The sequence below is a fragment of the Rhipicephalus sanguineus genome, chromosome 1 (genome assembly GCF_013339695.2).
Source record: "Rhipicephalus sanguineus isolate Rsan-2018 chromosome 1, BIME_Rsan_1.4, whole genome shotgun sequence".
Classification (NCBI taxonomy): Eukaryota; Metazoa; Arthropoda; class Arachnida; order Ixodida; family Ixodidae; genus Rhipicephalus; species Rhipicephalus sanguineus.
Genome location: NC_051176.1, coordinates 285,062,601 through 285,350,958, shown reverse-complemented (window position 1 = coordinate 285,350,958; position 288,358 = coordinate 285,062,601). Strand labels below are relative to the sequence as shown.

The window sequence follows — 288,358 nt, the reverse complement described above, 5'->3', positions numbered from 1 at the left end:
AAAATCGAAAGCCGAAGCTTTTTAGCATCCAAAATTTCAGATGTTCTTATATATCGACGTCTACGAGGCAGATTTGGAGCTCGGGACATGAAGGGAGCACACCCTTGTCCACCACATCAGTTGGGCTTCCAAAGCAGTTGAAAGAGGAGGAGAGGCTGAGGAAATGGCATCTTTGCGTATCACGTGTAAAGTGTTGTCGGCAACACTTTGGTTGCACCAAATCATGTATGTAAATGCAATTCGGCCTCTACATTGCCTTATTCTTGATAAGACCACTATGAAACACCACCCCGCTTGTGCTTCATCAACCTAGCGAAAAGAAACACTTTTATGTTGCTATATCATAAGAATATGCTTAGGAATCCTCTCTAACCTTTTTACTGCAATTTCGCTTCGAAGTATTCGAAAAACATTCTCGAAATATTCGAAAAATATTCGATTCGATTCGCACGCACAGCTCTACTAAATACAAGCAGAAAACGGACACTATGATATTCCCACCTCACGCAAGTGTGTCGTTTGAGACGGTTCATGTTGACTTCGCTGAGCTAAAGAAAAAAAGCGAAGGCGTGAGGAAAACTCGGTCTTTCTTAGTATGCATTGACGAATGCTCAAGGATTGTTGCGGCCAAGCCAGGAAAGGAGAATGCGCAAACCGTCATAGCGCTACTGAACAGAGACATGTTTAAGGGACTGAAATGCATTGTATCTGACAATGGATCGGCATTAAGAGCCAGGAACTTGCAATGTGGGCACAGGAAAAAAACATCACTCTGAAGTTCACAGCCCCATACCACCTGTCAGCCAACGGGCTCGCAGAACGGGTCATACGAGACATAAAACAATACGTAAGCATGTACCCGGAATTCCCAGGAGGGTGGAAATGTTGCCTACAAGCAGCAGTGTCGCATCATAATAGATCCCATACAAGTGCTCTGGGATGCAGTCCCCAGTATGCGGCCTTCGGTGAACCGGCGCATCTGCCTGCAAACGACACGCTGGAAATCAAGACAAAACTACACCTTGAGGAGACCAAGAAGACTGCAGAGAGCCAAAGAAAACACAGGGAGTCGCTTAAACGAGCGTTTGACAAGCGTCATAACAACAAGATCCCCAATATTACTCTAGGTGATCTAGTTTTGATACGGAAAGGCTATGACAGTCATAGTACAAAACTGTTGGGACCATTTAAGGTGACCAAAACGGCTACGTAACGGAAGACGGTGGCATGGAAATAGCTGCAATCAGCAATGTGATTCCCTATATCCAGCCGAGGGACAAACGCAAAGCGAGGGAGAGTGTAGCGACTCAAAGACAATGAAGGACTCCTTTGGCGGGGGAACGGGGGAAAGAGAAAGAAGAAGAAAAAAGCCTCCTGTCTCTGTCAGTGTTGGAATGTTACACCTTATCTTGCCGTGTTTCTGAATAACTGGAATGTTTTAAAAACCGAGCTTTTCTATTGTTATGTATGAATATGTATCAGTGGAGTTTATATAATTGCCAAATTTCGGTTCTTAGCACATGCTTAGAAGTAAATGGGTATGTTTTCTAGCAAGGTGGAGCTGCTTAGTGCTCATTATGCAAATTTTTGGTCCGATTTCCAGGCTAAAACAACCGACTCAACTGGACCAACGCGCCGGTCAGTGCGAGCAGCCAAGAATGCAAGCAAGAATTGAAGCCTTCCGTCCTTCAAAGGCACCTTTGCACCATCCAAGTGTGGCTGCTGAAGCAGATAACTGTGTGATTATTGCTGCAGTCAAAGTGTGCCTTCTTTTTTATTACAGAAAAGGTGAAAAAAGAAATCTTTTTTCTTTGTGAGCGGTACTGTGCTGCAGCAAACCTTGTGAGGTTGTGTGGTTTGTAGAATGTTTTTGGGCCTAGTTTGACTTAACTTGTTACTGCTGCATTACACTAATTGTGTGCATTTCCAATGTCTATGGATTCTGATTGTGCCCATTTTGCTAATAGATATTAGCATATGGTGGGACATTAGCACAGCTGGCAGCATTATTTGCTATTCTTATACCAATACCATGTATAGTAGGCTTTTCTCTCCCCCACATTTCTTCCTTTTCCTACCTTTTCAAATATAGGCCGTAACTCAAGAAAGATGTGTTGCTTTGTAGGCTGGCCTAAAAAGATTGACACTCCGAGTGCACTTGCCACTATTTCCTTGTTCGCTACGTTTTAGTGCCATAAATTCAGCTTTTGTTGTGCAGATCGTAGCCTACACTATGCAGTTCTTGTCAGTGGAATGCATAAGTAACAATAAACTTACTGTGATATATTTTTTTTTAGAGAAGGGGCACATTTGTAGCTGCAGTGTGAACGTGTGGTGCTTGCAGTTATTAGGACACCTATGTAATCTCATCTTGAGTCACCTACGTTGCTTTGAGTGCATACATACTAGTTGAAGTCACACAAGCTAAACACAGTTATGTGCATTATTGATATTACAGCAGTTGAATTCACTTGTTACTAATCAAGTTGTTGCCATGATTTTTTTGCTGCCACAGCAGTTGTTGGTGAGACACTTGTTTGGCATGCTGCCACACTCAAAGGCAACATTGAGGGGTAATGGTTGTGGTTAGAATGCAGTGTTTGTGACTGTGTTTCCATAGTGTGTTTACAGTGTAAATGTTTGTACTCAGTGCTGCTAAAAGCATAATGTGGAACATGCTCAGTAGGAGCCCAGGTGACTGATATTTTTCCCCAATTTTGACTGCATTACTTGTGCCTACAGTCTTATGTGTTCATTAGTGCCACATCTGTGTGTTCTTGAACACCTTTGGCCGAGCCATTTGCAAAGAATTGTGGCAGTGAAGAGGAAGTGTAGTGCATGTAGCTAACTGCACGTGCTACAAGATAGAGCAAAATTTATATTTTTATTCATATTGCCTTGTCAACTGATTGTATGGAAGTGTATGTATTGTAATGAAAACGATGTATATGCCCTACTACTAGCCCATGAGTGCTATATGCCAGGAGTGGTCAGGGACCACTCATGGGTGTACCACTCGTGAGAGATTGCAGACTGGCTGTGAAAGCAGTTTACTAGAGTACAGTGAACTCTAGTCAGCGAAAATTCCTCATGGGTATTACACCATACGACGACGTATTTTGCGTTTAGCCAAAGAATATCTCTTGACAACGGCATAAAGACACAAGTGTAAATTTACTCTTATATTGTAGGACCACAAATGCTTTTTTTTTTCGACTTTCCCATTTTCAATTTTTTTCACCTCGTGAAAAATACTGTGTTCTGTTTTTGTGGTGTGCAGTTTACCCAACTGTTTTTGAGAATAAATTTTGTATTATGTTACTTTTGTGTTGTGTGCATTGTTTTTTTTTTCGTATTTGATTAGCTTATAACAACACTCAGCTGTGTGTTCGTTCTAAGAACCATGATTTCTGCTATATTACACCTCTTTTCATTATTACAACATAATACTGGAACATTGCCATCATAGGCCATTTGTACAGAATGAGGTCAACCACACTGCCCAAAAGTGCCTTACAGTTCGTTTGCTACTAGAAATTAAATATACAAATTTCAGGATGCTGGTATATATAAAAAAGAACATGTTAATAGCCTATCTTTTCGAGGCTGAAACTGTGCAATGACTGAATTTAAAGTGGCTTTTTGTTACTGTTACCGTCTTGGTAAGTTGAATTTTATGATAAGTTTGATGTAGTGGCACCTTCAATACTACACACTACGCCCAGGTGCCATCCATGTATTGCATAGACTTGGTTTCAACATTTCTTTGATATTTGCACAAGACGTGGGGATCACAGGAAGACAGAGATTTGAAATGATCAACAGTGGACAAAAAAACTGAAAGCCTTGGACTGGAGCCAAATTAGCAACACCTACTATTGATGAATGCAAATAGCGCGAAAAAACGTAAGACTAGACGAAGAAGGCTACACCACAAGCGCATTTGGCCGCTAGTCTTAACGTTTTTTCGCGCTATTTGCATTCATCATGAATTACCAACTCGCCCAACAATCAATCCTTCTAACCTACTATTGGGCTAGTTGGTCTTGAGTTATTCAAAACGTATTTTCAGCAGACACCAAAGCACTTTTTCCTTGTCTGCTCATTGCTTTATGTTCTTTTCCAAGGTTTTGCTGTTACATTTGAATTCAGGCCTGTTATTTTGACTACGGGAAATCATCTGTGTCAGTGCAGCAACCACTTTCCTTGGGAGGGCCTATGTGTCTACCTCTCGTCACAAGGCTCCACAGCTCAAGTTTACTCGGAGATGCCAGCTTTGCCTTGCCCCTATCGAAGCAAGGCAAAGTCACACAGCTGTACAGACCCAACTCCCGCTCCCCACACACACCTAGCTGCTGCTGCAAAGTGCTCGCACTGCATGTGGTGGCTTTTTTATTTTTTTCATTCACCTGAAGTGTTCTGCAGTGCTTGAATAATAGATGTCTCTCAGTGTGGCAATAATGGGACTTGTATTCAGCCGCTCAGTAGAAAATCGTGGCCATGAAGTAGGTTTTCTTCGCGTTATTTAGCTTATTCTCCCACACTCGCATTGATATATTGGAATAAATGGGTGCATATAGACGGATGACGAAAGTCTATAGTTGAAAAATTTAAGGCATTTAGTGGTGTTAGCAATAGAATGGAGAGGGGTGTGAGTGCTACAGATTCTTTCAAGTGGTAGCAAAAATAGAAATATTCGCCTGCAAGCACTGGCTATCAACCCTAGTGGCATATTCTTCCTAGGGTGTGTCCAGATAAGATCGAACACGAGGTCCCGGTCGCCATTCCCGATATTGATGAAATTTACTGTAGGCCTAGGCATTACACCCAGAACAATGGTTTCGCAGTTAGTTTTGCGAAAAAAAAATTTGTTCGCCTGAAAAAAAATATACAAATTTGGCCGCAAGAAAACGCTTTTCCGTCAATTTCGCGATTTCTGAATTTTGAGCGCACCTAGGGAAAAAACGGTGCATTTCTTCGTCATAATATTTATTCCCCTTAAAGAACAAGTGAAATGCAATCTTATGAGTCTATTATGTCCCTTGCTTGTCGAAGCATTTTTGACGAAAAAAATCACAATCTTTGCAAATTGCAGAAAATACCTGCATTTCAGGAATTTATTGCTGCAAGCAAGTTAAAGTGAGGATGATAAAAATCGGTACATATTAACTTTGATACTTTCGCTTTGTAAAATAATTTGCGTGGTTTTATCGCGTTGTGTTTTATTCGATAAGTGGGCTGAAATGTAAGTGACTTACCAAAAACGCCGAAATTTGAAAAGGATTTTCTCAAAAAGGCCATTTTTAATTTTTTTTTAAAATCCCTCTGATTGAAGTCAAGGACGTCGTCTACCATTCTGCAGAAAAAAACGTTGCATTATTTTTGTTGCTAACAAGTTATAGTGCGTCAAATGTGACCATGCCAGCCTAGCGTCCGCGTCGTTCGTTATGTGCTGAAACTAAAATACTTGTACGTGACATAATCACAAATCAGAAGCTCCACACCAACAAATGCGCAGCCAGGTGTCATGGTTCAGCAAGCTATGTTTTGCGATCAGCCGCTTGACAAACCCGCAGCAGCGGCCGCTCGATGCTGCGGGCTCTCACTTTACATGAGTGCCGCTTCGACTGCGGATGAGCTCCGCTTGTGCGCCAAACTACGCTCAGAGGACAAACGAGAGAAGGAATGCATCACTCTGAAAGTTAAACGCTGTTAAGTGCTAACAAATGTCATAGTCTGCAACGAAAACTCTGCCGGCAATTTCCCAGTGAGCGCCTGCAGTAGTGCGCTCATGTTTTGCTTTCTCTCTTCTGATGGCCTAAAGATAATTACGTTCATTCTATGAGCAACATATGACACAAAAGAAAGCCATTGACATCTGAAGAAAGCTGTCATACGTGCTTCCGATGGTCGAACAACTCAAACTGCAGTTGTTCATCTCGTGCCAGAACACTTGTGTCAGCCGGCTGTAAAAGAAGTGTGTCCAAGTCCTTTGCTTCATTAAAGAACCGCTTTTACAATACTGTGTTGCTGTGCGTCCGCAGATAGAATATTCAACGCAAGTCGAGCGTTTATCACGATATTTTGCGGCTGCGGGCATAACGGGAGGGAAAGAAATACATGCATGCTGTATTGAAGGCGCACACTGCGAAATTGCCGGCAGAGTGTCCTTGCTATATTATGACATTTGTTGGCACATAACAGCCTTTATATTTCACAGTGGTGTATTCCTTCTCTCTTTCGTCCTCTGAGCGTAGTTTGGCGCGCAAGCGGAGCTCATCCGCAGTCGAAGCGGCACTCATGTAATGTGAGCGCCCGCAGCATCGAGCGGCCGCTACTGCGGGTTTGTCAAGCTGCTGATCGCAAGACAAAGCTTATGTCACGTACAAGTATGTCACGTACAAGTATTTTTAGCAATTTATATCCGAGTTTCAGCACATAACGAACGACGCGCACGCTAGGCAGGCATGGTCACATTTGACCCACTATAACTTGTTAGCAACCAAAATAATGCAACGTTTTTTTCTGCAGAATGGTAGACTACGTCCTTGACTTCAATCAGAGGGATTTAAAAAAAATTAAAAATGGCCTTTTTGAGAAAATCATTTTCAAAGTTCGGCGTTTTTGGTAAATTACTTACATTTCAGCCCACTTATCGAGTAAAACGGAACGCGATAAAACCACGCAAATTATTTTACAAGAAAGCGAAAGTATCAAAGTTAATATGTACCGGTTTTCATTATCCTCACTTTAACTTGCTTGCAGCAATAAATTCCTGAAATACAGGTATTTTGTGCAATTTGCCAAGTTTGTGATTTTTTTCGTCAAAAGTGCTTCGACAAGCAAGGGAAATAATAGACTCATAAGATTGTATTTCACTTGTTCTTTAAGGGGAATAAATATTATGACGAAGAAGTGCACCGTTTTTTCCCTAGGTGCGCTCAAAATTCAGAAATCGCGAAATTGGCGGAAAAGCGTTTTTTGCGGCCAAAATTTGTATATTTTTTTTCAGGCGAACAAATTTTTTTTCCGCAAAACTAACTGCGAAACCACTGTTCTGGGTGTAATGCCTAGACCTACAGTAAATTTCATCAGAATCGGGAATGGTGACCGGGACCTCGTGTTCGATCTTATCTGGACACATCCCCTAGAAAACAAGGCAAAGTGTTGAAAACCAAACAAAAAAATTTGAAAAAAAGGAGGCAACCAATTGAATCGCATCAATAGATGTATTCAAACTCATTGCTTTCTTGCTCTTCTATATGCAATACACTAGGTGGCTCTGTGGCTACGGTTTTGACTCCTGACCACTTCGGCTGCCCTTCGAGAGAGATTGAATGCAATGTCCATCTGCATCATGCTTTGCACGCATGGTCAAGAACACAAGGTGGTCAAAATTAATACAAAGCGCCCAAAAAATAATATGGAGCCTTCATAGTCTACTTTGCAGCTTCAGAAGGTTGGACCCCACAATTTAATATTAACACACACTTTTTAAATTTCTTAGATAAAATACCCATAAAGTGTAGCAATACATTTCATAACATGTGGGTACAATGGACAGCCTAACAAAGAAAGTAGTAATTTTCCATTGAGACATAGGATATCGTAAAGAGAAACGTGGTATAGAGTAGTGATACAGTTGAAACTCGATCTAACAACGCGATTAGGACGCTTGAATTATTTCGTTAAATCAAAAAGATAGTAAAATCGAGAAAGGGATTTTTTCGCCCTTCAAAATCTAAAACTGTAATGTAGTGACAACCAAGAGCTACCAGGCAATTGTTCTTGCCACCAATCTACTCCTGCGCATGTGAAAGTCCGTGAGGGTGGCGTGAGGGCAGCCATGACATGGAGCTTCCCATTTCGCCCGGACATAGGGGGCACCTGGGCGATGCATGCCAGAAAGAGGGTTACGTGAAGCAATGACGGGCAAATGATATGCGGAGGCACAGAGAACAAATGAAGTGATTGTGCGAGCAAGCGAGCCAGAAAGTTGCAAGGAGACATTTAGTGCCATGAAATCGCGAAACCAACCAGTGCCACCCGTGGCACCATCTAGTACGTAAGAGCGCTACCGACTGCAGAGTCCATTGCCCCATGCATGGGCGCAGCGTGCAGCCTCGTCAAACTAAAGCTAGGGCCGCGAATAGTGCGCTGAGATGTTTTAATCCGATAACATTAGAGTACACGCTCGAAGAAAAACCCCCTTTGCAAAATTGGAAGGAAGTCGCCGCTTTTTTACTCGGTTATTTCCAGAAAAGCTCCGTTAAATTGGGTTTGGTGGCCAAGCTAGTTTGTTAATTCAGGTTGATTATAACGCTGAGCCTTGTGGGTATTGGCAGGGGGATCGAAATTCCTTCGTTAGATCGGAAACTTCGTAAAATTGGGTTTCGTTAGATCGAGTTTTAACTGTATTTCAATTTGAGCTTCTGAGATAACCTTCAACAGGCTGCACTCCATGGTAGACTTGCATTCAACAGTCTACAATGGAGCCAATGGACTTCATTTTAAGCAAGAACTACAACTAATTTTAATCATTTAATTAGGTGAAAGAAAAACTCGCTTCATACTGCTAATTGTTTAGAAAAACTGCTGTACGAAATCACCTTTTGCATTGCAGACATTTTGAAATTGACGGAGACTAGAAAAAGCTCAGCGCAGATACTCATTTTCTGATGCTGGAACGACGCTTATATGCCATCTGAACAATGGAGATAATTGCTTGCGCATGATGGAAATCTGAGGGTGCACATGTCTGTAAAAGGAATTATTCGTGACATAATCACTGTCATAAAGTTAACACATGCAGTCTGGCGTGTGCACTGAGAATCCTGCTTGAACAGAATTGAATGGAACTTTATTGAATGAAATACGGTCAAACAAAAACATGTTACAAGCATCTGGATCCTTAGCAGAATGCTAGTATGGATCCATGCAACTATAACATACATAAATGTACAGGCAGGAGACAGAGTAATACAATCTTTTAGTGACATGTTAGCTTAGCATACAGAACATATTGAAAACATCCAAGTTATACACAACAGTTTAACAGTTTTAGGTCTGCATACTAAACATGGTTAAAACATCTAATATTTTTATACATCCGCTTAATAGCACTTCTGGTTAGCATCATAGGCGTGTGCACGGGGGGGGGGGCAAAGTCAGCCCCACAGATTGACATTTTGGGGGGGGGGGGGGCAATGTCAGTGCCATACATTGACATACTTGGGAGGGGGGGACCTTCAACGAACCTTCGCTCTCCCCTGAAGAGGTACCCTGCGCATGCCATGGTTAGCATACAAAACATAAGTTTGTTTATCATTGTGTCAGGTTATAATATAAAAGATAAATTTTCTAATACAGTTCCTTGTAGTGACGTTGCAGCATCAAAATGAAAGCACTGTGTTGTTTTACTTGAACTGGTAAGTTATTCCACAATGACGTGCCAAAACTAGAAAATCGCCTTTTCCCGTATACATTTTTAACCAGTGGTTTTAGGAAGTTACCACAGTGATGTGCTCGAGGAGCAGTTAGAGACTTATACACCAGTGTTTTGTAATTTATAAAGTTGTTGTAGGGGCATGATTTGGTCTTGACTAAAGAGTGTTAGTTGAGGCCTTTGAGTTTGACATAAAAGGGTAGCATGTTTCTGCAGGACTATTAGTGGCTTTGTGTATGAATCGTGTGTATGTCCCCAAGTTTCAATACAATATGACAGTCGACTGTGAAATATGGCAAAATAAATTGTTCTCAATGTTGCTACATAGAAGTACTGGCAACATTTGAAAAGAGCAAAGAAGGCTGTCGCGAGTTTTTTGCAGAGGGAGTCAATATGCATTTTCCAGTTGAAATGATGATCTAGTACAACACCAAGGTATGCTAGGTTACTCACTCTTTCTATGGTTTCACTCTCAGTCCCAAGCACATGAGTCCAGAGTGATAACATTGTATGGTGAATGAATCACCATATTTTTTGTTTTCATAACGTTTCAGTTTATTGGCTTGAAACCAATCACAAATTTCCTTAATTTCTTCGTTAGCCGTGCTTAAAGCTCCATCTATGGACTCGTGTGCGCAAACGAGAGCAGTGGAGCAGCGTCGTCAGCATACATGGCAGGAGTGCAGTTATGTAATATTAACGGGAGGTCATTCATATATGGAGAAAATAAAAGAGGTCTCAATACCGATCCCTGGGGTACTCCTGATGTAACTGGCAAAAATGAACCGTTCGTTGTCTGTTCGTAAGGGAGCTTCAAAAAAATTCTAGACATCCTCCTTGGAAGCCATAACGTTCTAATTTGTTAAGTAGTATACCGTGATGAACGGTGTCGAAGGCTTTTCTGGCATCAATGAAGATGCCAATTACTATCATGTTGTTTAGGTATGAATTAACCATATCTGTAAGAAATATCACTGCAGTGGAAGTTGATCTATTGGTCCGAAAACCATGTTGGCTATTTGTTAACAAAGATTCTCGATCGAGAATATTTAGTAACAGTTTCGCAACAAGTTTTTCGAACAGTATGTTAATGGCACTTAATACAGATATGGGGCAAAACGGGGAGGACAGTTGCTGTACACGCAATTGTTTAAAATTCTTTGCTGTACGTGACTCCGCAACTGGCACCACGGTGCCCCTCGAGTGGCACTGTGTGGGTCTCTATGTGGTAAGGAGCGTCATATGGTATGAAATAATTAAAATTCAGGAGCTTTTGCCCTCTTGGGAAAATGGAGGCAAGCGAAGCTTGGCATGTGCATGCCTGACGTACTACTTTTCTTTCTTTCTTTCAATCGTATAGCACAATACTCCTTTTCTTTCCTCCATGCCGGGAATTTGACTGTCATCCACGTGCTTAGCAGCTCAACACTTAAGTTGCTACAGGCAACAATGACGGTCATGCATTCATATCCAGGCAATAATGAAATTTGGCAATGGGAAATGACAAGTCACCTCGATAACCTTGATAAAAGATCAGACTGCCGTATCAGAAACGGCAGATTGCCGACAAACCACAATTGAGAGAGCATCACTTAATGTAAAATGGTGCATACAAGTAGTACGCATGTGACCGGCACACCTTCAAGGGCTGCATTTCTTTGTGCTTGTGGGCACCGGGTTTTTTAACGGTCTTACCCACTAAGCTAACAACACTTGTGAGGCAATACAAGCTTCGTTTCAAAAAGAGTACAGGTCAAGAAATTAGAACTGCTCAAAATACATACGGGTTGGAGGAATGGGGGTGCTACAATTTTAGGGGAAGAAAAAACAATCTTGCCAGGCATTTTCAATGCACTGGTTTGTTTTTTCAGAAAAAATCGATGTCGGTTTTGGACAGTTCGAAAAGAAAAAAAAACAGTATTTTGTGATCCTGCTTTTGCTTTTCTTCAAGTAGCCACCAACTCAATAATCAAAGCACCAAGCCTCAGTTCCTTGAGAATGCTGCAAAGAATTACAGTACCTTTGGCCTGTTCAAAATGTGCAAGAATATTCACACCACTGAAAGCAAGAGGTTGTAGCCATGTGATACTGCAAAACCACAAAATGACTAATCGAAAGCTGCCAAGCTGGTCCCCACAACTGTGCACTTGGAAAAGTGTGGAAACCCACTCTCTGCTTTTGAATCAAATAGCAATGAATGGACTGATTTGAGCAGCACAGTCATAGTACATATGTGTATGCATCACTAGCATCTTGCACCACAGTTAGGGCTGGCACATTACGGTTCTTTGACGTGAATACTAGTCCCATTTTTCATGTGCACTCTGCACGTGTTCTGAACTGGTGCATTTAAATGGTCAAACTAATTATTTATAGCTCTCAAGGAATTGAGGCTACATAGTGTAATTACTGGGTAATTTAATAAAGAAGCTAAGAAAAAGAGGAAAAGGCCCGTCAAATAGATGAGTTTACTGGTTACAAAACACGCACTATACAGTCGACTTGCAATAACTCAAACATTGGCCCAGTTTTCTTTTTTTTTTCAATCTATTTTAAAGTCGCTTAACTCAAACCGCTCCACTGCGTTAATTTGGTTAATTCACACCTTTTGCTTGTCGGTGCCAGAAAATATCTGCACAAACAATCCTGTGTTGAGCGGGGAAGAAAGGCGAAGGAAAAAAACAAGACGGTCTGGCCTTGGTCTATTGCATGCAGAACGCTTAAGTCACTTTTGCAGCAGTACACTAATATCATGCAGAAAAGTGTACTAAGATTGGGAAGAGGCTTTTAGCTGTCACGGGACACGCACCACACAACAAGAACCAATATATCACCAACGTCTAAAAACATTCCTGGCAATCATTCAGAGGTGTCTATGATGTTGCTGCAGCCTTGAGAAACAATGAATAAAAACACATGCCAGTTTTCTATTTATACGTAACTCCTCCTCCCCACACTTCATGAATCTCCCGAATTTCGAGGTCCCCAGGTTGGCACATATGTATATGTGAATGTTTCATTACAACACAAGTTGGTATGTTGCCCCGAGTCATTTATGAGAACTTCTAATAATTCAAAGTTCTGAAAACTGAAAAAAAAAAAATCCTGGGGTCCCCTTGACTTTCAATTATTGAGAGCCTACTGTATATACACAAGATAATAGGCAGTTATAGAATAGGGTACCCAATGCTTTGCATTAGCATTTCTCACCGCCTGTGCATAGATGAAAAATTCGTGAACACAGGGTGTCGCTAAAGCCGACGTCTCGACAAGCGGACTTGTCTTCTTCAAGGCTGCAACTATTCTCTTGGGATACACACACACTATCCTCTTGGGTACCCATGTTATTTTACAAAAATAGCATATTATACCCAACAAACGCTAATGCTACGAAACTTATTCTAAAACCGCCTAATGTCTATCAAACATTGCATCTGAAACATGACTCGCATCTATATAGCGCGAGATTATCTGTCCGTTAAACACTGTGTCAGAAACACCAGTTTACAACATGAACTTAAACCGACTCTCCCGCGTAGCTATTCTTATTTAGGTTTACTTCACAAGGTTGAAAATTCTGTTAAATGTACTGTGTTGCTATATGTTCTGGGGATTGAGTTGTAGTAGTTATTGGGACTTTTAAGTGTGCAGATGTACTTTGGGTAGAGAATGGTTCCTTTTTCCTAATACCTGGCATTTAATGAGCTGCAGTGCCATAGATCATGTAATGCCATCATAGGTCGGCAAACTCACTCATGAGTCGACTCACTCAGACTCAGATCGGGCCGTGAGTCTGAGTCTGAATGAGTCCACGTGAGTAATATTTTGGTGAGTCTGAGTCCGAGTGAGTCCGGTTGAAGAAACTTTTTCGTGAGTCTGAGTCCGAGTAAGCCCGGTTGTGAAAAATATTGGCGAGTCTGAGTGAGTCCTGAGCACAAAATATATTTCTTGAGTGAGTCCGAGTGAGCTCCACTGTTTCTTGCCGACCTATGGTCCTATCTACTCATCTTCAGAATTACCATCAGCCTTATATTGGCTTACATTTGTAGTCAAGTGTATTCACACATCTCGGCACACTAGCGTTCATGCACTACCTCAATATTTATTGATCATACGCGTCACTTAGGGGAACAGGTGCCATGACCTGCCCCTGCAAACTTTTTCGTGGGAAATATTCTCGATAAAGATATGTTGTGTGGGTCACGAATTTCATAAAAATGTCCTTACTGGATTGAAACCACTGATAACGCGTATTTGACGGTACAAGATCAAAATGTATATCATAGAGCACCTGATTATGTGCTATTGGTGTTAAAGAACACTGACACCATGATCGAAAAAGTTAATTTTACACTAACGGACTCATGAGTTGACTCACTCAGACTCAAACTCATGGCTTCACCTGAGTCAGAGTCTGAGGCTCACTCAGACTCAGGTGAAGCCGTGAGTTTGAGTCTGAGTGAGTCCGGCTCAGTAATGTGCTGGTGAGTTTGAGTCCGAGTGAGTACAGTTGAGAAAAAGTTGGTGAGTGTGAGTCCGAGTGAGTCCGGTTGAAGAAAATTTTGGTGAGTCCGAGTCCGAGTGAGCCCACAGAGCGAAATATATTTCTTGAGTGAGTGTGAGTGAGCTCCAATTTTTTTGCCGACCTATGAATGCCATATGCTTAACCTTATAAATCAAGCTGCCAGAGCAATGCAATGCACTTCAAGTATTTTATGCTACCTAAAGCCAAATGCTAGTCCAGTTCACAAATGTTAGTCATCAGCTCTATATAACAATCCCAGCAAATATGCCAGGACCAATGTTTATGCACTATGCATTAGGAAGAAGTTTTCACGTATGTAATAGGGCCACAAGAACATATTTTTCACAATTGATGGCACATATTCCAGCACAGCAGAAAGTTAGAACTGTTTGCATTGGTCAAGGTACTTTTCCAATGCAGCTGCAGTCAACGATTTCACAGCAAAATGTAAGCTTAGTGGAGTACAGGTGCATATTTTTGAAGTTGTCGAAACTCTGCCACACACATCTCGCATGTACAAGAATTATACATAGCAAGTATATTTTGATACTACAGTTACCTTGAAATGGTGGACCTGGCATCATCATCGTGGTGTCAAAAAGGCTAAATTTTCACACATTGTTGTAATAAGGCTAGTTATGATGGTGCTGATCATAAGATTAGCAAGAGTACTGCGTGTTTCTTCTCACGATGCGTACATGTGGCAGCTGTACCTATCACAGAAACAGAGCAAAGCAGTGGCATCATGACATGCAGGGGCGTAGCCAGAAATTTTTTTCGGACGGAGGGGGGGGGGGGGGGGGGGGAGGGGTTCAACCATATTTTATGTTCATGCGTGTGTTTGTATGTGTGCATCTATATATACGCAAGCAAAACTGAAAAACTTCGGGGGGGGGGGGGGGGTTGAACCCCCCAACCCCCCTTGGCTACGCCCCTGATGACATGTCTACCTCCCGAGCACTGAAATCAAGCTGGTTTGTAGAAAGAAGTATTGCAGTAAATTATTTAGCGTGCTCTAGTGCTTCCTAGTATCTTTTTAAAAGCTAAAGGAGCTTTGACCTTCATGTAATACAAAGAAGAATGAGCTTGAAAGTTTATATCAGTAATCCTTTATGAAGAAATTTATATCAATACGTATGAAAGTCTTTGTACAAGCACAGCACACTTCAACAAATCATCCATGCACTTGATGCTTATGTTGCAACAGCTGCAGCTTATCACCCACAAGATATAAAACAAAAAATTCCTAATTGACAGTTGCTGAACAGCTGTACACCATGTCTGTGACATAGTCCTGTATTCAGCTCAGCATGCACCTATGCAAAGATTAGAGGTCTCAAAATGCATCAAAGTACTGAAGGTGTTGATGTGCTGCGACTGTGAAATATCATAGTTCAATTTAAAGACCTCGCATCCACTCTTGCCAAACCCTCTGATAGTCTTTCAGAACTTCCTCTGCACTGGGGCGCTCCTCTGGCTGATGCAGTTTGCACCGACGATGAATTGAAAACAGATGAAACTTAAAGCTTTCAGCTTCGCTATTCTTTCCCAGAAACCACAAACAGACATCTGGAATTTTCCAAATGTCGCATGCTGTTGTGCAGAGCGATTCGTGTAGCAAAGCTCCTCGCTGTTCTGGTGCCAGCAGTTCCCCTTGCAATGGTGGTGAACCACAGGCAGCCATTTCAGTAAGAGTGGCATATGGCAGGGCGTCCATGTCATTGAGTCGTAAAGTCAAGTCAGGGTAAATCAAATATTGTGACAGGGTCTTCAACAAGGTGTTTGAGTCACACATAATACGATTGTGAGCATGGAGATACTTCAGGATGGCAACGTAGCTGAGGCATAGGGAAAAGCGTCGTGACAGGGTGTTGTACCTGTGGAGAGGGCATTCACAGTGCAGTGAGAAAGCAGAAAAGGAGGGGGAGAACAACAAAAATGACTGAACCCAGCTTTAGAAAAATGTCAATTTCATTTAAGTGCACTCCTGCTGCTATTTACCAGTGGACTTGCTTTGTAAATACGTGTGCCCAACAGCAATGGCAGCCGTTTGTAAGTGCTTTAACTGGAAATGCATTTAGCACCTATGATGCTGTGAACTATGCGGGTTTTATTACACGAATAGTTCACACCATCACACAGAAATCTAACACACCTCTCAAAGGTGAAGTCGGACCACTTACCTAATAAGTTTTGTGTTGAAAAGGCTGTGCAGCTCTGCTGCAGAACCAAGAGTAAAGTACTCTGTGACAAGTGTGTCGTTACAGGATCCAATATATTGAGCTGTATAATCAGCGTTGCCCAAAAGTTGGTACATCTGTATATTGTGCTGAAAGTCCGACGCAAGCCGAGTTTCAGTCAAATTTGACAGGGCCACAATGTGATGCTTCCATTTCGCAACGTATACCTGCAAGGACATCAAAACCAATGAAGTACAGTGTCTTGCTGTTTCACTCGGAGCGTCGTTAAGTTTTGTAGTTGGAAGCTGAAAATGAAAACGCACATTTTTTACAGTGCCGGATGCTAGCAAGTCGAGTACATGGACTTCATGTTTTATATCCTTGCAAGACAAAAGATCTTGACAGTCAGACATCCCGCGCAGTGCAAAGGTGCCGTTGGGACACACAAGCCTGCACGACAACCTCTCCGCATTCGTCACGTCCTCCCAACATACTGAAGCACGTTCGCCGTTTTTTCTAGAATAGCGCCAAATAAACGCCAGCACGACGACGCAGAGCAGCCAAAGCTTGACACATAGAATACTACGCCTACACATGTAAAACTTCTTCGCATTAAAATGAACTTCTCAGGCACACGCAAGTACACACCGTACCGCAACTTCGCAACTCGCGCCTGCGGCAATAGTGCAGAGCGGCAGAGCATTGGTAGCATTGGGCAGAGTGCCGCCAAGGTGCCGCCATTCCCGTTTATCAAAAAGTCAAAAATCTGTTTCGAGTGTGCGCGCTGATAAATACGTCAGTATAGTAAAATGTTAAAATAAACCCTGCGCATATTTGACCATTGCATTTTTCAATCCAGGGTACACACATGGTACAAACACATCCTGCATCGCGTTTTCGTTGGCGCGCGTTCAGGCGGGTTTCAGCCTGTTTTGGTTTGGTTTGGCGGATTTGGCGCGCACTTCATTTCGGTGCAGATGTTCTGCTCCTGTAGTGGCTTGGTTAATCTGCTCAACTGTACTGCGCACACAAAGCTGCTGCAGTGCAGGTTTAGGTGTGAAAACTAATTTCTGATGTGTTGAAGAAAACGTTCGAAAGCTGCGACGTCGCATAGCAGCTTTGACGAGCCGGCGATGGACAACGAGGCGATTCGCGGGAAGATCAGAAAGTGTATCACGAACAAGAATTTAAAGCCAGTAAGTCCTTACAATTGGCTATATTTATGTGATTTGTTCCACAACTTGTGTAACCCTGTCCTGGTTCTTTCGAGGTGCACCAATTTTTGCTGAACAATGCGGCCAAAGGTGGATCGGATGTATCTGCAATTGCAAAAAAAGTTATCGAAGGTAAATCGTGCGCTTATTTTGAGCAAGTAGTGCGAAAGTAAAGCAGATACCGTAACGTTTCATGATCGTATGTTGTCTTTCCTGCAGAACTTCCCGACAATGACTTCGGACGAGAACAGCATAAGGAGATGTTTGACATCATCCTTTCTATGTTGAAGAAGTTCGACCTCTCACCTGAAGTGTCCTCTTCACTTATAGGGGTTCTTAATTCTGAGGTAAGTACGCAAATATGACCGTGCACTTCGATTATGGTCCACTGAAGAACTCCAGATTATCAAAATCGATCGTGAATCCCTCACTGCGGCGTACCTCATAGTCACATCGTGGTTTTAGCCCGTGAATACCCTACTCCCATAAGCGTCATCTACGGGAAAAAGGGGTTGGTGTGGCTCGTGCCCCCCACCCGCCCGGACGGCATCATGCCGAGTTGTTATTTAAGAGCTTGGCTTGGGTCCGCGCCCACCAAAGTTGGACTGTCTGGCAGCTTTTTCACATAGGCTTGTTTATTCCCGCTTCTTTTCCTTTCAAGCTTTTAAAATTTCGACCTTGGGCCAGTGGCAGGTCGAACATTCAGTGGAAAATGCTCCTCAAATGGCTAGGCGATGCGCTTATGATAGGGAAACGCTACAAAGAACGCAGGACACAGTTTAACAGAATGAATGCAAACTTCAACTGGTTTATTTTTTATGTGCAGCCGACATAAATAAAATTCAAAGAGCACGTGCAAAGAGATAATTCACTTGACCCCGCCTATGGGACGTCCATCACGAAATCGATTTCAGCAGGAGATAATTTTATTGATGGCTCACTGACGCATGTTTCAGTGCCCAGAGATGCGATGAATGCGGCTTCGTAAACTTCTCTCCCTGTCGTCTTTTATCTGCTTCATAATTGTTGTTTTGTCAAACTGAGGTACGCATGTGCATTGGTTACAGTAGGTAGCCAAATTTCTGGGGTGGGTTACTTGTTGACAATTATGCCTGTGTTCTCTAATAGGCCTTGTGTTAACGCATCTTGAGGCCTGCCCGATATATTTTCTTTCACATGTTCATGGCACACTATATACAACTGCTACATCACACTGAACAGAGCTTGGTTTCTGGCTTATTTTACGTTTCTTTTCCTCTTGCTTCCCTTTTGTGTTATTAACTTTCTTACACAACCCTAACAATTTTTGGGGTGCTGAAAATAGAACTGGCATGTCATGTTTGTTGGCAATCTTCGTAGTCTGTGTGATATCTTGTGGATGTAGGGAATAACCAGGGGTCATTGCATGTTTTTTTGGTTTTCTTCTTTCTTGCTGACATATTACGAAGCAATTTTTCAGCAATAGTCACAATTATTGAATCAGGGAAGCCGCTAGCTCTTAACCTATCAACCCGTGCGTTCAAACTTTGAAATCATATGATTGCATGATTGCTGAATTGATTGGGAAAGACATGTATGCGCAACACTTCTTTTAACGAGTTTTTAATGGCCATTGTGGTGGCTCAGAAGGAATTCTCACCTTTAGTCATATAGGCCCAACATGTGTGGTGGGGATTCAGGTATATTTCTATGTCAAGGAATTTCATAACGTTCTTGTTCGGTAGTTCTATTGTAAATTCTAATCCTTTGAACACATCGTGGAAGGTGTCCAAGACACATCCCGCAGTTGTTTGTAAATGATATGCATCATTGGAACATACTTGTTTATGGCAAAAGGGGACTGTTCACTCAAGCAAAGATTAGAAGAATTAAGTGTCATTGTTTGCTTTCAGTATGTGGACGATTTTCTGATATGTTTCGATGCTGAGTGTCATTTACAAACAACTGAAGGAAAGAAGATGACTCTGAAACCTTTAAGATGACTCTTAAGGGCTCATTTTTGTTTGTTAAACACAATATTAATGTTAAACACACTTTCCCTGGCATTATTGTCTGTTAGTTCTCATTAATATTGATTTACAAACAACTGTGTGATGTGCCTTGAACATCTTCCATACCAAGAGGACCTGAGACCGCCCTTGATAGAATTTAGAGTTGTGTGTTGCAAACTGTACAGGCTGCCATGCGCGCTATGGACCAATGTTAAGGTCTTCCCATGCAAAAATGCGTGCACTGTTTGCTCGCCTTTACTCCGTGTGGAGGGTTTCCTGCCCAATGTGTCTTGCGCTCCTGAGATTGGCACTGACATTGCCTGCGAGGGCACCGTCTGAAAACCCTTGGGACCCCTGCATTTGCACCCGAATCACTCTGCACATGTTTGTCACACCAGACCGTTGAGACTCTTCAGAAGCTACCTTTGTCCTTGATGTCACGATTACTATAAAACAAAGTCACAGATTCGCTGCAATGGCAAAGGAATGAATGCGATAGCATTGAATTGTATTGGTATAAGAAGAAAGGCTAGCATCTCACTCCTTTAGCAAACACGATCGCTGCACGGTCTATGGCTTCAACGCAAACATTGGGATGAAAGCGCAACACGTAGAAAGCTTTGAGCCATCTGTTGAACCCTCCTCAAGAGATAAGCACACGAGTACATGCGACTATGCCCTGTAGATTAAAGTATGGAGCTGAAGGCCCACAGCCCCACTCCGGCAAAACACGGGCGGGGCAATGCCATAAGTGCGCCCGTTGGCCCTTTGCACCATCTTCGGGTGACAGTGAATAAGCCTCTGCCACGCTGAAGCACCTCAGAGATGGGTGTACGACCAATGGTAAACGGTTTATATAAATAGGTTGTCATTAGTATGATGGAGGATCTATGCGTTGTGGACAAGTGGTTAAATGCGTCACACCGCAGAGCGACGGGTCGCGGGTTTGAATCCCTGGTTATCCCTGGGTTATATCTGGGTTATATCCCTGGGTTGAATCCCTGGGTTATATATATATATATATATATATATATATATATATATATAACCCAGGGAGCGTTGACGTGCCGTGTGTGTGTGTGTATATATATATATATATATATATATATATATATACACACACACGGCACGTCAACGCCGATGGCAGTATGATTCATATAATTGCTATCCCAATAATAGTGCTTTCACGAATCATACTACGTGCGCTAGAAGTGCCAATGGTTTGTTTGAATTTGAGCTCTTTATTGTCGTATACCGCAGAGCACCATCACAGAGCTTGGGGCTCGCTTGTTTCAGGTCTGCATCATAAATTAAGCAAAAGAAAATGGAGTTTTAAAAAATTGGCATAGCTTGAACTGGAGGCGCAATGCTAAAGAGACAGTGGAACTGATGGGCACCTAGGTAGTCCTGGCTGTTGCTGTTTCGATAATTTTTGAAAATATTTTCTTTCTTTCTTCCTCTATTTCTTTCTTTTTCTCTCTTCTCACTGTTTTTTTACATGTCTTTTTTTCCCTGTTTCTTTCTAGTTCTCTCTCTCTCTATCTATTTTGTTCTCTTTCTAGGTCTTTCTCCCTCTCTGTAGTTCTTGCTTCCTGTTTAGTCTATCTCTTTCTCTCGCTCTCTGTTTCTTTCTCTTTCCATCTTCCTCTTTCTGCCTTTCGTTCCCTCTCTTTCTAGGCTGTGCTTTTCTGTCTCCCCTCCTTTTTTCCTCCTCCTCACCCTCTCCCCTTTTCCACCCCCTGTCTTTACTATATAAGGCTGTGCTATGCTCTGCTAGCGTGCCTGGATAGCTGATCAAATAAGTCAAATTGTCACCTCTCAAAGCCTGTGTCTATTCACTCTTCTGGAAGCAAGGCTGTCCGTCGTCGCCGTTGCTTTTTGCTCTTTACTTGGAACCACTATGCTTAAGCATGATTCAATCTTGCACTGTTCATGGTTTCTGTGTTTATGGAAATGAGATAAAAGTATTAGCATATGCACATGACCTGGCGTTCTTTTGTACAGATATTTCTGGTATAAAACAGCGGTGTCCATAAATGGGGAATTCAGAACCATTTCTGATGCACAAATGAACTTTTCTAAAAGTTTGGGACTAGTTTGTCCCATGGACTTATAAACCAATGCATTTCGAGGGTATTGCATGGTCCTTTGTGCCACCAAAATACATACCTTGGCATTCTATTGGATGCCTATAAGTCAGGTGCACATTACTGGAAAGAATGTGTACCCAGCTTAAAGTGTTATGCCCAGACATTTATTTCCCTATAGCCTCTCAATTTTTCCCAGAGCTAAAACATGCAATCTATTTCTGGCAACAAAAAGATTTTACGTACTGCAAATGCTCCATTGTTCCAGGGTTTATAATCAGAAGTTTCATCGAATATTTGCTGCCTTTATTTGGTCATCAACCTATGAGCCAGTGACGCATCAGTCAGTCAGTCAAGAACATTTATTCATCGGTCCTGAGGAGTTTAAGCCGCCGGGGGATCCAGGGGGGACACTCTTGTAGCCGCTACCGTAGGCGACGCCCGAGTCGGCGCGGGAACGTGATGGCGTTCCGCCAGTTCTTGAGGCATGGCAATGTTTTTAGACCAGTTCTATTTTCAGGACTGTGCCCATCCACTGCTTCGAACATTATTACAAGTGAATCTCACCGATGTTTTACCAAGTTTAATGGTGTCTGCTAATTGTGCCTCGCCTACCTATTTGCAAGGATTCAAGCGTGAAGTGTATGAAATCAGCTAAAATCATGTGATAATACATGCTTATCAAGTGTCAGCTTGCAGGTAGCAGTCCTCTTCTCTCTCTCCCAATTTTAAAATTATTGTTGGGGTTTAAGTCCCAAAACCACGATATAGTTATGAAGGACGCTGTAGTGGAGGGCTCCGGAAATTTTGATCATCTGGCGTTCTTTAACAGGCACCTATATCCAAGTACACGGGCCTCAAGCATTTCGCCTCCTTCGAAATGCAGCTGCCACGGCTGGGATTCAATCCCGCGACCTTCGGGTCATCAGTCAAGGCGACTCTATATAATACTTTTTTTTGTCATTTACAAAGCCCCATATGTACTGTGAGTGTCACTTTTATGATAACTGCAATGTTTTAGGTAAAGTAAGCATTGAAGCCAGTGCTGAAGGGGTCATCTCAAGAAAAACAGGGTATCTATAGTTACCATTGTCAAGTATGAAACTTTCCTACAGGTGAACAACTTGTCCATCAGCACACGTGCAGCTATTGTGTATGATCTTCTTGATTCCCTGAAGGAAGGAACACCTTTGGACAGAAGGCAAGTGAGAGGCAACTACTTCTGTATCAGATCTTGCAAAAATGGCTTATTGAAAGTTCGTTATTTTCATTTGCTCTGCATTTAGATGGCTTGAGGTGCTCCCGGACTTATTGACAAGTATTTCTCAGAGTGATACTGTTTCTGCAAGGGGCGATAGGCTGTCTGGTGGGCAGTTTAAGAAATTGGTCATCGACAACCTCTGCTCCTGTCCGTGGGAGCCTAAATGGGCCACACCATTGGCACGCATTCTCAGGTTTGTTATGGTTACTCTTTATAGCTTGCAGCTCATCAGAAACATCAACTGCTATCTGAGGAAGCACAAAGCTTGACTGAACACAAATACTTTGAGTACGTTGCAGTATTAGGAGTGGTCGAGCTTTGTCATTTTCTCTTGTAATCCTTGCTATAGATGCTTCGATTCAGGAAAGGAAGCACTTCCTTTGTGAACTGGTGCACAGTAGTACAAAGCCAGGCATCGCTGCTTATAAAATGCATTTTTAGGGGCCACACTCATACTTGCAACAGTCCAGAAGTATCTATTCTGAAAAGACAGGGCGTGCAAACACGGACACAAGAAAGTTGGTAGTTAGAGAACGTGCTGTCGACCTTTTGTTCAGACATGATCTTGAGAGAATAGCTTGTAATGTCAAGAAGGCTAAATCACTTACTTTAGAATTGTTTTTTTCAGCCAAAACACATAAGAACGAGATTCCGTTTCGAGCAATCGTTTCAGAGCACGGCACCTGGCAAGTCGCTGTATCTAGTTATTTGCAGAACTGCTTAACCTCTTTGAGTTTTTCAGACCCTTTTCGTATGCGTAATTCTCCGGCGCTAGTTCAGTTCCTCTCAGAGGAGAACCGTGGCTGTTGTAAGGCTTTTAGTATGGATATTGAAGACCTGTATTATTCTTTGCCGCATGAGGACTTGTTAAGATGTGTTAATGAATGTATTAACGAACAAGGGCACCAGACGGTTTTCACCGATAAATGTGGTGTTTCTACCGGGGCATTTCTAGAAATCCTTTTTATGTATTTAAAGTCTACGTTGGTAGGTTGGAAGGAAGGCGTTTATGTGCAGAAATCAGGGATATGTATTGGTTCTAAAGTTGCTCCGGTTCTTAGTGATTTATACCTTAGCAAGATTGACAGTCTTTTGGAAGGCGCCTTAGGTAATTCGGTTATTAAAGTTTTTCGTTATGTGGACGATTACTTGATTTTTTGTAGTGGTGAGGACTTTGAAAAGGTGGTAACTTCCGTGAGCGAAAAATTTGAATTAAATGGAGGAGGGCTGAGCTTTACTAAAGAGGTGCCTCAGAATAATGGAATACAATTTCTAGACATTTCCTTAACGTTCCAGAAGAACCACGTGTGCTGGCAGTATTCTCCTAGATCTTTGAAACCACTGTCAAATTTTTCTCGAAGCACTCGAAGGTTGTAAAAAACGGCATCGCCATGTCTTGCCTTAAAGGACCCCTGACAGCAAAATTTTTGTTGGTGACTTTTTTACTGTAATTTGTAGCTTTGGGTCTGGTAATCCCTAAGTTAAATCGTAAATGCTCTAGCGTATCGTATAACTAATTCTAGCGTAGTTAATTGTGACCATTTTAGCGTCACTTCAAAACGCCCGCCTAAAAACCACAAGAAACTAGCGACCCATGCGGGGAGCGTCAAAGACCACGTGCACTCAAGGTGTGGTGACGTAGAAAGCGCGGTTTTCAAATCGGGGGCCCCGCGCGCGGTAGAGATTGAAAGTATGTGGGTGCCTCGGTATGGGTTAAACCTGTTAAGCGCGTGACCCCTCACGAAAACTACCTCGAGCAGCCCGACAACAAAGCGAGAGGGGTGCGGAACAATAGGCCTCGCCGGGTGCCAGTCGTCGTATTGTGCATGTGCGCCCCGCAAACGCACGCCGCACGCTTCGACACAGCAAAGAGAGTGAAAGCATGGCTGGCAGTCGGCTCCAAACACACTCAGAGATCGTCGACGTCATTGTTACTAGCGTATCGTCACTCAGGGTGATTTTTGTGCAATGTATCACACCGAACACGTAGCACTAGTGTCGATGTTGCAGGGCAGCCGATTTTTTGTTTTTTCTCCTACGCTGTTTGACATCGAATTAAAATAACTTCCACGCGACGGATGCCGTTCAAATTTGGCCAAGAAGACCTATGCATACCAAGCGATCGAATGATGGGCACATCTCGATCTTGAAATTTGATGTCAGTGCTCCTTTAAGTCAGCCCTCACCAAGTCGTGTGAGCACAAAATGAGTGATAGCTTTAACGCACAGGTTACACGTCTTTTAGATATAGGGTATCCTCGTGATGCAGTGGCCACGGTCGCTGAACGTTTAAAGAAGTCTATTGTGTTAAGTCCGAGCATGGTTGCAGAAAGCGATAGGAAGAAACGTGTCGTAGGTATACCGTACATTCATCGCGTATCTCACAGGCTAAAGAAAGTAGGAACTAGATACGGCGTTAATGTTGTTTTCACAGCTGCCAATAAGCTAGGTAAGATTTGTGCCGCTGTGCAGAGGAAGAATGAGTGAGTAAAAGACAAGAAGCGGACCGATATTTGTTTCGTAAAACACACCAACAAATTCACTGATTGCCGTACGAGTGTGGTGTATAAGGTCCCTTTCAGCTGCGGCCGCTTCTACGTAGGACAGACGGGCAGATGCATTAACCAGAGATTGTTGGAACATAAGAGATCGCTAACAGGAGGCTCACCTTCTAATCTATCTTTACATTGTCGAGATTGTAAGTGCACGCCAAAATTCGATGAATGCGCACTGTTGTACCGGCATAGAAATGAAGAAACGCGCCTGATGATTGAAGCATGGCATATCGAGAATAGTGGTAGCGCATGCGTGAGCCAACCGTCGATTAACTTGCATAAAGATTAAATCAAATGCCTTAACAGTTATCTTCCACGTAGACCGCCACGCGTGCCGGATTGATAGGTTCGCCTGTTGCATGGGCATGCGCAGATAAGTTTTCGTGCCTTCTTTCTTTTCAGCCGTTGTGCGTCTCTTCAGTTGTTAGTCAGCGTTTGTGGTGTCCTGACTTCTTTCTTGTGTCTGTGTTTGCACGCCCTGTCTTTTCAGAATGTATACTTACCAACTAGCTCAGCTCTCTGTTATTCCAAAAGTATCTATGGGATTGTCCAGGCAACTCTCATTAGAAAGGGCTATAGTGATGACCTCCTCATAATTCATGCTCTCATACTCAAGCGTCAGCTGGTCGTGTATTGCATGTTAGTATTTTTGTGTCGTGCTTTTGTTTTTAAATGTGCATTTTTTTGGTTATGCATGCATTGACAATATCTTTTTTTATGTTGCTTTCTCCATATCTTAACTGTATGAAATATTTAACATTTATAAAAATGTTTAATTCCTTATTACTAGTTGGTATGCAAGCAGCTGATCATGTTACATAGTTTCACTTGTATGGCAATTTCACACAAATGCGAAATGCTTAAGTTAACTTGCTGATATCAGGAATATAGTAAGTGGTTCACATAGTACAATTAGGAACTTATTTCTCAGTTTTGTTTTTAGCTATATGGTAAAGTGGCCATACCATAAAAGAAAGGCAGCAGAAGAATATTATTTTAGAAATGACATGTATAGGATGGTTGTTTTCGTCTCGTGCATTACATTACTGTGAAATGACCATGTTAGAATACCACGAATAAATATCTGAAGGTGAGGCTTGTGTTATTTTGTGCCCGCTTTCAGTGAGATTCCACTTGATGCATCTGAACTGGAATTGGCCATTCCAAAGATGATGAGGGTTCTGCCAAACCTCGAATTGCCTGAAGTTCCTCCCCTGGTGTATCAACTACTACTGTTCTCCAACCAAGTGCGTTTTTTACATATTTTATTCTACCATTTCTTATTGTCACTGTAGTTTCTGAAATGTGCTATCAAATGTCTGTTCTATCTTGCAGGAATGCACTGAAATCTTGATAGAGTCGGTAGTTAAATTCTTCAGAGAAAAGGACTTGGAGCTGGAAGAGCTACGGTATATATTGCAGTCATTTGTAACATTGTGCAACATTGTTCAAGTTTCTAAATGATAAGCATTTTTTTCTCCAGGGCAACTGCATTGAACGGAAAGGAAAACCTTGAACAGACAGAGGCTACTGTCGTTCTTCACATTGTTTTTGCTGCACGTCAGAACCCTACCATCATAAATTTTTTTATTAAAATGCTGAAGGTGAGCTTACTTTTTTTTTTTTTGTAGTATAGTAAAACGAAAACTATAAAAAAAGTGTTGTGTGTGTGAGAAGAGTGGAAACCAAGGTGCCTGAGCTTTTTTAGTCGCAATGTTAATGAAACCAACAGAGACTATATATTTCATTATCTAGGAATTACATTTGTTTTTAAGCTGCATTACAACAAACTGTAACCCCGGCATGATGTAGGTCTCTGTACTTTCCTATGATTTTTTCCCAAGTCTAACGATGAGCAGTATTTTCTGAGCTGGTTTATTGGACACGGAACCTGTAATGAACGCTGGTTTCTTGCATTGATTTGTTTTCAAAAATTGCAAGCTCAGTTGCTGTCACAAGGACATTGTTTCATAGTTGCAAAGTCCTTTTCCTGTGTGTGTGTGTGGGATGAAGGGGGGGGGGCTGCGCTTGGCACAAACTGATGCCAAGTAATAAATGCAGCTATTATGAGCTTCAGGCTGGTATTTCCCACCCCCTTGTTCGAAAGAAAATAAAAGGTGTGGTGCTGCATTTTAGGATTCAGTCTTGCCTTGTGTCGACCGAGTGTTGATTAAGTGCTGTACTGCACACTGCTGCATGGCGTTAGCAAAACGCACTGAAGTAAGGTAAGTGGGACATGTGTCTTTCCTAAACTGGGACACCTGGTCACTTTTTCAATGGCAGTTCCTTGTCATGTGTAGATCTTACTCTGCTCTTTGATATACTCGCTGTTCTGTTTTCACAAATAGGCGAGGCAGATGAAAGCAGAGTTCATCTTTGGCCAGTTCACGCTTACACTTGCACTGGCTCTTGCTAAAACACGACACTTCACTGAGCAGGTGAGGGAACACTTTGTTTGTTGAAGTCTTTATTGCACTTTTTGTAATCATGATAATACCTGGCCAGGTACTTGATGTCCTGAAATCGGCCGCATCATTTCACATTCAAAGGCAAGCCAAATATAGAGAGTATATGTGGATTCGAGAAATGATTCCTGTGCCAAAGGACATCAAGCAGCTGATTGTGAATATGATCAAGCACAGGTTGGTCTGCTTTGTTCTCAGTTTTTCTCTCTTCCAAGTGTCTGTTTTTTTTTTTAAAGAGTGTGCATATGCACCTTAAAAGCATATATTTAGTATTAATAGTTATGTGATTATAAAATCTGAGGCAGTGCTAGAATTTTGTTTGCCGTTTCAAATTTTTGTATGGGCATGTACACCTAATCACACATTCATCATACAGTAGCTCTTTTGCTACTGCTATCATACAGTAGCTCTTTTTCCGTGGGGACAAGACTGAATTTCAATTTTGGATGTTATTGACCATGTTGTCACCACTTCCCCACTATCTGGGGTTCAATGGCTTTGATTTTGAATATGTAAAAAGTAGAGGGAAGCAACAGTTTGTAGCTGTGAATTGCAGCCACACTAAGCAAATAACACAAGCTGTGATTGGTTTGTACTTTCAAAAATATACACTTGTGTTTTATTTTGTTTTCAGAGGTGTCCATGTTCTGGATTTATATCTATGGTGCTTTAATTGATGTAGAAGGAAATAAAGTACAGTCCAGCATGTACTCGGCTTAAGCTATCTGCTTCATGTGCTGAATAATGTGAGCTGTTGCAACCTTGCAATCGGTGATAAAGGCCTGTCTGTTCTTCGTTCAATAAATTGCATTTATTGTGCTCATGTTGGAGAAACATGCTTACATTGCCATTTCGTGTTACTTATTTCAGAACCTATGTGTGCTACTTTGCAACTTACTGTTTAACTTGATTAAGTGTACGAAAGAAGGGGAATTTTTTTGAGGGGCTCATTTCTTTGTTAGACACAACCAAATGATTCCAACAGACAATTAGGCCAGGGAAAGCATAGGGGACAATAATTGTTGTCTTTAACTGTAGTGTAATACTAATTACATAAATTGAAATTAGTTAAAGTGGACGAAAAGTCACCCTTTCCATTGGCGGGATTCCAACCCACAGCCTTCCAATTCGAATTACATGAATGTGACACTTCGTCCTTGAAGTGTCACATTCATGTAGGAACCAAACCCCAACTTCACTGTTCAAAATAAATAACGAAGCTTGGGAAAAAAAGCTTGTCTACTCTTTTACTGTGGGCGCATATTATACAGTGTATTCAGACATTATTGTGAAAATTTTTAAGGTCGTGCACACCTGACACAATGAATAGCACGGAGGACTATCCACATGTGCTTTCAAACTGAGCATGACCATCATTTTCAGTGTGAATAGTAAGGACTAGAGAGGTAAACGGTGCATGATGTGCAGGCATTAACAGGTGAACACGCTATAAAACTAATAGTATTTACTCTTTTGGTACAAGTGCATCTTGTACAGCGGGAAAAAATTTTACCAAAATGGCCCACCTATGAGTAAGGGCATTGCCTTGACAAGATCACAATAAATGTGCTTACATGAGTGTATATCATATTCTAAAGTTGCACTTTTTATAGATACTTGGACCTAAAGGATGAATATGTTTGAATGTAAAGGTGTATCAGGCGCATAAATTTTAGCTTGAATTTTCGTTATCGTTTTGCAGGACTTTACAAGTTCAGAGGAATACGTGTTCAGTAGACATTGAGCTACTGAAATGTGGAAAATGCAAGAGCTTATTACTTCTTTTGTTCTGTGACTTTTAAATAACCTCTTGAACTATGTAGAGGTATCATGACATGGTCAACATTGGGCCATCTTAGTTTTGTTGAAAAATTCATAGCAAGCTAAATTGACTATCTGGCTAAAAAGCTAACCGACGAAATGGCTAAAAGACTAGCTTTTTTGTGATACCCATTGAAAGTGTACAAGGTCAGCAACGTTTAGGGGAAATACCTTGTTAGCGTTCAAGCTCGTATAACTACGGCACTAGACTTCTTCCACTTCACCGGGGAAATGTGCCTTTCAAAATACCTAATGTCAGTAAATGTAGTAGTTTTCCTAATTTTATGTTAAACTGTACAGGGTCCGTACAGGTCCTTGAAAACCCTTGAACTTGAAAAGTACATTTTCAAGGCCCTTGAAGGTCCTGGAATTATATTCTATCCTCGAAAACCCTTGAATTTCAGGACCAGTGCTGTCTAAAGTCCACAGTGCAACCTGCTTTCTGTTGTAAATTAGCATCGATGCGGCAAACTTTCCATTTCACAAACAATACACCACACGAATTTGCATGTATTCTGCTTGTTCATGCCTTGTCCTATCATTCATTTCACTCCTTACCCATCGGTGCATCTTGTCTCCTGTATTTATGCTGCTTTTTTACCTGTCAAGTGAGCGATGCATGTGGTTAGCACACTGTAACAGTGTCAAGCCTTGCTTATGCTAGAGAAGTCTCAGCATCTGTCCTGAACATTTGTTGTGTGTCGCAGGGATTCCACACCTGCGCCAAATTGCGTTTACTGTGCCATCCTGATAAAGTTGACTTAAATTGCACCAAACTGCACCAGAGCCTTGGGTTTGACTGTGTCTATCACCTGCAGTCGCTCTGCCGGCATGTCAAAATATGTGAAGCATGATCTTGAGGTCACCAGTGTTACAACCACGGACCAAAGGTTATTCCGCAAATGAAACAGTGCTTGCATGTGCGTCCTGATTAATTAAGACATGCACGGGGCCAATGCAGCTTCTGTTACACAGTTGGCTCGACAACAAAACGCGCTCTCCGCAAAGCCTCGCGACTTCTAGGCCAATCGGTGACGATCATTTGTGGCGGCGGTTCAACGGCTGACGTTTTCTGTTCCAGAAACGCTGCTCGTAGCTCATTTCAAGCAGCGCATGTTATGTAATTGATATGGATTATTGTTCCTGTCAATGCTTTTGTTATTTCATGATTTATGCGACAGATGACACTGATTGTCTCCTTACAACTTTCTGGCTCACCCTGCTCACATTGGCACTGCATTCATTCATCCTGTCTTTGCATTTCGGCTGCATGCCATATTTCACATGACTGTCTACCTGGCCTGCATCGCCTGGACCACATATGTGAGGCTGAATGTTTGGGAAATAGACTTTGCACACGAGCACACGTGATTTAGCAGCAAATACAATGACGTGGTCGATTTTTGGTGTCTCGATGTCACAATTTTAGGTTTTGAAGAGCTGAAAGACCCCTTTTTCGATTTTACAAACTTCCCGATTTAACACTGTAATTTGAGTGTGCTGATGATTTCGTTAAAGGAGTCCGACACAAAAGTTTTCGCCCCGCGTTTTTTTGCTGCAATGTGTTGCTGGGGGCCTGTTAGTCATAACACGGCACATTGTTTGCTGCAGCGCGCGACAGATAATTAATTACAAGCTCCTCATTACCGACACAGCCTCAGTTTCAGTTTGACAGAGCTCAAAAAACGACAAGCTGCCGGGTGCAACTATCACCACCTAGCGAGTGAAACGCTCGGTCACGTGAGCACACAGAACAGTGACGCATTTCCGCGCGGTCTGTCGTCGCCGGGCTCATTGTCGTCTGATGGCGACGATTTTTTTGCGGCGGGGATGGAAGGAATTTTCGACGTGGCGAATCACTTCAGGTTTGACCCGCTGGCGAGGAGCGATTCGTCGGGAAGCGCGTCAAAACAGAAATGGCGGCTACGACGTCATCATAACTTGTACCGGCTGCAACTGTTACGTAGGGGAAGTAGGGGGGTCACCTCGGGTCACCTCCGAGGGTGTCAATGCACTAGGTGCGGCCTATAATGCTGGATCGCGCTCGCGAACTTCAAAATTCATATAAAATACCTTCCAAGCTTTATTCGCTGTCGATATTTTGCAGATGGTACACGCACGTACACGGGAATCGATCCAGCAGGCTATCTCGGCCGCGAAATTTTGTGTCAGTACCCCTTTAAAGCGAGTTCCAGCTATATTTATAGATGCGATAAGTTTAGTCAGAATTTGAAACATTGTTATAGCAAAAAAAAAACTCCTCATATGGATGCCGTTTTTTAGTCCTTGAAAAGCGTAAGACAGGCCCTTGAAATTCCTTGAATTTGCTTGAATTTTCTCCTTTAAAACCTGTATGAACCCTGTAAACATCAACTGTGAGGTCTTGAATACTAATGAGGTGTTACCTCTAAGTGTGACTCTGTGCATTATTTTAATTAAATCAGTCATTTATGCACTAATGTGTACATTTCCGTCTATTGAATTCTTTGACTGTTCCACTTAAATGTTCTCGTACCGTATACACTCGTGTAAGGGCCGCACTTTTTCTTTCCGCGATTGAGATGGGGTGCGGCCCTTCCGCGGAAGTGTGAAATTTTTGTTCAATTTTCGATCCACGTATGAAAAAGCCTATTTAATCGTGCCATATACACCTAACGATAGGATATCTGCCGTCTCGATGGGATATCTGGTGTATAGGCAGTCGTCAAAATGAACGGTGGCACAAAGGATCAATGGCGCTGGCGAGAAAAGCGACAAGATCTCCCAGATAGGTGCCGCGCGCCCGAAGATCACAGATAGTGCTACGTGATGAAGCCGCATGACAGCTATTGCCATCTGGTGGCTCCCGCGAAATGCGCTGTACGCGAGACGCGACGACGCTGCCGTTTGCTGGTGAGATTTTTTTTATTTTTTATTTATTTATTTTTATTTTATTTTTATTTTTTTCGAAATTTGGACTGCCAAGTTGGGGGGAGCGGCCCTTACACGAGTGCGGCCCTTAGTCAAGTGTATGCGGTGTTTTTTTGCCTAACTGCTTTAGATGTGTTAGTGAAAATAGCACCTACTGCTTTCTTTTTTTTTTTCAATTTCATTTTTCTTTCCTCTACAGCAAGTGTGGCTGGGAAGAATCATCACAAAGCCTTGTTGAGTTTGGTTTTTTGCTTATGGACATGTACAATCCTCGGGCCGGATTTGGAAGAACAGGGCACAGCACTGCTTTTGACTGCTGCCAACTTGGACAAGCAATTATTCTTGAGACATTCATAGTCAACAGGGATGCCTGTGGCAACATTATGGACCTTGTTGTTGATCGCTTTCTGTCCAAGCCGTGTGCACCAACAGATCATTATTTCGGTATGTCTGCACTAGCCAGTTTGATATCTGCTTGCTTTACTACTTCTAACAATACCTGCGGCACATAAAAATTATCCACAGTTAAAGCTGGAGCAGCATATTGGCAGCCTGAGCGTTTTTATGTTATGAAGAATGCATAACATACTTCTATTTCCAGTGGGAAAAATGTTACCAGGAGGAATCTGGCACTTAGTAAAGACAAGTGTTTTTCTGACCTCTTGTACAATCATGTTTACAACTCTACTAAATTCTGGTGCATTACTTGGTAAACCAGTCAGCTCATCATCCAGCTTTATCTATTCAAAACATGATTTGTAATTGCAGCTGGGTAGTTTGGTATCTGGCAACAGCAGAGTTGACAGTTCTTTGAGCACTTTTTTCTACAGCTTATAGAACCTCGGCTGTTTGTATTCGAAACTGTGTAGTGTAGAGGTTGCTAAGCTGGAAACCTGTGGGCTTTGCATTGATCGTCTGTTGGTTTTATGAATACCCAGATTGAAATATTTCTCTTGTCCCCTTCACTTTGTTCCTTCTCTTCTAAATTTGGCATTGTGCTGAAAATTGCCTTCTTTGACACAACCCTTTCAGCAGGCTTTCTCAAGCTAACCACTTAAGTTCATGGAAAGGAAAGTTGACTTATACACTATACCCAAGACTAGTGTGGATCTATAGAGGAAACCCGTGCAAGTTCCTTTGAAAGAAAACCACGAGGTTAAAGGAAAATTTGCTCTGGTCCAAGGATTGAACATAACCCCAGAAAGAGGCGGTGCTAGGAGCAATCAATGGACTAGGAAAATAATTCCCCTACTTTAATGTTTCCTTTCCACAACACAAACAACATGCTGTGATGTTTCTCCAGTCTGCAGTTCTGTCTGATCAAATAATCTTGCTTTTGGCGTTAGTACAAGGCCTTTTACATTCTTCCAGAACTTCTGGCCCAAATGATTCAGGCATCACCTCAGCTCCTAGTTCAGTGCCAGTCACAGATGCAGAAGTTATTGGGCCACCTGCCTAACATGCCCTGCCAGAGCACTGTAAAGCTCCTACGTGCGTCAACACCACTCATCAAAGCATCTTCAACACTTCGTGACTGGCTTATGATCGTGCTGCGTAAGCTGCTTTTTTACCGGTGAGTGTCACTGGTTTCTGTAATGGAACCTTCACTCAGGCTTTTCTTGCATGTATGGCAAAGTCTTGAGTAGTTCTCCTCTTAAAATGGGAGCATTCAGAGGTGCCAAGAATATTTAGTAAGTCGATGCCTTGCTATGTAAGGCAGTGTGGAGAGTTAAAACACAGTTCTAAGTATGCTAGAATGATGTAAACTGCTCTTGCATATTTAAACGAACAGATTGCCAGTCTGCATGTTTTATTCTTACTTTTTTGTCTATTTTTAATGTGCTCCACTTTTCATCATCAATTTTCAATAATACGACTTTAGTGCAAGACTGTTACGGCTGTGTAGATGTTTTCTACTGTCTGTCTTGGTATAATTTGAAGTTGCTCATAATTCAGGGAAGAATAAGCAGTTAATTTAACTTTATTTTCTCTTTTTTTTGTCACACCACTCATACAGCGTAAGCATATCCGGCCAAAAAAAGAAATCTGAGTTACAATCGCTCTCGCACCACTGTATGATAGCCAGCCTTGGTCTTTTGCATAAGTTTTTCTACAGTTCACTTAATAGCATGCCATACATCACCCTACCCGCAAGAATATCACAACGCACTGGTCACCCGCTCCAAGTTGTAAAACCACGCTCACACACAGCTACCTTCTTTGCTTCATTTTTCTTTCGAACAGCATCAGATTGGAATGCCCTTGCCCACCATGTTGTAGCTACAAAAAGTCACCATATGTTTATTGCTGAAGTTTATTTTGTTTAGCCAACTTAATTACCCTTTCTTGTACAAATTCACCATTTAAGGTGTGTTTTTATTTGCACAGTGTATTAGCCTTTTCTAAAAGTTCAATTGGTTATTACATTGAATTGTCCACTGCACGATGTACCCCACCACTTATGTAATACACCTGATAAAGGGACCTTGAAGAATAAACTGACCTGACCCAATCTTTAAAACCATCTAGGTGTACTTGCTGTTGGGCACTATAACCTTTACCATTAGCTACGTATTGTTCGTGCAATCTTGACTTATTGTTCATACATTATGTCAGCCTTCTATGTTTGTTTGTACAGTACATGTTTTGTGCCTCTTGCTCATTTACACAGTGAGTTGGAATGCCGGAAGGTGGCAGTGTCTGGTATCCTCGTTCTACTTCGCAACCTCAAGCCTCGAGGACCTGTTGGTGGCTTTGGTCGCGAGGTTGACTTTACCTTAAGTCAGGTATGAATTAAGAAGTCTACATGATTTTAAGTTCCTTTAAGCAGCATATGAACAACACACTCAACATTGCACTCTTTTATTGACAGCATTAGAAGCGCACAGCAAACAAAACACAGAAGAGCATGTCTGTTTTTGCTGTGTTGAAACAATGTGTAATACGCCGCATCAATCTGTCCAGTAGCAAGTGCTTTTGAAAACACTTAAATCGGGTACAGGTTCAAGCATCTTAAGCAAAGTGCTTGTATCGGTGTCTTCCACAAAATGTCAAACAGAATTTTTTGTTCATTCCTGTTCAGCAAAAAATGTCTTAGTTTGAATTCAACTCTGGAAAGGAAAAAAGAAAGTCCAGGCTGTTCACGCTTACGGAGTCATTTCCGTAACCTCAGTACTAATTACAGGAAAACAGCATAGGCTTATTTTGTACAGAAATGCAACGCTGCTCCTGAAGGTGTATTCATGTGATGGACGGGATTACAGATGAATCAGTCACATGACATGATATGATTCGGGTAGCTTCGCAGCCAGCATTCATATGACAGGGAAAAGAATTTCGGTACTTCTTCAGAGAAGAATTTCGGTATTTCTCGTCAAAGCTCCCACCTGTGGTTTTGATCACCATCATTGCACGAATTGCTTTGTGCAGATCTAAGAAGCACTGTGGGAATTTGAAATATGGTCACGTGATGCGCAGTCCACGAGCTTGGATCATGATTTTGTCCATCGTGTGAACACAGCTTGAGCTGTAAGGAAGAAATTCAAAATATAGTTACATGTGTGGTTCATTATTATTTTTAGCAACATTAATTTTTTAATTCATTAATTATTTATTAAAGATACTTTCTGGGCCCGAAGACTCTACAGAAAAAAGTAAGAGGAACATAGCAAAACATGCAGTTAGCAAAAAATATATATATGTATTACAAGGTATTTTGTAAGCCGACTTGGTATTAGTGGTCATCAGTTATGCTAGCGATTATAGCGGGAAGGTAGTTCCAGGTGACACTTGTTCTAGGAACAAAAGAGTCATTGCATAGTTTTTGTGCGACACAATGGTAGGCCCACCTTGTAGAAATGATCGGTCCTTAAAGGGACACTAAAAGGAAGTCCAGCTTTAATAGAAGGTTATCCTGTTAGGATCATCGTAGTGCCATTCTTACTGTGATCAGAAGTTTAATAAGCGAGAAAACAGTGGAAAACTGAAAGATGAGTGCTGATTCCTTTTCGAGTTTCGCGCACTAGGCGTTGCTGATGTCGGAGATCACAAACGCAGTCTGTTCGCGATGGTCAAGGCAACTGGATGCCTTGCCTTCCGTCAAGGAAAACAAGGCTTCGCATTCCGTCCATGCCGGCCCACCATCAGAAATAGATGCCGCACAATGACGGAGAATCAATTCGCACTCCGTTTGACTGAAGTCGCTGAAATGCAATCCTGCTTCCCTGGCGAGTTCTTTGTTACATGGCCATTTACTCACGCGGTGACATATCATTGCACCTCTGATTTGATGGGGGAAATGACACGACTTCAACACCAATTCTGGGGTAAGAGCAATTGAGGAGGTGATAGTTGGTCCTTGATTACGAATTTCTCCACTGATACGTCATCTTTTTGCACCGAATAAAAACTACAAGCATTCCTGAAGGCTCCTCTTTCATTCTGACTCAACTTCAATGCTTTCTTTAGTGTCCCTTTAATGTGTCATTTGTATTTCACCTACCTCAATGTGATCAAAAACAGCACCAAACTAAGAAGCACTTCTTCATTTTCATGATGGTACTTAGGCCTCCATTTGGCAGAGGATAACTTTCATTGTCTCTCAAATTGTGGCTCCCTCCTTGGAAAGGGCGTGCAGCGTTCTGTTTTAAATTTTGATCGTTCTTGCGTAATGATGCTATTTAATACTTTGTGTGCACTACTGCCACTGAATGATCTATGCCCTGCACTTGTTTATTTGCGATGCTCAAACCTGGTGAGGGGATCTTTAAGATAATTTTAATTCTATATATTTTTAGCATGGAAATTTAGCACTGGCGTATGATTGGTTCCCCATCAATGAAATAGTTATGCCTTGCACTCACTTTCTTTTGTATTGCCTTCTATACTGAACAGACATCAAAATCTTGATAATAATTTTAGCACTTGCATAGAAACGCAAATGCAGGATTTCTTTGTAGTAACTCATTAGCATTACTTAATATGTACTGGTGGGCTAGTTGGTGAGCCATGATATTTGATGAAGCAGTGCAAAGAAGGACACACTCACGCACACACTCACACTCACGACACACTCGTGGCACACTCACGCAAACAGCGCTTGTGTTTGCATCATTTTATGTGTGCGTGAGTGTGACCTTATGTGCACTGCTTCATCAAATATCGTTAACGTTATCTTTTTCTTTTGTTCGTCCATTTTTCTTTTGCATTGCAAACTGTTCAGTACCCTTTGCTGCATACACTTTTTTTGCATTGTTGCCCAAATATATTGGTGTCGCAAAAGCTTAATGTTCTTAAAGCACAGTACTTGGCAATGAAGACATGACAGTGTAACCACATGGCAGCTGGTGCATGTTGCTGTAGGGGTGAGTGGACAAATGCTGCTGACTGGGAAAAATACAGTCAGCACTTGGCACACTCTTATCCTTACATATCAAAATAGATCAACTTTGTTTCCCCAGCACCCACAAGTACCAGGAGCGATGCACTTTGAGGGTCAAGTTTGAATTGCTGAGAACTTTACATACTGAAGTAAAATCTCGTAACAAGAGACACTCGGTAATGAGAGACGTGTAGAAATGCATGACGAAGTGGAACAGTGCGTGAAACGTAGACACAGTAAAAGGAACGTAGAAAAAACAGGACAAGCGCTGTCTTAAGAACCCTTTATTGCATAGAACAGAGCCCGATGTACTAGAAGTATACTGCAGAAGGATGGAAAGTTGGGCAAGTTGGTACACTTGCATGATGAAATGGAACGGCACGAAAAACGTAAACACAGCAGAATGAATGTACATGTCAGTGCTTGTCCTGTTTTTTCTACGTTCCTTTTCCTGTGTCTACCTTTTTCGTACTGTTCCATTTCATCAAGTATACCAACTTGCCCAACTTTCCATCCTTTTGATGTAAAAATGGTTTGGTAGGTTGTCCTATGTTTGCCATGTTAACAACATTGCATACAAGAGACATGGTTACATGAGACACACGGCTTCTAAGGTCAACTTTTTTAGACTCCCAGAGTAAATTCTTCCATGTTTAGAAGGGACACAACCCAGGCATCCTCACACAATGTAGCCGACATTATATTACCAACCACTATGCGCTACATTTTTCATTCCCTTGGCTCTATTCTGTTCTGTTCCAAAGCTGGATGTCATTCCTTGCATGGTTGTGACTACAAATTGTACCGAACTTTTCGTCATTATGCTTTTATAATTAGTGTCGCTTTCCTGCACCAACTTTGTGACAAAATACCATCGAGTTGGATTTCCAGTGCAGCGTCCATGGCACTGGTCACTTTGGATTCCAGTAGCACCTAAGAGCGCTTCAAAGGCACTGTGAGGAACACGAAGGCTTGTAAAGTGAAGTGTTTTACCCCCAGAAGTTGAGAACTAAGATAACACTATTTGTTGTCACTAAAAAACCCACTACCAACTACTATGAATGACGTCTTTAAGCTATCCTGAGCAATTTACTGCAGATGTGTTTAAGCATAGCTTGATGCCAACATATAATAAAGGGATATAGTCTTTTTTTAGAATTTTTGGTTATGAGAGACATGTTTCCCAGATCCCTTGAGTGGCTCTTGTAATGAATTTTTACTATATTTTATTAAATAGTGTTCTCCTTTGTCTGCATATAGAAATTATGATATAGTCACTAGCGTACATCTCTGCATTCTGTTTCACCTGAAGTTCTCTAATGGCTTTTAGCTGCATCAGTGACGGTTTAATATTCAAGCAAAAGTAACCACTGCCCACTCTGGCCCATGTACACTTCAAAGGCTGTAACTGCATTTTTTATTTTTTTTAGCCTGTTGGAGGCACCCTGTCATAGTTAGAATTATGGACATGATTTTAAAAAAATTTCAGTAGATCCAAGGGGATTTGAGCTGTTTCGACAGTATTATCTTTAAAAAAATGGGAAAACTGGCATTTACAACAATTAAAAAGATTTTGTAGTCTTTCTAACTCACAAAATGCCCAACATTCAAAGGTCATGAAGCAGAATATGGTAAATAAGTTCTGCAGAATCCCACAAGGTGGAGGAAGGGTTGTGAAAAAGAAAATTGGTGCCTACCCGTTTGTAGCACAAAGCTACAAGGAAATCCATAAAGACTTTTCAGAATGTCAAGCTTCTTAGTTGGCGGAAAATTTGACCTAGTGTGCAGGGTTCATACCTGGCGTCAACATCTATCCAGGATGGTCACCCTACCACTTGAGCTGACCATGTGGCTAGCAGTTGGCAGTGCGAAGGCGACTTAATTGACAACTCGAGGCACCTTTTCAAACCTTGACATTGCCATCTCACGAAAACTCAAGGTTCGCCCCCCACAGATTTTCTGTTGCTCCTAAGTATAATTTTTTTGCATTTTAAGTACACTCCTTCTCATGAAACAACCAGTGCCCAAAAAGACATTGCAGACCCATTTTGCCAGCCATGGAGATGTCATTTAAGGATGAGAACTTATAAATAATTTTTAGAAATCACTGGAGCAAATGTTTTCGTTCTCTATTGCTTCATCTTGGCAGTGTGGCCATGCTTTGACAGATGAAGGAATTTATAAAATGTCAATGAATTCTGACTCAAGCAGCAAAAGCAGTAATGAGCATTACAGTGATGTTGCATATCATCACTTTGAACAAGAAGCACCTTAGACATTCATATATTATAATCACTTTAATTACAATCATTTACATGTGTTGTAGTGCTAACTGATTCAGCGTGACAAAGCCTTGAATTTTCTTGCAGTTTTGTCGACGGACTGATGTATCAATTTTCTATGTAAACTTGTCGCCTTTGATGATAGAGAATGGCTTTGCCTGTTTTTGAAGCTTTCCGTGCAAGTGCCTCAGCCAAGTGACCCTGGCTCACACCACTCAGTTTGCATGGAGCTGCTTGGTCTACTTGGTAAGAGCCTCACGCAGCAGGGCGCCTTACGTCAATTGCTATACCAGGTGTGTATGTGCAACATTGCTCGTTATAATCAAGCCCTCATAGGAACTTTATGTCACGGTGTGATGAAGGCTATTTTGTCTTCAGGGATTTAGTGTGAAACAGAGCTGATAACCAAAACTTCATAGTCTAAAAGGATTGTGTACCAATCCTGGTACACAATCCTTCCCTGGATTGTGTACCAATCAGTGCTTTTACAGCAGAGCTGTTATACTCAAGGTTTTCCGTGTTGCATAGAAACAGCGCCTCCTCTATTTTTCAGTGCCTGGGCGAACGCTTTCCTCGGGCCGTCGAGCGCGCGCTCCGCGTCCGCTCGCCGCTGCCGCGTGGTGGCGCTGTGCAAGTAGACTACGGGAAGCTGGTGCTGAACGGCCGCCTGATCACGAAGCTCACGAATTCGTGTTTGCATCCGAGTTTAATTGCATTTGCGCTTCTTGCAGGCTTTCACAGGTACAGGGGGATTGAAAGAAATGCGAACATAGCGGCGCGCTGTTTCCATCACGCTCTAACCGTGGTGGCAATAAAAAATGCTAGATGGTCTTTTATTGTGTCATGGATGACGTCGTGTTCTCATCAATCATCGAGGCTATAACCACTTGAAAATAGATACGAAACAGCAAAGAATGCAGATGCCGCATGTTCGCGTGTCTTTCCATCCACGCTGTAAGTATTCCGCAGGCAGACTGTCAGGCCGTGCTGCCGGTTCGATACTTGCACTCGAGTTTGATAGTATTCGCGTTTTATTTTCTATTTCAGTCTAATGCAACCGCCCCAATGTCTTAGCATGTCATACCGTTGTGTTCCACTCTGCAAATGGAATTGAAAGAAATCACGATTGTCTTTTCTTTATTTCCCTTTATTGATAAAGAAAAAAAATCTCACAGGGTTCCTTATGCATTCATCTAAGACGACTAAAAGGCGAAAGCCACCTTCTTCTTTTTCTTCTAGTCAATGTAATGAAGATTTCCTGCCTCCCTCCGAGATATTCCTGCGCGCCTAACGTGGTTTTCTTACAGCCTCAAGGATCGGAGGCAGTGCAAGCTTTCTGCACATCAGCGAAGGCATGCACTGCCTCCATGATCGGCCCATTTTGACCAAGCGAATATGTAATATGACGACGTCACGTTATGTGACGTCACGACGATGCCACAAAATTTTATGATCTGTGACGTCATATGATGACGTCATCACGTAATTATTTTTTTCATTGCTCGTGCTGACGCCGCCGACGGTCAATTTTCGCGTTTGATGAGGCATCTAAGGCTTTCGCCTTAATACACTGTTCGGCTGTCGTTCCATGAAATTCTAGCTGCCGTTGGTGTTCGGTAGAGGTGGCTTGCAGTAATTAGGCATGATAATTGGTCACCTAATACATCTTCAAACTACACTAGAATATGCAGCCGTCGTTTACGACGCGAAGATTTCATAGAATATAAGAAGCGGCGGCTTACGAAGGATGCAGTAGTGTCAATCTTTGCAGACTACCCTTCACGTTTGCAGACCAAGGTAACAACCGAATCAAGCATGGCAAGTATCTCCAAACGTTACCGTGTTGCGTCCGAACAGTCAACGAATGCATGTAGTACCAGTAGCAACGCTGCCTCGCGATCGCCGTCATGTGCATGCAGCGCTGACATTAGGTCCCGAAGCTGAAGAATCGGAGCCCATGGACACTACATGCGCTACCGGCGAAGCAGCCAACAATCATTATGTACATTGTCACTGGAAGCAGCTTAGTGACATTTCACGCTATTTAGCGCATGAACTCATGGCTTGCGTATAGTGTGCTACACCAGTAGACGGGAGCACGCATCGGGGAACTTTAAGCGCCCAAGTTTGCAGTATTAGCTCATGGCAAATGCTGCTTTCGAAAATCGACTTTCAAACAGTCAATAACCAACTCTCAGTCAAGCGAACGTAACGATGACAAAACAATTATCCGCGCATCACTGGCATGCGCTCTCTGGAATCGGGCCAGCAGACGACGCGCGAGCGTCTCGATCAAATAGCCGCGAAAGACACTTGCCTTCAAAATGGGCTGGTTGCCCAGAACGACAAGTGCTTCATGATTCCAGTTTACAAGTTTTCATTATACTTTAAACAACGCGAATACAGCCGAAAAGTGAACCATATAGCAGCTTCCAATGCAGCCACGGCATTCGTTTCCGCGAGCGACGACGCGACGGCTTGTCTACTACGGTGGCGGCGCCCGGCGGCTAAAAGCCGCACTAACGCCGACGGTCGGTTCCCATTGCGCTCCGCTCCTTCGCCCAGGCACAGAAAAATAGAGGAGGCGCTGATAGAAATAAAACTATCATCATCATGAACTGGCACACGCTCCTTTCGTCCTCTTCTTCCCTTATGCTTTGTTCTCAGAACACGTGCGCCGATTTCTTCGGTGTGGGATACAATAACTCTGATGTACGAGAGAATACAGAGAGAGAAATAAAGAGAAAGGGAAGAAAGAGAGAAAAAGATAGAAGGCGAGAGAATGACTACAGAGAGAGAGAAAAAAAAATAGAAAGATGAAACAGACACAAAAAAGAGATAGAAGAAAAAAAAGAGCAAGCATAGCCATGAGAGAAAAAAAGCCGCCATGCTGGGCTGCGCGCGAGAGTACAAAGGGTCACGCCTATTTAGCGCAGCCCAGAGAGGATTATGGCGGCGTCCAGGGAGTCGTCTGTGAAAAGGTCAGTAGGAAGGGGTCAGAAAGAGAGATGTGAGAGGGTAAAAGCCTAGCCAAGTCAGGACCAGCTAGGTGCCCACCAGCTTTGCTGCGACCCAGCCTTGCACGACTTAGTGCATGCTGCGCTAATTTTTCTTTTTCGTTATAGTGGTTTGTAGCCTTTAGTAGTTTCTGCAGGTCTGCTCTGCGAAAATGTGGGTGAGGATGTTGCAGGGGTGCTACAGCTGTGCCAATTTGATGCAATTCCTTATTTTTTGCGCCAAGCTGAGCCAAAGCCATGAAATTTGTGGAAATTGCACCATGCTGCGCCAAAATGCCCGACCAGCCTCAAAATGTTCTCACTTGCGTTAATTTTAGCAAGAAATCGAGGCCACGTTGCCCACCTGCAGTTTGAACACCATCATCCAATCCAATCCATACACGCAGAAAAGGCACAGGCGTGCTTTGTGTTTGGCGCCCGAAAACTTTCTTTTTCTGTTGGATACAATGCTGCTCTGCATGGACACTTGAAAATCAAAGTGAAAGCTCCGTGTAAAGAATGTTAACAACATGCCGCTGTTATATTCGATGGAAAGATTTGCCATTTGCCTGCCTGCCAACTCTCCTGATTTGCCCAGGACACTCCCAAATTTTGAGAAAATCTCCCAATTGTGTGGATATGGCCATAAATCACCCGATAAATAACCCTAACCTACCACGAAAGAAAATGCAAAAAGACAGCGGTTCTAAAGTTTCCTGGCCTTGCCCTATCGCGTGTAACACTGTTTTTTTTTTGTGTGTGTGTGTGTGAAAGCCACGTTCTCCGCAATACATCAGTGCCTTGCGAAAAAGCTTACTAAGATTTAGAAGGGGTATTATTATTAGCTGTTACCGGACGTACCACATTGAGTTTCCTAATTACTCACGCATGTATGCGCCGTATAATTACGAGTACCAGTATGATTGCTGACATCTAAAAAAATTACCGGCAATCATTCAGAGCTGTGTATGACGTTTCTGTGGCCGTGAGAAACAATAAACAAAACCATACTCCAGTTTTCTTTTTGCACCACCCCCACTCGCTCCTGCTTTACGAATCTCCCGAATTTTGATGTCGCCATGTTGGCAGGTCCACATTAGCGTGTGGACCTGCCAACATTGCAGCACCTGTCAAATGATTTGGCAAGTGCTGCAAATGCTAATATGGACTTCATGATTGTTTACACTGTGGTGTGGTTCAACACACTGATTTTTTGAAATAGCAGTGCTAACATGCACTGTGCATGAGTTTAGCTGATGTTGGACGGTTTGTGCATATTTTTCTTCCTTTTCTAAAAGTAAGCTTTCTTTGTTATACTGCTCCAAATTAGGGATTTGGTGTTAAAAAAATGAGTTTTTTTTTCCCATAACCTGCTCCAAATTTGGATTTTCATGCTCCAAAAGCAACATATTGCTGCTCCAAAAATTTCTCCAAATCCTGTATCGGGTTTGCACCTCTGTTGTTGTGTTGTATCAAGATGAAAACACCCTAAATAGGCACAATGCCAGCTACCAAATTCAGAAATGCTTATAAATTCAGTATAGTACAGGGTGGGGTCTTTTTTTTCCCCCTCTTAAACAATTAGATTTTTATGAAAATGCAACCACAGCAAGTCATCTGTTTTCTTCACACACAAACTTTACATTGCTGTGGAAGTACCTTGCTGCACCTAAAATTACGTTGAAACGACTTAATTACTGAAAACTTGTTGATTATTTCTTTTATTATCAACTTGAACGCAGTTGTTTATATTGGATAGCAGGGACCACAGAAAATCTTCAAAGTAAGCGAGAATCAAAATAACTGAGTTTAAAGATTGAGGTTTTACTGTAGGATGTTGTTGTTGTTGTTATTTGAAAGAGCGTGTGCATTTTCCAAGTGTGCTCATGCTCAGCTAAGACATTCTACTTTCAGGGGTTTCCTGAAGTCATAGATCAAAATATCAACCTGACTGAAGCTGTCCTGGAGTTGCTTCTCTTACAAGTAAGATGAGCACTTTAGCGATTAAATTTTTAATTTCTTTTAGATATTCATTGGCATTAGTAAAATGCATGTTGGAGCTTGCATGAAAATGGATGGGGCCTTTTTTCGAAATGATGTGCCTGTGCACTAGTGCCTGTGCTTCTTTCATTTTAAAAGCATATATATTCAGTATTGTTCAATTACCAATCAAAATGCACACAAAAAAGTTAGTTTCAAATAAAAAGTGAGTCAAATCTTGGACCTGTTTGAATGGAAGTGAGCCAGATGCACTTTTAACCAATAGGTGTGCTGAATGAACTCCTAGTGACCAAAACAACAGACACATCCACCTTCAGTCTGTTTCACCAGTTACTTTACTATTGTGCCTTTCTTTCAAATTGCTGCATTAACATGACAATGGCACAAATGAAGAGGTTGAAGTTCGTTTAAAGAAGAAGAAATTATAGTAATCCGCATCGGATAAACCCAGAATAAATGTGCAACCTCCCACGTACACGCCCGAGAAAAAATGCCTGTAATGTGCTATTGGGATTGCAACATGAGCACACTGTTGACTCCATATCATATCAACTACCTACTTTCTTCAGTATGGGCTACGTTTGCAGGAAATGAATTACTATGTATAAGGTATTCCCACAACTACTCTTATTGTTTGTGCACTCTGCTGCCATGTGCAAACTAAAAAATTATGTGTACCTTTTGAAGCGTTTTGAGTCAATCGTCTTAACTAGAGGGAAACCTACTTTTCCCAAAGGCCTGACTACCCTATTAAAACTGAAATCCATCTTATGAGCACATGACTTGCTGAGAAAATGTTTGAGACTTTAATGTCAGAGGAACAGCAGCTCAGTAACAGAGTCGACCATCCTCGGAACTTTGTACTATTACCAACATGTGATAGTCCAGAAAAATTCATGTATTATTTAGAAACAGTACACTTGTTAAGAGGGAGCAAATGATGAGGCATTCTTTAGACTGAAGCGAAAGAGAGCGTGAAACCATTGACTAGATACTTTCCTGGTGGCCATAAAACGATTGCTGTTTTTGGCCTTCTAAAATTCAATATAGCCTGCTCCCTCATTCTTTCTTACTCTCCTTTAATGTGATGTTGTGCTATCTTGCAAAAGCTATTAGATTCATGCCACTTGCTTTCTTTTTTTAAACTTTTCCAGCTTCAGAAGTACTATGATGGAGATGACAGTTCATATCCGCCGTTGAAGTTGTCAGGAGTTGTCCAGATCAACATGGACAAGGCAGTTTTGCAAGAACCTCTGGTTTGTTCTTTTCTGATGTTTGCCAGTTCCAGAACCTCACAAGTTCAAAACAAAATGTTTATTATTTTAACTCAAAACATTCATTGTCTATAAAACAAAATTTACTTCTCAAAACATTGATACTTTCTTACTATTTATTGCGGTGGCAGCGACCATACAGCGAAGTGAAAAATTAGTCTTGGCAAAAACCAAGGTGGCAGCTCATTAAGAGTTGCTTCTAGAACTCGCAGTAAGTATCAGGACCTCTGGAGCTATGTTAGGCAGTGCTTCATTCTGAAAGGCTTTTCTTTTTTTCTTTCTCTCAGTTTCCTGTCACCCATGTACTATCATGAGCGCTGTAGTGTGCACGTATCTCACAGGAGTACGGCCACTAGCGTGGGTTCGGACTTAGCGAGCCACAGGGCCGCGTCTGCCGTCGCCTCGCGTGAACTAGCGCACCGCTGCACACGTACGTTCGAGTGCAAACAAGGCGCCGAGCGTAGCGCGGCAAGTACACAGTACTGCTCTCGAGATCCGCAACACTTTATTGCCTGCGGCAACACCACAATACGCAGCACAACGCCCGCTCCCAAAGGCGGCGGGAGAAGCAAAAACAGGCTTAACCACGCCACGGGCGAAAGTACAACAAAAAGGGTGCCGCTAGCACGTCTCCGCGGGCAAAAAGGGCTCACGGCGACACGCCGCTGAGGGAAACGGTCCCTCGCGACTATGCTGCATACTCTTACGATCTGCGACCACAGGGCCCGATCGCTCGAGCAAGGGCAAACTCCACTCGCGTTGGCTTCGATAGGTACGGTTTCGGCGTAGTATGACCACGCACGAAAGCACCGCACCGCTCTTCAGCCTAGCGTTCGGAAAAGGACAACGTAAGGTAAGCGCTCGCCGCTGGCGCAAGGCACCGTTGGCGAACTCCGTCCGAGCGAGCCCAAACAAAGGAGCCGACGGACGGGAAAGAAAAGACGTGCTCACCTTACGAGGTCCAGAGAGAGTCTGACGAGTCTGACTCCTGCCGCGCAAAACGTCTCGCAAGACGCGAGCACGCGAGACTCGCACGCGGCGCCACCGTCGAGATCCGGCGCCGGGGTGAGGGGGTTTAACGTCACCCCCGCTCGCCCAGCGCCGTAGGACGGCGGAGGAGGGGAGCGGCAAAGGCAGCCGGCGGTCACCCATGCAGTTAAAATAACACTGCTATGAGCAACCACTAGCCTCAATCCAGCCCTGGAGCTGTTACTAAAAAAAAATGCATTATAATGCGACGAAAATTAACAAAAGACAATACGCTTGAAACACATAATACAATAAAATGGCGCTGCGGAATGAAGGTAAAGAAAATTAAGGCCAATGTTCGTGATGCTTGCGCGAAAGAGCGTCCACAGCGCGGAGGGGAGGCGGAGGCAGGAGGCTTCATTGAAGTCCTCACACCGTGAGCGGGCTCATCGATGGCACGTCGCTCTTGACGACGATTAGCCTGTGATTCCGACGAACGCCGCTTAGGTGGTGGTGTGAAGGTCCCGAATTTTTGGCTGGAGACCAGAAGACCTCGCTGGGACAGCCGGCCCTTCCTTGGAATCAGTAAGGCCGACCCGAACTGGCTGCGAGGCGTCCTGACGTCGGCAGAGAGCAGGCATACCTGCTATGTCAGCTGGCCTAGCGCAGGAGCCATGATGGAGAGGGCAGCCCGGCTTCTCGACGACGGCCGAGAGCAGGGCACCGCTGGTCTGTCCGGCGTCAGCGGGTCATTGACCCGAGTGTCCACATAGATGAGATGAAGTCACCACGCGCACTCTTTCCAGGCACGCACCAATGCACCGCGTACGTATGCACGCACACACGTCACATAGCAGCGCTTTCGCCAAGCGCGGCCCAAGTTCGCCGTCCAAGGCCACTGCGCCTCACTTTTCACGGTGTCATGTCGCCAACCACGCGCGCTCGCGTGGGAAGGCGCAAAGCGTCCTTTGTTCCTCTCCCCCCCGCACATGCACCAGTATTCACGAATGCTTCCACAGGCACAATAAATAAAACACAGAAAAAAGTAAACAGAACAAAATGACAGTCAATATGCGGCAAACACAACCAAACAAAAGTATTAAATACACATGAGTATTCAGATAAAACAAAAAAAAAACTAGCAGCAAACTGGGCGGGCCGACCTCTTTACGAGCACTGGTTGTAAAGAAGCTAGCATACTGAGGCTAGAAAGTAACTGAGGGCCTTCGGTTGCGGAAAACAGAGTCCGCCGTCCGGCGCGAAATCACAACGGTGACCGCTTCCTCAGATTATACCGATGCGGGGTCCGAATGCGGTCCGCCGCACCGGGTGTGCCCCGTTGCTTGCGCGAAATGCCACAGGGCGCTGGCGCGAGCTCGTCAGACCGTGATGCAAAGGCTTTCAGGTCTGCGATATGGGCACGGCTGAGTTTTCCCGAAATGGGATCTTTCAGCAAGTACGCGAGTGGAGTCCAAGCTTTCTCCACTCGGTACGGACCAAGCCACTCAGGAGCGAGCGAGGCTGAGAACCCCTTACTCGCATCGCTAAGGGCGTGGTTGCGCTTCAGGACAAGATCGCCCACCTCAAATGCTAGGTCGCGATGCTTGCGGTCATATTGGGCCTTCTGCTGAGCCCTAGACGACGCCAAACTTTGCCTTGCTTTACAGAAAGCTCGACAAAGCCGGTCCCGAAGCTGTGATGCGTAAGCAGAACAATCTGCCTGCTTCTTGTCCTCGAGCTGGCACTGAATGACGCTAGTCACCGGATTTGCCAACTCCCTTCCAAAATTTAAGAAGGCAGGCGAGAAACCAGTCGAGCGACTCTCGGATGTTCGGATGGCGAACGCGAGCTCGCTCAAATGGTCTGCCCAGTCCCTTTGACTTTCGGCAAAGGCCGCCAACATTGGTTTGAGCGTACGATTGACGCGCTCCGTCAAATTGGACTGGGGATGGTAGGGTGAAGTGGTGCAGTGATCAATTCCAAGGGAGCGGCACGTGACACCAAACACCCGAGCGGTGAAATACGAAGCGTTGTCAGTGATGAGCCTTTCCGGAAAGCCGAACTGGCAAAACACTTCCGGCAGCTTCTCGAGCACCGCTCTCGCTGTCACGTTTCGAAGAGGGAACAATTCCACCCACTTCGAAAAGTGATCCACGACTACCATGAGGTGAATGAACCCCTGCTTACTTCTGGGAAAAGGTCCCATTAGATCGCAGGTGGCCACTTGCCACGGACGCTCATTGACAATCGGTTTCATCAGACCAGGTGGCTTGCCACCCCTAGACTTCACCGTTTGACAGACGTGGCAGGAACGGCAATAGCGATAAACGTCACGCTTCATGCCGGGCCAGGTCACCGTCTTGCTCAGTTTTGCGAAAACTTTGGAGCCACTCAGGTGACCGGCCATGGGTTCGTCGTGAGAGGATCGCAACAGTGCGGCTCTCAGACTTTTGGGCATAACCACCTTAAACGGATCAATGGACTCGTCATCGGTGGCTACGTATTTCAGCAGGAGCCCGTCATGGTCCAGCAAATATGAATCCGCGGGGGACTCAGCGACACACGCTGGTTCCAGCCCCCCTTCCGCGCCCGCTGCAGGGCAAGCAGTGTAACGGCGCTCCGTCTCCCTGAGACCGTCGCACATTTCGCGACAAAACGGATCACTTTGCTGAGCCTTCAGTAGCTCTTGTCTGCTGAAAGCGATTCCCATTCTCCCAAAGGGGAACCTGGTATCGCGCCCACTCAGGACCGCAGCAACCACCGCTTGCGTCGGCGTCACGGGCTCGCTCTCGGCATCGTGGCCTTTGGAGAGCTCACCCGCGGGCCGGCTTCGCGGAGCGCTGTTTGCCTGGATAGCAGCCAGGGTTCGTCCGAATGCGGACTCGCCCTTTTCGCCGAACGGCGGCAAAGCCGCTGTTTCGCCCCCAACGCTTGCTTGTGCAAAGGCACCGCTAGCGGTTGTCGCACCGGAATCAAGGTTCTCGGCAGACAATGGGGCACGAGATAGCGCGTCAGCTACCACGTTGGTGCTCCCCTTTCGATACTGCACTGCAAAGTCATAGTGCTCTATCAGGAGAGCCCAGCGCGCCAGCCTGCCCGCAGGCTCACGGAGCCGCATCAGCCAGCTGAGCGCACTGTGATCCGTTTGCACAACGAATTTCGTCCCATCAAGGTAGACGTCAAATTTCCGCAGTGCAAACACGATGGCGAGGCACTCCTTTTCGGTAACGGAATAATTTTTCTCCACGGGTACCAAGGAGCGGCTGGCAAAGGCCAACGGCTGCAACACGCCATCGTATTCCTGTAGGAGAACGGCTCCTAATCCCAGATCGCTCGCATCAGTCTGAACAACGAATGGTCTGGTCAGGTCGGGGAGTCTGAGCTGCGCTGTCTCCGCAATGGCGCTAGACAGTCAGCAAAACGCCTCTTGCTGCTCAGGTCCCCATTGCCAAACAGCAGACTTACCCAAGAGCTTGGTCAAGGGCGCCTGCAGTCGGGCACAGGACGGAATGAAAGAACGGTAAAAGTTAACCATTCTCAAAAAGCGGCGAAGGCCACGTACGTCCTTGGGCACGGGGAAATCGAGGATTGCTCGAAGTTTCTCCCGATCCGGCTCAATGGAGCCTTCGCCCAGCGTAAACCCGAGTAACTGAATACGGGTCTGCGCTAATTGGGCTTTCGCAGGATTTAACGTCATCCCGGTAGCCCGCACCCTCTCGAGCACATCGGCAACATGGGCCAAGTGCTCTTCGAAGGTTCGTGAATAAATCACGATGTCGTCGAGGTAGCACAAGCAGTAAGACCACTTTGCTTCCCCGAGGACGCGGTCCATGAGTCTTTGAAACGTCGCAGGAGCATTGCAAAGACCAAAGGGCATCCGAGTGAACTCGAACAACCCTCTGTGGGACGTGAAAGCAGTTTTGCACTGATCACGCTTACCCATCCGGACCTGTAGGTAACCTTTTGAGGCGTCAAGCGTGGTAAAGTACCGTGCCTCGCCCAGGTTTTCTACGATGGAGCTTATCGTAGGGAGAGGATAGGCATCCTTACGAGTCACTCCGTTCAGACGACGATAGTCGACGCACAGGCGATGACTGCCGTCTTTCTTAGGCACCAACACAATTGGAGACGCCCAGGAGCTAGACGAACGGCGAATAATGCCTGCCGATAGCATGTCGTCTAGCAAGCCGTCGATAATCTGCCTTTTGGCGAGACTGACGGGCCTGGGGTTACACTTCAAAGGAAGCGCGTCGCCAGTTTCGATCACGTGGCTGACAAAATCGGTACAGCCCGGTTGATCGGTGAAGAGCTCATCGTACTGGCGTAAAAGTGCCGACAGACGAGCCTTCTGTGTATCATCCAAATGAGTCGCACAGGCGATCAAAGGATGTGGTGCCTCTTCGTGTTGTGTCGGTCGATCCAAAAGGGGGTTTCGAGCCAACGAGCGCGTACTGCCGGAGTATGACCCCGAAGTTTGCGCGCGACACGGTTCGTGCCGTGCCTCTCGTTCCCAAAGAAGACTGTGAGAGGAGGAATGCGTTGAGCAGGGGTATGACCCCGAAGTCTCCGCGTGGCACGGTTCCGACGTTTCTGCGGCAAAGGCAACAGTAAGCGCCGGCGGGCTGATGAACGGCTTCAGTTGGGAAAAGGGCCCATCACGATAGCCGCCATTCGCAATGTCCACAACGATCCCGGTCTTCAAAAGAAAGTCCCGACCGAGAATCACAGGAACATTGAGCCCTGGGAGATGAACAAAACGCGCGCGTCTCATTCGATCTCCCCATCTGACAGTCAACCTTGCGGCGCCAGCCGAATGGGCCACGCCTGTCGCAAGAGTGAATGTCGTTTGGCAGTCCCGCAAGCGCACCGAATGCTTCTGCAAGTGGGACAATACCTGTTCGCCGAACAACGAAGCGCTAGCGCCCGTGTCCAGCAACGCCGAAAATTCACGGCCAGCAATAATGACCGGAATGAACGGCGCGTGCGTACCAGCAAGACAGCTTGCCCTGTACGCAGAGGGGATAAGCAAAGGTTGGGTCGCCCGTGCCTTCACGAACGACCCGCAAATCCGTTTCCCTGCCTCACAGGAGGCCTAGATACGGTGCACTCCCTTGCTATGTGCCCTCTTTCACGGCAGCGAAAACAGCGCACTCCATCTCGGTCTCGTTCACGAGACGGAGCAGCCTCGAGCTGCTGTGATCGGCTCGCCACGTTATCACAGGATACGTATCCACGAGTGTCACCCACACTGCGTTGGGTCGAATGGCGTCCCTTCGTGTGGGTTTCAGGTGGTGCAGCACAGGCTGCCCGCCTGTCGTGCGTATAGGGATCAAGAGCGCGAGCGCTCAACTCCCACGCGCAGCCACTGGCGGCCGCAAAGGCAGCGCCGTGGGGCTGCTGTTGGGGCACGTCCCCTCGCCATGCGCAGCGCGGCTCAAGGGCCTCGCTGGCTGGCGGCGGCGGGCAATAGGCACGCGCGGCGAGAAGGTCGCTTTGAATGCGCTTTGCCTCCAAATCGCGGAAGCGACCGCCGCGCAGGTACGCCGAAAAGGTCGGATGTGCCCTCCGAATCACCCGTTCGACGCGTTCCTCGTTCGAGGCCCTGAGCTCACCGATAGAGAAAAGGTCATCCATCGCGCGTACGTACTCCTGAAGCGGCTCATCAGGAGCTTGTGTACGGAGCTCGAGCTCTCGCCGCATCCTACTTTCGTAGTCAGCGGGTAGGAATTCGCGCCGAAAGGCCGCGCGGAACTCCTCGAGGGTTGCTGCTCGGTAACCGGAAAGCCGATACCACCTCGCCGCCGTATCAGTCAGTGCAGCCGGGACAACGTGCCCGAGCACCTCCTGATCGTCCAAACCCATTGCTCTCTGATAACGTGACAGAGAGTCAAGGTAATCTCGGGCGCTGAGGAGATCACCGTATCCGCTGTAAGTTGGCACAGGCAACATAACAGCGGGGTGAGCGCGTTTCGGAACGGCCGAAAGCGCTTGTACAGCTCCCGAGAGCGCTTGGATCAACTGGACGGCGTTTTGCAGCAGCGTCTGCGTCGCACCTGCTTCACAGGAAGCCGTTGGTGCGTTAGCGGCGCGGTCGAGCGAAGGTGAATAGTCTCCCAGCTCGATCACTGGAGCGGTTTCAAAAGGACTACCGCCCTGCGTGCCATTCCCAGAGCAAAAGAGGCTCCTAGCGGGATCTGCCTGTTGTCGAACATAATTGCCACTTGGGGCGGCTACCGTCGACAATGCAGGCGCCTGCTCAGCGTGCGTTCGAACTGTCGGTTGCACGGCTGATGGCGGGCAAAAGTCTGCAACGGCCAAAGCCTGCGCCCCGTCAATTCCACAGGGAACCGACTGAAAGCGCTGTGCCGTCGAACTGCCACGCATTTCGGAGGGTACTGCAGCAGTCGAAGGCGCCTGAGCGCACCGTTCGGATAGGGCAAAGGGCCCAGTCCGCAACGACGCACCATCTCCAAAGGGAGCTGGCAGGCGCTTTGTGTCGTCCCCACAGGGGGTTGCGACACGTATGGGTGCACAAAGGTGCCCCTCGACAGAGGCACTGGCCTCGTTCTCGTGCAACGCGGCGTCCGCCAGAAAAGTCAACGTACAAAAATCCCGCAAAGCAGACATGTTGCGGCAAGCCTGAGGCGCACAGGCGTACTGACTCGCTAAGAGCAGTCAAAAGCTTAATGAGCTTTTGATACCGCATTGGGCGCTAGTGTAGTGTGCACGTATCTCACAGGAGTACGGCCACTAGCGTGGGTTCGGACTTAGCGAGCCACAGGGCCGCGTCTGCCGTCGCCTCGCGTGAACTAGCGCGCCGCTGCACACGTACGTTCGAGCGCAAACAAGGCGCCGAGCGTAGCGCGGCAAGTACACAGTACTGCTCTCGAGATCCGCAACACTTTATTGCCTGTGGCAACACCACAAAACGCAGCACAACGCCCGCTCCCAAAGGCGGCGGGAGAAGCAAAAACAGGCTTAACCACGCCACGGGCGAAAGTACAATAAAAAGGGTGCCGCTAGCACGTCTCCGCGGGCAAAAAGGGCTCACGGCGACACACCGCTGAGGGAAACGATCCCTCGCGACTATGCTGCGTACTCTTACGATCTGCAACCACAGGGCCCGATCGCTCGAGCAAGGGCAAACTCCGCTCGCGTTGGCTTCGATAGGTACGGTTTCGGCGTAGTATGACCACGCACGAAAGCACCGCACCGCTCTTCAGCCTAGCGTTCGGAAAAGGACAACGTAAGGTAAGCGCTCGCCGCTGGCGCAAGGCACCGTTGGCGAACTCCGTCCGAGCGAGCCCAAACAAAGGAGCCAACGGTCGGGAAAGAAAAGACGTGCTCACCTTACGAGGTCCAGAGAGAGTCTGACGAGTCTGACTCCTGCCGCGCAAAACGTCTCGCGAGACTCGCACGCGGCGCCACCGTCGAGATCCGGCGCCAGGGTGAGGGGGTTTAACGTCACCCCCGCTCGCCCAGCGCCGTAGGACGGCGGAGGAGGGGAGCGGCATGATCGGACATGAGGATGGCAGAAATAGGCGAAAAACCCGCGCAATGGCGACGGGCAAGCCTCAATCCCCACAGTGCATGAGGCTTCTATCTACTACCGTGCAAAAATTGTAATTACTTTAGAGGGTGAATGCTCCGTCACTAGTGCCTGTGTGTTCTGGTTAGAGCTCATGTCATAACTAATAGAATGCAAAAACTTGGAGGACACTTGAGCTTCGCTTTCAAGAGTTTCTCGGTGGATGCCTCAACCGTGCTGCAGGGAAACCGAACGACTGTGTACATAACATTGGCTGTTTCAAACTATCCTAGAATGCCTACTGCAAGTACAGTTGCAAATTCGCACTACGCCATGATTCTTCCTTTTGCTACACAGCGAAGGGCCCACTATGCGTCCGTAAGGCAACACGTAAGCCTACGCAGCTGCTCGCTTTCTTGATGCTTTTGCTGATGATGATTAAGTATGTTTAACGCTTTATAATGGGTGGACCTTTTGAAACACCCGCTCGTAGCACACTTCACATGCTTTGATGCCTGGCGCGATTCTACGCTTCTGCCACGCAATATTACATGCTTTGGAGACTTTCCACTACATGACATTCATACAGTGTTTTTTTCTGAAGCAGTTTCAAGCAGTGGCGTGGCTCTGTGGTAGAACACCTGCTTGCAGGGGTGAAACAGCTGCGCCAGTTCGATACAATTCCTTAATTTTGCGCCAAGCTGAGCCAAAACCATGAAATTTGGTAAAATTGCGCCACGCTGCACGAAACTGCCCGACCAGCTTCAAAATTTTCTCAATTGCGCTAATCTTAGCAAGAAATGGAGGCCGCGTTGGCCACCTGCAGTTTAAGCATCATCGTCCAATCCAATCTAGATGTGCAGACACTAATCCTAACCCCACTGTGAAAGGTAATAAAAAAAGTACAGCGGTTCTAAAGTTTTCTGGCCTTGTTCTATCATGGGCAGAACACTCTTAAGCCACTTTCGCCGCTGAATACCGGTGCCTTGCGGCGGAAAAGCATACTAAGATTTAGAAGGGGCTATTAGTACTAGCTGCCACAGGACACAACAGAATTTTTTTCTTAAAGGGCCCCTCACCAGGTTTGACAATTTTGAGCTGACGAGCGCAATGCATACACTGGGCGTTCACGATCACATCTGCCAAGATTTGCAATGCTACGAGCCGCAGAAACGGGTCAAACTTCAAGCTGAACGCTGCTTGCCCTTCTTCTCGCGGCCGTGCGCCCAGAGAATGAGGGGATGACGTACATGAGGGAATGGCCCTACGTAGATGGTAGTGCTGTGACGTCGGTCCTCTTCGTAGACGACTGTGCTCTGATGTCGCCAACAGTAGCACATGACCCGGCGATAAATATTTGACACGACGTGTAGTTTGGGTAATTTATTGCTTCAGTAGATGAATAAAACTTGAGAGTAATACACACACAAACGGAATGTGTGCGTTGTCTTTTAATTTTTACTGCGAATCGCAGCGAGATTCGAGACTAATCTACCTCCGTTTCGCACGCATCTGTGCTCTTGCGCTTTGCGCATCGTGCAGACACCACCCCTTACAACGAACCTAATTTTCCACCGCGTTCCAGCGCTCAATAGGCTCATTTATCCTCCCGCGTTTAACTAGATGTTCATGCGGCACACCGCTAGTCTCGCGTCCGTGCAAATGTCGCAGCTTTCATGCTCAGTAATAGGTTAAAAGCCAAGTGATCGGCGAGGGCGCATTCGGCATAACTTGCAGAGACGAAGCGCAAAGAACGCCGCCACAACACCGCTCGCGTCTGGGGGGCTCGGGCTGGTTCGGGGACGTCATACGCTCGTGACATTGTGTGCGCATGACGTGTTCATGCTTATGCGTTATGTGATCCTTCCGCTCGTGTGCCGAAGAGGGCAGGGAACGGATTTGGCTTGCGGAGGTTACACAGTGTGAGCGGCAAGGGTTCGCAGCTTGCCTCCTCGCATCATGGTTTCGCGCCGCTACAAATGTTGTTTTTCTCTGCTTCCAACGGACCGATTAGAAAAATTCTTGTGGCATAATGCTCCTTATTGGGCTCACAACAACTTCCAATGTCTAGCTAAAATTCGTTATGTCACCTGGTGAGGGGCCCTTTAATTACTAATGCGTGCGCACGTCGTATAATTACGAGTACTAGCGTGATCGCTGACATCTAACAAATTACTTTACTGGCAGTCATTCAGAGTTCTGTGCGATGTGTGAGAAACAATAAACAAAAAGTATGCCAGTTTTTTTTTTTTCTTCGCCACCTCCACTTGCTACTCCTTTATCGATCTCCTGAATTTCGAGGTTGCCAGGTTAAAAGGTCTACATTAGCAATTGCAGCGCCTGTCAATTCATTAGACAGGCGCTGCAGATGCATATGTGGACTTCATCATTGTTTGCACTGCAGGACGGTTCAACACACCTCTTTTATTGAAGTAGCAGTGCTCATGTGCACTGCACGCGAGTTAGCTGATGTTGAATGGTTTGTACATATTTTAGGAGCTGCCTCGCCAGGTTCTTAAGCTGGGGCGAAGTCCCATGCTGTAACCTGCATCCATCCATTCAAAGCGTCGTGGAACGCGAAGAGGAATGCTACGCGCATCGTGTCTTCCCTCTAGCCTGGCCGTTTATTCTCACAGGGCAAGCGGGGAACGCGTTCAACAGCCAGGCGAGACTCGGACAGCTATTTTTAAGGCCACTTTGTCGTGCGCGTCTCGAGGGCAGTTTTCAAATTGAAAGAACATTAGGAGCTTTGCGTCTGCAATTGTTGACAATGGAGAATCAGACGCTCTTGGATATTTCTTGTATATATACTTCATCAATGTGTATATATTGTAAATTGTGTATATAGTTCATCAAAATTGTAAATTAACAAGACATTGTGTATATATGTATATATAACAACGTGTGTCATGTCTTCATATGATGGTAGAGGACTTGTACGTAAGATTCACGGGTTTTCCCGATCTTCTCTGAGCCTACTCCTCAATCATCATTCACTTCGTTAATATGGTGTGATTTTTTTGCTTTCTTTTCTAAAAATAAGCCTTCTTTGTTATACTGCTTCAAATTTTAATTGAGTTCTCCAAAAATTGAGTTTCTTTTTATCTCGTCACCTGCTCCAAATTTGGATTTTTGTGCTCCAAAAGCAACATTTTGCTGCTCCGAAAATTGCTCCAAATCCTATTTCAGCTGTTGCACCCCTGTGCTCGCCACACAGATGGCCTGGGTTCGATTCTCACTCAAACCTAAGATTTTTATTATTTATTTTATTTGCATCTTTCTCGATTTTTCACTCATGGACAACGCCGATTTTTTTGCTCGCACCAGCAACACCAACACCAGAATTTCTGCAAAATGAGCTCTTTAACACTATCGCATTAATTTGAACTGGTGGTGTGGGGTTATTAATGACATCGGCTGGAATGGCTTGTCTTCTGAGCATTTCTGGGAACTTGCATTGGTCTCATTGACATAAATGTAATGTTGCGGCACTCAGCGGTGAACTGCTATGTTAGATGACTTTCTAATGTAATATTAATACATATGTCTCAGTGGAGTCGGTCTTAACGACTCCAAAAAAAAGCAATGAAAGCAGTTATAGTGCAGTTTTACTTTGAGTATTGGTGCCTGATTTGCTCTCATTGTGATAGATATCCTCATGCTTCACGCAGCCAAATGTTATTCCTTTTGACGGCATAAAGTTCAGTTCATGGTCAGGGATGTAGAGTCAGCTTAGTTTACAGTTTACGATCATGATGAGGCGTATTTGTGTAATTTGCTTTGTAACATTTCCCCATTATACTATTTAATACCTGATTTTCTGAGAAGGTGGATTTTATTTATTTCAGTAATTATGTAAATGATCGTAGAATAAGGATTATCTCTGGAGAAAACATTTTGATGAGGGAACTCGCCTTCATGTATTGACAACAGTATCGGCGGTAACGCGTTACAAGTCACGGCATTACCGGTAACGCGTTACTTTTTTCAGTAACTTCGTAACGTACTCGTTACTATTTCAGAACTGTAAGGATTAATGTCCTTTCGTTACCATTTTTCAGTAACTTGAGGTGTCATGTTACTCTTTACTTTTCATTCCAATTATCCTTGCAGTCTTACACAAAATTCATTCACCTTGTAGGAGTGCCTTTCTCGGAGCTCGCCCCGACGTTATTTTGTCGCTGCGGGAGACTGCTGTCGGACCGATTAGAAAAACGGACCCGCCTAGCGTTGACAAAGCGACCCCGCACGGGGTCCTTTTTTGCGCGGGGAAATGGCAATGGGGAGCAAATCGCTGAAATTGATTAAATGGATATGCTACAGTTTCGGCTACCTTGCTGTCGAGATTCAAGTTGTTCATTGTCAATGAAGCAAAGTGTAATGCGGTCCTCATAACTGTCAAAAGTGAGCTGTCGAGATCTGCTTGGCTTGTGCACATCAAGACTCGGTGTGAGCTCCAGCGCAAAAGAGGATGACTTCTTCGGAAATGCCTTCTGAACGTAATCGCCAACTGAAGATGAACGACTGTCTCAGTTCTTTTGATGCTGCATGGCATTGTGACGGGCTGAAGGAAAACTTTCCGCACGTTCACCAGCTTTACCTGAAAGTGAATACAGGAGTACCATATTAGTGCATCTGTTAAGATCCTATTTAGCGTAGGTGCGGACGTATTCACTAATAAGCGAGTCAAGCTGTCCGAATAAAGCTTCGAAACGCAGCTGTTGCTTATATTCAGCGGTTTGTAGTTACATTAAAAAACTGTTCCTGCACTACTCTAGCACTCTTTATAAACTTCGTATTCGAAATTAGTTTTGCTTCTTGCTGTTTGTAACTGCGGCTACGTTTCTGGTTATTGAACTCCTAAGCAAGGGGGGGCCCACCTTGAACACTTTCTCATACACAGTCGCAATATCTGCGGCAATTATAGAGGCCAAATTGAAAAAAACAAACTTGTTGATGCGCGCAGATAATTTTCCCCAGATTTATGCCATTTAAAGGGGTACTAACACCATTTTTCGAAGGCGAGTTTACTCTGTCATACAAATCTCCTGTATGCAGAGACGGCTCTGAGCAAGTGTGAAGCTCGGTAAATGCTGATAAGATATTTTATTTTGATATTAAAGTCAATTTTTCCATGGTGCACCTACCGACATCGACACTAGCTTGATGTCAGGCTACAGCACTAATTCTGGTGACTTCACACCAGTCATGGGCACGTTACCAGTAAAAAGTAACAGTGTTACAGTTATAGTTACCTAAGCGAAAAAAGTAACTCTGTTACAGTTACAGAGTTTCCAAAATAACCTGTTACAGTTACTGTGAAAAAGTAACGTCGTTACTTTTCCGTTACAGTAAAAAATAAGTAGTCGATCACAAAAGAAATGCTAGAATTTATTTAATAAAAACGTACAAAGGCATGCGGGTAGTCAAAACTGCATGTGGTAAAACCCTAAGACGAAGGAAACTTAAAAGAGGGCCCAACAGGAGCAATGGTTGTGTACACCTCATTTTGTCGCAGCAATAAAAGCCCTAGGATACTAGAACTGGAAAACGTGGTTGATGCACTGGAAAGACTGCAGTATCCTAGGACGTTTATTAACGATACCCAAAAATGCATGCGAAGAGGAACAGGGAGTGCGTCACGGGTGAAGACGACGTCGATTGTGCCTATTCCCTTTGTTCAAGGTTTATCAGACCCTGTTTGGAGAGCTTTGCGTCCGCTGGGCATGCAAACCGTTTTTAAACCCTGTTTTACCTTGGGACATGTGTTGAAGAAACCCAAGGACCACACACCTGCGGACGATCAGAGCAGGATCATCTACAAGTACAATGCGGGGATTGCGCCGCATACATCGCCAAAACAGGCAGGAAAAACGAAATGTTGCTAAAGCAGCCCATGCAACACATTCTGAGAAAGGCGGGGGCTTGTTCGACGCTGCTGGACAATAGCGCATAGCTTTGACCTAAAGAATGGGACAACACTGGCTAGTGGACGGGGGGGGGGGAGACTCCTGGAATAGAGGTTCGCTAGCCACGACGCATCGGCTTGCAACGACATGAGGATGCCGCCTGCATAGGAGGCGAAACGTCTATGTCATTTTTTTAATAACTGCCGAGTTAAGCCGAAGTAAACCTTTTGAAATCAATTCCTGTCTGCCGCGGGCAAGCCTGCGCCAGACAGAAGCGAGCTCAAGAGGGAAGGTGGTTGTCACTGGCGGCCAATGAGGACAGGCGTTGCGCAATGACATAAGCTAGCTTGGTGGCGTGAGCATTGTTCAGGCATGTTCGGATGCGTGGCTCGTGCGGGGAAGACCAACGCATGGCTCGCACCTAGCAAAAAGGCCTGGCAGCGTAGCCACGGTAGCCATGTCGCCTATTAACGGCGGTTCCCGGCGCTCGAGCCGCGCGGGGCCAGCACACGCACTAGCTGGGGAACGAGGCGCCACAGGGGAGGCCGCGCTCGATTCCCACAGCAGGCAGTTTGAGGCCACTATAGTTTTGAGACGATATGGCGGATTTGTGCAAACTCTTCTCATTTAATCAGTATTGCGGGTCAAATTTTTGTTTGGGCACATTTATGTGACGCATAAATATAGGTTTTATAAAGTTGCTATTGTAGGTTCTTGAGGTGAGGACGCGCTGATTAAGATTTCGGACTATGGGGTAACGGCAGAACTCTTTTCGGTAACGGTAACGGTAATGCATTAACTTTTTTTTATTGGTAACGCATTCCTTTTTCTTTAGCGTAACGAGTAATGTGTTTAGTTGCTTTTTTTTCGGTAATGCATAGAACATTGACAAAGACAAGTCCCTTTATCGAAGCATTGACTCCAGAGACATTCCTTTTTCTGCCACTGTTCATGACTTCATGCCTCCTCCTTCACAAACTTCTCTCTTTTTTACTTTTCTGAGGGAAGGGATTTGACTGTTTATACATTAAGTTAGAATAATGGCCTTGTATTCAATTTATTTTTACATTGGTTTAATACAAAAATAGGTAGCACTAAAGCAGCTGGTCAGTGTAAGTTACACATTACTACCATATGTATTGAGATTATAATACCCCTGTCACATGGACAGCCTTAACTGCAGTTAAGCTAACTACGGTTTCGGTTAACCACGGTTAGAGATACCTATATGGCAGACGTGACCGCAGTTAAGCTCCTAATCGTGGTTATCGCAAACCGAGCTAGGCAAGCACGGTTTACCCTCATAAACCGAGAAGCTGACAAGATGGTGGAGCTGCGAGTGCACCAGCCATGAACTGGCGCAAGTTAATCGGCAGCTTTGCGGAGGATTTTCACAAAACGCATCTCCAGTCGGCGAACAATATTATCGCTACAGGTTTCTTAAGGGGAAGTTCTTTTTGCATTGTTCGCGTCTAGCCACCTCACAGAGCTGCGAACACTGAATATGTAGTCAAAGGTGGAATGATTCAATACACTGTCGTGGAGGTTAGTGGAGGTTTAGAAGTGCTGTATCGTACCACAAAACTTGCCAAAGGTGTGCCCGAACTTCTTGCTGACCACATGACCAGCATGTGATTTCATCGATTTGCTCAACTGAGCTAACTGAGTCCGTGGAGCAATGGCAAACCCCCGTTCACGTTAACTGTGGTTAATCCTGTAAACCACGGTTAAGCATAAACGCAGTTAAAGCTGCCAGTGTGACAGAGGTATAAGTGGATTACAAGCTATGCTACTACTGCTACTGCTGCTACAACTTGCTAATGTAGCAGATCAGTTCTGTGGAAGCCCACAAGGTGTAGGAAGGTTTAGGAAAGGGAAAAATTGTACAAGGAAATTCATACAGATTTCTCGGGGGGGGGGGGGGGGGGGAAGCTTCCCAGTTGACCAAAAGTTAGTCCTTGTTTGGGATTTCATCAGTTGGGAAGCTTTTCTTTGCATTTCCTTTGTGTGCTACAGATAGGTGGTTAACAACTCTTGCCTTCCATACTTGCTAATTTATGTACATTGCACTACACTCCTCTTCTGTTGATGCTACATTGGAATGACATCAAATTACTTTAATTTATTCAAAAGTAATTGTAAAGTGTCATTGAAAAAGTTACACCAACCAACGAATTATAAAAGTAAAAACTCTGTTGCTCTCTGGCCCCCACAGTCACCCCTGAGGAAGGATCCGAGTTGGATCCGAAACGTCGGGTTTTTAAAGTAAAAGAAGTTTTTACTTTTATAATTCGTTGGTTGGTGTAACTTTTTCAATGATATTTTCTTCCCAACCAGACAGAACGCTGTCAAATGTTCACCTTTAAATTGTAAAGTGTGCCTTTGGAGCTTCAAGGGCTGTCAAATCAAAATGATAATATAATTTAGGGAAATGATTTATTTAAAAAAAATATTAGCTCTCTTCCAATACACTCGTGCCATGGTTCTTTCTTTCACATTCAGAGCCAGCTTGTCCTTGGTGCCCATCGGTGCCTCATGATTGCAAAGAAACATTCTCAAGGTTCCACTGATGATGGGCAAGGAAGTGGTGTTCAACAGACTCTCCAGAAACTCCTGGGGAGCTTAACAAATGTCATGGTGGATGCTGAATTGGAGGCTTTTTCATTGGTAATATCTTGAAACATTTGAGCGCATATGAACTTCCCTGTGTGTGTGTGTGTTTTTTTTGTGTGTGTGTGTGTTTTATGTGGAAATTATGTACAGGGCTTAAAGTCGGGGAGGAGCTCGGGGAGGCCTGGCTCCCCCCCCTTCCATTTCTTGAGGGGCTGTATGTACATGTGTATATAGGTCATCGCCTTCTTAGGGCCCCTCCTCCAATGAAAGGAGACTTTAAGCCCTGCCTATGTAACATTAGTGCATTGCATTCTGATTTCAGGACAAGATGTCCGACTTCAGCACGAGTAGTGTTGGTCAAAAGAACAGACTCATTGCAACAGAGCTAAGAAATATTTGTGAAGCGCTTATTGAGCACACCCTGTCATGTGGCAGTTGGAGGTAGGTGTGAAAGATAAAGATGGAAATTATTTGAATGTTTCTTACTTTGGGTACTTGTTTACAGTGCCAGCAGTGCACAAGTCTCCCTCAAGCTTTTTGAGCAGCTGAATGACATTGAGCAATTGCTTCAAAATGGTTCCAACAAAAAGAAGGACAGCAAGGCCAGTGCTTCAAGCAAGAAGAAGGATGCCAAAGCAAAACCAGCACCACGAAAAAGTTTACCTTCACTTCTTACCACAAGGTTTCTGGGGAAGTTCTTGGAGAACCTTTTCTGGTAGGTAGCGGAATATATATAGTATATATATATATATATATATATATATATATATATATATATATATATATATATATATATATATATATATATATATATATCCTCCTGAGACCTGAGCAAATTTGTGGCCACACAGGTGAAATCAAAACACATTTTTGGAATGCACACACATGCTGTATTAAATCAGAGAAAAATTGCGCCTGTACGGAAAACAGTTTTTGCACAGCAGTGTGTGCATTATAATGCACACTGGGTCTCAATGCATGGAAAACGAACGACACTCGCCTACAACGAAATTTTACATTTGCTCGCGATAAGCACGCATATTTGTTGTGAAACTGCCTGCAGAAGTTTCGCGCGGATATGACGCAAAGAACAATGTTGCACGTGATGCACCGGAGCTTTGTGCGCTGAGCATAGGCGTGCGCAGGGTTCCTCATCAGGGGGGGTGAAGGTTCATCGCAGCGCCCCCCCTACTAATCAATGTACGAGGCAGATTTTGCGCACCCCCCTCTTAGGTGACTAGGGGGGTCAACGTATGGGGCAGGTTTGCCCCCCCTTTTAGGTGACTAGGGGGAGCAGCCGACACCCCCCCCCTGTGCGCACACCTATTGCGCTGAGAATATCCTGGGTTTTGACACCAGGAGGAGGATCCCTAGTTCCCAAGCTCTGAAATGTGGCTTGCTTGCGCAGTTCTTGGCTCAGCAGGCATGGGCCCAACCTTGGCTTTCAGCAGCTTCTGTGGTGACTCATTAGGGAGCTTTCAAGTAGCGTATGCAAAGCTTAGCGTTGGCTTTTCGCGCAACTGCGCATGCGTCGTACGCTACCGCTTGCGGGCTCCCGTTAAGTGATGGAAATAGCGGGCCGCAAACGCTAACGCTAACTTAGCGTACACTATTCGAAAACTGCCTATTGTCAAATTCTGCACCACAACTGTTTTCCGGCAACAGGTAATAGGGAAGGGACAGCCTCGTCGTATGAGAATTCTAGGTCCGAGGCGTCGTTGCTGGTAATTGACTCAAGAACACGTTTCTTTATCACTGATTCCTAGGTAAAACAAACGCCAAAGCTTAATGCCACAGAGTAATGAACCGCATCAGATTGGCAAACATACGCAGGAAAAAGTACCCATTGAGACCGAGTGTGCATTATAATGCACGTTTGAAGAAAACAGCTCGTGATAACAAATATACTCGCCCTTAGAGTTACATGACGTGTGGAAATTATCCCTAAACCCTTCCTAAGTAGATTTAAACAACAATTAAGAAATATGACACGAGGATTATTGAGCAATTTGTGAATTACTTGGACGCCGTGAGCAGAACGTCGAAGACGAGAATGACGCCATGTTTCAAAGCGGGAAAACGGGGCTTCCACTGTAGTATGCTTCCTGTATTGCTGACCAGATGGCACCACATGATAGAGCATGCGATTGCACCAAGAATGTGGGCTCTAATAGTGGCGCGAATTTCGAAAACCGGGAAAAAACAAATGTGCATTTTAATGCACGCGGGGTCTGAAGAGGATATATATATTTGCTTTAGCTGTTTTTAGACTCCCTCCTCACTTGTTACTTGTTCCCTGCAGCTCTTCGTCTGAATACAGTGGTCTCTCAGAACTGTCAGAAAATTTAAGCTTCATGCAACACATTGTTAGTGCAGCACGGCATGAACTTGTGAAAGTCCAGGAACCTGGGACTTTTGAGGCCCTTTACAATGAACGCCTCCTCCAGTCACACTTCAGAATTTCCAGGTGAGTCTATGCAAGCGTCAGTAGCGGGAATGCGTTGCTGAGTCATCAGCAGATTTGTTGTGCTGGTGTGATTAATAAAAAAGCTTCAGGAACAGTTATACTATTATTTACTGTGTATTGCATGTTTTAATGTTTTAGTAGTAGCTCATTTAGTTCGCATCAGGAGCTGCAAAGCTTATGTTCAATTTATGTTTTTGTATATTAACGTCTTCAGGCGCTTTGTACATGTTTGTTTACCCAACTTGTTTTTGCTTTTGGATCGACTAGTGGATAAGAGCAAGATATATTGTGCTTTGGAAGAATTGAAACTCTTGTGTAATCAATGAGTTGGTAATGAACAGCACGAAAAAAAAACACAGGGACGAAAAGCGGACTTTTCATCCTCTCTCTCCTTTTTTTTTTTTTTTTTGCACTGTTTATTATCGGTGTGAATAACCAACTAGCCCAGTCAGCTTCCTTACTAACAATTGTGTCCTCATTTAACTCTATTTTGCTGTGTATTGCTGCATATGTTCACTTTGCTGAAGGCAGTACCATGTTCGACGTGCCACTTTCCCGGAGCCATGTCATACGTATAATTTTTTGTTTGCACAAGTGTTTTAAGCATGAGATTTGATTCTTTTTATGCAAAAACAGAACATGACTGACCTCGGGATAAAAAGATATTTAATTGCACTTTATATATTGCTGGAAAACGCACAGATCAACGTACTATTGATCTCTCTCACCCCCCCCCCCCCTCCCAATGGGATAGTGCTTACTTTGTAATAATACTGTCAATATTTTGCGCATTTACAGGCAGTGCATCCAGTTGAACTGACTTTTCTGTAGGCACCCTTCTTCCGTCTGGTTTTGCCAGAATCAACAAAAGGTGGAAGCAAATTGATGTTCTGGAATAAAGAGAGAGCTGGATAGGACTTAGGCAACTTCTAGTGAAAGTAGACGTGATAAAAGCTGTGTGGGTCATGCAGGCTGCACAAGAAAGTTTTCACGGGCAGCATATTTGAAATCCCTAATTCATGAGTCCTCTTAATTCCAGGGTTTTTCTTGAGGTGTGCAAGCAGAAGTCCAAAGAGTCTGACAGTGATATTGCTGCCATCTGCATTGAGAGCCTTGGGAGTCTGGTTTCCAGTGTGACAAAACATCATGTTGATCACCTGCCACTCTTACTTGCGACTTTAGGTATGGCTGCCTCTATCCAGACAGTTTTCTGCAGTACAAAATGTGAACATGCTCCTCCATTAGGTTAAATCCCTTTACAACCAATGATATGCCCTCTTTGATGTCTCTAAGGACAAGTATGAAGTCATATCCCAACATCTCCTCACATATTCTTACGTTCACTGTCATTTGACATGCTTTACTACTGTTACAGTGCACAAATTACGCAAAGGTAGGATTATTGCTCACTTTGGAATGAATAACTTTGTTAAAGCTCTAGTAGTGCATCAAATTTACAAAGTTTCAAATGCTTGAAGGCTACACATTCAAGTATTTCTTTTACTCTACTCCTCCTCTTGACTTTTTTGTCTTTACATTTAAGTGTTTTTATTTTTCCAGAAGATTCCAGAGTTTGAGACATGGGAAAAGTAACATATACCGGGCAAACAGATCATGTGAAGCACGGTGTATTTTCACATCAACTTCAATTCTCGAAGTACTATTCATCTGTTTTCACTAATAGCCCAGTGCAGTGTTTGTCGTCAGCTGGTGATGTATTGAGAGCCTTAAATAACTCAGTATGCTTAAAACTTGCTCTCGAAACATCACATTGAAGAACTAATCCTTCATGATGGGGATAGTATATCAGTCATGTGGACATCATGCAAAAAGTACTATTTTGTTTTAACTACAAGAGCATATCTATTTGACTAAATCAGTAAATGTGTTTTCTTTAAAGGTGTGCGAATATTCGAAATTTCGAATATTTTTCGAATAGCGTTTGCTATTCGATTTGATTCGCACTGGAATTTTACTATTCGAACTTCCCAAAAACAAATACAGTCAACGTCCGATTGAAAGTGACCCCTTCAGATTTTTAATATGCTTCACCTCATTACATTCTTGTATTGCGGCAAAGCTGTCTTTAAAGCTCCGTTACGGTCGAACTTTGCCAAGAGACAGTCAACGTCCGATTGGAAGTGGTCCCTACATTTTAAATATGCTTCACCTCATCACACCCCGGTATTGCGGCAAAGCTGCCTTTCGAGCTCCGTTGCGGTCGAACTTTGTCAAGAGACAACGTCCGATTGGAAGTGGTCCCTACATTTTCAATATGCTTCACCTCATCACACCTCGGTATTGCGGCAAAACTGCCTTTCAAGCTCTGCTATGGTCGCAAATGCTGGTTCCAACATGGAGATGAAAGATGTGGCAGAGGTGGGGGCTCAATTAATGCTGTTTTGGACCTGAAATTTGGGCAGAAAGTCCGAAAAATCGGAAGCCAAAGCTTTTTAGCATCCAAAATTTCAGATGTTCTTATATATCGACGTCTACGAGGCAGATTTGGAACTCCGGACTTGAAGGGAGCACACCCTTGTCAGCCACATCATTTGGGCTTCCACAGAAGTTTAAAGAGGAGGAGAGGCTGAGCAAATGGCATCTTTGCCTATCACGTGTAAAGTGTTGTCGGCAACACTTTGGTCGCACCAAATCATGTACATAAATAGAATTCGGCCTCTACATTGCCTCATTCTAGATAAGACAAATATGAAACACCACCCCGCCAGTGCTTCGTCAACCTAGCAAAAAGAAACACTTTCATGTTGCTATCTCAAGAATATGCTTAGGATTCCTCTCTAACTGCAATTTCGCTTCGAATTATTCGAAAAATATTTGAGAAATATTCGAAAAATATTCGATTCGATTCGCACTCACACTTCAATATTCGAATTCGCTTCGCACCCAAAATTTTGCTATTCGCACAGCTCTAGTTTTTTTGTATGGTTGACATGGTTATGAAAAATGACTAGCACCATCTATATCATGAAATGTTCTTTTGTAAATGGCATTTCTTTCTGTGCACAGGGAGGAATCCACAAATTTTTTGCAATGGTGAATCATAGGAATATATTTAAATCTGCGTCTTTTTATGTTTGTGACTGGTCAATTTAGCCTCTAGCACAAGTTCTGCTGTTGCATTTTCGTGTGTCAACTTTGTGTGCTCTGTGGTCTAGAGCTCTTCACTCAGTGTACAGTGATGAAAATGTTCACATGATGGGAACGTACAGCACAACTTTTACGTAGACAGTCAACAAAGAAGACATAGACTAACGATGACTCTCAACAAAAGTTTTTATTGAAGTGTAGCAACGTATATAAGGTACGAATTATCACAGTGAAGGAATAAAACGTTCCTGCAAACAGCAGAAAAAGACCCTTTACTTTCACCAAACCTTACATATGTGCATACGATCAATCGTGCACAATCATTGTGTGTCTCCTTTGTCTACTGTGTGCATAGAAGTTGGGATGTTTATTCCCATCGCATACTCGCACCAATGTGCCCAAATGTTTGCTCTTATAAAAATATTCACTCCTTGGCTTTCTTTTTCAGAGGGCATGGATTCTTCTGAAGTTCCGGATATGACTCAGCTAATGAAATCGCAGTACACAGTGTACAAGGTAGGTACCCCTGGTCTTGTTACTTACTCATGCCTGAGTCAAATTCACTGTAGAAGTAATGCATAAATGAATACAAGTGCTGTAGTTTCTTAACACTTTTAAACTGTTCCTTGAATTGAAAGGTAATAATAATGCAAGCAATTATATGCACATTCGGTTTTCTTATAAACACCATATGTATAGTCATCAGCAAGCTTAACTCGAACGCTCCGCAGCGTGTCCTGAAATGGTTTGATTGACATGAGCACCGCATAGCTTTGGGTTCTGTTGCAGAGTTGTTACCAAGGCATGCCGACATACTATCCAAGCATACCAAGGGATTATCTCGGCAACAGCGCCCAGTGCTTCGCGTCTGGCATCAGTCAAATCAGTCCAGGCCACGCTGCGAAGCGTTCAAGTTAAGCTTGCTGACGACTGTACGTACAGTAGACTCTCAATAAATGAAACCTGAAGGGAGCAGGGAAATATGTTCTGTGTAACAGGAGTTCGCTTACCGAGACATGAACAGGTGTGAAGAATTCAAGTAAGAAACCAGTCGTATCAGAGGCAGTTCCGTTTAAGCAGCAATGTTATTTTAGAGATTTTCGTTTACTGAGAGCCTACTGTATGTGGTGTTTATAATGTGTTTCGTACTTTAGCTACATCTCTAGCTTGGGAAGTTTCACACGGCGCTAGTTTAAAAGTGAGCATAAAGTTTGCTTTCTTCCCCCCTTCCCCTGTTATATGTGAAATTTACTGGCCTCCTGCTGCCTTTTCCATTTGCACCAATACTGCATTCTGTTGCATTTTGCTCCTAAGCTGTGTATTCTGTTGCCTTGATGTAATGAAGGGTTTTTTCTCTATCTAATGGGCTGTATTTGTTTGTGTGCTTCTGTGGGGACCTGTTCATTGTCTGTTCTGTCTCACGTAGTGCACATTGTTTTACATGACAATACTGCAGGCACTTGTGAATGACATCTTGTGTCAGACCGAAGATAGTACACGACTGAAGGAACTCATTCCCATAATGCTCATCTGCTGCTGTCTGAGCCGTTTTATTGAACCGGGTTCCCTGATGTTTGGTGAGCTCCAAGATTGGATAAGGGAAATCTGCAAGCAGCAAAGCATAAGTAGGTCCTTTTCTTCCTTCTCTCTTTCTATTTTGGGCTCCTGCAGATATGAAATGGTCATGCCAGGTCTCATATGTAGAGACGGTGGTAGGGTGCAGCATTTTTGGTTACATGCACACCGTGTAGTGCATGTGGCCAGACTTGGCAGAAAGTTGCTGAGTAGTCCGCCTTTTATTGCTCACCGTTTAAACTTTATTGTAACTGTCATGGAAAATACTACATAAATCCTACAATGTACACTGTTCGAATGATTTCTCTGAAAGACAAGAGGCCATATTCTGCAGGGGAAGAGGAAGTCTGCAGGTAGACTTCGCTGCCCTTTCTCTCACAACCGTTTGTAGAATCTTTGTTGCACAGGGTAACTAATTGCGACGAGACCATTCTTACTGCGCTACCGGAAGCCTACACTGGTCAAGAAGTTTTCGCTGTCGTGTTCTTTCTGTATTAAGGGTCCCACATACTTTATACGTGCCTTCCGTGACAACCGCAAAATTTGGTCACTTCCTTGCCATGGGTAGTTCCAGTCTCGCATAACAGATGCCACGTTTCGTGTGTGCCAGGCACCGTCAGTTCCGATATCGCTTTTAAAATTCGATGATGAATATCTCGAATTATGAGCAACTTTCGTGATTTCTAAAAAATGGGTATGCCATAAATTGTCATGCACTACAACTTTCTAATATAAATAACTGCTCTCAATTCAATCATTTAAAAGTTAATTAACAAGTTTCTGTTAATTGGTTGTCAATGTCATTTTAGCTGCAACAAAGTATTTCTGCCTTGACATAGAGTTTGTGTGCAAAAACTACAGTAGCCTGGCTGTCATTGAATATTTATAAATAATCTGTATTGTTTAAGAAAGAAGCACCCTGTAGGAAAGTTAAATAATTCATTATAAAAGGGGTTTTTTTGTATTGAAATTTCTTATATGCATGAATGTGTAACTGTATGTAGGTGTCTTTTGACATATCTGTGGCACCTTGTCTTTTACACTTTTTTAAGCATTTGTTCTAGCTTTTGAACTTGCTCGTTTGTGTTTATTCTGCTTTTGTGAACGTCAGGCATAATAGTGTAATAAGAAATTGTTGTTTTCTACCTTAACAGCCGATCCAGCTGTAGCTCGCAGTCTACTCTCATTTTATCTTACTGTGAGCCATCAAACGCATGACTGCCTCAAGAACTTCGGCAATATTGCTGTCTGCTTCCATTACAACCTTGGAGATGTGGACGAGGTATGCCCACTTTGGACTATCGTTTCTTTCTCTTTTCTTCTACTTAGCTTTACAACTTGTGCTTTTCTTAAAACTCTTACAGGATGTAGAGCTCTCCACTAAACAAGTGTTCTCCCTTATCAATGCCAAGACCGTGGCATCACTAGTGCCAGTACTTCTTGAGCACATTCACAAAGTACATGAGCGCATCGACTGGCTACTGGCTCTGGTCAGGTCCTGTACTGCCCTGGAAGCACACATGAAGGAAAATGACAGTGAAGGTATCGTTTTGTGATTTGGCTTTATTTGTGACTGCTTAATGCACTGCTGTCATTTGATAGTTAACACAGTCTAGCAGCAGGTTATCATGCGCTAACACCATGTGACAAACTTCAGCTGTTAACAGCCTTTGTTGTCCCTGTTTATTATTTCAAATGCAGTGATATTGTAGAAGTCTTCCTCCTCAAGCTATTCTTGCGAGTTATCCACGAATATTTACGTTTACATTTTTGTTTTTTACTTGAAAATTAAGAATTGTGTGTGTGCATTATTTTTAAGTACAGATCCACTTGTAATTCATGTGCAAAGGATATTTTCCTCAGTTTATTGGTGTGGTTTTATTTGGAACAATGAATGCTATCATCCCTTTCTGTGTTAAAGACTCTGCAGCATCTTCAAGGCAAGTCCAGGAAGTGGGTCTGTGCCGGCAGCTTGGCTACCTGGTGGCCATATTCATAGAGCTGACCCAGTCTCAGCTGCCAGCGGGCCAGTGCACTGAGGCTGTCATGAAGCAGCTCACTCGACTCTACAATTCACTCGCTGGCCTTAGCAAACTGGTACAGTGAAAATCTATTACATATGCTGAAGAAAATTGTATCTGCCTGTGGTAGCAGAAAAAGGGGGGGGGGTCCTGTGATGCAGATTGGACATGTAGTTTTGATTCTGAACTTGTACAGAATGGGCATAATGATGTCCCAATTGCTAAACAGAACTATATTAGTCTTTTCTAGAAAAGCTCCCCCTTGCCAACTGTGGCAGCATGTGACACTATATGCAGCTCACTGCAAGTGTAGTTTAACCACCTTTTTGATTCATACTGTATAAACAATTTAAAAAAAGAAAAATAAACCAGCTGGACCTTTATGGTCTTAGCCTGTAAATTGACCACAAAAATAAGTCTTAAAATGACCAGTGAATCAAACTGTAGCATGGAGGCAGCCATGAGGAAAACTACTTACCTTCTTCACTTGAAGCAGGTTCCGCTTTCTCTGGACACCTCTTCTTGTTCAACTCTTTCTTGCTTTCTTTTTTCCAACTTTTCATGCATCTATAACGTGGTCTATATGAGTTTTCTGGCAACTGCTCGCCTTCTGTACCTCATAAAGGAGTAGGCTAAGGTCGTGAGGTCCTTGCTCTTTCCTTACCTACCCATGGCATTGGTGGCAATGCTATATGCCCCCTCGGATGACATTGTCAAACGGCATGGGCACCAGATGTGGTGACAAGGCCTCATTGACAGGTAGCATAAGCTTTTGAAACACATTATGAAAGTGTGACTGCCTTTAATAGCAGCTTATGGCATCAGTGGATAAGTGAAATGTGAAAGAGGGGCTTTTCAATTTGAGATAAAATAAACTTTGCTTCTATGCACAATTTTTCAAAATTTTATTTCCACCATACAGGAACACTTTGAAACAAAATTATTTAGAGTCAAAGGAACCTCTTCAAAGAAATATTCTTTTTTCAGGCTGATATCGGTGACTGGGCTACACGTCAAATTATGTCCTGCAAGTGCACATGCAGAAAGGAAGTAGGGGCAGAAAATTGGGAGGGTGGAATTTCCTAAAATTTGTTGAATATATGTGCTTAGAGTGACGCTATGAATTTCTTTTTTGCTATTGTGCGCTTGTGCATGCAGAACGTGCATCAATCTGTTAAACACAGACAATATAGTTATTCGCGTGGGCTGGTTGGTAAGTTTCTATTCTGAAAAGAGCACTCAGGACAGGGACTAGATGACCACTGCTTGTGTCGTTGACTCAGTCATCTAAGTTTCATGCGGTTTCTGGTATGCAAGAAGCAATATGCAACAGTGTCGTGAAATTGTAACACTAACAAAATTTAATTTCTTTTTACTAGAAATTAAGCCTATTTCCATTTTTGATAGGATGGCCTAGATTAGCTTTACTAATACTTTAATAGAACATTAGGCTAGGTAGAGATGTCTAGTTCTGTGCACCAGGAGGTCTGCAGCCATGCCAGCTGGTTTGCACTGGGGTCATGTAAGGCAGATTGGATGGAAACACCTGCATTTTATTTGCCAATAATGTGCCAGCCCTTTTATGGCTTTGCATTTTCTGCAGGCCTACCTGAGCCTGTGTATACACTTCTCATAATTTTTTTAGCCAGCTAGATTTATGATTATGACTGCATCTAAGTGCTGAATTATACACAGCGCCCATAAAATCATTTCGTGTTCTGTATCTTCAAACTTCAGCCATATCTTAAAGTGGAAATGATGAACAGTGAACATTTATGTGATGCAATCATTGGTACACTGCAACAGATAGGGTAGATGCTGATGCCACACCGTGCATGAGCATACTCACCGCGCTTTCCTGTATTATGTGTAATGAGCATGATTTGATACCATGGCCTGTAGGCTGGGTGAGAGAATTGGCTGGATCAACTTGAGCATCAAATCATAACATCCTGACAAGAATTTTGCCGCACTTTCTGCAGAAATCTGCAGAACAGTTCCTAAATGATTTTCCAGACGTGTGGACATGGTTGTGAGTTATCTAGATCTTCGTAACACAGTAGACATTTTTCGCCTTCACATTGCAATAAACATTGGCTTCACAATAATCGAAAGTTATCAGAAGCATACGCTGAGTTTCCGGGCTTCCTGTAGTCAACAGAGCTAAAAAATTTTGTCAGAGTCTATAGCCACCTGTATAAGCCCTGCATTCTTAAATTGGCCTAGTTCACTGCTGCTGATATCTGTACTACCTAGTCTTATCTTATTTCTCTTTCCAGTACCTGTCACTCTACAGCTCCAAGTTTGGTAGCTTCTGCAGCAAATATGAAAAGCTTATAAAGCTTGCAGCCACACAGCTCACACCAAATGTCTACACAATGATCACTTTCCTCCAAGTAAGTACTGTGTCCAGAGATGTGCTTGAAAGTTTTGGTTTGTGCCAGTTTTGTTTGGCTTAGTTCTGAAAAGTATTAATACGCTTATAGTGACTTGAGCATGGACATCAATGTGCAGGGCACACTTGACATACCTTCTCATTTCTTTTACATATAAACCCCAGGCCTTCGCATGCAGCACAGTCACAGCGTAGGCTAGAGGAACGACCTTCTAAGAGCCCATTTTAGGGTGTCTACTGCAAGTACAGAGCATAGAATGTAGTGTTTTAATGTGCACACATTTATTGGAATACATTTAGGTGTGCTTTGTGATCAGAAAGGTACATTTCAAGGGATATGCAGTTTGACATCATGGACACTTTGTTGCTTATTAAATGCAAAGTTCACACAAGACCATGGAAAAGCCATGGTTAATAAGGGTAATGGCACTCTGCTCAGTGCTATTGAGGCTGTGAAAGTGCCTTTGCTGTCCTGGCCATAAAAATACCTATGGCCACACTGCTGCTGCTGATACATTATGGCATAGCTTGTAATAGGTGGGTAGCTTAGAGTAGCTGCACTATTGCTGGGCGGCTGGTGATGAAATGTGGCACAGCCCTTCATATCATTTGGGCAGTTTTAAAGCTTCCACCCATTATGCAGTTCATATGGCACAACACATATATACACAATATCACTGAGCACTAACAGACAATAATGCCAAGGAAAGGCAGAAAAAGAGTGTTCCACACTCGCCGTCATGGCTACTGGCGGCGCTGACTGACGCTCCCACGTTTAAATATACATATATACCCTATAAAAGTTGGACGGGGGGATGGCCGCCGCGGTAGCTCAGTTGGGTAGAGCATCGGACGCGTTATTCGAAGGTCGCAGGTTCGGTCCCTGCCCGCGGCAAGCTATCTTTTCGTCCACTTTTCTTTCTTCACATTTACCTTACATTTACTACTAAAAACATCCCCTATACTTTCCTTGGCATTATTGTCTGTTAGTGCTCAGTGATATTGTGTATAACAAAGAACACGAGCCCTTAGAATTAACACTTCTTTCCTTCATTCATAGCGAGGGTCTCGTTCTGGCAGACTTGATGCTTTCAGGTGGTATGCGAGGGATGATTGGTCAGCTGCCAGCTCGTAATAAGTTCACGTTCTACGTGACGCCAACAGGCAGAAAAGAGTGGTCCACACCGCCGTCATGGCTACTGGCGCGCTGACTGACGCTCCCACGTGTAAATATACATATATACCCTATAAAGTGGACGGGGGGTATGGCCGCCGCGGTAGCTCAGTTGGTAGAGCATCGACGCGTTATTCGAAGGTCGCAGGTTTCGGTCCCTGCCCGCGCAAGCTATCTTTCGTCCACTTTCGTTCTTCACATTTACCTTACATTTACTACTAAAAACATCCCCTAGTACTTTCCTTGGCATTATGTCTGTTAGTGCTCAGTGATATTGTGTATACAAAGAACACGAGCCCTAGAATTAACACTTCTTTCCTTCACACACATATATAGTTATACCATGCAACTACAAGGTAGAATTGTTGATGCTGCTCATGACATTGATGATGAACCGTGGCATAACACCTGATGCAATACAGCGCATCTGTCACACAACATCTGAAGCTATGTAGCTGCACACGTGACCCCTTGAGCAATAAAAGGCCACTATTGATGCTGCTATTGCTCATGACGATAATGAATTGTGGCATAGCTGTTTGTTATGGGTGGGTAGCTTTAATGTGCCGACATGTAATGCACTTGATGTGGCATGACACCTAGAGCAAAGCTACTCACTTGCAGTGAATGCACCACAGGTGACTCCTCACGAGATAGAAGGCCGCTGTTGATGCTGTTGCTGCTACTGATGGTGATGAATTGTGGCACTGCTACTTTTGGTTGGGCAGATTCAAGGCTTGTGCAGTGTTTTGGCAGCTTTAGAGCTCGCACCTACTGCAAAATTGACATGGCATTACCCATAGAGCTTTACTACATCACTTTAAGTCAGTATGTACACCTTCAGAGCTGCACACTTTATTGATGCTATTATGGCCAGTGTGTCGGAACGGAACGAAAACCAAAATGAAAAAAAAATGATATTTTTGACCGGAACGAAAACGTTACCGAAACGTTATCTATTATTTAGTTCCGGAGTGAAACCAAAATATTTTTTATCAGTTTTCAGTTTAAGGGAAATGTTAGCAATCAGGCAGGGATTCCAAAGTAAAGATGTGTTAAAATTTTGCGAAAAACGAGAAGAGTGGCAGCCGGAGCTGTTTGTATAAATGCAAGTGGACCTTGGTATGCCAGTCACACAGGCCAGTGTGGAGAGGGCATTCTGAACGCTTAAGATTGTTTTATCAGAGCAGCGGTCTCGTATATCAGACTACACTATATGGCATGCTGCTTCCGAGATCATGCTCACTCCCGTGACTCAAACAGGGGTGTAACAGCTACGCCAATTGCGCCAATTTGATACAATTCCTTATTTTTGCGCCAACCTGAGCCAAAACCGGGAAATTTGTTGAAATTGCACCACGCTGTGCCAAAATACCTGGACAGTCTCGAAATTTTCTCAGTACCTCTAATTTTAGCAAGAAATGCAAAATGCGTTAATCACCTGCAATTTGTGCATCATCATCCAATGCAATCCAGACGTGCAGACCATAACCCTGACCTCACCGCGAGAGAGAAAAAAAAAAGGACAGTGGTTCTAAAACTTTCTGGCTTTGTTCTATCACGTGCAGAACGCTTTTTAAGCCACTTTTGCCGCAATACACCTTTGCTGTGCGGAAATGCGCATTATGATGTAGGAGGGGCTACTAGTACTCGCTGTCACGGGACAGCACATCTTGTTCCTCAGTTATTCATGCGTGCATGCGCCATATAATAACGAGTATTAGTATGATCACTGACATCTAAAAAAATGACTGGTAATCATTTACAGCGATGTATGACGTTTCTGCGGCCCTGAGAAACAGTAAACAAAAATGTATGCCAGTTTGTTTGTTTTTTTCGCCACCCCCTTTCGCTCCTGCTTTACGAATCTTCCGAATTTCGAGGTCGCCAGGTTGGCAGATTTACAATAGCACATGCAGCACCTTTCAAATGGTTTAACAGGCTCTGCGAATGCTAATGTGGACTTCGACATTGTTCGCACTCTGGGGTCTGCTTTCATTGAAACAGCAGTGCCCACGTGCACTGCGCACGAGTTAGCTGATGTTGAATAGTTTGTACATATATTCTCCTTATCTAAAAGTAAGTTTTATTTTTGTACTGCTCCAAAAGCAACATTTTGCTGCTCAAGAAATTGCTCCAAATCCTAATTCGACTGTTGTACCCCTGCTCAAAGCATTGAGCTTGCTCAGAGAATTCATAATTCACTTAGGAGAAAACTAAATACAATATTTTTATCGTTACTTTAATTTCATATTCTTGCTTACAAATAAAAACTTACAAACCGTTAAGGAACACCTATTTTGTTCCGGAACAGAAACGGAATGGAACTTTCTTTGGTGGAACGAAACTAAAACCAAAACGAAAATCATTTCGTTCGAACACCCTGGCTGTGGCTGACGATGATGATTAATTATGGCCGAGCCCTTTGTAATGGGTGGGCAGCTACTACCGACTTGTTGCGCAATTAACATGCTGCTATTCAATGCATCTGCTACGTAATGTTTGCATAGTTGCACACAGCACAACTCTTTGCCCGGCATGACACACCTTAGGGTCTGTTTTCCAGTGCTGGGCAGTATCGAAGATACATGTATCTTCGATACTATCTTAGATACTTTTTGGGTATCTTGTATCTGTATCGCGATACGTCTTGCAAAACAAGTATCTGTATCTGTATTTCCGATACATTGAAGAATGTATCGTGTATCTTAAGATACAAGATACTGCGACCGCACCACCACCGTGCGAAGCAATAAACTTTGGCTGAGCTCGAGCTTCTCAAGCTGATGCTGCTGCCACTAAGTCACCGGAATAAAACTAAAGGCAGTGACATTATTTTATCTTTCCGCAAGAGGCTTCCAGCGAGGATAGGCGATAAGCTCTGAGCCTCCCTATATTTTGGTTGAGCAGAGTTACGAGGTGGCGCTCGCGTCGTCTCGACAGACAAGCGCGTGAACGTCTGCGCCCAGTCGAACTTTTGTTTAATCGTTTTTTTTAGTTTTGTCAGTGCCATGACACTTGGCACTTGGCCACTCTCCTGTGCCGCGTCTTTCAATGCTTGCGGCGTCTTTCGCACACATGCTGATGCCGCTGTAAAGTGATTATCGAAGTTCCTCTTGTGTGAGCCTTCGTTACGAAGTCTGAAGAATGCAAAAATGGCGGGTTGCTTTGCCCCTCGTGGCTTTCACACTTGGGCGATTTGAAGGGTCTCGTGAATGTAGAGAGAGAGAGAGAGAGAGAATAAGGTTGAAAGAAAGGCAGGGAGGTTAACCAGGGCTGAGCCCGGTAGGCTACCCTGCACTGGGGAAGGGGGGAGGGGGAATAAAACTTAGAGAGAGGGGGAGAGAAAAGTCACTGTTGCCGTCGACGTAACGGTAGTTCTGCGCTTGACATCACAGGTGGTGAGTCAGTCCCGTGGCTGAAACTAGAGCAGCGCATTCGTTGCTTATGCAACTTGTATGCGCGGTCCTATGCAACCAAAAATCTTGTCGACGGTGAAGTCATGGTGGTGCTGCTAGTGTTCTCAAGCATAGGCGTGCGCACAGGGGGGGCAGGGGGGGCGGCCGCCCCCCTAATCATCAAAGAGGGGGGCGCAAAATGTGCCCCATACATGGACTTAGTAGGGTGGTGGGGCGCTGCGATGAACCTTCGCCCCCCCCCCCCCCCATAATGAGGAACCCTGCGCGCGCCTATGCTCAAGCAACAGACTTCTGAAGGCTTGCGAGAACTGGAGTGATTGTGTCCAGCAGTTGCAACAGCTATAGCACCAACTGTACCGATGCTGGATTTAACAGAACAAGCATTCACCTAACAGACGCTATCTTGGCTTACGTCTGTTTTTCTTTTATTCAAAGAGTTTTTAAAATCATAATTTCATTGTTAGCAGAAGTTATTTCTTAGCTGTCCTTCTTTTCTGTCCCGTACATTACCTATGTCTCTATTTTGTTTTTGTTTTTCTGCCGGTCTGCTTACTGCAATATGCCTTTAACATCCTGCCAATGTAAGCTCTCTGCTTTATTCCCCTGGTTTTAACTGTCTGCGTCATTTCTGCCGCTGTTCTTCTTCAAGTGGAATATAAGTGTATATACTTATATTTCACTTGAATTTACTGTTATCTAAAGGTGATGTTGAGAACAAATATATAATAATCTGGGCGCGCCTGGAGTATACAGTAACGATAACTCTGCTTATTGCTAACTAAATTAGCAAATTCGAGTTTGCATTATAATAACGTAAATTATTAGGTGCCATCTTCAATACGTTGGCAAAGATATGCGAGAAACACTGTTATGCCAAATGCTCCGTTTTTCTCATGAGCGTCCCAAAGAGTCGTTTTGCGCCATTTTCCATAGGCACTGAATTTAATTATCGTAGCTATTAGGGGTTCCCGCCGCGATGGTCGAGTGCTTATGGCGCTTGACTGCTGTCCTGAAGGTCACGATAGCCGGATTTCAATGGAGGGAAAATGGTAGAGGCCCGTGTGCTTACATATAGGTTTTAGAACCCCAGGTGGTCAACATTTCCGGAGCCCTCCATACAGCGTCTCTCATAATCATATCGTGGTTTTTCAACGTAAAACGCAACAATTATTATTAGCTCTTAGGGGTATCTCCTGTATCGTGTTTCTCTACTTATTCGCTGTGTTTGATACGGAACCACTTTTCTATTTTACTTAGATATATTTGTTTTCGTTGTTGAGGCTTCCCTGAATCCTTTTACTGTTGCTAATCGCCAGGCAATCGAATGTATAAGTGTCAATAATGCGAATAGCGGCGGTGTCCTGCAGCGCTTTGCGAAACTGTACAATGCGTCTGAAACGTTTCTGGGTTGCACATGTTCGTGGTGACGTGCACCTGTCCGGTGATCCGTTATTGCGAAAACCGTAATATGTTTACCGGCAAGGTAACAGCGGTATTTGCACCATCGTGCGGAGGCTTCTTATAGAAGTTCATATGGCTACTTGGCAGCCCGCTTGCTGGTCTGCAAGCAGGGCAGTGACTAGCTCCCATCAGTTACAAAAGCTACAAGCAAGAACCGCTATCAGCGAAATGTATAAAGAGCTGTCATGTTAAGCAGCTAAAACAACACCAATAAGTTGTTTCGGAATGAAACTGATATACCTTCAGCAATAATTACAAAGCCTTTGATATACTAAGAGAGTTTTCATTCAAATGAAGGACAATTGGTCGCAGTTAATAAATTTTCAAGCGAACAATTGTGTGCATAAGCGTTTATTGCTGCATTGTATAGATATACATATATATTAACATATTTGAGAATGTATCGAAGTATCTTAAGATACAATTGGAATGTATCGCATCGGATACAATCAGTGTTGCAGTATCTTGTATCTGTATCCCAAATACTTCTCGTCTTAGTATCTTGTATCGTATCGCGATACAATTTCAAAGTATCTTTGCCCAGCCCTGCTGTTTTCAAAGCAGACTCAAGCACTGGCTTGGCTCTGGGGTAGAATAGTTGACCGCCACAGAGAATGCCTGGGTTCAATTTCAACTCGAAACCGGATTGTTGTTGTTATAGTTGCTGTTGTTTTTTGTTGCTTTTTATTTTCTTTAATTACGTGCAATAGCTGTGACAGACACTGGTGACAGCACCAAACAACATCACCACCAAAATCTGCTGTAGTGAGCTCGTAACAGCTATGCTGTTTACACAACCTACAAGTGGTGTTGGAGGGGCGTCATAGATAGTGGGCAAATTGTGGGGCCACTGCTGCTTTCCACTGATGTGCTTTTAGCTGAGGACATCCTCAGCACTACTTATTCTGCTTATGGGGAAGTGGGGATCAAGCCTCTAACTCAGTGTCTGGCACTTTTGACATCATAGCAATAAGTTTGATGCATGGGGTAGCATCACTTTCAACTATTCACCAATTCTTTGAATTCGTTTAGAGGGAACTTCTGTTAGAGGGAACTTCTGGATGTCTAGAGTTACATTAGGTGCCCCCCATGGCATACAGTGGTGAGAATGCTTATCTTGCATTCTTTGGGCTGCTTAAAATAGCACTTAAATGCAAGAGCCTTGTTTTAGCCAAGCCACGTTCAAGAACGTTCAAGCCATGTTCAAGAAAATCAGTAAAAAAAATCTCCATTTAATACAAGTTTCTATGTCTTACTAGTTTGTTTGAAACTTGTGGAATGGAAAATTTCAGCTTGAGAGCCATTTCACATTTAAAAAAAAATTTTTTTTGCTATATTTCATCATTTGTACTGCATATTATAGAGCAAGTTTCAGTACCAACATATGCTTTAATTCTAACAAGGAAAGGAGCTAGGCAATGAAAATCTTACTGGTGCCTTTTTAGGTGCAGCAATCTTGATTTGTCCCACTAATTTCACAACCCTCATTTGTCTAACGCCTTCCCAGTGCATTCGTAACAGAAAAACGATGTATATGAAAGGAGTTGTAGTCTCATTATTAGTCTCAATGTTAGCATAGTGTTACACTCATTGGATAGAAGTACTTGTAGGATCCAAAAGACCAGTATTGTTCATCATCATCATCATCAGCCTGTCTACGCCCACTGCAGGGCAAAGGCCTCTCCCATGTTCCGCCAATCAACCCGGTCCTGTGCTTTCTGTTGCCACGTTATACCTACAAACTTCTTAATCTCATCTACCCACCTAATTTTCTGTCTTCCCCTCACGCGTTTGCCCTCTCTTGGAATCCAGTCAGTTACCCTTAATGACCACCGGTTATCCTGCCGACGTGCTACGTGCCCGGCCCATATCCATTTCTTCTTCTTAATTTCAACTATGATATCCTTTACCCCCGTTTGTTCCCTGACCCACTCTGCTCTCTTCCAGTCTCTTAAGGTTACACCTATCATTTTCCTTTCCATCGCTCGCTGCGTCGTCCTCAATTTAAGTTGAACCCTCTTTGTAAGTCTCCAGGTTTCTGCTCCGTAGGTAAGTACCGGTAAGATGCAGCTGTTATATACCTTCCTCTTGAGAGATAGTGGTAGACTACCATTCATGATTTGATAATGCTTGCCGAATGAGCCCCATCCCATCCTTATTCTTCTAGTTATTTCACTCTCATGGTTCGGCTTCGCGGTTACTACCTGTCCTAAGTAGACGTACTCCTTTACAACTTCCAGCGTCTCGCCACCTATCGCAAAGCGCTGTTCTCTGCCAAGATTGTTCCACATCACTTTAGTTTTATACATATTAATTTTCAGACCTACTCTTCTACTTTCCGTATCCAGTTCAGTAATCATGAGCTGTAATTCGTCTCCCGCGTTACTCATCAATGCAATGTCATCAGCGAATCGCAGGTTACTGAGATACTCTCCATTAACTCTTATCCCTAATTCTTCCCAATCTAGGGCCCTGAAAACCTCCTGTAAATGCACGTTGAATAGCATTGGAGAGATCGTGTCTCCCTGTCGTACGCCCTTCTTTATTGGGATTCTGTCGCTTTCTTTATGAAGGACTATAGTGGCTGTGGATGCGCTGTAGATTTCTTCCATTATGTTTATATAGGCTTTGTCGATGTCCTGATTCCGCAGTGCTTGCATGACTGCTGATGTCTTCACCGAATCAAATGCCTTCTCGTAATCTATGAAGGCTATGTATAGAGGTTGGTTGTATTCCGCGCATTTCTCTATCACCTGATTGATATTATGAATATGGTCTATTGTTGAGAAGCCTGTACGAAATCCTGCCTGGTCCTTTGGTTGATTGAACTCTAATGTTTTATTAATTCTGTTAGCAATTACTTTTGTGAATAGCTTGTAGACAACGGACAGTAAGCTGATGGGCCTGTAATTTTTCAGGTCCTTGACGTCCCCTTTCTTATGGATCAAGATGATGTTGGCATTCTTCCAAGATTCTGGTATCCTCCCTGTCGAGAGACACTTCGTATACAGGGTGGCCAGTTTCTCTAACATAATCTCTCCGTCTTTCAACAGGTCTGATGTTACCTGATCCTCACCAGCGGCTTTGCCTCTTTGCATTCCCTTTAGGGCTTTCTTTACTTCTCCTGTTAATACTGGTGGGATGTCAGATTCCTCTGGGATATTACTGCTTCTTACGTTATCATCCTGACTGTCTCGGCTGCTGTACAGATCTCTGTAGAACTCTTCCGCTACCTCAACTATTCTATCCATATTGGTTGTGACCTTGCCATCTTAAAGGGGCCCTGCAACACTTTTCGAGCATGCTCAAAAAGCGCTGCCGATCGGTAGTCGAGGCTCCCGAGAACACGCGAGCCAAATATTATAGCGATGCGCACGGCCTGGAATTTACAATAAATTCTCAAAGTCAGCTGAAAATCGCTCCCTCTTCTCTCGACAAATGATGTATTAGTCCGCAAAATATGACGCGATTGTCGGCAGCTCCACCATTGGCTGATGTTATAATCACGATAACACCCTCATTATTACCTTCGTTGTTAATTTTGAGTTCAATAAGTAGATAATATGTATGTTTATATTCTGTTATCGCGTTAAAAACACCGAACAAACATTAATATTAGCACTTCCGGTCTCACCGACAGCTCGTCTGCTCGTAGTTGCGCGGTTCCGTTTTCTTCGCCATGCGCAGTACCGAAAACGTGAATATTTCTGTGCTTTTGACCATTGCCGGTTGCTGTTGAGAGTGGCAGCCGTTCGAGTGTTGCCTCGTCAGCTGGGAACTGCATCGTCGGCACGTTCTCACTACCGACCGAGGCAGACGTGCAGCATGTCTCCCATAACAATGCTGGCGTCCGGTAATGGCGGCGCTTCGGGGTCGTCTGCCGGTGCCAGCTCTATTTTGTCTGTTGCATTTGAGGCTTTCATAGCTTGACGTTTCTTAATGAGGTTTTTCGTCTCTTGGGATAGCTTACCAGTGTCCTGTCTAACGACTGTACCCCCGAGTTCCACTGCACACTCCTTAATGATACTAGTCAGATTATCATTCATTGCGTCAACGCTAAGGTCGGTTTCCTCGGTTAAAGCCGCATACCTATTCTGAAGTGAAACTCTGAATTCCTCTACTTTCCCTCGCAGAGATAGTTTATTAATCGGCTTCTTGCGTATCAGTTTCTGCCGTTCCTTCCTCACGTCTAGTTGAATTCTAGATCTTACCATTCTATGGTCACTGCATCGGATCTTGTTAACTACTTCCACATCCTGTATAATGCCCGGGTGGTCGCACATTATGAAGTCTATTTCATTTTTAGTTTCGCCATTAGGACTCCTCCACGTCCACTTACGAGTAGTCCGTTTTCTGCAGAAGGTATTCAAGATCCGTAAATTATTGCGTTCTGCGAACTCTACTAGTAACTCCCCTCTGGCATTTCTAGAGCCAATGCCATATTCCCCAACTGCATGATCTCCAGCCTGCTTCTTGCCTACTTTTGCATTAAAGTCGCCCATCAGTACAGTATACTGTGTCTTTACCTTACTCATTGCTGATTCTACGTCTTCGTAGAATCAGCAATGAGTAAGTATTGTTCACAGGAAGTTTAAATTAAATGGGCTTTTTTGCTGGTACTTATTTTTTTGTTTATTGGCAAAAAATGGAATGCATTCACGTTGTTTGCTTGACCTGTTTTATAAATGGGCTTTCCTTACTCACCAAAACTTTGTTTCCCACCGCTTCAACACTGGCTGCTGGTGGTCATAGCTACAGGCGTGTTGCATGGTAACTATGGCTAAAAATCTGGGAAAAACCACTCGTGGAAGGAACACACCTGTAGCGTTGATGCTTGATAATTGTTGGAGCTTTAAGTCAGAGCTGCAGGATGATCTATGACGGAGACTGTTATTAATGAAAGTGACTAATGTGTTTTCGTCATAGTTCAGCCTTGCTGGATAATTCTTTTTTGCCTTAAATGATTTTTTTTTTTTCTGCTGTGATCAATTTATTGTTTTGAACTTTTCCTCAAGTATTCTCCATCCTTGCCCCAAACCCCGTTTTACAGAATGCAGAATCTGAAAGGGAGCCATCAAAGAAAAAACCACGAAGAGATGAAGTGCAGAAGGTGGGATGTCATAACTTCTAAGAAGTGCTTTTGTTTTAGTAGATTTGCATACTTTTGAGTAGCCCTTTTGTACTTACATTATTTTTATTTTTTCCTTTCTTAAGGCTGCAGTTGCTAGGGAACTAAGTACCATTCCATCTCTGATTTACGCTATTGAGCAACATGAGAAGCTGCTCATCCAATTGGTGAAGAAGTCGAAGGTCAGTTGACTTAAGCCCATTTCAGGCATGTGCTTGAGTGAACCTGCATGTTCTACCTTTGCAGGTTAACCTGATGGAGTTTGTGAAGATGAGTACTGCTCGAGACTTTCGCATTAATTCAGCTACAGTACAGGCACGCCTCGAGGAGTCTGCAGAAGCCAATGGCAGTGCGGTAAGGCACATTTTTGTTATTTACTCTATCACTCTCTAAGCATACAACTTTGGTTAGTATTATCTTGCAGTATGGAGCGTGCACTGCTGTCTTCTTTTCTTTCGACACTTGGATGATTCCCTCGCCTTGAGAGAAAGGGTAAACTACACCTCTAGCATGGCGCATGGCAGTGGTCTAACATGACCTTTGCACCTAAACAGAGCATCTCAAGAAGCACTTTCCTGCCAAAACCTAAGATCAGCAAATGCGCCAAAAAGACACACAGAAATAAGAAAAGAGGGGAGTAGATGTTGAAAACTTCCAATTCCAACCTCCACCCCTGTCCCACAATAAAAGGGGACATCTGGGATGCTACGAATAGGGTGCCGGGAAAGGTGTGCAGCGTTTTCTTTAAAAAATTACCGTATTTACTCGCATAATGATCGCACTCGCGTAATGATCGCACCCCTAAATTTTGTCGTCAAAATTCGATTTTTTTTCCCCGCGTAATAATCGCACCCCGAACTTGCCGCAGCGATATGTCGTGTGCCAAGTCTAGCTGATGATCATCATGTTTACCATCTGTCGAACGTTACGTAAGTGGCTCTTCAAGACTCACCAAGTGAACTGCATGCACCAAACAAATTCCTAATTTTTGCCCACCCTTGGCGGAAGCGTGCGGTATTAGGATAGCAGTAAAGACAAATGCCGTAGTTTTCACCACATGCCCGCCATGTGTTTCTACGTCTGTGGCAGCTGAACGCGCCCATCTCTGTTTCTGTCCTTTAAACATGGCTATGCTGTTGCCGCAAATTTACCGATTTAAACGAAATAATTCATTATTTCGACGGAAGAAACTGTTTTGGCGCGCATGACGCACTCACGACCTCCATGACTTACAAGAAAAAAGGCGTTCGCTTAGCTCCGCCAGCCGCCATGTTTGCTTTGATCACGTGGTTTTGATATCCCGCAGTGTTAAGGCCCAACCGCATGCACGCGATTTTCGAGCGACGGAGACGAGTGACAGGGATTTGCTGTCGCGGAGGGCCATCCATCGCCGTCGCTTGTCGCGTCGCAGGTTTTTGGGAAACCAAAAAAATCGCTTGTCGCCCGGAAGTGAGTGTGACGATTTCCGGCAACATGGCAGCATCACCGATCCTCGCTTCGGTTGCAATTTGCTCTTGATGCTTCCAATCGGCGCGTACTTCAACAAGGAATGCAAGTTATAGACTACCTTCTTTACAGCCCCATCTCACGCGGAGAGCGAGGCAGCGGCCGTATTTTGTCGTTAATTTTGATCGACGGTTCGTTTTGATGTTTCGGTGGTAGCTTGCTGCATTTGTGGTAGCTTGCTGCAATGTCAACATCGTCGTCGTGTGAGGTAGCCCTTCTTGTGAAGCAGCGATGTGAGGCGCTGCGGCTTTTCTTAAACGTTTCATGACAGCAAGAGGAAACGTTGTCGAGATGTGCCTCGTGGGCTTGTTTGAGTGCCGGTTCACGATGGGGCGATACGCGAGTTTCACTGCGTGTTTAAGTTGAAGGCAGTTGATTGCGCGCTCGAGCACGGCAACCGTGCTGCTGGCAGGCATTTCGGTGTCGACGAAATCAGAATTAGGTATTGGAAAAATCAGCGTGAGAAGCTCATGGCTACCAACAGCACGCGCCGGGCTTTCCGCGAAACCAAAACTGGCAAGAGCAAAACTGTTGCCAACAGCTTCAAGAAGACAGGCGTATCTAACGCGCTCGACAGAACGGAAGATAACCTTCTGTGCGACTGCGATGACACTGCCGGTTCCGACAGGGAATCGAGCGGCGACGACACTGACGCCAGTGACGCTTCAAACTCTGAATGAAAGTTAGGGGGTCAGTGAATAAAAAAAATAAAGGGCAATATGCAATGCATGTAGTTCCTGCGTAATGTGTGCATTTATTACAAAGACTCTACTTTAATTTTTGTTTTGTTCATGATAGCTATCGTAAGAATTCCGATATGCGACTTGTTCGCGTTTTCGGTGCTCAAAATATTTTGCGGAAAATTTACCCCGCGTAATGATCGCACCCCGAAATTTGCGTCAATTTTTTTTTAAAAAAAGTGCGATCATTATGCGAGTAAATACGGTACCATCTTTTGAATCCACTGCTCACTGAAAACAAACAAATTATAATGGGCAATCTGAGTGAGCTCAGCAATTTCAGATTGATTTCTGTAATATGCCTCATGAGTAGGGCTCCGTGTTTTCGTATAAATCTGAAAAAAATCCGATAAACACTTGTCACTATAATTTTTGACAATTTGGATTTATCCGATAAACTCCGATTTTAATAGCCGATATGACCCTGTTTCATTCTTCATAGAAAGGGCGTGTTCTAAGAGGTCGTTGATACATCGGCCGGTTTTGCTGATATAAACATTACCTCACGTCAGCAGTATCTCGTAGACTGCACCCATCGCACATTTCACAAAGGGCTTGCCGCGCGCGGAGCGAGACACGTTAATGTATGTAGAGCCCCCGGGAACGCGAGACGACATCTTGACATACGGTCTGCTGGCAGCACTGGGGCCCACCAGACGACTTCGAAGATATGGACCTCATAAAGTATGCTTGCATCTATTACAACGAGCTTTAAAGGCACTAAAGGCAAATAAAAATTTATGTCAGAGTGAAAGGTCAGTGTTTGAGAACGTTTGAAACATCAATATTATCAATAGCAGTGCTCTAGTAATTGAGAAATTACGATAAATGTAGGACACCATGCGCCACCAGTGGGACATTTTGGAACGAGCCTGATGACGTCAAAAGAGTCCCAAGTACAAATTATCACTAGTATTCAAGCTACGTATGATAAAAAAGAACACTCCGAGCATTGCAAGATGTGATAAAATGCTGCTTGTGCGTTCCCCTTTGATTCATAGAAAAAAGAACTTGACGTTACAGTGGAGAACGGCGCAGGTTGTGCACAAGTTCTGTTTTCGCCAGGGCTGCGCTCCGCTTGCGCGGTTGCGTTTCAGTGGCAGTTTTGTTATCACGTACTGCTGTGTGTGCCTTGCACGTTCATGAAAGTCGCTCTAACGGAAAATTCGACAAAATGCCGTGTCCATGTGATGTTGTGTGATGTCAGAGCAGAAACCACAGCGTAGGCTGCCGGGCAGTAAAGGTGGGCAATGTTGGGCAAGGCAAATGCTACATCAGGAGGCCTTTTCAGGCGCCCGATTTGAAGTGCGTTAACGCTGTGCAGACCACTAAAACGTGATTCTTATTCGAAATAAGCATTTCCTTAGCACGAAACAAGCACTACGAGGTTTCTGGAAAGCTGTTTCAACAATCAACGTCGTCTTAACATTTGCCTTTAGTGTCCCTTTAAGGTTGTAATACACACAGACGTAGGTGTTTTGTATTCTAGTATTTGTGCTTTTCTGTATATGTGTTTGTGTGTTCAAACCTTCCAGACAACTAAAATATGCTTCGTGTGTTCTGATGTTCTCGTGTTCAGCTATAATTTCATCTAAGGTATTGGGGGTATTGAGAATTAATGCAAAATGAACCGGAATTTCGGACAATTGGGGATTTATGAATACTAAACTCTGATAAATGCCGAATTTCCGCCAAGAAATAAACTCCGAAAAACACCCTCCAAATTTCAAGAAGAATAACCTCTGAAAACACGGAGCCCTACTCATGAGATACTATTGACTTATGCATTACTGATACAGTGAAAGAACAAGCAAACAACTTTGAAAGGTGAGGCAAACTTTACAGTTTCAGACAGCTGCCAAGTGCTCACTTCTTATGTGTGCTGAAATTTGAGGTCTCTGTAGTGATTCACTATGTGCCATCTACTCTTTTACTTTCATCATTGAAATACTGTTTAAAGAAGTACAACAAACACTTAAAAGCATATTTGCAGGTTTAAGTAGCCTTCTTCTGTTTTACTTTTACCCCCCTAGAATATATGGAAGGCCCTAAAAAAATGAGTTGCTTCAAATCAAATGAAATCTTACAGCTTGTCTAATAAGGTTAAATTCAGTGCTTTGTGTGCTTGAAAAACCAGTGGTCATAATTGTTTTTATTGATTTTCTTTAGTGCATCTAAAGAAGGGATGAAAAATGTAGTCCTTATTGTGGTCATATGGGTGAAAACTGTATGATAGGTAAACTGTATGTGGAAACTACGTAATTAAAATAACAAGTAGGCACATGTGGTCATTGTGCCATATAATTAAGTCATAGGTGCAATGGCCTGGCAATTTCATCTGTGTTCACCAATGAGCTGGGGTGCTGTTTCGGTTTTTATTGAATGGTTTGGTGGTTTACTAGCTAGAAACACATAACCAAGAAAGTTCTTGGAGCAGTGTGACTGTGTACTGCGGTGCTGCTGAGACCTATGTCTAGTATCGAGAAAAGTTACTCGTGTGCATGTGTCTGTCCCAGGATGAGGACAACGCAAGCGTGGCATCTACAGGCAGCTGTTCAGCACCAAGGTCTGGTACAGCAAAACCAAAAAGCAAACGGCTCCGTAAAGCCCCAGGAAGCAAGAAGTAACTGTTGCATTGTAGCATATGAACAGTAATATGTAGATATTCAATATAAATGCTTTTATAAAAGTGAACTGGGTAATATTTCATGTCGAACTTTCACTGATGTGAGTATATTGAATTCACTGTAGAGTTTTTTACTGGCAGTACTGGAGGGAACTCTTGTGCTGCGATTGTTATTATGGTCTTATAGATATTATGGTCTATACAATTGTTCCTGAAATTACATTGTTAGTCAGTGTAGCCAAAGGTGGTTTTACAATGCTGTTCTTTAAAGCTACACTGATACAAATGGTTTACAAGACTTGGTGCAATGTACATCGATTTCCATCTTAAATAGTGTAAATTTACCTTAATTTTTCATGTTCCTAATTACTGGAACACTCTGTTATTGTGTGTCTTGCCATTTGACACTTTTAAATTTTGGTGTGCACACCCATGTTGTTGTCCTATGCTACCTTCAACACATGTTACAAGGCTTACATTGTCACCAAATAACTTTTCAATTCTGCTTTAGTGTGCAGGCAATAATGTTTCACTCACATGCCCTGCAATAGTGTAGCAGGGCAAGCAAATGAAATAGCAGTCAAGGATGGCAGAGAATCAGGAGGCAAGGTGAAATGAGCAAATTTTGAAGCATTGGATAGGGTTAGTTACCACAAGAGAGGTGTCAAGGACATCACTGGGAGAGGCCTTTGTTTTGCAGTAGAATCAATAGGCTGCAGCAGCAGGAAATGATAATTATCACAAATGTACTCTGCATTGCCCCTCTTTTTTTCCCCATGGTAGTCAGCCCCACTATTACTAGGTGTGAATGCATGTGCTACTGGGTTTAATACTCATACACCTGTGCAATTCCAAGTCACCTGCAGGTTTTTCGGAGAGGCCATCATTGTGCAGCGGACATAAAATGACTGCTAATGATGATGGTGACCTGCTGCTCCAGATTAACCATACTTTGATACATCCCCAATTACTGTTGGTTCAGATCTGTGGCCACTACCTGCTCTAAGTAGATGTATTCTCTTTGCCACTTCTAGTGCCTCGCTTCCTATCGCACACTGCTGTTCTCTTTTGAGATTGTTGTACATTACTTTCGTTTTCTGCATATTGATTTCTAGACCCACCATTTTGCTTTGCCTGTCCAATCCAGTGAGCAGGCTTTGCCATTGATCTCCTGTGCTACTTTAGCAAGGCAATGTCATCAGTGAATCGCAGGTTACGAAGGTATTCTCCATTAATTCTTATCCCCAACTGTTTCTAATCCAGGGCCCTGCATAATTTCTGTAAACACACAGTGAATAGCATTGGAGAGATCATATGTCCCTGCCTTACGCTCTTCTTTTTGTGGATTTTATTGCTTTCTTGTGGACCTGTTGTAGATATCTTGCAGCATTTTTATATGTGACTAGTCACATATAAAACCCCCCTGCACCCTGATTTCGTAACACCTGTATGACTGATGAGGTTTTGACTGAATCAAATGCTTTCTTGTTATCTATAGATTTATAGTGTAAATATGGTCTGTTGTCAAGTAGGCTTTACAGAACCCTGCTTGGTTATTCGGTTAATTGAATTCTATTGTGGTTCCGATTCTATTAGCGATCACCTTTGTAAATTATCGGCATGACATAACATTATCCACTTAACATTATGACATAACATGTAGGCAAGCCCATTTCTCAAGAATGGAAATGGAAGCAGGGCAGATGATTTTTCTTTTCTTTTTAAATGTTGGTGTCGTGGTCTCTATAGATGGAATACGAAAAAGGAACGGTGAGGAGCACGAAAAATTCTTTAAAGCGAACAAACTCTAATAAGCAAAACCGAAGCAGCAAAAAACGCTCAAAATATGCTATAACACACGCTTACTATATACAAGACGTCGTCTTTACAGTCCGTCAGAGACGTTGTCTTGACGCAACTGCGGCTTCAGTGTCAAGTCATAAGAAGGCTTGTCGCGTCGCTGGTGCTTGGCCATCAGCTGCACCGTCGTGTCCTCGCAGCGGCTGTACCGCTCGTCCTGGTGCACTGCCTACGGAGCGTAGCCGCAGGACATCTGGCGCGTCCTCACGAGGATGACGTTGCTCGGCCGAGCTGGTCGCACTCCGAGTCGCGTCCCGCAGCTCACGGCAACCTGGTTCCATAAACGTTGGCTCACAAGGCGTTGCTGCGAAAACTGGGGCACGTCCTTGCCAGGAGCTCTGCTAGCGGACTTCGGGCTAACACCGTGCGTCTGCCACCGCTCCGTCGCGCCTCTTCTCGTTCCAAGCGCTCTGCCCTTCTCTCTCCCAGCCATGTCGCCTCTCGTGCTTTTGTTTGTTTGTTTGTTCCTTCAACACTATGGCACATACCCACTCTGGGTGATTGGCCAAGAATTTGTTGTTTAATATTTAGAAGATAATTTGAACAATGTTGAATAATAAAAAAAATAACTAAAAAGGTAATAATAGGTAATATATCAAATAAATACTGCAATGACTGTGCGATTGCTCTAGTAGACCAGGCTGCCGTATTAACCTTATCAGAACAATTTCTAATAGATTTGTTAGATTTTAAATGGTGTATGTTTCGTAGCTTGAATGAAATTACATACCACATCAAAGGCATTCCTGTGGCAGTATCCTAAAGCTGAGGCACCGAAACTTAGTACAATTTCTGCAGTTAAGTTTAAGCCTATATTTGAAAGCGAAGTAGTGAGAAGTCTTTTTCTAATAAATGAATATCTGTGACATGACAAAAAAATACAAGAGGGGCGATATCAGACCAGCTTTGTGTAAATATAGGTCTAATGGGGGGGACACATCACATGGCATTGAAATCTGGCGATCGATTGAGACTTCCGTGGAAACTTTAGGTGCTGATATTTCGTCCACGTTGTTATTGATTCCATCCTATCTGTGTGAATTGCTAGTTTTCTATATCTGGTTGCTGTTATATATTTTACTACTGGAAGAACCTTAATTATTGGGCCATCCAGCGATGATCACGCTAAGGAATCGGCCATTTCATTTAATTTTAGCACACAGTGTTCTGGAGCCCACAATAATTTTAGGTGCTTCAGCTGAGGCGGAACTAACAAGCGTAACCTCTCATGCTCGTTTCTTACTTCTTTTCTCAATTTTGTCTTCAATTCCCCGTCTTCTTTTTCTTTCTTTATTTTATGTTTCTTCATTAGAAATACGTTAGTTTATCTTAGTCCTTGCCTCCCTGCCCAAACACACACTCCAAGCCATTCAGCTCAATATTCTGATCACTCCAGCACGCCTACTCCTTTATCGTTCCAACCCTTCGTGTCCCAATTGCCCATGTACGTACGCAAGCGTAGAACACGTCATTTTCTCATGCCCCGCTGCCCTGCAATCCCCTCACTACACTACAGTCCCCCCACCTCCCCACTGGCGGGTGTGGTTGGCGTCGGCAGCCTTCGCCTACCAGCTGGCCATGGTCCTCCTGGTGGAGGAATATCAGTAGGTCTTAGTCTGACCTCTATTAAAGTTGTTTCTCTCTTCTTCCTCTTCTTAGTTTCTCTTTTTCTGTTCTCTCCACACTTCGCCTTCGAGTTAATGTACTCATGACAGTTGGTGGCCGGAACATTTGGCTTTCGGATGTTATCTTGTTCACACAATTGTGGGGAGACAGGCACTGTAGTTTATGCTGGCATTGGAAAAGTGTAGGCCTGGGACGTGTGTTCAGGCCTCAAACAAAGCACCCATCATATTGCACCACGTGAGGTTGGATCGGTGTGAGACTAGAAGAAAGTGGGAAGATGAAATGAAAAAAATGAGCAGGTGACAAGTAGAAGAAATATATTTTTGGCGTGACATCGATGCGTTCATTTCTCTTTGTACCATAGCCATGCTGTTGTGACCTCATAGTTTCGATATGTTAGTGGGAAGTCACATGGAATGCGTTTCGGTCGCCATTACTGTGCGGTCAGTATGGACCTGACATACATGCAAATTGCTATCTAAGAAATAAATAAGGCAGCTTCGCTCTAGTGGTGCCAAGCCTGAGGGAAGGGTGGAGCTTGGTGGCCTTCCTTGTTTCCCTTTATGTTTCTCTTTCTCTCTGTTTTTTTTCTACCTCTTTTTTGTTTCTGTCTTTATCTCTTTCTATCTTTTCTTCCCTTCTTTCTGTGTCTCTATTTCTCGCTTCCACTTTCTCTCTCTGCTTCTTTCTCTCTTTCTTTGAATCTCTCTCTTTCTGTCGTGCTGTCTGTTTTTTCTGTCTCTTCTGTGTGCCTGTTTCTCTTCCTCTTTTTTATTTCCGTCTTTCCTTTCTTTCTCCCTTTCTGTATATTTCTCTCTCCTCTCTTTCTCTCTCTTTGTACTCGTTCTCTCGCCCATCAGAGTTATTGCATCCCACGCCGGAGAAATCGGCGCACGCGAAGCAGAAGATGAGAGCGCGTGCCAGTTCATGATGATGATAATTTCTGATATAACGGAGTTTCTCCGAGCATAAACAGCTCACCTTTTGAAACCATTCTGAAAAAAAAAAAAAAATGGGTGCAGCTACACACTAGTGGTGCGGAGTCCGTGGAAACAGCGGAGCTGGGGACCTTGCCCTCCTCCCTTCCTTCCCTTTCCCGACCCCCTATGCTTTACCCTCTCGCCTCCTTTCCCTGCTCCTCACCATTCCCTTTCCACCCCCTTGCTGTACTATACTATACTGTACATCGCTGTGCTACGCTTGCTTTCTCTATCTAATACTTCTCTCGCTTTCCTTCTGTCTTTCTTTCTCTATCTTTTTCTCGTTCTCTCGCCCATAGCAACGCAATCATACGGTTCCCATAAATGCTTGTTCAGCTACCGTGCCTGGATAGCCGAATGGTTACGATGCTCGCTTTCGTACCGTGGGTGCCCGGGTTCGAATCCCCCCTCGGCAAGAAATTTCGTTTTTTTTTTATTTTTTCTCCTCTCCACTTTCCCTGAGCAGAACTTTCGCTTAACGCTCGCCATCCTCCATCCCGGCTGATTGACTCAGCGCTCCTCGTTTTACTAGGCTCTCTCCCCCCCCCCCCCTCCCACCGAATTTTTTCGATTTTGCATAGGTATATATACACGCACTCATACAAACGCACCAACGAACACGCATAAAGTATGGTTGAACCCCCCCCCCCGAAACAAATTTCTGGCTATGCTACTGCACAGTGGTTAAGGTGCTCGATTGCTGACCCGAATGTCGCGGGTTCGATACCGGCCGCGGCTGCCGCATTTCGATGGAGGTGAAATGCTAGAGGCCCATGTAGTGTGCGATGTCAGTGCTCATTAAAAAACACCAGATGGTCGAAATTTCCATAGCTCTCCACTACGACGTGCCTCATATCGCATCGTGGTTTTGCCACGTAAAACTCTAGATATTATTAACGTGCCGCCGCCTTTCCCACTCCCTCAGGCCATCTCGGTAGAGGACAAAACAGGCTGGTCAACTATAAGCCAGCCGGGCCATCGGCGACCTTGTCAAACCGCTCTTTCATGCCTCATTGAGCTCGATGGGCGTGCCCCATACTGACAGTTCAATGGCAGTGGGTCCCGTGGCACTCATTCTTCGGCTTGAACGCCATGGATGCCAGATACGTGCCCTTAAAAGGAGTACTGAATACTGGCGAATCTCTAAGCGTATTAAATTATCATTTAGTGCATTTCCTACGAACCAGTTTCGGTTTCCTTTGCTAGCAAGTGTATGTGTCTTGAGCACTCCATCATAAAAAGTATTCTGGTCTCGTGGTAGCAGAGGCACTTAACGCAGATTGCTGAATATTAATTTGGCCTTGTTGGCGCAACATTGAACACAAGGCAATTTAACCGTTATCGTCAAATGACTACCTGGATTCTGTAGTCATCGTCATATGCTTCCCTGCACAGCACCTCATTTGACGTTGCGTTATCATTATGTTTATTTGTACACGCATTCTTTTTTCTTTTTTCTGCTGACAACTTACTGCCCTGCTGCGCGGATGGTAGTAAGCTGGAAAAAGCTTGCGCGACGTGTCTTTATTGCATATGAGACACTGTGAAGTCCTCTTCCGGTAAACTGAGCTTTTGCGGACAAAAGGAAAACAGATGCTTTAATTAAAACAACTTAGAAGGGTGGCTGCCTGGGCTAGTTGGTAATCCACTCTATGCAATGGTTATAGCGACTGGTATCAACAACACGACGACAGGCGAATGCTATTGTCTTTCTGTCATCGTCCTGTATGCTGCGCGCGCTGTTACCCTTACATTTTAATGGTATTTATTGACCATTAGTGTATCTTCTCTGTCATTATGGGCACATGTAGGGAATGTATGTGCAAAGAAAGGTCATCCAGGAAAACATTTTTATTATGCTGCGCAACCCGCAAGCGCAACTGGATATCGAAAGGAAGCCTTGGGCGGGATTTTTTTTATTGGGCTTTGCCGTATTCATCGCCTTTTTCAGGGCGATTATTGCGCGGCTATGACTCACAGCAACGACCTAAAGGTCCCCTTATAATTTTTTTATGACCTTATGACGACCCTGACCGCGACGGTAGCGGTAAAATGGCAGGGGTGGCGGTGTGTGTGTGTGTGTTTTTGTTTTATTTTCGCTCTCTCTTTTTTTTTTTCTTTTTGTATTCCGCAGGCATCTGCAGCCAGCAGAAAAACACTAATACTTCAGAGAAATTTAGGAATTGTCTAATCGGGTGTTTTGCAAACCGATCTACAACTTTCTGGTTGGAATTTTTTGTTCAGCTTCGTTTTAGAGGTTAGTTAATCTTGCCTAATTATACAGAACAAAAAAAATAGCGTGACTTACTCCACGCAATAATAAGCAACATTCGTCGGTCGCGTCATCATAAAGTGTCGGCGCGCCCGCGCGTGTGTGCAATGGTTCTCCCCAGAAATATCCACGTTTAATATTTGGTCGGGCGTAACGCACATCTGCCACCTTCAATGCGTAAGCATTGACTACGAGATTCGCACGTAGAAAACGGAAGCAAGTTCGGTTGCTGGCGTTGGCGATCTGTTCACAGGGCCACCTCTTCAGACTCCTTTTTAGGTGATGAGGTGGCGGGAAGCACCCCTCTGTAATACGGGTGTCTAATACGAGACCCTTATGTAGGCTCTGTACCTACTGGTGTTGCGCACGCAGTTTCCATTTTTCCGGTTCCTCGGGCGCGCATTTCAAAGGGATCAGTCGGAGCCGATGGGCGGCATTTCCACCGCCGGTCAGCTTGTGGCAGGCACTGTAGGGAAACACGGAGGTTAGCTTTACTGAACTTTATTAGAGAAAACGATCTCCCTCCCTAAAAGGCTGGTGGCCGTTGCGACGGTAGTGCTGGCCCGTGACGCCCCCGGGGTAAGCACCAAGGCTGCAGGAGTAGCCGGAAATCCCACTCCTACGGCGCTAGTACTTAGCCCGGAGTGTCACACGTCCGTCGGTTGCCGACTTCCTTGTGGTACCATCTTCACCTGCCGCACCTGTTGAAAAAAACATGTTTTTTTCAGCGCGCATCACTAGTATAAAAATAGTAAACGCACCTGGAACCACAGCAACGTCGTTATACTCTTACGAAATAAAGTTTTTAGTGAGACAGCATAATTCAAGAAGACGGATCGATTTCTGCCGTACTAACCTGAGTAAAGGTACGCCGTCCAGAGATTCTGTGATCAAATTTTTCTGCAATCCTAGGTTGAGTTTATGCGTCTGAATTTCAAAAGTCACAGTCCCTTCAGGCAACGCTAAGGAGAGCATAGATGCTCTCACGAGACACTCATTTAAACTACTTTGACGTTCTCAGTCGACTGCATTGTTCATAACCCCCTCGCTCGATGCTTTCTGCACCTCGTGCGGTCTTGCGCTACCTCGGGCATCGTCGCCGAGCCTTGACCAAGCGACGATGACGTCATGTGACGTAATTTTGGCCCGTTCGTGTTTCTACCTCGGACTCATGATATACACAAGGCTTTCGCCGTAATAAATTCAGTCTTTTGATGGGCCTGTGGTGCGCATAATTTTGCTCACGGGTCTGCGCAGGGGAAAAAAAATTGAGATTTTTTAAGAAAATGGCCTCTTGGCAAAAGTGCCTCCTAGGTAGCGCGCTTGTTCGTGCGTTATAGAGTTACTGTATATGCTATCTTTACGTAAAGGTAGCATATACAGTAACTAATGCGTTAGAGAAAGGGGTGAGTGGTGTTGTACGTGCGATATAATGCGAAAGAGAACTTTTTTTTCTTTGGGGGGGGGGGGGGGGGGGGCAATTGGTGTACGTTCATATTTGTTTTAAGGCGCAAGAGTACACAATCACGCGAAAGGACGGAGCGCCACTAACAACAACAGTTAGCGGTGTCCTGCACCTAAATATGAGTGCGCCGGTGTTTTGTGTTTTGCCCCCACCGAAACGCAAAAAGACTGGTGTACTCAGATTTAGGTGCAGAGCTCCAGGTGGCCCAAACCCGGGGTCCGCTAGCGCGTGCATTATCATCATATCGGTGTTATGACACAGAGCCCCTTTCCCCCTCCCCTCTATCGTGCGCGTCAAAATGACCGATGTTTTGACACAGAACTGGAGGTATGCGAATATTGGAAATTTCGAATACGAATCGCATATTCGCATTTTTCCGAATATTCGATATTGCCCCCCCCCCCCCCCCCAATAACACAGGCAACCTATCTTTTTTTTTTTTTCGCACCTATGTCCCAATCCTCTCTCACTATTTTCTCCATCGCAGATTAGTTTTCCTTATAAGACACAAGGAAAACTACGGCTAGGTCCACATTTATGGCTCGATAGTTGCCGCGTCGTTCTATCAGAACATGCTTGATGTATACATTAAAAAATTTCATCCTGGGACTCTACGTTGTCGTGCACCTTGGTCCGGCTTCGAACAGTGGCGCCACTGCCCTATAAAAGCATAATGGAACTTTCACTTCCGATACGCTGCTTAGCTGTCCGATGTAGTATACATTCGTATACATGCAGCTGCTTCCTCGCCGTTGCTCCCGTATCCATTACATTGTTTCTTCGTGTCATAATTTTCTGTGCCATCGTCAACCACGTTAGCGGAATAAGTACTGCTTAGTTTCCCTTGGCTGTTCTTATCTGCACACTGTGTAGACTCTCTCTCTTTCGTCTTATCTGGGTACTAACCAACCATGCCCATCTGTTGTTTTTTTGCGAAGCAGATTTTGCTCCTCGCTTCAGACACTTCGAAGGACGCCTAGCCCGTACACATACGTCCTTGTACATGCTTTAGTTCTGTTCTTTTTCTGGGTTTTTTTTTTTTTTTTTTTTTTTGCCCGCGCGTTTGGGTAGTACTACTCCTTGCCACGTACCTCGCACTACTTCATATTTGCTGAGCCTCAATAAGCACTACATGCTTCATTATGGTCGCGTGTATCTTTCCTTTTGCTTCGCTCTTTAATTCATGCTTCTTGATTTTTTTTTTGTTTTTTTACATTTGTCTGATGCATACTTTTACGTACTCATAGTCACGCGTTATACCGTTTCGCTGTATTTTGACCACCCGCTGATCAGTCATACCTTTAGATTTAACTGAAATAAGCGCACACAGACAAAGGCGAAAAAGGGGAGGACAACAGGACAAGCACTTGTCCTGTGGTCCATCTTTTTTCGTCTTCGTCTGTGTGCGCGTAGTTCAGTTAAACTATGCATTTCAACCAACTAGGCCAGTTGTCGATTCTCTTGTAGCCTTAGACACTCTAGTATCTATCGCTATTTGGTGCCTATAACGAAACAAGTATAGCTGATTTTCTACGCTCAGTGTCATGTTTGGAGGTCCTTTTCTTTGTTTTCTTGTTTATTGTTTGCGCTCGCGTTTAACTTAAGCATTGGAAGTAACTAGTCCAAGCATCGCTGTTATCAACGTTACAATATGGAGCCTTATTTACTCTAAATATGAATCCCAGCTATTTCGTGAGAAACTGAATATTTATCTGACTCTAGTAATAAAAGAATGTCGTTTGTTCGAATTAAACCGCGAATACGCTGCTCCACCACTACAAGTTCGTTTGTATAAAGCAGTAAGGCTCTGCGTTATTGGTTTGATTCCGAAAATTCGAGGTGTTTATCCGTAACCCCCGCCCCCTTGGTAAATATATATATATATATATATTTTTTTTTTCAGATGAGCGCTATCCGGCTTTTCCCAAAATTTTCTTCATAACCTATCACGTCGATCGAGTTTATAATATCGTCAAGACGGTATCCGCCGGAGCTAGTTGGTTCATAGCTAACACTGGTTTGAGCAGCGGAACTTAAAACGAGGGACAAAAAGAAGACAGACAATAAATAATAATTGGTGGGGTGTAACGTCCCAAAACCACAATATGATTATGAGGGACGCCGCAGTGGAGGGCCCCGGAAATTTCGACCACCCGGGGTTCATTAACGTGCACCTAAATCTGAGTACACGGGCCTCAAACATTTTCGCCTAGAAGACGGAGAAGGACGCCGCTGTAGGACAGGACAGCGGCGTCCTTGTCTGTATTCTTTTTGTCCCTTGTTTTAAGTTTCGCTGCTCAAATCACTGTTAGCCATAATATCGTTATTTTTTTGCGCATTTTATCTTATTTGTTTTGCTGAAGCGCATGTATGCTGTGCAACTAGATATTCTGTTCGTTAAGGCTGCATTTGCATCGGTTACACAAAACGTCAGTTTTAAGCAGTATTCTATAGCAAATCAAGTGCGTTTTGGTACTCACAGGGTGTATACAACTCCTCGAAACCCTTGAAATTACGTGTTCAAAGCCCTCGAAAGTCGTGGAATTCTTTTCTTTCCGGGAAGAACCCTTGAATTTCTTGGCAAATGCGGTGTAATATTGACTATGTGACTTGCTTTCCGTGGCAAAATTGCGTTCGTCTGGCAAACTCTCCATTTGAGAAATAATGCGCCGGAGTGAGTGCACATGTCCTGCTTCGCATGACTTGCGCGGAACTCGAAACCGCACTGTAAGCTGAGCCAAAGACACGTATTGGCGCTTGGCTCCTCTACCGCGTTCACGCTGTTTTCTTCACGCCTTGCCCTATCGTTCGTTACGCATCCTCGCCTGTCGGTCTGCCTTCTCCCACTTTCTTGTAACTTGCATCCTGGCAACTATAGACTTATGCTGCTGCTTTCTCCTCTATCTCTGTTGAGCGAGCGGCGCATGAGGTAAAGCTTCCGATGCTCAGTTGATATTTGCCAACGTAGACAGCAGCTCAACGAATATCCGCCGTCCTCATGCAGCCACAGATGAAAAAAAAAAAAAAAAGAAAGAAAAATTAAGCAGGTTCAGCGCGAAGACTGGTTAAACAGCGGAGCTGGTGGCGTCATATTGCTTCTTCATTGCTTGACTTTGCTCAATAGTAGTTGTGTCACCATCTGCTAACGCGAAAGCCCGATATTCCTATCCAAGGTCACGGTACAATTCGTGCAACACACACGCACCCCGATTTTTTTCAATTTTACATGTGTATATATGCACGCACACATAAACGCACGCACAAACGTACACAAAGGGTAATTGAATTCCCACCCCGAAAAAAATTTACGGTTTTCAAGGTTCACACCGTGAACCTTGGAAGGCCTGTCATCACACGCATGGCTTCACGATTAAGGCTTTCCAATCTCGCGCCCATTCTGCTTTGGTGAAGCGTTGAAACTGCGCTTGACACCAGTCGAGGCTGGAATACCAAGCATACTAGCTGCCGTGCGATACGAATTCGCGCTCCGCCACTTCGCCGGGCAATGCGACGAAAAAGATGAAGCATGCCGGAGGTGGTTCTGCGTGCAGAGCGAATCCATAGTGGGGCCTATCCAGATGCTGAAAAGTCTACCCCAAGGACGCAGATTGTAGACACCTCCGTGAGCACGCGACCATCAAGCGTAAGTCGTGCAGGGGCTCGGTCAAGCTTGCGGCGGCCCCACTTATTGGCAGTGCTCGTGTATACAGTCTTTTCTGGTGATAGTGCGAGTACCACTGAAGTGCACCAGGCAAATGCGGCATCAAGTGCTGCCTGCAGTGCCCGCATTTGATGGTCAAAAGAAGAATGCGTCGACCATACCTTCACGTCACCAGCATACATCAAAAACCTAATGTTGGGAATGCTTGATAACTTCCACACCATCGGTAGTAGCGCAACGTTAATGATTGACGCAAGAACAGAACCCTGTGGCACTCCACGTTGCTTGTTGAATTGGCCGTAGATACTACCTATGATGCGGACGGAAAAGGAGCGCTCTCGAAGAAAGGAACTGACGAATGCACGGACACGACCAGGCGAGCGAATCCATTGAAGAACTTCAAGGATTTGCTTGCATTGTGCGCATGTAGACAACAGCAGCAAGGCGCTAAATCTCTGGTCAATCCTTTTCAACTGACCATGAAATATGGCGGCCTTTTTTTTTTTTTTCAATTTAAGCGGAAGATGCTGAACCCTATTGCAAATTAACTTCTTCCAAATATCCTTTTAATACTTATACAGTTAAAACTCAATCTAACAAAACCCGATTTTACGAAGTTCACAATTTAACGAAGAAATTCCCATTGCCTGGCAGGTACGCATAGCGTTCAATGTTGTCACCAACCCGAATTAAAGAAACTAACTAGGCACCAAACTCGATTTAACGAAGTTTTCATGAAATGAATGAGTAGAAAAGTGATGATTTCTGTCTAATTTTGACACAGACGTGTTTTTATTCGAGCATGAACGCTAACGATATCGAATTAATTTAATATCGCGTTAACGATATCCTGAGTTCTGTTTTGATGAGCCTGCACTCTGCGCCCATGCGCGTAACGGGCTCAACTGTCGTTAGCGCTCTTACATATCAGATGACGCTATAGGGGCGGCGGTGGTTTATTGTCCCTGTAAATGGTCCCACAGGAACACTACCGTGGTTGCTGTTGTTATTTTATTGTTTATGCGACCGATGGCACTGATCTCTTCACAACTTTGTTTCTCAGCCAGTTCGCACTATTTATGCATTCGCTCTTCACGTATTTGCTTATCGGCAGCCTCAGGTGATAGCGTCACGCGACCATCTACCTGGCTTGCGTTGCCCGGACATGGGAAGCTTCCTATCCGGACCGCCCTCACGGACTTTTTACCCGCGCAAACGTGAGTTAGTGGCATGTACAATGCTGCGGAAGATTTTGGGTGTCACTACTTTACAATTTTAGATTCCCAAGGACAGAAAGGTCCCTTTCTCGATTTTACGAACTTCCCGATTTAACGAAGTAATTCGAGCGCGACCATCGCTTCGTTAAATCGAGTTTCAACTGTATACAGACAACCAAGCAAGTGACAATGCCGGCGTAGACCATTCTTTTATCTTCTGTCGTGCCATTACTGGAAGTTACCTGATCTGTGTTCGGTCTATTACTTTATACCTTTAGTAACTATATGTTCTCCTGAGAATCTTGATCTGTAAGAATGCTTACCAGTGATTTTTGTCAGAGAGCTCAAGTTTGTCCGCAAACCCAGCATTTGCAGATAATCGGCTTGCCGGCGGAGAAAACGTGCACGGCCTTATTGCTTGGAGCCCTGTGGAGTAACACCGCAGCGGCCTGGTTTTTCACTGTTGAGGATTGGGCAAGTTAGTTTGTCCTTTTTAAGTAGGTACAGCGCATCAAGGAAAATGAAGAGATAGCCGAGCCGGCCAAAAGAAGGAACAGAGCGCTGGCTTCTTTCTCTGTTCCTTCTGGCCGTCTCGCCGCTGTGTCATGGTTTTCCTTGGGGTGCTGTACGAGAATTTTTTACAGCGCCTGGTGGTGCAGAGCTCAACGAGACAAACGTGGAGCGTGACCTCCGCGATCTTTCACGCGCCGGGTCGCGGAAGACGTGCTTAGGCTTAGCCCCGACCACTCACTTTCAGTCCATGCTTTCAGTAGACCGGACCGCTAGGCGAATATCTTGAGGAAAAGCATTGCAGCTAGGTTACATTTAATCGCTTGTAATTCCTTGATATAAGGTGCTTTTTTAATTTATGGTGCGTATTATTTGATAATGTTATAGCTTAAGCTCTTACATAACTTAAAGGGGCCCTGCAACACTTTTTCAGCAGGGTCAAAAAACGCTGCTGATGGGTAGTCGAGGCTCCTGAGAATACGCGAGCCAAACGTTATAGCGCAGCACGCGGCCTGAAATTTACAATTAATTCTCAAAATCAGCTAAAAAACGTTCTCTCAATTCACTCGACAAGTGATGCCATAAACCGAAATGACCGCGCCATAAACCTAAACTCCGCGACCATTGGCTGACTTGAGCATCGTGAGCTGCATAGTTACCGTGACCGCCATGGGATGCCGCCACGTGCCCGCGCTCGCGATCAGACTGAAAGTAAGCCGCGCGTTCGAAGAAAAAAAAAAAACGTGCTGAAGGTCATGACGCGCGCTGACGAAGGGACGGATCTTCTTGCCCCCTTGTCATCTCCCTCCCTGCGTAGCTTTCAGCGCGCTCGCTGGTACGAAAGGAGAGAGAAAGCGCTTGAAGCGTACGACAAATCCCCGTAACTCCGCTCCTACTTGACGGATTCTAAACATTTTCGCGGTAGTCTATTCGTGAGGCAATAAGCTCTTTTAATGAAGCCATTCGACGATTACTTTGAGAAGTGTTGCAGGGTTCCTTTAAAGTTCGGTACTGTGGTTACGGTGCACAGCTGCTGACCCGAAGGTAGCGGGTTCGGTCCCGGCCGTGGCGGTCGCATTTCGATGGACGCGAAATACTAGAGGCCCATGTATTGTGCGATGTCTGTATGGCCAAAATTTCAGGAGCCCTTCACAATTATATGGCGCGCCTCATAATCATATCGGGATTTTGGCACGTAGAACCACAGATATATATATATATATTTTCAAACTGGACTCTGACAGAGAAAAACCCAAACCAGCAAAGCTGTTATACACACCGTTTATGCATTTTCGTCGAGATTTGCATCCAGTCAGGTAGTCCGCTAGTTTTCGCACGTAAGTAAGAAGCGTATCGCGAGAGGGAGGTGTGGCTTGAGGTAACCTAATGTTTGACTCCGGCGGGACGATCAAAACTGAGTGAGATATATGTCTGCAGGACGGAATAATGCATTCTATTCGTACATTTACTTGTTAAAAATGGCTGGTTATATGCTGCCCTCCTTGTGCTCATGAACGGATTCCCTGCAAACAACCTTGCTAAAAGGTAGGATTGGCATTGTCTACGTCCGTGAACGACGATTTCTCGAGACAACAATTCAGTCTACATTTCATGAACCGGGGCTCGAACACGCAGCCCGCCGGGCTGGTCCTGAATGTTCGATCAACTCATCTCTCTTACTTTCTTCACGAATCCTTGAAAGCCCCTTTCCATTACTAAAAAAAAATAAACAATTCGGCAGATCTCACTCCTTGTGGGAATCGGTTTCATGCGAAGCAGGGAGCCAGTAAATCTATGCTGCATTTTTTGGCCTTGAGCCAAGCGTTACGAGGTGGATCGACGTGTTTTTGTAAATGGAGCAGTTGTGTGCACATCGTGGGCTTACCAGGCAGGCCGACTAGACAGACGTTTAAATGGTAACTTATGGTCTGACGTAGTATCGGCACTCACCTTAGAGCACAGACGTCTGTGTTATCGAAACGAAGTGCATGCGACGGTGCGATGATGTGAATATCTTACGTAACTTTCGTTAGCGTATACTCCTCCGGGGTCGAGCAACGCTTGAATATATAGCATGCTGAATCACATGAATACAAAAGTAATGTTGATTGGAGTGCTATAAAAGCGGAGCCAACACTGGAACCACAATTGACGTTAACCCGACATGACGCCTGTATCAGAGGAGTACATAGGTAGCGTTTATTGCTTCGTTATAAAATTAGATAGGCAGCACTACAACCACAATTAACGTTGCACCGACATTACGCCTGCACAGGGTCTTTTCCCAAAGCAGTTTGTAGACCTGGCGTGGCTCTGTGGTAGAATACCTGACAGCCACGCAGAATGCTTGGGTTCGATTCCTGCTGGGATTTTAATTTTAACGCGATAGCGTTAGAGAGCTCGTGTCGCGGAAATTCCGGTGTCGGCGACGGTGACGGCGTCGTTGGTTGTGAGCGAAAAATCGTCCGTGACCGAAAAATCGAGAAAGATGCAAATAAAATGAAAACAAAAATCTTCGGCCCCACTGAGGATCGAACCCGGGCCGTTCGCGTGGCAAGGAGGTGTCCTACCACAAGGCCACGATGTTTTTTTTTTTTCTTTATTGCACAAGGCCACGATGTTACTTGCAACTGCTTCGGAAAAAAACACTACATAAATGCCATGTAGTGGAAGGTGTCTCTTTTTTTATTCTTTCTTTCGTCGGGTCAGCGCTGCCGGTGTCGGTTTTTCTTAACCCTCTCGCAATGTCCGTTCTCGCCGTTCCTTCCTTGATATATATAAACTGTCAATCACCTGTGGCGCATACACGTATACGACGGCCCGTGGTATACGGGTATGTGCCACACGTGTCTGGAGGAAAGGGTTTGACGACGTTCTTCACGTTCTTCATGTCATGACCCGACAGTCATATTCGTCAAACCCTCTTACCCTCCCTTGCCAATTTTTGTCTACACCAAGTTAAAGAGTCGATAACGAGAGCACCCAGACGTAGGCGGCTAGATAGATAGAGACGTAGGCGGCTAGATAGATAGATAGATAGATAGATAGATAGATAGATAGATAGATAGATAGATAGATAGATAGATAGATAGATAGATAGATAGATAGATAGATAGATAGATAGAAAAAAACGCTCAAATTGCCTAGTGTTTGCTAAGAAATGCTTCGCATTTTATTGGGGCAGCTACGCACTAGTGGTGGAAGACTGGAATCAGCGGAGCTGGTGGCCTCTCCCTCCTCCTCACTTCCCTTTCAAACCCCCCTTGCTATACTGTAGTATACATGGCATGCTATGCTGTACACTCCCCTTTCTCATTTCCCTCCTCGCCATCACTTCCCTTTTCCACCCCCTGCTATACTGTACTACACAAGGATATGCTATGCTTTCTCTCTTTCTCTCGCTGTCTATTTCTTTACCTTTCTGTATGTCTGTTTCTCTTGCTTTCTTTCTTTCTCTTTCTATCGTTTTCTCGTTCTCGCCCATAGCAACGTAATCATGTGGTTCCCATATATGCTTGTTGTTTTACCGTGCCTGGATAGCCGAGTGGGTACGACGCACGCCTTCGGACCTTGGGTACCCGGGTTCGAATCCCGCTTCGGCAAGAAATTTTATTTCGTTTTAATTATTTCTCCTCTCCTCTTCGCCGAGTAGAGTTTTCGCTTTCCCTCGCTCCTGCTGTACTCGGTAGTGCTGCTTGCCCAGTTCCTGTGGCGCACACCCGGCCGAGTTTAGCTGGAGATTCGGCGCGAACACCTCCAGCTCAAACAGCTTCGCTGTTAAAAAATTCCAATGCCTCGCATGGATCGACGTGCCGCAGCGCTGGTGCGCGCCTTCACTACTCCGGATGCCTCGCCTGTTGCCCGGCGTAGACGTATTTCGCGGTCTTCCACGCCGACGCTGTTGAAACCGCACATCGTGTGTGTGGCTTGAAACCGGCTTGAAACCGCACATCGTGTATCGGCATAGGCGTGCACACGGTTAGCACCAATTCACGCGCCAGCGAATTGGTGCTATTCCCTTGTTCATTGCCTATAGATGTTGAACGTCTCTTTGCGTTAACCAGGATGTCTTTGACAAACTCCAAGACGGCGATTTGACACAAGGGGGCGTTTACGCTCGCGCGTAATATGAGTTGGCCCGCTACCCCTTGACCTCAGCATTGGGACATCCGACGTTCGGAGACATCGAGTGAGATGTGCTCGTGTTTGCTTGCGCAACCAGACACCATGATAGTTAATGTAATTAGTGCGCGAATGAATCCTTCGCCTAACCGCGTTGTTGTTCGCGGCTATGAAGTACCTTCTACGCGACGCTTCGTCTTGCTCCTCCGCTTTGCCTCCAGGTGGCGCTATATGCGCTAGAGTCACTAGAAATTTTTCTAGTGACTCTAGGATACACTAAGGACCTTCGCTGAAGTTTCAGTGAAGGGTACAAAAGACCACCGAAATCACAAGATTTTGTGAAAACAGCAGCATTTAGGCACTGACTGGCCATCTGATGCAGGCAGCAGAAGCTCATTCATGCATGCACTGCACTTTGTTTGGAGTGCACATTTTCTAGCAACATAGCCTAACACATAGTACGTAAGCCTCGAGTCGCTATGCTGAATGACGTATGGGTCATCTGGTGCAGTCAAAGAGCTGCTATGAAGCGAACCTTCAGCGGGACTGCATCAGGGGCAAGTGTAGGCGTTTCCCTAGGAATTCGGACTTCAACACCATTGATAATATGCACGTAGTCTCTCACAATGAAATGCGGTTCGAAATGTAACTCGCACACATCACAATCGGCGTCAAGCAGTTTATCAAGCCGATGGAGGTTGCGCTCCCAAAGAAGTCGTCGTTCTTCGTCTTTCGGGGCCTTGAAAATGGATAATTTGCGACTTTGTTGCACACACGGATATCCAGTTGTTCAGCCTGGCGCGTAAGAATGGTTTAAACGCTGTTTTTTGTCGAGACCAAAACAGAGATGCCGGCCATGCCGCCGAGCAAACCAAGTGGGAAGATTGGGCGATGGCAGCGCCGCCGCTATACTTTCGCCTAAAGCCCCTCCATGCATGGAGGGGCTTTACTTTCGCCGCAAGTTGGGGATGGGTAAAGCAAGGGGAGAGAGTTTCGGTCGCGCCACTCAAAAGGTCTAGTACACTCTATCTTAGGACACACTCCAGAAACGATATGAAACATGGGGCATTTACGCTTGCACGTAAAAACACTAACTTTATTGGAATTAAATGTGGCACTGAATACCTTACTGGTATAATAATAACCTGTGACAGATTAAGGACTTTCACCACTTCAGCTGGATAAGTTGCAACGATGAACGTACCATGCATGTACAAAATTGTGGCATGAAACTGAAATTCTGGTAGTTAATTTGAATTATTTGCTTAAAGGGCCACTAAAAGAGAAAAAAAAATGGCGAAGCTTGCACTAAGCCTAAGGTTTTTTGCACTAAGGTTTTTTGAAAGAGGGAAGCTGGACGATTCTGAAGGCTAACCTGGTTGCTTCTGGGTTGTTTCTAGGCCTTAGCTAGGTGATGCTAGGTTGTTTCTACGTTGATTCTCAGCGCAGAGAGGTTCGATTTAAGCCTCAGACAATCGCAGACACGACACGGTTGTCCAAACTCCAGAGACAGAAACTCGCGCTGAAACCAAGCGTTCGCATCTCTCGTAGATCTACGGGCACGTCGTCGTTGGCGTAGGCCTTCCATCGCTTCGGAGTCTTCTCGCAGCCGCCGTTGCCTTTCCTGTTCCCTAGTATTCTCTCGTTGTACGTACTCGGGTTGTTTGGCTCGCCGCCGTCGCTTCGCAGCCATTTGCTGGGCTAACTGTTGTCTTCTTCATTTTTAGGGGACCAGTGGTGAGTAGTGGGATTTACCCAATTTCTGTGGCACATACCCGTTTATGATGATGATAGTTTTCTAGATTGACTCAATCACAGGATCGATTTGCTAAACAGCTTCGCTGTTAAAGATTTTTCTCATATTGGTAAATCACTATTTCGCAATCACCACGCTTGCCGCGAGAAGACGCTTGGCGAGTGAGAAAACGCGCAAAAAGAAAATGCGGGTGGCGACGCCACCTTGAAATTCCCGCACCAATAGGACCAGGATTCGGGGACATGTACACGTAGCGCCATCTCTCGTCGGTGACAGCGGTGGCCTGCCGTAGCTGAATGAGAAATAGGCGAAAAAAGTCATATCTGACGAAAAAAGCTAGTTATGAAAAACGACTTCCAGTTCTCTACAGCAGATACTTATTTGAACTTTCTGTTAAAATTACAGTGTCGCACAACAAACCGCGTGGCTTCCCAGAGTGCATAGAATTTTACAATGGGGCCCCATGTGTTTCTGGGTGTGTTCCAATACTCACCGTAGACGGCTAAATAGACAGCTAAGTGGACAGCGGCCATCTTAAGTCCCATTCCAATTCTCACGTAGCCGGCAAAATAGACAGCTTCGAGAAAGACAAAAACGATGCAGGCTACTTTGCTGTCCAAACAAGATGGCGGCTCAGCGCAATGCTCGCGTAGCTCGGATCTCGCCGGTATGGTCGTCTGTGCACCAGTAGGCGCGTTTCCAGGCGCTCAATGTAAGCTGCGTTAATTTTTTAATAGGTTTCAACACGAAAGAGGCTAAAGAAAGGACATTTACGTTTGTTTTTCTTAGCTTTCTCTTCTCGACGCGAGGTGGCGTCACGTCACGTAGACGTCTTCTAGACGCGTTCCATTTGTCGGACAACATGACCTCGACGCTGTCTTCTAAGCTGTCAGCGTAGACTGTCTACGGTGCTGTCCAGAATTGGAACACAGCCTCTAATGGGCGGTGTTCAATTGTCCTGGGAAGCCACACTCGTTTTAGTGCGATACTGCAATTTTACCAAAATGTTCCAGTAGGTCTTTGCTGTATAGAACCCGGAGTCGTTTTTGATAACTAGCTTTTTTTCAAGAGATATGATTTTTTTTTTCACCTATTTCCCATTCAGTTATGGCAGGACGCCGTTGCTGTCGCCAAGAGATGGCGCCGCGTACAGATGACGCCGTGACGTCATACATTTGACGACATCTACTGGGTCCTACGTAGTTCCTAATCGGCAAACATGAAGTAAATTGTCCTCTCTGGCGGCCATGAAATTAATCTACCAAGTTTCAGGAAATTTCGTTGAGCCAATGCCGTCTAATTACGAAAAATATACATTGAAATTCGTGACCTTACGCGGGGAGATTTCGGCGAGAAATTTAAAAGTGAAAATTTGACATTGATTTTTCGCTCTATATGATGGTCAAATTGAGGACATTAGAGTTCTTAGAGTACAATTTATCAATCTAAATCGATTCATTGTTTCACTTTAGTGTCCCTTTGAAGGTACTTATACACGACATGGAATAATTAATGCTGTTGTAGCAGACTTTTATACTGCCTGAAATTGAATAAGTTATGAAAGAAAATATGAGTTATCGGTTAGACGGATATGCATAGAAAACAATCGTATGCCTTGTGCCTGTGCTGTTTTCCCGGAAGTGTCGAAACAAAGCGCTCTATTTATCGGTCTTTCCCTATTATGTGGCGGTCAAAAGGAAGGGGTATCTTTCATGATGTTGTGGGTGTAATTTGTTCACAACGAACATGCGGAATATCTGAGCCGCGAACGCGTGTTAAAGGGGTACTGACACAAAAATATTGGCCTCGCGTCTTTTTGCTGCGATGTGTTGCTGGGGGCCTGTTAGTCATAACACGGCACATCGTTTGCTGCAGCGCGCGACAGATAATTAATTACAGGCTCCTCATTACCAACCAGTGTCTGTTTCGGTTTCAAAAACGACAAGCCTCCGGGTGCAACTATCACCACCTAGCGGGTGCAGCGCTCGATCACGTCAGCACACAGAACTGTGACGCACTTCCACGCATTCGCGAGCAGCCGCCGAGAAGTAGGCTGCTGGAGCGAACGCGGCAAAAAAAAAAAAAAACGGCTATGACGTCATCGTAACTTTTTGCAGCGTGGTCACGTGAGGGAAGTAGGGGGTCACCGAGGGCCACCTTTGAGGGTGTCAATAGCCCGAGAGTGTCGATCGCTCACGCAAACTTCAAAATTCATTTAAAATACCTTCCAAGTTATATTCGCTCTTGATATTTTGCAAATGATATATGCATGTTCACGGGAATAGATCCCGCAGGCTATCTCGGCCGCGAAATTTTGTGTCAGTACCCCTTTAAGGTCGCCTTAATATATAAAGTCGGCAAGTATGTATTGATTATCGTATACTATAATGTTGAAGTCGCTTTTTTCCACGTCCTCTGCCTCCTCAGCCATCTCCGTTGACCAAACCTGATAGAAGAAAGGAGGGTTTTCCATGTCAAAGTGAAAATTGTTATGGACGGCCGTCCATGCAGGCACGGAAGATGCTGTTTTTTTTTTTTTTTATAAGGAACTTCTAGTTATAAGGAACTTATAAGAAAAATGCGGTGAGCCAAGCAGACCATGGTGATTTAGTTGTTTGAATTCAACTTGATTTCGAATTATTCGACTATTTTGCGCAAGTGCGGCTTTTGTTGCAGTTTGGACATAATTATAGATCGTGTCCAAATAAGAAGACATGTCATGCGCGTCTGTATATTTCTATTTTGTACGCACTAATAAAATATAAAAGTAAGGTAACGTGCTATAGGCTTTGATGACCGGCGTCATACAGGCATGACACCAGTATGAGCCCAAGAAATGTGCCTCAGTCATTCGCGTTCATTAACCTTTTCGGCCCTGGCGTCGTCAATTGACGACACCGCACAGATCTTCCCCTAGCACCTCGGAAATGAAACCAAAACTGCTCATTCTTGGAGAAATACTTCTTCAATGATCCCCACTGTGATTGACACCAAAGTTGCGACATATTTTCGGAGCTGGGAGCCACAAAGAAGAAAAATCTCGACCGAAGTCATGGGTGACGCCGAGGCGGGTCAGGTGAGGCGGCTAAGCGCCGTTTTCGAGACGTCGTACAGAAGCTGTTTCAAGGAGTATCACACAGAAAAAGAAGACGTGGTTCACATTTTGTGTACTCTAGTGAGCAGCAGAAATAAAGAAGCCATTTTCCTAATTTCACAACCGCTGAGCCCTGATGACCTAATTTGATTCCATGCTAATTAATTCATAAATACTTGCACCACTTGCTCAATTTCTCGTTTTTAGTCTTCTAAGGTCCTAACTATTAAGAAAACACGCACAAAAATTTCTCCAGCCAAAATAAAAAATCCAGGGCTGAAAGGGTTAACATATAGCTGATTTAACTAAATATTTTTTACTATCCTGTAATGATGCCACTGAAAGCTTCCTGCCGTTTTACTTCTGTGACGTCATATCCGTAGTGACAAGGACGCGCGCTGACGTCATTCCGGGCGTGATATCCCGCCCTGTGCGTGCGTGTGCGTATGTGAGGGTGAGACGGAGAAGTAGCTTATTACGTTTTTGAAAAAATATATATACCGCGATACTATCGCTCACCAATGCCGTGTTTATTCCAGAAGGTGATATATATATATATATATATATATATATATATATATATATATATATATATATATATATATATATATAAAGACGAAGTTTTTAATGCCGCAAAAATGAAGACAGCACTATTGAGGGGGGAAGGTGGGGGGACATGTAACAGAGCTAGAGAAGCACAAGGCTCGAAATGTTTTCTCGAGACTTGAGCGTCCCTCTGTACGTATCGCGTACAAGTGTGTAAGCTTGGACAAGTTGGTAGTGACCCATTGCGATATGATTCACAGCGTACAAAATGTCAAGAAAGAAAGAGGTAGTCAGAAAATCAAGTTGCAAGTCAGCTCTCGTTTGTCTGCATGTCCATCTTTTACGCAAGCTTTCGTGCTCTGTGAATGACATATCGTAATGATCCCAGAACAGCCCGCTAGCGTGAGTCGTTTACCGGGCTTTGCATTGTTACGCTATCGTCACATTCACTAGATATCCCAACAAGGAAAAGAAGTTTCTCTGTAAGCTTTCATACCTGTGGCCAGGCCAAGCGACTGGAGGAGACGACAGGCTCCCACAAGACACCGGTGGGCGCCGCCTCAGGTGGCAACCGTTGCGCACAGCGCAGTGCTCCCGTACGAAAACTGAACATATCGCCTCCGTTGGCCGAACACAGTAAGCGTGCACGTCTTCCGGGTGGCCGGTGCGGCCAGTCATTCCGTCCGCCCACTTACCATGGCGCCTTCCGCGATGGCGGCGGACAAAGGCCGGAGCACAAACGCGCGGTGCAGTATCCGCCCAACAAAGAGGCCGCGTCCTCCTGGGTTTGCGCGCCAGAACGGGCGCCGAGTGCTGCCGGCGCCTCTTATACTCTCATTACCCAATTGAGCTCTCTACGAGGGCCGATTCAATCAGGGCGCCCATTGGTCGGGCGACGCTCAATTGAGCCGGCACGTCATAGCTCTCGATGGGCGCTTCCCCGTCAACAGGGCTGGGAGGGGGCTGTGTAATGAGGATGCCTGTGGCACCCCGTAGTGTCGCAAGAGGGGCGCGCCTCCCTCGCCGCGCGTGGACATGGTGTCTCACCCGCGCGATCTTCAACCGCTGCTCGCCAGCGTGGTCCCGCCAGTGTTTACAGACCCTCGGGCGGCTCGTGCTCATGCCGGGTGCGACGGAACAATGCCAGTGAAGACCTTCCCGTGATAGGCCTCGTCAAGTAAAGCAGCTTTTCTCGTCAGTCGCCGAGAAGCCGACATCACCAACTTATACGCCCCGCAACCACGTACAGTTGGCTTCCTCCGATGTGAACTCGCGTCTCTTTTATTTTGCCATTGACCATAGCCCCCAGACTCGCTTACATAGATTTCATTGGCACCAGATCTCGTGAACGGCTGCACGTGGCGGATGTAGTATCAGTGGATCGCTGGCGGACATAGTGTCACATCGCTGGAGTATTGGTTCGCAGACTTCTTTTTGTACTTTTCTTCGAACAGGTGTCAAGCTGTCTGTCAAAAAGAAGAAAAAAAAAACATACATCAGTGTACAGCAAGCTTACCCGGACGGAAGGATGTTTGAGGTGTATGTCACTCGAGTTCATTAACATGGTTATCCCTGTGTGTCATTAGGCGACTGTCCCTCGCAGGGGCGTAGCCAGAAATTTTTTTCGGGGGGGGGGGTTCAACCATACTTTATGTATGTTCGTGCGTGCGTTTGTATGTGTGCATGCCTATATACGCAAGCAAAATTGAAAAATTTCGGGGGGGGGGTTTGAACCCCCCCAACCCCCCCCCCCCCTTGGCTACGCCCCTGGTCCCTCGTACTTCGTCTAGCTTTTTTTCCAGGTGGCTGTAACCGCTAACAAGCGCCTCCTGAAAACGCATGCCAACACGAAGTTATCTACATACGATTAGCATAACTGCAGGAGCATGTTATAGAGCGACATCTCTCACTGGTTCGTGATAACACTGGTAGCGACTAGTCCCCAACGTCTTTGCCTAAGATTCTCTTTTTAGAGCAACAAAGTTCTACTTTGGAGGTACTCGGCCAGTAGACCTTTGGAAATGTCGTTCAAGCTTTCATCGCGCTGCAATGCATCACATTATTATGCACAACTTACTATATCGTATATTAAATAATGGAGAAAGCAGCATCAACCTCTTCTCCTCACTGACCACTCTCATCTCATTGCTGACAGTATCTTGTAAGCTGTCGTTGCGTTTTTACCTCAAAGATAAACGCTTTCACATTACGTGGTATATGTGTACACATGAATCGACAGCACTTTTTCCTTGGCGCGACATTTAGCACATATGGTATTGGCGTCTATGCTGATCGTACTGGTGACAACGCTTTAAAGCCATCCACCGAACTTTTTTTTTCCTGCTTCAATAGCTGCTTGCTGAAGCACTGTGTTTTCCAGGGAAAAAACAAAGAAGCACTTGAAACATAAAACATGAGACCAGTCACGAATGCATGCTTATGCTAACGGAAAATGGTGTAGAAGCGCCGTGTTCTGTGGGCGGTCTATGGATGGTCATTCTGACCGAGAATAAGACACGGAAGCGGTGTTCTACTTGCGGCTTCGTGCGAGCTCAGTCACACGATCTCTCTAATATGCCGCATACGCCAGAACACCGGCGAACGGTGGCCTTCGCATTCCGTTCCTCGTCGGAAAGGATTCCGTAGGCCGTTTTGCGACTGGCCTTCTACAAGAGCCGATACAAGAGGCAACAGCGGAAGGAGAGTTTTGTGTTCGTCGCGCAAACGACACGGTACCGCCCGTATATATTAACAAATAATAAATAAAATTTCTTCATATATATATATATATATATATATATATATATATATCGATGCATCAGCACACCATCACTCTACCTATCAGATAGCGTTAATTCCTCGGTCAACACTGTTATGCATACTGGCACACGTGTTGTTGCTCGTGTGCGCAGCTATCCTTCACCTCTATAAAAGCGACCGTATTTTCTTCAATAAATTGAGTTGAAAGTCAGCGCTCTTTCCTATCTCTGTTTTCTTTCCTATATTGGCTACACTGAAGTACCTACGATATTTAGCTTTGTCGCTTCTATCAAGGAGCGTAACACATGACCTTGAGAAAATAGCCATCGTTGAATGGTTCCGCATGTTCCGTGAGTTCGCAAGGCGCGTCGCTTGCTTTGTAAGAGGGCAGTGTGGTTGACACGGGGCCAAATTTCAGCAACGATATCCCTCGTTCTCAGTGTATTCGCGAGCCACGTTACATGGCTGCTATTGCGTGCGAACATTGGCTTCATTACATCGCTGCGTCTAGACTGCATGCGTCGGCGTTAAGGGGTATTCAGATGGGGGAGATATGCTCGGGGGAGACGAGGGGATTGCGGATCACGTGACCGCGACGTCACGGATTAGCGAGTGGGCGTGACCCCCCCGCGCCTCCTCGGGGGAGACGGGGAGCTTTTCCCCGAAAGGACAAACAATCCCCCGGCGGTGGGGGATATGGAGGAATTTCGAGCTCTTGTTTGGCCACATTGTTGCACCTGCTCCTGCAAAGAGCGGCAGCGGGTGTACAGTCTACAGCTACATGGTCGTCTGCAGCTCGTCGTCAGAAGCTCGTCAAACGGGTGTTGCAAGCCACCAGAGTAGTCTAGTAACACTGGTCTCCCCCTCCGTTCGCCTCGTCTATACCTCGTCCGTGTGAGTAGGGGGCATTTGTGTAGAAGTCGCCACAAATGCCCCCCACTCACACGGACGGGGCGAACGGAGGGGGAGACCAGTGTTACCAGACTACTCCTGTGGCTTGTACCGCCCGTTTCACCAGCTGCTGACGACGATGACCCCAGCTACAGATGACCCCAACTGCAGACTGGACACCCACTGCCGCTCTCTGCAGGAGCAAGTGCAACAATGTGGCCAAACAAGAGCCAGAAATTCCGCCACATCCCCCACCGCCGGGGGATTGTTTGTCCTTTCGGGGAAAACGTCCCCGTCTCCTCCGAGGAGGCGCGGGGGGGTCACGCCCACTCGCTAATCCGTGACGTCGTGGTCACGTGATCCGCAACCCCCCCGTCTCCCCCGAGCATTCCTCCCCCGTCTGAATACCCCTTTATGGACAGCATTCCCCGACAAATTCATTCCTCCGTTGTTTTTCAACTGAAAGGCGCTGGTGAATACAAGTGCACCTTATTTGCCTCACATCTGGGCCGAAGTGTTCCGATTTCTCCATGCTTTATAGAACAGCGGATCACACAAGAACCGGTGCTTGATAATTATGTCTAAGGCAGTCGTTCCCGTTTCTCGATAACTATAAATACTTATCTTGCGCGCATATAAAGGAAGTGTTCTTCAGAGAGAGGTTGGTGCAATCATGATAATAGTTTCCATCTATACCACTGGCGTAAATCGCGGGGGGTGGGGGGGGGTGACACCCTTGTGTTCAGGCTGGGGGGGGGGGGGGGACAACCCTTGCATGGTCCCCCCTTGAGGTTTATTTTTCAAACACCATGTATTTTAATTGCTTGATAGTTATAGTGCAATCAACTTTTTTTGGTAACGCCTGTTTAGTTTGTATAATGCGTGTGCTCAATACCCTTCAGCTATGTGAGACTATTGAAATCGCAACTGCTGCTTGACCGCTTTCGGAGAAGACTCAATAGATGAATGCAATTACATGAGGTGGGAACCCATGCTCGTTTTTTAAAATTTTATGTCAAAGCATGATTTTAATATTTATATAAATAAAAACAAAATAGCCGCTATGGCAAGATGTGTGTTCCCCCTTGAGATTTAACTGGATTTACGCCACTGCTCTATACTCTCGACCTTCCCTTGTTTGATGACATTTTACGCATCTCAAATATTAGGTTGTTTTACCAGTGCCAGGTTACCGTATTGTCGTGGTCGGTACGACAATATTTTTAATCTGCAAGACTTGTATTAACTATTAGAATCATCTAATCATGTTACTGTACGCACCGAGCCATTCGCGCCGCTGAACTATTTTCGGATGTAATACCATAAACAATACAACACCCTGTTATTATCCTCTCAGCTAATCACACATTACCCGCCACGGTGGTCTAGTGGTTATGGTGCTTGACTGCTGACCCGAAGGTCGCGGAATCGAATTCCTGCCGCGGCGGCCGCATTTTTGAAGGCGGCGAAAATGCTTCAGGCCCGTGCACATTAAAGAACCCCAGGTGGTCGAAATTTCCCTGACAATCATATAGTTGTTTTGGGACGTTAAACCCCAACAATTATTATTAATCATACATACGTTCATTTCCAGCTGTGTAAAAGCAACCGCACTTGCTCACATGAGTAAATAGCCAACACCTTTCATTAATCTCCATTACGCCAAAGTTGACATACCGCTTGGAAAGAGTGTTAAACAACGGCTGTAGGAGAGGGAGGGCATATCCGGCATATTTACCATGCTCAAGTACAGTGCGGCGCATACATATGCCCCTGAAACTTAGACCGCTTGCCCTGACTCATTCTGCTCAAAAATGCTCCCGGCCGCCGCTGATTGCACGAAACATGCAGTAAGGCACCATTGAGTTCTTATGCTGTGGCTGTGGTTGGTGTTTTAATCGGGTCACGCATTAAGACACACCGTACGCACACTGAAACCTGGTGAAATCTATATACAATGCTCCAACTTTTTCAACGCGATGCTCATACGTGTAGGGGGAATTTTCAAGCGTCAAATGAGTATATTTCATTGTTGGCGGTAACGCATTACAAGTAACGGCGTTACCGCGGTAACGCGTTATTTTTTTTTCAGTAACTTAGTAACGTACTCGTTACTATTTCGGAACTGTAACGGGTAACGTACTTTCGTTACCATTTTTCGGTAACGTGAGGTGTCACGTTATCGTTACTTTGAATTCCAATTATCCTCGCAGTTTTACACAAAATTCAGTCGTCTTGTAGGAGCGCCTTTCTCAGACCTCGTCCTGGCGTTATTTTTTCGCGGCGGCAGACTGCTGTCGGCGCGCCAAGCGTGGACAAAGCGACCACGCACGGGGTCCTTTATTGTGCGGGCGAAATTGCAATGGGGGAGCAAATTGCCGAAGTTTATTAAATGGATAGTTTCGGCTACCTTGCTATCGAACTTCAAGTTCCTCGTAACCGTCAAAATCGAGCTGTCGAGACCTGCTCGGCTTGTGGACACCAAGACTTGGTGTGAGCTCCAGCGCAAAGGAGGATGACTTCTTCGGAAATGCCTTGTGAACGTAATCGACAACTGAAGATGGGCGACTGTCTCGGTACCTTTGATGCCGAATGGCATCGCCATGAGCGGGCTCAAGGAAAACTTTCCGCGCGTTCACAAGCTCTTCCTTAAACTGAATACAGGAGTACCACATAGTCCGTCCGTTGAGCTCATATTAAGCGTATATTCGCTAATACGCTAGTCAGGCTGTCCGACTAAATATTTGAAACACAGCTGTTGCTTATATTCAGCGGTGTGTAGTTACATGAGAAGACTGTCCCTGCAATACGTGCTACAAACTTTGTATTCAAAATTAGTTTTGCATCTTGCTATTTGCAACTGCGCCTACGTTTCTGGTTGCTGAACTCCTGAGCAAGCGAGGCTGACCTTGAACACTTTCATATACGCTGTCGCAATATTTGCGGCAATTATACAGGTCAAATAGTAAAAAAAATCTTGTTTATGTGCGGAAATAATTTTCCCCGGATTTATGCAAGCATTCCTTTATTGCTGCCAAAATTTCCGCATTTATTTTGGTAGTAGAAGCACGCCGACATAATTACTGCAAGTTTGTTCAGTGATGTTTTCATAGCGGAGAGCGTCGATGATGAAATCGGTCACTTTGTGTTTAATGACCCATTCCGAAAAATAGCTTCCCCATGTGCCACAGAGTTGGAAGCTATCACATGTAACTATACAGGCAACTTTAGGCGACTATAGTACTGCGAAGATACGGCAGATTTGTGCAAATTGTTCTCGTTTAACTAGTATTTCGGGTAAAATGTTTGTTCGGGTGACAACTTTAATGTGACATACAAATATGAGTTTTATAAAGTTGCTATTGTAGGTTCTAGAGGCTAGGACGCACTGATTAAGATTTATGACTATGGGGTAACGGCAGAAGTAACGTCCATTACTTTTTTTCGCTAACGGTAACGGTAACGCGTTAACTTTTTTTATGGGTAACGCAGGGCGGTAACGCGTTCCTTTTTCTTTAGCGTAACGAGTAACGTATATTCAGTTACTTTTTTTCGGTAACGCATACAACACTGGTATATTTAGGCTGGTTAGGTGCTGCAGAGCCGTCCAGTGCAGCAGCGGGTAATATGAGCATCGTGAGCCTATGCACTATGTAGCCGCGGCCGTGCACGTCGGCGGCGGGGCCTTTCCGGAGGGCGACACGGGCACATGCGCGTCATGTCGTCTAGCCGTGTCATCCGGCGCGCAATCTTGGCCGCGGCGTGGCTCGTTGTCGCCAATCAGGGCCTGAATACGGCCTCAATTGGACGCGACAAGCCCCGATTTCCAGCTCGCACCGTCACTGGCCAGGACGCTGTCCGCCGTTGACGGACCTGCTGCCGTTGCCGAAACGAGTCCGTGGGAATGGAAGGGAAGCCGTCCTGTGCTCAGGCACCAAATGGAGCGGAATTGCCACTGCACTTTGTCTCACTCAACCAGGGCAGTGCTTTGGTACTGCAGGAAGGTCAGCCTTGTGGGATCCCAACTCGCAGCGCCATTCGTGCGTCGGAATAGGTCGCCATTGGCCGCTTCGGGCTTCGTGATTGACCAGCCCCTGGGCGTCAGTTAATCATGACGCTCAGTATGGGCATGCGTTTAGCTTGCACAGAAATGCGCAAAGTTTAACTGAATGAGCCACAGCATCATCATGCACTATAATTTGTGATGCGCGAAACGGGACGCATTTCGTACGTCGTGGCCCGAATGACAGGATTGGACGGATCGTCGATTGAATGTACCAACCCGTCACGTATAGAGTCGGAATCACACTTGTCTAGAGCGGCCAGTCGGCGGCTTGAGCGGCCGGTTTTTGCAAAAATATGCAGACAGTGACGCCGTAATCTTAGTCATACTGCGTGCTAGGTCCTTGTAATTCAAGCATAAACGGAACCTTGTATAGCTAACGCGGGGCAGTAGCTGCGGGCGGCGCCAGCATCCACAGCCACGCGCTCGACCGTAGACAACTGTAACTCCGACTGTACTGCTGCAGCAATGAACCGGTTGAATCGACGACCCGTGCCGTCCTGTGAATTCCGGATTACGGTGCACCTTCTAGAAGGGCACGAATGGTGTATGCTCCATCTTCCGTGTAACCGCCAGAGGACATGTTACAATAATAAAAAGAAATCATAAAGGCGACAATAATGACTTCTTATATTTAGATTTATAATCCACTGGGCCCTCTTCGGCTTGCTAAAACATCCATACACACGCGCGTTTCGCTCCAGGTCATATCGGTCCCTGTGCCAGGGCTTGTGGTGAAGCACCATATACGTAAATATACGTAACAAAAACAATAATCAATAAAGAAAGAAAGAAGGAACACGTGCCACAGAAGTCAAAGGGAAAAAAAAAAACGAAACACATGCCGATATGCATAACAGGCGCGTCAGCTGGCTGGGCGCAGCGCACGCAGAGCGAGCACCTTAAATCTATAGATAAGCCATTCCCGCATGGCCAGGACGGATCATCCATAATTTATACACTTGATGAATAATATGATCCCGTATTTCACTTGTATTCATTTTCAAACCTTATCTGTGGTCTTATAGTGCCACACCACGCTGGTCGTGAACGGATGTCTCTTTTCGTGTGAGTCGAACAGTCATATGGCACATTACCAGCAGCAAAACATGACACTTCGGAGGCGTCAGTGACGGACGGTGGGGGGCAGGGCGCGCTCGCGCTCGCTCGCACGGCGGCACCCCCCTCCCATCTACCCGCGGGCCACATACCTTAGCAGTCCTAGGAGCTGCATTTTGCTCTGGACATGTAGTCTACGGCTGGAATAAACCTTGCGTAAACAAACTTGCAAATTTTGATCACAACAATGACAGTAATGCCTGGAACAGAAAAGCAGCCTTGTTGCAGTTACAAGTTTAAGCAGAGTAGCTTGTTACATTGGCTACAAATATGTAACGTCATGTTTGGTTACTGTAAGAAGCGTAATTAAGATGCCGCAAACGATCAATTTTTAAATGCGAAGCATTTCTTAGCGAACCTTCGGCAATTTGAGCGTTTCTATCTATCTATCTATCTATCTATCTATCTATCTATCTATCTATCTATCTATCTATCTATCTATCTATCTATCTATCTATCTATCTATCTATCTATCTATCTATCTATCTATCTATCTATCTATCTATCTATCTATCTATCTATCTATCTATCTATCTATCTATCTATCTATCTATCTATCTATCTATCTATCTATCTAGCCGCCTACGTCTGGGTGCTCTCATGATCGCCTCCTTAACTTGGTGTAGACCAAAATTGGCATTGGAGGGTAAGAAGACCTGCCGAATATGACTGTCGGGTCATGACATGAAGAACGTGAAGAACGTCGTCAAACCCTTTCCTCCAGACACGTGTGGCACATACCTGTTTACCATGGGCCGCGGTGTACGGGTATGCGCCGCAGGTGATTGACAGTTTATATCTACCCAGGAACGGCGAGAACAGACATTGGTAATTTAAATGCGAGAGCGTTAAGAAAAACCGACACCGGCAGCGTTGACCCGACGAATGGAAAGAATAAAAATTAGGATCCCAGCAGGAATCGAACCCAAGCATCCTGCGTGACAATCAGGTATTTTACCACAGAGCACGCCAGGTCTATAAACTGGTTTGAAAAAAAAACAGCCTATGCAGGCGTAATGTCGGTGCAGCGTCAATTGTGGTTGTGGTGCTGGCTATCTAATTTTACAAGAAAGCAATAAACACTACATATATACTCCTACGATGCAGCCGTCAAATCAGATTAACGTCTGTGGTTCCAATGTTGGCTCCGCTTTTATAGCAGTCTAACACATTACATTTGCATTCCCATGATTCAGCAAGCTGTATTGAAGCATTGCCCGACCATGGAGGAATACATTAACAAAAGCTACGTGAGATATTGTCATGATTGCACCATAAAGTGGCACTTAGTTTCGATAATACTGACGTATGTACTCTAACGTGATGGCTGACGTTACATCGCACCATAATACCCTTGAAACGCCAGTGCTGTCGGCGTGCCTGGTAAGCCCGATGTTCACACAGCTACTACACTTTCAAAAACACGTCGATCCACCTCGTAACGCTTGACTCAAAGCCATAAAATACAGCATAGAAGTACTCACTGACTACTTCGCATTAAACCGATTCCCACAATGCGTGGGATCTGCCTAATTTTATATGCTAGCAGGGTACTGGAACAAAAGTTTGTCGTTCCGTGCCGGTTTTGCGTCGGGACGAAATAGTAGTAGTAGTAGTAGTAGTAGTAGTAGTAGTAGTAGTAGTAGTAGTAGTAGTAGTAGTAGTAGTAGCAGTAGTAATAATAATAATAGTAATAATAATAATAATAATTCTCCGTAACGGTTCGAAACGACTTTATTTTTCTTTTTGCATCCATGGAAATTTCCAACCAAAATAAAAACGTAGCATTTATTTTACTCAAAAAATAGATTATTAACAAAGTTCAACGAATTGGCATTTGTTGCTGTTGTGGTAACCGCCGATTTTCAAGCGTGGTGCCAATGAAGATCATCACCGTCACCACCAAGGAACGCTCAGTGCGTCTCAACGTATAGGTTCAGTTCACTCACAATGGCTTGTTTGTCTTGGGGGACACAAAGAGTCCCAAGACAAACCAAGACTTGCCGCATGCAACAGCTTCGCTGCTGTAATCCCACAAATGGGCTTCGCCCTTCCCGAGAATTGGAGTGACGGGGCCTCCTCTGGGACTGGGTATTCATAACTAGCTTGGAACGTGAGCTGGCTGCGTTGGCCGGACTTAGTATGTAGAATTTTAGACCGATCAGAACACAACAATGGTTGCACGAGTGTTGACGTTCGGCCTTCTTGGTTATACATATTTCGGAACATAGCTTGCGGTTAAGTTGCTTCGCTGACAGTGACCTATCAGCTCAGTGGCGGATACAGAGGGGGGAGGGGGGTAAAGGCGATCCCCCCCCCCCCTCCCCAAGCCTGTGTCACAAGTGGACCGCTTATTAGTTACGTTTGGTGTGTAGTGCTCATCTCTTTCCTTCTTTAAATAAGCGCAAAGAACACTTTCGCTTGTCTGTGAGAACTCTCACAGTATAGTTGCTCCCTGACCCGCCGCGGTCGTCTCGAGCACCATCACCACTATATAGTGGTTATGGTGCTCGATTGTTTACCCGAAGGTCGCGGAATTGAATCCCGGCCGCGGCGGCCGCATTTCGATAGAGGCAAAATGCTAGAGGCCCGTATGCTTAGGTTTAGGTGCACGATAAAGAACCCCAGGTGGTCGAAATTTCCGAAGCTCTCCACTACGGCGTCTCTCATAATCATGTCGTGCTTTTGGAATATAAAACCCATTATATCAGTAGTATCCCCTAGTTTTACGCTACATAGTTAAATAAAACGTGGAAATTGCGGTTTTAATTGGGTTCAGCGCGAAAGAGTCAGATAAGCACGAAACCTGACACGCAATGGTAAGCGATATACTTGTGTATTTCAGACAACTTGCCGTTTTCGCTGGCCAGATTCTGCTGCGACGCGCCTTTTTTTCAAAATTCGTCACGTGAAGTTCCGGTCGGGCGTAACACGGCGGTGGCATTTCCTGCGCGCCCGGCGCGCTCAGTTTCCATATCGCATAAATGATGGCCTTCAATTTTGATCACTAATATCTCAAATTACGTGTATTTTTGGGGATTTCTAAAAAGTTGGTATGCCAAATTGTCACGTCCTACAATTTTTCCTTATGAACTGCCCTCAAATTATAATTACCAAGTTAACGAGTTATTGTTAATTGATCATTTCAATCTATCTTTAGTTGCGCCAAGGTATACTTCCGCCTCGACGTAGTTCGTGTGCGAAGACGACAGGCGCCTGACTGTCATATCATTTTTATTAAAAAATCCGTATTGTCTAAAAAAAACACACATTGTATTTAAATCACTACGAATTATTGTGGTAGACTTAGGGAGAGAAAAGCAGTTCAGGAAATGAACGGAGTTTAAGAGGAAAGTATAACGAATCCGATCTACTACACTATGGGTCATTCCACGCTGTTGTGCCAGAGCACCTGACCGAACGTGGAAGCAGGGATCAACCCCTGCCTGCTTTGTCTGCAATCCGGGGAAAACGGCGTCTTCACCCAGCCGGCCCCGTCAACTGACGACAGTCGTTCTTCAAAGCTGCCCAGCTATGGAAAGGCTGCTCAACTCCTGCGGTGTAAAGGAGGTTCAGCACCTGCGGCCTAAAAGAACATTGCTATCAGGCAACCAGTAGAGGAGGCAACCAGTAGAGGAGTTTTTTTTTTTTTTTTTTTTTTTGATGGCGTGCTGGCGTGCTGGCGTGCTCGCAGCAACGCATGGCGCGTATTGCAAATATTTGTGTGAAAATGTTCACGCAGTACATTTTCGTTTTTTGCCCGAGTGCGATTTGGCGGCTTAGGTTTTGAGCGTATACGTACCCGTCGGTGGTGTCGTGAATTAGTCTAATACCGGCGGCGTCAGCGTGAGTGCTCCAAGAACGGCAGGCCTAGTTTTTGACAGCCCCGTCGCGCCCCCCCCCCCCCCCCCCCTCGGGTGAGTCCTAACAGCGCTGACCGATCAAGGAGGATTGCTGCTGGCGTAGTGCGTTAAGCAGACACCGACATTGACGGTGCGGTAAACTGGAGAAAGCCTGAACATGGTAGTGACGGAGAGCAGGGAGGCGCCAGCGGGGAAGCGGCCGAGTAGCAGGAGAGCTCAGATACCCGGAACACGGAGAGAGGACACACCGGAAAAGCAGGAATCCACGGTGGTGGCATCGCAAAAGGAGGACTCGAGTGATGAGTGGGTGCAATGCGCAGGGTGTGAGATATGGGTGAAGTTGAGTGCGACACCTTTCGAGAATATTGAGGAGGCGAACGCGGCTGCAAGATATGACTGCACTCAGTGCGTCAAGTTGAGTATTATACAATCGGATGTCACACAGCGGTTGAAGGAAGCCAAAGAAGAATGGACGCTACGAGGAGAAAGGTTGGAAGAGAAAGTCACAGAACTCCAGCAGGCCAAAGCGGAATGGGCAACTCGAGCAGGAGAGTTGAAAGAAAAGGTCAGGGAGATCCAACAGGCCAAAGAAGAATGGGAAGCACGAGCAGCAGAGTTAGAAGCAAAGGTCACAGTGATACAACAGGGCTGCCAGAAGCAAGTGGCTGCACTTGAGAATCGACTTCAGGGTGAAGTTAGAAAACGGGAGGAAATGATGGCACAGATGAAACAACTGCAGATGTTGGTGGATGCAGGACTGCCAAAGGTGGGCCGAAAGGAGATGGGCACATCAGCCTCTGCAGCAGTAGCACAGGGAGTCTTAGAAGCAGAAGTTATAGAGGTCAGCCAGCAAGAGAACGCAGAACACTCAAAGGCACATCCAGAGCGAGGAGAAGGGGACCACAGTAATGACCGAATGGAGAGCACCCAGGACACAGAGTGGCAGGAAATAAAGAGAAAGAACAAGAAGAAAAAAGGGAGGACACCGCAGTCCCAGCACCAGGCAGACCAAACCGACAGTATGAGAGCTACACCAACGGGAGAAGCTGATGGCAGCAAAGACCAACGCAAGGTCATCATTGCAGGAGATGTGAATGCATACAAGCTGAAGCCCATGGCCTTAAACATAACCAACTGCGATAGTCGTGTTGTTTTCAACACAAAGGCAAGATCAACACTCAAGGAAGCATTAACGAGAGTAGAGACAGTCCTGCAGAGACACCAAAGCTGTCAATACTTGGTGGTACTGCACGCCGGCATGGTCGACCTTCAGGATGGCATGGAACCGCAGGAAAGCGCGAACTATTTGCGAGAGAGGATAAGACAATGGAGAACTGAGTACCCACAGAACCACTACCTCATATATGCGAATCCAGATTTTCATGCAGAAGAGGAAGAAAACAAGAGTCAGTGTTGGAATGAGCATGTGAAAGCGGCTTGTCAGGAGCTGGGCCCACAAGTTGAATTCGTCTGGGCAAAGGACACAACAGGGCAAAGGGCATACAAGAATGGGCACTACACGAAGGAAACAGCACAATGGTTGGGGAAGAAGCTTGGACACCGCATATGTGCTTTTTTAGGGATAACGTCACCAATGGTGGAAAGAAAGGCTCACCCGCAGGCATGGAGGAGAAGCCCACAGTCCAACAAACAGCTGATTACAGCACTGGGCGAGATCCTGAAACAGATGGGCAAATGCCCGTAGATGTAGAGACAAGGCAGCCCTCCACCTACCGACCTCCACATTTGCCGAGGATAGGAAAGCATGTAAATGGTCAGGATGTAACTTTGATGGTGGTGAATCGGAACAGAAAACAAAGACGTCGCAGGGGTCCTCGGCAGACTAGCCACAAGCAGGGTATGACTGCAGTTGGATTCCTCAATATGCAAGGAGGTCGAAGTGAAATAAAGTGGGAAGAACTCACCAAACAGATTATAGAGCACCAAGTGTCAGTCTTTGCTGTGACAGAGACGCACTTACGTGAGGAAGAAAGACCGCCAGTATGTCCAGGTCTGCGTTGGGAAGGCTGCAACAGACACAGCACTGAACGAAGGGGCGGCGGCATTGGAGTGATGTGGAATGAGGAGCAGCGATGGACACGGGTGCAAGTGGAATGTCAGGAACACATGTGGGTAACAGGAAGAATAGCTGGCAGTGAAGTGGCACTGGCAGTGGTCTATCTCTGGACAGGTGCCCAAGAAGATATCAACAATCACATATGCACATGCTTGAGAAAAGACATCCAGAAATTTAGACAGCGTTACGAAGTGATGATTGTGGGAGATTTTAATGGTCATATAGAGGATATGGATGGGAGGACAGATGCGAATGGAAAGCGCTTACTCACACTTGCTGCAACAGAGGGATTAGTACTAGTGAACACCTCCGAGAAATGCCATGGACAGATTACTTGGGCGAGACGGGACCAACACACTTGTATAGATTATGCGTTGGTGTCACCCAGAATTTTCCAGGCCTTGCGAAGAATGGAGGTGGATGAAGATGGATCAGGCAACCTCGGTAGTGACCATAATAGGATACGCCTGATCTTTGGTAGGGGTCATCGGTATGATGAACGACAGCATCGAGCAATGAAGCGAAGGCCAACGGATCAGGAATTGGAGGAAATGGCAGCAGAATTAGAAACAAGAGTACAGGAGGTGGACACATATGAGGCCCTTATAGAGGAGATGCAACGGGTGCTGAACCAAAAAACTACGAAATCTGTAAAACGATGGAGGGCTAAACAGTGGTGGACTCGGGAAATAGCAATAGCTATAAAGGCCAGACGTGAGGCGAACCGAATCCATCGACAAGCAAATAAAGATGGGGATGAGAAGATCATTGTCCAGGCATGGGATACTTACTTGTCCCTGAAAAAGGATGCAGCCAAGCTTGTACAACAAAGCATACACCGGGTCAATGTTCAGTTCATGCAGGAACTGAAGGCTGCAGGTCCACAGGCATCACAAAGATTCTGGCGGTACATTAAAGCAGGGCAAAGCAGGGAGAAGCAGCATGTACTACGTGCAACGCCGGAGGGACATAATATCGAAGGAATGGCATGCTTGCCCCTGCTGGAAGAATGGCTGTGTAATATACAGGGAAAAACTCAAGATAGCGGAGATGATGAAGAGGCTCAGCCAGTCATACTACCGACTGGGGAGACGAAACAGAAGGCAGAACTTCGAATAGCACCCACAGATAGAGAGCTTGACCGTGCAGCTGCTAGAATGGATGGTGGTACCGCAGCAGGGTGGGACGGCATCCCAATGAGTCTAGTGAAGGCCGCAGGTGAGGAAACACGCCAGACCTTTCGAGAGCTCCTCAAGAAAATTATGGTGAACTCTGAAATCCCAGAATCGTGGAAAGAGAGCAGGGTGATTCCTTTGTACAAGGGGTCAGGTGACAAAAGAGACCTGAAGAACTACAGACCCATTGCAGTGACACCAGTTTTGTACAGAATGTTTACACAGGTGGTCAGGGCAAGGTTACAACGATGGGCAGAGCTAACAGGTGTGCTGGGAGAGTTCCAGATGGGCTTTCGTACGGGCAGACGCATTGAAGATAATTTATTTATTTTGACACAATGCATCGAAATTGCCGAACAGAATCGGAGCCCATTATTGGTAGCTTTCCTGGACATATCGAAAGCATATGACTGTGTGCATCGGCCAGTGCTCTGGGATATTCTGCAACGGCTGGGTCTTGAGGAAGAGGACCTGGATATCCTCAGGGCACTGTATGAAGGGGTAACGGCCAGGGCGGACTGGGGGGGCCACATGACAGCATCTGTGAAGAGTAAGTGTGGACTTCGGCAAGGGTGTCCATTGTCGCCGCTGCTCTTCATGCTCTACATTGTAGGTTTATCCCAAAAGCTGGAAGCATCAGGGTGCGGGTACGCACTGCGGCACAAGGAGCAGGGGAGGGCAGTGACGACGAGGGTCCCAGCACTGATATACGCAGACGACATAGCTTTGCTGGCACACTCACCGGACGAGCTCCAGGCTTTGCTGGACATATGTGGGGACACGATGGCCACACTCCATCTGCGGTTCAACCCACAAAAGTGCGGCATCATGGTATGGGGGCCGAAGAACTATTCCGGGGAGGCATGGTCTCTACAAGGAAGCACCCTACAGTGCACGGACAGGGTGAAATACCTCGGAGTACACTTGAACACAGGGCCCAGATATCTTGAGCAGCACGAGCACGCACTGAGGATGAAGGCAACAAGATACCGGGGCATCTTGGGTAGGCAGACGTTGTGGGCCTTCAACAGGTACGAAGTGATGAGGGGGCTGTGGAAGATGGTAGCGGTACCGGGGCTGACGTATGGGAATGCGGTGCTGTGCATCTCATCCGGTACAAGAGAATTTCTGGAAAGACGTCAAAGAGAAGCCGGCCGAGTAGCCCTGGGCGTGCACCGACAGACACCTATTGAGGCGATACAGGGAGACATGGGGTGGTCCTCCTTCGTGGCTCGTGAGGCGGTGGCTAAGGCAACGTACGAGAAGCGTTTCATGCGCCTCCCCAGTGCCAATCTCGCGCGACAGGTGTGGGTGCACACCATCTTTGCCAGCTGCTCAACAAAGTGGGCACGTCGCACACGTAGCCTGCGGGACCGATATCACCTCCCCACTGTCTGTCTGGGATCCACGCAGGGCGATGTGAAGGTGGCAGTGCCAGCGGTCAGTACAAGGCAGCTGGTGCGGCAGCAGGAAAGGGAAGAGTGGATGAGAACGGCCGAAAAGAAGTCGTCTATGACTGTGTACATGATGGGGAAGGGAGACATTGCCAAGGAGGCCTTTTTCGACAATTCACGAGGAAGTGGTTTGTTGGCGGAGGCACGATCTGGCGTGCTACGTACTCGACACTGGAGGGCACACTATGTTGACGGGCAGCAGACTCAATGCATCCTTTGCAATGCAGCAGAGGAAACAATCGAACACATAGTCCTCCAGTGTCCGAAGATCCACCCACCCTCCGAGACAACATCGCTACAGACGGCACTCGGTTTTGTCGAGGGAGAAGACCAGCGTAAAGGCGCCAGAACACATGTGGAGCTAACCAAACAACGGTTGGAGCACTGGTGGCGGTATGGTGCGCCGCGGTGACTCTCGTGCCCATGTTTCCGGGAATGTCTTGGAGCCGCGATGCTCTGAAATACGTTTCTTTTTTTTTTTTTTTTTTTTCCCAGGCTACGCCGCGCATTGAGCGCAGGCGACCCGATTCAAAGGGTATAGCCAGATCGCCATCGCCATCGCCATCGCCATTGCGTGCTGTTGTGCCTGGGCATCTGCTTTCGGGCAACCAGGAGAGGAATCAGCACCTGTGTGCTGTGTGCCAGAGCATTGCTATCAGGCAACCAGGAGAGGAATCAGCACCTGTGTGCTGTGTGCCAGAGCATTGCTATCAGGTCACCAGGAGAGGAGTCAACACCTGGACTTCGGTCAACACCTGCGTGTTGCTCATGCCGGCGCATCCCAGTTCGGAGAAAGGTCGACACCTACGTGCCGGCGGACGGTCAACAGGACAATGGACGGCTAGAGGATTTAAGGCCGTGCCGGTCCGTCGATCGAGGGAGAAGGAGAACGACTCGAACGGAGTCGAACCAGCCGACGTGGTCGGGCTGGCAGTCATGTTGCCTGAGAGCCAAAATATGTAAATAGTCTGTATATAAAATCTTTTCCTTCTTCACCTTGGCCTTACTGACTAGTCCGAGCACGATACACACCCGTGTTCGCACCGGCCACGCAACCCGAGTCCCAACAGCGGTTCCAGAGGAGGGATGCAACGACGCGTATTCCCAGCAGCGAGCCTGAGGGACGACATCGGAACCTAAAGGTGGCGGTAGCGATGGGCCACGCTACCTCATTCCTAACAACGCCAACTGTCCCATTCGGGGCGCTCGACAAAAATGAATTTCTCTGAAAAAAGCTGAGAAAATTACACACTTATAGACATTAGTTCTACAGTATTTTCCCAAAATATTTTAAGCGCCAAAATTTTTCAGGCACGCGTGAGCGCCATTTGAACTTCTCGAAATGGTGGAAAACCAGGCACGAAAGAAAAATTCGCGGTAAACTTACCGTTTCATGCATTCATTCGAAACTTGCTTTTTTTGTGTTTTTAGAGCATCGCGCTTTCATTATAGGACAGTTGTTTATAGTAGCTTTACATTTTTCACTCCTTAGCGCGTAGGTGAAATTGAGTAAATTGCAGCATTTTCGGTAATTTTTTTACAAAAGACGATTCTAGGCCAAATACGTTCAATTATTTTTTATAGAACTCTCCATAGAGCGTACTATCTCCTAAAGTTTTTGTTTTGCCTGTGTGCGGCGTACAGGCTCTAAAATAAAATCCTGAACTTGGAGAAAACGCTACATTGGCCTATGTTAACGTCTGTATCACCCTAAGGTGGTCGAAGAAAAAATAAGCAGAAAAGCGCATACGATTAAGAATCATAACAACTTTGTCCACAGAAAGTTTAATCGAAGTAGCTTTTGTTTTAGTCAAGAAAAAATTTTTTGAAGTTTAGTCCCACCATTGCATTATTTTGCTATGGGGGCAATACAAACCGACTGAATTTACTGCATAAAAAAAGAGGTAGTTTATTAGTAGCACAAGGTTTTGAGTTCCTTTTGTCAGCAATTTATATTGTTTATTACATATCAAGGTGATAATAAACAGAGGCAAAAATATAACAATACCATTGGCTTAGATGCCAAAATTCCCCCAATAATGAATCGCGTTACTTATTGCATTGTTTACGCACACTGGAGGCGGAGGCGGCGGCGCCGGACAAATACGCCACAAAAATAGGCTGTTGTGATCTCATAAGAGCTGTAGAACAGTGCATGTTAGCAGACTGGCAAATTCTACTTTAACCAAAATCTGCTGCCTGCAACCATCCAAATAAGGATGTGAAAAATAGCTTGCCATATGCCGTCCGTAGTGTCGGGGAAGACGGACGGAATGAGTGAATACGCGGCGCATCGCCACATCGTACGCCCTTCGTTGCGGAATACACAGATGAACTCCGTTTGAATCCGCTATAAATGGCCACGCTCACGCCTCCTTTCTCCGGTTTACATGAACTTTCAGACTTAACTTTTTTTGACGCCAATTGATTCTCAGAGCGGCATGCAGTAAGTAACGCGATTCATTATTGGAGAATTTTGGCATCTAAGCCAATGGTATTGTTATAATTTTGCCTCTGTTTATTATCACCTTGATATGTAATAAACATTGTAAAGTACTAACAACAGGAACTGAAAACCCTCTGCTACTAATAAACTACCTCTCTTTTTATGCAGTAAATTCAGTCGGTTTGTATTGCCCCCATAGCAAAATAATGCAATGATGGGACTAAACTTCAAAAAAAAATTTCTTGATTAAAAAAAAAAACTACTTCGATTAAACTTTCTGTCGACAAAGTTATGATTCTCAATCGTATGCGCTTTTCTGCTTATTTTTCCTTGGACCACCTTAGGGTGCTACAGACGTCTCAACATAGGCCAATGTACACTCTTAAAAAAAGTTATAAATGGTTAGTAAATGCTTGCATTTACTAGTTTCGAGCGTATTTTACTACCTTCGCGAAATCTGTTTACTAGTCAGCAATTAGTAAAGGTCGTAAACTGCAGCCTTCACTAACCAGAAAGCTTACTTCGTGTTTTTAACTAAGTAACTACTAGCCACCCACGTTGCCAGATCTTTCGTAGATGCGCAGTATACTTTGCCGTAATCGTGACGGTCTTTAGCAAAATTTAAACAGACTTTAATTTTATTGAGTATACCTTGGAATTAAAGCTTCGTGCTACGTGATTGCACGCATATAACCAAATATAAGGGCACACGATAATGTGTAGAAAACATCAATTATTCTTCTAAATTTTATGGTTGCTAACCAGTACACGGTGTGCTATCCCAAAGTGGGAGCATAAATAGTCTTCAAGCCGATGCTAGAGTAGATATCGGCTACGTAAAAGTCTTGCTATTCTGTGTGTGCGCTTGCGTATGTTCTCATTCGTGATCAATTCATGCCTCTATGTATGTTGCTGTGATACGTTCTTACCATGGTAATTACATGAAGTAATTAGCGGCCATTAGTTAACGTACGAGGACAATGCCTCTTCGTTTTTTTTTTTAAATCCTTTAGGTACTTTTGTAATAGAATCATCTTGATATGGCAATGCACACGCACATATAAACAAAATAGGCGTAAACCTCTAATTGGCTAAATGCAGTAGAGTTAATACGGTTAGTAAGTTGCTAGCGCGGTCACTAACAGCTTAGTAATGGACTAGCCATTCAAGCTAGTACTATTCACTCATTAACTAGGTAGCAAGTTCCACTAACCTGCATTTTACTACCTTCACTAAGAGGCTAGTGTATTTTGTGACAAGTAAACGGTTAGTATTTAGTTAGTGAATATGTCGACCTTTTTTTCTAAGAGTGTAGTGTTTTCTCCAAGTTCAGGATTTTATTTTAGAGCCTGTGCGCCGCACACAGACAAAAAAAAAAAAAAAAAAAAAAACTTCAGGATATAGTACGTTTTATGGAGAGTTCTATAAAAATAATTGACGTGTTTGGCCTACAATCGTATTTTGTAAAAAAATACCCAAAAATGCTGCAATTTACTCAATTTCACCTACGCGCTAAGGAGTGAAAAATGTAAAGCTACTATAAACAACTGTCCTATAATGAAAGCGCGATGCTCTAAAAACACAAAAAAGCAAGTTTCGAATGAATGCATGAAACGGTAAATTTATCGCGATTTTTTATTTCGTGCCGGGTTTTCCACTATTTCGAGAAGTTCAAATGGCGCTCACGTGCCCGAAAAATTTTTGCCGCTCAAAATATTTTAGTAAAATACTGTAGAAATAATGTCTATGTGTGTGTAATTTTCTCAGATTTTTTCAGAGAAATTCATTTTTGTCGAGCGCCCAGAATGGGACAGTTGGCGTGGAAAGACCCCTATGCATAATATAAGGAAATGAGGCCCAGAAAAGGTCAGGCGAGTGTATACACGGCGCAAACGAACGAGAGTGGTCAATCAGCAAGTATATCTAAAGCTATCTTGCAGGCCCACAGACAGCGCTGCAGCGCAGGCTGTTGTGGCGCTCCTTTTCGCTGGCTTCCTCTTTATACGCGGATAAGTTCTGGCGGATGGCGTCCGTGGACAAAACGACGCGCAGAACAACAATTTTCGGCGAGCGGATATATACGTATATCGGTTTATGTGCAAAGTGCCTTAGCTCATGTGCCCCTTGCACCGCCGATGCCTCTTTCACAAGTGTGGCGATACTCGGCGGCGGCACTTCCCACCAATCGCTGTGCCCCTTTGTCATGCCTTTGTGTCGTGACGCAGAGATCGCGCTAGCGCTGTTATCAGTCGTTCGCTCGGAGGAAGAAGAGCGGCAATTGAAGGAGCGCCAAGGCGCATAGAAGCGCGAATGGGCGCGATAACGATGTGAACGGCTGCTGCCGCAGAACGTGCAGCCGCGGCCGGTGCTTCCTCCACAGCTGCGATGGCTTCCATCTACACGGTATAGTGGGAGGACTCTGTATATGTATTTTTTCCCTTTCCTTCGAGACCGATTGTCCGCTCCTTGAAGCGCGCTATCACTGGCGTCTCCTCTTGACTAATGCACAAAAGAACGGTGCATGACTGCCTGACAAGAGCCGTATATGTGCATCAGGCAGGAGCGTCATTAATCCATACTAGAAAATAAAATAAATGTTCTTCACTGTGTTTTTTTTATGGTAAAAGCTACGAGCGTAGCGACCACGGCGTTTCGTCAGAGGAGTTCCTCGGCATCGCCTTTATAGAGGTTGTCCCACGTAATTTCAGCTTACGGTTTAAAAATAAAAGGCGTGTCGGAAGCGAATTGAACAGAACGCACGTTATTCGCACTAGACTCTATAGTTACTCAGGCTTTATTTCTCCCCTTCCCTCAACTTTTTCATTTTTGGCTGAAGACCTAAAGTATGATTAAATTGTTTCCTATATACTTCTTACGTAGTCCTTTTCTTTTTTTGCGTTGCAAAGAAAGCCCGCGAAATGTGAAAAAAAAGTCACGTGACGGAGTGCTTTCGCACTGTTATCGTGCTGCTCCTAAGCGTGCGATATATACAGGGTGCCCCAGCTATCTTTAGCCAGAGTTTAAAAATATGCACTCACGAGTCACTGACGACGCGACCATGCATATTGCTGGCTGTTGCCTGTATAGTATGTCAGACAGTATTTTGTGTTCTGATTCATTGATTAATTAGGTCAATTTAATTAACTAACTTTTGAAGCAACGAAGCTGGGCAAAAAATTGCAATAAGAATGTTGTAGGTCGGTTTGCAAAACGTCCTATTAGACAGTTTCTAACGTTCTATCCATTATGTATTAGCAGAGGTATTAGTATTTTTCTGCTTACTACAGATGCCCGCGAAATACAAAAAATACCACGTGACATGCCCGCTTTCGCGGCTATGCGCGCCGTCATTCTAGTGCTGCCTAACGCTTCGCGTACAAATGATATGCTTCTCTCGCACCGCTTCGTGACAGCGATAAACAGACGCAGCGGTTATCGCGTATGCTGCCGCTAGCAAAACGAGTTCTTCGCACAGCCACCACCATCATCGCTGCCCTGTCGAGGCAGCACAACCGGGCAAATGTTACGGTCGTTCGCATGGGGAACGTTAGGGAGCACTAGAACCATCGCGCGCTCAGGCGCGCACAAGGAGGTGAACCTCCTTGGGCGCGCAAGCGGGGATGTCACGTGGTATTTTTTTTTTTTGCATTTCGCGGGCACCTGTAGTAAGCAGAAAAAGGCTAATACTTAGTAGATATAAACTTTCTAATCGGACGTTTTAAAACCAATCTACAACTTTCTCTTTGGATTTTTTTGCGCAGCTTCGTTGCTTCAAAAGTTAGTTAATTTAGTGGCCTAATCAAGCAATTAATCAGAACACAAAAAATTTTCTGACTTACTCCAGGCAATAGTCAGCAACATGCATTTGGCCGCGTCGTCATTGCGTGCGTCGGCGTATTTCTAAACCCTGGCTAAAGATAGCTGGGGCACCCTGTATGTGTACATACATACATACATACATACATACATACATACATACATACATACATACATACATACATACATACATACATACATACATACATACATACATACATACACATGCACGCACATATATATTTATATATATATATGCATGTGTGCGTATGTGTGTGTGTGTGTGTGTCGCTGTCTTCGGCATTACTTTTCTGTGGCGGCAGACATCTTATGCTGGCGTTAATTGCAGAATTAATTATTGAAATTAAACTAATTCACTTCTTATTACCGGAGACAGGCGGTTGGGTCAAATTGGAGAATTGAAGTCCTTCCTGCGAGAGCCCATTGCCGTTTTTTAGATTGCCGAAAAGCGGCCGCTGGTAACTTTTGCGGAGTGATGAAATTTGACCAATTTCACCGGTGAAACCGAAGTGCTGAAGAGCGCAATTGCCTTTTCCGAGCAGACGCCAAGAATGGCTACATTGTTACCGACAACGATTGCAGTGGTGTTGGTTCTTCAGCATTCGTTAACCTACGTGCGCCATAAGAGCTAGGCATGGTAATAAGCACAGCCCTCATACTCACACGTTTGATACAAAGGCGCTCGCTAGTTCTGAACGCCTCGGAAGAAGAGTGTGACAGCAGCGCTCTTCGGCGTTTCGGTTTCGGCTTCGCCGGCGAGGCTGGTCTGATGTCATCACTCCGTAAAAATTACCAGCGGCCGCTCTTTTGAAAGTCTGAAAGCGGCAATGGGCTCTGCACAGGAAGGACTCCAATCCTCCTGTTTGAAGGACTCCAGTCTCCTCTGGTTAAATTGGTTAATTATTTCATTTCTCCGAAGTAATCGTTCTAGTCATCCTAAGATGTCTGTCGCCACAGACAAGTAATGCCGAAGAGAGCGAGAAAACATTGCATTGTCCTTATTTTCCTGTATAAACATCTGTAAACATCCTGTATAAGCCGCTTGCGAGTCGCAAGGCTATGTTGTTATCACTTGTTTCTGCTGAAATACTTTTACAGATCTGCACACAATCGTGGCCATAATCCAAATACAACGCAAAGCGAACAAGAATATGCAATCGCGAACTAGCACATTGAATCTTTGGAAGATGCCCAAAGACGAGGGTCAAGTAAACAAGTTCTACAAGATAGCGGACATTCGTTCATGCGATCACAAAGCAAAGGGGATAATGAAGAATCTAAAGCACATTCAGCGCATTTTGGATACAGTCAAAGCCGCATATATCGAACTCGCAAAAAAAAAAAAAACGGGAATTAGTTTGATAAATCGTAATATTTGATATAAACTTTAAAGAATTTACAGCATTTTCAGCGCGCAAGTTGGCTTCACGACACTCCGTCACGGCAATGCAAGGAAGGTGGCTTCAAGGCAATCGGTTTTTTTCTAGATTTTGTTTTTTCGCAGTTTGCAGTTGCTGGTTATATGCAGCGGCGGCTTATACGCGAGATAACACAGTATCGACGTAAACAGCGCATCTCATAATAGACTGCTTTTTTTTTTCTAAGTACATGCGCCGCGAGCATATATCAGATCGGAAAATAGTATCCAATCGCCTTTAATTTTCTCACGAAGCGAATGTCTAACCGCGCACGATGGGGCTGAAGTAGGGCGCGACGGCGAGGAATCATGGGAGTAAGCACGTGATGGCAAGCGGTGGTTTCTACTCGCTGCGCCTTCCTAATCATACCGCTCGCTCTCCCAAAAGCGTACGGGAAAGCCCCCTTGCGCGAGAAAAAGCCAATGTCTTCTAAGGGAAAGCCAACTTCTTGGGGCATTTCGCAATGCCCGATGTTCGATGTATGAGAAGTGTTCCGGCTATTTTTGTTCGATGTAGTCGTAGATTTTCCTGTGAATCGACGTTAAAGCATTGTCACGTTGGAAAATAATTCGATATAAAGGATAATTCGATTTACCCGATTCCGATATAGTCGGGTTGTATTTCAAACGCTACAAAAAAGATAGAGAATTGCATTTAAGTGAGTATAAAATCATCAAGCGGCGCGTAAGCATTCTATAGATAATAATTGGTGAATCGTTGAAAACGTGCAAGCAATATACGTGCATTAGCCAATGCCACCAAGAAGTGATTTAATAAGGCAACATACAAATAAAGTGCTGAGGCTCTCGTTCATGCCGTTAGACAATGGTGAATTTATGAATTAAGACATTCTCTAACTTCGCGTTCACAATGTGATTTAAAGCCCGGTTCAAGTATTGTAGCTTTAATGTTATGAAAGGAATGACTAGCGTCAGTGACGTCTTTAAAATGGTAAATACGGAAGAGCATGCACATGTGCTTTATGATTATTAAGACGGTACCTAAAAGTATTTTTGGTTTGGCGTTTGTGCCGTTGATGGCAGATGGAACATTCTAGCAAATAAGCGGCATATTCTGTGCCACTAGCAAAAGTACCCGTGATCTTCCAACTGGTAATTATAGCAGTACTATAGTTGCAACAGTTGTTGTCATGTGCGCCATTTTATAGCGGGGTTTCCGAGAAGGATGGCAACCAACCGCCTGGGCATGGCAACCAACCGCCTGTTGTTTGGGTTGTCCTTGTTTGTAGACAACATGCTGTGGTTGTGGAAAGTCTTGCGTAAGGCGCTCGCTCTGCATAAGTATACTGTGGTGCTTCCGGAGAATATAGTATCGAGCACCAAAAAGAGGAACTGTATTACGAGAATAAAAACGGGTCCATATTATTCCCAATATACTGAGTAGTCGCTAGACATTTTTTCGTTGATTAGATTTAATTGATTACTTATAATAAGAAGTGCTCACCTAATTACCAAAATGTCAATGAGGCAAATGTAGGCATGCTGAAGTGATGTCTAAATGCACTATTCTCAGCATCGTCCTAATTGCGCGCTCATTTTTTCCCGGCTGATAAAGAAAGCCCTCCAAATGTGAAAAATACCACGGGACTTCGCTCTCGCCAGTAGCGTCCTCAAGTAAACTTACTGTAAGCAACAGCTTTGCCTGTTGTCCGCAGCTACCATGGATAGACAGCGTTCCGTACCTTTGCAATGGTATACGGGACGAGTGCCAACAACACGTATCGCAATTTTACAGGGATTCCTTGCCCTCGATTGTACGCCACTACCTTACCGTGAGCCTGTTTGAGGGCGCTACTTTGATGAGCGTCGCAGTTTAGTCACGCGGTATTTTCATATTTCGGGGGCTTCCTTCAGCCGAAAAAAAAAAAGAGCACGTAATTAGTACGTTGCTGAAAATAGCGCAGTTGGATGTAACCCAAGCATGTCTGCATATACCTCACTGAGATTTTGAATATTACGTGAGTAATTGTCGAGTTACAAAATTTATTGATTAAATAATTAAATCTTGTTAACGAAAAAAAAATATTTGTAGCGGCTACTCCAGTGTACTGGGAACAATGAACTAGGTTTACATCGAGTAACTCCATTCCTCTCTTTTTTTTTTTAAATCTGGGTGGGCGATAGATGGGACACCCTGTGTACACACACGGGGTGTACAGTTCGTTTCATGCATAGCCATGCAGCACTGCCAAGGCTAAGGAGCGTAAGAGGGCGTTATACTTGCGACGACAAAAGCAATGCACAACGCTGCTTACAGTAATAAAATGGAAAATACAGCAAACACAAGACCCGTATCTCCTATTCCGGGTCGTCCAGATGGCCGAAGCGCCGGCAAAGTGCAAAGCCTGGTCGCCTCCTGAGGAAGAACAGGGCGGTCCCTCCTACTCCCCTCCTCCATAAAGGGGTCATGAGCCACCCCTCGGGCTTGGTGAGAAAACACATCCTGCGGATAGCGGACACTGCTATGAACATCTCAGCCAAATATTGCAGTCGTGTGCGGCAAGGAGAGTTTACAAGCGGAGCGCGAAGTTGCCATTTTCTCAGAGACCCGTCCTCACTCCCTTCGGAGCTGCCGGCGTCATCTCTTTGACGACGAACAGCAAGGAGCATGCTGTTGGCCGATAGCCGACATAAATCAGAAGCGCGGCGTTTGGATCAGATGCGCTTCTTGCCACGGGGTGCCGCCATTAGTGTTCCATAGTCTTCTAACATTACACAGTGAGCCACACTCGCGCGCAGGAATCACAGCAGGAGAGAGCGATCGCGTTTCATCACGCGCGCTCAAGGTCATGACGCTGCTGGCGTAACTTCTTTCCCCCGGGCCACCCCTCCAGCGCGCTCGTCGGTGACGAGAGAAGGAAGAAGGCGCGCGACAAACCCCTGCAACTACTCTCGTTCTTGATGGATTGGAGAAATTTTTGCGACAGTCGATTCGTGCATGAGGTAATGAGCTCCGATACTGAGGTCATTTGTTCATTACTTGTAAAAGTGGTCCATGACTCTCTTAAACCCCATCTCGGACAAAATTAAGTTTACTACTAATACTACTGAAGTATAAACAAAAATCTAATTAGCATTTTCTTCCGTTTTCTTAAAAGACCAAATTAACTTATATGCACGTTTGAACCTCCGATGCTGAAAGCATCTTACTTTCAATATCCGCCTTAATTTGGTTCCTGTCAGGTATATTGCGCCAACCGGATAGGACACGATGAATCTGCCGCTTCAGCTGGACGCGCATCGCTTGTTTTCGAAGATGCGTTCTGCGAAGTTTTCAAGGCAATGCAAGCGTCTTATTATCGACGCCCACAAACGACACGCTTTCGGAACGCGGCAGTCCGCGAGAATTTTTTATATTGTGATTGTTCGTTGCAAGCATACTAGGCGATATGCAAGTTACACTTACGGAGCGGATGTGGTTTAGGCGCGAACTAAAAAAAAAGTAAAATATTTAGGTATCTTTCAAGTTATGGCGAAAAGGCGGGAATGTGCGCTTGCATTTATAATTTTTCACTTGATCTGTCACACCAAATGCCATGTTACATTCTCAAAATGCTTCATTTCAAATTATTACTCCTTAAACTTTGTCTCGCAATTCATCTATCAATGTCTACAAACTTTGATTTCGAAAAGTTCACTAATTATATATATGTTGCTAAATTAGATACACCGATTTATGGAGCGATTTATAAATTGCTTCTTTTTTCAGTTTGTAATACAGGTACTCGATATATCGAAGTCGTCAAAATCGGCAATTTAATTCGTTACAACGAATTTTCGTTAAATTGAAATACAACCTTTTTTGCAAAAGTATAGTCGCCGAAGGATTGACTTTTATGTGGAAAATGCCGCAAGAATATTTGAATATTACGGCAATAAAAAAAAAACTAATTTCAATAACGTAAAAAAATTATTTTGTTGAACCTGAGATCCGGCTAAAGAAAAAAACATAGTAATTAATTAATTAATTAATTAATAGCGCAGCTTGCCGCAAGGTTGGAACCAACAGCGGAGCTGGGCGGCCTTGTTTCTCTTCTTTCTCTCAGTTTTTCTATCTTTTTTTATCTCTGTTTCTTTCTCTATTTCTTTCTCTCGCTATCTTTTTTTCCCTCCCTCTCTCTGTATTTCTCGCTTCTTTCTTTGTTTATCCCTCTTTCTCTTTCGTTCTTGCTCTGTGTTTTTTGCTATCTCTTTCTTGTGTATGTTTTCTCTTTCTTGGCGTTTCTTTCTATCATTTTCTTTATCTGTCGCTGTACTCGTTCTCTCGGCGATACGAGTTATTGCATCCCACGACGGACTAATCGGCGCAGCGGGAGAGCGCGCGCCTGGCGCACGTGTTCGGGGAGCGAAGCAGGACATGAAGAGTTCATGATGATGATAGTTGTCAAGGCGAACCGGGGGTTAGCAGCTGCGCTGTTCAAAAACGCACGAATGCAGGTCCAATGCACTCTCGTATTGAGCGTTCCCATCGCATGTTGGCCGTGGTGCGACGCCGAAGCTATCACGTTCGCAAAACCGAACCACTTGCTCTCCACTCAGCCCGATGAATGCGCGTCATCGAAAATCATCGCACGCCACACGAGCAAGAGAGCTGAGGTCTAAAATAGCACGAGAGCAAGACGACAACCTGAATCACGGCGCATACTATCGTGAGCAATATGAGCTGGAACATCGAGTTCCTGTCTGTTCAACAGTTACTTGTAATGTACTTGTATGAATGTGACGTAGTGAATTGCTAGAGACACCTTTATTATGCATGGACCATTTAGTGCCAGGAGGACTTTTGCGCTTGCCGACGACGTTTAGCCGCTGTGACCTTTAAAAGGTTTAGTATTCCATCTCATATTGCTCACGACTGTACATTTATGGAGGACTGTTTTGTTTCGCGAGTTTCACTTTACTGCCTTCCCTTTCAGTACAACGACGCGGGTAAACACGCTTCCTTATATTGAGACGAAAAATGCATGGTGTTCAATGGACCTTAAGTTACAAAAACGGAAATACTTCGTTATGTCGAGATTTTCGTTATATTGAAGGTCTTTATGTGGAGGTTTAACTGTGTGTGTGTGTGTGTGTGTGTATGTATATATATATATATATATATATATATATATATATATATATATATATATATATATATATATATATTATTTATTTATTTACAATACTGCTACTCTCATTCGAGAGCGTGGCAGTTGGGCAGTACAATGATTTTCAGTACAACTAATAAAAAGAAAAAAATTAGTGATAAAGAGGGGAATAAAATCAAAGCAAAACAAGTCAGGTAAACAAACACTAACATTTGTAGCGTAATTACAGCATATATGGGCTACATAGAAAAACAAAAAAAAGAAACACGATACGTACAGTATACAGTAAGGCAAAGAAAATGTTGGTTAAAGAACGGCATATTCAGTGGAATTTATACAAAAACGCATAATGCATGCTAGGTTCATAATACATGCTATATATATATATATATATATATATATATATATATATATATATATATATATATATATATATATATATATAACTGTGCTTGCTTTATTTCCTCACGGCTTCTGAGCACTTCTGAATGGATCTTACGTAACATTTATGACACTCGTCCACAATCGAACGTGACTGAGAATGAACCCTGAAATAGCGCCAATTCATCTAAGGCTAATTGTGTTCCAGTAATTTTAAAGTTTCAAAGGATAAACAGACGTTTTGTTTTAAAAAAAGAAGTAATTTTAACACCAGAGCCTCTTTGCCGTAAGTTTGACAGTGCTTATCTCAAAAGTGGCACTACATGATTCGTTCGAAAAGGATGCGTCCTGTGACATCTCTGGCTTCAGTTCACATATTGAAACAGATGCGCTCGAGTAATTAATTTGTTAAAAAAAGTTGGTGGTTGCAATTTTATTTATTAGTCATTTTGATTTCCAGCGCAAGTATAATATCCGTTTTTTGAGTAACTCAGCCGAATACGTAGATTTATGCGACACGCTAAGATATGCTTTTATATGCGTTTATAAGCTCTGCTGTACAGTAAGTGAACATGCCTATCGTGGCAGGGGTTTTTTTGCTGTCAGTTGTAATGACAACATTATGGCACGCAGTAGCGTAGAGGAGGGTTTGGATGTTCAAACCCCCACTTCGAAATATTCATATAATAAATGAACAGAAGACGAGAATCAGTCGATGTGAAGGCCGACTAGAAGACCGGCGCGGGGGCGGTCCCAAATGGTGGATGTCATGCGGACGATAAATGGCAAATAAACAGTTCTTATATATGGCAAGTTTTATCATTAGATTTTTTTTAAGGAAAAAAAATAATTTATGAAGTTCCCCATTGGTGGCAATGGGGAACTTCAATGAGGAAGCTGTCATATGAACAAATTGGGAGATAGCCGTCAATAGCGAAATTCAAAAATTATTTTCTTCTTTAAAAAAATGTAAAGATGAAACTTCAACTTGCCATATAAGAAGAGCTAGTTATTTGCTTTCGATTGAGGTATAAAACTGATTTTTAACTGCATCACCAGGTGGTGTACACAAAATTTCGCGGCCGAGAAAGCCTGCTGGATCGATTCCCGTGTACGTGTGTGTACCATCTGCAAAATATCGACAGCGAATAAAGCTTGGAAGGTATTTTATATGAATTTTGAAGTTCGCGAGCGCGATCCAGCATTATAGGTCGCACCTAGTGCAATGACACCCTCGGAGGTGACCCGAGGTGACCCCCCTACTTCCCCTACGTAAACGTTTCAGCCGGTACAAGTTATGATGACGTCGTGGCCGCCATTTCTGTTGACGCGCTTCCCGACTAATCGCTCCTCGCCAGCAGGTCAAACCTGAAGTGATTCGCCACGTCGAAAATTCCTTCCATCCCCGCCGCAAGAAAATCGTCGCCATCAGACGACAATGAGCCCGACGACGACAGACCGCGCGGAAATGCGTCACTGTTCTGTGTGCTCACGTGACCGAGCGTTTCACTCGTTAGGTGGTGATAGTTGCACGCGGCGGCTTGTCGTTTTTGGAGCTCTGTCAAACCGAAACTGAGGCTGTGTCGGTAATGAGGAGCTTGTAATTAATTATCTGTCACGCGCTGCAGCAAACCATGTGCCGTGTTATGACTAACAGGCCCCCAGCAACACATTGCAGCAAAAAAACGCGGGGCGAAAAGTTTTGTGTCAGGACTCCTTTAATGTGGACCGAAATGGTGATTTTCTCAAATTCGTGATTTTTTTCTCGTAAATTTAACTTCAGCGGTGTGAGATTTTTTCAACGCAAAATGTACCTCACATAGAGTAATTATTCATTACTCGGATATTCATACATAGCGCAATATTACAATGGAAAAAATGCACACATAGAACGTATTGGTGACTGGAGGCATGTGTGGTAGAAAAATTGCAGTGATATTATTGAGCTTCGAACACCTTACAAAAATACCTGTGCTTAATATGTAAACCAAATTTGGTATCGAAACGAGAAACGTTACTCTCAGAATAAATTTTCTGACAAAGAACACTTGGACGACATTCTGCGAAATTCGGAAGGCTCCCACGGGACCAAAATTTTTTTTCTCTCCGAAATAGTCTAGTAATTTACTGTTTTCAGTGCAAGAAATCAGGACGATTTTTTTTTTTCTAACACACATTTGACATGGTCGCCGAAATGGCTGGGACGTTTGGCGTGGAATGATTACTGCCCTTTTTTTTTCTTTTTGCCTAATGCCACCAGCATTTAGCGCAGTCCACATTCCTACTAATGCTGCTACATATTACAGTGCTTCGCTGTATTGCTCACCCTTGTAATCCTGATTAGTACCACCAGAAAGTACATCCACGGTAAACGCCCAGCTAGGAGAGTTCCAAACGAGCGGCGGCGTCCGTCGTGTAATGACACTGGTTTCACTGCTGAAAACCAGGCATGGATACATTCACCCGTATACTGACTTAAGCCTATATAATTGAAGCAGATATAGTAAATGCATTGTGAGAAACAAAAATGCGCGAAAGCAGAGCGTATGTATATCACAGATTTTCTAAAACAAAAGCGGGACGTATACGTGTGCAGTTGTAGCACGAGCGAATATAAGCCTATAATATATTTATTTGCTGTTTACACTGGTGTCACTCTTTTGCAGAGGCAAAGCAGGAGCGGCGGCACATAAAACTTGCTCGAGGAAATAAAATAGCACTTATGAAACCATGCAATATTCGGTGGCAAGAACTTATTAAAGCGGCAACTTCACGAAAGCATAGCGAAACGTCATTTTTTTTCTTAAATTGTTCAGTGATCTATTCTATTAATGACAATGACAACACAACGATATTCCCAAACGGCACGACTGTGGAACTCTGCATTTTATACAGGCTCATTTCGCGCTTTGATTCCACCGAAGGCAACCATAACGATCAGATGCGGCCCTGTACCGGTGCTCTAGGTTCGGTGTCGTTTTATATCTGCCGCACTCACGTTACATTTTATAACGATACCTGCTCTCTTCGAAAGAAATCACTATTTCCTGTCATTTATTAATGCAGTCACCTAGCATACGAACTTTCTTTATGCTCTGTGGCTAGGAAGGCGTTCCCGAGCCAGTGACGTGTAAGACATAACGCCCTCTTCTAGTGCCCCCTTTCCCCGTGTGCTTGAACCGCCCCTGCCCAAGGTGTCGCTTTAGTGCCTTGCTCGTATAAGTTCAGCACGTGCGATAAGAACCTCTTGAGCACAGCCCGACATAGAGTTCAGTTTCTCATCTCCCAGAAAGTGGTAAGTTCCTCGAGTGTCAGCTGTACACACTCCGAAATGTCCCCAACTTATGGCTTCGGAAGTTTCTCCCTTGACGCTAAATGTCAGGCTTTGCTGCTGTTCCCTCCGACGTTAGATCGAAACACGGTGCCGAGGCCCAGTGAGCCCTAACCTTCCTACGGGGTACCTAGATTCCCCGCAGACGGGAACACGAAAGCCAGAATTTTGCGTGAGACTGTGAAATCTCAATGCCCATGGCGTTGAGATTTCAGCCTCGCGCAAATAAACCTCTTAATTCTCGAACACCCAAAGTTGACCCTTGGTAACACGCAGTGCCAGGTTTCCATCTGATCAAATGTTTACCGAAGTTTTATCATGTGCGTCGTTGCATTTATTGCAAATGTACTGCATGACGTTTTTCTTGATGCATCTTGCAGTTGCGTTGGAACAGAAATTTCTGCTGGTTCCACGCTTTGCAAGTACGACCGAGCGATTGCGCCACTAATGCGCGTCTTGCAAGGTCTCCGCGGCGCCATGAGCTAAGTATGTACACGCTTAGCAGAGCATCCCTCTCGAACATTCCTTTCTAAAAGCGACGTTCGACCTAGGAGCTTGTAGCTGGCCTTGTTTAAGCACCTTCCATTTGAACTACCCTTTGCACGAATTTTTTCCGCACTGCTGTTCTAATTACAGAAAAAACTTATAGAAATGTTTCGCTGTAAGTGATGCACGGCATATATATATATATATATTAAAGGGCGCAAGGCAGGCCAGGCGCTATACGTTTCTGTAAATTCTTTCGAACTGAGCTTTTTTTTTTTAGTTTCTCATATTTTAGACCGAAGAAGAACGCAATATAGCGTTCTGTTTAACGATGGTAAATGACGAAGGAACATTTGCAACACCGCTACTCGAATCACAGCAAACGCACCCCGTAAAATAAAAAGCGCGCGCACACATGTAACACATGCATTTAAATCGACTCATACCAGCTTTTGTCGCCTGTGTTGGTATGTCCATGAAATAACAAAACCGATCGTTGTTTTTTTTTTTTTTTAGAAAGCACAGTAAAAGAGCGTGCCTTACCTTTTCTCGGCACTATAAGCGGGCCGACGGTCCGGTAAGAGTGAAATAAACTGCAGTGTTGAACTTAGCTGCCTGTGGCACAGGCAGCTAAGTTTAACACTACAGTTGATTTCACCCTTCTCGCTGAACATTTAGGTTTAACAACACTCACAAAGCAATCAAGGCGGCCAATTCTGGCCTTGCTGCTTCATGAATGCAGGGCTCTCAAATCATGCGACGTCTTCAAAACAAGCTTGCTGATATCTTTTTTTTTTTTTTCACGCTTATATAAAGCACTGAAGAGGAAGCGATAAAACGCTGGACCGATTCTGCAAGGTCATTCGTACGCTTCGAGCTTAGACTGAAGTGCATAATGACAATTCATGCAGTATTTGGTCCAACAACGAGTATACTACAATCAAGTCACATACAAGAATCGACTGCTGTGAAGTAAAAATGCGCTTGGGCATGCAACACGCCCGCAGGGAGGCCTAGACATGACTAAATGATATATCTGTACCAATTTTAAAACGGCAGGACAAATATACACTTTTCGTCACATTCGCATGCTAGGTCGCACTTGAAGCACACAAGAGCAGCATCGAATGCGACCTGGTACGGGGAAATAAACGGCATTCACTGCGCATCAACAAAAGCACTCGTAAGTTCGTAACCCTTGCGTGCTGCGCTCGCCCCGATGGCGGTTTTCTGGCTGGCGCGAACCTGCGTGGGCTGTCCAGGCGTTAAGCCTGGCGCAATAATAAGAAACGAACGCCCGTTACAGAAACGCGAACACGTGTATCTCAACACACAGCCTTACTTGCAAATGACTAAAGCTGAATATTTGTATCATTCTTAGATTTCCCTAAAACGAATGGTTGAGAAAACGAGGCTCGAATGTACCGATCCGGAACAGGGATTTTCGTGCCTGGTCCTTTGCGCGTGATAATGGCTTTCGCTTGATTGAGAGCACGATCTTATTTCAATTAAAAATGGAACGGCGAAGCTGCTTGCTTTATTTTCGTGGCCACTGCAGTGGTCATTTGCCAACAACGAATACACAGTGCACGGGTGAAGTTGTACCGCGCAATGTCCCCTATATCGCCATATTGGGTGGTGGTCTGGGGAACAACCATTTCCCCAACTTCTTCGTCAGTCGCTTTGTTCGCGTCGTGGAGATTGTGCTAGGTCAAAATCGGTGAATTCTGTCGCTGTAACAATATAATCACGTTTTAATTTTACGACGCGGTATGTTTGAACATTTGTAAGCAATAATTTAGCAGCGCTTATTGGTGTAACTGGATAGATGGTAGCCGCATCGGGCGTGTCTTGCCGACCTCGGATTCTTGTCCCTTCATCTGAAATTTTTCCGTTGCGGTCACAACGTGGTAGCTCGCGAGGGCTCATGGCGTGCTCAAGTTCATGCTGAATTTGCGTGCATTTACAGTGCTCTTTAGTGATGTTCCGATGGTTCTGCACCGTTCTAAACGTTCACTCTAAACGAAGTGCCGTTCAAAGTGAACGTTGTCGGTGAGAGAGCACAATGAGCCTGTGATTAGACTGCTGTTGTTGTTGGTTTTTGTTACGTTCAGCTGAATAGTGCAGCTTCCCACATTCATTCAGTTGCTTAGCGTCGCTTGTAACGCCTGTTTACACTTACGATGTTTTAAATACTGCATATATCCTTTTCTTTTTTCGTTTTATTATTTAGTGAGAAAACCTCTTTGTTGGTTTGAATTGCCCCAATTGCGTCAGTCTTCAGCAGTGAAATAGCTAAGGTAGGTGAGCGAGCAAAACTTTCCGCGTACCTTTCTTTTCCTTTTTTGATGCACCTGTTTTGATTCAATTTTGCTTCTCTCTTATTAGTGTTTTTATGATAGCAGAACTGCCTTTTTTTCGCGCAGTGTTGTTTTGCAGCAATTGAAAATTTTGATACAAATTGACATATACCCGCTGACAATTGCTTGGTGCCTCATTCCCTTTGCTAATGAACCGTCATATTTTTTTCATTGTGTTAGAAACCTGCAGTAAGCGGCTTTCAAATGTGCTTTCTCTATGTTGTGTCTAACGAAGGAACGAGTCCCGTGAACCATTCCCCTTGTTTCGTTCGTACATACGTAGTCAGAGAGTCTAGGCATCGAAACCTGGCGCGCGATTTGGTGCCTTGGTATGGATTAGCCGCGTTTAGCGAGTGATTAATTTTATCTGCGACAGAAACTTTCCCTTTCTAATAGGAGCTATTGAAGATATGTCGCATTGTGATGCAGAATCTTCGTTATGGAGGTGATGTCTTGCGTTGCCATTCCGTTTGTCGTATTTTGAGGATGACACGGTGGTCACGCGAGAACGACATATCTATGTATCCTTGAAATTTTATCAGTACTGCTGTAGTCGTACAGTGACCGTTTCTACCACTCGGTCGCGATGTCATATCATATGGTGTTCACGGGAAACGCTTGTTTAGTTGTCAAGGGAGCGCACTCTTTACGTGCGGTTTCGGTTTTTGTAAACCTATATAAAAGAGCGCGTATAATTCGTGTTTGGAGATAAGCAAACTGAAGCTGTAATTTTTTAATGACATGTTACATTTTCTATTCTTTTCTCCCTTCGTCGGCTCAGATGCTGCCGCACTGTCGTTGCCACTGAGTTTCATTCGTCACGAAGATGTATAAGAACTGAAACAATTGAATGGATCGTTACAAAACAATGATTTCGCATGAGTGTGATTCAGGCCCGTAGCCAGGAATTTTTTTCGGGGGGTGGGGGGGGGGGGCACTTGTTGAAAACCTTGACTATTTGAGAAAAACACATATCTTCATTATTTATTTTTGGTAAAAACACCTACTTCACCAAAATTTCGGGGGTGGGGGAAGGGGTAGCCCCCCACCCCCCTGGCTACGGGCCTGGTGTGATTGGTGTTTCGCGCACTGAAGTTGTATTTGCGAGCCATTCAATAGTTATTCCCACGCCGTGTGCCATATCGAACTTTGAAACAGTAGTTAGGCCAACGGCTTGACGATTTATGTGTAGTGAAAATTGGGGCTGCTAATTTCACCGTGTGTGGCTTTATGTCAATGAATTTATGTGGCGCGCTAAAACGGCAGAAGGTTTACGCCGAATCGCAGCGACGCGCGAGTCGGGAAAGCTGAGATGTAGGACTCGTGTTAGTGACAGGCCGACCTCTCAGCTTTTCTGCCATAATAAACCTTTTCTCTCTCTCTCGTGTTAGTGAACTCGTAGTTCACTAACACGAGTCGCATTTAAACGGCATTTAAATGACTATGCATAATGTTACTATGGTTGCATAAGCGCCTTTATAGCTGTTGATGCTTTTTTTAGAATCTGTGATATTTGTGTTTTTTTGTTGAGATAACCGCAACTTTAACTCGCCGTTCCAGAGATTTCCGAAATCTTCACCGCCAGCGGTGAAAAGCGCTGTGTTTGCAAATACAGACTTGCCGCGAAAAACTTTTACTTCACATTTCTAAAAATATTCATCGTTTTTTTATAGTCGTAAATAGTGGATAGTCGTAGTCTGTGGCTAGACGTCCTGCCGCTGCTCAGTGGGCGTATGAAATGACAGTATTCACCCCTGGATATTTTAGTCTGTGCAACTGGAGGTTATCTTCAGCAGCCCTTCCTCGTTTGTTATATACCCACTGCTGTATTTTTACTTGTGACTGTATTCGTGAGTTTTTTATACCAGATCAAGCACGTCACGGCTGTACTATTGGCTGACGACGCAGCAGACGACGGTTGTCTTTGATGCGAAACTGTCTATTAACGGCGGCGCTGTAACGGTTCGGTGTTTGCAGATCCGCGACTCGGTCTAGCCACATTGGGCACCTCTAAGCGCCATTTTGTTTTGCTTGTTACCGTCTTTCCGGGTGCTTTGTGCCCTAGGGAGATATGAATTGGATAGCCTATTATAATCGTCTATTATATTTTATTTTGTGTACGGGCGGGTATGTAATGTGTGCCTTGTGATGACACTGAGAACTCTTATAACGGCCACCAATCGTGTAAGTCAAACATTTCTGTCTTTCAGCTTGATATCTTGCGATTGTACAGGTTATTCCGATTACGAGGAGCTAGGGAAAAAGTTGCTTTACAGGAGCTTTGTAGGGAATAGCTGGCGAATTTAGCTGCGCGCATGTTGTATGTTGTCACAAAACGTGTCCCAGTACATGTGCTGTGTTCATGGACTTGTGGCTGCACGTTATCCTCCAGTTCAAAACGTCGGTCAGCTTCTCGAAATCTGTTAGTAGCGTTGCACTAAACATGGCGTCTCTGGGGCGGTGCACCGTCCGTTCTCCGCTCCCAGCGTTGGAGCGTCGGCAGTCTTCGAGCCCACGCATCGGACGCACATGCACCGCACGTCGCTACTGTGGCGGATGAACTTGTTTTTAGTCTCCTTTACGTTCAAATTTGTGTTTTCACGACTAAGCTGATGGGCCACTTTTTTGCAGAGCCCATGGAGGAACAAGTGACGGCACTTTCGCCGCTGCACAGTAACCAAGTTACTGAGGTCACGGCCGAGACGAGGGCTGCCAAACGCAAGTCGAGTGGCAGCTCGAACACAACCCCGGGCATCAAGTGGTACAAGCAGAAGTTTCGAGACTCTTGGCTGCAGGACGAGCGCTTCAAGAACTGGCTTGTTAGCGTGCCGAACGATCCGTACCGTGCCAGGTGCAAGCTGTGCAACGCCGATCTGAGGGCGGGCAAGAGCGAGCTGGAAAAGCACGCGCGCACCAAACACCACCGCGATACTGTCAAGGCAGTCGAGGACGTAAAGGCCTTGTTGGGCTTCGCCAACCAAGCCGAAGCGCAGACGCTGCCGGAGATTGTGACTGAAATGCAGTCCGCCGATCAGGTAGGTCGTCAGTGCAGTGCCTGGGTACCGCGCCTCGCGGAGCGTCGTGTGATGTCGGCAAGCTAACGCGCCAGTCCAGTCTAACAATTCGTTCCAGGTGCAGGAGGAAGAGCTGTCGCGGCCCATGACCACACTTGCGCCACGGAGAAGGAGATCGTCCCCACCACCTGGTGAGTCTCTTCTGTCCGCTTGGTTTTCCCACGAGCTGATGCAGTACTCCTGAGTGATTTTCTGTGCCAAGTGCGAACTCGTGCTAGTGCCACTCCTTACTGCAGGTATTGCCACATTAATGACGCTTATAGCAGTCTGTAAGGTGGTCAAAAGTACAAGCTTGCCTGTTATGATTTTTTTTTATCTCATTCATGTTAACACTGTCCCTAATTATTCCTGCTCTCCATTTTTTTTTTTAAATATATTTTTGCAGTGGCTTCAGCACCAGCTGTGCGGTGCCACATTCCACCTTTGGGCATCTTACCCCAAGTGCAGTGCCATGCACCTGATTTCAAAGGGATAGCTGTGGTGGACAGCCAGGTCCGGGAAATCCAGCTGAGCGACTATGAGGGGAAATTCCTGTTGCTGTTCTTCTACCCTCAGGACTTGTGAGTAAAACATGCTTCACAAAGCTCGCAGAGGTTGGTTTGTACTGGTATTCCAAAACAGAGTCCCCTTGCACATAACCAAACTTGGTAATAGAGATTTGTGAATGTATGTATTCGAGGTGAAGCCTCGCTGGTCATGATCTGCCTGTGCTAATTAATACCCTGAAACTTCTCAGTAACCATGGCATGACACCATTGGGATTGTTTCCTCACGAACCATTTGCTGCAAAACTTTTTCGCATCCTTCAAGCATAAGTGGAAATAGTTATTTGAAGTTACGAAAAACAGATAATTTCTGCAACCCATACAAGGGGAGTGGTGCATCGTCATTGTGTGGTGGGAGAAGGGGAGTGAGGGATATAAGAGAAAGAAAAGGAGAAGCTGCCTTTTGAGATCTGTACACTTTGGAGTGTGAGGTTGTAGTACCTCTACCCCATTAGAAAAAGCAGTGGGTGCCTGGTGGCACTGGGAATTAATTAGTTATTGTAATTACATTGCTATGCCTCTGCAAAAAATCTGCACACCTGAACTAGCGACAGCACCTGTGTCTTTGGTTCCTGCATGGAGTGCACATTATTGCCAACCTGGCAGAAACCGGCAAAATACAACCACAGGCTAAATAAAGGTGGGACCTTCTAGGCTAAGTATTATGTATGAACAGTTGACAATGGAAGAGATTAAGTGATGGGGTAAAATGAGGACATTTGGAGGAATAAGATAGAATTAGCTCAGTTGGGAAACCGGCCATCAACAATGAAATCATGACGTGATGTCCTCTTTCAATGTTGAACAGGCTATTCCTTCCTTAACTATGCACAACTTGCTTAACTATGCTTGCTGACTGGTGAGGATTCTCCAATCTGTGGCGTATGTGGTAGGCTTACCATTCTTCATGCCCTGGTGGAGTGTTGTCAAGCAGAACCTGATAGAAAGAGCATTTTCCACTTGCTTACCGAGAGAATATCTCTTTTCATCCAGCGATGTTCCTCAGAAAAGAACCAGTGTGTCACGTTGTTGTCAGCCCTAGGAATTGATAGAGCAGCGTCTGAAGGGAGGCCTGCTTTTGTGATGGTAGCAAAGTATAACACACACCTTTGGCTCCTTGCCTCCAAGGGTCTTTATGAGGTAGAAGTGCTATTTCTATTCATACATTTTAGTAGGTCATTATTTCATAGGGTATATTTTACATGCATTATACATGTAGGTCCAATGTTAGAGAACACACTTGAGCACGTGGTTCATTCTTCCGCAACGCGGAAAGCAAGCACATGCGCGAAATGATGGGGGGGGGGGGTGCACATGCCACACGTCATCTGCTACTGAACCAACCCCTCACTTTGCTCTCGTGTAGCCATGCTGTGCAATCGCATGTCAAGAGACATGCGAAATTTCTAGTGCATTTCTAGTTGTGATTCCCTACACCGAAGAATAAGACCTGTGTAGCAGGTTAACAGAAAGTTAATATGCTGCAAGGCCGTCAGTGCAAATGTCTTTTCTTTGTTTATATATATTTATTGATCCTGAAAAGCTAAAATAAATAATCTGTTCTCCTTTTTGCATGTCATGTGGGAGGTAGCAATGTGTCGTTCAAAGTTTTTGCGGCGGTCTTGATGTGCGATTGCGCGTCTTGCAGTGCGGCTGCGCGAGCAATGTGAAGGGGTGATTCAGTAGCTGATGACACACGGCCTGTGCTGCCCCTGTATTGTTCTGCGCATGCGCTTGCTTTTCACCCTTTCCTATGCATGGCACTTTGTTGAGCATGCACCACGTGCTTGCATGTTCCCTCTAACATTGGACTGACCTGTACACATCAGTAGCGATGGCATAAATTTAATGCCTATACAGCAGAACCTTGCTTAGCGGAACCTCAAAGGATCGAAAATATATGTTCTGATAAACATTAACACGATTTCTGTTTTCTGAAAATGATGTGCTGACTACCGCACTATTTATTTATTTCAGAATATTGCCAATCACGAGGTTATATTAGGGAAGGCACTTGAAAAAAATTGTTTAATTGCACAAAATCATACACAACAATCACACAAATGGCACAAAGGGTCACTGAAGGCAAATTACAATTTATGTCAGAGTGAAAGGTCAATGTGTGAGAATGTCTAAAATGTCAATAGTATCAACAGCAGTGCCCTACTAATCGAGAAATTAAGGTAAATGTGGGACATGATGTGCGCCACGAGTGGGGAATTTTGGAAATGATCCCGATGATGTCAAGAGTCCAGAGTACAATTAACCATTAGTAATCAAACTAGTTGCGATGAAAAAAGAACCTTCCGTGCATCACAAGACGTAATAAAATGCTGCTTGTTCGTTTCTGTTTGATTCATGCAAAAAAGAACCTCTTGGCGTTGCCATGCGGAAGGTCGAGAGTGGTTCAAAAGTTCCATTTTCGCTGAGCTGCGTGTCTGAGTGGTAGTTTCAGTATCGTGTACTACTGAGTGTGCTTGGCTCTCGCTATTTTTGCCCTGTTGATACTCTACTGCTGCTGCTGGCCAAGCTAAGCTCCGTTACATTGAACTATACAGTTTCGGAGTGGCCCGTGGCTCTGTCTTGGCAAGGTTGATGGTCGCTGTTGCACAAGAAACCGTAGTGTCGGCTGCCGGGCAGTAAATGTGGGCAACACTGGGCACGTCAACTGCTATGTCAGATGGCCCATTCAGTGCACTAACGCTGTGCGGACCATTAAAACATGATTTTCTTTCAAAATAAGCATTTCCGTGGCATGAAACAAGCACTACGAGGTTTCTGGAACGCTATTTCAACAATCAACATCGACTTAATATTTGCCTTTAGTGTCCTTTTGACGTTATACATTACTATTAGGAGAACACATTATTAAAACAATTTTAAAAAGAAATTAATCGATAAGAATATCACTGAAAGCAATTATAAAAGGTAAATGCTATACATTTGTAACATGACATAGGATCAGCGCTTAAACATTACTAATAAAAGAACATATTATTAAAACAATTCTAATAACAAATTCATTCAAGAGGATGTCAATGAAAATAATTATAAAAGACAAAAGCTATACGTTAATGACATGACATTGATAGTTTGTGGGGTTTAACATCCCAAAACGACAGTATGATTATGAAGGGCACCGTAGTGGAGGGCTCCAGAAATTTTGACCACCTGGGGTTCTTTAACGTGCACCTAAATCAAAATACACGGGCCTCAAGTATTTTCATCTCCATCGAAAATCTGGCCGAGATTTGATCCCGCGATGTTCGTGTCAGCAGTCAAGCGCCATATCCACTAGACCACCGTGGCGGCTGATAACATGACATAGGCTGAGCACTTTAAAGATTCTACAGTGACATTACTGCTACTTGTGAAGCAAGTAACTCATTTTTAATCACAGTTGTAAACTTGCTTTAGGATGATTTGTTAGTTACACTGGGTTTCATCGAGTTCCAGTCTTTGATGGCTAGAGAGAAAAATGAATATTTGAAGCAATTAGTGTTGGAACAGTATTCAGTTAGTGTACAGGGAAGAGTATTCATTTAGTGCATCAGCCTTGTACTCTCAACATTGGTTGATATGTCAAGCATATACAAGTGAATGTATCTGCTAGTTTGCCTCTGGTTATGGGGCTCAGTTGACAACAATTGGATTGGCTAGGCTTTCCTAGTTTGTTTGGAGAAGGTACCAGCGACATATAAAAAAGATAACTAGCTCTTACTGCTCCAGCCAGTGGCCTAATAAATGCATTACCATCTTGAGTTTGGCTGGCTGTTACATACTAATTTTGAACGAAGAAACATTGCTAGAACAAGATGAAGACGAGAGGACGCAAACACAGCACAGTGTTTGTTTCCTGCCCTGCCATGGTGGTCTAGTGTTTATGGCGCTCGACTGCTGACCCGAAGGTCGCGGGATCGAATCCTGGCTGCGGTGGCTGCATTTTCGATGGAGGCGAAAATGTTTGAGGCAGGCACGTAGGCAAGGGGGGGGCCCCCCCCCCCCCCGAAATTCGTCCGGCCTTCTATATTCCCGGGCAATGTTTGTAGACTTTCTTTCGAACAATTAGGCCTTGGCCCCCCCCCCCCGAAAAAAAATCCTGGCTACGTGCCTGGTTTGAGGCCTGTGCGCTTAGATTTAGGTGCATGTTAAAGAACCCCAGGTGGTCAAAACTTCCGGAGCCCTCCACAACGGCGTCCCTCATAATCATATCGTGGTTTTGGGACGTTAAAACCCCAGATATTATTATAGTGTTTGTTTTCTCTCATCGTCGTCTTGTTCTAGCGCTGTTTTTTTTTGTTCTACACTAACAACATGCAGTAGTGCAGAGGAGTCCAAATTATTAAACTGTATGCCGTAAGGCATGTGAAATTTTGCCTGTCCCTATTTAGGGAAATTTTATACATGGCTGGCGCAAGTGGCAGGCTTGTTACATGGTGTGTATTAAAAATCCATCAAAATTTTTGCATGCTTGAGTCTTTGTCACTGTTTCTTACAGTAGAAGACAGGTGTCACAAGAATATACTATTCAACTACAATAGAATACATGACTTCACTTTCAATTACAGTAGACTATCAGTAAACGAAAATTACTTAAATGGAACTGCTGCTTAAATGGAACAACTGCCTCTAATATGATCGGTTTCGTTCTTGAATTCTACATCTCTGTTCATCTCTAAGTAAAAGGAACTCCTGTTAAACTGAAAATATTTTGATGGTCCCTTAAGGTTCTATTTAATGGGAGTCTACTGCGCCGAAATGTAATGTCACAGCCTCCCACTTTATTTGTTGACTCACAACAATAATCATATATCCTGTGTGCATTTCTTTACTTTATCGCCGTGCGTCCTGTATTTCGAGGTCACAAATGGTTTTCACACTATCAGCGTGACATAATTCTCGAAAGGAAAGTAGTGAGCGCACAGTTCTTAAAAAAGGAAACGCAAGCTTGCTAAGCAAGCTAGATAATTATTGTTGTGTGGCAGAAAGTGCCCCAAATACACCCTTTCTCTCTAGAGGGATGATGGATGGAATCTGAAAATAGTAGTTACTGCTTAACATTAAATGGTTTGTTCTGCATTCCTTGTTGAGTGAGACATAGATTTGGTGTGTTTTTTTTTCTTTGCAGCTCCCTTGCTTGTCCCAGTGAGCTCGTTGAATACAGTGAGCGTGCAGCTGAATTCCGGAGCCTGAACACAGAAATCTTGGCAATATCCACAGACTCCTACTGCACACACCTTGCCTGGACTAACACGCCTAGAAAGGTAAACTTGGTGTCTACTCTGAGATAAGGGAATTTAGTTTTTTATAAATTCGTTTCTATTGACAGGATGGCTTGAATACTGATATGATGGGTGGCTGAAAAGTTCTAAGCCTCTGAACTAGACTCTCAGTGAAGGTGAATCTCTTGAACGGAATTGCTGCTTAAATGAAACTGTGGCTAATATATGGTTGGTTTCGTACTTGAGTTCTGTATCCCTGTTCATCTCTCAGCAGTGAGAACTCCTGTTAAATGGAACATATTTTCCTGGTCTCTCCAGGTTCTGAACGAGAGTCTACAGTCTTTGATTTCCTACTTAAAGCATGACATTTGTCCCAGGGGCATTGCAGCACCCTCACTTCTGTTTGCAAGAAAAGTAACACCTCTCTGACACGAATGTCACCGTCCTTTGGTGAAGTGCAGATAATCTTGAATTGGTCTTCAAGGTGACCCTTTTAGGGTCAGTTATTTTAGCCGAATGTGACCCCACAGGGCATATTTCTTTTATTGGACTTTTGATTTTAAATCTTTAGCGTGACCTGTTTAAAAAAAAAGGCTTACCATAATGTTTTTTTAGAATGACGATAAAGTGACAAAAAAACATTGTCAGAAGTTGACCAGTGTCAGTTATTCTTGCCAATGCAAATAGCACTTGGATGACACATCGTTAACACGTTGATACACACTTTACGCATGTTTCATACAATGTTCGCACTTTTATTTTCACATTATTCCCATGCATCCTTTGTTTATTTACAGGTTGTGATTCAGGTTTTATTTTATAACTTCTTCAATTCCAATTCCCCTTACACATTGACATTTACACTTTGACGCTAGGCTCTGTGTTATTTGCAAAGTGGTCACCACCATAAAATCTTCCCTCATCACTCGCGTCATACTGCAGCCTCCCTCTTTTTTTATAGCAAGAGGAGATTCGCTAGGACGTCCCCACCGCTTCCATACTTGCGCTACTTCACTGCGATAGATGAGAGCTTTGGGTACCCTGCTGCAGAACTCGACGTGGTCCGTTGTCTTTTCATCTCCTTTGAGCCACTTCTGCAGAATCCATGTGTTCTGAACAATTGCATTGAGGAGGTGACAGAGGTAGCCCCTCTTGTTTTGAACGTCATTCCTGTATCAGGCCACTATAGATTCCATGCGGTCTACTCCGCCCTTGCACTTTTTATAGACCTCTTAGAAGGAAGGCCTCGGCATCTCAATTATGCATGTGTCTTTGCAGTTGTGCTGCTTCGTTGTTCCTTCAGACTCTTGGTCAGCATAGCTGGGCACAACATAACAAGGGAGTTATTCAGCCACCGTGTTACGGTTGTGTTATCACTCGAAGTGCGCACGGAAGTGCTTCCTCGTCCTTCAGTTATTTCATGGTCTTGAGTTTAGCATCTGAAATGCTTTTCAAATTTTGCTTCTAAAAGAAATACTTCTAAATCTTTGTGTACTGCCACTGCACAACACAATGCCTGTCGCATAGTGTTCTCAAATGAGGACAGCTGCACATTGTGTTTTTCTACCATCAGATTTCGTTTAAAATGGCCGAAGATATGCTTGTGCTCTGAAAGTAAGCCTAAACATCTAGAACGCAAGAAAATATATCGGGCAAACGAGCGCGTCTGCCCTTTACAAATTTTTTGTTACAACTGCTTCTGAAAGGCTTCCTGATATTTCGCAAGGATAAATAAATCAAAACATAATGTGGACACTTAGTGACATCAATGATGTACTTCTGAAACCTTCTGCTGTCCTTACTTCAGGAAATCGTGAAGGAATATAACTCTCTCATGCATAGCGACCTCATATGAGGCCACTATGCATGAGAGAGTTAAACATGTTGATGGCATTGTAAATATGCAGCATTGACCACTTGGTAATTTTTGCGCCACTGTGTGTTAATGTGTAAAAGGGAAGTGAATGTCAAAAGCTCGGTGACTTATGTGTGCATAGGGTTGTTATGCAGCATGTTTAAAGAGCAGGCACTGGTGTTCATACTAAAAATGATAATTGTTGCGGTGGTAAGGAACTACTTTGGTCAGCATACCCATTTTTAAAATTTTTTTCTCAGAGACTTATTAATAATCCTTACGTATTGCTATTCGCTGCTGACTTGGTCTTCAAGCTGAAAATCTCGCCCCTTTACTTATTATGAACAGTCTCATTACATCACTTTCCCAGCTGAAGGTAGGGCCTTCACTTTCCTGAAGACGTGGGATGATGCATGCTACCATTGCAACTATTGTTTCTCCCCTTTCTATGGAGGCGAAATGCTAGGGGCCTGTGTAACTTAGATTTAGGTGAATGTTAAATAACCCCAGGTGGTCGAAATTTTCGAAGCCCTCCACTATGGTGTCCCTCACAATCATATCGTCGTTTTGGGATGTTAAACCACGACAATTATTTTACCTTTTTTCTCCCTGCTTCAATCTTATAATGGGGGTCCTGGCCACGGAGCGAGAATTCTTGAGGAGGTGAAACTGCGCTCGCTTGGATGTCCTAATAAAGTCGCGGAATCGGGCACAGCACTGACGTGCCCTCTGTCGTTAGAGTCCACTAGCGGAGAAGGAAAAATGTGCACATCGCGCTCTCTGACGAAGTTTGCCGGTTAAAAGGCCATTTGGCTCCGATGCGCCGTTCGCACTTTACACGCAAGTGGGTGTGCTTTTTGTTAGTCCGTGCTGGCTCCAAATTTTTCGGTCGAAATTTTCTGCGGTACCGAACGATTTCCCATAGGTGCAATGTATTTATTGCCCTTTATCTTGAAGTAATTCCATGCCCACTTTCAGTTATCTCGAAATCTTGACTGAGAGTGGAACAAAAACTTCGCCGCCAAACCGTTTCACAAAATACTAGCGGCAAAAAGTCATACATTTCACAAGGTTTGCGCGAGGCTGCTGCGCCTACGACGAAGTGGACACTGTTCCCGAAAGTGAAGTCGGAACCTAACGACATAACACCTTTGTCAAACAACCCTGTGTCACGTCATGTAACTCTATAGATGTGCACAGAGGCAGGCCCTGCAAAATAGCTCGGGTCATACACGTTTTGTTTACCGTCAGAGATGCGATTTCGGCATTTTATTTATGCAAGGTACGTCGCGCGGATTTTTTCGTCGGTCTTGTGATGTTGTGAGGATAACGCCGCCAAAGCAAAGCAAGTCACTGATGCTGCAAAGAAAGGCAGCCCTAACCAAAGAAGCGGATTCGAGGCTCAAAGTTTCCGGACGTCAAAACGTTGCTGACTGTGTGGTTGCATCGTGTAAGAGCAGCCAGCAGCCCCTTCCAGTCACAACATTGACAGAGAAGGCCGATTCTCTGGATTTAGCGGTGGGCTACACTGACCTTGCCTGCAAGATTGGCTGGTTTGACCGTCTTAACCCTTTGAGGGTCGAATTTTTTCGCGAAATCCAGTCCAAAAATGTGTAATTTTTTTATTGCTGAAATAAATTCTTCAGACGATTCTGTTTAAGAAAAAAATTGTCTAAATTTTTTTTTCCTGACCGTAAAGTGACAAAAAATCAGTTTTGTTGCTACATACATATGGTTTATTCGTAGTAAAATCAAGCAGAATCCTAGAAAAAAAGCTTCACAGTTTTTCATGAATAAAAATTATGCATTGTATTAAACATAGCTCACAAACATACAAAAATAAGCGCACCAGAGTACGTTTCCAGTTGAAAATGCTCGTACTCTAACACTAAAAACTTTTCAGCGTGTGATAGTCTTTGAAGCATGGCTCCCCGCGCACGCGTTTCAGATGTCACTCCTTGATCGTCATCGGAGTCTGAACTCGTCAAAAAATCCTCGTCTGACGAACTGAAATCCAATGAATCAGATTCTGATCGGCAACTGGGGAATAGTCCGCATCGGAAGAATCGCTGCTCGACTCAACGGCAGCAGCGCAACCGACGCGCGCTTCCATAGCGTGAGCGAACTGCGTCAGTGAGCGCACGGAAGAAAACTCTATGGTTCTGCGCCCGTCCGGAAAGCAAAAAGAGTGAAAAAGCTACAGTAATACTTCGTCTTATCGCCAACAAGACGTAGTTAGTTTTTCCGAGAACCCAAAACAGGAAACGCAATCACGGCGGCGTCGTTTGTGTAATTTAGCGCCGCACGGAAACAGATGTAATCGCGCGCCGGGGTGCAATAAATGAGAGAGTAACAAGCGGTCACCCTTTGAGAGATTAGAAACCAAACAGCCATCAGCTTTGCGGGCGCAAGAAGCGAAAACCACCCGAAGGACGAAACCGAAACGAGCCGGACCGCGTGCGCACGTTCTGATGCGAGACTACAAGCCGCCGCGCCTCTTTGGAAAGAAAACAAAAAGACGGAGAGACATTGGCGCATTTAAAAAATTACACGTATTCCCGAAGCGTGGCAGCACATTCCAAGCAAGAGAAATGGGAGAAGGCGCGCGTTTGAAACCAAACCGCGCCGCGGGCGCTCTCGGTTGCGCAAGCGATAGCCGGCGCGCGGCGCGCCATTTTGCGAAGCATAAAAAAAGCAACGACGGAGAGACATCGGCGCATGAAAAAAATTCCACGTATTCCCGAAGCGTGGCAGCACATGCCAAGCAAGAGAAATCATCGAAAAAGGCGCGCACTTTAAACCAGCTGCACCACGAACGCGCTCGGATGGGCAAGCGATAGGCGGCGCGCCGTTTTGGGAAGCGAAAAAAAAATACAACTGAGAGACATCGGTGCATGAAAAAAATTCCACGTATTCCCGAAGTGTTGAAGCACAGGCCAAACAAGAGAAATGATCGAAAAAAGCGCGCGTTTAAAAAATAAACGCTATGCCGTACATGTACGACGAAAACCCTTTGGTACCAGGAAGCTTCTGCCGTACATGTACGGCGAAAACCCTGAAGGGGTTAAAGGGACCCTGAAATGGTTTTTTGAAGTTTTGTCAGTGTTTAGGCAAGAGCATCCCTAAATCATTCGCACCAGAAATTAAGCGACACACCTTGTACCAAGGCCACTACGGACAATTATATATATACCCTCCTCCTCACCCTGCCTTGCACCCTCAACTCACAGACACGCTGGCATCGCCGGCGATCGCAGCGCTGTCATAAGCGCACTCGACGATTTGCCCAGTCATGGCCTCCGATATTGCGCGCCGACAGGCTGCGTGCAATCTCGGAGGCCCAGTGTGCCCGGCAGCACGCCGCTCGCGGAGTGGTTATTTGCTCCGACAGGTGCCGCCACACTACCAGTCGATCTTATTTTATTTTCCTGTACGGCGACAACCTGCAAAAGCATGCAAACAAAACAGAAAGAGTTCGAGAACGATTACTGATGAGCGTAAACCCTGGCAATGTGGTTGTGTCTTCAGGGGTGAAGTTACAGCCGCAGACACGTGGATCGTGGCGTTGAACGGATAGCAAGAGCGTGACGCTCATTGCAGCGACGAGCTGAAGAAATTCCGCTCACCAGATGCCTGACAAACATTGCACGATGTCGCAGCTACAAGTCACCAATTGCTAGATACAGTAAAACCTCGATAATTCGATCTCGGTTAAATCGAAATTTCGGTTAATTCGAAGAATCTGGGCGGTCCCGTGATTTTCAATGCAAATTCTACCTGATTATTTTAATAGCCCGCGGGGCTCCATCCGGATAATTCGTAATTTCCCACTAGCAGCAACGTACGGGGACAGCCTCCCGGCAACGCATATCTTGGAGGTCATGTTGCTGGTTGAGCGACATGGGCACGTTCAGTTTTTGCACCGACTTTCTGGCGATCCGCCGGCAGCCAGAGCCAGCCAGCCAGCCAGAATGCATTCGTTTTTTGTGTTATTTCGTGTTCTGAGTCGACTACGACATCGTTTCCTGTCAGTACCGGAAACCAACTGGTTAAGTGCGTTTTCCGTTTCATGTTTTTCACGTGGGTCGCGTTGCATTTTTCGCGTGGTTCTCCCGTTCGCCGTCTTGTTAGTACAAGATGCCTTTGTCGACGCTTTCGACCATTTTGAAAAATAAGGAGGTGTTCAAGGCTTACGGGAAGACGCATTCATCGAAATGATCCAGGATTCGTTTTCCAACGTACCCAGACGTTGAAGTCGCTTTAATGAAGTGGCTCCAGCATGCAAACGCTGCTCACCTTCCCGTGAACGGCACCATTCTTCGGGAGAAGGCCGACGAGCTGGCACTGCACCTTGGCCACGAAGGCTTCAAGTGCAGTAACGGTTGGTTCTCTCGGTTTAAGGAGCAAGACAACCTTACGTACAGTATAGACCGCTTATAACGTAAGTCGCCGGAGTCGCGAATATCCGCACTATAAGTGGTACCGCACTATATCCAAAACAACCTTCTTCAAAGGCTGCACTTGCGCAAAACGTGTTTAGCATGTAGCCTCGTGTGTCCGATAATCGACATATGCGATTTGGGGCGCTTACAACCACTTAAATCTCCGAATGTTCAAAAATTAACCGCCAAAGACCCGCATTGCCAACGAAATGAACACGGGGGAAAAAGCAAACAAAACAAAGTGCCATCGCGGAAATTCGCCGACTACGTTTCAGGCCACCTCGAGGTATGCGCATTACACAGAAACCATGTCGAATCGCAACCGAAATTTCACGTGCTGAGCGGTACCGATCGTTCGATTTCACGGGTGCGCACGCGATGTCCAAGACATTGCAATCGAATCCGGAACCACCATTCGAGAGTTGCATGTGCCAACCATGCCCTCGTTTTCATTAACGATATGATTCCCTTCCCTTCAAGTGCAGCCGTCGCGACAAGTTTCGTTGATTCCGCAGCAAACCGCAACTTTTATCGCCCGTGACCGCTACCGAAAAGCAACCAACGCTGATTAGGCCTAGCCTGCGGTTCAGCATGTTGTCGCGGGAAGTTTGTCCAAGACAACATGAAGATGGGACGTCGAAAAGATTGCACTCAAGCACTAACCCAAGAACAGCGCGCGTGATACGAAGTTTGTGTTCGCGGCCGGGAGATCAATGGCGACAAAAGCCCGCCGAGCTCGCTTAAGTCCGCGCACTGGCAGAAAAGGCGAAAGCTCGCGTCATGAAGCCGCAAAACTTTTCAATTTGCGGACGAGGTAACAAACGCGATATCTGTAGCAAGTGTGATAACGACGACGCTTTTCCCGACAGGAAACTTACTTTAAAGCGCACTTGATGAGCATGCGATCGTATGTTCCACACGGAGCGGCGGAGCCTTGCTGCCGCCGGTGCAAAGGCTACTCCGTCGCCTAGGCAACCACCATCCTTCCCCACTCGACGAGCCCGCACAGCGCTGCCACGGTCTTTTTCCTCCCTCCGCCCCTCGTTCGTTCACTGTGCGTGCCCTCGCCCTTCGTAATGACCTCGTCGCTCCCTCCCCAGCGGCATACCTCCTTTGAGAACCGCACTAGTTACCGCGTTTGTCAGTAATATTTTCCCGCTACCGCATTATAAATGGTATGTCATCTTAAAGGACTGCGCAATAAGCGGTATGCGTATACATGCGGTTCTATGGGAGGGTAAACGGGAGTCGAAAAAGACCGCATTATAACCGGTCCTGCAATGCGTGCCTTCCCGCAAAAGATATCGTCATATACAGGCATAACAAGAAGGCCTGGATGACGGCGGCAATATTTGAGGAGTACGTGCGGCTTCTCGACCGGAAGTTTGCTGCCAAAGGGCGGAAAGTGCTGTTTGTAATCGACAACTGCCCGGCCCATGGTGTCATCGGGAACCTGGAAGCTGTCAAGATCGTCTTCCTCCCTGCAAATACAGCAGCCATATCGCAACCGATGGACCAAGGGGTGGTTCTGCAAACGAGGAAGATTTACCACCACCACCTGTTGAAGCGAGTTTTGCTCTGCTACGACAGTGGAAAGCAGTACAACATAGACCTCCTCGGTGCGATATGTTTGATTGCCTTTGTCTGGAAGGAGTTGGAGCCAAAGGTCATCAGGCGCTGCTTTGAGCATGCCGGGTTCCGAAAAGAAGGTGGCGAAGATCAGGATGACGTGTGCAGGTTCTCCTGTCTAGACGATGAGGTAGACTCGATGTGTGCCCGGATCACAGACTTCAGCGAAGACGACGGCGACGAACTAGGCTTCGCGGAGTATACAAATGTTGAGGCAGGTGTATAAACATCGTACGCTGATGTGCGTAAAGAAATCGTCGACAGTGGAGTAGTTGGCGATGACTGCAACGACGGTGACGAGGGTGACGGTAACGAACCCGCCCGCACGCCCGCTTTAGCGGCTGTTGTCGATGCCGTGAAGACCTTCCGCAGGTTTGTCGAGTGCAGCGGTGGTGATAGTGACATGCTAAGTGTTGTGAGCAGGCTTGAGAACATGGCACTTGGGGCAGCCAACTACTGCACTAAGCAATCCAGCATCACTGATTATTTCAAGTGACTTTTTTTTCTCACATGGAAGATGTGATTTCATTTTGTGGTGTGATTTTCTTGCTTTTTTCCTTCAGTTTGGGTAATTCGAAAATCCGCATAATTCGAAGAATTTTCACGATCCGGCGGCCTTCGAATTATCGAGGTTTTAGTGTATGTGGTACACAACACGGCTAGGGCAATTCATTTTGTCGAAGAAAAGAAACCTCGAGATAAACACTGTCGCTCAGTTCACGTCAACACAGAGCACGTTGTAACACAGGCAGATGACACTCGTTGCCCACAGGAGGTTCAGTGACGTGGACTGGACATAACCAATCAGATCAGCCGCCTGCGTGACGTCGCGCTTCCAATGCAACACTCACTGGAAGTGGGCGGGGATCACAGCTGAGCCGCTGTGATTGGTGGTGATTTGCAGCTTTAAAGCCTTGTAATAAATTACACAGTTTACGCACATTGGTCTGTAAATGATCCTTACGACTTGCTCTACCGGCCCAATGTGTTCATACAAAATCGTCAAAACCGTTTCAGGGTCCCTTTAAGCCAAACAACGTGGTCACACACGGTGATCGCGCCAGTGTTGACACAGCTACTCAAGGGGTGACGACATCAGCTAAAACAAGAAACATGCTTCGCTTGATGCGAAGTAAAGTTGAGTGCAGCGGTGCGGATGATCGGCACATGCGATGTGTTAAGCAACTCAAGAAAGCTTTGCTAGGTGCAAGTGTTACCGAGAGGCAGACCAGGCTTAGTCGGTCTTTCTGCACTAAATAAAAAGGCAGTACCGAAAAACACAGCTGGTTGATAGCTCTGGTATGTCATTATTTTTCTTTAAAACCTTTACAAAGAGCCAGTTAGGCACTCCTGTTAAGAAACTGGTCAGTAGTGATAATGTTTCTAGATAGAACTGGACTTCTCAGTGGAATTTGCTCAACTTTGCTGGTCTCGAAAATCTGCTTATCTCAAAGTTTTTTCTGGTTTTTACTACTTCGAGTTAACAAGGTACACTCAAACCTCATTATAACGAAGTCACATCTGCCACGAAAATAACTTTGTTGTATACGAAAATTGGTTATAAACGTTTATTTGTAACACTGTAGCTATGACAAGGCTATTCTTCATTTAGTTCGTTATAACCGATAATTCGTTATATCGAGGTTTGAGTGTACTATTACTGTATTGTATTGGCTAAAATGAGCCCTGTTTTTCTCATTATATGCGGATTTATATTTTTATTTCTTCACTAAAGTCACTTTTGGCGCCTCATGCTGAAGATGCATATGATGGCGATAACGTGACCTTTTACTGGTGCACGCAGTTAATGGTCTCTATACCAGTGTTGAAATCCAGTACACTTTTTAAAATTATAATCTTTTCTAACCTAAATTGTGCCAATACACCTTTGTTTGTAGCGAGCAGAATGGTGGTGCTGCCTTCGCTTGACGTGTGATCCGATGCTCGTGAGCGGCAGCACGTGGCCTTTGCGATTAGCTCCGGCAACACGCTCTTGCCGGAGCTAATGCGGAGGCCATGGGCAGCATGAAAGTTAGCTGAGGGACTAGCGGCGCCTGTAGACAAGTTGGAGAAGTACAATGAGCATTTGAAAAGCTTATTCTAGTGGCTTTTTGTAATAAAAAAGGGTTGAAAATGGCAAAATGAAGGTGGTAACTATAGTTGCACTCACTCCTGTGAAAGTAGAACGTTGGGCGTAATGAACAGTTTGCGGGGAGGGCTATCGGAATTGCTATCAGTGTTGCTGGAGGAGGCACTCGTACTTTTTTAGTGGTTTCTCAGATGAAAAATTCTTCTTACAAAGTATCCATGCGCTTTTGGAATCAACCACTACAGGTTTAATCACTGCTGAGGGGGAGCATTTCATTGCGCCGTAAAAGCATTCACGAGCATTCACGAGTGAGACAATTTCAGACTAGAATTTCACTCGTGAATGTTCAACATACCATAACTTTTGTTCTAATAGGTATAGCACATCCATTTTTGTTGCACTGCACACAGTTCCGATTGCAGATTATCGTGATATGTTGATTTACTTTGTAACTAACTCAGTTTAGAAAAGAAGTTGCTCCCCAAGAGGCACATGAAATATTTCATATTTTAAAAACTACAAAACATACTAGAAAAATAATGTCATATTTGAAATTAGCACACATCTATACATAAACTCGGGAAGTTTCATCATGATCGATCAAGAAAGAAAAAACTTTTTTTCAAGTGCCATGTCCCCCCTTAATATTTGCCTTTAGTGTCCCTTTAAGCTAGAGAATTTTCACCCTCTCCCTCAAGGTGCTTAAGAATTGACAAGTCAGATGACAAGGGACTCAACAGAAAATCATTTTCATGTGATGATCATTTCTTACGATATGGTATGTCAAGCTAATCAGCACTAGTATCTTTCATATAGTGCTGATATATGTTTTGGGTGACATTATTTGAATTGGGACAGTGTAGTTTCTTTATGTTGGATGGCCTTAAAACTTTTGACTTATAACTAAGCGGCCCCTAAATGTGAACGGTGCGCGTGGTAGGAGCAACAGGTTGCAAATTCAACACAAAATATTCTTTGGGTATATTATGACTTGGGACTTTTCAGTCACCCCTCCAAGTTTGTTCTCAGGTAGTAATGCTGCATTATAAAGCCTAAACTTGCTTGTTAGAACTGTGCTCAGGAGCAAAGTTATCTCTACACTCCGTAACCGTTTAGTAAAGTGTAAAATTGTGCATCCATGTGCCTGGCGTGCCCTTGTCACCTTCCAAGTAGTAAAGGTTTTCTGTTAGTACTGACAGAATGTATAATAAGATGTTTGTTGTCAGCTCTGTGAAATTAGCTGCAAAAGGTGGACCTGAAAAACCATTTTCTATGGCTGAATAAGGAGTTTAGGCAGTTTTGGAAAAGCGGAGAGCAGCAAAATGCGCAGTGTATTCAGAGGAAGTACACGGAATTTAGCCAGCTAAGCAGTCAGTGTGAAAGTCAAAGGCGCTAAAAAAATTAGACTTTTTTTCTGCATCATCTTTTGAGGAATGCCTTCACATTTGACTCCCAAAATGCAAACCACCTTGAAAACTGAATTCACTAGATGTCTTTGTGTGTTCAATGAATAGTGACACTGTTGCAGCAAGTAGTGCATGCAACAGAAAGTTGATAGGAGTGGTAGTCTCCTGTGGACTTCAGGTCATTTGTACACTTGTGTGAAAACCAAAATCACACTTTGGCAGCCACATGGGGTTGGCACTGCTGGCTGATCTGCAGTATGTTGTGTTTGCCAAGCTAAATATTGCCGATAAAAGTATGAATGTGTGCTTTTTTTGGCTGCAGAATCTCTTAATGGGTGTGCTTAAAGGGACACTAAAGAGAAAAACGATTTTTCTCATATTAGTAAATTGCTCTTTCAAGATAACAAAAACACCGTGCTTACCGTGAGAAGACACTGTGTAAGTGAGAAAACACGCGAAAAGGAAATCTGGGTGAAGACGTCACCTTGGAATTTCCACACCTAGTGCTGTGACGCCACAGATTTTGACAGTGTTAATCAGTAAAAATGAAGTCCATTGTCCTCCGAGGGGGGGGCCATAGACATACCAAGTTTCAGAAAATTTCGTTCAGCCAATGTCAGCAAAATACGCAAAATACACTTTGAAATCTGTGACATCAGGCGCGGGGATTTTGGCGTGAAATCTAAAAATGAAATTTTGGCCTTGATTTTCTCCGCTATGAATAAACCTATGATGGTAAAATTAACGGCATTGGAGTTCTCAGCGCACATTTTATCCATCTAAACCGATTCATTGTTTCACTTTAGTGTCCCTTTAAGTGTGGAACTTGTTAGTGTTATACAGCTTTTTGGTTCAGTGTTATTGGCTCACTCAAGCAAGCTTGTCTGACAGTGATAGAGTGCACACATTGAGGTAGGACTTTGATCCCATGTGTGCTTACAGAAATTGGCAAGGGGTATAAGGACCAATCTCCTGTGTTCTTTAGTCTCAAAAAATAAACCTTTAAGTTGTAGCATGTAAGTTTGGTCCGGCCCTGTGTTCATGAAGAACTGAGCACTGGCTTCTACCTAGTATTTTCAAATGCAAATGAGAAACAAAGGAACTCTTGAAATTAAAAATCAGACAGCTAAGCAATTTGCTAATTTTTTTATACTGATTTTGAAGCATGATGTTATGTACATACTATAACAGTGCTGTTCAAGCATATTAGCGTGGATTTGCACTGTGACAGCTATTGGGCAAATTGCTGTATACAGTCGAACACGGATATATTGAACCCACATATATCGAATTTTCAGCTATATCGAACCCCTAAATTATCCCGTTGAAAATCCTTTGTAAAAGTATAGAAATTCGCACGTTTATATCGAACGGTATTTTTACCCGCCATCGGATATATCGAATGCCGCGTGAGCTGGAAGGTGCGCTTCGGCACTCGCTGCACCCCGCGACCTTCACAGTACCGCGCCTCCGCCGTCACCCGAAACGCTCGAAAAATGTGAGGGCGAGTGGGCTCGGACTGTACTCCTGTTGGGCGTGTTCTCCAACTTGCGGAACAGCTTTTTTTCTTCTTCTTTTGGCCTCTCTCTCTCGTCCTTATGCTTTCTCCGCGATACCTTCGGCTCGGAGAGCAGTAACGAAGGAGCCGGCGGCCTCCTCCTTTCGCAGTTTCTTTCTTTCTTTTTTGTTGCTGTTTTGTGAGTTTTGATCAGCCAACCACAGCCCGCACCTTTCGTAATTGCTCAGCCAACCACAGCTCGCGCCTTTCGTGCATCACTGCTGCCCTCGCAGGTAGCCGGGTAGCCTGATAGCCATCGCCACCATCGCGACTGATCGCGAACGCCCGAACGCTTTGTTGGCGGAGTCCACTTCCGTGAGTTTTCGCATACCACCGCATTCCCCTTTTGCGTGCGTGCTGTGCGTGCTGTGCAAAGGCGCTGCAGACTGCTTGAATTAGACTTATCGTGTAGCAATGGCCAGCGTCAAGAAACGCAAGAACCTTGACTTTGCGACGAAGTTGAAAACCATACAGCGTGTTGAGGGGGTTGAAAAAAGCTCGATGGTGGTGGACGACATCGGGATACCACGAAGCACTATGAGCGCCTTGTTGAAGAACAAGGCGGATATCAAGGCAAAGGTGGCGGAGCGGCGAACGTCGGGAGCCTGTCGTGTGCACGCTCCTGCCCACGGGAAAGTAGAAAAGGCACTCCATGCCTGGTATCAGAAGTGCGCGCGAACAACATTCCTGTGGATGGCCCAATGCTGATGGCTAAGGCCAAATGGTTTGCCGCCGCACTCGGTGAAGACGATTTCGCCGACTACACCGGGTGGCTTCACCGATTTAAGCAACGCTACAACATCGTCGGCAAATGACGCGCGCATAGACGACGCGTTTCCCAAGTTGGCGTCCCTCTTCCCGGCTGCCGTTCCACCTGAAGTGTCTGCGGACGATTTCGTGGAAGCGGACTGCAATGTTCAGGCTGTTGCGAGCCTCGCTGACGAGGACATTGTAGCTGCGGTCGCAGGGACCCAGGATGCCCAGGCCGACAGCTTAAGTGACGAGGAAGATCGTCTGGACGAGGCAGCGGCTACACGCGCATACTCCGCCGCTGAAATGGCGGCAGCGTTCGGTTTGATTCGCCGTTGTTGCGGCGACATGGAGGGAATCGGGCCTGGACAGCCTCTATAAGATCGGGGCCAGCGTCTTCAACTTCAATTGAAAGACGAAGAAGCAGGCCAAGATAAGCAACTTTTTTTTTTCACGCAAATAAAACGTTCTGTTGCATTGTGTGTGCGGAAGTAGTTGTCAATCCTTGAATGCGCCGATTGTAGGTGATCGTCTACCTTTGGTGAGGTCTCGGGACCTGCGTTTTTTTATATCGAATTTTTCTTACATCGAACTAAGTCGCGATCTCCTTCGAGTTCGGTATATCCGTGTTGGACTGTAGTATTTATTTATTGGGAGTCGATTAGGATGGTGAATCTGAAAAAAAGGATGCCACAGTACTGACCTGCCTCCTTAATTTCTGGTTTACTATGCTCCAGACTGGAATACAGTTCATGCTTTTTCCAGTCGTTTAGAAAGTTATGAAATAAACTCTTGTATGTGATACCACTCTTTTGTTACAGTTATTGTTGCTGCACATAAAATTAAATGAACTTCTCCGTAAGTTTAGGTGGAAGGTAGTTTGCAAGGAAATAGAAGGATGAGCATGATAGGGCAGAAGTGAGATGTAAGATGATGTTTTTCATTATGAAACGCTGAAATGAGCAGGTCCGCATTCTTTCAAAAAGGACACTACAGAGAATAATGGGATTAAGTGTCCTTCCAAAATTTTAGCACCTAGCTGTAGTCTGCATAAATGGGTAATTTACCTACTTCCACTAAAGTCATATATTTAGTGAAAAGATAGGTTCAAAACAAGTAGTTATATCTGCTTCCAAATGGCTAAATTGGCAACACTTCTTTTACAAGGATCTGAAGCAGGTTTAAGCATTTTTAAGTGAACACAGCCTGCACGGCAAACTACTGTGACATTACTTCTTGTGGCTGCCTTATGTATTCTTTTTCAACTCACCTGTCAGTTCCATGAAGGGATGCGAGTTATGCCACTTGTTCACCTTATGTTAGGGCAACTGTGCTTAGTGGAGCACATTTACTAGTGACTTGGACATGTTTTTATGAAAGCAAAACTTGTTCTCAGCCTAAACAGACCATTATGTTGGGCCCCAGATGAATCACTGTGGTAGCGTGATGCAACATGTAGCTCCTTTAAGATTTGCGGGAGCCATAGAGTGAGCCTCTGCAGTGTTTTTGTAGGCATGGTGGCTTCTGTGGTTTCCCAGGGAAACATGGCCTCTTACATATGTCTGACATCGAGTCACCAGTAAGTGTGTGCTGTGTATTAAGTGTGCCTACAGTTGGGTACAGCTTTAGGAGGCACAGGCATTTCTTCATCAAAGGCATATGAATATGAGACGGCACCAATGGGAGCATACTCTAGGCTGACCTCATGAGCTGGTCAGCCGTTGACTCCGCCGTACGGTTCATGACCTTGTTTAGTGGTGGAGGCGATCGGCACTTGCACTTTGGTAACCTGGTTGGGGGTGTCTCCTGCTTTTTGTATCTGACTATTGAAGCCCACATACCCATTCTTTTATGTGCTTATCAGTCAACCATAACAGCATGGTGGCTGAGCAAATAAAAGCTCCATCACCGTGGCGGCTTACTTTTTTTTCTTTTCTTTTTCTTTTTGATGAAAGGTAAAAATTTCGTTGGTGAGTTCTACCACATTGTACCCTCCTGCAGACACCTCTTCTGCTCCAGAAATAGTGTATGTTTTTGAGAGCACCATCTTATACAGAGTGCAGTAGAGATGTTGCAAGACACTGCAAGGCATGTGCATACAACTCTATGTGTACTGCACCAAATTTTAGCCCTGGTCTCTTCACCATATTATTTGTAGGGTTGCCAACTCTCTAGTGGACAAAGTTGTGACAAGGCGTGGGTATGCTACGACTCGTTCAGTACCAAGAGCTGCCCCTTTCCATGTGCAACAAGGACATTTTTTAATCCGAATATATTGTGATTTACATCAAGATAGACTCAGTAGTTGCCTAATAACATGGCTTCCAATGCATGTAGAGGCACTGTGAATGGTTAGGGCCAACTACAGGACTAGAATCACAACAAAAATAGAACTGCCTTTATTTTTATGACTGTGCAACACAAGAAAAAAGAGAGAGATCTGCAACAAAAATATCGGGCGTTACAAGAAGGAAGTCTGGTTTGTCGATAGCAATTCAGCAGCAAAAAAGAAAAGTGAAAATCTAGACATTTGGCATTTCTAACTAGGTCAAGTTGGCACTCCGCACATCCATTCAAAAGTTGGGACTGTTCCACCACACTCAGTATGATTGGCAGCCCTAATTGATTAGTCTTGGAAAGAATTTTCACTGAAGGTAGGTTTGCTCATGGGCAGTCGCAACGGCTTGTTGGCATCACTAATGGCTCCAGTGCATATCCAGTATTTGTCTCTGATGGAGCAAAGAAGTGTTTTGTCTCTAGTTTTTCTGTGCAGTCATCAATATATGGTTTCAATATCTGGCCTGTCTCTTTTAAAGGGCCCCTCACCAGGTTTGACAATTTGAGCTAACGAGCGCGATGCATACACTGGGCGTTCACGATCACGTCTGCCAAAATTTGCAACGCTACGCGCCGCGGAAACGGGTCAAATTTCAAGGTGAACGCTGCTTGCCCTTCCTCTCGCGGGCGCGCGCTTTAGAGAATGAGGGGATGACGTACATGAGAAAATCGCCCTACGTAGATGGTAGTGCTGTGACGTCGCTCCTCTACGTAGACGACTGTTCTCTGACGTCGCCAACAGTAGCACATGACACTGCGATAATTATTTGACACGACATGCGTAGTTTGTGTAATTTGTTGCTTGAATAGATTAATAAAACTTGAGAGAAATAATGAGACACACAAAGGGAACGTGTGCGTCTTTTTCATTTCTTTTTCGTGAATTGCAGCGAGATGCGGGGCTGACGTGCCTCCCTTTCCCATGCGTTCGTGTCCCCGCGGTTAGCGCATCGAGCAGACGCCAGCCCTGGAAACGAAAGTAATGTTCTGGCGCGTTCGAGCACTCATTATGCTCATTTATTCTACCACGTCTAAGTAAACGTTAATGCGGCACTGGCTCATGATACCGCCACTCTCGTGCCCGGACAAATGTCTCAACTTTCATGCCCGTCCCGCAGAAACAGGCAGTACACCACAGAGAACGCCGACAAAACGCCCACGGCTGCTACATAAAAAAAGAAAAGGGTAGCGGCCGTGCAACGCCGCTCGCGTGCTCGGGCTGGTTCGGGCACGTCATGCGCACATGACTGTGCATGCGCATGACGTGTTCATGCGTATGCGTCAAGTGAAGAGGATGGGGAAGAGATTTGGCTTGCTAAGGCTACACGGGGCGAGTGGCAAGGGTTTGAAACTCGCCTCCTCGCATCGTGGTTTCGCGCCGCTACAAATTATTGTTTTTCTCAGCTCGTAATGAACCGATTTCAAAAATTCTTGCAGCATACTGCTCTTCATTCGGCGCACAACAGCTTCCAACGTCTAACTAAAATTTGCTATGTGGCCTGGTGAGGGGCCCTTTAATTATACTGAACACTGTGGGTCAAACTATTGACCATCTGTCGTCATGGCTCGTCTTGAAAAGATGATGTAATGAAGGGGAAGGGGTGAACATAACAGTATTTAGTAAGCTGAGTTTAGGACTCACACTATAACTGCAGTGAAGCCGCCTTTTCCAAAACTGCTGCTTGCTGTAAGGAAAGTTAAACTTTGACGCTTGGAAGGTGACAAACTGTTAGTAGGCATGAAACAATAGTAATAAACACGAATGCATCTTCTTTAGCTGGTAACTTCTCTGCGTAATTTCCCCAGGTACAGGAGGAAGAATGAAACGCCAGAAAATGTGGCATCAATACCTGGGCAATTTTTGGTCCTTGTTGGGATCCTTTCGAAAAAAACGGAGGTGGAATCATGGGTTTTGAGCCAACTTGGCTTCATTCTGCATACCCCTGACTTTGCTAAGGTGGGGCAGTGAGTGTGGGAAGGCATTTGATGTGGAACAGTGGTTGTTTATCAAACTAGATGCTTGGCATTTTTCAGCTTGGAGGGCTTGGCAAGGTCAATGTCCCCTTGATGTCGGACTTCACAAAGAAGATCTCAAAGGACTACAATGTACTGCTTGAAGAAACAGGCACTGCATTGAGGTAGGTCTATTGCATGTGCACAAGGTAAAGTAAGGTGTTTAAATTTGTCATGTAAAGACCTGCAGTCACCAACTTTCTTGGCCATTAACAGCGCCCCACTTAAATGTAGCCACGAGGGGGATCTCCAACAACTTCTTGAATAAAGGAGGTCCTGTGATAATGGGAACTGGATGCTGGCCTGCAGAATGTGAAATGGATGTCCAACCCCCGTGGCCATATGGGAGGGTGCCAATAACTGCCATGAAAAAAACTTCAAAACCATCATGGGAGCATCCTTTAATGTCTGGCAGTCTAGAATGGCGATGTACCATCCTCAATTATACATCACCTACCCTTGCAAATTTCACTGACCTGTGAGTGTACCGAAGAACTTGTGTATTTCAAGTGCTTTTGAAGGTATTTTTCATTTTACATACCTACCAAACACATTCTGGGGCTGCTGTGTTGATAGCTTTGACAGCTTATGTAAAATTATATGTTTATAATTATATGATTTTCTTACAGGGCATCATTTATTATTGACACCAAGGGTATGATTCGTCAGATCACAATCAATGATGTGAACTTATACAGATCAGTGGATGAGACACTTCGGTTATTGAAGGCACTGCAGTATGTTGAAAAGCATGGTGCAGGTGAGTCTTCCTTTTTTTTTATTGTGTACTGCAGACCAGGGATTCTGAAATATTCTGGCCTTGGGGCTTTTCCAGAGTGCCATGGAACCCCTAACTTTTTCCTTAGCGCGAAGACTATGAAAAGAAAAGGGTTGGGGGGGGGGGGGGTGAAAACACTTTTCAACGCACGCAACTACAGTATAACACTGTCCGCATTGGCCTGTTATCTTTAATATCGAAGGCCATCGCTATTTATTTGGGACTCCTGAAAATACATAGACTTGCAATGGGAGCAGGTTGCATTTGTTCTGACAGCTCGCAGAACCCTAAAATTTCCTGAGCTAACTTCTAACCTACAAAAGTAGTAATGGCACGAAAATTGTTTTTCTTTTTGCTTTTTTAGTGATTCAGCACCTAAACTCATACAGTGTTAAAAAAGTATCACTTATGTTATTTGTTTGGGGAGAGGCCTGTGACATACCTTATTATAGATGCAGTGATGTGATTACTGCGCCAATTGCGGCAAACTGCGCCAACAGGTGAAACTTGCTGCATCCTGCAACGTTTCGGCAAAAATCACATAATTTTTGTCGAGCATGCGCTAAGACGTCATTTTTGCCATCTTTCAGTAAGAGAAAAATGATGGCAGGCGAAGGGAGCGCCCTGTCGTAAACTTTTTCTTCTTGCAAATAGATTGCTGCATGCGAAATCATGCAAGCTGGCAGGTTTTATGAGAGCTTCGTGTACTGACCCAGACAGCGACGCTGGGGACGATGGAGATGGAAGCTGAATTTGCCATGTATTGTGGCAGTCACACAGGATAAATAAATATCATGATTAGAATGTGAAGTTTATATGTGCAAGGTTTATTTGAGCACTTTCCTACATGTGTAAACTCAGTGAAGCCATTAGGTCTCCATGTTCAGTTTTCCAGCCAGGAACACAAAAGGCAGGCTGGGGAGGACGGCCTCATGTCACAGATAGTAAATTGAAAGTGAGGAGCAGTGAGTTAGTTTTGCCTTTTGGGATGTTATATTATACATGCAGTGATGGAAGTGCTGCTCCAATTGCTCCGAACAGCTCCAAAAGAGAAATGCTGCTCCATGCTGCTCCAAAGTGTAATATTTGTCAGTAACTGCTCCGAACCTGCTCCGAAATGGTGTTGGGGAACTAAAAACAATGAACGTTAACCGTATGACCATCCAGCGAGCCTAAATGAAAACAAAAATAAGCTGCATACTATCATCTGGTATGCAGCTTGTATACTAGCTGTGCACTAGCACATTGACAATGCTACATGTACTGGCATTGTTGATGTACAGGGTGTTGCAAGAAATGTGCCCGAAAATCATCAAAAATAAGGGAAATAGAATATTTGCTCACTGCCTTCATACTTACTTTTTCTGTGGTGGGAGATATCTTAAGATGACCAGACACAGCAATGACGACATTAATAAAATAAAATAATTAAGTTTTTAATTAGCGGAGACAGACGGTCGGTTCAAATAGGAGAATTGCTGTCCTTCCTGCGAAAAGGCCATTGCCGCTTTGAGATTTTGATAAATCAGCCTCCGGTAATTATTGCGGAGCAATGAAATTCATGCAAGTTCACTGGCGAAATCGAAACCAAATCTCCGATGAGTGCAACTAGCAGACGACCAGAATAACGTCACTGTTCACAACGGCGATTGCAGGTGTGTTAGTTCTTCTGCATTTGTTAACGTACGTGCACCCTAGGTGGTCTAATCGCAAAAGAAACCCACACAACCACAAAGCAAAGTCAATCGATGATTGCTACGACGCTTGCTCATTCTAGACGTCTTGGAAGAGTATGGCTCTTGTGCTCTTCCGAGTTTCACTTTTGGTTTCACCGGTGAAATTTGTCATATTTCATTACCCGCTAATAATTGCCAGAGGCTGCTTTTGTGAAATCTGAAAGTGGCAACATGCTTTTTGCAGAAGGGGCTGCAATTTTCCCATTCGACTCGACCACCCGTCTCCTATAATTAAAAAGTTAACTTAATTTCTTTAATTCCTGTCGTAATTGGGGCCTCTACTTATTAAGATGCCTGCCACCACAGAAAAAGCAATAACGAAGGCAGCGTGGAAATATCTTTTTCTATATTTCTGAGGATTTTCGGGCACATTTCTTGAAAAACCCTGTATATCTGGTTTAATTGTATATTTGTACCTGACAAGCAGACTATTTTGGTGAAACGTGTGCGAGATTAGTTCATTATCATAATGATTATTAAGTGTTGCCGTGACAACTTTGATGTGTGACTGATTCAGTGATTCCACTCCTGCGCCAACTGCGCCAAAGTGCGCCAAATTGTATTTGCTGCGCCATCCTGATAATATCGACGAAATTTGCGCCAAACTGCGCCAAAGTCTCGGGTTTGGGGGCGTCTATCACCGGCAATCGCACCGCCGGCGCGTCAGAAGACTCAGAACATGTGCAGCTCGATCTTGGGGCTGCCAATAAAGTCGCAATCATGGACCAAGAATTATTCCGCTGAATAAATAGCGCTAGCGCGTGCGTTCCGAGTAAGCCACGATGCCATGCACGGTGCCGACGCAGCTTCTGTTCTGCAAGTCGGCTCGACAGCAAAACGCGCTCTCCGCAGAGGCTCGTGACGTCTAGGCCTATCGGTAGCGAGAAAGTGCGACGGCGATTCATCGGCGGACGTCGTCTATTCCAGAAACGCTGCTGATAGCTCGTTTCAAGCGTCGCACGGCACGTAAGGAAAGCAATGTTCAGTAATAACTACATGAGTGCCGCTAAATGTCTGTCACTTCTGTTTCCGGACATCGCGGAATGAAATCTGTGATCGCTCGCAGTAGATATATGGGATAATATCGAATTTTCCTTGCTTCGCGTTTATGGAAGAGCACGCGAACGGTGGAAACGCGTTGACACTTTTCCTCAGATATACTTTATCCATGGATCTTCATCCAGAACAGCTTTTTCGTAATTCCCTCCGCCAGCACGTCCGAGTTTGTAATCACTCTGCGGTAAATACCCCCTAAAAGTACCTGCCCTTTCGAGCTCACGTGCTAGGGTTCCAATTCGAATTTTTTGCTTGCTTTTTTAAAAATGTCATCTCATTAGTAAAATCATATCTCCTGGTCGGAGCAGCCGCAAATGCGCAGCTGTCAGTAGCGGGCCCGTCGCTGACGGCCCACAGTGAAGCGGCTACGTCATGTTACACGTCCGCCCCTCGCTTTCGGGGGTCAATAGCTAACGGTTAAAAAAACTTAGTTTCGCTTAAGAGCGAAGCAATGAATGCGATACCAAAAAATTGTATTGTGAAACGAAGTAAGACTAGCAGCTAACTCTTTTGGATCCGATCTCGCGTAACTCAACAAAACGCTGGTTTAAGGGAATATGGCCCCTCCAGGAACCGAAGCGTTTTCTTGCTCCGAGTTCTCTAAACGCGAAGTAAGCGTTGAGAGCACAGCAAGTTTAGGAGCCGTCTCCTGACGCCTCGAGATAGCGCGCGCGCGCAAGCGACTGCGCCCTTCGAAAGATGCGCCCCCACCTTCCGCTCCCCTGGCGTCCCTTCATGCTCCTTACGAAAGATGGGCGGGGCGTTTCCTCTCTGTTTGATGAGCAATCGACGGCAGGCCCGCACGCGGGAAGATGTTATCTCATGCGCTGTCCGTGCGGCGGAGACAGACGGCCGGCTAGTTTAATCTCCGCTTCAGCCGCGTTCGTCGCCAGCGCTCGCGAGCTTTTACCCGCGGTTAGAATAAGCGTGGTGATGTTATTAATTTGGACTTTATACGGAAAATTACGGCAACGGCGACGGCAGAAATCCGCCGAGAGTGCCCATATAATTGCTATCGCAACGGTCAATGTACGGGGCGGATTTTGCGCCCCCCCCCTGCCCCCCCTGTGCGCACGCCTATTCTCCTGAGATGATTTTTTCAATGAGATTTGCAATGAATCGAAATATTTCTAGCCTTCATAAGAGCCCCATAATAATACTCAGGTGCTTGAATGTTAATGCAATATGCTTCTGTATTGCACTCCAGGATGTAAAATTTGCTGCTCCAAAGTGCTTCCAGATGCAAAATTATCTGCTCCAAAGTGCTCCAAGATGAAAATTTTGCTGCTCCAAAACGGAAATTTTGCTGCTCCAAAAATTGCTCCAAATCAGAAGTCCTCGGTAGCATCACTGCTGATTACATTTCGCGCTTTATCAACTTTGACCTCATTTATGCCACAAGAACTGGCATTTCAAGTATATAGCTCATTTAGCTTATTTTATTTTTGAAATTTTCAATGCTGGCTATTTTGGCGAGTATGACGCTGGCTATTTTGGCGAAGTATGAAAATTACATATTGAACTCGTACCGATTATAAACTGCTGCTTTGACAATAGTTACAGGTGATTGTGGTACTTTTGTAATTTGTTGCTCAGCTTTATCGCTTCTATATCATTTCTGCCACAAGTGCTGGTATTTTAAATATATGTTGCTCATCTTAATTTGTGTTCAATGACCATCCATCTGCTTAATTATTTGTTTCTTGCAAATTGAAGTGATTATTATAAGTCCAATAAATATTAATATTTATAAGATTCTTAGGTGATGCTTTAAACTCCAGGAGTCGTCTGGAATATTTTGCCATCTGCTCCGAAAACACCAATAGCTGTTCCAAAGCACCATTTTTTCTGCTCCAGAATCTGCTCCGAAAATCAAAATGTCGCTTCCATTACTGTGCATGTATGTGTACAGGTATTTCTTTTCTTAAACATATTAAAATTACTTCTGCTTTTCGATTTAAAACGTTGTGTTTAAAAATGTGACAGGCAACTGCTCTAAAAGGCTGCTTTGCTGCCCCAAAGTGAGGTTTTAGCTGCTCCAGAAGCTGCGCCGAAGTTGTTTAGGTCGATCACATCACTGTAGATGTGTACGGAATGCAGTGTTTTTGCTACTTTTATTTTATTTTTTAAAATTAAGTTATGTGACAGCGATTACTCACGGGATAGCACAACTTCAGATGTGTGTGTCAGTCTTAATCACACTGTGTTGCGAAAAACAAGATTGGTAATTTCCACCCATCCTATTCGATGACGACAGTCTGGATTAGAGGGTCTCCTATGTTGTTCCATTGTTTGTGCTGATACGCACCTGGTGGTGACTTTTCTTGCCATATGTCCATTGCAAAGTTCCGATTTCATTGGAATGATGTTGATATTTCCTTTGTTTACTTCAGGAGGCTGACTAACTTGCTTATTAATTGGTCCAAATTTGCAATGTGATAGTATAGCATAAATGTTTGATTGCCATCGAGCCATAGCTGCCACGGTGGTACAGTGGTTACGGTGCTCGGCTGCTGGCCCAAAAGTGATGGGTTTGATCCCGGCTGCGGTGGTCGCATTTCAATGGAGGCAAAATGCTAAAGGCCCACGTACTTAGATTTAGGTGCATGTTACGGAACCCTAGGCGGTCGAAATTTCCGGAGCCCTCCACTATGGAGTGCCTCATAATATTGCTGTTTTGGCACGTAAAACACCAGAAGTTATTTTTACCATTGTGCCATATATAGAACAAGCAATTAGCTGCAATTGTGTAATTGTGCATTCTGCTTGATTCTGTGCCACCATGTTACCTATCGCCTTTTGTTCTTGGCCGGCTGATCTTATTGATAATACAGGCAGAGTTTCACTCTGACAAAATGGAAAAAGCATGGAAAAAAATAAGGCACTGGAAAATATGTTGCTACAAAGTCGCAGCCTTGATAGCGATTGTGACTTTATTATAAAATGAGCAATCTTTAGAGCTTGTTTAGAATTGTCAAAACTTAAGAAAATTTTTTATGTCCGTCCATCTTTAGATGCAAATAATTTCAAAAGAAAATGAATATAATTGCCAAATGAGTCTCCAGAGGCCTGACTTTTTGGATATTTTTTGTTATTCGGACCTACCTTTAGAATCAATGTGTAGTAGCTAGGGTTTTCAACTCAACCCGAACTGAAATTTTTGCTGGAACTGAGCCCAAACTCCAACCAAACCTGAACAAAAAAATATATATATCTGTTATCAATTGTGAATAAAGTGACTAAAAGTGATAACATTTGTTGTGGTCTACATGACAGACTGATTCAAAACGCACAAAGGAAGTCACTTATGCGAAATAGTTACCTGCCGTTGAGTTAGCATTAGCATGTCACACAGCCTATCAATTGGCTGTCTTGATTTAGGCAAAGCAGTTTATTGTCACGAACTTTAACATGTTTGCATCTTTTGAAATGATACACAATGTTTTAGCCCTTAACTCAATGAGCACTGCACTCCACTGTAGATACATTTGTGGCACTCTGCAGTGGATTTTATTTCATTTTTATCGACATTTGATGGTAATTTTTCTCTGACATTCTTATACCCGTGCCACACGGGCACAAGAAATGACATTCAGTAGTTAAGGCATTACGTTCCTGAATGACATTTTTTTTGGCTGAGCTGCTACACGTCTAAGTTTAATGGCATTTAACCTGATGATGTCAATAACAGTGGCTTTTGAAGTGAGAAATTTTAGGGTAATAATAAAACATAGACAAATTTTAACAACTCTATCCTGCATAGTGAAACGTAGAAGTAAGCATATTATGGTGCCATTAGCTTGAGTTTGTTGCTGTCTTTTACAACATTGCAACCGACCACAGTGACTCTGGCCATTGCATGTTGAATCGGAAGCCTAGAATCTCCTGTCATGTTGAAGCCGTTGCAATTTTAAAGTGAATTTCGGTATAGTGCAGGTAGGCAATAACATGCTTTGCGTTAAAGGTCATGTATAAAATATTTTTGTCACGGCACACGCTATTTCAAATGTTTTATGTGTACCGTACTGAGCAAGCTTTGGCATCGGGAGTACTCATTTCTCAGTTGATTGAGTTCTAGCGAAGGCATTAGGGGATGAACGGCATTCAATCTTAAGGCATTAGGAAGTTAGTGACGTCTTCTGTGCCCGTGTGGCAAAGGTTTCGAAAACTTCGCTCCTTGATCATCCATTTAAATTTCTACTCTTTTACCTGCTCTCACTATGTTTATTGGTAAAGGAAACATTCGAAAGATAGAGCTCAGGGATGGACCCGTTGAAGGGCTGCACCACGCTTACCATGCAACAGAATGCTCATAAGATAGTCGTGTTCGAGAGTTTGTGTGCTGCAGCTATTTTCAACAAGTTTCAGTGAAATTTATTATGAAAACAGCAGTCTCCTTCCACTCTGCCAATGGGCTGATTTCTTCCACCTCCTGGCAGAGCTTGTGGATGTGCCATTCTCTCAGCAGAACACATGATTGGAAGTGAAAAGGAAATTGAATGGCTTATTTAAAAAATACACAAGTCCTGATGAACTTATAAGTGCAGTCACTGTAGTATTGCTGCCTAGAATGTTTCAGCTGGGCACATTTGAGTCAGTAGCGTAGGGCCACCACATAGTTGAAGATAAAGCTTAGTGTGCTGGACCAGTTTGTGAAGCGGTTTGACGTAGCGAACCGGTTTGTGAACTATTATAAATCCGTGTTTCTTCAAACTAGAACTGAAACAAAAGGAAATGGGGTGCGTTGAAACCAGAACTCATATTCTTTCTCCGGGTTCAATCCTGGCCTCGGTGATCGCATTTCAATGGGGGCAAATTTCTAGAGGCCTTTGTACATCGATTTAGGTGCATTTTAAAGAACCCCGGGTGGTCTAAATTTCTAGAGCTGTCCACTACAGTGTGCCTCATAATCACATCGTGGTTTTGGCACGTAAAACCCCAGAAATTATATATAATTATTCTATTGTATAATTATTCTATGTAATTATTGTATTGTTTTGCTGACATCCAATGAGTCTGATGACGATTTAATGTTTGGGCAGTAGTCTGAAGGAAAGGCACCACTGCTCAACTCGCTCACATGTGAGAAACTGGCGCACATACCCATATTTTGATCACTGTGTATGTGAATGCACACAGGAAAATTCTATGGTTGTGTGCCTGTAGTAAAACCCAGACAAGGGAAAAACTACTCCCAGTGACCCTTCATGTTATCGCAACCAAGAGTCTATCACTTTTCGCAATTCTCAAACAGAAAATATACAGGCACTGTATCATTGTTTGTATATATACCAGTGCCCTCCTGTAAATCATTGAAATCGTGCCCCTGTGGACAACAAACAAGCTAACGTCGAGCGGTCACCTTTTAAGAGCTTAGAAACCATGTGCACACAAGTTTTTGCGAATACAACAAATGGAAACCACCTGTGCAATGAAACCAAACTTACCACCACGTACATGTGCAGAGTGCAAGAAATAACCAACGTGCTGGCCTAAACAGATTTTGTAAAGGTAACTGAATGTCAACGTTGCAAGAAAAAAATTTGTGCATGCCCACAGGGTGACAGCACTTGCCGGGCAAAAAGGAGTTAAAAGCTTTGCATATTTTTCAAACGTACAGACTGTACTGTAAATGTACAGCATTGACCATTTGGGCCTTGTTTTCAGCACCGTATATTTACGTTGCTTAGCACCATTTAAATGGTTTGGAGTGGTCATATATGCTTAAATTGTACTGCCTTGTTCCACAGGCTGTGTGATTATTTTCCTTTCTTTCCTTTCTTTCTTTCTGTTTTGCTGCTAAAACCTAGAAATTTCTCTTCTGGTCTGTTTACCGTACCATCCACCAATCCAGACCAATCCCTGCTTTCTGTTTTTCAGCAATCTGTGCTTCGTGGGAACCGGAACCTGCAGGGGCACGTGGGGGTGAGCGCACTAGTGTGCGCAGCAGAGTGGATAAGTGATGCCTGTAATCCGAGACCTGAACGCACATCCAGGGTCATTGCTGTCTGCATTGTGGCTATGATCATTGTCTCCTTTAATGTAATATCGCATTTTTTTTTTCTCATCTGTATAGTACTTCACCTGCACTGTAAATATATTGCAACACTTTAGACTGCTGTTGTAGTGCTCTCATATAATTTTGTCACTTAAAGAGGGGAGTGTTTTTGGACATAGGGGACGTGTAACATCTCACATGCATACTGTTTTGCTTCTTGTGGCAGGCACATGTGTTGTTGGGAGGCTGGAGAGCCTGTGAACGGAGGTGCTGGGTGTTATCCATTGTTGCTGAATCATGTCTTTACAACTGTTTTCTTTTTAAGTTATTTTTAGAAATAAAAAGCTAGTGCATGAATTGTATTGGAGGCTATTTACTTTTTTGTTGGCTATCTAATCCTTATATTTTTGTTTGTGTCCAATTGTGCCTGTTGACAAGAAATTAAATTGCCTTTTTTTGTATCATAACATTGAACATGCACTTATGTTTGCCCATTTCCTCAGCAAAATAAATGCCGTTGTCCTTGGACATTGCCTGTCCCTGTTCTGATCATGAAACTGTGCTGTAATTAGACAGTATAGCTTTAAAACATTAGTGTGATAGTGCAGTTTAGTGAGGTGATGTTACCTTTCTCAAACCACAGACAAGCTCTGCAGAAAATGAGTTTTAATATACCGTGACGATTCCTGAGAATGAAAAGTGCCAGTAGTAGTCATAATTTTGACGTTTAAGCCTGATTTGAGGTGTTCGGACAACCATCTTGTAGGGGGAAAAAAGGGTTACGATCCTGTATGTCAGTCATGTTTCGGCACAGCGAGTCGAGCCAGAGCCAAGTCAGTATGTGCAATTCTGCAGTTGCCACAATTTTCGGACCATAATGTAAGATTTTAGCTGCTTGTTGCAAGTAAAGAAGGCTTTGGCTGCAACAATGCTGCAAGGCATTCTGCAAGATTGCCACTGCTGACATTATCAGAGATAGAGAATGACTGCGGCTCCATGTAGCATAGAAGGACGAATGCATTTAAACAAATAACTCAAAATTCACCTGTCTGCACTTGCATGCAATGCCCCAAGTTGTGCATCATACAAACAGGAAATGACAAATGAATATGAAACACACATGGAGAGCAAAAATTTACGTTCCGTGATTGTTTACAGCATTTCTCTTTCTAAGATTCGAAGCATTTCAAATGAAAACTGACCTCGATAACTTAGCATCATGGTCTGTTGTCGAAGCAACCTGAAGCTATGTGGAAGCTATTTTTCACAAATTAAGGGAATTTTACAATGGCAATGCCAAATTTGCTTTGAGCAGTGGGGAAGATGTCCATGTCGTCGCACTAATTTTGTAAACCATGCAAATCTTGTACTGTTAAATCTGAAAAATAGCGGGCAATGGTGGAACTAGAATTTTCCCCTTGGGAGAGAGAATTGGGGACAACTACCCATAACTAGTTTCAGTTCTTTCAGGCATCTCCCTACCTGTAGGAACCGGCTGTAAAGGAGTTGAAGCTTGGGCGAATTGGCACGGATCCGTTTACAGCGCATACAAGATTAGGAAATGGGGCAGGACAAACAGGCAAACAGCACTTTCTGCCTCTGTCCTGTCCATTTCCTAATCTTGTATGTGCTGTAATACTTTCTAATGGAGCCATATAGGGTCAGCATTCTGGTGCACCAGGTTGTGCAAAAGAAGCGTGGAAGGGCAGGTTTGAATTTGTGGAGGGGGGTTGGGGTCTGCAGTGCTGACACTCTGGACTCCCGGTTGGCAAGTATGACAGCCATTTTCTCTATATGATGGAACTTCAGGGTACACTACAGAAGCTCCCTTACAAAGTTTTTGGTCAGCCTGGTGGTTGCAGGCCATGTAGCCTACTTTTGACAAAGGTATGCACCTGGACACTGGAATATACAGAGGGATTGTGATGACCAAACATTTTTGTGTGAAGACAAATGGTGTGTGAACACTTCAGGTGTGTATGAGCTTGGCAGTGAGCGTTGAGGGAGCCCTAAGACCATTAACAGCACTGCATGGCTGCCACCATTCGAGCATGCGACCAGGTTGTCATCGAGTGTCTGCTGGCATCCTCTTCCCAATAGCCAATAGCAAGATAAAATGCAGGGGCGTAGCCAGAAATTTTTTTCGGGGGGGGTTCAATCACACTTTATGTATGTTCGTGTGTGCGTTTATGTGTGCGTGTATATATACGCAAGCAAAACTGAAAAATTTCGGGGGGGGTTTGAAACCCCCCAACCCCCCCCCCCTTGGCTACGCCCCTGATAAAATGTAATAAATTAACTCTTGGATTTTTTCACTTACTGGGTTAATTATTTTCCTCTGATGCTGTGCTTTCACCCAAAGCACAAACGGGATGTTAATGCTGATATTTTACACATGGCTTATTTTTGCATGATGGCTGTGAGCAAGTGCAGTAGACTCATTAAACGGAACCTGCTGGGACCAGGAAAATGTGTTCCATTTAGCAGGAGTGCCGTTTACTGAGAGATGAACAGGGGTGCGGAATTCATGTACAAAACCAATCGTGTTATAGTCAGTTGTTCTATTTAAGCGGCAGTTCCGTTTAAAAGATTTCCATTTACTGAGAGTCTACTGTATTCCAGTTTAGCACGTGAGCACCCTCCTATGAAGTGGTACTGGATTCCACATATATATTTTTATCGTACTACTTCACCTTGTGTGCTTTGGCTGAACTGATTTGCCATATTCAGCAAAGCCAGTCATTTGCCAGTCATCAGCAAAGAAGCAACGTTGTGCAGCAAAGTTCATCTGCAAATCGTTTAGATTAAATAATAAAAAAAAGACTGCTCAAGTACTGATCCTTATGGCACTGCAGAGAGAATGAGTGCAAAAGAGAGTTAAAAGCTGCCGATGTGGATGCATTACTTAGGCTGTGTAAGGTCTGCATCGTTATAATATGATAGTTCTTTAACCTCCATATTAACATACTGGTGTGACATATAGTTTTTTTCAATATCAAATAAACACCATATCAATTCACATGCCCTTATTTATCAACATGCTATGTTAAACGAGTCGGTGCATATTTAGAGGGTAGGAGCATTCGCAAAAATTTGACAGAAACAAGAGAGACTACTACAGGACAGGTGATCACTTGGAATTGAGTTTATTAAATCCAGCAGGTCAAAAAAGAAACCATTGTCAAAATTGTCAGACATGCAAAGTGAAGATAGGCATCACTAGGTATCGAGAAGCTTATCTACCACGTCAAGTTCTGTTTATATAAGCAGAACAGAGGTTTTGCTAATACACATATCACCATCTCTTCTAATAAAGCACTATACCTCCAGCAGCTCACATGTGGCAACATTGTTATTCTTTCCAAGCAATTTATAGACCCAAACAGCAGCTCACCCAAGCACCGCTCGCAATGTGCAGGCACATGTGCAGGTGTCTGTATTTATCATGGCTAAGCTATATAGTCATGCCCCATCATTAATGCCTGCCTACTCTGTATATTTCTTGCCACATGATTAAGGAATTTCGTACACAATGCCCACAGTGGGGAGAACATAAGGTCTGGCATGCTCTTCTCAGTGTTGCTCCCTTGAAATACATACACAGGTGGAAAAGTGTTCAGAGGAGGGGAAAACTGAGAAAGGTAGGGTAAAGGTATGTTGTACAAATTGTCTTCGCATGTATTTTGTGAGAGCGGGATTTGAGCTTTCATTAAAGTTTCACTAAATGACATACGGATATTTAGTGCACCTTTCTGCTTATCACTGAAAAAAACATGAGCTAGACCCTTTGCGCCGGGTGATTTCTTATTGTCTAACTCAAGCAGAACTAAAAAGATGCCTCTTTCATCTGTAAAGAGATTTGATAAAATGAGGCCATTTTGTTGAGAGGATGGGGCCTGACTGGTGGAACTAAGTATAGATCAAATATGGTCGTATGCCTTGACAGTATAGTTGCTGTCAGTAATAATAGCATCCTTACAGTTTAGTTTCCTGGTAGGATTTTTTTTCTCTTAAATTTTGCAATAATATTTTGGGGTCATTTCTGAGAAAATTATGCTTCCCAACATAGAGTGTATTTTGATAACTTTATTTCTAAGCAATTCACCACAAAGCGACTGCAGTAAAGCAGGGTCCTTGTGAGAGTTCTAATGCAGCGAGCGTTTTGCATATTGTTTCAGTTGTGCAGCATCTTGTGCAAGGTTCAATCATTTTAAGGTTACATGTATATATTTTTGTTTGGTTTGGAGCAAATTGATAGAGTTAAAAAAACAACCTAATACACAAGCTTGCTAGCTTGAGTACAGGAAGCTGCTGTTAAACAAAAAAGCAGTTCATGCTTGATCAAGCGACAGACAGCGTGAAAGAACCAGGGCCACATGTACCAAATGTGATAACTGGTAACTCATGCGAACGTTACGTCACCTGCTCATCCAATTTTTTTCATCACCCACTACCGCTCATTCGGAAAGCTTTGAGGTGTAGTGGTCGGAATTGCAGTGTATCCTCCCTGTTTTCAAACATTCGAAGTGTCACTAACAAGTGTGTTCCATGGACATCAGCTATGCATTCTTGCAATCCTGCCACTATAGTTCTATCCAAAACATAGTTGCAGTCCGATATCACTGAAAACGTTTTACGCATTTGACCGTCACAATTGCATAACTAAACACTGAGTTTTTTTTTTAAATATGCAAATGTTTTCCATACCAAGTTTAACAACTGTACGAGCAACATTGAATCAGTATGGGTTTCATATTTGAAGAAAATCAGCGCACAGAAAAACGAAGACTAAGAAGAGATGAAACACACACACCGCTGCTGTGTCAGTGTGGGCTCTGGTTCATCTTGGTTACCGGAAAGTATTAACAGGGTAAGGGTACACTTCTTGCCTTGTTTTATGACATATTCAGTGTTAAGCGCACAGAGAGAGACTTATTGTTAAAGGGGTGAGTTACCTTCCTTGTAGGGTGGAGCCCTTAGTTCAGGGTCCCATTGGCTTGCGCCACTCCACATGCCCGCCGGATAGGCTGACGCTGCTCCTGCAGCTCTGAGCTGGTCAGTGCAGAACTTATATGACTGGATAGGACAGGAAGGAACACACACACAAACGCTAAAAGTGCTAGCGCTTGTGTGTGTTCCTTCCTGTCCTGTCCCGTCATATAAAACCTGTAATTGTCATGAAATTTGGACATGTTTGAAAAAGTCAGGGAATTGTCATCGAATTTTTGAAAAACCTGGCTGGGTCATGGAAACAGACTGATGGCAGTCTGTGCTACCGTCACGAAAACAATCTTTACATTTACAAAGTCTCTCCTTTTTCTGCTTCTACAATAAACATCCGAGCAGAAGTGTAAAAAAAAGGGACAGTGCTTATTGTTGCTCGTACAGATCACACAACATATCTCAGTTCCCAAGCATCACGTTACGCACTCCATTAAATTGGTTCTTGTTTTTCTAGGCCATGACCACAGGTCGACTTGAAGGCATTCTGGTTTGGCCAGGAACGCTATGTGGAGAGGCCCGTCATGCCGTGTCAAGCTCATTCAGTAGCGATGCAATGGCAGATGTCAATTCTGTACCCTGTTTATGCAAGTTCCATCGGTTTTTTTCTTTTTTTTTAAACCACTCAAGGGCTTGTTTCAAGTACACAGGTAGTCAGTTTTCCTACCAGGCTTTTACCAGTCAGGGAATATGCTCAGAATCATCATGGAAAACATGGGAAAGTCGGGGAATTTGGAAAAATTAAATTGGTGGACACCTTGGTTCTGTGCTTTAACACTGAATAGTAACAGGGGCTTGTTGCTGTCCGTCGAATTGTTCACCAAGTTTTAAAATTTCTCGTTGCTCATTTCTTCTGCTACATATTTTTCCTAGGCGGCTTTAACATCTCCAATATTGTTTGGAACTGCAATACATCCTTTATCCTACCTGTTTCTCACTTGTTGACGAGGGAATTCTTAAACCTTTGTTCCCTGATCACGCTGAAGCAGTTTGTTGATCAATCTGTGGGAACACTACGTATAGCTAGCACCTTTGACCTTATCTTAATGAACCATCCTGGCAATGTTTCAAGCATAGAATATCTTCCTCATCTAAGTGATTGCTCACATTCACTATAAAAATGAGCCAATGTAAAACTATGAAGACAATGGATGTAATTCATACCTACTGAAAAGCTGACTTCAGCACTATTAGCCTGGAGCTTCTTTTCTTGATGAAGTTTTTAATCAATTCAAACATCATAACATGCACTAGTATAACTGGAACCTATTGGTTGTAAAAATTTGCCAACGAACATATAGATAAATATATTTTATCTTATTCTTAAGCCACCAAACCAAAAGCCCCTCGGTACAACACCCACCTTTAACATCTTTTTGATAAAAAAAAGGTGCCTTTTAAAGTCAGCTAAAAAAAATCTCACAAGGAAAAATGGTTGTTATATAAAGAGGTATTTGATGAATACGTCACAGACGCCAGAAACTGCAAAAGACAATTTCCTCTATAAAACGCTTCCATCAAAGCTCTAATGATGATGATATGATAGTTATTGACATTAACAGTATGCCCAGCAATCAGTGTTCGTCAGTCCTCACCAAAGTTCTTGCTCATTATTTTTCTGTATCTACTAATGTAACCATGCCACTCTTGCATGTTCTTAATTATCCAGAAGCGTGCAGTCTGCTTAGAAGTTAATTATGATGATGTGGTTAGTGTTATGAGGACATTGGCGTCTTCAGCCCCTGGTCATGACCTAATTTGCCCTAAGTTTCTGATTTTTCAGTAGTCACTCGGTGAAGGTTCCATTGCCCTTGACTGTAAGGTTGGGAGGGCAATTACATTTCTTAAATCGGATAACGAACATTCTCCGCTGGCCGATATAGCTCACCAGTATTTTGTGTAATATAATATAGCACACATTTTGTTTTCACATCTTGTGAACTTTTTTTAATCTAGCTCATTTTCTCCTCACCACAGCATGATTTTTGTAAAACGTACATTAGAGAAACTCAAGTAAAGTTTTTCATGCACATACTTTATGCGTAATTCTTGGTAACTTTTCTTTGACAGATTGCATATTTCTATACTTTTCAAAGGCATTTGACAATGTGCGTGTAAGCTAGTACTGTACAGACTGAGACCTCAATTTCTAAACGTGGATCAAATTCTTTCTTGTTAATTGATTGCAGTAAATTGCTTAGACTAACAACACGGATTTTCCTGCGTGGACCTCTTCTTTTTCTAATCTGGTTATCTGCGTGCATTACTTAATTTGTAGAGAGTTGCTTAATGTTAAGTGAAATAACTTGCAACAATGATAACAGCACTCCAATCTGGTGGTAATGCTATTTCTGTCTGGTGTAAAACTTGGCTAATGGAAATAAATATTAAAGAATGCCAAGTGATTACTCATGTGTCAAGGGCTGCATCTAATGCGCCACCTTACCATCTAGTTAACGATACTGTCATCATACAAGTATCCTGCTATGTATACACATAACCGACCTAAACCTAATAATTCTAACCACATGCTGGGCTACATTCGGCACGACTTTTCAGTGTCACCATAATCATGTATGTTATTAATTAAGCCCTTCAGGGTTTTCGCCGTACATGTACGGCATACGAAAAATAATAAACTCTCCAGCCACTTATAGTCCAAAGTTGCTAAAGTTAAACTTTAAAAACTATAAGCCGACCCGAGGTTTCGGGACCGATTCAGTCCCTTCCTCAGGGGTGACTGTTCGGCCGGCCCCGAAGCTAGCGACTTTCTTTGGTGGTGTCCCCCTCTCCATTGAGTAATCATGGAGAGAAAGTCGCTAGCTTCGGGGCCGGCCGAACAGTCACCCCTGAGGAAGGGACCGAATCGGTCCCGAAACGTCGGGTCAGTTTATAGTTTTTAAAGTTTAACTTTAGCAACTTTGGACTATAAGTGGCTGGAGAGTTTACTATTTTTCGTATGAATTTTCATCCAGCCAGACAGATCTCTGTCGAATATGTTCACATTTAAATGTACGGCATAGCGTTTATTTTTAAAACTCGCGCTTTTTTCGATCATTTCTCTTGTTTAGAATGTGCTGCCATGCTTCGGGAATATGTGGAATTTTTTTCATGCGCCGATGTCTCCCCGTCTTTTTTCTTTTTTTGCTTTCCAAAGAGGCGCGGCGGCTCAACTGCGCGTCAGAATGCGCGCACGCGGTCCGGCTGGTTTCGGTTTCGCCCTTCGGGTGGTTTTCGCTTCTTGCGCCCGCGAAGCAGATGGCTGTTTGGTTTCTAATCTCTCAAAGGGTGACCACTTGTTACTATCTCGTTTATTGCTCCCCGGGGCGCGATTACATCTGTTTCCGTGCGGCGCTAAATTGCACAAAACGACGCCGCCGTGATTGCGTTTCCTGTTTTAGGGTCTCGCAGGGTGTCTACCGACCGGGAAAACCGGGAATTCTCAGGGATTTTGGGTAGTCTGGAAATTCTCAGGGAAAACTCAGGGAAATTGTGCTCCCATCAGGGAAAATCCACAGTATCTTTATTGAAAGGCGACGAAAGTCGCGGTAGCGCTTGCTCGATATTTTGTGAACGCATTTTTCAAATCAAACGGCCGCTGCGGCTGCGGGGAAGTGGCGCACCTTGATGCTGTCATCGCCTTCGGAGCGGTGAAGTGGGAGAGAATCCGGCTAATGCGTGGCATGCGGGAACCGCGAACCACGACACATCGTATCGCGCAATGTTGTCAGGATGTTCTGGGAGTACGCGGTGTAGTTCTGTAATCTTTATCGCGCGTGCTGTGCGTTAGCGCCCGATATGGTGCTTTTGTTATCGCCGCGTGTCAAGTAACAAGCATGATTAGTTGTAGAAGCGGTAGCAGTAGATGTAACGAGCTTGAGTTATCTTGCAAGCGATCGCGATCGCGCAGGAAGCGGATGTCTTCGACAAGGCTCGTATCTGGCAAGCCATCCCGATCGGCGAGAAAAAAGACTCTTGTTGGCTGTTATCGTAGAGCTCACTCGCTCTGATCCCGAGCTTCAAAGATGCTATTTAGGACTCCGTGAAGAATATGATAAATTTCCAGGCGAGAGCTAGCGTAACTAACGGGCCCATTCACATCAAGTGAAAGCTTTTTTATTTCTTTTTTTCCCGATGAGGGCATTGCTGAAACAAGTTTTAGGCTGTCGACTGAAATTTTTTGGGGCTGCATGCTGGCAATTACCAGCCACACCACGTGGGTGTTTGCTATAAAGCCGAATTACAAAACTTTTTAGAGCCATGGGATAGCGGCGACCGAAATTCGCGACACCGGCACGGGTCCCACATGCTCGATTCGGCGCGCGATGTCGGAAAACAGTAACGTTTCCACCATAATCGGATGTGCCGTAATTCAGGCTGTTGCCGTGCTTTCATGCGATCTTAGCCCGCAGCTATATTGCTTTTTTTTTTTTTTTGCGATAGCAATTATATAGACACTCCGACGCGAATTTTTTGCCTTCGCCATGATCTTCCCTATCAAGTCCAAATCGCGATTACATCACCCCGCGCGTCGCATGCTCCATGTGCGAGTGAAAGTGCGCGAGCGCTGCCGACGAACGGGGCTTAAGCAGAGATGAAACGAGCCGACCGTCTCATTCGCGCGATGGGCACATGGATAGGAGCCGACGCGTTGGGAAGGGGGGGGGGGGGGCTGGCTGGCTGCGTGAGTCCGACAGGAAGTGCCTCCTTTGTACCAGCGGGCGTGGTCGCGTACGCCGCGGTATCTTTAGTGGGGATCATCATACGGCTCATACCTTTGTAGGTGTTGTGCTCTAATTGCAAAACTTCCGTTGAAGCCATAGCAGTGGCAGATCCCGGGGGGGGGGGGGGGGGGCGGTAGCGGTGATCGCCCCCCCCCCCCTCCCAAGCCAGCCTCCGCCCCCTCCCTTCAGTGCCTGTCGTCCACCTCCTTTGTCAGACTTGCTTGTCGAGTTTGCCCCCTTTGTCAGGTTGCTTTGCCTGCCACTGTCCAAAAGGGGTAAAGGGAATCTTGTCCCTGCTCTCTACCTCTCATTGCTCTACCCTTTCCTGCTTCCCTATGCACATTTCCAACGAAGGCTTCTTAGGCACCGCCATAATCCCCTCTGGGCTGTTGTAAATATGCGTGACCCACCAAAATGCACTGCTGAGCGTTGGCTTCAGCCTTTGTACCCCCCCCCCCCCCCATTATGTACCTGAATCCGCCCCTGAGCCATATATCATAGATAGGGCACTTCTCTTAGTGCAGCGGCTGCGTTTCCTGAAGGAGCGAGCTGCTAGCCTATATTCATACCCTCTTTGTTGCTATCGGATTTACTATTTCGCTCTCGCGGTGAAACTGACTCTTTTTTTCTAACGTGGGATGGTTTTCGATGTTGTGCGTTCGTGGAGAGCAAATAGTTCGGTTGGGCAACATGATAGCAAAAGGCGTTGCATTGCTCTGGGCAACGCGCGAGGATTTGACAACAACCCGCAGCAGCAGAACAAGCGCAATTCCACAGTGCATTAAACCCGCATTTGTTTCGTCTTTACATGTGACACTCTGGCAAGGCATCTAACTGTGATTGCTGCATCTCAGGCTCAACAAAATTGATTTTTTTTTCACGCAAAAAATTAAAAAAAAAGTTTTTTCATTTGCCATATTAGTCGAGCATTCTTGTGGCCTTTTCAGTTTAAGATTAATCCTTCAGTAACTATGCCTTGCATGAAAGGTCGAATTTCAGTTTAACGAAGTTTCGATATAACGAAGTGAGTTGCCGCTTTTACCAACTTCGCTATATTGAGGTTTATCTGTTCTATGTACTATTCAAATGGGATTAAGTCGTTTTCATTTTTTAAAATGCGTATTAGAGAGTGACATATCACTGAGCGATATGGTCTCTACCCATCTTGACAGAAAACAAAGTTCTGTTTCACTCAGGGAATTTCAGCAAAAACACTCAGGGAAAACCTGGAAAACTCAGGGAATTTAGAAATGTCAACTCGGTAGACACCCTGTCTCGGAAAAACTAACTACGTCTTGTAGGCGATAAGACGAAGGATTACTGTAGCTTTTTCACTCATTTTGCTTTCCGGACAGGCGCAAAACCACAGTTTTCTTCCGTGCGCTCACTGACGCACTTCGCAAGCTATGGAAGCGCGTGCCGGTTGCTCTGCTGCCGGTGAGTCGAGCAGCGATTCTTAAGATGCGGACTTAAGATGCCCAAGTGCCGAATCAGAATGTGATTAATTGGATTTCAGTTTGTCAGACGAGGATTTTTTGACGAGTTCAGACTCCGATGACGATCAAGGAGCGACATCTGAAAAGCGTGCGCGGTGAGCCATGCTTCAAAGACTATCACACGCTGAAAAGTTTTTAGTGATAGAGCACGAACATTTTTAACCGGAAAAGTACTCTGATGCGCTTATTTTTGTATGTCTGTGAGCTATGTTTATTACAATGCATAATTTTTATTTATAAAAAGCTTGTGTTTTTTTTAGGATTTTGCTTGATTTTACTACGAATAAACCATGTGTATGTAACAACAAAAATGATTTTTTTTGTCACTTTACGGCCACGAAAAAAAATTTTAGACAATTTTTTTCTGAAATAGAATCGTCTGAAGAATTTATTTCAGCAATATAAAAAATTACACATTTTTGGACTGGATTTCGCGAAAAAATTCGACCCTGAAAGGGTTAATAGATATAAAACACTTATCCGCTCCAAACTGGAATGAGCGACAAAAACGCGTGGTCATTTCGGAGCTTTCGCACGGCGTGCAGCAGGGGCGTAGCCAGGGTGGTTGGGGTGGTTCAACCCCCCCCCCCCCCCCGAAATTTTTCAGTTTTGCTTGCGTATATATACACGCGCACATACAAATGCACGCACGAACATACATAAAGTATGGTTGACCCCCCCCCCCCCCCCCCGAAAAAAATGTCTGGCTACGCCCCTGGCGTGCGGTAACCATTGCGACAGACTGACGCAGTTCACTTCGGGGCGATGGCTCATTCCGTAAAGCAAATCGCTAGCATTCGTAGACGATAACCGTTGCCTTTGCGCCGTTTGAGAGAGCCGCAATCGTCAGTTACGAGGCGGATGTGAGCGGATTAATCGCACCCACTTACGTCGATCCGCGTTCTCTAATGCTTGGTTCTCACTAACGACGCATAGGTGCTGATTTTCAGCAGAAACAGCTCGTCTGTAGGCGTGATCACAGAACACCTACACATACTCGGCGTGATCCCTTCGACCTGTGTCGTCTGCTGCGCGGGCGGAAACACGTCACCTCGCCGATGCCAGCGACACACATGAATGGGCGGCATTCCCTTTCAATCCAGTCTAAAACTACAGTCCAATGCTTCTTATGTTTTCAATGACGAAAATCGCGCCCCTTTGGTCTGTAACTCTACTTCGCGCGCCATGCGCATGGTGCATGCACGCATGGCGCAAGCGAAGTGTAAACGGTGACGCATGTTTTGTGATGGCGCATGCAATACAGTGATCAATTTTGTTTATTTTATTCATTATTATCTATTTTAATATTCATTTTTATGGTCGACTAGGGGGAAAATGGCAAAGAATATGGTTATGAATGTTTTTTGGTATGGTTAGAGAACATCATCATCACCATGCGACCGCAACAATGGCGAAGGAACTGACAGGTACGGTTTCGGGCAAGTTTTGTGAACGCGTACATCTCGATTCAAACCACCCTGCAATCACTTTGTCGAGGCTGTAAAGAGCGTCTAAGGTCTTTGTATAACTACGTGCAAATGCTCGGCTATTTGGGTGTTTACTCGTTTATTCGCGAGTGGAAAGATTTTGTCGGCTCGAACGCGATTGCAGACGATAGTTGGTTTCCTTGTAAACCTCTGCAGGGCGGATGGTAGCGCGATCGTTTAATGTGTTGCGTGTGGCTTCTGTTTGTACGAAATTCGTACGTCCTCAACCTTCCAGGGGACGAGAAAGAAATGCTGCGGAAGAAAAATCAGCGAAAAATGTTAAAACAGTTTTACCAGGGCTCAACAGAAGCTGCTGATGCCGGATTTAATCCGTATGACATCAACGGATCAGATTTCAACCCCGACTTGTACCTTAACAAGGTAACACCTTCTCGCATACTTCGCTGAATCTTTTCGTGCATAAATGCATAGCGTCACTTTACGCGCGTGAGCTGTACGTGGGTGTTTTGTTTCTTTCGGTAGCTGTTGAAAGAGTGTACGTTGACCGATTTGATGGATAAAGAGCAAGAGATTTACAAGCAGATTCAAGCACTGGACGGAGAGATGCAGACACTCGTGTACGAGAACTACAACAAATTCATTAGTGCGACCGACACCATTCGCAAGGTAATGACATAATTTCTGAATGATTTTAGTTTAGTTTTCCTAACTTGAATGTCTTAGATGATTACTAATGTCGCTTTTTAGATGAAAAATGATTTTAGGAGGATGGAAGAAGAAATGGATCACCTGTCATCAAATATGGCCACGATTTCAAAGTTCAGCACCAGTATTGCGGGAACATTGCAAGGAAGGAGAGAGCAAATGATCAAGCTCTCGAGCACCCATTCTCTTCTGAAGAAGGTAGCTAATGAACTTTTCTTTCATGAAAGCATGAAATCGGTTGTCACATTCTGTCCTTATCTCTATTTTAATTCCAGCTTCAGCTGCTGTTCGAACTTCCGCCACGACTGAAAGCCTGCATTGAAAATGAATCCTACGAGGAGGCAGTAACGTATGCTTGCAGAAAATCCTTGTATTGGCATACTAATGCATGTGGCCACGAATTACTTTTCTTTACAGGTACTATACGAAAGCTCAGAAAGTGCTTAAGCAGTACAAACACATGCCGTCATTTTCTGGAATACACGACGACTGTGCTGCTATTGTAGAAGTGCTCAGGGAGCGTCTGCGAAAGAAGTTCCACCAGCCAGAGGTGACTACATTCCGTGGCATAGCTGAGTGAAAAATTCTTACCCTATTGTTCCTCCACAGGTTACGAGCAGAGAATTGTCGGGCGTTGTGGAACTTCTATTTCAGCTGCGTGAGCCAACAAACAGTCTGTGCACAGACTACCTCCTGAAGTATGCTTTTTTTTTCTCACAAAGGTTTAATTTATTTCACCAGATACATTTTCCATTCTGACCTAACACATTTGCAGTGCACGGCGCCCACTGGACAGGGACATGAACGAATTGAAACGTCAGGTGCAGATGCTGATAGACCCTACTACTCATGGAACAATACAACGTAATGGAAAAGATGCAGTGCTTGATCTTCCTATGGTGAGTCATGGTAAACTGTACGGCAATTTTTTTCGTTATTTGTTTATTTATTTTTATTTAATTATTACATACTGCTAGCCTGTGTGTCAGGCCTTAGAGCCTGTTTATCCACCAGCCACATGGTCGAACCGCACATGGTGGATGGCTTTTTGCCCCTCACTCATTGGCTGTTCCCTGTCAGAGATGGGTGGGAGTCCATCAGCCCGTAGCAGGGCGGCAGGGCTGCTTGAGAATTAACAGGCCTTTAAGCAGGAGTGGACATACATAGGTTTCACTGAAAAACAATTCCAATGTATCGCATTTCAAAGACACGCTGACCAAATTAAAAATTACTGAACACAGAGAAAAGCATATCTTTTAGAAATCAAGTGTGTCATACAATCAAAACAATTGTAAGGAAACAACATGTAGCATAACAAAGGCATAGGCACCAAGCAAACATCACTGAACACAGAGAAAAATGCTGCATTATTCACAACCAGAAGCATCGGTATACAATAAAATAAAATGATAGTATGAAGTTGTAACTGCAGATGTGTTGCACCAACTTGCTTTAGTTTGCTTCGGCTTGAAGGATTGTTTGTGGTAGTCATATTTTTTGCTTAAGAAAGTATAAGTTCAATCTGCATTTTATTTCATACGAGAAGACAATGAAATATATGGGCACTGTCAAAGGAATGCTGTATGGGCCTCACCCCCCATACAGATCAACAGCGAACACAGCAGCAGTGACAATTTATATTGAAAAATCACAATAACACTTAATCATAAGGTGACACATAATGAGACACTGCAGAAGTATATGTGTGTAAAAAAAAAACATACCCTATGCACCAACAAATTAACACAGGAAGTAACCTAGCTTTGTCAACGTACTGCACAATTTCAACAAAACCAAATATAAAAGTTTTTTCCTGAACAAATACAGGCAAAAATGTGGCAAAAATTGTTAGTTACATCGATCCCACCAGTGAACATATACTAGTGAAGAGAATAAAATGACATAGCGTGCTGAGAAATCGTAGCAAAATTGACCTGCGCATCATCAAACTGCACCTGGCGTACTGGGAAATAACTGCAACTTTAAACATTTTAAGGTGAACAAACAGTGGGATATGAGCATCTCAGTGTTATAAAAAAATGAGTCATGTTTAGTTGATGTGCACTTATAAACACAAGGAATCTGTAATAAAAAAATAGCATCTTACAGGAACAATAATAAGTTCATTGAACATATGTCTAATTGGTGAATTGTGTGAAATGTTTGCAGTAACACAAAGAAGTGTTCTGTTTAGAGCGGCAGGAAGTTTATTGGCACTAGAAACCGTGGTGCTACCCCAAACAAGCAAGCAGTTTCTACCAAACACTAAAAAAAATTACACCATCTCCCACTAAAGGGAACCATGTGGGGATGCGAAGCAGCGCATGCATCGACTTAAAGTTCCGTTCATCACGGGCACCTTGCCCGATGTTTACGCGTCCTTGCAAGTGGAGCACACCATGAATTCACTGTAGTTGCTGTTGCTGTTACTTGTCCCGAACTCTTGTTGGAGCACGCCACGTTGGTTGATTGTGCGTCTGCAGAATCTCGTTCCCCGACGTGATCACGTGATTGCTGAGAGAGTGTAAGGGGGAGAGGCCACAGCGTCTTACCCAGCCCCTTACACAGGCCCGAACGCGCTAGTGCGTGCCAGCACGTTCTGACTAGGATACGTGTCGGTTCATCGCGTGTCTGCAGAATCTCGTTCCCCGACGCCATCACATGGTAGCTGAAAGAGTGTAAGGGGGAGAGGCCACAGCGTCTTACCGAGCCCCTTACACAGGCCTGAACACGCTAGCGCGTGCCAGCACACATGGTTTTGTCTGCGTTACGCCAAGCTAGGACAGCATGCGCCAGCCCGGGCCCCTAAAGTGCTCTGCACGTATCATCATGAAGGCGCTCGAAGAACAAGAGGAAGAAGACTCCTCCTTGGCGCGAGCGCGCGCTCAGATGGCTATGCTAGGTGGGACGGTCGCCAATGGAACTACGGGCACAGCCCCAAGCAAAAGCTGCTTCGCATCTAAAAGCTTCGTTTCATTTTATTTAGGTATACTTGTAGTGACATATTATTCCTGTAGTATGAGAGGGACAGAGGGAGTGCTGATAGGCGAGTGTTCCATGTCATGCTATGACAAAGGATTTAAAGCTGTTGACATACGGAAGGTTATTTTTTTATTGCAGCTAGTTTGATAACTAGTACTTAATTGTAGTCAGATGCTCTCATGTCATCGGGATCATTTCTAATATGTCCCACTCGTGGCGTACGTCGTGTGATACATTTAGCTTACTTGGTAAGTAGTACACTGCTGTTGATAATACTGCCGTTTTAGACGTCATACATTGAGCTTTCACTGTGACATAAATTGTTATTTGCCTTTAGTGTCCCTTTAACAAGGTTTTCACTGCTATAGCGCTGAGTAGGTGTATTGTCAGTTTTAACACAATTTAAAAATTGCATTTTTTTTTCTTTCAGCATATACTGGAATTCACAAATATGGCATGCAACTGCATCATCACTGGGTTGTGCAACATTATTGAATCCTACACTGACTTATTCATCAACCGGTTGCCTCTGGAATACTATGAAAAGTATGTTGAACAGCCTTCTAGTAGGTTATAATTGTGTAAACTGTAATGCTATTAAATGTACCGTTGTCTTTGCCAGTGTCCCTGCACCATATTTAGCAGGTTTTATTGTTACTAGCAAGTCTACATTTCTTGTAAAGTATGTTCCCACAGAATAGTTTTTTACTATAGGAGTTTGAAGCCGCAAAACTGCAATCGGGAAAAAGTATGTGGTGCCTCAGGTTTCTGAGATATGTTAGAAAGGAGCTCTTTCCTTTTATCTTCAATGTGTGATGACTGTAAAGCCATGGACAGATGAAATGTGAACAAGAAATGACAAAGCACAGTTTGCATAAAATATTTGAGAAAAAAGCTTTGAATTGCCATATTAACATTGCCTTTTTCTCTCTCCAAGGTGCTTAACCTTGTTTTCTCCAACGTCCCTGGCACTTAGTGAAAATACTGTTGTAGTCACTTTGCACGCCAACCACAGTGACTTGGACATGACCACCGTTTTGAATGTGGCAAAATCCTTAGTTTTTTGTTTGAGACAATTGCTTAGTTCCAGTTCTGTGTGATAAAAAGAAATAAGCACTTCCTGCTGTCAGGCATAATTCAGTCAGTTGAGCTTGTTTAGCTAGTTGAGATCATAGATCATAAGTGAGAGTCAACATAATGAGTCAGCAGCCAAGCAACATAGCCACTATGCCACCATGGCAACTACTTTTTGTATTTTGTATTTTCTGAAGTTCACGTGAAAATCTCCATTGCACTTGCTGCAAACTAAAAGAGGAACAGGCCTATTAAGGCACCTGTCGACTTTAGCTCTTCAGGCAGTGCCTGAAATAAAAGTAAATTAACCCTTTGCGGTCCTTTGTTGGGCACTGCTGAACAAGTTCTTTCGCGGTTGATTCACACGTATGTTTTCTCACTACATTATGCGCCATCTGTAAAAGAGTAAGTAAACTTTTTTTACTTGAGCTTTGAGTCTTTTACTTTTTGACCAGACCGGACGGAATGTGGGAAAGGGTGTCGGACTGCAAAGGGTCAAAAATTTTATAGAAAACTACTAGCAGCCACAACATGAGAGGTGTGAGCTCTGGAATCAGTGCGTTGCTTCGAGATGAATGGCACTTTCTTTTTTTTACAGTGGCGAGACAGATGCTGCTGTTGTGCAGAAGTTGAAGGCATTCTTGGATGAGATCATGCTGCAGTTGCTCGATGTGATGGAACAGAGAGTGGCTGTGGAGGTGAGCACGTCTTCGGACTGTACATTGGATAGTATATTTGCAAATAATATAAGCACTCATTATATTTTCGTCTCTACTTTCACATCTAGTTTAGGGTAAAGGTAGGTACTGAGAAGCATGTTATATATTATTTATGCATGCCTGTGTTAGACATATTTTTGCCTTTTATAGTTGTAGCTAATGTGATGTGGCCACAGCAAGTTCCACAGTACCAGAGGGCTAGAGTAATTTGGCAAAAACATTGTGTGCCGGACTGCTTTTGCGAACTTCCTAGTGTGAAATGAGCTACGGAATTGAAAGACAAATAGAGTCTGTGGAGGCATGGATGCGATTTATGTCTGATAAAATAAGCAGAAGTTTGTGGGATTGGAGGAATAGAGACGAAACGTCTTTATTAAAGCAAGAGGATCTTGCAGGAGTGGTCCCCTCATCACGGATATCCATGAGCTGTTTTGGCTACGACTGCACTTTCTATCAAGTGAATCTGATCGAAGAAACGAGAGCAACATCTCCCACTGTGCCATGGGGTGAAGGGTAGTTGATAGAAGTATAAAGCGATACTTGAGCTTAACTTCATTGTAGTGAGTCATGACTTCTAAAAAAATTTTTTAACACCTCCCACGTTTTTGGTGATGATTTATGCCTGGCTTAGCATGACTCTTTGTACCACTTGTTATTGATGGTCGAGAGCAGCATCCTATTCTCTTATGATCAGCTGCAGGTGCAACAGTAGCATGATTAGCATTTAAGGACAGTGATGCTTTCTGTACATGTTTGAAGGGGAAGCAAGCACTTCCATGTATGGCCAACATTGAAGTACATAGGTTCTCGGCAAGAACAAAGTAGATAAACGATTATTATAAACAATAAAAAAATAGGTAAATGGGAATAATACATCGTGTACTTGTTATCATAGCAGTAACAAAAGATAAAAGAGCGATAGAAGAGTTTAGGTTGCTAGTGCCACCGTTAATGTGGTGGTGGCTGTGACAAAAGTTGGCTTCGTAGGTGGAGAAGAAGGCACTCAGCACCCTGGTAATCTTCACTGACTCCTTAGCTGTCATTAATACACCCACATCCATAGCTGCACAGTAATCTCATTCAGCCACCAAAGGGTCAGTGCAGAGCAGAGAGAAAAAGGGTACAAGAAGATTAGCCTGTATTGTGAAAAAAAAAAAAAGAAAGAAAACTTGATGATTTTATCGGATGAAAAAATATCTTGAGAGTTGTATGAGCATCCTGCAAGGCCACAATGATATGCCAAGTTCAGGACTTCAGGTTGCTGGAGTATTTGCTATTGCACTACTAAAAGCAAACTGAATTCTGTCTACACATTTTCTGTCATGGATAGTTACAAGAAGTAGCCAGCACTTGGATTTTAAGTTGCTGACTTTTCCATGCCATTTCCGTTTTGGTTCCACATGTCCATTTATGCACATTTTCTTTTGCAGTAGTACTTTCTTACTATGATGCATTTGCCTGTGCATTCACCATACATTTAAGTTGTGTTTAGTTCTACAACCAAAAAAGAAAAGAAAAAGAGTAATATTAGTGTATTTGGCCACACCTCTAAATGAAAGCTTCTAAAGCAAGTTGCACATTCTTCAATCAGCGATTGGATGTGCTAAGTGAACTTTTTCTCAGCAAATAGTGCAAAATTAGAAGCTATGATTGTCATTGTTGATTGCTTAGTGTGGCCATGCAGAGCCGGCGTGTCGACAACAGTGTGCTGGTGAAGGCTCTGGACCGGTTCTGCCAGAAACTACAGGCGTTGACGAAAATGATGCCTGCTGCTGATTATAGCCAGCAGGCAGATCATATCGTGGAACAAGCAGCGCGAGACCAGTGTGCATTTTCCCTGCACACACTGAGGCAGTTTTTTGCAGAGCGGCTGACAGATGTGCGGCACAACCTGGCCCTTCCAAGAACTGTGGGACATGACACTCTCAGTCTGGCTGACTTACATACTGGCTTGCATAACCTGATTCTTGACCAAGTGCAGTCATTGCTCAGGGGTCTGAGGGTGAGTATGCTTGAAATGAAGCCTATAGATTGAACTACTAATGAGCACAAATTCATGTGGACAAGATATGTCTTGCACAGAATAAAACTTCTCTCTGGGACTTACTACTGGCTAGGCTTGCTCATGAAATGGTGACATTATATTAAAAGAAATGTAAGTGCAGAACTGTTTTGATTGTAAGCTGGTTCTCAGAGCAAAGCAATAATTTTGCTTTGTCTGGTAGAAATGACAAATAATGCAGTGTGAGAAAAGTGGACAAAAAGAAAAACGTATGTACAAACACAAAGGCAGTTCTTGGAAAAAAAAAAAATGTACGGAACTGTACACACGGTCAAATGGTGGTGCAGTACCCTTATCTGCATGTTTTCTGTACTGCTTTAACATTTTTAATGTCAAACCAACTTCCATGGACTAGTATAAATGGTGCAGTGAAAGTGCACATGGTGGCAAATCATTTTATTGCAGCTTCCTAATGGAAAATAGCTGTAGGTATGCCAGCTCAATTTACTGTTGCTATCAGGTATATATATTGACAAATACCAAAAGTAGTATTTTTTATGAAGTACTTATGGGCAATTTAATACGTGTTCCATTGCAATGTTTAAATCTAATCTTCTGCAGTAATTTCTCAAGTTGTTTAGATTGAGAACTTCACACTATAGGTGTAGTTTTTTTTTAAGACATTGCAAATAGATACATATTTATAGGAAGTAACTGTTGACAATGTACTTACTGCTGTAGATAAAAGTAGTCCTTACTGTGTAGATGATATTTCACGCATGATATCATTCAGGTGATGGGTATATATATAAAAAGAAACAAAAAAAAAAGCCTGATAGGTATTGTCCATCATTTATTTTGTACAATGAACTTACGTACAAATCTCCTCTAATACAAAGTATAAGGCTATAAAACTAGATTTTCTTCCTAAATGTTTTTATGAGTGGATCACACTTAGCCTGTTTTAAGTGATCTTTGGTGTTCTGTGACTCTGCTTGGCTGCCTTGGGACCTAGTAATTCAAACCTGCAGTTGGCTCATGTGGAGGAAAATATTTGCTTAGAAAAGCTGTATGGCACTCATTTCCAGGCTTTTGTTCAAGCTGAGGTTGACTTTTCAAAGCGGGCCAACTTTCAAGATATGTTTTGCATGGAAGTGCACGAAGGCATTGTTGTGGCTTTCATACGTGCTATCAACAGTATGGCTTTGGTGAGTAAATGCAGATATTTTTGCTTGTCACTTTATTGTTATCCTATTTGCCTGTGCTTTTGTATGAAGCAAGACTGCTTTTACTTTGTATAAGTAGAGCATATTGCCACGCTCGCTTCTTCTTTTATTTTGATGTGTTCGAGTTTGACCAGCAAGGACGGTTATCAACGCTCGACGCTGGTCGTGAAGCAGTGTTCGAGAAGCTTCACGATTTTAGTAGATCGCTTTGTTAAGATTGCGTGCCGCACGCGAATGTTCCAGCTTTGTCGAGAGATAACGCCGCCACCAGCGATATTGCTGGAAAGTTCCATAGCGCCTGTATAAAAGCCGACGCGCTTGACCGCTAGTCAGTTGATCGACGGACGACGCCCTGTCCGCCGCTATATTTGTACAGCGTGTATTGCTGTAGTTCTAGTTCTCATTTTCCGGCCACAAGTTCGGCCAAATAAACAGTTTCATCCTGCAAACGCCGACTGCTGTCTTCATCGACGTCACGACCACGTGACATCTGGTGGAGGTGCTGCTTCGCTCATGTTCCGGTCGCCCCCGTCAGGCCGTGAACCCAGTCCGGGCCGCAACGAAGACATCGACACCTACCCCGAACAGCGAGCAAGCCGCAGGACACAAGGACTACCTCCAGAATACCAGCCTTTACCCGACAAGACCAGGAAGACCCTGACCATGACCAACACAACCATGGGCGTCCGGAGGGGGGTGCAAGGGGGGGCAGTTGCCCCTCCCTGGAATTTCGGATAATATTTTTCTATGCGGTAGCAATGTGTTACACAGCTTGATTAGCATACTCAGGTCCCGGCCTTCTCTATTTCCAACCAATTTCGCACGTTGCACACTACTGATTAATCTTGCAGGTCATGTCACGGCAGTGAAAACTGTCAGGGCTGGATCTCTCCCCCCCCCCTTGCACCCCCCTGCAATAAGTTCTGCGGACGCCCTTGAACACAACAGCGACAATGACAGCAACCATGCCGCTTGCACCCGTGCTGCTACAGCGCCCAAGGGAACCACCGACCTTTCACGGATCATCTGCTGAAGACCCGGAAAGTTGGCTGGAGAAGTACGACCGCGTCGCCATTTTTAACGAATGGACCGATGAAGACAAGTTAAGACACGTCTACTTCGCCTTGGAGGACTCTGCCCGAACTTGGTTCGAGAACCAAGAGCGAAGCCTCACGACGTGGGACATTTTTCGCACAAGATTCCTTGCCACATTCACGAGTGTCGTCCGCAAGGAGAGGGCCGAAGCTCTGCTGGAAACCCGTGTGCAGCTTCCAAACGAGAACGTGGTGCTGTACGCGGAAGAGATGAGCAGACTGTTCCGACACGCCGACCCAGCCATGCCCGAGGACAAGAAAGTCCGCTTGCTCATGCGAGGGGTAAAGCAAGAGCTCTTCGCTGGGCTAATGCGGAACCCACCGTCGACAGTCCAAGAGTTCGTCTCAGAGGCGACGACGATTGAGAAGACGTTGGAAATGCGCAACCGGCAGTATAATCACCGATCGATTCAAGACAACCCAGTTGTTCATGCTGTCGGCTCCGACGACCTGCGCGAAACGATCCAAGCGATCGTGCGGGAAGAACTACGCAAGCTCTTACCCTCACCACAGCCTGAAGTTGCGTCGATCGCTGACATCGTCCGAGAGGAAATCCAGCAGTCTCTGGGCACCCCCGAGTCAGCGCAGCCGCAGCTGCAAGCAGTGACCTATGCTGCTGCAGCCCGACGCAACGCCCCCCCTCCTCGCCCAAGTCAAGACGCTGCGCCGCCTCAACAGTTCCGCCGCCAGGCACCACCGCCGCCGCCACCGACGTCACACCGCCCGCCAGCCGGCCAACGATACACGCCGAGGAAGACCGACGTTTGGCGCGCCCCCGACCACCGCCCACTCTGTTACCATTGCGGAGAAGCTGGCCACACTTACCGCCGCTGCCAGTACCGACAGATGGGACTGCGTGGATTCGCCATCGACGCGCCGCGTCCACAGCGAGGGGAAAGACCACGTGACATCGCCGACTACCTCGCGGGAACGCAATGGACGCCCCGACAACCTTCCCGTTCGCCGTCGCCAGGCCGCTACGTCTCTCCCCAACGCCGACCATACACTGGCCCAACTCGGGGCCGGTCACCTAGCCCGTATCCGGAAAACTAAGGACAGCAACTGATGGAGGTGCGGTTGCTGTACGACGAAATACCGAAGATCCTCCGCCGCCGACGACGACGCCACGACGAAACCTTCAGGACACGACGCGAACCAGACAGAGCCCTGACGAAGAAACCTCGCGGATCGATGTAGACCTGACGACGCAACGTGGAAGCAGCGGTACAAACCGACGTAGCCGTGACCCGACGCCGCGGCCTAACTGCAACGCAAGACGACGAACTAGCGACCTTGACGTTCTTATCGACGGTCACAGCATCACAGCCCTCGTCGACACCGGAGCCGACTATTCTGTCATCAGTGGACCGTTCGCCACGAAGCTGAAGAAAGTTAGGACAGCCTGGGAAGGCCCCGAAATCCGGACAGCTGGAGGTCACCTCGTAACGCCAGAGGGAATCTGCACAGCGAGACTCACCATTAACAACAGGATTTATCCCGCGAACTTCGTAATCCTGCCGCGTTGCTCGAGAGATGTCATCCTTGGTATGGACTTCTTAGGCCTTCATGGTGCAATCATTGACCTGAGGTCTAAGTTAATAACACTGTCCACGGAAAAGGCACTACCGCCGCACACTCCGCCAAGAAAGCACGCCTTGAATGTGCTGGAAGACCAGGTCACCATTCCACCTCGCTCCAGCGTCATCATTTCCGTCGGCACTCAGAAATCAGCAGACCTCGAAGGCGTTGTTGAAGGCGACAAGCACCACTTGATTAACCGCAATATTTGCGTCGCAAGAGGAGTAGCAGAGCTGCGGGCAGGGAAAGCAACAGTTATGCTCACGAATTTCAGCAACGAGTACAAGCACGTGAGCAAAGGCACGACGGTCGCCTACATCGAAGAAATCGTAGAAGCCAGCAATGCTTTCGGCCTCACCGATTCTCCCGAGCCTACTCCGACGAATAAAGCGCCGCAACCAGCTTTCGACATCAATCCCAGCATTCAGAAGCACAAACAAGAACAGCTCAAAACCCTGCTCTTGCAATACAAGGACTGCTTTTCGTTGTCGTCAAGAATTAGGCAGACTCCCGTGGCAAAACATCGCATCATAATAGAGGAAAGCGCCAGACCACTCCGTCAGAGCCCGTACAGAGTTTCGACGCGAGAACGCGAGGCCGTGAAGAAACAGGTCGACGAAATGCTACGCGACGACATCATCCAGCCGTCGAAGAGTCCGTGGGCATCCCCGGTGGTGCTAGTGAAGAAGAAGGATGGGACTCTACGTTTTTGCGTCGATTATCGTCGCCTGAACAAAGTCACGAAGAAGGACGTGTATCCCCTTCCCCGGATAGACGACACCCTGGATCGATTACACAACGCAAAGTACTTTTCGTCGATGGACCTCAAGACCGGTTACTGGCAAATAGAAGTCGACGAGAGAGACCGAGAAAAGACTGCTTTTATAACACCAGACGGCCTGTTCGAGTTCAAGGTCATGCCCTTTGGTCTTTGCTCGGCACCTGCGACTTTTCAACGGGTTATGGACACAGTACTGGCCGGCTTGAAGTGGCAGACGTGCCTCGTGTACTTGGACGACGTCGTTGTGTTTTCCTCAAACTTCGACGAACACCTTCGGCGCCTTGAAGTTGTACTTCAAGCAATCAAGACCTCCGGACTTTGAAGCCTGAAAAGTGCCGCTTCGCGTACGAGGAGCTCTTGTTCTTGGGCCACGTGATCAGCAAGGATGGTGTTCGCCCGGACCCGCGGAAAACAGCTGCCATCGCTGACTTCCCGACGCCCACCGACAAGAAGGCCGTACGCCGTTTTCTCGGCTTGTGCGCCTATTACAGACGTTTCGTCAAGGAATTTTCACGGATCGCCGAGCCACTGACGCAACTCACGAAGACCGACGTCGAATTCAGGTGGGAAACGTCGCAAGTTCAAGCATTTCAAGAATTGAAACGACGCCTGCAGACGCCTCCCATACTTGCGCATTTCGACGAATACGCCGATACGGAAATCCACACCGACGCAAGCAGCGTAGGACTCGGCGCCGTCCTTGTGCAAAAGACTGACGGATTCGAAAGGGTCATCAGTTATGCTAGCCGGTCGCTATCAAAGGCAGAAATCAACTACTCCACAACAGAAAAGGAGTGCCTGGCCATCATCTGGGCTACATCGAAGTTTCGCCCCTACCTCTACGGCCGGCCCTTCAAAGTTGTGAGCGACCACCACGCCTTGTGTTGGCTAGCTAACTTGAAGGACCCTTCAGGTCGCCTCGCACGGTGGAGCCTACGACTTCAAGAATTTGACATAACCGTCGTTTACAAGTCCGGAAGAAAACACTCCGACGCTGACTGCCTGTCCCGCGCCCCCGTCGACCCACCGCCGCAGGACGACATGGAGGATGACTGCTTCTTGGGAACCATAAGTGCCGAAGACTTCGCCGAACGACAGCGAGCGGACCCAGAACTCAGGGGCCTTGTGGAATACCTCGAGGGCAGGACCACCGTTGTTCCCAAGGCATTCACGCGAGGACTGACGTCGTTTTTCTTGCGCAACGGTGTTCTCCTTAAGAAGAACTTCTCGCCGCTTCGAGCCGATTCCCTTCTCGTAGTGCCCTCGACACTGCGACCAGAGGTCCTCCAGGCTCTGCATGACGACCCGACGTCTGGACACCTGGGTGTTTCTCGCACGCTCGCAAGAATACAGGAAAAGTACTACTGGCCGCGCCTTGTCGCCGACGTAACTCGCTACGTCAAGACCTGCCGGGACTGTCAGCGACGCAAGACACCGCCGACTAGGCCAGCCGGACTTCTGCAGCCTATCGAGCCACCTCAACGGCCGTTCCAGCAAATTGGGATGGACTTACTGGGGCCGTTCCCGACGTCCAATACCGGAAACAAATGGATCGTCGTAGCTACCGACTACCTCACCCGCTACGCCGAGACAAGGGCCCTACCCAGAGGCAGTGCCGCCGAGGTAGCAAAGTTCTTCGTTGAGAACATCCTCCTGCGTCATGGCGCCCCAGAGGTCCTCATCACCGACAGAGGTACGGCGTTTACTGCTGACCTAACTCAGGCAATACTGAGATACAGCCAAACAAGCCACCGCCGGACCACAGCGTACCACCCACAGACCAATGGCCTCACCGAGCGGCTAAACAAGACCATCGCCGACATGCTGGCCATGTATGTCGACGTCGAACACAAGACGTGGGATGCCATCCTTCCGTATGTGACCTTCGCATACAACACGGCCATGCAAGAAACGACGCAAATGACGCCGTACAAGCTGGTCTACGGAAGGAGCCCGGCAACGACGCTCGACGCAATGCTACCAACCGCCACCGACGAAGACGACCTCGACGTTGCCGCCTATTTGCAACGCGCCGAAGAAGCTCGACAGCTCGCCCGCCTGCGCATCAAGAACCAGCAGAGGGTCGACAGCCGTCACTATAATCTTCGACGACGCCACATGGAGTACCAACCCGGTGACCGTGTGTGGGTCTGGACGCCGATACGCCGACGTGGGCTCAGCGAAAAACTTCTTCGGCGATACTTCGGCCCATACAAGGTGCTTCGACGTCACGGCGCTCTTGACTATGAGGTCGTCCCGGACGGCATTACGAACTCCCAGCGACGCCGCGCACGACCTGAAGTTGTCCATGTCGTGCGCCTTAAGCCGTTTTTTGCGCGTTAGCGAACCTGAGAACTCTACTTTTTCCTTTTTTATTGTAATTTATTTGTGTATGCACTTGTTTTTTCCTTTGCATGTTCTGTTGCAAGCATCGGGACGATGCTTTTTCAGAGGGGGGCAATGCCACGCTCGCTTCTTCTTTTATTTTGATGTGTTCGAGTTTGACCAGCAAGGACGGTTATCAACGCTCGACGCTGGTCGTGAAGCAGTGTTCGAGAAGCTTCACGATTTTAGTAGATCGCTTTGTTAAGATTGCGTGCCGCACGCGAATGTTCCAGCTTTGTCGAGAGATAACGCCGCCACCAGCGATATTGCTGGAAAGTTCCATAGCGCCTGTATAAAAGCCGACGCGCTTGACCGCTAGTCAGTTGATCGACGGACGACGCCCTGTCCGCCGCTATATTTGTACAGCGTGTATTGCTGTAGTTCTAGTTCTCATTTTCCGGCCACAAGTTCGGCCAAATAAACAGTTTCATCCTGCAAACGCCGACTGCTGTCTTCATCGACGTCACGACCACGTGACAATATTGAAAGTGGAGAGGGCAGGCAGATTTTGTTAATAGCAAAAATGACAACGTACAGATATGCAAAAAGATGTGTTTTCTGTTCCTTTATTTTTACCAGACAAGGATACCAATTGCGACAATATCTTGGGACTTTGAAAAAAACAGTCTTGTTTTAACTTTCCACAAAACACTCTCAGCTAATTTTTTTAGCGATACATGAAAGTTATCATTTACAAGGGTGTTCTAATAAATTAAGGTACAAGTAGGAATGCTGTGAAGTGATTAAAAAACAAAAACGCGGATATAGCGTTTAAACCTTTATCATCTCATGTAAGACTGTAGAGGCAAAATGGCTGGCATAATTGCTTGGCATGTACATGCTCACTGTAATATTAATATACCTATGTATAAAAGAAGCCAAATGTGCTTAAATTACTTTACCCATATTGCTTAATGCCTTTCAAGAGCTTCACTTTTTAGGTTTAGTTAACAGACATGTACTTGTACACCCCAAACTAACTGCAGGAGTTCTGCGAGACTGCTGGGGAGAAGAGTGGTGGTACTCCTCCAAGCTTGCTGCTACTACTGTCTCGGTTCAGTGTTGAGATGAAGAACACACTTGTGAGCCAGTTGGTAAGCGTGCAATTTGTGGGAAATACCACAGATAACTTCCTTTCTGGTTATATATTGTCACAATTGACTTTTTTTTTTTTCAGCTTGGAATGGCTGATGAGCAGTTTGGAATTCCTGATGCCAAAAGTTTGACACCAGCATCGCAGTTGATACAAGAAACCAGTGATGTGGCCCAGGTTATTGACATTTTTGTTTTATATTTGACATCAAGCTGAGGGGAACCTGGACAGCCAGATTTATTTAAGCAAACGACTTATTTCAGGGTGGGGGTAAAGGGCAAGCATAGTAAGATTGAACTCAATTATAAGCATCCTATGCAGCTGTACCTGCTATCTACTATTCCCTCATTTGAAGCAGTCATACTCAGTGGATGTTATGTGTGCATGGTCATTGCCTTTCTTGATAATCATTCATCTTTGATGGAATGGCTGACAACTCTGATGCATAATGCCTGTGGTCGCCAAGGTGCAATTTTACACTGCCTCTATCCAGCTAGATAATTAAAAACGCTTTCCTCCACGATCAGGGTCTTGGTACATGGCCTGTAATGACAGATGCAGAAGGCCACGAATGGGCTGGTATGATGAAAAATCATTTATAAGTTCTGACAGAAGTGATTATGCTGTTTCTGAAGTCCAGACCAGCTTTTCCAAAACCAACTGAGTTTCGCAGCTCCCCATAGACGCTTGCTCTCCGAAGTAGACACGGCGGCCGTTGCGAGAACTAGCGGCGCTGCAGTGCCATTTTGCATCACGCCTCGCACGCCGTCTGCTACAGCACCCATGTGCCCTATTGTCATCGCAGCTTCGTCAGCCGAGATTCGTCATTTAGACTTTTACAGCGGAGCTGTTAAGCTTGTCGTTATGCCGTTTCGCTTCGACAGAAAATGAACTGGCACGTGCATCTTCGTCCTCTTCTTCATCTTCTGCTTCGCTCCCAGAACATGTGCACCAGTTTGTCCGGCGTGGGATGCTATAACTCTGATGGGTGAGAGAACGAGTACAGAGAGAGAGAAAGAAAGAGATATAAAAAGAAAGATAAATCCTTGGCGAAAAAAGATTCTTGATGAGGCGGGATTCAAACCCAAGTACCCACGTTCCGAAGGCGAGCATCGTAACCACTCGGCTATCCAGGCATGCTAGCAGAGCATAACATAGCCTTGTATAGTGTAGTATAGTAAGGGGGTGGGAAATGGAAGTGAGGGTGAGGAGGAGGGAGAGGAGGGCAGAGATTAAAGAATAGCATAGAAAGAAAGAGAGAAAGAAAAGGAACAAAAACAGAAAGAAAGAAAGATAGAAGAGAGAAGATCAAAGAAATAATAGAAGGAAAGAGGAACTGAGAAATAGAGAGGGAAAGAGAAAGGGAAGAAAGAGATAAACGGAGACAAAAAAATGCATAGAAAAAATAGAGAGAAGAGAGAAAAATGAAGAGACGCAAAGAAGGCCGCCCAGGTCCGCACTTCATTCAGGCTTGGCACCACTAGTGCAAAGCTACCTTAATTTTTTTCAGTAACCTCAACTGTTTCAAAAAGCAAACATTTCACAAGCCTTGCTTCATAAACGTCAAAAGATAATCAATCTAGACTCATAATAATGGTATCAATCACATGTCTGGCTGTCTGCTTGCATGAATATCCACATGCTTCCAAACTGTGTTTAGCCCCGACGGCTGCTGACCCGAAAGTTGCAGGTTCGATCGCGGGCCCGGTGGTCGCATTTTCTATGGAGGCGAAAATGCTAGAGGCCTGAGTACTTAGGTTTGGCACCCAACACAAGTTGCCAAACACAGGATAGCTATCAATTCTCTGGCGAATTATGCTTCCCGCTTGAGAAAGGTGTACAACCCGAACGGTGGCTGATGAAGGTAGCCTGATTTGAATTCCCCAAGCTCCGTTAGGTGACTTGTAGTAAAGTTGGTCCCCATCTTCTCAAGTGTTGTGGGATCAGCGTTCAGAATCTCAAGATATTTCTAGCAGGTTCTCGCTGTAATATGAAGAAGTGATGACTGGTGTCCCTTTTGTAGCCGCTCATGCAGCCCGGTGCAGAAAGATGACATTCTTCAGCTGTGTCCCTGGCACACGTGCAAAATCGAAAGAACTGCTTCCCAAGCGATCACTGTTCGCAAACAATCACGCAAGGAAGCAAGCGAGCATGGAAAAATGGGGTATGCGTCGCGAGCGGCTACTCCTTGTGCGTCTCATCTCACGGTGGCAGGTGCGTGGCCTCTGCGATTAGCTCCGGCAACGTGCTGTTGAGAGAAACGGTGCGTTGCCAGAGCTAATCGCGGCGGCCATGGCAGGTGAAGCAAAATGGAAAAGCAGTGCCGTAAGTTCACGCATCGACCGCGTGTGCCGGCTCGCGAGCAGAGCTGCAAAACTGAATTGGTTCTAAAATTGTTGGTCCAGACTGAGTATACGTTTATTACCCCTGCCCTGGGCATTCCAGTTCTGTTTCTCTAGAGTGCCTGAAGTCTGTCCTCTCTCGTCTTTTAATTGTTCTCCACTTGCTGTTTTCCCAAGAAATAGGGTAAGCCAACCAGGCTCAGTCCAGATTAACCTGCCTACCTTTGTTTTTTCTTAGTTTTTTTTATGTTGTTCTCTTATTTGTTCCACATTATGCACTCAATGTGTACCTGTGTGTTTTATTGTTGCAGTGGTAGTGGTGTGTCTTGTGAGGCTTCATTTAATTGGTTATGACATGCATATCAGCACTATTGGCCGCGAGATCGAACAGAGTCGGCACCTAGAGGGGAGTGGACGAAACCCCGTGGTGTGGATGGCTTCTTGCATCGTCTGCTAGCCACACCGTGTTCTCATGTGTGCGTACATCTTACACGTCCTTAAAGGGCAGCTTATTCTGTGCCTACACGATATACACAAGCACTTCGCCTTCCGAGACTTGTATGCGCTCCATTAAGTCAGTGCATGCACGTGTCGGTATGGCGCTAGGTGTCGTCATCGTACTGTCCATTCGCCAAAATCATTTTATTGTGGATGCCACTTTGTCGTTCAATCACATTGCATAGTGCATTTGGCGTCGTCCTACACGAAAGAACTACTAAATGACGAGTGTGAATGTACAATTTTAGTGACAACGTCTCGTAAAGCGTTGGCGATTTCGAAATCTTTGATACCGCAAAGCATGAACTAGCGTCCTCAGAGGCCGGTTAGCGATAAAAAAAAAAAGACCTCAAGCCACGAATTTCTATAGCAACACACGTTTTCATGCAAATAGAAAAGCATAGTGCACAAAGTTCTACTTCATCTACTATGATTGCGCAGAAATACAGACTCTCTCTCTCTCTCTCTCTTTTTTTTTTTTTGTAGCCGCTAGAGCAGGAAGTAAATACCTAATTGGCTCAGTCGCGCAACACTATTTATATTGCTCTATAGGTAGGACATAAGTTATACACACGTAAATAAAGCGAGAAAAAACATCGAGCACAGTGCAAAACATGACTGTGACCGAAGGCCAACACCCCATTGATTGGCAGATTGTGCTTCTGTCACACGTAATAGGAACGTTAGGCCTGCTTCGTGCATTAATATGGAAATGGAGGGCGTATATATCACCATTAGGCTGCAGTCAATGCGCTTTATTCGTCGACAATTGAGTCAAACCGCCTACAATGAAGCGCCACTGCGTACATTTGTATGCGCACAGCCGACCGCATATCCACACTAACGCAGCGACGATGCTGCCACCTATAACCCGATCTTGCGACGAATAGGATTCCCTATGCTGGTGTCTGTGCTTCACAAAATAGAGCCAAAATATAGCACTTAATCACAAGTGGCACATCATGTATGGTGTGACTATTTCAATGAACATATGTTGCTAGCTTTTATAACAATAGTGCTACAAAAACATTTTTTTGTTACCTGCCTCTGGATCTCTGGATTTGAGTATCAAGATGCATATGTTTGCAAGTGTCTTGGCACCGTGTTCCCAATTGCATTGAGTGATGTTGATTCGTAGGATCTCAATGGTCCTGTAAATACTTGTGCTTTGAAACGTCAGAGTTGAACTAACATGATAAACATTTGTGCATGTACTTCTTGCTGATAGAAGAAGAAGTTTAAAGGCCCAAACACACTAGCGGAAACACTGCTGCAGCAGTGCGGCCACACCTACTGGCGGCAAGCTGCTGTGGCAGTCTAGCGAAAACTTGGAAACACCCCGCCTCCTGTAGAGTCTATGCGTTGGTGCTGCTCCTTCGTAATTCGTCTGCTAGCAAAGAAGCTGTGTCGTTATATTTATGATCTTGGATGTTTCTTCCACAAGTCATGTCAGGTAGTGATGACGACGTTGTTACCAATACGTCCATAATTATGCTTGTGTGCTCGCTTCTGCACTTCCGTTGTGGCACCACCACATTCAAAGGACGAGAAGGTGATACCAGGTGAAACCATGCTGGCGCAACCGAAACGTTGAAGGGCAGGACAGGGCTTTGCTGCCTCGGTTGCACATCAGAGACAAAGCTTACTTGTCATAGGGAATGAGATACTCACGCACAAGCTGTAAAAACATTTTCATTACTACACCTCGGTTTAAAACCTACGCGAAAATGAGCCTCCACATGAGTCTCCACATGCATGCAAACCCGTGTTGCATAGCGGCTCTGGAAGTGGGGGGGGGGGGGGGGGGGGGGAAGAGATCGCTGATGTAGCTTGGGTGGGGGAAAAGTGCTGGTGTGGCTTGAGGGGGGCAAGTGCCCCTTTTGCACCCCCTTGCCGACGCCCATGTGTGCGCGTTTTTCTGTTAGTGTGTTTGGGCCTTAATGGTTTTGTTTACACGCTGTGGTAGCTTGTGACTAGGGTATTGCGCTGCTAAGCTCAAGGATGTGGGCTCGATTGCCGTAGTGGCTGAATTTGGATGGGGGATAAAATGCAGAACACCCACATACTTAGGTTTAGGTTCACATTAAGGAATCCCAGTGGTTAAAATCTGCTTGGAGTCAGCCACTTTGGTGTACTTCATAATCCTATTGTAGTTTTAGCATGTAAAACCCTAGATTGTAAATTAATGGTTTTGTTTGTGATGTGAGTATAAGTACAGACTGGTGACCAAATTTACATTCTTTGCTTATATACATACTTTTTTCTGCTCTTGTAGACCCTCATCGACCAGTTTGTTCGTGTTCAAGGACTACTTATTTCTCAGGTGGGTATGGTATTTCTTGTACCTGATCTTACTTTAGGGCTTCTATGCAGCACGTAGCCACACAGTGCTTTTTCTGTGTTTGTTAAAATGGTGCATGACCTCCTACGTACTTCTTCATTTTGATTGCATAGCTTCTCATTGCTCATTTTTAGACAAAAAGATGAGCATTCCACATTACTGTTCCTCTGAAGTTTGTGTTATAGATTTTAATGGTGAAATTCATCTGAGCTCGCTGATTATTATGTGAGTTTGACCAGTGGAAATGAAAACACAGGGCAAAGGGAGAGAGACATGGACATAGTTATGTTATGCATTGTTCTAGTAAATATTGCTACATAACTAGGCTTGTGCGAATATTCGAACGAATATTACAGTATTTGAATTCGGTTCGAAATGAACTTCAGTTATTCTAAATTTTGAAGTATTCGAAAAAAAAAGTCACAGCTTCGCCGCAAGGGCGAAGCAATGAATGCGATAGCAAGAAACTAATGCTATACGAAGTGAGGCTCGCCAATGGATACTCTCAGTTTGAACAGCGCTCCTGTTGCAAAGGCGGCCAAAGCACCGAAGGAAACTAGAGTGCTTCAAGTGTCGAGCTGTGACACTTGATAGTTCGCGCTCATCTTCTGTTTGTTCGTTTAGCGGCGTCCCTTGAGCTCGAGTGACTTTCGTACGCTCCGTAACATGAGCGCGGACATCACGGTGAAAGCGTGAAACATCCCTCTTCCCCTCAGCACGAGAAAACCGTGCGAGCAGACAGCGGACGGGCAAGGTTCTCCCTGCGCAAACATAACAAGAAGCGAGCGCGCTCGCCGACGACTTTTAAATCCACCCGTCGTGCTCCTAACGCCATCTCGCTGGTAATGAAGAAACGCTTATAAGCGCCTAGCGTCTCTGAGTCCGTCCAGCGGTAAATGGTGTGTATATAACGCTCGCCGTTAGCTACGTGGAGGATCTGCGTTTCGTGGCGTAGTGGATAGCGCCACTCACTGCGGAGCAAGAGGTCCCTGGTTCGATTCCGCGCTTCGGAAGCATTTTTCTGAATTATTTTTCTTTGGGGCTTTTATATATATATATACATACTTATACATATACGGTGCATGACGGGCGACGGCGACGGCAAAATTCAGCCGAGACTGTGCATATAATTGCTATCGCAATAATAAATGAATAGACAATATTATAAACCGCATGTAACCCCCTGTAAAGGTGTTTCACTGCAGTGGAGGGTGCTATACAGTGAATACACCTATCCAGGGGGAATCCGCACTACCGCGAAACCCCCTTCAAGGTTAAATGAACAAATTACCCTCACATTGATTCATCATTTCTTAAGTTTAAAAGCTCGTTATACCGGCTTATATGCTCTAAGTATAGTAATTTTAAAACGTAACGTATTTTACAGGTTATCACTTGCATTCTACTGAAAGTCAAATCCTGCTACTATTCAAAGTGGCATCCACTTCCCTTTGAACCAAAAAGGACAATATTTGCATGTGCCTTGTTTCAATTTTATAAAAATATTGTGCAGGTTAGTTGGGTCATGACAAATAAGCTCATTTCTTGAGTAATATGTGATATATACTATTCAAATTTGATTTGAAATTATTCGACCAAATCACTATTCGCTTTGAATTCACTTCGAACCTAAAATTTACTATTCGCACAAGCCTATACATAACAGTAGCAGTTGACGGCAAGCACTTCGTTTATTGCAGATTAAGAAAGCGTCAAGAGAGACTGGTGCGAGGTGTTCCTTTTAGACAGTGCTGCATGCGTATGCAGTTGTTGGTACATCTGTATATCTGTAGTCATATTTGTCACTGAAGCCCTCAGTATGCAGAAGTTGTCACATCTATTAAAAATTGCATCATCAGAGATGTTCTTAGAAACATCTATGCCCTGTCAAGTGCGAGTCTTTCCATGACAACCCGATGTCAGCAGAGTATGCATTGACCACTCAAGGCTGAGAGCTAACATCTCACAATAGTTTTTCGAAGATATCGAGTAGATGGATGGTATATGCTTGTTTTCCAAAAGCAGGTTATTCTTTCATGCTTTTCTGAGAGAGACAAATGTTCTTGGCTTTAGTTAGCATTACAGGATCGTTGATTGGAACATTTAATAAACATTTCAATAGGGCATCTTTGAAATTATGTGGCATGATATTACCATTAGTTTAGATAATTGTTTTTCACCTATTTTAGCCCTTCTCTTTCTTCTTCGGAATGGTCAAGATCTTTAACTTTTCTGTGCTGCAAAGCCATGATTGCTTGCATGCTGTAACTCGAAATAATTGCATCCACAAGCCAGAAGGGAAGAGAAACCCAAGATACAAATTAGGCACTGGACTGATTTGCCGTGTCGTGTTGCGTGTGCTATGCAGCCGTCTTCCTTCGCCTGTCACACAGGAAACTACTGTATTTTGTGTTTTTCACAGGCGAGTACAAAATTATGTGCTTAGAGTCATGATGGCCATGAAATGCAGCATTGTTTTTTAAGCGTGTAAACTTCAGCAGCAGTTATAATATTTTGTATGACAGAGTGGCACATCCTCATTCAGTCTCTGCAACCCTCTAATGTTCGGTCAAGAGGCTCCAGGCTGGCTCTGCTTCTTACTGTGATCTTTTTCTTCACTTTATATTGCCACGTGCATTTAAAGGAAGCAAGAAAGACTGCAATGTGTTATCGGACTCTTTATCCGTTCCTTGTTATCAAGCGTAGCCGTTCGCGAGCCTGAAGCCCGAATGTGACGTAAGGACCAGATAAGCGATTGCGGCATACGGCCCCCAGACAGTCTGACGCCCGCCGTTCGGCCACGCGGTCGTCTACCGTCCTCGTGTGATTCCTCCACTTTACTTTAGGGCACAAGCTAGCCCAATAAAACGCTCCATAAGTTTATTGCCGACGTAGTCGCTGTGTTTTGTCTATCTGGGCGCCGGCCAGCGCGCCGTCACTTACGTGACAATATGATGTCATCTTTGTGTCTTTTGTTTGGATGCTGTATGTACTATTTGTCATTTCAAAGGTAACTTCAAGGATTTACTCTGGCACGTACCTTAAAAAGTTTTCAAGCATAGGGGTGTCATCTGGAGAAACCCTGTAAGTGGTCACCAAGTTGACCATGCCATGGTGAGCATGTCTCGAAATGCCCAGCTGTTTTGTTGCATTGAAGAGTGTGCTTCAAGTGTGACGGTTTTATTCAAGCAGAACATGTGCTACCCACTCTTGTAGTTGCAGTAGGTGACAAGGGTATGCATGGAATGCACAACCTCCCATATGCATGTGCAGTGGCTGTCATGTTGTACAATTCTAAAAGTTGTCTAGGTGTTGTACTATTCTGCATCACCTTATGAAGCAAGTGAGCACTAAGCTGACTCATCACCACCGCCACCATCAGTGCTCTTGTCTGTCTGAGTTCGTGTTAAACATTATTTGCCACTCAAGAAACAGAGATTTGGTATTTAGTAGGGGTGTGCGAATATTCGAAATTTCGAATATTTTTCGAATAGTGTTTCCTATTCGATTCGATTCGCACTGAAATTTTACTATTCGAACTATTCAAACTTCCCAAAGACAAGTACAGTCAACGTCAGATTAAGTTACCCCTTCAGATTTTCAATATGCTTTACCTCATCACACCCCTGCATTGCGGCAAAGCTGCCTTTCAAACTCCGCTACAATCGCAAATGTATTAACTCAAGAAAACACTGGTTCCAACATGGAGATGAAAGATGTGGCAGAGGTGGGGGCTCAATTAATGCTGTTTTGGACCGAAAATTTGGGCAGAAAGTCCGAAAAATTGGACGCCGAAGCTTTTTAGCATCCAAAATTTCAGATGTTATTATATATCGTTGTCTACGAGGCAGATTTGTAACTCCGGACTTGAAGGGAGCACACCTTTGTCCGCCACATCAGTTGGGCTTCCACAGAAGTTGAAAGAGGAGGAGAGGCTGAGGAAATGGCATCTTTGCCTACCACATGTAAAGTGTTGTTGGCAACACTTTGGTTGCACCAAATCATGTACATGAATACAATTCGGCCTCTACATTGCGCTTTAACCTAGCGAAAAGAAACACTTTCATGTTGCTATATCATCAGGATATGCTTAGGAATCCTCTCCAACTTTTTTTTTCTTCGAAGTATTCGAAAAATATTCGATTCCATTCGCACTCACACTTCGATATTCGAATTCGCTTCGCACCCAAAATTTTGCTGTTCGCACAGCCCTAGTATTCAGGGATGTTCTGCCATGTTGTGATTGAACAGGGGAAGGCCCTTGGATCATTGTGTACTAGTTGTGCCACAGCCCAAGATAATTTCCAGGGATGCCACTCAAAAAGTATCCAAATATTTAGGGGTGTTTGTCACTGTTGTGATTGTTAGGTATGTCTAAAAACCACATTTGTGCATCTACGTGTTATCTTGGTGCTTACCACTCGACACGACGTCAAAGGTTGAACATAAGACATCAGTGTCGATGAATGCATTTAATACTTGCTTTTTCATATAGATTAGGGATTGAAATTTTTAATTTTTTTTCTGTATGTATTCATCGCCTATAGCATGCAATAGATGCTCTTGCAAGCAAAACTTTGGAGACTGCAGTGGAGCAAATAACTTGAATTTTCTTCTGGTACAGCTGCGCAGCCAGGATTGGAATGTGGAGTGCACTACAGCTCAGACCACTTATGTAACCGCTTACAGTGCAGTACCGGCTATAATGCGGTTTTTTCTGACTCCCGTTTACTCTCCCATAGAACTCCATGTATACGCATACCGCTTATTGTGCAGACCCCCGAGATGAAAGACCGGTTATAATGCGGCTGCCGGAACATTCTCAGAGATGCGAGGGTGCGAGCGTGCTTCTCAGCGGAGATGCGCCCGCGGGGGAGAGAGCGGCGACGGCATTACAAAGGAGGAGGGGACGCGGAACGAACGAACAAGGAGCCGGGGGGAGAAAAAAAAAAGGGATGGCTGTGGGGGAAAGCAGCCCGGCGCAGGTGCGTGGTGTGAGGAGGGGGAGCGGTTGCGCGGCCGACGGAGAAGCCTTTGCCCCCTTCGGCCGCTTGACATGCGCGCTTCGTCGTTGCTTCGTCGTAGAGCGCAGATATCGCGCGTGCAACCTCGATTCCCCCGCAAGTAACAATGCTTTTAGACGCGATTGAGCTTTCGCCTTTGCCACCAACAGGCGGACTTACAAGCTTGAAAGACTTTTTCAGGATAGTTGCCGCGGCTGTTCTCCCGATCGCGAACCGAAACTTCGTTTCACGCGTGATGCCCTCGGTTTAGCTCGCGAGTGCGATCTCTTCTACTCCCGATCTCCGTGTTGCCTAGGGCAAGCTTCTCGCGGTGGCATGCCAAGTTGCAACGCGCACGCTAGGCCTAACGAGCGCTAGCTGCCATGTCGGCGGCCGCGGACTACAGAAGTTGCGGTCTGGTGCCGAGTCAGTGAAACATTTTGCAATTGTTGCATTTAGAAGGGGTGACTTACATCTTTTACGAAAACGTGGGCGTTCGTGTGAAGCACTCGAGTGGTGGTTTGTGGTCGCCACCGTTTTCGACATCGCGGACGCGCAGTGTGTTACCGCGGCGACTTCCCGTGACGGCGCATTTTTTCCGCGTTCGTTATGTCGGCACCGCAGGTCCGCAGACGCTAACAGTTCAACATTTTCAAATGTAAGCAGATGCAAACTTACGCCCCAGTCGCATGCCGCGATAGTCGGAATCGCGCGCCTGCCTGTTGGTCATGTTTTGTACACGTGCAACTTTTCAAAAATGTTGTTTTGGTTATAGTGCGGTACCGCTTATAGTGCGGATATTCGCGACTCCGGTGACTTACGTTATAAGCGGTCTATGCTGTATTCGAACACAGATAGGCGAGTTACACCACTCTGTTTGAGACTGCGTGCATAGGCTGTGAAATAAAAGGTTTTTCATGGCACCAGTGGCATCCAAACTTTTGATTGCAATAGTACGTTTTCGTTCTTTATTTTTTATTCCTAACTTTAACATGGTCTAACGTACCAGCACTTGTGGTGCCGATTTCACTTGGTGGGCGTTCATGCAGATGCTGCGGAAGAGTGTGGAAGCAAGGGACTGGATGAATGCTCTTGAACCTCGTAATGTGCGGGCTGTGATGAAGCGTGTAGTGGAAGATGTGACAGCTGTGGACGTACGTGTGGGCCAGCTGTATGAGGAAGGTGCTCGCAATGAGCGGAGCAGTGATTCAAGCCGTCGCACCTACCCGTACAGTGCCTCAGGTCGTGCCCATTGGACTGCCCGGTGGCCCTCAAGTGTTGATCATAGCTTATTGAGCAACATTCAGAAACTATTTTCGGAAAAGATAGACATTTTCACCACAGTGGAATTCTCCCGTGTATCTGTCATGACTGGCATCATCAAAATTGGCCTCAAGGTAAGCCTGAGAAATCGAACTCCTTAAGAATACTTTGAACCTCATTAACCATTTCACATCATGTTTCGTGCTTTAACAAGATCCTTTGCTGAATATGGCAACTTCTTCAGCCATATCTTGTCAGTTTTGTTTTTTCGCCGCAGTTTTACGTAAATTTGACAGGCTGGTAATGTGAGACTAGACTTGCAATAAAAATTTTATTGGTGTGTCTAGCAGTTGAGGAGATTTTGCTCAATTGAGTAAATTGGATAAAGTTGGCAAGTGTTATTGGGCTGTCATTAACTTCTTTCTTTTTTTCCTTTTTTTTTGCACATAGTGTACGTGACTATCCAACTACCTTGATGAAACCGAAACCACTGTGTTTATGCTGCACTTAGGTCATGTTGGCTTCTTGCAGTGGTGTCAGTATTGGTTGAGATAGAAACAGCATTGCTATCTTATAGGACAATTTAAGAGTAAAATACCTATGTTGGGGGGTTTTACATGCCAAAATCACAATCTTATACTGAGGCACATCATATTGAGGACTCCATATTGTACTTTTAATCACCTGGGGTTCTTTAAAGCGCACGTGAATAAATATACGCGAGTGTTTTTGCATCTTTCCCACATCAAAATGCTGCTGCCACAGCCGGGATCGAACCCATGACCTTGAGCACAGCTGTGCAACACCAGTAGCTGCTAAGTTCCTGTGATGTTTGCAAATTTGGCAGGTTGGTAGCAGTTCATCTGCAACAGCAAAACTTTCAGCAGGGACAAGTAAAAGGACAGTTGTGGGCATATTTGCTGTGTTCTTTTGCTTATGCCTGTCGTAAGTGGTTTGTTGAAATGGAGCACTGCCAACTTTTGAGCAGCAGCAGACCCACAGGACACACAGTGTGTGCTCTTCATTCTGTTTGATGCTGTTATGCCTTAATGAAGCAGCAGTGGCATTCATTATCAGTTGACAAAGCTTGTTGGATCTAACATTTCTTTTCCACTGCTCTCATTGTGAGTATGATTCTGATTGTTAAAGTTGCTGTTTTACAGAGCAAGTTGTCAGCACAGTTCTTTTTCTATTAGTAGAAATTGTTCTCGTATTCCTATTTTAGCATAAAATTGTATACTATTCATGAAATATATACGAGTTTAGTTTCTCATCAGCAAGACAAACTTATATTTCAATGAGGTAATTGTTCATGTATAGCAGCTTGAAAGTTGCTAAGGTTTAGCCTTGGGCTGGTTGGTTCATGGTTGCAAAAGCAGGGGAAACAGCGCTGTGGTCATCCTTTCTTCATCTTGTTTTCCATAAAAAGTTTGGCATTGTTTTCCTCCTTTTGCAAGCTTGAAATTATCATACCTCACATTTTATTGAGGGGCACAAGTGAATTTTAATTTTGGATGTATGTTGTAGACCACATTGTATTCTTTACAACTGCACCTATTTGTCAGTACGCACACCTCTAATCTAGTATTTATAAAATTAATGACTAAAGGAGATAGATGGCAACTGCATAGGTGCTTTGGCTAGCCTAGAGTCAATAACACATTAGCGGATTGATAACATTATATTTTATTGCAGTAGCAATTATACGGATACTCTAAATGAAAATTTGTTGTCCTTGTGATGTTCTGTACTAAGTCATAGCGTCATAAGATCCCATTGCACCCTAGGCACCTCTGTAGGATGTAGGAAATGTGTGCAAGGGAACGTGCTGCCTTTGCACGTTAGGCAAGAGGGGAGATTGGATTGAGGCGATTGCACCTCTTGGTGTAGGGAGAAGATAAGCACATGCCAGAAAAGTGGGGTTGTGGGTTTCATCAGTGCTGTGTGGTCTGGAATGGAGGTATGGTTTAAAAAGCACGGCACATCATTGAAGTACATTGGGGGTGCAGGTGAAGCATGCATCTTTTACTCTAGCCGGCCAAACTAGGAATGACATGGCCATTGCACCTTGCAATGAGGGGTCATGCATTACCTCAAAGCGAGAGGTGATGTGACATGTTTGCTCACTTCTGTTTGCGCTGTTTGCCCCGCCACGGTGGTCTAGTGGTTATGGCACTCGACTACTGACCCGGAGGTCGCGGGATCGAATCCCAGCCACGGTGGCTGCATTTTCGATGGAGGTGAAAATGTTTGAGGCCCGTGTTTACTGCAAAATGTTTACTGCAATATGTAGGGCCTCTAAAACTATGAACATTACTTTTTATAGTTCTCTAATGCATTACTTTTGCTATCAGTGCTTTACCTTATGGGCAAAATTGTGACTTTGTATTGGCAGCTTTGAAATTCAGTGCAATTGATCCTGGTTCCATTTTCACAGAGAGTGTTCTTACACCTTGTTTATGCCTCTGTGGCTTCAAAAACAAAATGCTGTGTTAAGCTGTTTATTGGACGGCACTTAGCAACAATGCGCAATGGCGACAGTCAAGGCAAAAGCACGGACTCTGAGCGCAAGCGGCGTTCAGAAGAGGACGATCCCCTAGAAGCCGCTGGAGAGCCCAACCGTTAAACAGTACCAAGGCTTCGCCACAGCTGGAATAAACAAACAGCGGCATCAATTCTTAAAAGCAGCATGCCTATCAATAGCTTAATGGAAACTTTGCTTCAGCTCTTTTTAGTGTGGCCTCTTGCGAAGTGCACCTCAGTCTTGATGGTGCCTTGATTTATTGCTTGGGAGTGAATTCAGAACTGTGCAGTGAGTTCCGGCACAGTGGAATGTGCTGCATTAATACGTTAGAGTGAAGTAGTTTGTGAGCTGGCATGTTGCATAGATTCTAGAAATGACACTCCATCTCAGATGCTGGTCTCCATCATAGGCTCGATGAGAGACCTTATTCAAGAAAAAAAGCCCTGTGACAAGTGCTTTACAGGGTTCTCATTGTTTGCCTTCATTTTGTATGTTGCTATGGTGCTGAGACAACCTGATAAAACCTGTACATGCTGAAGGCATTGTGCAGCTCTGTAGCACCCACTGCAATTAACATTAGCAGCACTTCAATCATTATTGCTTTGTTCAAATCTGTCAAGATTATGGGAATTGCAAAGGTTTGGGTAGAAGCAGAATAAAGCTACAGTACTCACGGATTGAAATGTGACAATTTAGAGTTAAGCAGTGCACATATTTTTATTTCCACTGTCTTCAGTTCGTGTCATATCGGTGTAATTTTGATCTGAACACTTACATCAAAGCCAACATTACTTTTATGGACCATATTTATAGCGACATGATGCAGCTATCTAGAGCAATTGCACATACCAGTTGTTATACTAAATAAAAGTTGCGATGTCGCATTTCAATCCTTGAGCACTGTATAGGACATAAGAAAGGAACTTAAAATGGCATTGGGCATGTAAAAGTTGTTTATGTCTTCTCCCTCTCATATACTGTTTGTACTCATCATGAACCAACCAGCGTGCATGTGTTTGCTTTTGGAATACAAAGCAGCAATTTTTACCCTAATTATTTTTATAAATTCGTGTGCAAATGTGTGCAAGATCCATAAATGTGCTGTGTGGGGTGTGGATCGAACTTATGTAAATAGATGAATGAGGCATAACATTGTTTGAGTATTAACTTAAGAAATAAAAATGAGAAAGAAAGTGCTACAGTGATATACTCTGTTCCAGAAGTTCCGTGCAGCAGAGCCAAGGCTACACGACCCTCGAGCGCAGGTTGTTGCGAAGCGAGATGTAGTGCCCCATATACGTAGCCCGTTGTTTGTCCTCATGACTTTTGCAAGCGGTCTCGTCGGAAGATTTTTACTTGAAGGCTTCTCTGCGTGTTGTAGCTGTGATTTGTATGACGATTTTGTCGCATTTTCTGTATAAAACAATTTTTGTGGCTCCATGATACTGAAGAAAGAGTTCTTGCTTGTACGTGTTATAACATGCAAATGACGAAAGAAATAACGCTGTTGTGGCTCGTATGTGTTATGTTTTTACTTATAAAGCACGAAGGAATGGTACGACACTGTCTAAACATTTATGAGTAGTCCGCACAGCCCGAGCGTCCACAGCACCGCGGAGGACCCAGTCTTGGGTTGTGATTAGTCCGCGGTGGCAGATTTGGTCACTCCTTAGACAAAATGGCGGCGCCTGGCTCACCTGTGCGATATCGTGCGATATTACCTGTGTGATATCACACGCGCGCTTTTACGGTGCTGAGGAGAATATTTAACCGCTTTCACAATTACAGCTCATCTCACTGCGCAGTTGCACAGTGTCCCGAGACGCTCTTGCCGCTTTCGCTGCAGCGCTCGCCGCTAGCAGATGGCAGGGCGCGGAAGGACACACTTAGATGTGCTCGCCCTCCTGATTGGTTGAGAAGGCCTGTAGCTTCCACAGTGCTGCACGGAACTTCTGGAACAGAGTATAGTTACCTTGTTTTGCATCGTCAGCACAACACACTTTTACTGCATTAAACTTTCTCTCTGCGGTGCAGACATTTCTGGAGTGTGTGCGTTTGAAGACATTTAGTCGATATGGGTTGCAACAAGTTCAAGTGGACACACACTACCTCCAGCTCTACCTGTGGCGGTTCGTCAGTGATGAAAAGTAAGCCTTTTGTTTGGTACTTTCTGTGGTGGTTGTCGAAACTCATCATAATGTACGCATCCATCGCAAAAATACCTTCATTACAATAAGTGCAATATTTGTTGTAACCATTTATTCATTACATGGTGATATTGCCCTGAATTATTTATTGATGTTGTTTTATCTGTATTCAGTATACTGATGCACACACGGCAAGAAAAGTTTTCAAAGCTCGAGATTTGTGAAAAAGCTGAATTTCTGCTTGGCTTGGTAACGTAGCCTCTCTTTCAAAGTTGCCCGCCACGGTGGTCTAGTGGTTATGGCGCTCGACTGCTGACCCGAAATTCGCGTGATCGAATCTTGGCCGCGGCGGCTGCATTTCCGATGGAGGCGAGAATGTTTGAGGCTCGTGTACTTAGATTTAGGTGCACGTTAAAGAACCCCAGGTGGTCGAAATTTCCAGAGTCCTCCACTACGGCGTCTCTCGTAATCATATCGTGGTTTTGGGACGTTAAACCCCAGATATTATTATTATTATCTCTTTCAAAGTTTCAGCCGGTAGTTGTTCTCGTGACCTATATGCTTATTCATTAAATTTGAAGGCTCGTACATTAATCTGAAGGCTCGTACATCAAATTTTCTGTTGTACGTCCTGTGAACTTTTTTTGCCGGGTGTATTACTGCATACTAGAGCAACTGAAGGGAAGGCCAGAAAAGAAATGCTTTTATTTGCTGGCTTCGAAAAATAGAACAACAGCTCAGTTGTTTGTTTCACTTCAGCCTGGTGCATGTGTTGCTGGATGAACTGATGGGCAGTGCAATTCATCGTTGCTTTGACCCGATGCTGATGGAACCCAGTGTGAGTAGCACTTTCTCAGCTTTGACCAGACAAGGTGCCTTAAGCCAATTTCATCATCTGTGCTTTGTTTTCTCCGCAGGTTGTTGAAGTTATCTGTGAAAGAGGTTGAATGTCTCTTCTATTTTAGTGTCACTGGACAAAGAGTTTACTAGGCCTAACAAATAAAAAAAATTTTCACTTTGTGTTACTGTTTTGGTCTTAACTGTTTCTGTGACCTCTGGATGATTCTACCCCAGTGTTTCTTTCTGTGGGTGCTCTTAATTAGACTTTTTTGTCAGGTAAGAAAGGTCTGGAAAGCTGTGCACAACAAAGGATAGGGCATTGCTGGCACAGGCAAGGGCTAGTGCAGACATGTCTGTGGAGAGTACGCTTCACTGGGAATCTCGACAACGTTAGCCCTCTGTGAAAGTCTGATGAGATGCTCATTCGGTGGTCTTTGAGTGCAATGGTGTTTTTCCACCAGCCCACACATCAGCACTGCCTACCGTGTTTGGTTTCGGGCTGGAGGAAAGGTGTGATGTGTAAGTGCTGATGTCTTGAGCGCTGGCGATGACTGCCGTGAACTTTGCAGGATGGTGCTTTTTGTTGATTTTACATGAACAAAAGTTTTGATTTTTTACCAATTTTTCTGTGGCCATGCTGCTTTTGGGCACAGAACAACGATGACCCATTGCAAAGGGCAAGACAACAATCACCATTGCCTCCGTTCTGGCCTGTGTGAGCTTTAGTATGAGCTGGTGTGGTGCTGCTTGAGATTGTTGCCTGTTGCGTCATGTTTGAGCAATACGGGTGTGTTTCAGCTTTTTCTGTGAAATTGTCTTGCATGGAAATTGGGGAACCACTGGGTATTCTTAAGCCCCAGTAATAACTACAGAAGGCAATTTAACAGCTCTAGGATGCAGGGGCGTAGCCAGAAATTTTTTCGGGGGGGGGGGGGGTGGTTCAACCATACTTTACGTACGTTCGTGCGTGCGTTCGTATGTGCGCGTGAATATATACGCAAGCACAACTGAAAAATTTCGTGGGGGGGGGGGGGGGGTGAACTCCCCCTGGCTACGCCCCTGCTAGGCTGCGCTTGCATGCGACGTGCGTCACCAGCTGTGGTTTGTGGTTTTGAACTATTTTGACTGTATCCTATTCAGTATGATTGCTTTTGCAATAAAACGAGAAGAAAACAAAAATTTTGTTGAATAAGCAATGTTAAAAGGATACAACACCCGTGCACAGTTTTTTACGGCTAATTTAAAAAGAAGAAGTAAGGTAGTGGGATGGGACCAATCATGTTTTGTTAGCCACCGCCTTCCATAAAGTGGTAAATCTTTACGGCGAAGCTGTTCATGGCTGCGGTCTGGGGGAAAATTCGTGTCCATGTGTTTGTATCCGTGCAGCCACGGTATCCGTGCAGCTCCAGTAAACAAAACAAAAAAGTGGCTGAGGTTTAATTGTTGTAAACTTGGTTATCACAAGCGAAATGTATGGTTGGCTTGGTTTTGTAAAAACTATGCGCAGAGTGTTGGCGGCGGCTGCAGTGGCTTCGACCTTGGCACGCTTCCGTGCACTAAGTTTCTCTATAACATGACAATCTGTCCTCTCTTTGCTCCAGTGTTTCAGCAGGCAGCTTTGCCTTTGCTTGAAATTTCGTAGCCTGCCGTCTAGCTATATCTACTGGATGATTGGATTTAGCCTGTCGCTTTCGCTGAAGCGTACGCACAGACTACCAGCTGGCGCGCCATTCATGGCGAGACTGGGTGATCAAGCGCCGGCGCAGCAGCCGTTAAAGGGCCCCTAAACCATCAACATAGGCCCGCGTGCACCTCTCCGTGCCTTTCTGCTATCCCCAGCGGCCGTCGTGACGTCATTTGTCCGATTAGGTGATGTCACGAGCAACAGACACAGTCGACTGGGCGAACGACAAGCTGTCTGCTAGCAGACGTGCGCCTGCTTCCTGCTCTTTCATCCCGCACTACGAGGAGGATCACTTGGAGAGGTGGAGAGACGAGCCGACGAACGCAGCGTAGCGAAGGGAAGAGCGAAACGAGAAAGGGCCGTGTTTCGATGATCAAACGCGTGTAACTCCGCTAGCGTTTGCTGTAGACGTCCACAACTGCAACGCCACTACTAAATTTCAACTCTGGGCAGTTTAATGGCCTCTTTCGCCTGGTCACGTGGCACGTACCGCAGCGGCGAAGTCCTGAGCGAGTGCAGCTGCACGCCTCTTCGCAGCGGATCACGTGGCATGACGTCACGCCTGCCACACACGCGCTCCGGTGGCTCAAGGTCATTGCGACGCGTGAACAACCTTATTAAAACATGGAGTAACAGGGTTTTGGCTCTAAAAGGGGGCGTGAGGTGCGTTCAGAATCAATGTTAATGGCGGCGATGTCCGGCAAACACCGATTTAAGAACCCCTGACACCAAAATTGAAACCTCAAGACGTCTGTGTTGTTTGATTGTTCTGCATACGTGGGCAGGGGCGTAGCCAAGGGGGGGGGGGGGGGGTTCAAACCCCCCCCCCGAAATTTTTCAATTTTGCTTGCACACATACAAACGCACGCACGAACATACATAATGTATGGTTGAACCTCCCCCCCCCCCCCCCCCCCCCCGAAAAAAATTTCTGGCTACGCCCCTGTACGTGGGCACTTCTGACCGATTATTAGTGCCGGACGTTGCCTCTAAGATATCTTAATTTGGTTTTAAACTAAGCGTGAGTGCTCATCTGAGTTGGCAGCAACTCGCGACATCGCCACTGGTATGACGTAGACCGAGACCCCGCGTGACGTTCCACGAGTAAAACGAGTATTGTCGACGTCAGAGCAGATTTGCGGGGTGCGCACAATACCACGACTGGCACTCGGCAAGGACCCCCCACAAGCCACATCAGCGCATGCCCCCACCCAAGCTGCACCAACACTTCCCCCTCCCACAGCCGCGATGGAACACGGGTGCTGAAGGCCGCCACCGTGACGTCACGAAGCGGCGGCGGCGGTTGCTCGACACACAGCGAAGGCTTGCGTAGGGACGTCTGCTGTGCGCTTGTCTTCGCCTTTTCTTTCGTCAGTGTTCCTTTTTGGTGCTTAGGAATTCCCTCCTCAGGAGTAAAGGAATTGAGTGCAAATATTTACGGTCAAATGAGCCTCACAAATTTTGACATATTTCTTTCTCTTGTGAATAAGTAAAAGACATGTGTTTGCTCCGAGGAGTATCAAGCACTTAAACCGAGTTTTGCTTAGCTTATGCCCCGTATTTCACCTCGGTAGTAAACAGAAATAGATATATCAAATTTCCAGGAACTTCGCATAATTTTGTTCATCGGTTCTTGGTTATACATCCGGCTGGTAGCACAAACTTGCGACTGATTGATACATCGGCCACAAAAGAGCCCGAACACGTAGTCACACCTCGAAGAAAATTATCTTCGCGTAATGCATTCAGGGAAGTTCGAATAAAAAAAAAGATTCATAGGAACAAGCTACCCTTAGACCTTAAAGGGACACTAAAGGCAAATAACAATTTATGTCAGAGTGAAAGCCCAATGTATGACAACTTCTAAAACGGCAATATTATCACCAGCAGTGCCCTACTTACCGAGAAATTAAGCTAAATGTATCACATGACGAGCGCCACGAGTGGGACATTTTCGAAGTGATCCCGATGACGTAGGGAAGTCGGCCTGCAATAAATCACTAGTAATCAAACTAGCAGCAGTAAAAAAAGAACATTCCGAGCATCAAAAGACGTAATAAAATGCTGTTTGTTCGTTTCCGCTTGATTCATGGAAAACAAAACCTCCGTGGCGTTGCCATGGGGAACGGCGCGCGTGGTTCAAAGGTTCCGTTTTCGCCGAACTGTGTCTCGCCCGTCTTAGTGGTAGTTTCGGGATCGCGTACTGCCGTGCGTGTTTTGCGCGCTCGTGAAGGTCGCTCTGACAGAAAGTTCGACAAAATGCCGCATGCGTGTGATATTGCCGGATGCCCGAATGGTGCACAACGCCAGTGCTGCAGCAAGGAAACCGGTGTGTCTTTTCACTGGGTGCCGCGGAATGAACCCTTACGCTCGAAGTGGCTTAGTGACATGCCATTGCGCCAGTGTGCTAAACAGTCAAAACCTCTGCGTGTGTGCTCGCTGCACTTTCGTACTGAGGATTACGAGACCAACCGCAACTTGGTGACGGCTTTGAATGTGCCCATCCGAGCAAGTCTTTGCCGCAGCGCCGTTGTTGCTACTGTGGGTCCCGCTACTTCCTCTCGGCTGCTACTAGTGTCGGCGGCCGCGCAGCAAAAGCGGGCAACGTTGGGCATGGCAGCAGTGACGTATGAGAGTCGTATTTTCAGGCGGGAGATTCGAAGCGCGCTAACGCGATGCGGACCACTAAAAACGTGATTTTATTTCAAAATAAGCACTTCCTTGGCACAAAAGCAGCGCTACGAGGTTTCTGGACCGCTATTTCAACAATCAACGTCGACTTAATATTTGCCTTTAGTGTCCCTTTAAGTAAAACTGCAAGGTTAACTGTTCGTGCGAAAATACGTAGGCTCCATACATTTGCCTTCTCGAGTTGCGCTTGCCAGTGATAGGGAAACTTATGGGCAGGTAATAAATGAAACAGAGGAAATCTTACACCAGGTCGCAAGCGTGCTTTATAAGCGAGAACGGGAGACTAATGGCATTTTGTCTGAACAACTTTATTTACAGCGGGGCCAAAGGCACTTCGAAAGCTATTTCTAGCTGAGCGTTTCCAGCTTTCCCTTCTTTGATTTCGATTCAGCTTCTAAAACCATTTCTTGCGGCTAAAGACTTGTATGAGAGGATTCGTGCTGCACTGCAACTCTTGCTTCAGAACCAGCTGTCAAGCATGTCCATCGTCACAGGTATTAAAATATGACGACTCGTCGTTGGTTAGGAGCTCCACGGTGAGCTCGGTAACCACTTGGTGCTGTTTCGAGAACTTTAAAGCACTTCTTATTTTGACGATTGCTCCAGGACTGCATGATTATATGCGACAGCATTTACGACAAACAGCGCTAAAAGCAGGATACTTCCACGGTCCATTGCTCTGACGAGGTCAGTGCTTCTCTGCAACACAAACTGAAATTTCTTTATTCACTGTCGTTGCTTCTCTACATTTCTCACTCTTGAGTTTCTTCAAGGCGGCGTAGACAGCATACCCTGCCATATACACCAATACCGGGATAATGTCCGTCATGTTTTACAGCGTTTCCTCGGTGGCAACTACGTTGCTGCAAGGCCGTGAACAGTTTGCTTCCCTCTGAAGGTCATGCCATTCCTCATCCTCGTCACTGGCGTTTCTAGAAGTGGCGACCGTCGTACTTCTAGTCACGCTTGGAAGTATATGTAGAATATTCTGCAGGAAAACTCACCCTGAGGTTTTGTGAAGGAGTGAAGTTGTCACACGAAATCGCGCGCAGCCATTTTTAGCGCAGCTCCGCATCTTGGAAAATCGAAAAACGCACACCTTGCACTTCAAGTCGTAATTGCTACTGCACTGAAGGACACAGCACTTGTTCGGTTTGACGAATTCAATGCCCCACACACGCTTCAGCACGCACGACGTTCTCACATTTTAGAAAAAAACGGCACACTGCACTGACAGAACCGACCACGTCGTGGAACCGACGTACCACGTGTGGCAACAAGAAACATACTGACGTGCCGGTGTGCCGCCGCACTACTCGCCCTCCGTCATTAAATATAGCGCGCTTTTGAGTTGAAAGTTATCTCGCTGGGTGCTGATATTTCATTTAAAGATAACTCTCATAGGGTTATTGCAGGTTTCCTCCGCCGATTGTATTTGTTTATTCAGAAAAATGGCGCTTACAACTAACGCCTCCGCAAATGTTTTGTGCTGGAGTGTCGGCCTAAAGGGCCGATACTCCAGCATGCTTGGCTGCTTGTACGTATGTATGAATTGCGCCAGGAACATGAAAACATGTTCCTGGCGCAAAGCTTAAAGCATGAAAAATGTAATCGGGTAGACACAGAGGAGCGCCAACTACACAGTGTCAATTAAAGGGGTCCTGAACCACACCTTTGGTGGAAAAAACAATCTATGAAGAGCAAATACTGCTGTCAACTTGTACAGCCAAATTTTGTAATCGTGCGCGGCACATAGTTTATAAGCGCAGCGCGAAGTTGCCACTTTCTCAAGTTCCTTATCTTCATAAGGAACTTGAGAAAGCCCATCCTCACTCACTATGGTGGGCGGGGCGCCACCTGTATTTCATCAAACAGCAGATTGGTGCTATACTCGGCGACAACTCAGCTTGACATTGGAGTGAAGGCTACGGAGGCGGGGCTTCCACGCATTCGTGTTGCTCCGCAAGTAGTACGGCAGCTTGGGGCTGATTTCGGTTTTGCTCACTCGCATTGTTAACGCTTTTAGAAAACTACATACAGGAAAAATGTGAATGGGAGAAACATTTCGATTGATCAGTGTACATTTTAGCGTCACATTAGGGGTATATTTTCCTTGGAGAACGTTTGCGGCCGCACACTGACCCACTACGTCATGGACGCCATGTTTACCTTGGAAAACAGGCGTGCTGAAAAGGCGGTGATGTCTAAGAAATGGAAAGAAAAGAAAGGTATTCTTGTAAGGTGAACAATAACTGTATTTTACCTTCAACTTCCGGCAACTGCTTGAGTCTCATAATAAAAAAAGCAGCATTTATTTCAGCAAGGCCAGCGATAAAATTGTCATTAAACTTAAGTACTATTTCTTGGGGCGGTAGTAGGCATGCGCTTCGGTTCTGTGGCTTCCACAGTGCTGTCAAGAAAAGTTGTCGCCGAGTATATTGGCTGGTAGCTTACATAAATCATGAGCGGCGTTTGTATCAGATACGCTCCTTGCCACGGAGTGTCGCCACGTGCCGGCGCCGCACTCTATAAAGTGCATGCTAAAATTACACAGTAACAACACTAGCGCGCACAGGAATCACAAGGGGGAGAGAGAGATAAGCGAATTGATAATAGTGATCGGAAAAGGCCAGTGGTTCACCCTTGCGTACACATAGGTTGGCACTTGGCCTCAAACACGTGGCGAACCATTATGGGGGTAGATTAGTTTTTTTTTTTCTTGCGCAAAGAAGCTATCCAGTATGTGCCAAGCTGTACAATCACGCGTTGAGGTGTTAGATTCTGTAGCGCAATTAATGCAAAATTAAGCATGAGTTAACATTTGGGCTATGCAGTGACAATGTCTTGTACGAAATTCCCTTGTCATGTGGTTCTTGCTGCATCGAACAAATGGGCTGGTGTATGAACAAAAGGTTGCAAGAATATTCTTCTAAACTAAGTAATGCAGCCCCGTCACATTTGGCAAATCATTGCGCAGCTTGTAGTTGCACGCCCACCTTTAATTGCACAGGCAATTAAAGGTGGGCGATAGATGAAAGGGAATAGATGAAAAAGTCTGCCTAATTTCAGAAGCCTATTTATTAGATCACTAAATGTGACGGCAGGTGCGTCAGTGTGGCGGCGTCACTTGCGTTACACGGCACAAAGAAAGATTTTTTCTTGACGTACGCAATCGTTAATCCCCTCTATCTGCTTGTGTGAATAAAATCTTCAGTCTTTGTAATGTATCTTCGCTCCTGAAACTTCTGACGCTTAGGCAAGGGGAAATAAAAGTGGGGGTGTTGTTCGCCTGAAAACTCGGGTGAAGCGGGGTTTGAACCCCCTCTTCTGACTACGCCACTGACGCGGATGCTAGAAAAGTAAAGAAGTACAGATTGCGAACACTCACGTGTGCCAGGGCCGTAGGCAGAAATTTTTTTCGGGGGGGGGGGCACCTCCTTGATTTGAAGTGGGGGCCGGGCAGATATGGTCAAGTGTCATTTTGGGCTCTGTATGCCATAGCAAAAAAAAAAAAAAAATTCACAGCATACCACGGGTGAATGATGAAGAGCGTGGGCGAAGCTCCTGAAGCAATCATGGTTACACCGTGAAATCTTGGTGGTTTCGCCCAGCAGTAATCAAAGCGATAGCCCAGTACATCATCAAAGACGTGACAAACACTGTATATATATAAGAAATTTTATTAATCGTAAGTGGTAGCTAGACGTGGCTTCCGTTCCCCCTTCCTTATAACGGCTTTATGGTCGGTGAAGTGATGGATCGGTGATGGGTCGTAGTGGGATGTTTGCAAAGGCGAAGTATAGTGGGCAGTTTGCAAAGGTGGCTTCCGTTCCCCCTTCACTATAACGGCTTTATGGTCGGTGAAGTAATGGATCGGTGATGGATAGTAGTGGGATGTTTGCAAAGACGAAGTAGTGGGCAGTTTGCAAAGGATCGGTGATGGGTCGTAGTGGGATGTTTGCAAAGATGTAGTGGGCAGTTTGTAAAGGTGGTTACGCCAGACAACAGAGACGTGACAAGGTTAGACTAAGAGGAGCTTCGCCCCTAAAAAAAAATGGGGGGCGGGGGAGGGCCGGGCCCCGTGTGCCCCTCCCTCTGGCTAGCTACGCCACTGACGTGTGCTGTGGGACTAATATTTGTTTGGAAAGTATGCTTGCATAACTTTTGAGACTACTACTTGTCTGCACCAAGGCTACGTAATGTGCCTCCATCCAGTGGCGTAGCCAGAAATTTTTTTCGGGGGGTGGGTTCAATGGTTCAACCACACATTATGTATGTTCGTGCGTGCGTTTGTATGTGTGCTCGTAAATACGCACATGCGAAACTGAAAAAAATCGAGGGGGGGTTAAACTCCCCCTCCCCCCTGTCTACGCCAGTGCTCACATCAGTCATGCCTCATACTATGTCGGCCGGGACTGGCTAATTTTGCTGTTTCTTTAGCAACTAGCGAAGATTGTTGACTGGCTTGGCATGTTCACGTACTACAGTCGGTTTCGTTCCTTCACGTAGAACTTTATCTTTTCAGCTGCTCGGCACGTACGGTACATCGAAATATTGCGGGGGGTGCTTAGAACTTTCCGAGAATGGGAAAGCGAAAGTCTAGTCGGACCTTCTGTTGATCTGCTGTTGCGGCAGCGGTCTCCCTCCTTCCACCAATTCTGCATTACCAGAACGCCTGCGTCGCATTAGGGCCGCATATGTTGCTCTCTCCGGCCGCTGCCGCAGCTTCATTCATATATAGCCGCTTCCGCCTAAGCGGCATTTCGAGCTGCTCTATAGACGATTTTCCGCAGCTGGTTTATTAAATCAAACTAGATGGCGCCACTGGCGCCACCGCACCGTGGCCGTCCCCCTACCGTGGCCGTCTCCATGGCCATCCTAAAGCCCCTCCATCGCGTCTACCTAGCCGGCGGAAAACGCATGGAGGGGCTTTAGGCCATCCCCCTGCCGTGGCCTCCATCCGCGTCGCGTCGTCTGCTCGGCGTTCCCATAGCGTCTGCGCGCACACGAGAGACGGCGCAGACGGCAGCGCCGGAAAAGTAAACATGGCGGCACCTGTGGATGTAGTTTCCTTCCGCCTCGAACTTATCACGTCGCCGTCCTTGGCTGTGTGGCCCGTAAGTTCAAAACCTACGCATTTATTTGCTTTATATTCGCGTCCTGAAGCTTCGAGAGCGATGTACTCGTAGGTATTTTTCAGTATTTCCAAGATTCATTCTCATATTGTCCGAGACAAGGCTTAGCAAGCATGGCTAAATAAACACAGCTGATCGCAATAATAAAGACAAAGCATACCTGAAGTTTCTTCTCCAGCGTGAGCTGACACGAAGCGATGGCCGATTTTGCCATTTATTTATTGCTGTGAGGACAGTGGGCGAGTAGCAAGCGCGAGTTCGGATCGAAGCGGGGTGTCGCGTCTGCATGGGTGCTGCCATGTTGGCTTGTAACCCCAGCTACTGGCGGTTGCTAATACAACAATTAAAGACACACCATAAATACGATGCAGATTAAACATATCCCTTATCGTTCTGGCGTGGTACGTACCAAACAAACGCAAATGTCTCAACGTTTTCAACTCTGAGGCGATTACATGTAGAACTATGTTTTGCTGCGCAAGCATGTGACTTGCCTACACCCTGCAGCAGCCAGCTTGTGTAGTACGGCCACGGCCGCTTCGCTGGCCCAATGCGTTGGCTGGGCAAATGGCTGGGGGAAGGCCAGTTACGATCACGTGATCAAACATGGCAGCGCCCGTGCGCCGCTGCGGAAAATCGTCTATAGCCTCTTGCGCCGTGGCTTACTTTCTCGGTTTTCTCCGCCCGCTACCACCTAGTAACGTGATATGTGCGCTTTGTGAAGTAGCATTCTGGAGGCAACGATGCGTGATAGGCCAATCCGACGCGGCAGAAAAACTGCGTTGTCACCGAAGCAGACGCATGCGCCACGTTGCAGCTTCGCGCGCTTTTCTCCGCCCGCGACTGGAGTCTGGTCAGGTGATATCTGCGCTTTCTTTGTGTTTTTAGATCCGAAACATCTTATAGCGGGAGCTTTGTCCGTCTCTCCTTCCCGCGTCCGGCGGCGTCCACCCCCCACTGCGCATGCGCGTCCCCTCCCCCTCTCTCCTCTCCTACGCTCCCCCTCTCTCCTCTAGGAATCCTCCACTCTACGGAGCGGCGCGCACGACAGGTGGTGCGACAGTGCATACTCCGCTGGGGGCGCCGCGGTAGTTCCGCCTGGTTCCGCGGTATGAAAACGACGGAGCGCGCGCGCCTCATTCTCTCTCCTGTGCTGCGCCGTGATGAGCGCTCGGGCCGCTGCCGCGAAACGGGAGCGGCGACGTGGCAATCCCGAACTTCGGGCTCGCGAAGCCGAAAGGAAACGTGGACGGCGGCAAGCGGACCCTGAAGTCCGGGCTAAAAAAAATTACACCATCTCTCGCTCAAGCTAACCATCTCCCCGTTGCTTCGCATCCTCACATGGTTCCCTTTAGCGAGAGATGGTGTAATTTTTTACTCACGCGCAGGCCGCAGCGGTAAAGTGGAGCGAAGTTGTCCCTGGATAGGTTTTGGCGTATCGCTTCTCCGGACAAAACGACGCGTAGAATAACAATTTTCGCCGCCCCTCGCTCCCTCGCCATAGGCACTCCTCGCTCCATCGCCGATGCCTCTTTCTCAAGTGTCGCGATACTCGGCGGTGCCACTTCCCACCAATCGTTGTGCCCCTTTGTCTCTTTAAAAATCCACCACCTGCAGCTGCGATTCGAACCAGGGCCTTTTGAGTAGGAAGCGGTCATTCTACCCCTGCACCACTTTGGCGGAGCCGCGCGCAACTCTTAAACGATGACACATCGATCGCAGCGCCACAAGCGGACTGACCCTGTTTGGGCTTCACTTTCTGCACATTGGTGCTGCGGCCGTTCCCAGCACTCCCCTGTTCTATAGTACACTCTAACTGAGGCATGACATATCGATAGCAGTGATAGCGCATGCGTGAGTTAATCGTCGATTAACTTGCATAAGAAGAAATCAAATGCCTTAACAGTTATCTGTCATGTAGACCCCCACGCGTGCCGGATTGATAGGTTCGCCTATTGCACGGGTATGCGCAGATAAAATTTCGTTTTTTTTTTTAGGGGCGAAGCTCCTTAAGGCGGCACCCGTTCGTCCCTCGTAGTCGTAGTAGTAGTGCGTAACCAGTCGCAACGCTAGTACCATATCTTGACCTCCAAGGTGGTGCCGGTGGGAGATTTTTCCTGTGGGTTGTTGAACAATAAAAAATTCGCAGCATGCGCGTTAACTAAAAGCCGAATTCTTCTGTCTCTGATTCCCCATTAGCAGCCATTGGCATGTTCCAGTAGGAAACGTTAGTAGAAGCAGAAGTGTAAGTGTTAGCTAAAAGCCGACTTCTTCTGTCTCTCATTCCCATTAGCAGCCATTGTTTACCTCCAAGGTAGTGCCTGGTGAGATTTCTCCTGTGCGTGATTAAACAATAAAAATTTTGTTCAAAACGCCGTTGATTGATGAAATAAACCAACGAAAGACGCCAGATGTTTTCTAAAAGCAAAACGAAAGAACGCCAGATGTTTCTAAAGCAAAACGAAAAGACGCCAGCTGCTTAACGAAAGACGCGAGATGTTTTCTAAAGCAATATTTTTCTAAACGATGAAAATTCACAGCGTACATGTAAAATTAAAGTGAGCTGCAAGTCGTCATAACTCATCGAACCTTTAGTATAAACGCGATCGACCGATCTCTCGTCGGTGATGATGTACTGGGCAGAATTCACGGAAGATTCACGGTTTACCGATGAACCTCCGCAGCTTCGCCCACTCATCATCATTCACTCCGTGGATATGCTGTGATTTTTTCGCCGTTGTGCGCCTTCGCAGTTGTTAGTCGGCGTCTGTGGTGTCTTCCTCCTTGTGTCCGTGTTTGCACGCCCTGTCTTTTAGAATGAATTCGGTGTTCCAGCTCATATGTCAGCGGCGTAGCCAAGGGGGGGGGGGGGGGGGTTGAACCTTCTCAACCCCCCCGTCGTTGTACGTGTTCCTACGTCGTTGTACGTGTATTTCCGCATTGTTCACATTTGCGTAGTGAAATAAGCAACGTTCGTCGTATGTGTGGTGGCCGAAACTTCAATGGATGTCGAATAACAATTGATGGGGAGTGGAGTGCTGAAACATCTAAAAAAAAAACGCGCCCGGAAAACGGAAATTTTTCAATTTTGCATGTGTGTATATACGCCTAGCGCCCCGACGGAAGCGCCATAGGCGGCGAACTCGGTCATTACTCTCGGGAAAGCAAGCAGACGGCCGCCGTGGTTTCCTACGTCGTTGTACGTGTATTTCCGCGTTGTTCACGTTTGCGTAGTGAAATAAGCAACGTTCGTCGTATGTGTGGTGGCCGAAACTTCAATGGATGTCGAATAACAATTGATGGGGAGTGGAGTGCTGAAACATCTAAAAAAAAAACGCGCCCGGAAAACGGAAATTTTTCAATTTTGCATGTGTGTATATACGCCTAGCGCCCCGACGGAAGCGCCATAGGCGGCGAACTCGGTCATTACTCTCGGGAAAGCAAGCAGACGGCCGCCGTGGTTTCCTACGTCGTTGTACGTGTATTTCCGCGTTGTTCACATTTGCGTAGTGAAATAAGCAACGTTCGTCGTATGTGTGGTGGCCGAAACTTCAATGGATGTCGAATAACAATTGATGGGGAGTGGAGTGCTGAAACATCTAAAAAAAAAAACGCGCCCGGAAAACGGAAATTTTTCAATTTTGCATGTGTGTATATACGCCTAGCGCCCCGACGGAAGCGCCATAGGCGGCGAACTCGGTCATTACTCTCGGGAAAGCAAGCAGACGGCCGCCGTGGTTTCCTACGTCGTTGTACGTGTATTTCCGCGTTGTTCACGTTTGCGTAGTGAAATAAGCAACGTTCGTCGTATGTGTGGTGGCCGAAACTTCAAGGGATGTCGAATAACAATTGATGGGGAGTGGAGTGCTGAAACATCTAAAAAAAAGACGCGCCCGGAAAACGGAAATTTTTCAATTTTGCATGTGTGTATATACGCCTAGCGCCCCGACGGAAGCGCCATAGGCGGCGAACTCGGTCATTACTCTCGGGAAAGCAAGCAGACGGCCGCCGTGGTTTCCTACGTCGTTGTACGTGTATTTCCGCGTTGTTCACGTTTGCGTAGTGAAATAAGCAACGTTCGTCGTATGTGTGGTGGCCGAAACTTCAAGGGATGTCGAATAACAATTGATGGGGAGTGGAGTACTGAAACATCTCAAAAAAAAAAAAACGCGCCCGGAAAACGGTTTTACTTACCGTAAGGCCTCCTGAGCAAGAACGACGGAAGCAATGGATCGCCGCTGTTCGTTGGCCAAGGCGAGCCGCTTCGTCATTGTGCGAGTTAACACGTCGCTTCTTGTTCTAATGCTTTCGTTCTGCCATATCGGTGCTCGCTGGATGCACTGGATCATATTGACACTGGTAGACGACCAAGCTATAAGCCTGAGCATGTGTTGGTTCGGTTCGACCGCCGTGCCCCCCAAGGGCACTTCGCTCAAACCTTCTATATTTCAGAAGTGTTGTAGTTCGGGCGAGTTGGTCATCCATGAACTTAGCTTGTACTAGCGCGGTACATGTACCACGCTATTACAAGCTAAGTTCTATATTTATTATTTACAGAAACAGAAATGCAGCAATGGTTGCAACTTCAGAAAGAACAAGTGATTGAGACGTCACCTTTGTAAACAAAACAAAGCGGATGTTCACCACGAGCTGTACCTCGTAGCTGGGTCTTGTTACGCTGGTCTGCGCGACGCACCTTTGATATTCACCGGCATGACGATTCACTCCACGCGGACGTTCGTTCTCCTCCGCAGTCGGTCATCACATGTATCCTCGGCGATCCTCTTCAAAACTTGCCACTGCTCCCGCGGCGTCATCTCTTGATACTTTACTCGCAGCACTAGATACTAGATCATCAAACAACACGCCTTCTGCGGTCGAGCGAACGATGCTATCACTAGAACGACATAACTTCGCTGACTAACTTCTCACTGACTGACTCTCCGTCGCCGCACGCTTGCATTGCCTGTATCGGCTCGCGCCTGGGTTCGGGAAGGGGGAAGGTGCGTATGATTCGTCTGTGCGTAGCACAGCGAAAGCTAGGGAAAGGGCGAGATTCTCTCACTGATTCGTCTGCGGAATCAGACGGCGCCGCTGGCGCTGCTTTGCTTTCTCGAATATCCCGATCTTTCGCGTGCGTTGGCTGTGTTGGTGGCGTGTTCTGCGGAGAGGGTAAAGGGGTATTCAGACGGGGGAGGAATGCTCGGGGGAGACGGGGGGATCGCGTATCCCGTGACCGCGACGTCACGGATTAGCGAGTGGGCGTGACCCCCCCGCGCCTCCTCGGAGGAGACGGGGAAGGACAAACGATCCCCCTGCGGTGGGGGATGTGGCGGAATTTCGGGCTCTTGTTTGGCCACATTGTTGCACTTGCTCCTGCAGAGAGCGGCAGTGGGTGTCCAGTCTGCAGCTGGATGGTCGTCTGCAGCTCGTCGTCAGCAGCTCGTCAAACGGGTGGTGCAAGCCACCAGAGTAGTCTAGTAACACTGGTCTCCCCCTCCGTTTGCCTCGTCCGTGTGAGTGGGGGGCATTTGTGGAGACTTCTCCCATGGTGTTGCTTCTCCTCGCGAGCTGACGTCACTAGGCTCCGCCTTTACCCCCCGAGCATTTCTCCCCCGATGCGCGCGCTCTGTCGCGCACGAACCGTCGGCGCTAGGCTTCCATGCCGTCGTTCGAAATCGGCGACGTGCGCTTAGTTAAGCGCTCGTTTGTGACAAACATCGTGCACAAGTCCACTTTCGTAGAGGCCCGCGCCTTTCCTGCAGCTGCCAGTGCAGAATTAGTTGGCTGGCACCCGCACGAAGGGGAAATAGCAGCCGCGAACTTCATCCATCTCCTCACACCAAAGCTGTGCAAAGCGCTGTCTTCTGCCCGGCTTCCCGCACGTAGTACTGTCGGCGGCGCCCGCTAGGTGGCTATCAGTGGCGGTGCACAAGGCGTATACACGCACATATACAAACGCACGCACGAACATACATAAAGTATGGTTGAACCCAGGGTGTCGGAACGAAATGTTTTTCGTTTCGGTTTTAGTTTCGTTCCACCGCAAAACGTTCCGTTCCGTTTCTGTTCCGAAACGAAAAAAAAAAATGTTCCGTAACGGTTCGTAACGGTTTTTTTATGCAAGAACTTGAACTTAAGGTAATCATAAAAAAAAAAAACATTGGATTTGTGATATAGTTACTTTCCCTCCTCTTAATTAAGAAAGTGGGACAGGGGTAAAACACGTTCTTTCTACGTTCTTCAGAGGAGTGGAAGAAACTGTACCACGAATTCCTACCAACTAGCACTAACCAGTACTATACCCTTCAAAGCCATAGTATTTATTTTCTCAGAAGTCAATTACAACTTTTTTTATCGGGCTTTGTGTCAAGGGAGTGAGCACGATCTAAAAGCAGCACGTCATTGAGTGCACTCTCTGTGCGAGACCGCTGATCGGATCAAAAAAAGTTGCCAGGCCTGCGCGGAACACGCAGCACAGTCACAGCGTAAGCTGCAGCGGCCTTTCTAGAGCCCGTTCAATACTCTCTTGGGGAAACTAATACAAGTACACATGCAAGATACCCACTACACCATAAATCATCATAATTTTTCTGTAGTAGCGAAGCACCTACTATGTCACTTTTCCTCGTTCTTCGGAGAATCGTGGTATCTGCTACACATCTGTGAGGCATCATCTGCACTTTGTGCTATGCAGGCCCGTAGCCAGGAATTTTTTTCGGGGGGGGGGGGGGGGCACTTGCTGAAAGGCTTGAGTATTTGAGATAGACGCCTCTTTTCATTGTTTATTTTCGTTAAAACACCATGTGTCATAAAAATTTCGGTGGAGGCCCGGCCACCCCCCCCCCCCCCCCTTGCTACGGGCCTGGTGCTACGGTTAATGACGATGAAGAATTATGGCTGAGCCTTTGTAACGGGTTGAAAGCGTTCAACGACTGACTCCTTGAGCAATTCGCGTTGTGTGACGTCAGGTTGCTATTTTACTCTCCTGCCACCTTACATAACATATGTTAACACGATTCCTTGGCCAACATGACGCCTGTATAAAGTACTTTTGCGGAGAAGTTACAAGCATCAGCGTGACACTGTGGTTGAATACTCGACTACCACGCACAGGGCACGGGTTAAAATCCCATCCGATCCTAGAAATTTGTTTCTTATATCATTTTTTTTTATTTCGCGCGACAGCGGTTACGGACACCGGCGGCGGCAGCGGCGGACATCTATGGCGCCAAAGTCAGCTGTTGTGATCTCATAACAGCTTTCGCGTAACAAACTTCAGCGCCGAGAATGCCCTTGCCACGCTGGCCTGCGTGACAGGCACGCAAAAGTCGACTTGCGTTAATATAAACATCTCTGGTTGCCACTGTTTTCGTTTTTCGCACAATTGAACATATCTTTGCTTTGGAATTCCTGCCTGAGGTACGCGCTAATACTGTACTCTGAGATGTGCATAATTGCTCACGTTGTATGACCTAAGTTGTTCCGGACTGCCCAGCTTTCTCGTGAAACGAAAAACGATTAAAAAAATTTAGGTTTCACTCCGAAACGAAATAATAGATAAAGTTTCGGTTACGGTTTTGTTCCGGTCAAAAATATCGTTTTTTTCTTCGTTTTTCGTTTTTGGTTTTCGTTCCGTTCCGACACCCTGGTTGAACCCCACCTCCCTCCCCCCCAAAAAATTTTCTGGCTGCGGGCCTGTCATATGTTATACACCTTTCTCTACTATTTCTTCGTCCTTGGATATTAAAGCCTTGTATTTTCTATAGAAGACAGGCTTCCCTAATTTTTTAAGCAGGCTCGTATCTATGTTATGTCTGTTAATCCCCATGATATCTGTAGGTATCAAATTATTTCTATCTGGCCTTGCGCATTTCACTCCATACAATCTCTCACATTATCTGCTCTTCTATATATTAAAATCGATCTCATTCGATGGTCTTAACTCGGAGCAAAACTTTTTTTACCTCCGTGGTCATGCTAAGAACGTAAGAACAAGGAAAATACTTACCATCGTGCTTGCACTTTTGGTTGAAATTAGTCAAGACGATGGAAAGTCGAAGTACGCAGAAAAGTGAAGGCCATGTAGCGATTCACCAGAGTTAACATTTTTATTGACTCTTCAAGCAATGTGCACACAGCCACTTAGGTAATCGTCATGGAAATTTAATATCGGCTAATACAAACTATGCAATAATTATACATCGTTGGTGATTATGATTCGTGGGTTATTGTGGCGCGAGGGCCAGGTGTGGCCAAAGAGCACAATGTGGTGTTAGGAGTGACCGATACAGTAATATAGTTATACAATAATGATAGGATGTAATATAGCTGTAAAGAGGCCTAAAATCACGCGAATAATTACACGTCGTTGAATTGCTGAACTTGAGTTCTAACCGAGTTCTAACCTCAGGACAAAGCCAAAACGGGCTTCTACCGATGCGACACGACGAATTCTGGCAAATAAGTTCAATGAACCAAAGGCCCGAGTTCTAACTCGGGACAAAGCCAAATGGGCTTCTGCCGATGCGACACGCCGAATTCTGGCAAATAAGTTCAATGAATCAAAGGCCCGAGTTCCAACCTTGGGACAAAGCCAAATGGGCTTCTACCGATGCGACACGACGAATTCTGGCAAATAAGTTCAATGAATCAAAGGCCCGAGTTCTAAACTCAGGACAAAACGAAATGGGCTTCTACCGATGCGACACGACGAATTCTGGCAAATAAGTTCAATGAATCAAAGGCCCGAGTTCCAACCTCGGGACAAAGCCAAATGGGCTTCTACCGATGCGACACGACGAATTCTGGCAAATAAGTTCAATGAATCAAAGGCCCGAGTTCTAAACTCAGGACAAAGCCAAACGGGCTTCTACCGATGCGACACGACGAATTCTGACAAATAAGTTCAATAAATCAAAGGCCCGAGTTCCAACCTCGGGACAAAGCCAAATGGGCTTCTACCGATGCGACACGACGAATTCTGGCAAATAAGTTCAATGAATCAAAGCCCGAGTTCTAAACTCAGGACAAAGCGAAATGGGCTTCTACCGATGCGACACGACGAATTCTGGCAAATAAGTTCAATGAATCAAAGGCCCGAGTTCTAACCTCAGGACAAAGCGAAATGGGCTTCTACCGATGCGGCACGACCAATTCTGGCAAATAAGTTCAATGAATCAAAGGCCCGAGTTCTAACCTCAGGACAAAGCGAAATGGGCTTCTACCGATGCGACACGACGAATTCTGGCAAATAAGTTCAATGAATCAAAGGCCCGAGTTCTAACCTCAGGACAAAGCGAAATGGGCTTCTACCGATGCGACACGACGAATTCTGGCAAATAAGTTCAATGAATCAAAGGCCCGAGTTCTAACCTCAGGACAAAGCGAAATGGGCTTCTACCGATGAGACACGACGAATTCTGGCAAATAAGTTCAATGAATCAAAGGCCCGAGTTCTAACCTCAGGACAAAGCGAAATGGGCTTCTACCGATGCGACACGACGAATTCTGGCAAATAAGTTCAATGAATCAAAGGCCCGAGTTCTAACCTCGGGACAAAGCCAAGCGGGCTTTTACAGACACGACAAGACGAGTACTGTTAAAATAAGTGCAATAAATGAAAGGTCCGAGTTCTAACATTGGGGCAACGCCAAACGGGCTTCTACCGATGTGACACCATAAATACTGTGCAAATAAGTTCAATAAATCAGAGGCCTGAGTTCTAACCTCGGGACAAAGCCAAGCGGGCTTTTACAGATACGACCAGACGAGTACTGTTAAAATAAGTGCAATAAATGAAAGGTCCGAGTTCTAACATTGGGACAACGCCAAACGGGCTTCTACCGATGTGACACCATAAATACTGTGCAAATAAGTTCAATAAATCAAAGGCCTGAGTTCTAACCTCGGGACAAAGCCAAGCGGGCTTTTACAGATACGACCAGACGAGTACTGTTAAAATAAGTGCAATAAATGAAAGGTCCGAGTTCTAACATTGGGACAACGCCAAACGGGCTTCTACCGATGTGACACCATAAATACTGTGCAAATAAGTTCAATAAATCAAAGGCCTGAGTTCTAACCTCGGGACAAAGCCAAGCGGGCGTCTAGGGACGCGACACGACGAATTCTGTGCAAAAAGTCACAGTTTCACCACAAGGGCGAAGCAATGAATGCGATAGCAACAAATTGTAGTGTTACACGAAGTGAGTCTGGCAGCTAACTGTTTTGTATCCGAGCTCGCGTAACTACAAAACGCTGGTGTAAGAGAATACGGCCGCTCCAAGGAGAGATGCTCTCCGCATGGTCACTTCGCGTTGAGAGCGTTTACCCGCCGACGCCAGCGCTTGCCATTCCCCAGCCGGAAAAAGCGTACAACTGTAGAGCGTTACGACCCTTCCGCTCCCTTTGGCTCCCACGCATTTGCGAAGCGCGCGCTGCACGTGAAACGTCCCTCGTTCCGCGATGTCACCCCGACAGAAAGGGGGGAACTATTGCTGCGGCGTCGGCTCCACCAGTGAAATTCTACCGATTCCCAAACAGATGGCACGAAAAAAGCAGACGACAGGCATGGATGCGAAGCTCACGCTTGAGTGGGCACGACCACGACAACTACGAAAAAAAAGCATTAGCCATTGTTGCACGTCCATTGGTTTTTTTTAAATTTTTTTTGGCAGATACAGTGAACTAGTTGTTACTGAGTGTACAGGTACAGCCCGTACAACACGGTGTACTTTCGATAGTGACCAAGATAAAATGCCTTGACAGCAATTGGCTCTTCTCCCGCAGATTGCACAAAAAAGTTTTTCTGAAAGCGGGGCGCTCGTCATGTTCCTATTACCAATGCTATGTCAAGTTGATAGTACGCACGCTGTTCGCGAACTTGGAGTACCGGCTATGAGAACGGCGATAATGCAAGGAAGGACACGCGAGATAGATGTCAATTTTTGTTGCGGGAAAGAAAGAAGCCCAAAATAGACCATTTATTTTTGGAGTGTTGCGTACCGCACGATAACTCGAATGGTTGCTAGTAAATTAAAGTATCCCAACTAATAGCAGTCACAGCGCCAGGGCCGCTTAACCTAAAGCACGAGAAGCGGCCTTACCCATGCATACAGTAACATAGGGAGTGCGTAGTACACACAGCAAACCAAATAAAACAGGTATATAATTATGAACGTACAGAACATTGTGCTAACTCCACGTCGTAAACAGCGTCGTCCTTCCCTTGCGAAATGCACTTCGCTCTGACGAGGACGGCGTCGTCTGCTATCACTTGCTCCGCATCTCCTACATGGCTGAGCAGACGCTGACCTTTCACCAAATTGCTGCCAAGCGGACAGATGCGTGTACATCCTAACCGCGCGCGACGCGAAATTCTCAAAAACACGTGCAGAACGCGTGCAGCGTGCGAGCAAAGCAACGCGTTTTCAAGGCAGCTTCAAGGGGACAGCAGTGGGGTCAACACTCGAGTAACGAGTTTTTCTCCCCACATTGACTGACAGCGCCCAGCACCGCATTCGAGATAGCACGTGCGCCAGCGATCGCGACCGCGCCCTTAGATTCAAAGTTCAAAGTGGCTGCTTGCGCGACAACACCCCACCCCCGCCCCCCACCTCGCGTCTTTTTTCATGGTCGTTAAAGACGAGCGGGGCGTTTCCTGTCTGCTTTGAAGGCAGGCCTCCCGAGCGGGGTGATGCTATTACATGCACCCTCTGAGCGACGGAAACGGGCCGGCTCGTTTGGTCTCTGCTTCGGCCGCGTTCGTCACCATCGCTCGCGCGCTTTTACCCGCGGTAGAACATACAATGCGCGGGGGGATCTTATCAATTTTGACTTCATACCGGAAAGACATGACGGCGACGGCAAAAACCCGTCGAGGCTGTCCATATAATTGCTATCGCAATAATAAGTTCTAACCTCGGGACAAAGCCAAACGGACTTCTACCGATGCGACACGATGAATACTGTGCAAATAAGTTCAATGAATCAAAGGTCCGAGTTCTAACCTCTGAACAAAGACAAATGGGCTTCTACAGATACAAATCAATGAAGAATTTTGAACAAGTCAATGAATGAAAACGCCCCGTGATCAACCATATATAGGGTTGATCACGGTTTGGCTTGAGCCTGTTTGGGCTCAAGCCAAACAGGTAAAGAGGGTGGAAGAAGTAGACGGGAAGAGAGGGAGGTTGGCCAAATGCCTGAATTGTTTCCAAAGTGGATGTCAATGAAGGATAACGAATGATCACTTCGGCGCCCTATACACAACCAGTATGGCCCGAAGAAAAAGTCGATACGATTCGCCACTGAACTATCAACGGGTTATGCTCGTTACCAGCGACACTGACAAGTCTGAAAACCACGATGTGCAGCGAACGCCGTTGAAACAAGTCCGATCTATTCACGACCCAACAATACGATCAGAGATTAGCTGCTGACTTGGGCGATGTGAGCAAATGAAAGTGCGCACGAACAGGCACCATCTATGCATTGCTGCAAAAGGGCACAATTTAAATGTCCTTACCCTCACCGCCAAACATTTACAGATCAGCTCATGAGTGAGAAATCAGTGCTTATGGCAATTCTTTGGGTTCGTATTGTAACTGCTAGATGATCCAGCCGTTGGCTGAGCGAAGCGCAGCTCTCAACATAGGGTGGGTTGCTACACTGAACTGTTGACATAAGTGCAACACATCATCTGGTAGGTGGTCGAGCAACGGCGACTGGAGTCTTTGCGGAGAACACCTACACGCAGCGAAGACAGTGCAGGACACCAACAAAGTCTTAGAAACGTACGAAGACTTGACTGGTCCAGAGTCCCCGGTAGAACGGTAAGGCTGGACACAGTCGCTTTTGAGGAAATGCCACGGACGTTACTGATGTCAATGAGCGGGCTGGATTAATCTTCTGTAGCGCGCCACACGCCAGAACACGCTGGGAGCCTGAAACGATAGGCGAGGTGCGTGTTAGTGTAATTCGAAGAATCCGAAAACACAGCCGCACTATCATTCCTGCGCACAGATGAAAACACAACAAAAAAAGGCAAGTCTTAACAGGGAATGCCGCTGTAGCCAGCGTTTCTGCAAATGGATTTGTCTTCGTCAAAGCAGCAAATAAACGAGGCCCCCTTGTAGAAACGTTGGCTCCGGCGACATTCCGGCGACATTCTCATAATAAGCGGTTTTGGGCTTTTAAATGCGAGGCATTTCTTAGCGAACTTCTGCGACTTTGAGCGTATCTATCTATCTATCTATCTATCTATCTATCTATCTATCTATCTATCTATCTATCTATCTATCTATCTATCTATCTATCTATCTATCTATCTATCTAGCCGCCTACGACTTTGTGCTCTGCTGGTCGCTTGGTTAATCGAATGTTCACCAAAATTGGTATGGCGTAACGTGACTGCATGACGAACATAAATGACAAGTCATAACATGAAAATCATGACACGCATGTCATGTACAGCATGATTTACATGCCACGCTCATGGTGCGCTGGCGGCCGTTTCGCTAGCTCTATATACACCAAAATTGGTATCCTGCGACTTGACTGTGTAACGAACATAAATAACACGAGTTAACATTAAAATCACGACACGCATGTCATGTACAGCATGACTTACGTGCCACGCTCATGGGGCGCTGGCGGCCGTTTCGCTAGCTTGATCTACCCCGAAATTGGTATTGCGCGACGTGACTTCGTGACGAAGATAAAAACACGAGCTAACATGAAAATCATGACACGCATGTCATGTACAGCATGACTTACGTGCCACGCTCATGGTGCGCTGGCGGCCGTTTCGCTAGCTTTATATACACCAAAATTGTTATCTTGCGACGTGACTGTGTAACGAACATAAATAACACGAGTTAACATGAAAATCATGACACGCATGTCATGTACAGCATGACTTACGTGCCACGCTCATGGGGCGCTGGCGGCCGTTTCGCTAGCTTGATCTACCCCGAAATTGGTATCTTGCGACGTGACTGTGTGCCGAACGTAAATGACACGAGTTAACATGAAAATCATGACACGCATGTCATGTACAGCATGACTTACGTGCCACGCTCATGGTGCGCTGGTGGCCGTTTCGCTAGCTTTATATACACCAAAATTAGTATCTTGCGACGTGACTGTGTAACGAACATAAATAACACGAGTTAACATGAAAATCATGACACGCATGTCATGTACAGCATGACTTACGTGCCACGCTCATGGGGCGCTGGCGGCCGTTTCGCTAGCTTGATCTACCCCGAAATTGGTATTGCGCGACGTGACTGTGTAACAAACATAAATAACACGAGTTAACATGAAAATCATGACACGCATGTCATGTACAGCATGACTTACGTGCCACGCTCATGGTGCGCTGGCGGCCGTTTCGCTAGCTTGATCTACCCCGAAATTGGTATTGCGCGACGTGACTGCAGTGTGTGACGAACATAAAAGCAAGAGTTAACATGAAAATCATGTCACGCATGTCATGTACAGCATGACTTACGTGCCACGCTCATGAGGCGCTGGCGGCCGTTTCGCTAGCTTGATCTGTCCCGAAATTGGTATTGTGGGACGTGATTGTGTGACTAACATAAAAACACGAGTTAACACGAAAATCATGACATGCATTTTCCTTAGTGACATACAAGACGATGTATGCAGCTCTTTGCTGGCTGCTTCGCATTACATCGATTCCCACAATGCGTGGGATCTGCCGACTTTTTTCACCAATAATAGCGAAAGTTGGGCTAGTTGGTGGTTCATGCTTGGCATGTTGCGCATGTTTTTTGGAGAGTATGAAGGTAGTTTTTTTTTTGCTTTTTCTCGGTTGTTACACACGTGTTGATGTTCACAATGATTAGGCATGTTTCGTACCTTGTTTGCTATGCTGCGCAGACGCCTTTGGGTTGCCACGTGACCGGGTCGAATGCTTGATATATGTGCGTGTACTTTCCAATAAAGTTTAGTTGCGAGTTCAGCGCGGTGTCGTCTCTTCCTCTGTCCTTGTCTATATTTTGCGAGGTTTTCACCAAGTCGTTCGTAGGATTTTGCTGTATCAGGTCGCATTATTTTTTGTCACAGCGGAGCTGTTTAAGCTAGGCAAAGCTCCGTTGACCTCCCGAATTAACTGGTTGAGCGAGGAGCAGCCACGTTCAGAAAAGACTGGGAACTCAGCCTGGCTATGCGAAGGCACGCAAAGCCAACAAATGAGCACAGTAGTGTAGCAAGGGGGGGAGAAAGGGAAGTGAGCGTGAGGATGAGTAATGAGAAGGTGAAATGAAGAAAATGAGAAGGGGAGAGGGTGAAGCAAAGCACAGCCATGCAGAGTATAGTATAGCAAAGGATTGGAAAAGGAAGTGAGGCTGACGAGGAGGGAAAAGAGAAGGGGTAGGCCACTAACTCCGCTGCTTCCTCAGGCTCTGCACCACTATAGTGTGGAGCTGCCCCATTTTAAAACGAAAGTGTTTTATGCCGGGGTCCACCACGGCTCCACTGACGTATTTCCGTCGCGTATATGACGCTGTAAAATATGCACTAAGAGATAGCAAAGAAAAAACTGCAAGAAAAAGTTCCATTGCCGGGAGGCGAACCTACGACCCCTCGCTCCGCAGCGCGCGGCGCGAAACAACTCGGCCACAAAGCGCACGTTCTCTAGTTTACTAACGGCGAGCTATTTATATACACCATTTACCATTGGCGGTACTCGCAACTCGGTGGCTCCAGCGTGATCTTGTTATCACTAGCGAGATGGCGCAAAGAGCGCGCAGGGCGCGCTTCACGGGTCGTCGCCCCGCGCGCTGCGATGCGAGTGCGCCTCTACAGGGGGTGTTTCTCGTGCGCGTGCGCTTATCTCGTGATGGGCGCGGTTTGTACGTCTTGTGCTTTCACCGCAAGTTTCCGTTGACCGCTAACGTTACAGAAAGCACGAAGGGCATGCACTTCGCTCGCTGCAGCGGCCGCGTTTCCGAAAGGAGCGCCCTGCTCACACACAAAGAAATAACAATTGTGACAATTGTTAGTTCGCGCTCGTCCTGTGTATGTTCTTTTCGTACGTAGCTGCTTGTCGCGTGACATTACAATTTGTTGTTATAGCCAATGTGTCGGAACGGAACGAAAACAGAAAACGAAGAACGAAAAAAAAAAAAACGATATTTCTGACCGGAACGAAAACGCAACCGAAACTTAGATATCTATTATTTTGTTCCGGAGTGAAACCGAAATTTTTAAAATCATTTTTCGCTTCGCGAGAAAACTTCGCAATCCGGAACAAGCAAGTACGCTCATGCAATGCGAGCATATCTCAGGGTACAGTATTAGCGCGTACCTCAGGCAGGAATTCCAAAGCAAAGATATGTTGAAATTGTGCGAAAAACGAAAACAGTGCACTGTAAACCACTTTACACCCGTATGGGTGTAACTTGGTGTCTATAACTCACACCCCTACACCCCAAAAAATAGGTGTACCAAGCAGGATTACACCTATACAATGGGTGTAATTTCAAACTTTCACCCAATGGGTGTAAAAGCATATTACACCCAAATGAAAAAAAGGGTGTAGGGTGTAAAAGCACATTACACCCAAACGAGAAAAAGGGCGTTAGGGTGTTTATGCACAATTACACCCTAACACCCAGGCAAAAATTTCCATAATTCGAGTGGTTCCCCCCTCCCAGTTGGCTCCCATTGAAACGCTAGAAAGCTTACCCTTTAGCTAGTCCTTTCAAGGGCGCATGACCTATTATAGTGGCTCCTGCGACAGAGGGAAAATCCTGGCAGCAGCACAGATTTTATAATGCATATGAAGCACGGCATATATGGCCCTTACATATAGAGTGCAATCGTGACTGAATACAAAGTCATTACCTAAAATGTGTTGACACATATTGCAAGATGTTCACACAGTTATCCAATAGTACAAAATAAAGTCAAGCTTTAATAAACACAGAGCTCGTACATTCGAGACAAATTCTACGGTATTCAATGACCGTTCTCGAGTGTGCGGAGCGGCATCGCGTATGCCGCCAAACAAGGAGCACAAATGACGGAGCACAAATGACCAAGGCGTTTGTGTCAAAATATGAAGCAAGGGCGTTATTTCCACTTCATAATGAAGAATTCAATTTAACATGCTTCATTGTAACACAGCCGTATAGTGCAGTATGGGTTTTAGAACAAGCTACACCCGTGCGAGTGGGGTGTAATAGATGAAACCGCCCTCGAAAAGGTAGCAGTTACAGGGAGAAGCACAAACGAACCTTCTCTGTCAGCCCCCTTGGGGCACTACAGACACTTGGTCCCTTTGGGTACAACCCAGAATGAATTTTCCCACTGTAGTTGCCCTTCCCAAGACGGGAAATATTGGTGCCACTTCTTATACCTGCACTCATGCTGTTGATAAAATAAGGTGCCATCGTCTTAAATGGGCTGCATAACATCAGTGTATGTGTTTGAAATCAACTGGAACACACAAGGTACGGTCTGGTCGTTCTCCTGTTAAGGAGATAGTTCAGAAATGTGCAATCCCTTGATGAGAAAGTGGATTGATAAAGTTTCAAAATTCCAGCAGTGCCCACACCATTGTGCCTGTTGTCGACTTTCTTAGTAGGGTAAACACTGTCATCACACAGCTGTAGCTGATACACGAGCAGGGTATCAATGCTCCGTGACAACTCACGCAACATTATAAGGACTCAGAACGTCGTTTTCCACAGCAGGCCTCCATATTATCTCTTTTCTGGGAAAGTACATGAGTGAAGTAGAAAACTGTGCACATTGCTGGAATTATGAAATATTTCCCACTTTCTCAAGAGCAATAGATTGTGGCTCCAACACAAAAAAGTGAGCAATCGGGCCATGACGCGCACGTCGCAGCGCATGCTAAATGCGGTAATATGCAGGAAATGCATGGGAATAGGGACGTTATGACAACGAAAGCACTGCAGAAGCATTACCTACATAACAAAAGTGGAATCAAATTTTACACGGGCATGTTCAGAGAAATTTAAAGATTATCGCTTTCCAAGCAAAGACAACAGAATCATTGGTAATTGAATAAAACGAGTATTTATTTCTTTAAAAAAATATTGACAAAACTTAAAGCTCAAAAATAAATTTTAAAACAATATTCGATGCACTGATTTCACTGACAAGTACTGGCAGTTTTGTTAAGCTAAAGTTTCAATAGCAAAAGATCTCAATTATTAAAACTACTGCAAAAAAGTCACAAAGTCCTTTGAATATAAAAACTAAGCCAATAACCACAAAGTGGAATGACCTGCGAGAACATGTTGAAATCGGCAGACAAAATGGCTTGTATTAAAATGTCACAAGAAAATGAGCAAGAAATGGAAATGAAATACTAGTACCGCCATAGCATTCGTTTCTGTATAATGTAAAACAAATAACTACTTGTTACCATATGAAAATATAACTTTATGGCTTAAGCTCGAGTTAATCACAGGTGGCGACATACTTTAAGCAGAAGCTAAGGCCTATTTTCTAGGCTTTCTTGAAAATGTTCAGGAGCTTTACTACTTGTGTCCTCGGAGTCATTACCCACTGGCCAAGAAGGAGCCATTCAACAGCGACGAGAACGTTGAACACCTTGTGATGGCAGTCGATATTTAACAGCCAATGTGCTGCCATGAGTGCAGCTACTCATTCTTCGGCATTGGACACACTGAAGAGCAGTTCTTTGTCCACAGGGAGGAAAAGCTTGCTTGCATAGGGAAGATCGGGGCCATCGTACACAATGCAAGGTGTTATTGGAACGCTCTCTCCCTGCATGATAAAAAATAAAAAGATCATTGTCTGGAAAGCGCTACGCAGACTTCAATTATTTGTTTCAGTAAATAACAGTTTCTGTACCGTGTACTATCGTGAGTAATATGGGCTCGAACATGCGAGCACGTGGAAAATAGCCTTAAAACTGAGATAGGGTGATACGCGGATGGCGTTGCCGAAACTGGAGGGGATAGGGGGGGGGGGGGCGCTGTTCTGCTGACTGTTGGTACTCCCGCCTCGCTAGCGTTGCTGCGAGATGTCGGCTGATTGCGTGCCAATGACCGCTAGCAATGATAACAAAATAAATAAATGAGGCGCGGCAAAATCCTCAGCCGACACCACCGAGATAACGATGCGCAAGCATGGCCTGCGCATCGTGGCAGGCTACGTCACAGCCGATATCTCAGCAGCTACCTAGTCTGATGTGGCTGTTCGCGTTGATGGGAATTCATATCACCGCTAGCGGCCTCTGACACTCTCTAAGATGCTGTTTCGCATCAACAATATCGAAGCGGGAGGGTCAACAGCTAGTGGAAGCGCGGCGCCCTTTGCGCTTTGTTTCCGACAGGCGCCACTGCGAATCAGCCGACGTAAGGTTCAAGGCTGTTCGCCACGCGCTCGCATGTTCGAGCTCATATTGCTCACGATAGTACCATCCAAATATGAAGCTCATAAGATGCCCCATATGGAACTGGAGAGAATTAACAGCTTTTCTACGAGCAATTAGCTTGTTTGGGAAAGAGAAAGTACTATTTGACAAATATCATCCGCATTTTTAAAGAAAAAGGAGCATTCTTTAGTGGCACGAAGGATTCCTGCACATCGATAAAAAGCATATAAAACAAAACTATGCACAAGGACTTCTCTTCAAGGCTGCAACTTGCAGCCTTGAAGATGATTGGAGAATTTAAAATCTCTTATAAATCATTAGGCTTGTCTTTTACCAAATAATATCATTGGAGGTGGTCGTGCAAACTGCGTTTTTTAATGTTTGTACACGTAAAAGTATTTAGCGAAGTTACAACGCCAAAGCGAGGCGAGGCGCATATAACTCTTAATAACCACAACAAAATAATGAAAGCTAGACATAATGGAAACAAACAGAATAAAATAAATTGTGCTCGAACGCGGGCACTCAGGCATACGCACGAAGGGGGTGGGTGCACCCCCCTAGTCAATTCAGACAGAGGGGGGGGGGGGCGCAATGTCTGCCCCCATACTTTGACTTTTTAGTAAGGCGGGGGGAGGGGGGCAGCAGTGATGCTACTGAGGACTTTTGATTTGGAGCAATTTTTGGAGCAGCAAAATTTTCGTTTCGGAGCACTTTGGAGCAGCAAAATTTTCATCTTGGAGCACTTTGGAGCAGATAATTTTGCATCTGGGAGCACTTTGGAGCAGCGAATTTTATATCCTGGAGTGCAATACAGAAGCATATTGCATTAACATTCAAGCACCTGAGTATTATTATGGGGCTCTTATGAAGGCTAGAAATATTTCGATTCATTGCAAATCTCATGGAAAAAATCATCTCAGGAGCATAGGCGTGCGCACAGGGGGGGGGCCCCCCCCCCCCTCCTAATCAGCTAAGAGAGGGGGGCGGGGCGCAAAATCTGCGCCGTACCTTGCGATAGCAATTATATGGACACCCTCGGCGGATTTTTGCCGTCGCCGTTGCCGTAATTTTCCGTATAAAGTCCAAATTAATAACATCACCACGCGCATTCTAGCCGCGGGTAAAAGCTCGCGAGCGCTGGCGACGAACGCGGCTGAAGCGGAGATTAAACAAGCCGGCCGTCTGTCTCCGGCGCACGGACAGCGCATGAGATAACATCTTCCCGCGTGCGGGCCTGCCGTCGATTGCTCATCAAACGCCAAAGGAGCGGAAGGGGGGGGGGGGACCGCATCGTTCGAAGGGCGCAGTCGCTTGCTCGCGCGCTATCTCGAGGCATCGGAGACGGCTCGTAAACTTGCTGTGCTCTCAACGCTTACTTCACGTTTAGAAAACTCAGAGCAAGAAAACGTTTCGGTTCCTGGAGGGGCCATATTCCCTTAAACCAGCGTTTTGTTGATTTACGCGAGATCGGATCCAAAAGAGTTAGCTGCTAGTCTTACTTCGTTTCACAATACAATTTTTTGGTATCGCATTCATTTCTTCGCTCTTAAGCGAAACTTAGTTTTTTTTTAACCGTTGGCTATTGACCCCCGAAAGCGAGGGGCGGACGTGTAACATGGCGTAGCCGCTTCACTGTGAGCCGTCAGCGACGGGCCCGCTACTGACAGCTGCGCATTTGCGGCTGCTCCGACCAGGAGATATGATTTTACTAATGAGATGACATTTTTAAAGAAGCAAGCAAAAAATTCGAATTGGAACCCTAGCACGTGAGCTCGAAAGGGCAGGGCCTTTTAGGGGGTATTTACCGCAGAGTGATTACAAACTCGGACGTGCTGGCAGAAGGAATTACGAAAAAGCTGTTCTGGATGAAGATCCATGGATAAAGCATATCTGAGGAAAAGTGTCAACGCGTTTCCACCCTTCGCGTGCTCTTCCATAAACGCGAAGCAAGGAAAATTCGATATTGTCCCATATATCTACTGCGAGCGATCCCAGATTTCATTCCGCGATGTCCGGAAACAGAAGTGACAGACATTTTAGCGGCACTCGTGTAGTTATTACTGAACATTGCTTTCCTTACGTGCCGTGCGACGCTTGAAACGAGCTATCAGCAGCGTTTCTGGAACAGACGACGTCCGCCGATGAATCGCCGTCGCACTTTCTCGCTACCGATAGGCCTAGACGTCACGAGCCAATGTGGGGAGCGCGTTTTGCTGTCGAGCCGACTTGCAGAACAGAAGCTGCGTCGGCACCGTGCATGGCATCGTGGCTTACTTGGAACGCACGAGCGTGCGCTATTTATTCAGCGGAATAATTCTTGGTCCATGATTGCGACTTTATTGGCAGCCCCAAGATCAAGCTGCACATGTTCTGACGCGCCGGCGGTGCGATTGCCGGTGATAGACGCCCCCAAACCCGAGACTTTGGCGCAGTTTGGCGCAAATTTCGTCGATATTATCAGGATGGCGCAGTAAATACAATTTGGCGCACTTTGGCGCAGTTGGCGCAGGAGTGGAATCACTGGGGCAGCGATTAACCTTCCTACTTCCCTCCCCCCTGATGGGGAACCCTGCGCACGTCTAAGTGCACACTGATGCTCGAGCACAGTTCAGGTATTTAAGGCGATTCGGCCACACATAGACATGAAAAATTCATTCGAACACAAGTCAAGTTTAACGAACGGCTCCCCGTGCACGGGTGCCGGCATTATCAGGAAACCTATGTTACGGATGAATTAAAACATCGGTACGAATTTAACGAAACGGAATGTATTAGCACTTAGGCGAGCTTCGCGCGGCGTACCTAAAACGAAGCAACATGCTGCGTTAAAATGACCCACACGCATCAACCCGAGCATCACGGTAGTTTTAGCGCACAAAACGAACACGGACGGAAAAGAACGACGCGGACACCACGTCGTTGTTTTCTGTCCTGTTTCTTTTTTTTTTTCTTGTGCGACAAAAAATGCACTTGAATTACCAACAGGCCGAAGCATACGCGCCTTAGACACGCTTGACGCTTAGAGGTAACAGGCGCCGTCACAACCCAACTATTCTTAAATCAAAATAGTGGTTCATCGAGAGCGGGGCCCCCTTCCAACACCACCGCCGACAGGCGGGCACCGCCACAACTGCGTTCAAATCCCCCTCCGAATCACAGCCGCGCATGCGCACACTGCTTTCAACACCAAACAAAGCAAAGCCTGCCCGCGCCTAATGTCACACAACTTTGCCTTCATCCCGATGAAACAATGCACTCACATATGTTCGCTACGTTAACAAATGCTCACCGATCGTCAACCAGTTAAGAAAAGCTTAGTTAACGGCATTAGATCGCGCTCTCGGAGTTAACAAAGCGCTGGCCGTAGCAACGTGATAGTGGTACATACCGTTTCAATTCGAGTGCTCCACGATATGAAGCTGCAGGTCTCCCTTTGAGTATAGTGCATCTTCGTAATAAGCAGCACTGGCAGAAGGTAAAGGACGAGCACACAGAGCAGGCACACTTCAAACAACCGAAACACCGACTGCAAAACTCGACCGATCGGGAGGCGACGCACAACACACGCAGAAAACGATGGAGTCCGGCTGGTCCGGCGGCGTGTCTGAGCGCGTTGCATAAGTCACGTGGTGATAGAGCTGTACCGCGCGCTGCGCACGCGCGGCGGCCGCGGCGGCTGCGCCGGCCGAGGAGGTGGCGCCCCGGCCGTTGTTGGTCGCGTGGGCGCAGCTTTCTTTCTGCGGCAGTGTTATGTTTTGTTATGCTTTACACAGTGTATTCGAATCGCAGTAAGCATTGCGACGACACAGTAAGGGCTGCATGACTACAAGCAGGGCTTAAAGTCTCCCTTCACTGGACGGGGGGCCCTCACAAAGCGGCAATATATATGTATATATATAATCTCAAAGAAAAGATCGCCTAGCAGCGATCTTTTCGCCGCTAAACTGATGCTGCTGTGGTCTCAGCGGCTCTGCTACGCGCACATCGTGAGTTGTTGGAACGCGGTGGGAGCTGTCATAGCGAAGAATAAACGCAGGATTTCTCGATATATCGGTCAAGATCCACTTTCGCGGTCGTATTATCCAGTTTTGGCAAAAGTGTGATGGTATTAAACGCATGAAAATGCAATATTTTCAAGGGATGTTGGCAGGAAATAAAAAGGAGAACGTATTAGGCTGAAAAACGTATTATGCAGAATCGTGTCAACGAGATTTCACTGTATATGTATGCTATAGATTAAGCGTTAGGAGAGGTGTTTGCGATGATCACAGTGCAGTGAAGCCAACTATCTCTAAACTGAACAAATGCTTATGAATGCTAAACAAATACATATATTATCCCGAATGTATTTCGGGCATTCATTCAACGTGTCAATCCAATCAAGCAATAAATAAAATTATTTTGGAAACAATTTCTCAAAAATAAATCGGGATGTAAAGGCTTAAATATATGTGAGCTCAAAATAAGTAACATCAGTTGACTCACTGCATTCAGAACCTCAGGCACGACAATGCTATATTTTATTTTCACTACCACTTGCCTAATAAAGTAGGCAAAATACATGCGTCTTTGCAATTACAGCAGACTTGTGATGCACAACTAAAAGAATGAAAATTGAGTGGCAAGCTTAGCAAACCAATGTGAACCATTACTGATTCACGAGCAGGTAGCTTCACACTCAGGTGCCTCGTGAAACAGTATCCTGTGCCAAGACGCTCTGTCGAACAGGGTGGTGACCCGTGGTTTCAGGAGGCGTTGCCCGTGGTGTTCAGTGTCTCAGTTAATTGCATTCAGCAGTACAACGATACCTGTTTACACCTATGGGTCAATTCAATGCGTGAATTGACTCATAGGTGTAAAATTCAAAGAACACCCATGGGTGTTTAACAGAACATACACCCATTGTACACCCAAAAATAAAAAAAGGTTGTGCGAAGGGTGTGCAAAGAAGACATTACACCCTTTCGGATAATATTGACAGAAAAAAAGGGTGTACGATAGGTGTTTTATCGCAAATACACCTATAAGGGTGTGAAACGGTTTGCAGTGTGGCAACCAGATATGTTTATATTAACGCTAGTGGACTTCGCGCCTGTCGAGCAGGCCAAAACGGAGAGGGCATTGTCGGCGCTGAAGTTTGTTACAGCGAAGGCTGTTATGAGATCACAACAGCTGAGTTTGGCGCCATAGTTGTCCGCCGCCGCCGGTGTCCGTGACCGCTACCACGTGAAATAAGGCAAAATTAAATGAGAAACAAATTTCTGGGATCGGACGAGATTTTGACCCGCGCCCTCTGCGTGGCAGTAGTCTTTCACCACAGTGCCACGCTGGTGCTTGTAACTCTTTCGCAAAAATGCTCTATGCAGGCGTCATGTCGGGCAAGGAATCGTGTTAACATATGTAATACAGCGTGGCCGAAGAGTAAAACAACAGCCAGTCATCACACTGCAAAATTCCGCAAAAGGTGTGTGATTTAACGCTTCCCACCCACTGCAAAGTGCTCAGCCATAATTCTTCATCGTCGTCAGTCACAGCACAAAGCGCACATAATGCCTTACAGATGTGTAGCGGGTACCACGATTCTCTGAAGAATGACGAAAAATGGCATAGTGGGGACTTAACTACTTCAGAAAAATTACGATGATTTATGGCGTAGTGGGTACCTTGCATGAATGACGATGATTTATGGCGAAGTGGGTACCTTGCATGATTTATGGCGTACCTTACATGATTTATACTAGAGCACGCGCCGCAGTGGAGCGAGCGCTCTATCGCACGTCCATATGTCAAGCAAACATTCCTTTCTGCACACCATGAGCGAGCTCTCCGCTCGTGCGAAATCTTCGTTCTCTTCTTTCTTCCATATATCTAGTAGTGGCACCGTTTTCTCAGGCAAACATTCCTTTCTGCACACCATGCGCGAACTCTCCTCTCGTGCCAGCACTTCGTTCTCTTCATTCTTCCATACATCTAGTGGCACGCGGGTCACTGGTCACGCCGGGGGGACAGGCCTCGTTCATAAGCTGCTTCGCATCTAAAAAAATACTTCTCTTGGCGCGAGCGCGCGCTCAGATGGCTATGCTATATATGGTTTTACCTGCGTAACGCCAAGGACGACAGCATACGATCACAGCCTACGACAGCCCGGCCCCCTAAAGTGATCCGTACTTAAAAAACGCCAGGCCTGCGCGGAAAGTGCAGCAGCAGTCACAGCGAAAGCTGGAAGAGTGACATATCTAGAGCGCGTTCAAAACTCTCTTGGGGCTACTATACTACAAGTACATATGCAATGCACCCACCGGCGGCGGCGGCGCCAAAAACGGCTGTTGTTGTGATCACATAACAGCTTTCGCTGTAAAAGCCACGTAACAGAGCACTTGCGCACAGCTATCGTGCTGCTCTCAAGCGTGCAATCGGTGAACAAGGTCGCCTGCAGGCTGCAGCTTGACTGTGTCCACGAAGAAGCGGAAGAGTGTGAAGAGCATGGTGCACTTCAGCAATGGCGGCGGCGAATTGCAAGAAAAAAAAAATGATTGAAGACCTAAACCAAGAAAGTATTAAAGTAGGGCTAGATAGAAATATGTTGAAGACAAAGATAATGCTCAATGGCCTGGCAAAAGAGAAAGAGCTCACGACTGGATCCTAACCTTTGGAGTCTGTACAAGAGTATGCATACATATATGGCGCAAAAAACTTGGAGGATAACAAATAAACTCGAAAAAAAGGACTACGCAATGTGCGATGAAACGAAAAATGATAGGCGGAACATTGAGAGATGGGAATAGAGAAGAATGGGTGAAAGAACAAACAAGGGTAGCCCATATATAGTCGATATTAAGAGAAAAAAATCGTCCTGGGCATAGCCACGTAATGTAGTCGGCAGATAAACAGTGCGCATTTGGAGCACCGGAGTAGATGCGAGGGAATAGGAAGCGTAGCCGTGGACGGCAGAGAGTGCTGTGATAAAGTTAAGAAATTTGCACACATAAAATGGAATCAGCTCGCGGAAGACAAGATAAACTATAGAGATCATTGGGAGGGGCCTTCGTCCTGCAGTGTACATAAGACAGGCTGGCGAAGACTATGATGATATTCTTGATATCTTTCATATCGCGGCACCAAATATAAAACTCCACACCGCCTGGCCACGAGACTGCCGTGCAGTTCATGCGCATCCAAGCGCTTGTAATGTGGTTATCATAATGATAAGGTAGCAATAGATGCAGCGTGGAAGCACATAGCCTGTGAATATATACGCCCTCGGCCACCATCAGCACACTTGTACTGAAAGTTCCATCTGAGCATGCCCAAATATATATGATTACAATACGCTATTAAAACAGCCCATCATCAAAAGTAAGCATCAATCCAGGCAGTGGGTCAGGTGGGGTGATGAAATAAAAAAAATTGTAGGCGCAAAATGAAATCAGTTTCTGCAGGACAGAATAAATTGGGGATCATGGGAGAGGCCTTCATCCTGCAGTGGACATAAAAATAAGCTGGCGATGATGAAACGATGGCATGCCTATAGCTACGAATATTGGATTTTCACACGCTTTATTTTGTACAAGAGCCGCACCTTGTCGATATATTGGCCGAGCCAATAGTCCTCGATAAGAGTATACGTGATGGACGCCGCACCGACGCGATGTAACGAGTCGGCTTTAACATGGCGGCTGAGAAGTGCCTGTTGTCGACGTCGACGTCAGATGAGACAAGCGCGTTCGGCGAAAACGGCCGAGCGCGCACCGCCAATTGATATGCGAAATACACAAGAGGAGCGGCCTCATCCGCCCTGACAAGAACATCGCGTGAGCAGCAATCAGTGTGCTGAAGGGATTGCCACGGACACCGAGTATATACTGAGGCCATGTTGTGAGGCGAGCAGAGTGAGGCGAAAAGGCAGAAAGGGAGCATTTCTTTCTTTAAGCGATCAAACGACGTCGCCAACAAGAATAAACAATGGTTGGGGGGCATGGGTTGGTGCAGGGCGACGTTGACTGGAGCGTGGGCTGCAGATTGCGCTCGCGGCTTCGAAGAACGTCGTTCGAGTCCCGATGCTGTCGCGATTCCTGGACGTCAGACGGTGAGCGTTGAGCGAAATGCAGCCGCCAACGAGCACCGAGGAGGAGGTGTCAAGCCAAGGGCTCGATGTTCGCGGAACTTCTTCCGTGACCGCTGCGTCGCACCCATGGTCATTTCCGCTTCTATTACACATTGACTCTAGCCGGCTGGGCGCGAAGCAATTTAAGCTGAATTTAGAATGAACCCCCGACGTTACTGTTACCATTCCTAACCCCCCCCCCCCCCGCATCACAACCAACGAGGGAAACAGAAAAGGCGTAAAATCAACGGCCCGTCGACTGTTCGCATTTATTGTGTGCGGATGTATTCGAACGGTTCCGTGTCCACATGAGCGAGAATTTGAGCTTTGGTCGTGGTTTTATAGTAGGCCTACATCGACATCATCGACTTGACATCGGCGCGCTGTCCGAAGGAGGTGTCCTGAACGGAGCAGATAGAGAGAAGGGGTGGATGAGAAGAAAGGGCAGAGAGGTGACCGAGGCTTTGTTAATTTTCATACCTTACACATGGGGAGGGGAATAGGGGAGTAACAGCAAGAGAAGGCATGCGTCTAGATGATTCACAAGGTGCAGCGCATACTACAGACAGTCACGGAAAGGCTCGTATGGGATTCTGGGTTGACGTAATTGGTGAATAAATGTTTCCATGTATTCGGACTACCTATTCAGGAGCGCGGACGCCGAACCGCTAACCATTGCAGCTGCTGTGGCGTCCCACAGGGTGGAGTTCTCAGCCCCTTTTTGTTAAATATGACGATCATTAGACTTGCCGAGATTACATAGCACAGACAATCAACCTTTCTGCACATCCTCAGGTGGGTGAATTGCTTCAAAAAGCAGCAACACTGAGATCGACGCACCTCCTTTCTCAGCGCCTCAGCTTCTCGAACGAGAAGCACGCCTTTTACTTGCAAGCTCATGCTTATGCCGTTTCCCTTTACCACAAGAAGATTTCGTATACAAAATCTCTGAATCGAGCATATGTAAACCTGCGATATGACGTGAAATAGGGAGTCCACACAGCGACTTGGTTTTATTCGGCAGTGTGGAAAATAGCGCAAGATAACGGAGACATGGCTTTACAACTGCGAAGCTGTGATAAGGTGACGAAGGTGTTGGGAAGGAGGTCAGGTAGTATTGCAGTGTGGTACTGGGGGCGAGGACATGCCGTGTCGCTGTATGCCGCCAGCGCCCGAATGATGTGGGAAGTTGGCCACCAGCGGAGCGTCCGCAGTTGCTGCCTTGCAGAGATTATTTTTACGCGAAAGTGTTTGACCCAATTGTTTTGCGCAGGATTTGTGATAAAATCCTGCGCTTTTTTTCCTGGTCGATTCCACGAAAGATCGAAAAAGGGTGTATATTTCATGTTTCCGATTTTCCTGATAATTTTGTATGTTGTGCACATATGATTGCACAGCACGAAATCGCAGTTCGTTTTCAAATAAAAATTTTTTTCAACACAGGAAAATTCGACAAGTGTCGCCAGTTGACGACGACCATTTTACGAAGAATGCGTTTTCGTAACTTCGGAACCATGCTGGCAGCTACTCAAGCTATATATTACAAATATCTTTCTTTTTGGCGGAAGTAGAAGTAAAGAGGAAATAGCTCTTATCATTTCATGGAATTCTGAATAAATTATGTATTTTTAAAAATTCACGAAAAACGCTGCGTTTTTGAAAATCAGTCAAATTTGGGACGCTATGGCTACTTCTGTGAACATCTTAGCTTTTTCATATTTGCAGTATGAATAGGCCTTTATGTGAATAATGAACCTCTGCATTTGTATTTCTCTAATAATATTCAAAGTAGTAAATTTTCATGCTCGAAACACCAAAAAGAGAAAAGTGCTCCTCCATTCAAAAATCTATAATAAAAAAAACCCAATCTCAATTTTGTTCAAAGTCCCCCAAAATGTTCTCAAAGGACTACAGAATGATATTATGAAAAAACATGTTGCATCATTTTTATTAGAACAAAAGCAGAAAATGTCAAACATTGTGTTTCTAGAGCGTGGTGGCCACTGCGTAAAGGACATCTCTAGTAACAAGAAAATACAATAACACGTCTTTTTTCTTCTCTGAGCTTCGGTAAACAGCAGTAATGATCTATTGTTGGAAAGTGGGAACTGTTTTGTAAAGAGAAAAAAGATCGTTCCAATTAAATGCATTTGCGACACCACTTACATTCCTCGTCGACGGGCAGCACGGACATTTTCATTCCTCTGGATAATTTTTTTTAGTAAATGCGCTTATATAAAAGTAACGAAGCTAAACGCGAAATATGTGTAGCTGAGTCGATCATGCATTGTAAGAATGTGAGAAATCGCAAATGGCTGCAGTGGTGAACGGCGAGTACCGCAGTGCAACCTAAGCACAGCAGCCACACATTGTTTGCCAGGCTTTGTCGCTATGCACGAGAAAAAGCTGGGGTGTCGATTGCATTGGTTACACGATACATTTTTCACCGCTCGTCGCTCTCCCGCCCGGTCTCTGGATCCGCACAGTGCGGATCGTGTGGCCCGCGCTACAAGCACTCGTGTAAACGGAGTAGCATGCGTTAGGCGGATAGGTGCAAAGGGCGGCGCGATGGACGCCCGCCTGAGCAGACGACAGCAACGAGTACGGCTGTGCCAGTCAGCCAAACACCACCTGAGATAGAAGTTAAGCATCCAAATTGTGCTTCACTTTGATGCGGTCACTGTCCTACGCTCTGAAGGTGGCTATGGGTAGGCGTTATAGCCATGGCCGAGATTTTGTACGGACTGCCTCATGGTGCACAAAAAGAAAATTCTGCTGCAGCAGAATTTTCGTTACGTAGAAGATATCGGATCGAGACTCTTTTGCGGAGGGTCATGAAGCAGGATGCGCGCTCAATTCAAGAGGGAAACCAGATCTGCCAGCACTCCTTCAAGAGAAAGGAGGATATGCAAAACAAAGCAGATGCAATGCAAACAAAATGTGTTTTGTCCGTGGCCAGAACTGCTGCCACCAATCTTCACGTAATCGATTCTTTTTAAACTCTGCATTGATCACATAAGGTTTGACAACGTACACATTTGGGCCAACAAAAACCACACCTCTTGGCGACCGCTCTCCAGAAATTCATTTCCATTCATGAAGAGACCTTGACTTTTATACCAATCTCTCAATTCTGGCACAGCACATTATCATAAGAGACGCATGGAGAGAATGCGTTCTTTAGCATTCAAGATATGAATTATACTCAACTGAAATAGATGAAAGCAAAGGAGGCTACAACTGAAAGTGCATACTGTGGACTGGGGGATGTCTAACACTGGCGTGAAGTCGCAAACCACGCGAATGCATTTAATTGGAACGGTCTTTTTCTTTACAAAACAGTTCCCAATTTCCGACCATAGATCATTACTGTTGTTTAGCGAAGCTCAGAAAAGAAAAAAGACGTGTTACTGTATTTTCTTGTTACTAGAGATGTCCTTTGCGCAGTAGCCACCACGCTCTCGAAACACAATGTTTGACATTTTCTGCTTTTGTTGTAATAAAAATGATGCAACATGTTTTTTCATAATATCATTCTGCAGTCCTTTGAGAACATTTTGGGGGACTTTGAACAAAATTGAGATTGGGTTTTTTTTATTATAGATTTTTGAATGGAGGAGCACTTTTCTCTTTTTGGTGTTTCAAGCATGAAAATTTACTACTTTGAATATTATTAGAGAAATACAAATGCAGAGGTTCATTATTCACATAAAGGCCTATTCATACTGCAAATATGAACAAGCTAAGATGTTCACAGAAGTAGCCATAGCGTCCCAAATTTGACTGATTTTCAAAAACGCAGCGTTTTTCGTGAATTTTTAAAAATACATAATTTACTCAGAATTCCATGAAATGATAAGAGCTATTTCCTCTTTACTTCTACTTCCGCCAAAAAGAAAGATATTTGTAATATATAGCTTGAGTAGCTGCCAGCATGGTTCCGAAGTTACGAAAACGCATTCTTCGTAAAATGGTCGTCGTCAACCGGCGACACTTGTCGAATTTTCCTGTGTTGAAAAAAATTTTTATTTGAAAACGAACTGCGATTTCGTGCTGTGCAGTCATATGTGCACAACATACAAAATTATCAGGAAAATCGGAAACATCAAATATACACACTTTTTCGATCTTTCGTGGAATCGACCTCCTTCTTTGTTTAGTGCTTTTTATCAAACTTTGCCAAATGTAGTCAGGTCTTCAAGTCAGGAGGGGCCCCACCTCAATTTTTTCAGGAGGGGCTCAGCCCCCCTCAGCTGGACAACTGTAGCACTGCAGCACCCATTCGATAAGCGCCTGATATGATTTTTTTTGGCAGTAGTGCCTTGTGCGGGGAAATTGTAACACTCCAATTTTCTTATGAATGACTTAATCGCGACTATTCAGTTCATGTGGCGCGAGGAAAACAGGAAAAGAGGTATCGTCATACTGCTGCATGCATTTCCTCGAGACACTGCACATGACAGGTAACCACCCTGTCCGACTAAGCTTCTTGGCACAGCATACTGTTTCACGAGGCACCTGAGCGTGAAGCTGTCTGCTCGCGAATCAGTGAAGGCTCACCTTGGTCTTGTTAGGTTATCAGTCAATTTTCATTCATTTAGTTGTGCATTACGAATCTGGTGTAATACCAAAGACTCATGCATATTGCCTACCTTTTCAGGCAAGTTGGCGTGGAAATAAAACGTAGCTTTGTCGTGCTTGAGGTTCTCAATGCAGCAAGTAAATTAATGTTCTGCGTTGTGGCTTGAGTTGTTTAATTTGAGCTCACATATCTCTAACCTTTAAGATCCCTAGTTATTAAAAAAAGAACATTTCCAAAATGCCAATTTTTAAAGTCCTTGACTGGACAGGCACATTAAATAAATGCGCGAAATACACTCGGAATAATGCTTTTATATGTATAACATGCATAAGCATTTCTTTAATTCTAGAGATAGTTTGCTTCACCACACACACACACACACACACACACACACACACACACACACACACACACACACACACACACACACACACACACACACACACATATATATATATATATATATATATATATATATATATATATATATATATATATATATATATATATATATATATATATATATATACACACACAATATTAATGAGAACTAACAGACATTAATGCCAAGGAAAGTATAGGGGATATTTTTAGTAATAAATGTAAGGTCCCTGCCCGCGGCAAGCTATCTTTTCGTCCACTTTTCTTTCTTCACAGTTGCCTTACATTTATTACTAAAAATATCCCCTATACTTTCCTTGGCATTATTGTCTGTTAGTTCTCATTAATATTGTGTATAACAAAGAAAACGAGCCCTCGAAATTAACACTTCTTTCCTTCATTCATAGCGAGGGTCTCGTTCTGGCAGACTTGATGCTTTCAGGTAGTATGCGAGGGATTATTGGTCAGCTGCCAGCTCGTAATAAGTTCACGTGCTACGTGACGCCAACAGGCAGAAAAAGAGTGTTCCACACTCGCCGTCATGGCTACTGGCGGCGCTGACTGACGCTCCCACGTTTAAATGCACACATATACCCTATAAAGTGGACGGGGGGATGGCCGCCGCGGTAGCTCAGTTGGTAGAGCATCGGACGCGTTATTCGAAGGTCGCAGGTTCGGTCCCTGCCCGCGGCAAGCTATCTTTTCGTCCACTTTTCTTTCTTCACATTTACCTTACATTTATTACTAAAAATATCCCCTATACTTTCCTTGGCATTATTGTCTGTTAGTTCTCATTAATATTGTGTATAACAAAGAAAACGAGCCCTTGAAATTAACACTTCTTTCCTTCATATATATATATATATATATATATATATATATATATATATATATATATAGATATATATATATATGAGCCTGTGTAAGCGTGCCCGCTCTATATTAATCACCGTCCTATAAGGGGCCCCCCTGCAATGAAGGAAGACTTTAAGGCCTGAATGTAGTGCATTGCAAATATGCTCTGCGGAAACAGAAGGACGGTCTATATTATTGTGAGGGAGAATCTAGACGCCTAAAACACCTCGATGTTCTTCGTTCTTCTTGCGGTGTTTTAGGCGTCTAGATTTTCCCTCATTATGATGAACCAACTAGCCCAGCAACAAGTACTTCTAAGATCTATTATAGCTATATGTACCAAAACGCGAGAGCTCGTAAAGAAAAAAAAATAAACAAACAAGTCCGGTGTCTGCCTTTACTATACTGTAAATGACTTAAAACAGTAACTTGAATTACTATATGCATGGGATGAGCTTCATACTTCGAATCTGCGCTGAAAACTACCGCTGAACGAAAAGATCGAAGGGTGCAGAGTGAACGATTGGTCTGTACCACAGAATCCTTTATTCTCTTGTTGTATTAGCCATAATTTCGCCCGCTGATTTCAGGCATGAATTGGTTGTATGCAAGCACATGGAAAGTAAACATGCCACTGCGGCAAGTACTTGCTGACAGTGTCACAATGTACTGGGTTCGGTGTTTTGCTGCAGCCACGAAAGAGTATCTTTCCCACTACGTTCAAGCGCTCTTTGCTGGTACAGTTTTTCGCTGATCCGTTATTCCGTTGGTCCACACAGGGTTACCACGTGCTAGCGGAAAGACCCGCCAAATTTCGGCACGTTGTTAGCCCAAAAGTAGCCATAGGCGATCAGTAACGATGGCCCAAGATTGACAGACAGAAAAAACAAGTCCAGAAATGTCTATCTTACACAAAGGCACACAATGCAGGAAAAACTGTGGAAACAATTGTTGGCCATGAGCTCTGATTAAATCTCGACTGTGCATTCGAATGCATGTCGGGACCAGTGGCTGAGTATTTCACGGAATTGAATCATTCTAAATAAATAAATAAATAAATAAATAAATAAATAAATAAATAAATAAATAAATAAATAAAACCTAGGATGGTCAAACTTCTTGCAAGACTGCTTTTCGTTCCATAGAACGAATTTTACAACCAATCGAGCGCTTCAAAAGCTATTATATTTCTGAATTTCATTTTTGCGAATTTCACCTGACCGAATACTTACTCTGCGCTTGTGCTGTAGCCTTCTTCGTCTCGTCCTACGTTGTTTCGCGCTATTTTCATTCATCACCATGACCACAAGACCACCGCGGCGGGTGGAAGAAGCCTTATGCGTTGTTCAGTTTTTTTCTCTGTGATTTCACCGCTAAGTGAACTCACCAAAGAGGTCGTGTATGATTTCTGCGCATTTAGCTATTGGATCTTCCATAAACAAAAGCTTGTTTTTGATATGAAGACCGAATAATACTGTTTGTTGAGTGTCGAACTGAGTGCGGCAGGCTAATTTAACTGCTGCACTGAAGAGCTGAACTCGCTGGGTCGCACCGTAAAATGCAATTTTTAGGTTTTTTTTTACTAACCGACGCACTTTTTCCAAGCCACTTTCTCGGAATAACAAAAATATAAAACTTGAAGCGCGGTTAATTTCGAGTATGTCGCATACACGTGCGCTCGCGCGGTCGCATGTCTATCGCGCTATACCCTCCATTTCATGCGCTCATCGAATGGCAACGCTGATCGAAGCCACGTTACGTCATTTTGACGTCATTACAAAAGGCCGACGTGTGACGTTGTTCGCGTCGCTTTCCCCTTTTGAAAACCTCTCTTCGTCGACGTCGTGACGTTTTCACAACGCAATAAATCAAGCACATCCCTTTGACTCTGGTCTTGAAAGCTACTCGCTCTGGGCAGTAACGGCAGTAGGAGGCATTCGAAAAAAAAAAAAAGAGTAAAGTCAGGGCGCGTCTCATTGATGACTGCATGCACAAAGGCGTGGCTAATGGCCGTATTTCCTGCGTTTGCTCTTTAATTTGTGCGTCAGCGGGACACATGCGTCCCACTTTTCCTTCGACAGAATTTTTTTTTATCCCACATCACCCGTCGCAATTAGCGCAACGCTAAGTTGCTGATATGTTACCCAAGTCTTCGTAATCACGAGGAAAATTGTTTTACCACGCTTTCGAAAAGTGGAGGTAGTGCTACAATGCCGTTAAAACTTGTTCAATTTTTTAACGAAATTTTAATTAGGCTTCCGAATCTTTCTCTCGTTCAGATAGAGAGACCCTACCATTCAAAATGCGGGATAATTTTCTCTTTTTTCTGGTTTTTCGAAAAGGCGATTTTGGCTCCCATTCACCATGTGTATTTAGGGGCGAAGCACCTTAGGGTCTCGGCTTGTCGGCGTCACTGTCCGTCGTAGTCACTGTCATGTCGCAGTCACTGTCCATCATAAACGGGTATGCGCCACAGAAATTGGGTAAATCCCACTACTCGCCACCGGTCCATACTATGAATATTATGAGTTAAAGATTCGTCGTTACTGCCTAAACATTATGTTTAGCTTAGCAGTGGTGTCAGAATCCCCGACGAAATTTACCAAGGCGCTCAAGTTTCTTATCTAAAACCAGAGACAAAAACGTGGATCTCTGAGGTAAAGTCATCTATTTGAAACGCCACTTCTTGAAACATATCTGCAAAGTGATGGTGCTTTACTCGCCACCGGCCCACTAAAAATGAAGAAGGCAACAGTTAGCTCAACAAACAGCCGACGACGTTAGTGGAGCTGAAACACTCTTCCCTACATGCCCGGTTTCAATCTTGGCACCACTAGCGCCTCATCAAAGAAATCTCTCTCAAAACAATGTGTCGAATTACCTCGGTCAGGCCCTTCTTCTTCTGTTGCTCACTGCCCATTAGCAGCGATCTTGCTGTGGGAAACACCGGCGCACACTGCACGTTCGCCCCTCCCCAGGTTTCACGTTAGTGGAGCTGAAACACCCTTCCCTACATGCTTCGCCCGTCTCCAGTTTTTAATTTATAATGTTCTCCATTACTCAGAAATCAGGTCAGTTTCGTCTTGGCCGAGAGCCGTCGCTTCAGTGGGTGCCGCCATTTTTTGTATATTTGGGCAGTAACTCGACCGATAAATGCATCGAAACACATTCCTCTGCAATAATGTCACTTTCATCACTAAGACAAATTGTGGTTGGTTCGTGGTAGCATTTTTCTTGATATCATATGCCCCATGAAAAGTGCGCAGACTTTCAGAAACAAGAGCAGTACTCGACCACCTCGAAAGTCAAAGAAAGGACAGGGAAATGGACAAAAACGGTTGGTGCATGCGGTGAAGTGAGCTTTGCAGGACCAGACCACAGCCCTGTAAAGGCTTGTAAGAGGAATGTGCGGGTGCTGTTCTGCTGCTGGAAATGAGGTGCGCACAACGTTCCTCGGTACAAATTGAAAAGTGCTCCTCTGCGCCACTTGTTTTGGCTGTTTCATCACAAGTACCCGGTGATTCAATCTCAAGATGGTGCCTTCATGAGTCAGTGGGACAATGTTTTCCCACTTTTGAAAACCCTCTCATGAGTCAGCGGGACACGCGTGTCCCACTTTTCTTCAGTTAAGTACTAGCTTGATTTTGATGAAATTTGGTTTATACTGTTTCTTTGTGGTTTATATGTATATACCACAGCCGGATCTTATATCATCGTGTGAAAAATATAGGCGAACCAACAAAGAGTTAGGAGCATGACGCACTACGGAGACACTGAGAGTCGCAGCACGGCGCTTGACAGGCGGCTGTCAGGCAGTCGTTTGCCTCTATAATATCGCAGCCAGCCATATTATTTTGCTATATAAAATACAGAAATACTGCTGAACCTAAAAATTTTATATGTCGATTAAGCAAGCCACTAAAACGTTATCATGAAATTTCACTGCTGTATCGAATATTGCAAAGGACACTTTGTTTCATTCAGTGGTATTATGTACAAGTTCACACACTTGAGGCGCCATTCAAGTACCAGAACGCGTCCGGCTTTAAAAGAGTGGTTCCTGTCATTTGTCAGGGACAATGCTACAACGACCCCCAATCACCCAACCGTGTGGCGAAAGTAGTGGCGTATTCTATCAAATCCATCACGGTGTACCACAGCGACCAGAAAGCGATTCGTCACTAATATTACCCTAAAGCAATAATGCATTGCATACACCCCTCAGCAGTTGTAGTGGTAGTTTTCACCAGCTTCGCTGAACGTCCACTTTCGCTGGGCAGGAATGGCGAGACGATTTTTTTTTAAGTTTGCGCGGTTTAGAGGAAACACGTGCGGTTTCGTGCACTACACGCCTTAAACAAAGATACAAGTTTTCGGCGATCGCTGCAAAGAGGTTTTTCATTCTGCATGGATAAAATTTAGGTTTTGTTATTGGAAGGGGACTGCTGCAGGTAATGGTACGTTTTCTCGTGTAATTAATCACTCGATGCAATAATCATAATTAATCATCATTATCCTCGATAGGGATTAACCTTTCGACCGCACTTGAAGAACACCGTAAAGCTGCCAACACGCACGCTGTTTTTTAGCTCGTAGCCCTCTCCCGTACCGCTGGCTGTGGTTACAATTCGCAGCCACGGCGGCTGCATTAGGTGGTGGTGGTGGGGGGGGGGGGGGGGGATGAAAAAAAAAAACACCCGCGTACTTATAGATTTGGGCGCATCTGTGATTAAAGAACCTCAGCAGGTCAAAAGGAATCCTGAGTCCCTCATTATGGCGTGTCTCCTGGTTTTAGCACGCAAAACCACATAATTTAATTTTTAATTAATTTTAACCTACCACTAATTTCCATACTTCTCCCACTACGACTCCTGCAGTGTTTTTTAGAAAAGCACATGCCCGCTGCTGGATTTCTAGCTCATACAAATGTGCCAGAACCCTTTCCTTTTTTTGTGTGTCTGCATTGTTCTGTGCTGCGCGGGTAATTTGGTGTTCGTAGCGAACACCAGAATTCTCTGCTGATTCAATGCAACTTCAATGTTTGTAAAACTTTTTTGTTCTCCAGTAAAATGTACAACATTTTATGATCAGTTTTCGCAATTTGGTCGGTCTGCTCTGTAAATTAATGTTGGATTCCCCACCTTGCTTCGTTTCATGTTTATGCCACATAGCGTGCCGTGATGCTGCGAAGATGCACTGCATAGCTATGCTGGGATGTGTGATAATAACGAAATGTTCACGCAAGAAACATGGCGCATTTTTCAGTGGTTTGTAAATGATTGCAGGTGACAGGTTGTTTCCAGGCAGGGGCGTAGCCAGAAATTTTTTTCGGGGGGGGGGGGGGGGGGGGGGTTCAACCATACTTTATGTATGTTCGTGCGTGCGTTTGTATGTGTGTGTGTATATATACACAGGCAAAACTGAAAAATTTCGGGGGGGGGGGGGTTTGAACCCCCCGCCCCCTTGGCTACGCCCCTGTTCCCAGGAGTGGTATCTACAACGTGTAGTCTTGCGTTATCGGCATGAATCCACTACGCGGGTTATATACACAATTACGCACTTTTGTCAACAGACAAATGCACACGTTCAGCCCTATTTTCTAGTTCGCAACTGTGCGGCTTGTTGTAAAGCAAGACACGGGAGACGGTCTTCGAGAATTTGCGCTGGTTCAATTTTTTTAAGCAATGCATTAGTTTATTTTTATGTTTTCATGCGGCGAAAACGGAAATGAATCCCAACGAACTACGCTAAATTCAAGGCACGCTCAAGTCAGTGGTGTGGAGCTCTGACGGCATGACCGTATTACGAATCCCAGTGGCTGGACACGTGAATTCCGCCTAACATCGACAGCACGTTTCCACACTTGTTTATTTACAAAATAAAACGACGAATCATAAGGCGCAATGTGCCATCAGCATCCTTTATCAAAAGAGATACTTCTCGAAAGAGCAAAAGCTGTAAGGAAAGAGCACGCAAGTTTCTGAGCAACTCATACGCACAGATAATATTATGTAAAACGTTACACAGTGTGGTTAGAGTGTACCGCTCTCACGTGAGACTCCTGGCTTTCGGGACGCCTTTTTTACAGGTGAATTATTTGTTCTTCGATCGTGCATACGTCGCAATTTTGAATAAAATGAACTGCGGAAAGTGCGGTGAGCTTAGAAAGATTTTTTATTATTTCCTTCTTATAGTTATACGAAATACCCTTGGTTAAGGTGTCAGTTTCATAAGGGTGCTCGCCTGGCGATAAATTGATTTAAACCCCCGAGGGAGTTAAAATGTTTAATGTATATGAGCGGGAGTTCTCAGTAAACCTTGAGCCGTTTCTACATCGCCGTTGAGCGCGGGTGCGCATTCACTTCCGCTTTCCAGTGAGAAAACCGTCGCTGAAAATATAGCTGTACTATAACATTCACTGAAAGAACTTTGTATTGTATTCTGCGATGACATAAGATTTTGACTTTGCATTCGTGACCCGTACCAGTGTCTTTTCTCACTTTCACTTCTGCGTCAATATTTGTGTTAGTGCAAGTGTTATTGAATAATCCGAAAACCTCGATGTTATAGTTTTTTTTTTCTGCGCTTTTGGCTCTGGTCTGCCTCTTGTTCTGTAAAAAAAAGTAGCACGCCGTCTTTTCTACCAGAATTGTAAGGAAGCTGCGTCTCGGCGCAGCGTTTCTTTTTTCTTTTTGAGCTTTCTTCTTCACGTCACGTGCAAGGGCGCACTTTTTCGGGAGCAATAAACTAAAATACGGACTGAGCCAATGTACGCAATGAAATAGGCACCTGTGCGCTGTTCATAACGTCGTCGCGGTTCCGCCCAGGCTCAAACAAAATAGGTGGTATCTTCCAGCAACGCGTCGATGGATCGGGTCTCCGTGCTCCCCAATCAATCCTCCCCCATGAAGCGCTAGTTTCATGCATCTGCTATTGCAAGAACTTGCAATGTTGACAGACGCGCTGAACAACTGAACTGAGAAGCTTACAGAAAAAGAACATTAATTAAGTATAAGGCTGCCTTTGTGTGCACGGTTCTTGTAGCCCACGTATGTCCACGTATGTCTCCATTCACATACTGTTTGCACGTTTCGTATTAATTAAATAACTAGTTTATAGAACCATTAATGTACACGGGAGTAAATTATAGAATCAACAAAACCTCACCAGCCGTAATCATCTGTGGGAAGTGGCCAATGCCCAATTCTGCCGACGCAAATATCGCATACAGCATACTGCATTTGCAGTCATAACGGTGTCTTTCGTGCGCTGTATAGGTGTATACAGTGCGGTGCGGACGCTAGAGTTCTGCAGAAAACTATATGTGCCGTCTAACCTGGCTCATTATATCTGGCACGCTTATAATGCTGGGTCCGCAAAGCATTTCTTAAATCAAAGGTATGAAAAGTGACGCCGTCTATTCATAACATAGCGTATACAGGGTGTCCCAGATAACTTACGCTTTAAAAAAAAAAAAAAAACATACTGCTCAGTATTGTTCTGAGCTGTATGCAGCACGTCATATTTTTCTCAATCCGCCAAGCTTGGTAATTAATAAAGATTGCTTAATTAACCTTTAGAATAGTAACTTTAGCGGAAAATCTTCAATAGAAAAGTTGTAATGCTTCTTCAGCAACGTCAGATTCACAGTGCACATCGGCAACAGTGAACACTGAATCTCCGACTTGCCAGTTGCCCGAAGAAGACAAACCAATCATCATAATGCTTCAGCCACTGCTACACACACTTCGCGTGTTCGTCGGCAAGCTGAAATCACCACACGCTCAGCCCGTGCAACAGGTACTGGATGTTCTATGTCCAGTACTTGGAAGCCTACAGTAGGCACCTTGACTCGACTATCTACAGTGGAACGAGATACGCCCGAGATCCAGCGTCCAGTACTATGGAACGCAGCAGCGTTCTTCAGGCTCACGTGTATATGTTTTGTATGCTCCCTTCTATCTCCATTTCTTTCCCTCCCTCAATTTCCCATAGGATAGCAAACCGGAGGCGCGTCTGGCTGACCTTCCTGCCTTTCCTTCCTAATCCACCTCCTCAAATTATTTCATCTATACTAAAATAACTGCCCTGTTTAATTTTTTCCCCAGCCTTTCTTTAGAGTGTGCGAAATTTAAAAAAAATATATACTTGACGCAAGTTAGCTGAAACACACTGTCTATTATTGAAGGTGGTCGGCCAGTGAATTCCTCGCCAAGGCAAAGAAAAATCCTTGAAACACGGAAATTCATTACCGTATGCTTATCTCGGCGCGTGAGCTGTCACACACAATAGTTGATTGCCGAGTGGCGAAAATGGACCTGCCAAGTGAGTGTATTCGACCCGCCGGTCAGGCAGAAGAAAAGCAGAAATTTAGCAGTGAAATCGACCCGCGCTCCATCTATCGTTAGCTGTTGCAAACATACCGTGTAAAACGCCTGGTGGCGCTGGCGTCAGTCGAAGCAACAGGTATATTTGGGAAGGATGTAACAGGATCACATCAGAAAGGAGAGGTGGGGGTGTTGGAATGCTAATTCATAGCAGAACAAAATGGGATAGAGTGAAACAGACGTGTTCAGAGCACGTCTGGGTTTCGGGCACAGTAGGTGGAAAGAAAACGTGGCTAGGTGTAGCTTACTTGTGGACGGGGAATAACTGCAGAGAAAAGAATCTGGAGATAGTGAAATGCATAAGCACCGATATTAAAGAATTTGGTCATGATGCCGAAATAATCCTTCTAGGGGACATGAACGCTCACATTCATGACATTGACGGATATTCAGACGCCAATGGCAAGTTATTGCTAGATCTCTGCGAGCAACATAGTCTTGAGATAGTTAACGTAGGGCCTAAGTGTGAGGGGCAGATCACGTGGGAAGTCGGAAACAGGCAATCGAGCATTGATTATTGTCTCATGACAGAAGGAATATATGACAAACTTAGAGAGATGAGAATAGACGAGAAAGGCATTAACAGCTTGGGTAGTGATCATAAACGCATAATATTACAAATGGGATATAAAACTGAAAATAAGAACATAGAATCTAAGTTTGGCAGCTTGTATCTAAATGACAAACAAATAACAAATATAGCCGCAAGAGTCGAGGAAAAAGCAGACGAACTACCAGGCAAAGACTGGAAGTATAGTGAGCTGCTATATGTAATCACGAAAGAAATGGAAAAAGAGAAGAAAACTATTTGTTGGAAAGGAAAGAGAAAGCCAAAAAGTTGGTGGAACAAAGAAATCCGGGAGGCGATCGAGAAGCGACGTGAGGCATCACGGGAGCACAGACAGGCAAAAAAGGAGAAGCGGCCACAGGACGAAGTCAACCAAATATGGGAAATATATTTAGAGCAAAAATCCATTGTGCAGAAATTTGTCGAGGCAAAAATTAAAGGTGAAAGTGAACGCTGGATGACAGAGATTCGCGAAAAGAAGAAGTCCGCGCCTAGGATATTTTGGAGCCACCTAAAAGCGCTAGGTAGGAAGTCTGTCACAATGCAACAACGTTTGGTAGATGAAGGAGGAAATCAATTGGAAGGGCATGAAGCGCTAGGATACATCCGAAAGATAACAGCCGATTCGTTTAAAAAGGTCACCCAGGGGATTCCCCCGGTGAGTAAAAGTACGCAAAGGAGTGCAACTGACGAAGATGTAGCACTAGAGAATTTCAATTGGAAGAAGGCCGAAGGAAAAATTCCTAAGCGCACTACTCCGGGCTCAGATGGGGTTCCCGTCAGCCTCATTAACGAACTCGGACATAACACCAAAGAAGCACTGCTGAAAGCCGTAGAAAAGTGCTTACAGGAGAGGGAAATACCAGACAGTTGGCGAAAAAGTAGAATGAACTTAATCTATAAAGGCAGGGGAGAAAAGGATAACATTCGCTCGTATAGACCGCTAACCATTACATCGGTGCTATACAGGTTGGCGATGCAGGCAGTAAAATTAAAAATAGAAGCGTGGGTAGAACAAAATGATATTTTGGGAGAACTTCAGAATGGATTTCGAATCGACAGGCGGTTAGACGATAATCTGTTTGTTCTTACCCAGTGTATAGAAATATCGAAAATAGAAAACAGGCCCTTATACGTAGCTTATCTAGATATCACCGGGGCGTATGACAACGTTAATCAGGAAATTTTGTGGGATATATTGAAAGAAGTGGGCATAGGGGACGACTGTATACAGCTTTTGAGGGAAATATACCGAGAAAATACAGTTTGTATAGAATGGGAAGGATTAAGTAGCAAGGACAGCGTTGAAATTAGCAAGGGGCTGAGACAGGGATGTCCTTTGTCCCCGCTGTTATTCATGCTGTACATGGTGAGGATGGAAAAAAGCGCTAGAAGGTAGCAAAATTGGATTTAATTTGTCGCACAAACAGGTCGGCACGATGGTTGAGCAGAAGCTTCCAGGTCTATTTTATGCTGATGATATTGTCTTATTTGCGGACAGTCAAGATGATATACAGCGACTGGCAGATATATGCGGAAGGGAATGTGAGGCTCTAGGACTACGGTTTAGTGCAACAAAATGTGGATTGATGGTATTCAATGATCACGAAGACCATGCGGTCTTCATACAGGGCCAAAAAATACCGAGGGTAAGCGAGTACAAGTACCTCGGAGTATGGGTAAATGAGGGGGATAGATATATGGAGGTACAAGAGAAAGCATCGGTAGCAAAGGGAAAGAGGAATGCTGCAATTATGAAGCACAGAGCTTTATGGGGATACAATAGGTACGAGGTTCTTCGAGTGCTGTGGAAGGGTGTGATGGTCCCGGGGCTTACATTTGGGAACTCAGTGGTGTGTATGAAGTCAGAGGTACAATCAGGAATGGATGTAAATCAAAGGACGGTGGGCCGCCTCGCCTTGGGCGCTCACGGGAAGACGACAAATGAGGCTGTAAAGGGTGATATGGGATGGACAGGCTTTGAAGTGAGGGAAGCTCAGAGCAAAATGAGATTCGAAGAGAGGCTGAGGAAAATGAAGAGGAGTAGATGGGCAGAGAAGGTTTTCAGGTATTTGTACAGAAAAAGCGTTGACACGCAGTGGAGAAAAAGAACTAGGAGGCTCACCAGTAAATATACGGCTAGCAGTGCGGGCGATATGGCAACAAGGAGCATTAAGCGGAAGGTCAGAGAGGCGGAGAGGACTTATTGGATGACAGCGATGGAAAAGAAGCCGGCTCTGAGTAACTACCGAAAGGGAAAAAACGAAATAAGGAGGGAAAGGTTTTATGATAATTCAAGGGGAAGCGCTTTACTGTTTGAAGCAAGGTCGGGCTGCCTTAGAACGCGTAGTTATAAAGCGAGATTCAGTAACGAAGAAGAACAATGTACATGCTGCGGGGGAACTAAGGAAACGATGGAACATGTACTGATTGAATGTGGCGATATTCACCCAGGTATACGTGTGGGCACGGGTCTACAGGAAGCCTTGAGTTTTAGGGACAACAATGGAAAGCTGAACACGTCCGCGATAGAAATCAGTAAGAGACGGTTAGAGTATTGGTGGCAGAAAGGTAGAGATAAAGTACAAAAATAAATAATGGGGAAAAATAAGGTCACTCTTCCTTAAGAGGAAGAGAGATGGACCGTGAATTTATATTTCTTTTGGTATAATAACATAGATTTAATCAATGTGGATAAGGTATTAGGCCAACATAAAACAAGGAAGGTTTTTTTCTTTTTTTCTTCGAGCCTGGTTCACCGCCCCGTTATAAAGGGGACGCTCATAGCATCCATCCATCCATCCAGCCGGTGGAAGCCACGCGGCGGAGCGTTCGAGTTAACCGTGCTGACGGCTCTACGTTCTGTAATTCAATTTCGCTTTCGTGTTCAGGAGGCTTTTTCGTACTCGTAAATTCGTGGCTCTGTCGCTCACACGCAAGCTAGTTATGACCAGAAGTGCCGTATAGTAAGTTAGTCAAGGTCGAGGTGCGAATGTGACTGGTAACTGTTTCAGATATATAGAGCACGTTTTATTAAGGGCGCGGTTGTGGCCTCAAAAATAGATAGAAAGATAAACTCTTCTTGTAATGCAAAGCACCAAAATAACGTTCACTTACAATTTACACCACGGAATCGACCAATGTGCAACGTCTAATTTTGTGAGGTGAGGCCCGTGTACTTAGATTTAGGTGCACGTAAAAGAACCCCAGGCGGTCGAAATTTCCGGAGCCCTCCACTACGGCGTCTCTCATAATCATATGGTGGTTTTGGGACGTTAAACCCCAGATATTATTATTATTATTATTATTATTATTATTATTATTATTATTATTATTATTATTATTATTATTATTATTATATTACTATTTTTGTGAGGAATACCTTCTACATAGCTTCGGTACCACATTTTTTCTCAAAGCAGTAATTTATTTATTCAACAGACGGTAAAAATCAATCGCTACTCATAATAAAATTCTATAATTGGCTTCTAAAGAGGCATTAACAGAGTCCTTTGACACTGCTTTTGTTGACGTCATAAACAGCGGTGTGACGTCACAAAGTTGACGCAGCGAGGTTGTGGCGCGCGCGAAAGTGGCCTTTCTGAGGTGCGTATACTCACAGCGAACGTAAATGCGCGCACCGTGGCAAGATAGATCTACGTGCAACATGGCGTCACTGTTTTTCGCGACAACCTTCGCACATGCGGGCAAATGTTACACTCGCACGTGAGCTGTGACGTTTCATTGCTCAAGGAACGACACGTCGAGGGCCAGGCTTGAAAAGATTTCGCAATAGCAACGAGGCGACGTGTATTGTACAGTCGCGCTCAATATGACTTGCAACACGGGAGCGCGTGGCCTCACGAGTTTAATGATAGCACATGGCTTCAACTTGCTTCA

General features: G+C 45.0%; 5 protein-coding genes and 1 long non-coding RNA gene across 14 annotated transcripts in view; 4 read left to right on the top strand and 2 right to left on the bottom strand.

The window, feature by feature from the left end:
• The window catches only part of LOC119379178 (receptor expression-enhancing protein 1), a 70,727-nt gene extending 67,406 nt beyond the window's left edge, over positions 1-3,321 (top strand). For all 5 annotated transcript variants that reach the window (XM_037648388.1, XM_037648387.1, XM_037648389.2 and 2 more), the window contains one exon: positions 1,604-3,321. In XM_037648388.1, coding sequence (XP_037504316.1) covers positions 1,604-1,675 — 72 coding nt within the window. In that variant the 3' untranslated portion in view covers positions 1,676-3,321. The remainder of the gene's footprint in view (positions 1-1,603) is intronic.
• Positions 3,322-14,908: 11,587 nt separating this feature from the next.
• LOC119379176 (protein O-mannose kinase-like) lies at positions 14,909-16,827 on the bottom strand. Its single transcript, XM_037648383.2, has 3 exons — positions 16,474-16,827; positions 16,154-16,377; positions 14,909-15,847 (listed from the first exon to the last, which is right to left on the bottom strand). The coding sequence occupies exons 1-3, from the start codon at positions 16,744-16,746 to the stop codon at positions 15,370-15,372; spliced, it is 975 nt and encodes a 324-aa protein (XP_037504311.1). The 5' UTR covers positions 16,747-16,827; the 3' UTR covers positions 14,909-15,369.
• A 265-nt stretch (positions 16,828-17,092) lies between these two features.
• Positions 17,093-91,159, top strand: LOC119379175 (Fanconi anemia group I protein). The gene is made up of 31 exons (XM_037648381.2): positions 17,093-17,346; positions 17,421-17,496; positions 17,584-17,711; positions 22,558-22,643; positions 22,729-22,896; positions 26,382-26,505; positions 26,594-26,667; positions 26,742-26,862; positions 27,607-27,696; positions 27,764-27,900; positions 32,654-32,898; positions 33,826-34,027; positions 35,126-35,240; positions 40,287-40,409; positions 45,027-45,095; positions 46,268-46,369; positions 63,296-63,460; positions 63,729-63,847; positions 63,912-64,121; positions 65,709-65,873; positions 66,913-67,055; positions 69,430-69,497; positions 70,438-70,606; positions 71,711-71,838; positions 71,921-72,098; positions 72,478-72,653; positions 74,857-74,973; positions 86,077-86,136; positions 86,241-86,336; positions 86,401-86,508; positions 90,917-91,159. The coding sequence occupies exons 1-31, from the start codon at positions 17,284-17,286 to the stop codon at positions 91,025-91,027; spliced, it is 3,936 nt and encodes a 1,311-aa protein (XP_037504309.1). The 5' UTR covers positions 17,093-17,283; the 3' UTR covers positions 91,028-91,159.
• Positions 91,160-115,398: 24,239 nt separating this feature from the next.
• On the bottom strand, positions 115,399-147,105 carry LOC119379174 (uncharacterized). The gene is made up of 3 exons (XR_005181115.2): positions 147,056-147,105; positions 141,548-141,701; positions 115,399-115,601 (listed from the first exon to the last, which is right to left on the bottom strand). It is a non-coding gene; the product is annotated as an uncharacterized LOC119379174 (long non-coding RNA).
• Positions 147,106-147,906: 801 nt separating this feature from the next.
• Positions 147,907-187,922, top strand: LOC119379172 (uncharacterized). 5 transcript variants are annotated; one of them, XM_037648379.2, is made up of 8 exons: positions 147,907-148,024; positions 153,538-153,941; positions 154,021-154,111; positions 154,366-154,540; positions 159,654-159,789; positions 177,848-177,951; positions 178,456-178,586; positions 187,277-187,922. In XM_037648379.2, the coding sequence occupies exons 2-8, from the start codon at positions 153,543-153,545 to the stop codon at positions 187,357-187,359; spliced, it is 1,119 nt and encodes a 372-aa protein (XP_037504307.1). In that variant the 5' UTR covers positions 147,907-148,024; positions 153,538-153,542; the 3' UTR covers positions 187,360-187,922. The 5 variants fall into 5 exon arrangements, with proteins under 5 accessions (XP_037504307.1, XP_037504308.1, XP_037504306.1 ...); XM_037648380.2 differs by lacking the exon at positions 147,907-148,024 and adding an exon at positions 150,800-150,846; XM_037648378.2 differs by lacking the exon at positions 147,907-148,024 and adding an exon at positions 152,917-153,090.
• Positions 187,923-200,002: 12,080 nt separating this feature from the next.
• On the top strand, positions 200,003-232,840 carry LOC119379171 (vacuolar protein sorting-associated protein 51 homolog). Its single transcript, XM_037648375.2, has 19 exons — positions 200,003-200,042; positions 200,338-200,483; positions 200,586-200,729; positions 200,811-200,966; positions 201,044-201,117; positions 201,186-201,318; positions 201,378-201,466; positions 201,544-201,667; positions 204,181-204,296; positions 205,423-205,522; positions 207,228-207,545; positions 208,634-208,753; positions 215,596-215,703; positions 215,787-215,879; positions 220,818-220,865; positions 226,936-227,283; positions 231,708-231,820; positions 232,580-232,658; positions 232,738-232,840. Exons 1-19 carry the CDS (start codon positions 200,024-200,026, stop codon positions 232,765-232,767), a joined length of 2,358 nt encoding a protein of 785 aa, XP_037504303.2. The 5' UTR covers positions 200,003-200,023; the 3' UTR covers positions 232,768-232,840.
• The last annotated feature ends 55,518 nt before the right edge of the window (positions 232,841-288,358 follow it).

Bases quoted from the DNA above. Each gene is read 5' to 3' on its own strand.
- LOC119379171 (XM_037648375.2), top strand. The intron at 201,668-204,180 runs GTGAGTCATGGT...TTTTTCTTTCAG, and splicing joins CAGTGCTTGATCTTCCTATG to CATATACTGGAATTCACAAA. The intron at 207,546-208,633 runs GTGAGTATGCTT...ACTCATTTCCAG, and splicing joins CATTGCTCAGGGGTCTGAGG to GCTTTTGTTCAAGCTGAGGT.
- LOC119379175 (XM_037648381.2), top strand. From the start codon at position 17,284: ATGGACAACGAGGCGATTCGCGGGAAGATCAGAAAGTGTATCACGAAC. The intron at 34,028-35,125 runs GTGAGTGTCACT...TCATTTACACAG, and splicing joins CGTAAGCTGCTTTTTTACCG to TGAGTTGGAATGCCGGAAGG. The intron at 86,337-86,400 runs GTCAGTTGACTT...CTACCTTTGCAG, and splicing joins AATTGGTGAAGAAGTCGAAG to GTTAACCTGATGGAGTTTGT.
- LOC119379176 (XM_037648383.2), bottom strand. From the start codon at position 16,746: ATGTGTAGGCGTAGTATTCTATGTGTCAAGCTTTGGCTGCTCTGCGTC. The intron at 16,378-16,473 runs GTGCGTTTTCAT...ATGTCCTTGCAG, and splicing joins CATCCGGCACTGTAAAAAAT to GTATACGTTGCGAAATGGAA. The intron at 15,848-16,153 runs GTAAGTGGTCCG...CCCTCTCCACAG, and splicing joins TTCAACACAAAACTTATTAG to GTACAACACCCTGTCACGAC.
- LOC119379172 (XM_037648376.2), top strand. From the start codon at position 153,519: ATGGGCCACTTTTTTGCAGAGCCCATGGAGGAACAAGTGACGGCACTT. The intron at 153,942-154,020 runs GTAGGTCGTCAG...GCGCCAGTCCAG, and splicing joins AAATGCAGTCCGCCGATCAG to TCTAACAATTCGTTCCAGGT. The intron at 177,952-178,455 runs GTAGGTCTATTG...ATTTTCTTACAG, and splicing joins GAAACAGGCACTGCATTGAG to GGCATCATTTATTATTGACA.